Source organism: Oncorhynchus keta, chromosome 14 (assembly GCF_023373465.1).
Source record: "Oncorhynchus keta strain PuntledgeMale-10-30-2019 chromosome 14, Oket_V2, whole genome shotgun sequence".
NCBI classification, from domain to species: Eukaryota; Metazoa; Chordata; class Actinopteri; order Salmoniformes; family Salmonidae; genus Oncorhynchus; species Oncorhynchus keta.
Window position 1 is genome coordinate 14,448,511 of NC_068434.1, and position 288,358 is coordinate 14,736,868.

General features: G+C 43.8%; 9 protein-coding genes and 1 long non-coding RNA gene across 49 annotated transcripts in view; 4 read left to right on the forward strand and 6 right to left on the reverse strand.

The window, feature by feature from the left end:
• The window catches only part of LOC118394018 (adhesion G-protein coupled receptor V1), a 285,170-nt gene extending 271,980 nt beyond the window's left edge, over positions 1-13,190 (reverse strand). Inside the window, 1 exon segment of the mRNA XM_052461147.1 lies at positions 12,835-13,190. The gene's annotated coding sequence lies outside the window, so the exon portion shown is untranslated.
• Positions 13,191-14,963: 1,773 nt separating this feature from the next.
• Positions 14,964-22,845, forward strand: LOC118392879 (lysM and putative peptidoglycan-binding domain-containing protein 3-like). Of its 4 annotated transcripts, none has more exons than XM_052461149.1 (3): positions 14,964-15,111; positions 20,860-21,131; positions 21,264-22,845. In XM_052461149.1, exons 2-3 carry the CDS (start codon positions 20,868-20,870, stop codon positions 21,939-21,941), a joined length of 942 nt encoding a protein of 313 aa, XP_052317109.1. In that variant the 5' UTR covers positions 14,964-15,111; positions 20,860-20,867; the 3' UTR covers positions 21,942-22,845. The 4 variants fall into 4 exon arrangements, with proteins under 4 accessions (XP_052317109.1, XP_052317108.1, XP_035640765.1 ...); XM_052461148.1 differs by lacking the exon at positions 14,964-15,111 and adding an exon at positions 15,396-15,836; XM_035784872.2 differs by lacking the exon at positions 14,964-15,111 and adding an exon at positions 18,078-18,274.
• Positions 22,846-38,420: 15,575 nt separating this feature from the next.
• On the forward strand, positions 38,421-42,829 carry LOC118392880 (acyl-coenzyme A thioesterase MBLAC2-like). The gene is made up of 2 exons (XM_035784873.2): positions 38,421-39,317; positions 40,251-42,829. The coding sequence occupies exons 1-2, from the start codon at positions 38,876-38,878 to the stop codon at positions 40,637-40,639; spliced, it is 831 nt and encodes a 276-aa protein (XP_035640766.1). The 5' UTR covers positions 38,421-38,875; the 3' UTR covers positions 40,640-42,829.
• Positions 42,830-42,837: 8 nt separating this feature from the next.
• On the reverse strand, positions 42,838-155,278 carry rtkna (rhotekin a). 12 transcript variants are annotated; one of them, XM_052461156.1, is made up of 13 exons: positions 154,800-155,278; positions 150,507-150,584; positions 61,952-62,151; positions 61,724-61,785; positions 56,732-56,785; positions 53,361-53,478; positions 49,008-49,232; positions 48,708-48,802; positions 48,050-48,156; positions 47,840-47,968; positions 46,883-47,045; positions 46,566-46,670; positions 42,838-44,857 (listed from the first exon to the last, which is right to left on the reverse strand). In XM_052461156.1, the coding sequence occupies exons 1-13, from the start codon at positions 154,908-154,910 to the stop codon at positions 44,250-44,252; spliced, it is 2,055 nt and encodes a 684-aa protein (XP_052317116.1). In that variant the 5' UTR covers positions 154,911-155,278; the 3' UTR covers positions 42,838-44,249. The 12 variants fall into 12 exon arrangements, with proteins under 12 accessions (XP_052317116.1, XP_052317115.1, XP_052317113.1 ...); XM_052461155.1 differs by having other exon boundaries at positions 47,840-47,971; positions 154,800-155,277; XM_052461153.1 differs by having other exon boundaries at positions 46,883-47,048; positions 154,800-155,276.
• On the reverse strand, positions 98,183-102,765 carry LOC127907217 (uncharacterized). 26 transcript variants are annotated; one of them, XM_052461175.1, is made up of 6 exons: positions 102,086-102,765; positions 101,838-101,930; positions 101,714-101,775; positions 101,342-101,496; positions 101,218-101,310; positions 98,183-101,124 (listed from the first exon to the last, which is right to left on the reverse strand). In XM_052461175.1, the coding sequence occupies exon 6, from the start codon at positions 100,659-100,661 to the stop codon at positions 99,135-99,137; it is 1,527 nt and encodes a 508-aa protein (XP_052317135.1). In that variant the 5' UTR covers positions 100,662-101,124; positions 101,218-101,310; positions 101,342-101,496; positions 101,714-101,775; positions 101,838-101,930; positions 102,086-102,765; the 3' UTR covers positions 98,183-99,134. The 26 variants fall into 26 exon arrangements, with proteins under 26 accessions (XP_052317135.1, XP_052317130.1, XP_052317136.1 ...); XM_052461170.1 differs by lacking the exon at positions 101,838-101,930 and having other exon boundaries at positions 101,218-101,279; positions 101,714-101,837; XM_052461176.1 differs by lacking the exon at positions 101,838-101,930 and having other exon boundaries at positions 98,183-101,062; positions 101,714-101,837.
• A 7,177-nt stretch (positions 155,279-162,455) lies between the features above and the next one.
• smn1 (survival of motor neuron 1, telomeric) lies at positions 162,456-165,990 on the reverse strand. The gene is made up of 9 exons (XM_035784875.2): positions 165,835-165,990; positions 164,835-164,906; positions 164,464-164,583; positions 164,168-164,359; positions 163,817-163,990; positions 163,557-163,631; positions 163,144-163,251; positions 162,820-162,901; positions 162,456-162,606 (listed from the first exon to the last, which is right to left on the reverse strand). Exons 1-8 carry the CDS (start codon positions 165,880-165,882, stop codon positions 162,845-162,847), a joined length of 846 nt encoding a protein of 281 aa, XP_035640768.1. The 5' UTR covers positions 165,883-165,990; the 3' UTR covers positions 162,456-162,606; positions 162,820-162,844.
• hspb11 (heat shock protein, alpha-crystallin-related, b11) lies at positions 165,959-167,452 on the forward strand. The gene is made up of 5 exons (XM_035784877.2): positions 165,959-166,181; positions 166,561-166,667; positions 166,801-166,869; positions 166,965-167,008; positions 167,128-167,452. The coding sequence occupies exons 1-5, from the start codon at positions 166,090-166,092 to the stop codon at positions 167,215-167,217; spliced, it is 402 nt and encodes a 133-aa protein (XP_035640770.1). The 5' UTR covers positions 165,959-166,089; the 3' UTR covers positions 167,218-167,452.
• A 2,973-nt stretch (positions 167,453-170,425) lies between these two features.
• Positions 170,426-224,953, reverse strand: si:dkey-40c11.2 (drebrin-like protein B). Its single transcript, XM_035784878.2, has 16 exons — positions 224,530-224,953; positions 198,170-198,225; positions 197,874-197,986; positions 197,079-197,153; positions 177,792-177,926; positions 177,450-177,527; positions 176,918-177,069; positions 176,703-176,757; positions 176,532-176,606; positions 176,091-176,199; positions 175,310-175,804; positions 174,891-175,184; positions 172,630-172,728; positions 172,249-172,373; positions 171,892-171,925; positions 170,426-171,790 (listed from the first exon to the last, which is right to left on the reverse strand). Exons 1-16 carry the CDS (start codon positions 224,613-224,615, stop codon positions 171,654-171,656), a joined length of 2,118 nt encoding a protein of 705 aa, XP_035640771.1. The 5' UTR covers positions 224,616-224,953; the 3' UTR covers positions 170,426-171,653.
• Positions 224,954-245,757: 20,804 nt separating this feature from the next.
• Positions 245,758-246,470, forward strand: LOC127907218 (uncharacterized). The gene is made up of 3 exons (XR_008063782.1): positions 245,758-246,074; positions 246,157-246,279; positions 246,321-246,470. It is a non-coding gene; the product is annotated as an uncharacterized LOC127907218 (long non-coding RNA).
• Positions 246,471-247,832: 1,362 nt separating this feature from the next.
• On the reverse strand, positions 247,833-284,758 carry rhobtb4 (Rho related BTB domain containing 4). Its single transcript, XM_035784879.2, is given in 11 exon segments — positions 247,833-250,215; positions 251,584-251,689; positions 252,054-252,293; positions 259,291-259,409; positions 262,930-263,149; positions 263,502-264,075; positions 264,077-264,301; positions 264,520-264,705; positions 267,812-267,915; positions 268,016-268,217; positions 284,393-284,758. Coding segments are annotated over 11 exon segments (2,184 nt in total). The 5' UTR covers positions 284,422-284,758; the 3' UTR covers positions 247,833-250,036.
• Between the last annotated feature and the right edge of the window lie 3,600 nt (positions 284,759-288,358).

The window sequence follows — 288,358 nt, forward strand, 5'->3', positions numbered from 1 at the left end:
ATTCTACCAATGCTAGATTTCGGAGACATAATTTATAGATCGGCAGGTAAGGGTGCTCTCGAGCGGCTAGATGTTCTTTACCATTTGGCAATCAGATTTGCCACCAACGCTCTTATAGGATACATCACTGCACTCTATACTCCTCTGTAAACTGGTGATCTCTGTATACCTGATGCAAGACCCACTGGTTGATGCTTATTTCTAAAAACCCTCTTAGGCCTCTCTCCCCCCCTATCTGAGATATCTACTGCAGCCCTCATCCTCCACATACAACACCCGTTCTGCCAGTCACATTCTGTTGAAGGTCCCCAAAGCACACACATCCCTGGGTCGCTCGTCTTTTCAGTTCGCTGCAGCTTGCGACTGGAATGAGCTGCAAAAAACACTGAAACTGCACAGTTTTATCTCAATCTCTTAATTCAAAGACTCAATCATGGACGCTCTTACTGACAGTTGTGGCTGCTTTGTGTGATGTTTTCTTGTCTCTACCTTCTTGCCCTTTGTGCTTTTATCTGTGCCCAATAATGTGTGTACCATGTTTGTGATGCTACCATGTTGTGTTGCTACCATGTTGTTGTCATGTTGTGTTGCTACCATGCTGTGTTGTTGTCTAAGCTTTCTCTTTATATAGTGTTGTCTCTCTTGTTGTGATGTGTGTTTTGTATTTATATATTTAAACATTTAAAAAATTGAATCCCAATCCCCACAAGAGGCCTTTTGAAGAATTTGTTCTGAAATGACTACCCTAGTTCAATAAAGGTTAAATAAATAAATAAAAAATGAAAGAAATAACCAAAGTATCTCATATTTTCTCTTACTTTTGAATATAGGGGCACTAAAACCATATGACCTTCAGTTCCTTCAGTGCAGTAGAAAATCAGTAGTGGATAAGTAGAGAATCAATAAAGGATCAGTAGAGGATCAGTAAAAGATCAGTAGAGGATCAGTAGTAGATCAGTAGAGGATAAGTAGTAGATCAGTAGTAGATCAGTAGTAGATCAGTAGAGGATCAGTAGTAGATCAGTAGAGGATCAGTAGAGGATCAGTAGTAGATCAGTAGAGGATCAGTAGTAGATCAGTAGAGGATCAGTAGTAGATCAGTAGAGGATAAGTAGAGAATCAATAAAGGATCAGTAGAGGATCAGTAAAAGATCAGTAGTAGATCAGTAGTAGATCAGTAGTAGATCAGTAGTAGACCAGTAGAGGATCAGTAGTAGATCAGTAGTAGACCAGTAGAGGATCAGTAGTAGATCAGTAGTAGACCAGTAGAGGATCAGTAGTAGATCAGTAGTAGATCAGTAGAGGATCAGTAGAGGATCAGTAGTAGATCAGTAGAGGATCAGTAGTAGATCAGTAGTAGATCAGTAGTAGATCAGTAGTAGACCAGTAGAGGATCAGTAGTAGATCAGTAGAGGATCAGTAGTAGACCAGTAGAGGATAAGTAGAGGATCAGTAGTAGATCAGTAGAGGATCAGTAGAGAATCAGCAGAGAATCAGCAGAGGATCAGTAGAGTATCAGTAGAGGATCAGTAGAGGATCAGTAGTAGATCAGTAGAGGATCAGTAGTAGACCAGTAGAGGATCAGTAGTAGATCAGTAGTAGATCAGTAGATGATCAGTAGAGGATCAGTAGTAGATCAGTAGAGGATCAGTAGTAGACCAGTAGAGGATCAGTAGTAGATCAGTAGTAGACCAGTAGAGGATCAGTAGTAGATCAGTAGTAGACCAGTAGAGGATCAGTAGTAGACCAGTAGAGGATCAGTAGTAGATCAGTAGTAGATCAGTAGTAGATCAGTAGTAGACCAGTAGAGGATCAGTAGTAGATCAGTAGTAGACCAGTAGAGGATCAGTAGTAGATCAGTAGTAGATCAGTAGAGGATCAGTAGAGGATCAGTAGTAGATCAGTAGAGGATCAGTAGAGGATCAGTAGTAGATCAGTAGAGAATCAGCAGAGAATCAGCAGAGGATCAGTAGAGTATCAGTAGAGAATCAGTAGAGGATCAGTAGTAGATCAGTAGTAGATCAGTAGAGGATCAGTAGTAGACCAGTAGAGGATCAGTAGTAGATCAGTAGTAGATCAGTAGAGGATCAGTAGTAGATCAGTAGAGGATCAGTAGTAGATCAGTAGAGGATCAGTAGTAGACCAGTAGAGGATCAGTAGTAGATCAGTAGTAGATCAGTAGAGGATCAGTAGAGGATCAGTAGTAGATCAGTAGAGGATCAGTAGTAGACCAGTAGAGGATAAGTAGAGGATCAGTAGTAGATCAGTAGAGGATCAGTAGAGAATCAGCAGAGAATCAGCAGAGGATCAGTAGAGTATCAGTAGAGAATCAGTAGAGGATCAGTAGTAGATCAGTAGTAGATCAGTAGAGGATAAGTAGAGGATCAGTAGTAGATCAGTAGATGATCAGCAGAGAATCAGCAGAGGATCAGTAGAGTATCAGTAGAGAATCAGTAGAGGATCAGTAGTAGATCAGTAGAGGGTCAGAAGCAGATCAGTAGTGGACCAGTAGAGGATAAGTAGTAGATCAGTAGAGGGTCAGTAGAGGATCAGTAGTAGATCAGTAGAGGATAAGTAGTAGATCAGTAGAGAATCAGTAGAGGATAAGTAGTAGATCAGTAGAGAATCAGTAGAGGATCAGTAGAGTATCAGTAGATAATCAGCAGAGGATCAGTAGAGTATCAGTAGAGAATCAGTAGAGGATCAGTAGTAGATCAGTAGAGAATCAGCAGAGGATCAGTAGAGTATCAGTAGAGTATCAGTAGAGAATCAGTAGAGGATCAGTAGAGTATCAGTAGAGTATCAGTAGAGAATCAGCAGAGAATCAGCAGAGGATCAGTAGAGTATCAGTAGAGAATCAGTAGAGGATCAGTAGTAGATCAGTAGTAGATCAGTAGAGGATAAGTAGAGGATAAGTAGAGAATCAGTAGTGGATCAGTAGATCAGTAGAGGATAAGTAGAGGATAAGTAGTAGATCAGTAGTGGATCAGTAGAGGATCAGTAGAGGATCAGTAGAGGATCAGTAGAGGATCAGTAGAGAATCAGTAGAGAATCAGCAGAGGATCAGTAGAGTATCAGTAGAGAATCAGTAGAGGATCAGTAGTAGATCAGTAGTAGATCAGTAGAGGATCAGTAGTAGACCAGTAGAGGATCAGTAGTAGATCAGTAGTAGATCAGTAGAGTATCAGTAGAGAATCAGCAGAGGATCAGTAGAGTATCAGTAGAGAATCAGTAGAGGATCAGTAGTAGATCAGTAGAGGATCAGTAGTAGATCAGTAGAGGATCAGTAGTAGATCAGTAGTAGATCAGCAGAGAATCAGTAGTAGATCAGTAGAGGGTCAGAAGCAGATCAGTAGTGGACCAGTAGAGGATAAGTAGTAGATCAGTAGAGGGTCAGTAGAGGATCAGTAGTAGATCAGTAGAGGATAAGTAGTAGATCAGTAGAGAATCAGTAGAGGATAAGTAGTAGATCAGTAGAGAATCAGTAGAGGATAAGTAGTAGATCAGTAGAGAATCAGTAGAGGATCAGTAGTAGATCAGTAGAGAATCAGTAGAGGATCAGTAGTAGATCAGTAGTGAATCAGTAGTAGATTAGTAGAGAATCAGAAGAGAATCAGTAGAGGATAGGTAGTAGATCAGTAGAGAATCAGCAGACGATCAGTAGTGGATCAGTAGTAGATCAGTAGAGAATAAGTAGAGGATCAGTAATAGATCAGTAGAGGCTCAGAAGTAGATAAGTAGTGGATCAGTAGAGGATCAGTGGTAGATCAGTAGACGATCAGTAGAGGATCAGCAGAGGATCCGTAGTAGATCAGTAGAGGATCAGTAGTAGATCAGTAGAGGATCAGTAGAGGATCAATAGTAGATCAGTAGAGAATCAGTAGAGGATCAGTAGAAGAACAGTAGAGGATCAGTAGAGGATCCGCAGAGGATCAGTAGTGGATCAGTAGTAGATCAGTAGAGGATCAGTAGTAGATAAGTAGAGGATCAGTAGTAGAGGATCAGTAGTAAATCAGTAGAGGCTCAGTAGGCGACCAGGAGAGGATCAATAGTAGGTCAGTAGTAGATCAGTAGAGGATCAGTAGTAGATCAGTAGAAGATCAGTAGAGGATCAGTAGTAGATCAGGAGAAGATCAGTAGAGGATCAGTTGCAGATCAGTAGAGGATCAGTAGAGGATCAGTAGAGGATCAGAGTAGATCAGTAGAGAATCAGTCGTAGATCAGTAGAGAATCAGTAGAGGATCAGTAGGTGATCAGTAGTAAAATCAGTTGAGAATCAGAAGAGGATCAGTAGAGAATCAGTAGAGGATCAGTAGAGAATCAGTAGTGAATCAGTAGTGCATCAGTAGTGAATCAGAAGAGGATCAGTAGAGGATCAGTAGTAGATCAGTAGTGAATCAGAAGAGGATCAGTAGAGGATCAGTAGAGGGTCAGTAGAGCATCAGTAGGTGATCAGTAGTAAAATCAGTCGAGAATCAGAAGAAGATCAGTAGAGTATCAGTCATATATCAGTGGAGGATCAGTAGAGGATCAGTAGTAGATCAGTAGAGGATCAGTAGTGGATCAGTAGTGGATCAGTAGTGGATCAGTAGAGGATCAGTAGTGGATCAGTAGTGGATCAGTAGTGGATCAGAAGAGGATCAGTAGAGGATCAGTAGTAGATCAGTAGAGGATCAGTAGTGGATCAGTAGTGGATCAGAAGAGGATCAGTAGTGGATCAGTAGTGGATCAGAAGAGGATCAGAAGAGGATCAGTAGTGGATCAGTAGTGGATCAGTAGTGGATCAGAAGAGGATCAGAAGAGGATCAGTAGTGGATCAGTAGTGGATCAGTATAGGATCAGTAGTGGATCAGAAGAGGATCAGTAGTGGATCAGTAGTGGATCAGAAGAGGATCAGAAGAGGATCAGTAGTGGATCAGTAGTGGATCAGTAGTGGATCAGAATAGGATCAGTAGAGGATCGGTCGATGATCGGTAGTGGATCAGTATAGGATCAGTAGTGGATCAGAAGAGGATCAGTAGTGGATCAGTAGTGGATCAGTATAGGATCAGTAGTGGATCAGTATAGGATCAGTATAGGATCAGTCGATGATCGGTAGTGGATCAGTATAGGATCAGTAGTGGATCAGAAGAGGATCAGTAGTGGATCAGTAGTGGATCAGTATAGGATCAGTAGTGGATCAGTATAGGATCAGTAGAGGAGTCGATGATCGGTAGTGGATCAGTATAGGATCAGTAGTGGATCAGAAGAGGATCAGTAGTGGATCAGTAGTGGATCAGTATAGGATCAGTAGTGGATCAGTATAGGATCAGTATAGGATCAGTAGAGGATCGGTCGATGATCAGTAGTGGATCAGTATAGGATCAGTAGTGGATCAGAAGAGGATCAGTAGTGGATCAGTAGTGGATCAGAAGAGGATCAGTAGAGGATCAGTAGTGGATCAGTAGTGGATCAGTAGTGGATCAGTAGAGGATCAGTAGAGGATCAGTAGTGGATCAGTAGTGGATCAGTAGTGGATCAGTAGTGGATCAGTAGAGGATCAGTAGTGGATCAGTAGTGGATCAGTAGAGGATCAGTAGAGGATCAGTAGTGGATCAGTAGTGGATCAGTAGTGGATCAGTAGTGGATCAGTAGTGGATCAGTAGTGGATCAGTAGAGGATCAGTAGAGGATCAGTAGAGGATCAGTAGAGGATCAGTAGAGAATCAGCACCAGATCAGTAGAGAATCAGTAGAAGATCAGTAGAGGATCAGTAGAGGATCAGTAGAGGATCGGTCGATGATCGGTAGTCGATCGGTAGAGGGTCGGTAGTGGATCGGTAGTGGATCAGAGTAGATCAGTAGTAGATCGGTAGTGGATCGGTAGTGGATCAGTTGTTGATCAGCGGTGATCGTTTTCTTTTGGCCCTCCTTAGCTACTGCCGCTTGTTCAAATATTCCACTCTCCAGTCGTGCTTGGAGTTTGTTTCGGAAGTTGATAAATGAGTGTGTGTATGTGTGTGTGTGTGTGTGTGTGTGTGCGTGTGCGTGTGCGTGTGTGTGTGTGTGTGTGTGTGTGTGTGTGTGTGTGTGTGTGTGTGTGTGTGTTTGTGTGTGTACGTGTGTACGTGTGTTTGTGCGTGTTTGTGTGTCACCCCGCGACATACTGTTTCACCCTGCGGTCTCTTTACTGTTTCCTTATTGGAATCAGAGCCCTAATTATATTGTCTGCCCACAGCTGTGCTTTTCCACATTGACCAAACATCACATATTCGAGGCGCACCCCACCACCAACCAGCACACATGTAACAAAATCGGAATAGTTCCCATGCCTGATATTAATGTACATTCCTTTAGTTGTTGTCAGTGTCATTTTTAATGTTACACACACCCCCATAAACATCCCCTGCCTCCCTTACCACTTACCTTTCTACTGTACCCATGTGGAAGAGTTAGGTTACTGTACAATTGTCCCAATAAAAATTCTCATCAATGTAACATGTAAAAGCACAGATATTGAGTTGATATTGTAAAATTCTTCTACCAGTATATTGTGATATCTATGCTCTTCTGTCATTTATTAACTTTTTATCTGTTGATTTGTAAATGCTGTACATGCTAGCTAGTTAATGTACATTTCTCTGTACATGTCGTCATTGGTCTAGCATGGCTATTCATATCCCCTTTCATTGTTAATTTGTACTTTGCAGAGGTAATGGCCTATAAGGGCAGCATTTGTTTATGGACGTTTTTCCTGTCATTAGCAGGTATCGTATGTCATATGTTTTTTATTAACATATTTTACTGACTGTTAGTTGTTTGCAAGTGCACATCACGTCACTGAACAGAACGCCTGGCAGTCATTGAGACAGTTGGCTAGCCTAGGCCCATAGGTTGCACTGTACATTTCTACTTCATAATGTAAATTGCATTTACATTACAGTGTTATGTCTTTCATGAGATTAGTGTTATATGGCCCTGTCTACTGTAACCATGTGGAAGAGAGGAATTGCCGTGTAAGTATTAGTGTTTATTACCATAGTATTAAAGTGTTTATTACCACAGTATTACAGTGTTTATTACCATAGTATTAAAGTGTTTATTACCATAGTATTCAAGTGTTTATTACCACAGTATTAAAGTGTGTATTACCATAGTATTAAAGTGTTTATTACCACAGTATTACAGTGTTTATTACCATAGTATTAAAGTGTTTATTACCACAGTATTAGTGTTTATTACCACAGTATTAAAGTGTGTATTACCATAGTATTAAAGTGTTTATTACCACAGTATTAGTGTTTATTACCACAGTATTAAAGTGTGTATTACCATAGTATTAAAGTGTTTATTACCACAGTATTAGTGTTTATTACCATAGTATTAAAGTGTGTATTACCATAGTATTAAAGTGTTTATTACCACAGTATTACAGTGTTTATTACCACAGTATTACAGTGTTTATTACCATAGTATTACAGTGTTTATTACCACAGCATTAGTGTTTATTACCACAGTATTACAGTGTTTATTACCATAGTATTAAAGTGTTTATTACCACAGTGTTAGTGTTTATTACCACAGTATTAGTGTTTATTACCAGAGTATTAAAGTGTTTATTACCACAGTATTGCAGTGTTTATTACCACAGCATTAGTGTTTATTACCACAGTATTAGTGTTTATTATCAGAGTATTACAGTGTTTATTACCACAGTATTACATTGTTTACTACCACAGTATTAGTGTTTATTGCCAAATTATTAGTGTTTATTACCTCAGTATTAATGTTTATTATCACAGTATTAGTGTTTATTACCACAGTATTAGTTTAAGACCACAGTATTAGTGTTTATTACCACAATATTGGTATTAGTGTTCATTACCACAGTATTACAGTGTGTATTACCACAGTATTACAGTGTTTATTACCACAGTATTACAGTGTTTATTACCACAGTAGTACAGTGTTTATTACCACAGTAGTGCAGTGTATCTTACCACAGTATTAGTGTTTAGTACCACAGTAGTGTTTAGTACCACAGTAGTGTTTATTACCACAGTATTACATAGTTTACTACCACAGTATTAGTGTTTATTACCACAGTTTTAATGTTTATTACCTCAGTATTAATGTTTATTATCACAGTATTAGTGTTTATTGCCACAGTATTAGTGTTTAAGACCACAGTATTAGTGTTAAATTAACACAGTATTAGTTTATTGCCACAGGATTGGTATTAGTGTTTGTTATTACATTATTACAGTGTTTATTACCACAGTATTACAGTGATTATTACCACAGTATTTGTGTTTATTACCACAGTAGTACAGTGTATCTTACCACAGTATTAGTGTTTACTACCACAGTAGTGTTTAGTACCACAGTAGTGTTTATTACCACAGTATTACAGTGTTTAGTACCACAGTAATAGTGTTTATTACCACAGTATTAGTGTTGATTACCACAGTATTACAGGGTTTATACCACATTATTACAGTGTTTATTACCACAGTATTAGTATTTATTACCACAGTATTACAGTGTTTATTACCGTAGTATTAATGTTCATTACCACAGTATTAGTGTTTATTAATAACATGTATAAACTTCTCGAGTCACCCTGACCCAGGCAGGGTCCACAGAATGAGCCCTGCTGCTGGGTTTCAAATGATACCCACTCCCACCACCGTTCAAAAAAACCAAAACAGCCATCTCTGTGATTAATCTAATCAGCGCCCAGATGAGCTTATTTCCTTACATCCACTGCCACTCATTGGGGATTCTCTATTGGGTTTTAGAGACAGCACATTGGCCCTCTGTGATGGTGCTGATTGGGAGGCGGTCTCTTTGTCCGGTACTTCATCATTCCTCGCCCTGTGAGGCCTCTCTCCAGCAGACATCCATCAAAGTCTGGCCATGAGGCATTCTAGCACCTTATCAATGAGGACAGCCTGTTTATGGCCCTATCCCCTTTGTGTGCTGTGGCAGTAAGGGGAAGCTACAGAGGCAGAGCAGGTCAGGCAGTAAAACAGCTTCCGCCCAGTGAATCACATTCACATCCACACACAGGCTGCTGTGCTGTAAGCCGTGCCAGGTAATAACATAAAAGCAAACAAGCCAAACCAACAAAAGACACAGGGTGCAACTACGGCAACAAATTAGACCCAAGTCTGCCCAAAACATGGTGGAAAGTGGCTTTACTGAAAACGGACGCAGACTCTGGGGTTCAACACTCTTAATACAAGTACTTTGGTTTCAAACAAGAGTGGAGAAAACACCATTCTTTTGCTGCCTGCAAGTGCAAATGATTCTACACATTTCTGCTTGACCACGGAAAAAACATTACTGTTCCAAGGCCGCTAGACAGGCCTTAATGGAGAAGAAGCATTATTAAACCAAGAAGAAGCATTATTAAACCAAGAAGAAGCATTATTAAACCAAGAAGAAGCATTATTAAACCAAGAAGAAGCATTATTAAACCAAGAAGAAGCATTATTAAACCAAGAAGAAGCATTATTAAACCAAGAAGAAGCAGCTGTATGCTGAATGGATCTAATCAAATCAAGCTTTATTTTACAGCACATTTCAGACATGAAATGCAACTAAATGTGCTTCACAGGAAAAAACGAATAAAAACAATGAAAATGGAAACATTTACAACACAACAAACATAAGACATAACATACAAAACAAAAGAATAAGAATAAAAACTGAATGACTAAAAAGCACCCTAAGGAAAGGCAAATCTAAAAAGGTATTTTAAGATCAGTGTTGTGGACACCCTCAGGGTCTCTGGCAGGCTGTTCCAGAGGCTGGGGGCACAGTAACTAAACGTTCTCTCTCCATGCCTCTTGGTCCTGGGCTTTGGGATAGTTAAAAGGTCAGTGCCAGAGGACCTGAGGGACCTACTGGGTACATAACTTAAAAGTATGTCTGAAATGTATTGGGGCGCAGAGTCGTGGATTGATTTAAAAAACAATATAATTGTTTGTATTAATTGTAAAACTCACAGGCAGCCAGTGCAGAGACCTTAAAACCAGTGTAATGTGTGCTCTCTGTCTGGTCTTGGTCAGTACCCACGCTGCAGCATTCTGTATGTTTTGCAGTTGACCAATGGCTTTCTTGGGTAGACCAGACAAGAGACCATTACAGTAGTCAAGCCTGCTTGTAATAAAAGCATGGATGAGTCTCTCTGTATCAGCCTGAGAGAGAAACGGCTGCACCTTGGCAATGTCCCTCTGGTGGTAAAAAGCTATTTTGGTCACATTCCTAATGTATGAATCAAAATTGAGTTAAGAATCTAAAATGACACCTAGGTTTTTTATCTTTACTGCCCGTGAATTAAAATGTGCGGACAGATTCTCTCTCAGTGCTTTGGCTCCAACAATAAGTACCTCGGCCTTGTTAGGAAGTTGTCTAATAATTTATCCTTGGAGCTAAAATCCTCTGGTGACAAAGAAATGTAAAGTTGTGTATCGTCAGCGTAGCAGTAAAAATCAATGCTGTGCTTTCTGATAATGCTGCCAAGGGGTAACATATATAAACTGAACAGTAGCGGACCCGAAATCGAACCTTGTGGAACTCCCCATGAGATAGGTATTTTCTCTGAGTTATGTTCACCTCGGGTGACAAAACTATCAACCGGTTAAATAGGTCCTAAACCAATTTTGAACTGGATCGGAGAGGTCAACCCACCTCTCCAGTCTGTCCAGAAGGACATCAAGGTCAAGAGTGTCGAATGCAGCACTTGAATCCAAGAGTACAAGGACAGAGAGCTGTTTGGCGTCTGTGTTGGCTCTAAGATCATTTAAAACTTTAACTAAGGCTGTCTCTGTGCTGTGGTGCTGTGCTGTGGTGGGCCGAAAAACCAGTTTGGAATTTTACAGTTGGCACTTAAAAAATAATTTAGGTGTTTGAAATCAAATGTCTCCAGTATTTTGATTAAGAATGGAAGGTTGGCAATTAGCTGAAAATTGCTAAGAACTGAAGAATATTGATTACTTTTCTTCAGAAAGAGTTTCACAATAGCAGTTTTTAGTACAGTGGAGAAAGTGACTGTGAACAGGGAGAGATTAACATTAGCTTGCACTTCTTCAGATATGCAATTAAAACTGTTTTAAAGAAGGTGGTGGGGATAGGATCAAGAAGGATCAAGAAGGCAGGTAGAAAGAAGGCTTAAGTTGTGATATCACTTTCCTGAGCATGTCTGTATCAACCAGGGAAAATAAATCCATAGTGCCAGGGCTGGTTCACTGCCAACTGACAAAATTGGTCTAAGTCACCTATGGCACCAGAGAGGACGCAACACAGGAGACTTAAAACGCAACAATAGGAAATTGTGTCAAATTAATTTGATTTTGTGCATATGATTAATTACTTTGAAAAATTGGGCAGACACATCTAAATGTTAAAACCTACTGAAATTGTAACGGGCGCAAAGCAGTTATTTTACTAATAGCCACATATGCATAATCTGAGCTCATTCTACAGTAACATCACTAGGGCCAAGATTCCTGCCATCCAGGCCCTCTATACCAGGCGGTGTCAGAGGAAGGCCCTAAAAATTGTCAAAGAATTCAGCCACCCTAGTCATAGACTGTTCTCTCTGCTACCGCATGGCAAGCGGTACCGAAGTGCCAAGTTTAGGTCCAAGAGGCTTCTAAATAGCTTCTACCCCCAAGTCATAAGACCCCTGAACACCTAATAAACCCAGAATATTTGCATTGCACCCCCCTCTCCACCTCTTTTACACAGCTGCTACTCTCTGTTGTTATCATCTATGCATAGTCACTTTAATAACTCTACCTACATGTACATATTACCTCAACTAACCGGTGCCCCCGCACATTGACTCTGTACCGGTACCCCCCTGTATATAGTCTCGCTATTGTTGTTTTACTGCTGATATCATTAACATGGCATAAGTGATGGCAAAGTTTGTAGAATAGTAGAAATTGTAGAAATCTCCACCCCATGGCAAAATTTGTAGAATTGCAGAAATCTTGCTTTAAAACTGCAACATTTTCTCTACACCCCATGGCAAAATGTGTAGAATTGCAGAAATCTTGCTTTAAAACTGCAACATTTTCTCTACACCCCATGGCAAAATGTGTAGAATTGCAGAATTGTTTTTTTTTTCCTTCATTTTTTATCTCCGCTATCAAGAAGAGGGCCATTGAAGTTTTTTTACCCCAACCAAATCTTGCTTAGGGCCACAGCCCTGCATATGCCTAACTCAATGTGAGTGAAGATTATGACTGAGTGTAACATTAGTCTATGCAGCCTTTATGAGCGGGTCCCAGCTGATTGTTGTTTTATTTCAATGGAAAAGAGAGGTAACACACAAAGCACAGTGACCACACTGAAGAGCCAGAGAGTAACCATGGAAGCGTTTGTCTCACTAGTCAATGGGTTACCCCACCATTCATTTAGTCATTTCACTGATTCAATATTTAAAAATATATTAGCCACTCCGAATAAATTAGTATCGGCTCAATCATTTTTGATTTTGTTTAGTGTTAAACAATTCATCTGCATGATGAGGACAATGAGGGGCACACAACAAATATCTCCAAACCTCCACTTATTAGCCTATTATGGTTTCATATACCTCTGACATATCTGATTATTATTAGGTAAAAAAACTATGTTTTGTCATAATTGGATCAATTGGAGCCACTGCAATACTCTATAAAATGAATTGCCCATAATAATGAAAGGTGCATGCAAAGCGTATCGAGCCAACAATCCTGTAGGAAAAACTTTTTATTAGACTAATGATTGTCACAAATAAACGTGCTGTATAATGTGTTCAAACACCTGTTCAATAAATTATTAAATGTATCCAGACTTACCTGACACTTTGTTGGCTATCAGTCCAGGATAAATGGTAGAAATACAGCTATTGTTGAGGATATCATCGATAACTACTATCAATAATCTCTAACGTTTTTCTCAGATGATATTCTTGGTCAATGAATGCATCTTGATACTCGTAGGGTGTTCCTGACAGCTGTCTCTACCCCCAGCGAACAACCACACAAAAAGCACGTCACACTCCGGGCGGACTATGGGAAATAAACTAACGGTATTTCCTATGTGGATAGAAACGTAGACTAAAGCCAGATAACGTTTTTTCAAACCAGCTGACCGCTCGAGGGTTCGCTGGGATAAAGAATCTGCGCAGCCATGTCGTTCACCTGCATGTGTGTCTAAACAAAACTACGATGTGGATTTATCGAGGGAAGGCAAGATTTGCTAATCGCATTTGCCTCAGGGAGGTCGACCGTAGCAGCGGGCAGCTCCACCCAGCGAACCGTTGTTCTTATACCCAGCTATTTAGATAGGCCGAGTAGCTAGTAGAGGTATCACCACACCATAAAGAAAAGGGTCAAATTAGGCTACGCAATACTGATGCGTAGCCTTATTTGTCTCATATATATATTTTTAACTATTCACCAAGAAACATCTTAGTTGTTCTTAGTTGTTTAGATGTGTGTATTGTTGTGTATTATGAAATACTTCTGCACTGTTGGAGCTACGGACGCAAGTATTTCGCAACACCTGGAATTAACATCCGCTAAATATGTGTATGTGACCAATAACATTTTATGTGTTCTTATAGCCTAGACCACAATTGACACACATTATAAAATGATTATCAAAACTCCAATTTTAGTCACTTGTTAATTTATCCTGAGTAGGCTAATTTGTATGACATTTTAAATACCATGGATAAGAAATACTACAGCAAAAATAATAGGCCTATCAATTAAAGTTTTCAATTATGCAATTTGGCCTCTATAGGGCCCTTATCCATGTGGCCTCTGATAAAGGAACTGCACTTGCGCCATCCAGTGGTCAGTTCAAGAATTTGAGTTCCAAGCCAAATACGTCATCGCGTTAGTATTCTGTTGACGTGGACTACTGGCGTTCATACGTGTTCGTTGTGAACAACATTAGTCGAAACGGCGGTTCGCCTTCAAAATAATAGTCCCCCATCGAAACTGACACAAACTGATAAAAATAGTGAAAACCTGCCACAATTGGACTATATAATGCTAAACAGGGTTGGAATTTTGTTATATAAATTCAACAAAAGAAAGCTTTTTTTGTAAAAAATACATGTAAAAGTACAAATTAGTTAAAATCGCACTGTGGCTGTATTTGAATTCAGCATTGCATTGGGGGCATACTTATTTTTTTACATTTTATTTCACCTTTATTTCACCAGGTAGGCTAGTTGAGAACACCTTTATTTCACCAGGTAGGCTTTATTTCACCAGGTAGGCTAGTTGAGAACAAGTTCTCATTTACAACTGCGACCTGGCCAAGATAAAGCAAAGCAGTGTGACACAGAGAACAACACAGAGTTACACATGGAGTAAACAAACAAGCCAATAACACAAACAAGTCAATGGCACAGTAGAGAAAGGAAAGTCTATATACAGTGTGTGCAAAAGGCACAAGGAGGTTGGCAATAAATAGGCCATAGTTGCGAATAATTACAATTTAACAGATTAACACTGGAGTGATAAATGAGCAGATGATGATGTGCAAGTAGAGATACTGGTGTGCAAAAGAGCAGAAAAGTAAATAAATTAAAAACAGTATGGGGATGAGGTAGGTAGATTGGGTGGGCTATTTACAGATGGACTATGTACAGCTGCTGTGATCGGTTAGCTGATCAGATAGTTGATGTTTAAAGTTGGTGAGGGAAATAAGTCTCCAACTTCAGCGATTTTTGCAATTCGTTCCAGTCACTGGCAGCAGAGAACTGGAAGGAAAGGCGGCCAAATTGGGTGTTGGCTTTGGGGATGATCAGTGAGATATACCTGCTGGAACATGTGCTACGGGTGGGTGTTGTTATCGTGACCAGTGAACTGAGATAAAGAGGAGCTTTACCTAGCATAGACTTATAGATGACCCAGTGGGTCTGGCGACGAATAAGTAGCGAGGGCCAGCCGACTAGAGCATACAGGTCGCAGTGGTGGGTGGTATAAGGCGCTTTGGTAACAAAACGGATGGTACTGTGATAGACTGCATTCAGTTTGCTGAGTAGAGTGTTGGAAGCTATTTTGTAGATGACATCGCCAAAGTCGAGGATCGGTAGGATCGTCAGTTTTACTAGGGTAAGTTTGGCGGCATGAGTGAAGGAGGCTTTGTTGCGAAATAGAAAGCCGATACTAGATTTGATTGCGGATTGGAGATATTTAATATGAGTCTGGAAGGAGACACCAGACACCTAGCCAGACACCTAGGTATTTATAGTTGTCCACATATTCAAGGTCGGAACCGTACAGGGTGGTGATGCTAGTCGGGTGGGCGGGTGCGGGCAGCGAACGGTTCAAAAGCATGCATTTGGTTTTACTAGCGTTTAAGAGCAGTCGGAGGCCACGGAAGGAGTGTTGTATGGCATTGAAGCTCGTTTGGAGGTTAGTTAGCACAGTGTCCAAGGAAGGGCCAGAAGTATACAGAATGGTGTCGTCTGCATAGAGGTGGATCAGGGAATCGCCCGCAGAGCGACATCATTAATATATACAGAGATATATACAGAGAAAAGAGTCGGCCAGAGAATTGAACCCTGCGGTACCGCCAAAGAGACCGCCAGAGGTCCCGGACAACATGCCCTCCGATTTGACACACTGAACTCTGTCTGCAAAGTAGTTGGTGAACCACCAAGGCTATTGAGTCTGCTGATAAGAATGCGGTGATTGACAGAGTCAAAAGCCTTGGCCAGGGCGATGAAGACGGCTGCACAGTACTGTCTTTTATCGATGGCGGTTATGATATCGTTTAGTACCTTGAGCGTGGCTGAGGTGCACCCGCTCGGAAGCCGGATTGCACAGCGGAGCAGGTACGGGGGATTCGAAATGGTCAATGATCTGTTTATTAACTTTGCTTTCGAAGACTTTAGATAGGCAGGGCAGGATGGATATAGGTCTGTAACAGTTTGGGTCTAGGGTGTCACCCCCTATGAAGAGGAGGATGACCGCGGCAGCTTTCCAATCTTTAGGGATCTCGGACGATACGAAAGAGAGGTTGAACAGGCTGGTAATAGGGGTTGCAACAATGGCGGCGGATAGTTTTATAAAGAGAGGGTCCACATTGTCTAGCCAAGCTGATTTGTACTGGTCCAGGTTTTGCAGCTCTTTCAGAACATATGCTGTCTGGATATGGGTGAAGGAGAAGCTGGGGAGGCTTGAGCGAGTAGCATTGTACAGCCTAACCCAGGGATTCCCAAATTTGGTCCTGGGAGCCCAAGTGGTGCACGTTTTGATTTTTGCCCTAGCTCTACACAGCTGACTTAAATAATGAACTCATAAAGCTTTGCTTATTTGAATCAACTGTGTAGTGGTAGGGCAAAAAAAACAAAAGGTGGGGTCCCCGGGAACGAGTTTGGGAAGCCTATGGATTGTGCACCCATGAAATGGGGTATCAGCCTACCCACTGACACCCACAGAACACAACTATGTAGAGTTTACACGAATATTAGTGTCTCAGCTCTTATTGCAAGATTTTGACTGTGGGAAATCATCTTTCATGTAAGACCATTGTTTGTATTGGACATTCATATTGAACTATACACCCTTACCTATGGATTGTGCACCCCTGAAATGGGGTATCCGCCTACTCCGTGACACTCACAGAACACAAGTGTGAAGAGTTTACACAAGTATTAGCATAGTAGCTCTTATTACGGGACTCTGAAACTACTGTAAAATGTGCAATAAGTGACTTCCCACAGTCAAAGTTCTACAATAAGAGCTAAGATATTAATATTTGTGTAAAAATAGTTTTGCTGTATGGGTGTCACTGAGTAGGCTGATACCCCATTTCATGGATGCCCAATCCATAGATTAGGCTGTACAGTGCACATACAGTGCCTTTAGGAAGCATTCATAGCCCTTTTTGTTGTGGTACAGACTGAATTCATCTATATGCAATACACCATGATGACAAAGCCAAAAGTTTTTTTTGAGCAAATGTATCGAAAATGAAATACAGAAATATCTCACTTACATAAGTATTCACAACCCTGAGTCAATACATGTTGCAATCACCTTTGTCAGTGATTACAGTTGTGAGTCTTTCTGGGTAAGTTTCTAAGAGATTTGCATACCTGAATTGTACTATATTTGACCATTATTATTTTAGATTTTGTATTCTTCAAGCTCTTTTGAGTTGGTTGTTGATCATTGCTAGATAGCCATTTTCAAGTCTTAGATTTTCAAGCGGATTTAAGTCAAAACTGTAACTAGGCCACTCGGGAACATTAAATGTCATCTTGGTAAGCAAATCCATTGTATATTTGGCCTTGTGTTTTAGATTATTGTCCTGCTGAAAGGTGAATTTGTCTCCCAGTGTCTGTTGGAAAGCAGACTGAAGTGCCTTGTTGCAAACAGGATGCATGTTTTGGAATATTTTTTTATTCTGTAAAGGCTTCCTTTTTTTACTCTGTCAGTTAGGTTAGTATTGTGGAATAACAACAATGCTGTTAACCATGTTAAACACTATTATTGCACACAGAGTGAGTAAATGCAACTTCTGTGACTTGTTAAGCATATGTTTACTCCTCTATTAAGGCTTGCCATAACAAAGGGGTTGAATACTTATTGACTCAACAATTTTAGTAATTTATTTTAAAAAAATCTAAAAACATAATTCCACTTTGAATTGATGGGGTATTGTGTGTAGGCCAGTGACACGTCTCAATTTAATCCATTTTAAATTCAGGGCGTAACACAACAAAATGTGGAAAAAGTCACAGGATATTAACACTTTCTGAAGTATTTGTGTGGCTCAGTTTGCAGAGCATGGTGCTTGCAATGCCAGGGTTGTGGGTTTGATTCCAACTAGAGACCAGTGTGAAAGATGTATGCTCTGGATAAGAGTGTCTACTAAAATGTAAATTAAGGACAATGTAATTATGCCCCCAATGCAATTTTGAATTCAAGTACATCCACAATGTGATTTCAAAGGATTTTTAATTAGCTAATAATTGTAACATTCCAACCTTGTTTAACATTATCTAGTTCAATTGTTGCATGTTTTCACTATCTATATCCGTTTGCTACCGAGTAGCGCAGCGGTCTAAGGCACAGCATCTCAGTGCTAGAGGTATCACATGCGGTGGCATGTGCCTGTAATCCAAGTCACTGGGAGGCTGAGGTTGGTGGATCAAGTGAGCTGAGGAGCTCTGGGCTGCAGCACACTACGTCGAACGGGTGTCCACACTAAGTTCTGTATCGATATGGTGTTCCTGGGGGAGCTCGGGACCACCAGGTTGTCTATGTAAGTCGCTCTGGATAAGAGCGTCTGCTAAATGACTTAAATGTAAATGTAATCACTACTGACCCTAGTTTGATTCCAGGCTGCATCACAACCGGCCATGATTGGGATTTGTTCTTTTAACTTACTTGCCTAGTTAAATATAAGTAAATACAATTGCATCCGTTTCAATGGGGGACTTTTATTTTTTAAGGCTAACTGCCGATTACACAATTGTTGCTCACGACACGCTGGTGGCGTTCATTTGTTTCGCTAGTAGCCAATTATGTATTTGATAGTAGCCAGAGGAAGAATGGAAATGGCTTAGGTCGTCGAAGAACGTTGCTCATGTTTTCAGGTAAATCAACTATTGGTGCTTCGTGACTTTTTAATTCGCTAAATGTAACACGAACCTTTCCACGCGACAATAATCGTCAATATACTATAGATAGCTATCTAACTAAGGCACGTCAACTGAAGAAAAAAAATGGGTAGAGATGCTAACACAGGTTAGCTAGCCCTCCTTTAGTTGCCAGCCAAGCTAACTAGCTTAGCGTTAGTTAAGTATTTGACACCTGCCCCAATTAGTTGGGTTACAAAGTGATCGGTTGCTTGCGTTTTAGGTGTATAGATAACGTTAGTTTATATCGTGAGAACACAATCGCCAGCTTGCTAGTTGCTTGCCCGCATAGTGTTAGTTTACGATTAGCCAGTGCGGTATCTCCGTGCTCCTGTATAAATTGGCATAAATTATTAGTGAAAGTGAATTACGTTAAAAAGTCTGCTTCTTTCGCATGACATTTATAGTGGCGAGGAGTCTACCGGAAAACGATTGCACTAGTAATTCCATTTTAAGGGTTGACGCAAACATAATTTTAAACTTTGTTTTACTATTGACAAATACAACTGATTTCGGGATTGTATATCGATTCGCTCTCCTTTAAATATAAGTCGTCTGATTTTATTCCTTTGTCACCGAATTGTTTAATCAAACTTTTCGCTGCCAGCTTCTGATATCTAAAAACGAGTATCTTGAATTAGACGAGCGCGCACTAGGCCAGAGCTAATTTCCCCCGGGTTTCATGTTATGGTTAGACCAGAAAACAGAAGTTTTTATGCACTGATACCAGGAGATGACAGCGACACGTTTGATTAAACAATAGAGACAACCAAAGCAGCTAATGGGGATTCATAATACATACAATAAACGATTACTTGTATTTAAGGAAAACGAATCGATCCAACTTCTATCAAAATAATACCAGAAGGAGATGTTTTGTTGTTGTGCATTTTGGCTAACTCTAACCCGTTTCCTAACCTGCTACCAAAAGTCAAATCTCACGTTAATTTGACAAATGCTGGATCCCTTCCAGCCATGATCTGGTTTCCCTTGGCTAAACTAGCTGGCTTGCAGAATTACGCTAGTTTTCGTCCTCATTGCCAAACTTCATAAATACTGTACTCTCAACTTCAAAACTCCTTTGCTATTTAGAAAGAAACTTTAAAAATATTTTACTTTGTTGAATAGTTGTGACTGTGTTGAGATGCATTATCTGTCATAAGACGACTGTGGTGAAATATATTATTGCTACTTAACGCAGATCCAAGTTCAGTTTTGAGATCCACCGGCGTCATTGGTGTAGGGTTAGCTGGACGATTCTGACTGGTCTTGGAACTGTGACAACAGGCAGCCTCTCCCTGCCTGGCTCGATGGGATATGTAGGGATTTTGCCAACACAGCCAGATATGTTCCCAGTCTTGTACCCTTAACTATCGTATTGTACCAATGTTTGTCCTCTGTAGTTGCGTGACTTTCTTTGTTTGCTGAAATATATACTTTTTCAATAAATGTTAATCAAATACAACCACTGACTGTTTGCTTGTTGATGTTGCTCTAAGATGACAATTAAGTGCAAATTTGCATGTGCCAATTGAATCTCAACAAGGAAACCAAAGTATTGACCTTGGGCGAATCAATGTACTCCGAGTTGGATTCCAAAGCCTGGTCTCTGCTCCACTCAGTTGGTGAAGTTCATCGGAAACTGCCTTCACCATGGAGTGGAATTCAGTCGGCTACATCAGTAGCAGACGTTCCTCTCTGAATGTCAAATGGAAAACAACGGCTACATTAGCTAGCCACAGATTATATAAACTAGGACCGTGATTACATTGCAGTCATTGGGGCATCTATCTTATCAGTCACTATTACTGGTTGAATGTACAAGATAGGTGCAGTGGACTTTAGCTTGTCAGTTAAGTTTAATCACCCCTCTGAAGATCCATTCAACTGGAAGAGTTGGACTAAATGCTCTGCGCCTCACATACTAGAGGCTTCAAAACGTGCCAATGCATGCTATATTGAATGTAATGTGTAGGATAGCTGCAGCTTTCAAAACAAGCTGAAACCTGACAAACATGGTTTACTCCTTTATTGAAAGAACTGACAGCTGTTGACAGTGATTCCAATATTCCCTGTACATCTTTGAAAATCTGGAAATTTCCTTTGGGAAATATCAAACAGGTGAAATTTTACTTCAACCTCATACATTAGGTGTCATGACACAACTCTTGTATAGCTTTCAATTACAATGTCTTGCTCCTCTGTTTAGAGTGAAAAATGACTGGGAGAAGCCCGCACTATGGTTTCCAGTCGGCCACGACGGTGCAGCCTGCTAATGGAGGACACGCCTACCTATTTGGGAACAGCTCTGAGAATGATCTCTCGGAGGAGGATGGTGAGAGCTACGAGCTGCGCTCCCGAGGCCGGGACAGGCTGCGCAGTAGCACCTCCAGGGAGAAGTTGGACGACATTGTCCACCTGGTCCGAGACATCAAAGAAGGGGACACTCTGAATAGCTTCTCGCTGCAGTACCACTGCTCAGTAAGTCAACCCTAATCCATGTCTTACACTCTAATGACGAAGCCCTTACAGACAGACCAGCTTTGACTTTTCACACCACTTTTTTTGCTACCCAAGTAAAGTGAAAACCTTTGTTTTGTCTGTGTGCCGTAGGTGGCGGACATCAAGAGGGCCAACAACCTGTTGACAGAGCAGGACTTCTTTGCGCTGAGATCCATCAAGATCCCTGTGAAACGCTTCAGCGTGCTGACAGAGACCCACAGCATCGCGCCTCTCAAATCTGCCTCCCCCACAGGCCTCCGACGTTTCCCCCAGCCCCCTATCTCTACGGAGATCTCCACAGACTCCTCCTCATCCACAGACAGCGTGGGCAGCTTCCTGCAGGAGAAGGACAAAGACATCGAGCTGCTTGTCAAGTCCACCGGCACCTCCAGAAGCAGCCTGAATGAGGTGGTCTCCTCCCTGACCCTCCAGCAGCCCTTACTACTGGGGGATTCTGACTTCAAGCCTGTCTTCAGGAAGGACCCCTACCATGGGGCGGACTGGGGCATGAGGTGGTGGACGGCGGTGGCCATCATGGTGGTGGTTGTCATTGTCACACCAGTGTTCTACCTGCTGTATTATGAGGTGCTGATGAAGGCGGACGTTAGCCACCACACCACCACGCCGTCGACCAATCCTAAGGGCATGCAGCATGCCCAGATTCCTGAGCCTGTGGAAGTCAATGGAAAGCCCAACTCAGGACCTCAGGCTGGAAACATACCCAAACCAAACTCACAGAGACACAATGAAGTGGATGACCACCCAGGCCCTAAGAAAGAGAAAACGTAGTGAGGGATGTAGACAAACTGCAGGAGCTGGAGGTATCTGAGCAGTTGTGAAAAAAGTGATTATCCAAGCTCTCTGAGAATCACTTTATAGGGAACAGAATCCATTGGGAAATTATGATGAGGGGAAAATGAGGACAATCTGTTGAATTGTTTCAGTGGACATGCAGTATGTATGTTTTTAAAACATGTTTTTAAAGCAATTATTTTTTTTTGCACAGTGGGACCCAACTGCTTATTCTGCCCCTCTTGTCAGCTGATGGGACTAGTTTCACCATAACACTGTCTGAAGTGGGGTTTGTTCTTGGTCAAAACAGTACTGATTGCTGCCACTTGTCACTTAAAATAAGTAATTTATCTGTGGACTATTAGTCTTATTCCAACATCAGTATTGAAGTTAGTCTAAAATGTGATGCAAATTTTCTTGAACATTGTTTTGATATTTTTGCTTGTCTGGGAAGAACTGCGTTTGGAGTCCCACAACCTTCATTTCTACTAAGGGCAAGGGTGACGAAACGGGAAATGCACAATGTTGCCCAACACTAGCTAGGTATATTCCAGTGAAATGTTATATTTATAAACTGGTTGCCAATGTAATTAGAGCAGTAAAAATACATGTTTAGTCATACCCATGGTATACGTCTGATATACTACAGCTTTCAGCCAATCAGCATTCAGGGTTCAAACCACCCAGTTTATAATGTAGTTTATTTTCCTCATCACTAGTGTTACGAACAGTATGTGCCTTCAACCTGTGGAACACTATGGTTGCATAGACACAGGCAGCCCAATTATTTTTTTTTTCAAATATTGGTCCAATTTATGAAAACTCCAGAATTGGGCTGCTCGTGTAAATGCAGCCTTACAGGCTGAAAAAGTATATTTTGAATAAATTATTGATGCTCAGACTTGAGTGTGTTCATGTTGGTTTTTGTTTTGTATAATTCTCATTTGTTTATACAAAGATCGACATATTCTAATACAAACTCACTTTCACCACACACGTCTTGATGATTCTCAAATTGTGCGTATAGTTTCACCAAACAAAATGTGTAAACTTGCTGACAGTGTTCGTCATATAGCCAATGGCTATTTGGTAAAAGATCAACCATAACTTTAAGGAAAAACATACATTTGGAAGAATGACATTCAGCCAGTATCCATTAACATGCAGTCGGAGGTTAAATATGAGGCTTCATTCATGTCCTCACTACACCAAAATCATCATTAAAATCGCAATGTAATTTTCCTACAAAAAGGTAGCTGTTAAACTGGGCATTTCTCCATTAAACTGAATTGGTGTGTGTGAATGTTATGTGCATGCATAAGTAGCAATCCAATGCCTCATATTTCACATCATGATCTTCCAGCATTACAAATGCATGCCATTTATCATCCCCAGAAACTATCTGAGATGCCTCGGTACCAAACGCCGTAATTGTATGGAAGTGTGCAGGCGAACAACTTGTATCTATTTGAAATCTAATACATTGTGTGATAAAAGTTGACTACTAGCTCAGTTGGTAGAGCATGGCGCTTGTAACGCCAGGGTAGTGGGTTCGATTCCCGGGACCACCCATACGTAGAATGTATGCACACATGACTGTAAGTCGCTTTGGATAAAAGCGTCTGCTAAATGGCATATATATTATTATATTATTATTAATCAGATCAAATTGTGCTTCTGTTACAATGAGGGGGAGAGTTACCTCTTCTAAATCCTCCTCGTACAACTCCTCCAATTTCTTCTTCTCTAGTCATTTTCTTTCTTCATTTGATTTTACATTCTTTTCAACTTCCTGAAGAAATAGCCATAATTGTAAGTTTATCCAGACAGACAAGCAGCTTTCACACACACTGCACATTATGGGAAGGTCATTAGAATGACACTTCCGAATGTACAAACTAATCCCAAACCCTAATTTCCACAGAATGGTTGTTTAATCAGTACATTTAAATAAGAATAAAAGTGATGAAAGTGACATCTAATTTACTGAGCACATCTGCTTTTTCTTTGCTTGATACCTTATGGGTATTTTCTTTGCACTAATATTATGTTTACTTGGAAATATGTCTGTTCGTATGATGTCATATTGTATAAAAAAAAAGAAAGTTTGATGAAGAACTAAGTACCCGGTTTAAAGTTAAACTTTTTCTTTTGAGGCATCAGTTCTTTTGGAAAGAGCTGCCAGTCTAATGCCAAACATAAGTTATATTGAAATCAAACAGATGATGACCAAATTCACTATTTTCCTGGTATCCCCTCAGCCAACAAGTTTTGCCTCTTGACACCTCGCCTTGTATCTTTCCACATCCATTTGATATGTAAACAGTAAAGGTTATGAATGCTGACACAGACACTAAATGCTCAATTAAGTCAAGCAAGCACGTTTTGAATCTGCAGAAAATCTCTTAAATGCGTTTCTCCTGTAGTACATTGAGCATATGAGACATTGGACAACTCAAAGCTCCAGATAAATGAGTTATTCTTCTATATCAAGAAGCGCAATAAGGCTGCACTTGATACACGGATACACCAATTTACCCCAGAAGAGTATGTGCTCTAAATTCAAGCTTAGTCAGAACAGGGATTTCTAAAGCATTAGTCTCTCCTAGATCTGCCTCTCTGTCTCCAGATAGAATATGATTAAATGGCTCCGGTTCCTGAGTGTACCATTAACTCACCTCATCCTATTGTCTTAGTGAATGATGTCATACAGTACTGTACACTGACTATTGCTGCTAATGCACTCTCTCACCTTTCCTAGCCAGAGGCCTGATGTTGGGTAGTCGACTCATGGTTTCCGTCATCTCCTGTTACAGGGCCAGCATCTACTCCTCATCTTCTCTGGCTTTCAGTGGCACAGGCTTGAACTCCACAAAATAATTAATCACACCAGGAATCCACCCAGAAACAGTAGATGTTGTACTTATAGTAAATAAGGTATTTCATCAGTGAAAATACTGTCGTACTAGAAGCCCATTCTTCCCAAGACTCTTACTAAAACCATGAAACTGAGACAAAAGCATCCATAAACCTGAGATTTAGCAAACCGAACGAAACAGGAAACCTACCTGAATTTGTCCAATAGAAAATCGTTTTCGTTGCGAAATGTTTCGCAACAGATTAAACGTTTTGCAATGGATTCCGACTAATGAATATACCCCTGGTAAATAATAAAGTTTAGTACTCACTGGGGACTCATTCTAGTCTGAAGTATATTCAGTGCTCAATTTCTAAATCAGGCGATGCCAGAACAAAAAGTGAGCGCAAGAGGGGTGTGAAATGGGGAGTTCCGAGGTACCGGAATGCAATATATATATATATACAGTATATATATATATATATATATATATATACAGTACCAACTCATTCAAATATACAGTACCAGTCAAAAGTTTGGACACCTACTCATTCAAGGGTTAAACAAATCAAAATATATTTGAGATTTTAGATTCTTCAAAGTGGTCACCCTTTGCCTTGATGACAGCTTTGCACACATACAGCCGTTATTCTATAACTTTAGAAAATGTATTTCAATTTATCAGGGGTGCTGTAGCTCCTCCAGACACCTTCACGTGGCTGTGATTCCATTTGTTTTACCAGGTAAGATGACTGAGAACACATTCTCATTAACAGCAACAACCTGGGGAATAGTTACAGAGAGAGGAGGGGGATAAACGAGCCAATTGAAAGCTGGGGATGATTAGTTGGCCATGATGGTATGAAGACCAGACTGGGAATTTAGCCAGGACACCAGGCTTAACACCCTTACTCTTACAATAAGTGCCATGGGATATTTTGTGACCACAGAGAGTCAGGAAACCCATCTTTCCGTGGCCTCCAACTGCTCTTAAATGCTAGTAAAACTAAGTGCAAACTCTTCCACCGCTCGCTTCCCGCACCCGCCCGACTTCTGACTTAGAATATGTGGACAACTATAAATACCTAGGTGTCTGGCTAGACTTGTAAACTCCTTCCAGACTCACATTAAGCATCTCCAATCCAAAGTTAAATCTAGAACCTGCCTCCTATTTCGCAACAATGCCTCCTTCACTCATGCTGCCAAACATACACTCGTAAAAATGACCATCCTACCGACCCTCGACTTCAGCGATGTCATTTACAAAATAGCCTCCAACACTCTACTCAACAAATTGGATGCAGTCTATAACAGTGCCATCCATTTTGTCACCAAAGCCCCATATACTACCCACTACTGCGACCTGTATGCTCTCGTTGTCTGGTCCTAGCTACATATTCATCGCCAAACCCACTGGCTCCAGGTCATAAAAGTCTTTGCTAGGTAAAGCCCCGCCTCCAGCGAGGGTTCCCAGTCCGGAGCCTTCAGCGAGGGTTCCCAGTCCGGAGCCTTCAGCGAGGGTTCCCAGTCCAGAGCCTCTGGCAACGATCTACGGTTCGGAGGTCCCCGCAACAATCGGACCCTCCCCTATAGATTCAGGTTTGCGGCCGGAGTCCGCACCTTTGGGGGGGGGGGGGGTACTGTCACGCCCTGACCTTAGAGATCCTTATTATTCTCGATGTTTGGTTAGGTCAGGGTGTGACTTGGGTGGGAAAATCTATGTTTTCTATTTCTTTGTGTTTTTGGCTGAGTATGGTCCCCAATCAGAGGCAGCTGTCTATCGTTGTTTCTGATTGGGGATCATATATAGGTTGTCATTTTCCTTTTGGATTTTGTGGGATCTTGTTTTCTTTATATTTTATTTTGCCTTACAGAACTGTGCGCTTTCGTTTTTGTTGTTGTTATTTTGCTTTGGGTGTCATCAATAAAAAGAACGATGTACACCTACCACGCTGTACCTTGGTCCGGTCATTCCACAAACGAGGAGCGTAACACTAGCAGCATCTAGTCTCCCATCTAGGGACCAACCCAGACCACCGTCTGCTTAGCTTCAGAGGCAAGCGAGCAGTGGGATGCAGGGTGGTATGCTGCTGGCCTATAAGTAAATAAATGCAATGCTGGAGAAATAAGAGTTGTCACTCATGTCTATCAGAGCAGAGAGAGATTTACATTTACATTTACATTTAAGTCATTTAGCAGACGCTCTTATCCAGAGCGACTTACAAATTGGTGCATTCACCTTATAACATCCAGTGGAACAGTCACTTTACAATAGTGCATCTAAATCTTAAAGGGGGGGGGGGTGAGAAGGATTACTTATCCTATCCTAGGTATTCCTTAAAGAGGTGGGGTTTCAGGTGTCTCCGGAAGGTGGTGATTGACTCCGCTGTCCTGGCGTCGTGAGGGAGTTTGTTCCACCATTGGGGGGCCAGAGCAGAGATCATAGAAAGTTAATCTTGTTCTAGTTCTGTGAGAGATACAGGCGTGCTACTCACACAGCCATGGCCACGCATTGGTCTAAACATAGGTTACAATGTTACACAACCCATAAACCCGGCTGACCCAACCCGAATCAACTCTTAGAATATCAGGCCCGGGACAACTACTTTTTCACATTACATAAAGAAGAGGAAACTCGAATGAACATTAATCGCTTTTATTCATATTTTTACATTGCAAAAAGTGAGCTGGCTGCACCTAGGTTCCGGAACTAAACAGTGGAAAATGGAAAGGTGCAACCAGCTCAAATGAATCCCAGGGCATATTCCCCCTGCTGAGGCCCAGGGGTTTGATGTTGAAACTGAAGGCAGCTATCCCACAGCCTTCACCACCTGCAATGTCTGCACTACTGAGGGAGCTACTCCTGAACGCCTCATAACAACACTATGTCCTCTGTAATATAGGTTAATGGCTCACTCTCTCTCTCACACACAAACCTTACACACCATTTAATTCACTGACAGCTGCATCACAGTAAGCCTATGGTGTGAATTCAATGAATGTTTGTTTGGTGCATGTTTGTTCTGTTCTTTCTTTTGAACTAGAATAACGTGTTCTGTGTCAGTTAATGTGTGGCTTAATCAGATAGTTTAATGTCATGATGTTAAATGTAGGACCTAATTACCACACAACCACGCCAAAAACTAATTGTATCCAATTATTTATATAGTATCATTGGTTGAAGCTCAATGTTAAATTCAAATCTCCATACCATCATATCTAAGCCGAAATCACACCAATGTTGATGTAAATTAGCAAATAAACTTGGAGGTACATGAGCCATCCGCCAGTTACTGACAACCACAAACAGGATTTTTAAAACAGTGTTACAGAAATCCCCCTGCCAAGGGTACTGTGGAACTCATTTCCAGGGTGTGTGTTGTTGTTTATGTCTGGCTGGCGCCACTCGTCAATTGAGAGATATCGATCACCTCCAGATTGTGGCTTCAGCCAATCAGACTGTTCCCATGCACCCCACACCCTGCCCATGCACTGATCATGCATCCTGTGATTCTACCTAAGCCCAGCACTGGCCAGTTGGGTCGGTTGCATTCTCTCTCAAGTGTATTTAGTATTTATTATGGATCCCCATTAGCTGTTGCCAAGGCAGCATCTACTCATCCTTGGGTCCAGCAAAATTAAGGCAGTTTATATAATTCTAAAAACATTACAATACATTCACAGATTTCACAACACACTGTGTGCCCTTAGGCCCATATTCCATCACTAGCATATATCTACAATACAAAATCCATGTGTACTTGTGTGAAAAGTGTGTAATATATCATGCGTGTGTGTATGCATGTGTATGTGCCTATGTTTGTGTTGCTTCACAATAAGGTATATTTGTATTAGTTTAAAAAAATCTAATTTTACTGCTTGCATCAGTTACTTGATGTGGAATAGAGTTCCATGTAGTCATGGCTCTATGTTGTACTGTGTGCCTCCCATAGTCTGTTCTGGACTAGGGGACTGTGAAGAGACCTCTTGTGACAAGTTTTGTGGGGTATGCATGGGTGTCCGAGCTTTGCGCCAGTAGTTCAAACAGACAGCTCAGTGCATTCAACATGTCAATACCTCTCATAAATACAAGTACAAGTGATGAAGTCAATCTCTCCTCCACTTTGATCCAGGAGAGATTCACATACATATTATTGATATTAGATCTCCGTGTATATCCAAGGGCTGTCCCTTTTTGTGGCACTTGACCACACTACTGAACAGTAGTCCAAGTGCAACAAAACTAGGGCCTGTAGGATCTGCCTTGTTGATAGTGCTGTTAAGAAGGTAGAGCATTGCTTTATTATGGACAGACTTCTCCCCATCTTAGCTACTGTTGTATCAATATGTTTTGACCATGACAGTTTATAATCCAGGGTTAGTCCAAGCAGTGCATATTATTTATTACAATATTTGGTTGAGGTTTAGGGTTTAGTAAATGATTTGTCCCAAATACAATGCTTTTAGTTTTAGAAATATTTAGGACTAACTTATTTCTTGCCACCCATTCTGAAACGGACTGCAGCTCTTTGTTTAGTGTTGCAGTCATTTCAGTCACTGTAGTAGTTGCCATGTATAGTGTTGAGTCATCCGCATACAGACACACTGGCTTTACTCAAAGCTTAGCAGAAGTAGATATGCTCATGTTATTTATGTTAGTGCAGGTGAGCTGCACACAGTGGACTTCCGCCTAGGGCACACCGCCTCAGTGCTAACAGTATAAATCTGGTTCATGACTACAGCATACAATAGCTGTAGGATCAGCTGTCACGACTTTGGCCGCAGTTGATGCCTCTCCTTGTTCGGGTGGTGTTCGGCGGTCGACGTTACCGGTCTTCCAGCCATCGCCAATCCATTTGTCATTTTCCATTTGTTTTGTCTCGTTTTTCCACACACCTGGTTTTCATTTCCCAATTACTGGTCATGTATTTAACCCTCTGTTTCCCCCATGTCTTTGTGTGTGATTGTTATTTATTCAGGTCGGAATGTTCCGGCTGGTTTGTCACAAGGAGCGAATCAGTCTCTTCCTTATTGATTCTCCTGTGTTTCCTGTGGTGCTGGGCCTACCCTGGTTGACCTGTCATGACCCCACTATTTCGTGGCAACAGAGGGCTCTCACGGGGTGGTCACGAAAGTGCTCTGGGAGGTGCTTAGGGGTTTCCGTTGGTGCGACTACGGTGGAAAGTCCAGACCAGGTCTCCACCGTGTGCATCCCCTCTGAATATGCCGATTTGGCTCTCGCCTTCTGTAAGAAGAAGGCGACTCAATTACCACCCCATCGACGGGGGGGGTTGTGCGATAAATCTCCTTGTAGACGCAGCACCTCCCAGGAGTCACGTGTATCCCCTGTCACAGGAGGAGACGGCGGATATTGGAACAAACGGCTCCGAATCCCTGGGGCAGGGAAACATTCAGCCTTCCACCTCAAGTTAATTTTTTTGTGAAGAAGAAGGATGGAGGTCTGCGCCCGTGTATTGACTATCGAGGTATCAACCAGATCACTGTTAGGTACAGTTACCGGCTACCTCTCATAGCCAGTGCGATTAAGTCAATGCACGCGGCGTGCTTCTTCACCAAATTGGATCTCAGGAGCGCTTACAACCTGGTGTGTATCCAGGAGGGAGACAAGTGGAAGACGAGTGTAAGACAGCTTTCAGTACCACCTCAGGGCACTATGAGTACTGTGTCATGCCATACGGGTTGTTGAATGCTCCACCAGTCTTCCAGGCCTTTGTAGATGACATTTTCAGGGACCTGTGTTTTTTACCCGTTTTGTTTTCACCCTGTCCTACAGACCAGGTTCCCAAAATGTGAAGGCAGATGCATTGTCCCGGCTGTATGACACAGAGGAGCGGCTCACGGATCATACTCCCATAATCCCGGCCTCCTGCCTGGTAGCGCTGGTCGTATGGGAGCTGGACGCGGACATTGAGCAGGCGTTAAGTACAAAGCCCCCAAATTACCGCATTAACCCCTCGTTTCATGTGTCTCTCCTCAGGCTGGTGGTGGCTGGCCCGCTCCAGGATTCTAAGGTGCAGGAGGTCCTCCGCCCCCTCTGGACATCGAGGGGGCCCCGGCGTACTCCGTTCGTTCCATACTGGATTCGAGACGTCGGGCGAGGGACCTTCAGTACCTCGTGGACTAGGAGGGGTATGGTCTGGAGGAGAGATGCTGGGTTCTGGTGGAGGATGTGTTGGATCCTTCAATGCTGCGAGAGTTCCACCGCCTCCATCCGGATCGCCCTGCGCCTCGTCCTCCGGGTCGTCCCCGAGGCCGGTGTCGATGTGCTGCTGGAGCCGCACGTCAAGGGGGGTACTGTCACGACTTCGGCCAAAGTTGATGCCTCTCCTTGTTCGGCGGTCGACATCACCAGTCTTCTAGCCATCGCCGATCCATTTGTCATTTTCCATTTATTTTGTCTCGTTTTTCCACACACCTGGTTTTCATTTCCCAATTACTGGTCATGTATTTAACCCTCTGTTTCCCACATGTCTTTGTCTGTGATTGTTATTTATTCAGGTCGGAATGTTCCGGCTGGTTTGTACCGGTGCTGTTTATTTACATTTACATTTAAGTCATTTAGCAGACGCTCTTATCCAGAGCGACTTACAAATTAGTAATGCGTTGTTTCACTCATCTCTGCTCTCCAACGCCTGACTTTCTACACCTTCCAGCCTGACATCATTCAGAGCAGTTAGAGGGACATAAATTAGGTTACTTACATTGTATTGTGTCTACCAACGCCCCTGGTGTAATGTACAATTGCTGAAGCATCATGACAACTCTGCATTACAATGGTAGTGATTAGCTGAACTGGGCTTGAGTCATTGATAAGTCATTGTCTCAACGAAGCCTTATAATGCTGTGAAAGGATCCAGTAATAATTTGGGTGGATCCCATCCTCCTTATAAAACGTGTTTTGTTTTCAAAAGGTATTGAAATTGTCAAAAAGAAGTTACACCCATTGAGCTGCAATAATCACGTAACCAGTTGTGAAGAGAAAGAATCCTGCTAAAGTGCTCAATGCCTCGATTCAATGAGGGCACAGGGCCAGATAGGATGGGTGTCAAGTTCGTTATAAAGATCGGACCAAGGTATGCGTGGTATGCGTACATTCTTATTTATTAAAATAATGAACACTGAACAAGAAGAACAAAATAACAAAATGAACCATGAAGCTATACAAACGAGTGCTGACAGGCAACTACACAGCCAAGCCAATCAAAGACAACGATCAACAGCTGTCTCTGATTGGGAACCATATCAGGCCAACATAGAATTATCAAAACCCAGAGACCTACAAAACCCTAGACCTACAAAACCCTAGACATACAAAAACCCTAGACAATACAAAACTAGCGTACCCACCCTAGTCACACCCTGACCTAACCAAAATATAAAGAAAACAGAGATATCTCAGGTCAGGGCGGGACAATGGGTCTTCTGTTAGTGTCAAATAGAGAGTCAATTAGCTCTCTACAAACAGAGAGTCAATTAGCTCTTTAAAATTCAATTTCAGCTGTTGAGAGCTGCCCTTCACAATGTAATTAAAACCCACATGGACTACAATAGAATGGATTTCCATGTCCTGATGTAGTACATTCGGGAGCAGCTTAGTAATATTATTTACTCAAGCTCCGGGATAGGACATTGTTTTTGCACCAGGAACAGTCACATTTCTTACCATGGAGCTGCCCAAAATCACAGCTGGAGAGAAGGACGAGGAAGGAAAACGTTCAGGAATTAGTGGCTGTGATAGGAGAAAACTGAGGATGAATTGTAGTTTGTTATAAGGCACTAAAGTAAAACTGCCAAAAAATGTAGAAAAGAAAATAACCTTATGTCCTGAATAGGAAACGGTATGTTTGGGGCAAATGCAACAACATGTTACTGAGTACCACTCTTCATATTTTCAAGCATGGTGGTGACAGCATCATATTATGGGTATGTTTGTTACCGGCAAGGACTGGGGAGTTTATAATACTGTACACCTTTTGTTTAATGGGTCCGCAAAGATATTGCATAAAGCATACTTCGTTTTTTCATCCTTTTCACTGAATCAGGGATAGCGTACACAGACGTTTCGGCTTTGCAGCCAACTTCTTCTTGGTAAAAAAAAGCTGAATAAAGCTAAGCACAGGTAAAATCCTAGGGGAAAGCCTGTTTCAGTCTGCTTTCCAACAGACACTTGGAGACAAATTCACCTTTCAGCAGGATAATATCCTAAACCACAAGGCCAAATCTACACTGGAGTTGCTTACCAAGAAGACAGTGAATGTTCCTGAGTGGCCGAGTTGCATTTATGTACAAAGCCTCTATATAAAGGATAAACGTATGAAATGTGCCCCTGACTGTCTGTTAACATTTGGTAATGTAGGCTAGGTTTGGTTAAACCTCCTCCAGCAGTTGCAGAAGCAGCAACAGCTGGATTTGGGTACTGAAGGCTTGACTTCCCATCAACAAAGTTCTGAAAGAATGATGACTTAAGATTTGTGATACACCATGTAGCCTAACAAAGTTAGCTAGCTGACGTTAGCTAACAAAGTTTAACTTAGTTGTACAATGTTAACATTGTTGCTAACTTTATCTAGCCAGTTTATTGTATTTCTCTTAGTAATATATTGAGATATCACACACTATGAAAAAGGTTAACTTAGTTGCTTACCTTGGAGCAAACGTGTCCTTCATTAGCTATCTTGCTTGTTGTGTTCAACTGTGAATGAAGTCGTCCACAAATTTTTATCCACAAACTACACTTCTCTCTGTTAGATTTAGGTTTTGGAAAGGGTGTATCACATATAGATATCGCATAAAGCATACTTGATATATATATATATACACAGAGGCAACTTTGCCTGTTTTGCATGTTATTTTGGCATTAATATGTGTCACATATCAGTTTGCTGTCACGACTTCTACCGAAGGTAACTCCTCTCCCTGTCTGGGCAGCGCTCGGTGTCGCCGGTCTACTAGCCACCACCGATCCTTTTTTCCCTTTCTGTTTGTTTTGTCTTTGGTTCTTTTTTCACACCTGGTTTCATTTGCGTTAATGTCTGTGTGAATAAGGGTAACCAGTTGCCTGCCTAAGTTTGTGCGGGATTAGTCTTTTTATGTGATGTGCTCGGTTGTATTTACCTTTATTTGTTTTCACGGTTACGTAAGTGTATATAGTGTCGGAACTGTGTTTGTTCCTCCGTGCGTTTGCATGGGTTCTCTGTTACGAGTGCGTAGTCCTTTTCGACTGTGCCATTCCTGTGTTGGTGGACTGTCTTAATAAAACACGCTTCTCAGACATCCCTGCTCTCCTGCGCCTGACTCCTACACCTATCACCTAGACGCACCTTATCACATTTGCAAACAATGTCAAAATATATATATCATAGAGTTAATAAACCCGCATACAAACATGGTCTCTTTTATTTTCTTGAGTAAGGCAGTTCCAAAATGCAGGTGTTTCAGCCTAGCTCAGTGCTTTCTGTGGTAGTGGGGCAAGCCAGCAGAATAAACGAAGCGCTGTGGTTGGCCCCATGTTCTGTCACTCATGGGGACACTAGGTCACCACCAAGTCTAAGGGTAGTGCTAGAAAATTCTAGCCCCTTGTGTGCTGCCATAGAGTTACATTAGAAGTGCCCATCCAAGAAGGCTCAAGGTCATTGACCACAGATAAAACCACGTCAAACCACGTTATATGTAGAGTAGCTTTGATTGGACTGATCATGTCAACATCATATTTTCAAAATCTTAGCTGGAAAATCCATTTGAATCCTTGTCATATGAAGAGAAATAATAGATAAAACGTATGGGTGCTCTTTGGCCATTGGACATAAACATTACACAACAAGTTGGAAATTGCAAATTCAACAATGAGTGGTTTGGAAGGAAACAGTGACAGTGGCTAACTGCAAGCATTGCAAAGCAATCACTAGCCTACTATTCAGTGGAGTTACTGTGTGGTGCCAAATCTGGAATTAAGGGGATCTTTTCCAAATTTAAAATGATAAACTTTCAACATTGGCCATGCTGTCAATGAAGCATGATTTGTGCCGCACTCAAAACAACTGTTAACTGCAAAAACTTGACTTAAGTGAGTTCAACAACACTGGGAAGTCGGGAATAAAGGAGCTCCGACTGGGAAAATACGTTTTGAGCGGTCATCTAACTCGGAATTGTAAATCCAGCCTCTTTCTAGAGCTGCGACCTGAAGATCAATGACGTCATCATGATTCAACCTTGTTTTTTTAGAAGTTCCCAGTTGTCTTGAAAGCACCATAAATCCAGAGAATGCCAGACTTTGATGACAAAATTTTCCCACAAAGGTCCGCCGCTCCACCTTCCTGTTCAAGTGAGCACAGCACAACAAGGTGAGTCCAAAAATGTATTGTATACTGCTGCATAAATGATATAATATGCCAGGGATATATGTATACTATAGCTAAGAAAGTAATACTAAGTGTATGTTGTGTCGTAAAATGTTAGTAGTCCAAGTGCCTCACCCTAATAATTTGGTCTATTTACCCCTCTTAATTTTGCCTACTGTTCTGACTTGGTGGTGCACATGTAGCCTATAACCCTCACTAACTTGTATAGCTGTATCACCGCCTGGCACAGCAACTGCACCGCCCGCAACCGCAAGGCTCTCCAGAGGGTGGTGCGGTCTGCCCAACGCATTAACGGGGGCAAACTACCCGCCCTCAAGGACACCTACAGCACCCGATGTCACTGCCTGTTCACCTAGCTATCATCCAGAAGGTGAGGTCAGTACAGGTGCATCAAAGCTGGAACTAAGAGAAAAACAGCTTCTATCTCAAGGCCAGCTTCTATTCTAAACAGCCATCACTAGCACATTAGAGGCTGCTGCCTATAAGCATAGACTAGAAATCACTGGCCACTTTAATAATGTTTACATATCTGGCATCTCATATGTATATACTGTATTCTATACTATTCTACGGTATCTTAGTCACTAAATGTTTACATATCTGGCATTACTCATCTCATTTGTACAGTGGGGAGAACAAGTATTTGATACACTGCCGATTTTGCAGGTTTTCCTACTTACAAAGCATGTAGACGTCTGTAATTTTTATCATGGGTACACTTCAACTGTGAGAGACAAAAATCCATAAAATCACATTGTATGATTTTTAAGTAATTAATTTGCATTTTATTGCATGACATAAGTATTTGATCACCTACCAACCAGTAAGAATTCCGTCTCTCACAGACCTGTTAGTTTTTCTTTAAGAAGCCCTCCTGTTCTCCACTCATTACCTGTATTAACTGCACCTGTTTGAACTATAAAAGACACCTGTCCACACACTCAATCAGACTCCAACCTCTCCACAATGGCCAAGACCAGGGAGCTGTCTAAGGACATCAGGGATAAAATTGTAGACCTGCACAAGGCTGGGATGGGCTACAGGACAATAGGCAAGCAGCTTGGTGAGAAAGCAACAACTGTTGGTACAATTATTAGAAAATGGAAGAAGTTCAAGATGGCGGTCAATCACCCTCGGTCTGGGGCTCCATGAAAGATTTCACCTCGTGGGGCATCAATGATCATGAGGAAGGTGAGGGATCAGCCCAGAACTACACGGCAGGACCTGGTCAATGACTTGAAGAGAGCTGGGACCACAGTCTCAAAGAAAACCATTGGTAACACACTACGCAGTCATGGATTAAAATCCTGCAGCATACGCAAGGTCCCCCTGCTCAAGCCAGCGCATGTCCAGGCCCATCTGAAGTTTGTCAATGACCATCTGGATGATCCAGAGGAGGAATGGGAGAAGGTCGTGTGGTCTGATGAGACAAAAATAGAGCTTTTTGGTCTAAACACTCGCCGTGTTTGGAGGAAGAAGAAGCATGAGTACAACCCCAAGAACACTATCCCAACCGTGAAGCATGGAGGTGGAAACATCATTCTTTGGGGATGCTTTTCTGCAAAGTGGACAGGACGACTGCACCGTATTGAGGGGAGGATGGATGGGGCCATGTATCGTGAGATCTTGGCCAACAACGTCCTTCACTCAGTAAGAGCATTGAAGATGGCTCGTGGCTGGGTCTTCCAGCATGACAACGACCCGAAACATACAGCCAGGGCAACTAAGGAGTGGCTCCGTAAGAAGCATCTCAAGGTCCTGGAGTGGCCTAGCCAGTCTCCATACCTGAACCCAATAGAAAATCTTTGGAGGGAGCTGAAAGTCTGTATTGCCCAGCGACAGCCCCGAAACCTGAAGGATCTGGAGGTCTGTATGGAGGTGTGGGCCAAAATCCCTGCTGCAGTGTGTGCAAACCTGGTCAAGAACTACAGGAAATGTATGGTCTCTGTAATTACAAACAAAGGTTTCTGTACCAAATATTAAGTTCTGCTTTTCTGATGTATCAAATACTTACGTCATGCAATAAAATGCAAATGAATTACTTAAAAATCATACAATGTGATTTTCTGGATTTTACAGACCTCTACATGCTTTGTAAGTAGGAAAACCTGCAAAATCGGCAGTGTATCAAATACTTGTTCTCCCCACTGTTTATACTGTTTTCTATACTATTCTACGGTATCTCATTCACTCAATAATGTTTACATATCTTGCATTACTCATCTCATATATATATACTGTATTCTATACTGTTCTATCCCAAGGAGGGCGGTCCAAATGATTAGCCTAGCAAGGGAAGTTTGCAACATAAGCCCCTCAAGCCCTCTTTTTTAGTCGGGTTTGCGAGTGTACAATTATGTTCACTCCGGGGCCTGAAACTCCCCATAATTACATTTGCGACGATTGTACATCCGCTAAGAAAAGTACATTAGGAAAACACGTATGAGTATGGTGGGCTGAAACTTCTGGACTTTACTACCTTAAATAATACTTTTAAGATCAATTGGATAAAACAATTCCTAAGAAGACCCACTTCTATGGGGAATGTTATTCCTCGTCGTGTCTTCTCTACTTTTGGTGGCCTTAACTTCATGTTGGTTTGCAATTATAATATTGACAAAGTTCCAGTGAAACTCTGCTTTTCATCGGCAGGATTACTTGTCATGGTCCTTAATTTATAAGCATAATTTTTCTCCACACAGATATTATTTGGGAATCATCTGTATAATCTATATTGTATAAAAATACTTTGTTTTTAGAATATTGGTTCTGAAATAATATCCTATTGGTGAGCCAACTTGTAAATGCAGAGGTGTTTTTTACTTGGTTATAAGGAATTCTTATCACTTTACAAGATCCCTGTAACACCTACAGATTGTACAATTGTTTTAGATGCCTTTATTCTTCAGGAACGTGTCAAGATCTGACCCTCAGAACCTACATTCCATTAACCCTGTTGACTCATCAGTAGGAAAGATGTTTCTATTGGTCCATTCAACAACAGAGCAATAGAACCTTGTTTCAACAGGATGTTGTAGCTCTATACCTTATGTCATGCCTTATTGGAACGGTTTTATTGATAATACCCATGTACTTTCTGTATTGATTTGTTGTTAATAAAAATAATACAAATTACAATAAAAAAGGGACTGTGTGGATAGTGTGTGTCTTTTAAGTGTTTGGACTTACATACCAGGGCTGGGGGGATTACGTTGCAAACTTCCCTTGCTTGGCTAATCATTTGGACTGCCCTCCAAGATGGCGACGAGGGTGAGTGTTTTAAGTGTTTGGACCGCAGTAGGCCAAAGGCGCAATGTAGATTCTTTGCTAAAAGTGTCCGAGGTCTGAGTGGCTGGTTACGGTAAACTCTGGTTGGTCAATAGCGGTTCGGGGGGGAGTTTAGAGCAGGTTCAATCGGATGGAAACCGTTCTCCTCCGCACACAACTGATGCTTTGTAGCGATGCATTCAAGGGCATGGTTTTCATGACGACATGGTGGGTGTGTTCTTAGCTGACCATTAGTGTTTGGTTTCACATTATATTCGTTCAGTCAACATGCGTTCCTCCCACAACTGTGTATCCGGAGACCACCATTCTTTTTTTTGCGTAAATAGAGTTGTATTATAGTACCAGTGTGCAGCAACAAAATTGACCGCATAACATATTTGATTATTACGCCAAGTGCATGAACTGGGATGTCTGCAACGGACTGGTACGCGCACAAATCCATCGGAGAAGGTCTGTACTGGATCCAGGAGAAGTTTTTTGATTCGTCAAACAGAGCAAATATTTGGCTCCTTAGAGGGTCTCATCAAGATGTAGTGATAGACACAGGCTTGGGGTTGAGGAGTTTACCAGATTACATTAACACCAAAGGTCTGCTTGGAGACGACCCGCAGCGAAAGAACCCCATTTTGGCGATCGCCACCCACGCCCACTTCGACCACTCAGGTGGTCTGCATCAGTTCGAACAGGTGGGAGTCCACAGTGCAGAGGTCGATGCACTGGCCAACGGAGACAACTTCGAGACCGTTACGTGGCTGTCTGACAGAGAGATAGTCCAGGCTCCCTGGCCAGGATGGAGGGCTAGAGGATACAGAGTCAAGGCTGTCCAACCAACACACATACTACAAGAAGGTAATAACCAAACCATACAATCTAGTGGTTATGGTACACCAATGTGGTGGCATGATTGTTACCAGTAATCTGAAAGATCATTTGCTGTGTTCAGTCTCTAATGCATGATATGGATTTGAGAGAAGGATATGGTCAATATGAATGTAATTACACAGTCCTTAAAGGATGTGGATTTGCCCCTTGTTACAGAAAATCAACATTGCATTGGAATACGCTTTCACATTAAGCTGCATCCCATAGGGAAATGTATACTGCAGAGTAGACTTGGCAGGGTACCAACACTGACCTCCCAACTCACGCACACACGCACGCACGCACGCACGCACACACACACACACACACACACACACACACACACACACACACACATAGGTGCGCATGCAAGGGCACACATGCACACACACACACACACACACACATGCACACACACACACACACACACACACACACACACACACACACACACACACACACACACACACACACACACACACACACACACACACACACACACACACACATGATCCACTATTTTATCTAACTGTATAATCAATCTCATCATACTCTCTCTCTCTCATCTGACTCTCTCTCTCCCCTAGGAGGGATTATTTAAAGTCAAATGGCACTTTGGTTGTTATTGAGTCACACACACACACACAGAGATGCTGTTTTCATACTCTCTCTCTCACTATCCTAACGTTGATGGATCCATATTCTTCATCATAGCAGGTGTTTTGTCCCTTCTTGTTTCATTTTCACTCATTGCTGCTCACTTGACAAACTTGGAGCAAACTCTCCCCACCTAGCGTCCTATCCCTGTGTCATTTTTACACCAGTCAATACACTTCTGCTGTGTCAGTGCTGCAATGCAGTTGGAATATCTTATTGCTCAATGAGTCCATTTTCCACGTCTCTCTCCTTGCTCTCCCTCAGGTGATGTCATCAACCTGGGCGACAGGCAGCTGAAGGTGCTGCACATGCCCGGCCACTCCCGGGGCAGCATCTGCCTGCACGACGGGGACAACAAGATGCTGTTCAGTGGGGACGTGGTCTATGACGGAGCCATGATCGACTGGCTGCCCACCAGCCGTGTCAGCGACTACGTCAGTAGCTGTGAGCGTCTGGTGGGGCTGGTGGATAGTGAGCAGGTGGACCAGGTAATGCCTGGACACTATCACACGTTTGGTGCGAAACGGCTCCACCACATCGCCTCGGGGTACATCGACAGAGCCGGAACCTGCCCAGCACGCTTCTCCACGTTTGCCTGGAGGACCTTGGCCGGATTGGCGCTACGGGCGTCCAACACACATGGCATCTGCTAGCCACATGGCACCCCCAGTTTGAATCTTTTGCAGAGATAGGTTGGGGGATGTGAGGAATATAATTCAACCCCTCAATTAACAGGATTTCCTTGTACTGTCTATTATAAACTGATGTGATCCAAAGTATGTTATTTTATATGATTCATCAAAATGCCCCCATTGAATTACATCAGGCAATGAATGACAGAATATTGAGATTCCCATTATTACAGGATTCATTAAAGACTGGAAAATAAACCTTGTTTATTATGTCATATTTAGATAAATATTAAGTTGTGTGATCGTTGGAATGCTCTTTCCCATGAGGCAGCCTCTCATATGACAGTGTTTCTTAACCCCAGTACCTCGGGAGTCCCCACAACTACTCAAGCTCTTGATCATTAGTTGGGTAGCTGAATCAGGTGTGCTGTCGCTGGGCTAAAACATATTTAAGAAACCTTAGGGAGGCCTGCTTGGACTGGAGATGAATAACATAGTTCCCTTAGGGGATACAATGTGACAGCACAACACCTACACAGAGACAGACAGGCAGACCGACAGAGGGCATGACTCATCAGTATCTTTTATAACATTGTCCCCAGGCTAAGAGAGAGGGAGACAGCCAGCTGGTGGAGGAGACCTATATATTTTGTAACACTAGTCTCGGGCGGGCCAAGTTTTTTTTCGGGCCGCCTATGAATAAAATAAAAATATTTTTTTTGTCAGTGTTATCTAATATTTATTAATTCCATTATTTTATTTCTCGATGTGTGTATTTTTGTGAATTGTTTTTAGATACAACTGCACTGTTCGAGCTAGGAACACAAGCATTGTCTCTACACCCGCAATAACATCTGCTAAATATGTGTATGTGACCAATACAACTTCTTTTAATTTAATTGACTTAAACCAGATATAAAGTATGTAGAAAAGATAATGGGCCTATATATTTATGAACAGGATTATATTTGAGAACTAACAATCACTGAAATAAAAGCTAGACAGTCAGGGAGAATAAAAAAATAAATTAATGGATTTTGTTTGAGTCACTCAGATAGCATAAACATGGCAAAATGTGTAGAATTGTAGGACCATTTTCTTAGAAAAAAAAGTCAGCCTCATTGCAAAATGTGTAGAATTGCAGCAACTTTTCTTTAGAACAGCTACATTTAGTCACTGGAGCCAACAGGAAGGCCTCTAAGTATTTGTTAGTTCTCAAAGATTATAAAGTTCCTGTAATTCTATACATTTTGCAATGAGGCTGACTTTTTTTTCTAAGAAAATGTCCTACAATTCTACATGGTTTGCCATGGTTTGTACCATCTGAGTGACTCAAACAACAAAATTCATTTAAAAAAAAAAGCTTCTCCCTGACTGTCTAGCTTTTATTTCAGTGATTAAGTCAACAGCTGCACCATTGACCCTTCACCTAAACCACATTTGAATCCAGAAAAAGCCCGCTCTGTATAATCCATCACACTCGCAATAAAATAAAAGTGTTAGCACATTCTTGAAATGAGACAAACCAGTTACTGTGTGGTTTTCCTTTTACTTTCAACACTGTGAAAATGGCATTTTCAACAAGCACAAATTCCTATTGAAAGATTCATGTGACAGTTTGGCTGCTTCCCAATTCTTTACCCTTTTCCCAAAGTGTGCACTTTTACACTACACATCATAGATTTAACAATGGTGGAAAGTCTGTCTAGCAAAGGATTTTACCAATCCACAATTCTTTTAAATCCATGACTGTTCATGTGTGGAAGTGCACACTGGGAGACGGGTGGAGAATCGCGACTCAGCCTTGGATTCCGTGTGCAGAGAATGATCGTGATATCTAGGTCAATGGCTCTTGGAGCACATTCAGACTTCAACTCTAAATGGGTGAAATATTAATTCAGTCTCTAAACTATATAAAAACAAAATAATTTGGCATGCACTCGTTTTATTATTTATTTTGAATAAAGTGTGGGGGCATGTTCTGTAAATAGAATGGGTCTATGTTGACATAGGTTTTTGGTCAACTGACACAGAGTTAGTCAACATTGACAAAAAGCACATGATGTTTGATCGAGAGGGATGTTTGATCTAGAGTTAGTGGATGGCTTTAATCCTCATGTCATACTGACGTGACATTTCTACTGGGATTATACGATGTATATAATTTCCACTAAAAAGGAGAGATATGACAGAATAAATAATCCAAGGCTGTTTCTGAATGGATACATCATTTATTATTGTTATGTTAATACAGTATTTAAAACATGACTGACAGTTCTTATTCCTTTCTCCCCTAGGATGACGTGCATGCAGACAGTCTGCTAACACAAGACACTCTTGCAAGGTTAACATTCAATGTGATCTATTAGACACAGTTATAGATATGCAATCTGTTAAAAATAAATCAATATAGCTGTATTTATAACAAAATCAATCATGTATAATGTATAAGAAAAAGAGTTTTGTTAACTTATTACAAAAAAACTTTACAGTAACAAATGCCACTTTGAAGCATGTACAGTTGTTTTGCTCTGAGTAAAAAGGAGTGAGCCAGCTGCGAGCCCTTGTGACACAGTAGCATGTTAGAAAGTCCATTAGAACACAGGGATTGTTAGGCTTTACTGCACAGACCAGAGACACACCTACCCCTGCCCACCTCATCACTTAACCGATACAATCAGCTGCTTGGCATTAGGTGAAAGACTACACTATTTCAAGACAAAAAAAACACAACACAATATTTTCTAGAGATCAATATGTCCTGCATTGCATACTTGATCGATTACAATGTTTCATATGGTATTGCAGCAGAATTTTGAGACCGGTTTGCCGGGCATAACATTATGACTGTAGTACCACAAACTAAGAGGTCAGAGTTGTGGGATTCCAAAATTCTTCACCCATGTATGCACATTCCCAGGTTCTACGCTCTTCAAGGTCAGTACATTTGCACACAGTACTTGAATGAGGCAGTGTAACACAGGAGTTAATATGGCTTCTCGTGATTATGTAGTACATTACCTTTGGCTTCCTTCAATTCATTATAATTACTCCATACATCGGTACAAATAATTGCAGTCAGGTTTCTTAACGGAATGTCCTGGTGAACTCAAATATTGGTTGATGTGTATTAGGCCTACAATGTGTTCATGAATGTAGGGGAAGTTCTGGAAACCCAGCAGAGGAAGTGACCCGGATGTTATCACAGTAGTAGTAGTAGTAACAAGCAGCACAGTAAATTAATGGGAGCACAGTTGCATTAAGTTGAGTTTTCAAAATTCATTCACTTTCTGAGCAGTTTAAAGATCTGAAACAACACATTCCTTGACTTCGAGCACAATCATGCAATAAGCAAATCAGTGTATTAGTAGTTTCAGAGGACTTTTTCTGGCAGGATTTAATTGCCATTACCGACGACAGTGGGTCTAGCCATTTGAATAGATCACAAGTTACACCAACAACCCTATGACCACACTCAGATACTAAACATTCCCATACACTGACAATTCTCCTGTCATTAGATTGAAGTCATTCCAGTTAACACCAATGCCCTTTCATCATCGAGGAAGTGGGGGCTTCCTTCCTGTCAGTTCTTACCAGGGCCTTGGGTGATTTGGGGGTCTGAGCTTGGTTATACCTGGCTCTGGAGCCAATTCCGGGGGTCCAGTTTAGCCCTCAAGTTCCTGAGGCTCTGACGGGCCGAAGAGGGGTGTGAGAAAGGGGTGCCGTCTGACAACTCAGGGCTGTGGCTGCCCTCGCTGGAGCTGTTACTGGAGGTAGAGTTGGAGCAGGACAGGGTGGCCTGGGGGACGCGTTGGGCTGGGATGGGGGCAAGGGAGGAGGAGGGGGGCTGACAGGAGCACTGTAACACCCCTCCACACCCCCTGCCCCGGAGGGTGCTGAGCTTGGCGTCCAGGGATAGGGTGCGGGGGCGGAAGTGTGAGGAGGGGGAGGAGAGGGAGAGGGGCTCTGCCCAGCCACTGTGGCGGGAGCAAGGGCTGGTGCTGCAGGGGCTGTCGCTGTCCGAGGTCAGGCTGGCTTCTGAGGAGAGCAGGCCGGGCCGGGGGCAGCGCAGGGGGCTGTGGGGGAGGCGGTTGTGGGTGCGGGGGCAACCAGGAGAGTCCTCGAACAGGGACATCCAGGGAGGAGAGGTCCCCAGCTGGCTCCTCAGCTCCAGCTCCTGCATCCGCCGCGCCAGGATGTCCGTCACCGTGCTGATGTCATCAGAGGTGTCAATAACTAGGAGGAACAGAGGAAAGTCATTACTGTGGCCGGACAGACCGTCCTAATGACGTTGAGACAGTCGAATACAGTTCAGAGAGGGTAGACCTAGACTTGGTGATGCTAGTTGAAGGGGGGGTGGGGTCAGGTTCAATACTGCAGTGTGTGAGTGGACCCCACTGCTACTTCACCTGTCGTTGTAATAGGAGGAGAGCAGAGCACGAATCTCAGCAGACACAGCATTATCCTGCAGCAAGATACCCTCACAGGACGGGATGGTGAGGGGGGCTAGGGTCCGGTGGGGGGCAGGTTTTATGTGCATTGATGGGCAGGGTGAAATAAAGTTGTGATACATGATTTGGGGAATAAATTGATGTGCATAACACGGTAAAATGAGTTAATTTAGAATGTATGAATATTAGAATTCCATTGGAGTGTAAAATTAACAATGATGGGAATAGAATGATAATGGTGGAAAAAAAGGGGGGTGTAATTTGAGGACAGGAACAAAGGAGAGTGGCAGGGAAGGTGATAGCCAAAAAGGAAGGATTGAGAGACACACAATGAGAGAGAGAGAGAGATAAAGGAAGAGGGAGAGAGAGTCAGCACGTCAGAGAAAAGAACACTTCCATCCATTATGCATAGAGGTTGGTGTGCTAGTGCGGTAATAGGCAGCTCAGAGTAGAGTCCAATGGAGAGCTCATGCATAAGTACCACCACTGTTAGAACAGTCAGAAACACGCATGCGGTTAAGGGGACTATCATCCTCTGGAAATATACTGAACAAAATTTAAAGTGTTGGTCCCATGTTTCATGAGCTGAAATAAAAATCCCAGAAATGTTCCACACGCACAAAAAGCGTATTTCTCTAAGATTTTACCCACACATTTGTTTACATCCCTGGTAGTGAGCATTTCTCTTCTGCCAAGATAATCCATCCACCTGACAGGTGTGGCATATCAAGAAGCTGATTAAACAGCATGATCATTACACAGATGCACCTGGTGCTGAGGACGAAAGGCCACTATAAAATGTGCAGTTTTGTCACACAACACAATGACACAGATGTCTCAAGTTTTGATGGAGTGTGCAATTGGCATGCTGACTGCAGGAACGTCCACCAGAGCTGTTGACAGAGAATTTAATGTTCATTTCTCTACCATAAGCCGCCTCCAACATCTTTTTAGAGAATTTGGCAATACGTCCAACTGGTCTCACAACCGCAGACCACGTGTAACCAGCCCAGGACCTCCACATCCTGCTTCTTCACCTGCGGGATCGTCTGACACCAGCCACCCCGACAGCTGATGAAATTGAGGAGTATTTCTGTCTGTAATAAAGCCATTCTTTTTGGGATTTTTTATTTATTGGCTCCACAAGTGGCTGCGCCCTGCCCAGTCATGTGAAATCTATAGATTAGTGCCTCATTTCTTTATTTATATTGACTGATGTCCTTATATAAACTGTAACTGAGTAAAATCATTGAAATTGTTGCAATTTGCATTTATAATATTTTTGTTCAGTATATATTTAATTTATTTGTTTTTGTAAACCTATTAACCTATTATTAAGCTATAATTTTTGTAACCCTAAACGTATAACTAACAAATATGTTCTAGATTTATTACAAATAAATAAAAGCAGAAAGAAACTCAAGTCTAAGTATCGACAACATATTACTGGATCATATAAAAAGTATTTTGGACAATTTGGGTCGTTGTCTTACCCATTTCATGGTAAAGAGAACCCTGTTTCGATGTGACCAGGGTTGGTTTCCGGGGCGATGGCAGCTCAATCTTCATTAGGTCGTCACAGCACTGCTTCCATTGGCCTGCATGGAAGAAGGAAACTGTCAGTCATCTTCCAACATCCAATCAACCTGAGAAAACCACTAACGACACATCAGGACTCAATGAGCACATGAACCAGAGCATATCAGGACCTATAGTGTAGGGTGTGTATGTCTACTCTAGGGCCAGGAGTTTTTCCCTGAGCTCACCAATGAAGAACTCAGGCCCCTAATCATGTGATCCGCCTACTTACTCATGTCATAGAACTGTTGCCAGAAGGCCTCCATCCAGCGGTGTGTGTCTTCACGACTGTCTGCTGAGAGTGTGTGTGTCACCTCCTCTCCTCCATAATGGTTACTGATACAGATGCTCTGGGCCTTATTGTGGAGGTCCTTCTCCGACGCCCGTATTCTCGTCTTCTAACACACCGGATACACACACACAATCAGCTAATAATGTTGCATTTGACCAAATGATTCAATAACCTCCCCAAAAAGATGAATTTAAGCATCAAAGCATTGATTTTCTCGTCAACTCACAGTGCGTGAATGCACTTACTGACACGCAGAGCGGTGAGTGACATATGCGCCAAGTCCACTCAAGTAACCTCAAGCATGAATCTGTGCCCAGTTATCAGCTATCCAGGCGTGATTGGGAGTCCCGTAGGGCGGTGCACAATTGGCCCAGCGTGGTCCAGGTTTGGCCTAGGTAGGCCGTCATTGTAAATAAGAATTTGTTCTTAACTGACTTGCCTAGTTAAATATAAGTTAAATACGTCACAGTTGTCTCTCATTCCTCCCAACGTGTGCACATGTTCACTTCCCTTCACTAGTTTGAAAGGAAAGGACAGGTATAATGGGTGGAAACTTCCTGTAGCCCATGCCCCCACCAATCCAATGCTTTGGGAAGTAGTAAATGAGTGTACATTTCAGGAGAAAGGAGATATTATTGTGACGCCCTAAAGACAGTACTCCATATGTATTTCCCCATCCCCACCAGTAGGTGGAAGCAGTGCCCTGTTCCGCCTCACTGGGTTCAGCTTAATAATAATAATAATAATAATAAGCTTGATCCTCCTGAGAGCAGAGCAGTCAGAGCTGTTGATTGATGCATGATTCTACAAAACTGTCTCTGTCTGAAGCTGAATGAGGACTTTTTGCTGTGGGTCAGGGGCCACCAGCTAGCATGCTTTATTGTTTCATCCACTGACCTTATTGATGGAAATGGTAAAAGCTGGCTCTATGTTAGCCTCTACATCCTCTTGCCGGTGATAACAGAAAAGGTTTGTCCCTTTAAGGACGCCGTAGACGTTTGTCCAACTCTGAGGGTCACCTCCAAACTGCTGTGAGAGACAGAGGCGCTAATTAGAGAGAGAGAGACATGCCTTGCTATCCTCCCAAACACACACAGACACCCTCACCTTGACCTTCAAGCAGCCGCTCATCATCTGTTGGGTCATACAGTGAGGCTGGGCAGCCAGGCGACAACACACATTGCCGTAGAGAGGCACCCAGTGTGAACACTCCTCTAGAGGGAAAGACAGAGAGGGGGATAGAGAGAGCAAGGAATGAAACAAAACATGCGCGCACACACACACACACACACACACACACACACACACACACACACACACACACACACACAATAGCAGGGAATAAAAGTCTCACAGCTGCAAGGTGAGCCCCTTAACAACATGAAACTATATTACAGCTCTAATAATGAATTAAGCTGCTGCACATGTCAGGGTGTCTACTCCCCTGTACACCTCATCATTGGAGTTTTACACAGCACTCCAATTTATTACTATGACCTTGACAATGACTGTCAGTCAGCTAACATCGTGGCTGGAAGAGGGAGGGGGACTGGGATAAAATGGAGAGAGAAAGAGATGATATCTAGTCGGTTGCACAACAATGCATTCAACCAAAATGTTGTCTTCCGCATTTAACCCAATCCCTCTGAATCAGAGAGGTGTGGGGAGCTGAGAGAGCGAGAGGTACTGAAACAGAGGGAGGGAAAGAGAAGTCTGACCCATATTTACTGTACATGGGATAAACCACATCCCTTCTGTGACCTACCGTTGCCCGAGATGCTGAGGTCATGTGTGCGGAAGCTGTCCTGGACGTGTGACAGTGACAGGGTGGTGTGGGCCAGGAGATGGTACTTCGGTCCCCTGTGAACAGAACACATGACAGAGGCACTGGTAAGCTGTGTGACTGTGGTACTAAATACACACGTCGGTGTCCACGTCAGTGACTTTGTGTGGGTGTTTCGCTGCAGGACTGCATACGTGCGTCTGTATGAATGACTAGAAATACGTCTCAGGATGTGTGAATATCACTACAGAAGTAGCGTGTGTACAGGACATAAACACTCACACCACTGTGGGCAGAGGCAGCAGCAGTGTGGCTCCTCCTCCGTTGCTGATGGGGCTGCAGGCTCCAGGGTCCATGGCGACGCGGAGCTTCTTCCCTGCCGAACGGCCCAGAGAGCTGCTCAGTTTGCTGGCTAGTTTCCGAGGCGTGCTCCCTGTGGAGTAGTCCTCCTCTGAACAGCAGCTGTACAGCTCCACGCGCAGTTCAAATCCCGGGCTGGCCTCGCTGCTTGACAAGGCAAACACATATGGAGAGATACACAGTTATACGTGCATAGAAATGCATGCACACCCAGTTATACGTGCATAGAAATGCATGCACACACAGTTATACGTGCATAGAAATGCATGCACACACATGCACACACATGCACACAGCAAAAACAAATATATGCAAACACACAGTCACACACCGAAAACACATACTTATACATACACAGAATGTACACTGAGTGTACAAACATTAAGAACACCTTCCTAATATTCAGTCGCAGACACCTTTACCCTCAGAACAGACTCAATTTGTCAGGTCATGGACTCCACAAGCTGTCGAAAGCGTTCCACAGGGATGCTGGCGCATGTTGACTCCAATGCTTCCGAAAGTTGTGTCAAGTTGGCTGGATGTCCTTTGGGTGGTGGACCATTCTTGATACACACGGGAAACTGTTGAGCGTGAAAACCCTAGCGACATTGCAGTTCATAACAAACCAATGCGCCTGGCACCTACTACCATACTCAAATATTTTGTCTTGCCCATTCACCCTCAATTGGTGAATGACACATATACACAATCCATGTCTCAATTGTCTCAAGGCTAAAAAATCCTCCTTTAACCTGTCTCCTCCCCTTCATCTACACTGATTGAAGTAGATTTAACAAGGGACATCAATAAAGGATCACAGCTTTCACCTGGATTCACCTGTACAGTCTATGTCATGGAAAGAGCAGGTGTTCGTAATGGTTTGTACAGTCAGTGTACAGTACCAGTCAAAAGTTTGGACACTTACTCATTCAAGGGTTTTTCTTTATTTTTACTATTTCCAAAATGGTAGGATAATAGTGATGACACCAAAATGATGAAATAACACATACAGAATCATTTAGTAATCATCAAAGTGTTAAATCAAAATACATTTTATATTTGAGATTCTTCAAAGTAACCACCCTTTGCCTTGATGACAGCTTTGCACACTCTTGGCATTCTCTCAACCAGCTTCATGAGGTTGTCACCTGGAATGCATTTCAATTAACAGGTGTTCCTTGTTAAAAGTTAATTTGTGGAATGTCTTTCCTTCTTAATGTGTTTGAGCCAATCAGTTGTGTTGTGACAAGGTAGGGGTATACAGAAGATAGCCCTATTTGGTAAAAGACCAATTCCATATTACGGCAAGAACAGATTAAATAAGCAAAGAGAAACGCGAGTCCATCATTACTTTAAGACATGACGTCAGTCAATGCTGAAAATGTCAAGAACTTTTAACGTTTCTTCAACTGGAAGTCGGAAAAAACCATCAAGCGCTATGATGAAACTGGCTCTCATGAGGACCGCCACAGGAAAGGAAGACCCAGAGTCACCTCTGCTTCAGAGGATACGTTCATAGAGTTACCAGCCCCAGAAATTGCAGCCCAAATAAATGCTTCACAAAGTTCAAGTAACAGACACATCTCAACATCAACTGTTCAGAGGAGACTGTGTGAATCAGGCCTTCATGGTCGAATTGCTGCAAAGAAACCACTACTAAAGGACACCAATAACAAGAAGAGACTTGCTTGGGCCAAGAAACACAAGCAATGGATATTAGACTGGTTGGATTCTGTCCTTTGGTCTGATGAGTCCAAATTTCAGATTTTTGGTTCCAACTGCCATGTCTTTGTGAGATGCAGAGTAGGTGAACGGATGATCTCCACATGTGTGGTTCCCACCGTGAAGCATGGAGGCGCAGGTGTGATGGTACATTGCTGGTGACACTGTCAGTGATTTGTTTAGAATTCAAGGCACACTTAACCAGCATGGCTACCACAGCCTTCTGCAGCGATATGCCATCCCATCTGGTTTGCGCTTAGTGGGACTATCATGTATTTTTCAACAGGACAATGACCCAACACACCTCCAGGCTGTGTAAGGGCTATTTGACCAAGAAGGAGAATGATTGGAGTGCTGCATCAGATGACCTGGCCTCCACAATCACCCAACAGAAACCCAATTGACATGGTTTTGGAAGATTTGGGCCGCAGAGTGAAAGAAAAGCAGTCAACAAGTGCTCAGCATATGTGGGAACTCCTTCAAGACGGTTGGAAAAGCATTCCAGGTGAAGCTGGTTGAGAGTGTGCAAAGCTGTCTTCAAGGAAAAGGGTGGCTACTTTGAAGAATCTCAAATATAAAATATATTTTGATTTGTTGAACACTTTTTTGGTTACTACATGATTCCATATGTGTAATTTCATAGTTTATGTCGTCACTATTATTCTACAATGTAGAAAACAGTAAAAATAAAGAAAAACCCTTGAATCAGTAGATGTGTCCAAACTTTTGACAATATATGTATCAGATACTGACACAGGATTTCAAAAATATATCCATTATCTTATCTATCTTTATCATACAATCATGACATTAAATAAACATGCCCTTATACAGACCAAACAACACTCTCTACATGAAAGATAAGACAGCAAGGCTGTGTTTACACAGGCAGACCAATTCTGATATACACTGCTCAAGAAAATAAAGGGAACACATAAACAACACAATGTAACTCCAAGTCAATCACACTTCTGTGAAATCAAACTGTCCACTTAGGAAGCAACACTGATTGACAATACATTTCACATGCTGTTGTGCAAATGGAATAGACAACAGGTGGAAATTATAGGCAATTAGCAAGACACCCCCAATAAAGGAGTGGTTCTGCAGGTGGGGACCACAGACGACTTCTCAGTTCCTATGCTTCCTGGCTGATGTTTTGGTCACTTTTGAAGGTTGGCGGTGCTTTCACTCTAGTGGTAGCATGAGACGGAGTCTACAACCCACACAAGTGGCTCAGGTAGTGCAGCTCATCCAGGATGGCACATCAATGCGAGCTGTGGCAAGAAGGTTTGCTGTGTCTGTCAGCGTAGTGTCCAGAGCATGGAGGCGCTACCAGGAGACAGGCCAGTACATCAGGAGATGTGGAGGAGGCCAACAACCCAGCAGCAGGACCGCTACCTCCGCCTTTGTGCAAGGAGGAGTACTGCCAGAGCCCTGCAGAATGACCTCCAGCAGGCCACAGATGTGCATGTGTCTGCTCAAATGGTTAGAAACAGACTCCATGAGGGTGGTATGAGGGCCCGACGTCCACAGGTGGGGGTTGTGCTTACAGCCCAACACCGTGCAGGATGTTTTTCATTTGCCAGAGAACACCAAGATTGGCAAATTCGGCACTGGCGCCCTGTGCTCTTCACAGATGAAAGCAGGTGCACACTGAGCACGTGACAGAGTCTGGAGACGCCGTGGAGAACGTTCTGCTGCCTGCAACATCCTCCAGCATGACCGGTTTGGCGGTGGGTCAGTCATGGTGTGGGGTGGCATTTCTTTGGGGGGCCGCACAGCCCTCCATGTGCTCGCCAGAGGTAGCCTGACTGCCATTAAGTACCGAGATGAGATCCTCAGACCCCTTGTGAGACCATGTGCTGGTGCGGTTGGCCCTGGGTTCCTCCTAATGCAAGACAATGCTAGACCTCATGTGGCTGGAGTGTGTCAGCAGTTCCTGCAAGAGGAAGGCATTGATGCTATGGACTGGCCCGCCCGTTCCCCAGACCTGAATCCAATTGAGCACATCTGGGACATCATGTCTCGCTCCATCCACCAATGCCACGTTGCACCACAGACTGTCCAGGAGTTGGCGGATGCTTTAGTCCAGGTCTGGGAGGAGATCCCTCAGGAGACCATCCGCCACCTCATCAGGAGCATGCCCAGGCGTTGTAGGGAGGTCATACAGGCACGTGGAGGCCACACACACTACTGAGCCTCATTTTGACTTGTTTTAAGGACATTACATCAAAGTTGGATCAGCCTGTAGTGAGGTTCTCTTTAATTTTGAGTGTGACTCCAAATCCAGTCCTCCATGAGTTGATAAATTTGATTTCCATTGATCATTCTTGTGTGATTTTGTTGTCAGCACATTCAAGTATGTAAAGAAAAAAGTATTTAATAACAATATTTCATTCATTCAGATCTAGGATGTGTTATTTCAGTGTTCCCTTTATTTTTTTAGCAGTGTATTTCCACTAATTGGTCTTTTGACCAATCAGATTAGGTATTTTGCCAATAATGGCGTAAACACAGCTTTAGATACAACATAACACAAATAGGACTTACAACACTATGGTGTTGTCAAAGCAGATGTCGGTGAGTGTCCGGTCCACTATCACCATGTCTGTGTCGTGGATCTCCGCCCCCACCTGGAGCAGACAGAACACTGCACACCGATGCAGCTCTGAGAGAGGTAAAGAGAGACAGACAGAGAGAGAGATAGAGAGAGATAAAGAGAGACAGACAGGGAGAGAGAGACAGACAGAGAGAGATAAAGAGAGACAGACAGGGAGAGAGAGACAGACAGAGAGAGAGAGAGGTAGAGAGACAGAGAGAGATAACGAGAGATAGAGAGATAAAGAGAGACAGACAGAGAGAGAGAGAGGTAGAGAGAGACAGACAGAGAGAGAGAGAGGTAGAGAGAGACAGAGAGAGATAACGAGAGAGAGACAGAGAGAGATAACGAGAGACAGAGAGAGATAACGAGAGACAGAGAGAGAGATAAAGAGAGAGACAGACAGAGAGAGAGAGGTAGAGAGAGACAGAGAGAGATAGAGAGAGACAGAGAGAGATAACGAGAGACAGAGAGAGATAACGAGAGACAGAGAGAGATAACGAGAGACAGAGAGAGATAAAGAGAGACAGAGAGAGATAAAGAGAGACAGAGAGAGATAAAGAGAGATAGAGAGATAAAGAGAGATAAAGAGAGAGAGAGAGATAAAGAGAGACAGAGAGAGATAAAGAGAGACAGAGAGATAGAGAGAGACAGAGAGAGACAGAGAGACAGACAGACAGACAGACAGACAGACAGAGAGACAGACAGACAGACAGACACAGAGAGATAAAGAGAGACAGACAGAGAGAGACAGAGAGAGATAAAGAGAGACAGAGAGAGATAAAGAGAGACAGAGACAGACAACAGACAGACAGAGAGACAAAGACAGACAGAGAGATAACGAGAGACAGAGAGAGATAAAGAGAGACAGAGAGAGATAAAGAGAGACAGAGAGAGATAAAGAGAGACAGAGAGAGATAAAGAGAGATAGAGAGATATAAAGAGAGACAGAGAGAGATAAAGAGAGACAGAGAGATAAAGAGAGAGACAGGGACAGACAGACAGACAGACAGACAGACAGACAGACAGACAGACAGACAGACAGACAGACAGACAGACAGACAGACAGACACAGAGACAGACACAGAGACAGACACAGAGAGAGAGAGAGAGAGAGGTAGAGAGAGAGAGGTAGAGAGAGAGAGAAAGAGGTAGAGAGAGAGAGGTAGAGAGAGAGAGGTAGAGAGAGAGAGAAAGAGGGAGAGAGAGAGAGGTAGAGAGAGGTGAGAAAAGCAGCATGTGGAAGACATTTGACTAGATTTCCCCACTTGAGAACTCCTCTGGCACTATCTGCACCCTCTGTGGATGTTTTAAACAGACGGAGGCTACACAGTAAATGTTTGGAGGATTGTGGGTTTGGCTGTCAAACTGGACAGACTGGGATGAACAACACCAACTCTAGCAGCTGTTGGACTTGGACAGCTGCACTGTGAGAGTCTGGCCTAAGTAGCTTTAAGAGTGTGCTTCACATGCAGCACGGTGTGTGAGTGTATCGTTTTACACTAAATGTATTTGGGAGTGTGAGTGTATCGTTTTACACTAAATGTATTTGGGTGTGTGAGTATATCGTTTTACACTAAATGTATTTGGGAGTGTGAGTGCGGGTGTGTGTGTGCATGCATCAAAAGCGTACACTCTATTAATGCCATCTTAGGCTTCCTTATCTTCCCACTGCACTTAAAAACCTGCACTAATTGCCTCATTATAGACATATTAGGTCATGCAGACCTCACCAAGGAGTCGGGTTTCAGACCTCACCAAGGAGTCGGGTTTCAGACCTCACCAAGGAGTCGGGTTTCAGACCTCACCAAGGAGTCGGGTTTCAGACCTCACCAAGGAGTCGGGTTTCAGACCTCACCAAGGAGTCGGGTTTCAGACCTCACCAAGGAGTCGGGTTTCAGACCTCACCAAGGAGTCGGGTTTCAGACCTCACCAAGGAGTCGGGTTTCAGCACCTTTTTTTTTTTTACCATAACGTTTTGACCTTAACACGTAGCAGTCAACATAAACCATAACACAGCGGTATCAAAAGAGCACCTAGAACTACAAATACCAGATCCTATGCAGATCCAGGCCTCTTTGCTGCAGTAGCACAGACAAAGACAACAGAACAGAAGAGGGCTGTCTGTGCAGCAGGTTTCTAAGCCAGAGGCCATCATACCCAATCACTTACTGTTGGAATGTTTGCTTGTCAGTGAGCTGCTGACTTTACAGAGGGAAAAATAGAAACGTACATACATTTCAATCGCCGTATAGAAGTTAAGATCTACAAGTCTTTTTAAAAGAGCATGAACTGTTATGCTCACATGTTCAGTGTTTCAGTTCTAATACATTAAGAGTTCTCTTTCTCAGGGCCCGTATCCACAAAGCGTCTCAGAGTAGGAGTGCTGATCTAGGATCCGATCTCCCACCTGTCCATGTAATGTTATTCATTATCATCTAAAAGATGAAACTGATTCTAAAATCAGCCCTCCTACTCTGGGAGGCTTTGTGGATACCACTTTACCCAAATTCTAATCACTCAGTTGACTCACATCTCTTCACACAAAATCAAAGCGATGGATAATAGCACATGAATCATTGATGAGTCTATTCACATCAGTTCTAGCACACTGACATGACTCATTGATGGGTCTATTCACATCAGTTCTAGCACACTGACATGAATCATTGATGGGTCTATTCACATCAGTTCTAGCACACTGATATGAATCATTGATGAGTCTATTCACATCAGTTCTAGCACACTGACATGAATCATTGATGAGTCTATTAACATCAGTTCTAGCACACTGATATGAATCATTGATGAGTCTATTCACATCAGTTCTAGCACACTGACATGAATCATTGATGAGTCTATTCACATCAGTTCTAGCACACTGACATGAATCATTGATGAGTCTATTCACATCAGTTCTAGCACACTGATATGAATCATTGATGAGTCTATTCACATCAGTTCTAGCACACTGACATGAATCATTGATGAGTCTATTCACATCAGTTCTAGCACACTGATATGAATCATTGATGAGTCTATTCACATCAGTTCTAGCACACTGATATGAATCATTGATGAGTCTATTCACATCAGTTCTAGCACACTGATATGAATCATTGATGAGTCTATTCACATCAGTTCTAGCACACTGACATGAATCATTGATGAGTTTATTCATGCCAGTTCTAGCACTGACTCAAATCAAATCAAATGTATTTATATAGCCCTTCATACATCAGCTGATATCTCAAAGTGCTGTACAGAAACCCAGCCTAAAACCCCAAACAGCAAGCAATGCAGGTGTAGAAGCACTCCTCACCTCCTTTGTTCTTGAAGTACTCTGTGTCTTTCCACATGAGAGGGATCCGCAGGTCTGCAATGACAAAGAACAGTCAGAGTGACAGTGAAATCCGTCACAAATGTAAGATATACACAACCACAAACTCATACCACACACACACACAATATTTGATCTCCTCCACCAGGCAGTTACTGTCATAATGCGCGTCCGCGCTTGTGTGTATGATGATGAAGCCCATGCTCTGCACTGAGCTTACTCACTAAACGGCTTCCTGTCGACCCAGTCAATCAATGATAAGTCACAACTTCTGTTCATCAACTGTGTGTGTGTGTGCGTGCCCCTCCAGCTGTGAGCAGTCCGAAGCAGACAGACAGACCTCAGAGCCCCCTGTCCTCCTGTCCTCCCACTGAACCAGCGCAGTTCATCATAATCGTTTAATTACCTCTTCTCTCTCCTACTCCCACCCTCATCCTTTCATGTCAGTTTATTATGATCCCCATTGGCTTTGCCGAAGCAGCAGCTACACTTCGTAGGTCTACAAAAAACATGACAAGTAACAAAACATTGATAGACAAGGAAAGCCACACAAATGTCAAATACAACGATATCCAAACAATGCAACTAAAACATTATACAAACAATACAACTAAAAAAATGATGTGTGTTAGAGTGTGCCCTCACAGTCTCCGCCTTTCCATTAGTTGTTACTTTGTATCAAAAACATTTTTAAAGGTCATTTTTCTGTTTGCTTGAGTAATGGGAGATGGAAGGGAGTTCCATGCGATCATGGCTCTGTATAAAACTATGTGTTGCTGTCAATTCCTTTTGGACTTGGGGAACATGAAGAGACCCCTGGTGGCATGTCTTGTGGGGTATGTACGGGTGTCTGAAGAGACCCCTGGTGGCATGTCTTGTGGGGTATGTACGGGTGTCTGAAGAGACCCCTGGTGGCATGTCTTGTGGGGTATGTACGGGTGTCTGAAGAGACCCCTGGTGGCATGTCTTGTGGGGTATGTACGGGTGTCTGAAGAGACCCCTGGTGGCATGTCTTGTGGGGTATGTACGGGTGTCTGAAGAGATCCCTGGTGGCATGTCTTGTGGGGTATGTACGGGTGTCTGACCTGAATGTTATTTGATTATGCAGACACTCTGGAATTTGTCACAGTATTCCTAAAAAAAACTAGAAGAGAAGCAGTTAATCTCTCGTCAACCAGGAAAGACTGGCATGCATGTTGTTGATATTGGTTCTCTATGTGCTGTTAAGGGCAAGGTGTGCTGCTCTGTTCTGAGCCAGCTGCAGCTTTGCTAGGTCTTTCTTTGCAGTACATGACCATATTACCAGACAGCTATCAAGATAGGACAAGACCAAAGCCTGAACAACTAGTACAGTAGACTTTTGTCTAATGATAATTGACCATCCAATGTTATACCTAGGAGTTTTGCTTCCTCAACTTGCACAATGATCACACCCTTTAATGAGTAGGAGTATGTTTACATGCAAACAATAATGAGACTATTGTGGATAGTCAGATGAATATAATAGTTCAAATTAATACGTTTACATGCTTTGGAAGAAGAACGATTTCCTTAATAATCCTGTTTACATGGACACATCTGAAATCAGGTTACCTGATGGCACTCTGATCAATACCGAAAATCACCAATCAAACTAAACATTCTACCACAGCGACCATGTTATTTTTGGGAAGCATGTTTGATTCTGAGTTCGGACATAATATATCATGTTTGTTTGTGAAAACTACTTCTAAGACTCGTACATTCAGTTGTTCCGACTTCACTCGCGCTAAAGAGGGAGATTTGAGCTCCCGGTGCTGGCACATGAGCAGATCAGATACACCACTGGAATGCCCTATTTCATTTTTGGATAAAAAGACGTGCCCGTTTTAAGCGCAATATTTTGTCACGAAAAGATGCTCGACTATGCATGGAATTGATAGCTTTGGAGAGAAAACACTCTGACGTTTCCAGAACTGCAAATATCTTCACTGCGAGTGCCCTAGAACAAAAGCTTCAGGCAAAACCAAGATGTTTCTGCAACCAGGAAATTAACAGGATTTCTGAGGCTACGTTTTGCATTATCTCCTTATATGGCTGTGAATGCGACAGGAATGAGCCTACCCTTTCTATCGTTTCCCCAAGGGGTCTGGAGTATTGTGACGTATTTGCAGGCATATCATTGGAAGATTGACCATAATAGACTACATTTGCCAAGTATCCGCACGGTGTCCTGCGTGGAAATTGGTGCGCAAAACTCAGCTGCTGGTATTTTTCCATGGGATTCTGAGAAAAACCATGCTTCCACGAACGGCATATCAATGAAGAGATATTTGACAAAACACCTTGAGGATTGATTCAAACAACGTTTGCCATGTTTCGGTCGATATTATGGAGTTAATTCGGAAAAAAGTTCGACGTTTAGGTGACTGAATTTTCGGTTCGTTTCGGTAGCCAAATGTGTAGTAACAAAACGGAGCGATTTGTCCTACACAAAGAATCTTTCAGGAAAAACTGGACATCTGCTATGTAACTGAGAGTCTCCTCATTGAAACATCTGAAGTTCTTCAAAGGTAAATTATTTTATTTGATTCCTTTGCTGGTTTTTGTGAATATGTTGCGTGCTAAATGCTACGCTAAATGCTAAGCTAGCCATCAACACTCTTACACAAATGATTGATTTTCTATGGTTCAAAAGCATATTTTGAAAATGAGATGACAGTGTTGAGATGACAGTGTTGTTAAGAAAAGGCTAAGCTTGAGAGCAGGCATATTTATTTAATTTAATTTGCGATTTTTAGAAATCGTTAACGTTGCGTTATGGTAATGAGCTTGAGGCTGTAGTCACGATACCGGATCCGGGATGGCTCGGCGCAAGAGGTTAAGATGTTTACACGTCATGATAATTCAAAAGATTGCCCAGAAAACCAGGTGTTTTAATCAGCAGATGCTTATTTAGATTTTGACCGTACGCCAATTAATATAAGTAGAATAAGGTGTTTACATGACTATTGCATATTCTGCCTACTGGCATAATCAGTTGAATATCGAATTATTACTGTGAGCTCACTGGCTTTGGGTGCTGACATGTAGAGTGCGGAATCAGCCGCATACATACTCGTTCTAGCTTTGTGTAAGACCAGTGGCAAATAATTTGTAAAAATAGAGAAGAGTAACGTTCCAAGGCAACTGCCCTGAGGGACACCACATTGTACATATCTGATGTTAGAGAAGCTTCCATTGAATAATATTCTGTTTTTTCGTTGATAAACAACTCTGTAGTGAAATAGTCATTGAAATGATTAGCAATATCGAAAGTTATATTATAAATAAACCATCACCTTCAATGAACGCTGGAGATTAATTGGGTTTTCTGCCCATGATATCATTTAAGGTACTCCAAAATATTTTTCCATTGTGCTTTATGTCATTTATCTTTATTTGGTAATACAAGTTATTTTTCTTTGTGTTAAGTTTAGTCACAACATTTCTCCATTGACAATATGTCAACCAATCAGATGAGCAGCATAACTTGTTTGCTACCTCTTTTGCATAATTTCTTTAAACCATAAAATGTTTAAATCCTCACCCCTCGTTCCCTCCCCCTCCACATCCTCACCCCTTATCCCCCAACCCATTCCTCCCTCTCCCCAAACCCATTCCCCCAACCCTCCCTCTCCCCAAACCCATTCCTCCCTCTCCCCTCAAACCCATTCCTCCCTCTCCCCTCAAACCCATTCCTCCCTCCTCCCCCCTCAAACCCATTCCTCCCTCAAACCCATTCCTCCCTCAAACCCATTCCTCCCTCAAACCCATTCCTCCCTCAAACCCATTCCTCCCTCTCCCCCCAAACCCATTCCTCCCTCTCCCCCCAAACCCATTCCTCCCTCTCCCCCAAACCCATTCCCCCCCTCCCCCAAACCATTCCTTCTCTCCCCCAAGCCATTCCTTCTCTCCCCTCAAACCCAGTCCTCTCTCCCCCAAAACCCAGTCCTCCCTCTCCCCCAAACCCATTCCCCCTCCCCCAACCCATTCCTTCTCTCCCCCAAGAGCCATTCCTTCTCTCCCCTCAAACCCATCCTCCCTCCCCCAAACCATTCCTTCTCTCCCCTCAAACCCAATCCTCCCTCCCCCAAACCATTCCTTCTCTCCCCCAAACCCAATCCTCCCTCCCCCAAACCATTCCTTCTCTCCCCCAAACCCAGTCCTCCCTCCCCCAAACCCATTCCTCCCTCCTCCAACTCATTCCTTCTCTCCCCACAAACCCAGTCCTCCCTCTCCCCTCCCCCCAGTCCTCCCTCTCCCCCAAACCCAGTCCTCTCTCTCCCCCCCAAACCCCCCCAACCCAGTCCCCCCCAACCCAGTCCCTCTCTCCCCACAAACCCAGTCCTCTCTCCCCCAAACCCAGTCCTCTCTCTCCCCCAAACCCAGTCCTCTCTCCCCCCAAACCCAGTCCTCTCTCTCCCCCAAACCCAGTCCTCCCCCCCAAACCCAGTCCTCTCTCTCCCCCAAACCCAGTCCACCCCCCAAACCCAGTCTCCTCCCCCAAACTCAGTCCCCACCCCCCAAACCCAGTCCTCTCTCCCCCAAACACAGTCCTCTCTCTCCCCCAAACACAGTCCCTCTCTCCCCCAAACCATTTCTCTCTCTCCCCCAAACCATTTCTCCCTCATTATAACCCCCCTTTGACTCAGCCTAACCCCGTATCCCACACTCAGCTTTTAAATGAACCCCTTTCCATAACCCACATACCCTCACCCCTCCGTAGTGGGGGGTCCTCCTTGGAGGGTGGCTATGAGACCCAGAGACGATCTTGCTTATCATCATGAGCCCTCCCCCCTCAGCATGACGGACAGCATATGCATGGCATAATAAGAGATGAGACAGGGTGTCAGGGCCTGATGAAGTGGACTACATGAAGCTCTGCTATTGGGTAGACATGCAGCTTTCCTTTACAAAGGTACACACACACACACACACACACCTGGGGCCTACCTGAGATGGCCACCTTTCCTTTACAGGGTAGTCTGTCGTCCGTGGGCCCTGCGTCCGATGACCTAGTCGAGACAGAAAGAAGAGGATGACAACAACGGAAAATCTAATTGTAAACCCTGCTCAATTGCCCACTCAGACCACATTAAACCCTTCACCCTATGGGTATAGCTCCATTTATGCACCTAAGTTCCTACCCCGCCCCCTTGCCCTGCCCGTTTGCCCTCTGACCTTAGTGCAACCCTCTGCATGACCTGGGCCTCCTTCATCCTCTGCAGCTCCGACATGTAGGCCATGATGCGGGTGTTGCAGGTGAGCAGGCTCTTGGAGGCCTCCAGGGCCTGTTCTCTCTGGGAGCACGCAGCCAGCAGCTTACAGGCCCCGTCACGCATCCGGATCTCATGGTCTATTTTCTTCTGGATGTTACTGTCCTGCAGGCAGAGAGAGACAGGGAGGGAGAGATGGGTTTGGACATTTTACTGACTGGAACAGGGTTGGTCTTTGAGTGTGGAGTGAGACTGTAACAAGAGGGTAAGTGTGACAGTTCAGTTTAAATGTGACAATGACTGTGAAGAAGAGCGTTTGTGTTTATGGGAGAAAGAGGGCAAACGTGTGTGTGTGTGTATCTCATGGGCCCATTAGTGGGGTGTATCCATGAAAGCATTCTGGTGTCTCTGTGCGTTGAGGCGTGGGTCAGTCGGGGCACAGAGGAGTCAGGAAGAAGCTGTAAATATGCCCTTACACCCTTCTGCCTCCCCTCTGGCACGCAGACACCAAGATGCTTAATCATTTAACATACACACCTGTCTATATAAGATCCCACAGTTGACAGTGCATGTCAGAGCAAAACCAAGCCATGAGTTCCAAGGAATTGTCTGTGACAGGATTGTGTCGAGGCACAGATCTGGGGAAGGGTACCAAAACATTTCTGCAGCATTGAAGGTCACCAAGAACACAGTGGCCTCCATCATTCTTAAATGGAAGAAGTTTGGAAACACCAAGACTCTTCCTAGAGCTGGCCGCCCGGCCAAACTGAGCAACCGGGGGAGAAAGGCCTTGGTCAGGGAGGTGACCAAGAATCCGATGTTCACTCTGACAGACCTCCTGAGTTCCTCTGTGGAGATGGGAAAATCTTCCAGAAGGACAACCATCTCTGCAGGACTCCACCAATAATGCCTTTGTGGTAGAGTGGCCAGACAGAAGCCACTCCTCAGTAAAAGGCACATGAAAGGCACCAAAGAAACAAAATTCTCTGGTCTGATGAAACCAAGCTTGAACTCTTTGGCCTGAATGCCAAACATCATGTCTGGAGGAAACCTGGCACCATCCCTACGGTGAAGCACGGTGGCGGCAGCATCATGCTGTGGGGATGTTTTTCAGTGGCAGGGGGACTAGTAAGGATCAAGGAAAAGATGGAAGGCGCAAAGTACAGAGAGATCCTTGATGAAAACCTGCTCCAGATCACTTAGGAACTCAGACTGGAGCGAAGGTTCACCATCCAACAAGACAACGAGCCTAAGCAGACGGCCAAGACAACACAGAAGTGGCATCAGGACAAGTCTCTGAATGTCCTTGAATGGCCGAGCCAGAGCCTAGACTTGAACCCGATCGAACATCTCTGGAAAAATCTGAAAATAGCTGTGCAGCGACGCTCCCCATCCAACCTTACAGAGCTTGAGGGGATCTGCAGAGAAGAATGGGAGAAACTCGCCAAATACAGATGTGCAAAGCTTGTAGCATCATACCCAAGAAGACTTGACGTTCTAATCGCTGCCAAAAGTGCTTCAACAAAGTACTGATAAAAGGGTCTGAATACTTATGTAAGTGATTTAAGTTTTTATTTTTAATAAATTAGCAAAAATGTCTAAAAAACTGTTTTTGATTTGTCATTATGGGGTATTGTGTGTAGATTGATTAGGGGAAAAAACAATTTAATACATTTTAGAATAAGGCTGTACAGTAACAAAATGTGGAAAAAGTCATAGGTACACACACACACAGTCACACAGTAAAAAGTTTGGGCACACCTACTCGTTCAAGGGTTTTTCATTTATTTTTAGTATTTTCTACATTGTAGAATAATAGTGAAGACATCAAAACTATAAAATAACACATATAGAATCATGTAGTAACCAAAAAAAAGTGTTAAACAAATCAAAATATATTTTATATTTGAGATTCTTCAAAGTAGCCACCCTTTGCCTTGATGACAGCTTTGCACACTCTTGGCATTCTCTCAACCAGCTTCATGAGGTAGTCACCTGGAATGCATTTCAATAAACAGGTGTGCCTTGTTAAGGCCGTCATTGTAAATAAGAATTAGTTCTTAACTGACTTGCCTAGTTAAATAATGGTTAAATATATGTATTTATTTTTAATGTTCACCAAGGAGAGAGACAGAGGGGGAGATGATAGAGAACAATATAAAGAGAAGGATGGACCTTAGGGAAAAGCAGGAGAGAGATAGAGAGCAAGATCTGGGTAGAGTGGGCCTCTCTCTCTCTCTCTCTCTCTCTCTCTCTCTCTCTCTCTCCAGGAGGGAGCGAGGGAGGGAGGGGCGGGTGAAGGAGGGGCAGGGCCAGGAGAGGGAAGGAGGGAGCGAGCGAGCGAGGGGCAGGGCCAAGAGAGGCCCCAGGGAACTGTGGGATATGATCATGGGGGCGAGAGGAACGCACATCAGCAGACTGTCATTAACACACAACACATGGGCTCTCTCTCTCTCCTTCACATAGACACGCAAGCTTGTCACACGTAAACATACACTTGCAAGCACATACACCCTAGTTTCAAGACATGCACAAAGAAACAGGCTCAGACTTTGTTCGTCTATCCATCCCTCATACACACAAACACAGAGACATAGCCTATGCTAACACATACACAAACACAGAGACATAGCCTATGCTAACACATACACACAGAGACATAACCCTATGCTAACACATACACACAAACACAGAGACATAGCCTATGCTAACACATACACACAAACACAGAGACATAGCCTATGCTAACACATACACACAAACACAGAGACATAGCCTATGCTAACACATACACACAAACACAGAGACATAGCCTATGCTAACACATACACACAAACACAGAGACATAGCCTATGCTAACACATACACACAAACACAGAGACATAGCCTATGCTAACACATACACACAAACACAGAGACATAGCCTATGCTAACACATACAAACACAGAGACAAACACACATACACACAAACACAGAGACATAGCCTATGCTAACACATACACACAAACACAGAGACATAGCCTATGCTAACACATACACACAAACACAGAGACATAGCCTATGCTAACACATACACACAAACACAGAGACATAGCCTATGCTAACACATACACACAAACACAGAGACATAGCCTATGCTAACACATACACACAAACACAGAGACATAGCCTATGCTAACACATACACACAAACACAGAGACATAGCCTATGCTAACACATACACACAAACACAGAGACATAGCCTATGCTAACACATACACACAAACACAGAGACATAGCCTATGCTAACACATACACACAAACACAGAGACATAGCCTATGCTAACACATACACACAAACACAGAGACATAGCCTATGCTAACACATACACACAAACACAGAGACATAGCCTATGCTAACACATACACACAAACACAGAGACATAGCCTATGCTAACACATACACACAAATACAGAGACATAGCCTATGCTAACACATACACACAAATACAGAGACATAGCTTATGCTAACACATACACACAAACACAGAGACATAGCCTATGCTAACACATACACAAAAATACAGAGACATAGCCTATGCTAACACATACACACAAATACAGAGACATAGCCTATGCTAACACATACACACAAACAAATTCCACCAGACGCAAATATACAAAAAATAAAATAAAATCACCCAAAACCAATGGCTTGTTCAAGTAGGACAGTGGTTCTCAACCTTTTGCGGTTACTGTCCACCAACAAAATGTTGCTCTACCTGGAGTACTCCTAAAGTACACTTTCATATGCATTTTACCAGTTAGATTTTGGTCTCATGATTCTTCAAGTAGCCCCTATGGATGGGCCAAGTAGCCCCTATGGATGGGCCAAGTACCCCCAGGTGTCCTAGTACCCCTGTTTGGGAACCACTGAAGTAGGACACTCTGTCATAGTTTGGTTCTGGCACCATGGGTTACGATGCCTGATAGAGAACTGGGGGGGGGGCATTAAGCCTGATCACTAAAAATAGACGGCTGTTTGATAAGGTCCTGAGAACATCATATATGTCATCCTCTGCAGAAACAATAAAAATGATTTTCCAGCACTGAACGTCAACCCTGTTTGGAATTGACCCTGTAACCACGCGGAATTGACCCTGTAACCACGCGGAATTGACCCTGTAACCACGTGGAATTGACCCTGTAACCACGCGGAATTGACCCTGTAACCACACAGAATTGACCCTGTAACCACACAGAATTGACCCTGTAACCACACAGAATTGACCCTGTAACCACACAGAATTAACCCTGTAACCACACAGAATTAACCCTGTAACCACACAGAATTAACCCTGTAACCGCGCAGAATTAACCCTGTAACCACACAGAATTAACCCTGTAACCACACAGAATTAACCCTGTAACCACACAGAATTAACCCTGTAACCACACAGAATTGACCCTGTAACCACACAGAATTGACCCTGTAACCACACAGAATTAACCCTGTAACCACACAGAATTAACCCTGTAACCACACAGAATTAACCCTGTAACCGCGCAGAATTAACCCTGTAACCACACAGAATTAACCCTGTAACCACACAGAATTAACCCTGTAACCACACAGAATTAACCCTGTAACCGCGCGGAATTAACCCTGTAACCGCGTGGAATTAATGCCTTAAAAATGCCTCGTTGGGGTATTTATGTACCTCCATTAACGATAGCAACACAGTGGCAAAGCAGTTCAACCACGATCCTGTCCAAGGCACAGACTTCTCCCTCTGGTCTGAGTGTGTTTCCCAGTCTACAGCCAGAGTGCTGAAGTCACCAGGGCCTGAACGAAATCTGCAGTGGTCTAATGGTGGAAGAACCAGAGGATTTGTCCCAATACATATAGCACTGAACAGAACCAGCAAATGTAATAAACTATCCACAAACAACTCACAAGACACACACTGGTTGAATCAACTTTGTTCTCACGTCATTTCAAATAAAATCTTATTGGTCACATACACATGGTAAGCAGATGTTATTGCGAGTGTAGTGAAGTGCTTATGCTTCTAGATCTGACAGTGCAGCAGTATCTAACAGGTAATATCTAACAATTCCACAACAAAACCTAATACACACAATCTAGTAAAGGAATGGAATGAGAATATATAAGTGTAAAATATATGGATGAGCAGAGACAGAGCGGTTAAGATGCAATAGATAGTGAAGGATACAGTATACAATATATACATATGAGATAAGTAATGTGAGATATGTAAACATTATTAAAGTGGCATTATTAAAGTGAATAGTGTTCCATTTATTAAAGTGGCCAATGATATCAAGTCTGTATGTAGGCAGCCGCCTCTCTGTGTTAGTGATGGCTGTTTAACAGACTGATGGCCTTGAGAAAGAAGCTGTTTTTCAGTCTCTCTGTCCCAGCTTTGATGCACCTGTACGGACCTCGCCTTCTGGATGGAAGCGGGGTGAACAGGCAGTGGTCCGGGAGGTTGTTGTCCTTGATGATCTTTTTGGCCTTCCTGTGACATCGGGTGGTGTAGGTGCCCTGGAGGGCAGGTGGTGATACAGCCCGACAGGATGCTCTCAATTGTGCACCTGTAAAAGTTAGTGAGGGTTTTTGGTGACAAGCCACATTTTTTCAGCCTTCTGAGGTGCTGTTGTGCCTTCTTCACTACACTGTCTGTGTGGGTGGACCATTTCAGTTTGTCCGTGATGTGTACGTCCAGGAACTTTCCACCTTCTCCACTACCGTTCCATCGATGTGGATAGGGGGTGCTCCCTCTGCTGTTTCCTGAAGGCCACAATCATCTCTTTTGATTTACTGACATTGAGTGAGAGGTTATTTTCCTGACACCACACTCCGAGGGCCCTCACCTCCTCCCTGTAGGCCATCTGGTCGTTGTAATCAAGCCTACCACTGTAGTGTCGTCTGCAAACTAGATGATTGAGTTGGAGGCGTGCATGGTCACGCAGTCATGGGTGAACAGGGAGTACAGGAGAGGGCCGAGAACACACCCTTGTGGGGCCCCAGTGTTGAGGATCAGCGGAGTGGAGATGTTACTTCCTACCCTCACCACCTGGGGGCGGCCCATCAACAAAATTACGTTGAACCAACATGGAATAGACGTTTAATTGACGTCTGTGCCCAGTGGGAATGGACGGCTTTAGGCATACGTGCGACTGTCGGGAGAGTATCAAATCAAACACATAGTGTGTGACTGCTGCCAGCTGTTCTCACACAAAGGCCCTGAGTGTTCCAGTGCAGCTGGGCCCCTGCTCAGAGGGGAGCGGTGTGTGTGGATGTGGACAGAAAAAGCTGTGATTGTATATATATGTGTGTGTGTGTGTGTGTGTGTGTGTGTGTGTGTGATCTGGAGCAGAGATACAGCCTAGGGGTTCTACATAGCAAACTTTCCATGGGTCCAGCTCTATGAAAGAGTACACTACTAGCTGGGGGTCGGTGGAATTCATGGGTCCAGCTCTATTATGAAAGAGTACACTACTAGCTGGGGGTCATGGGTGCTGCTCTATGAAAGAGTACACTACTAGCTGGGGGTCGGTGGGGGTCATGGGTGCATGCGTGTGAGAGTAGGAATGTTTTAGTGTGATGTTTCAAATGCCTTTATCGCGGTCGGTATCGCAAGAATTAAGGTGAGTATTTTTTTTTTTCAGTTTCATGGGCGTTCTGTTTTTTTGGTCTCCTCTCCTTCACTTCTTCTGTGCAACTTCCCACTCGCACAGACACCAAGCTCCTTCCCCTGCCACTCACAACAACAAAGAGACTAAAGATCACTTCTTTCTCTCTGACGCCAAGCAGTTTCAACTCGCTATTTGAATCTGAGGTTTGGTCCGACATAAAAAATATAAAAAAAATCGGCCATATGGAAACCAACACACATTATTTTACTGTAATAGGAGGAGAACTTAACATTTGTAACGATACCCTTTTTATGTCTCAACTCCCACAATGTTGAACAGATCTTTCGCTTGACATTAAAAATAAATATAATGTGGCAACTCACGAGACCTGTGTTAATTTTCTATCATGCCTGAAACCAGAAGTTGGTGTTTATTAACCAATGTGCATTGTCCATAATTCTGGTTAAATTTGGAACCAAAATGTCATTTTTATAGACAGACTTGAAAGCCAAATCAGTGATTACTACAAATAAGCAGGTTAAACCATTTTGATGAAATAATGCCATTATTAGTTGGTATGATGGTTGTGAAGGGTTTATATTTAGCCTAGATGTCCTTTTACAAGCCCTGAATTCATTAGATTACTGCTGACTGTTTGAAATGCAGTGTATTGACCTTAATTATACAACAAAGCTTATTTAGAGAGAAAGGTTTTAAAAAATCTATATATCGTGAATCGCCCACGAGTAAAAAAAACAATAATAATACAACCATCTGATTTTAGGCTATATCACCCAGCCCTATGTGAATGTGTATTTGCATGTGTGTGAGAGTTTAGTTTGAAGAGACCAAGCTTGTCCATGGTGAAAGGAAAGTGCCTAAGAGCTTCACAACAACAAGCTCATCCGTTAAGAGTAGAGACTGGCAGCTAAGCCAAGCACTGCTTACAGACTCACTAAGACCTTCTGGCAGACTCACCCTCATGAACTGAGATTAGCTTGGTTTGTTATCAATTACACAGGGCTAGTACCACTTGTACCTCAAAGTGTCCTCAAGGCCCAGGTTTTAAAGGTGTGACTAAAATAAGTAGGCTAATCTGAGAAGATACTGAATTTTACCAAATTAATTCATTGGCGTGCACATTCAGAGAGTTAAAACCTCCAGAATCTTTTTTCAATTTTCGTCTAAAACGACATTCCCAAATCTGAGCTCAAGACCTGAAGCAAGGATTTGCATATTCTTGACACCATTTGAAAGGAAACACTTTGAAGTCTGTGGAAATGTGAAATGAATGTAGAAGATATAAAAGATAATACAAAGAAAAATCATGCGTTTTTTTTGTAATTTTTGTACCATCATGCAAGAAATGCAAGAGAAAGGCCATAATGTATTATTCCAGACGGATCCAATTAACCATCGTTTCTCTGTTCAAAATTTTGTATCAACAATTCCCAAATGTACCTAATTGGTTAATTAATCACTTTTGAAGTTCATAACTCTGCACTCTCCTCAAACAATAGCATGGTGTTCTTTCACTATAATTAATAGCTACTGTAAATTGGACAGTGCAGTTAGATTAACAATAATTTAAGCTTTCTGCCAATATCAGATATGTCTATGTCCTGGAAAATGTTCTTGTTACTTCCAACCTCATGCTAATCACAGCCTACGCTAGCTCAACCGTCCCGAGGGGGACCCACCAATCCTGTAGAGGTTTTAACCCACTGTGCCCCGGTAGGCCGTCATTGTAAATAAGAATTTGTTCTTAACTGACTTGCCTAGTTAAATAAAGGTTATATTTAAATATGATATTTGGGCCATAATCTCCCAGCCCTAACTCCACTACATTCCATTGTCTGCCAATCTAACAGGAATGGGAAAAACTCTAATGAGAATGATTGGCATAACTGACTGTCCGGGAGCTGCAAGAGGAAATTAATTACACACAAAACCATTATGCACAGCAGGGCGCCTATACACACACAAGCATAATAGACAGTAGAAAAGGCCCAGTGTTAAATTGTAGGTTGGAACAAAGCCACAAACTACTACACATGTTCAGAGCGCTGGCTCGTTAACTGATTAGCTGGCTTTTCCTGTAAGCTAACGGAAGAGAAAAGAGAGGAACTGTTAAGATAGGCCTAGGTAAGACCCTGATCAAAGTCTCCTATGATCTCTCTCAACGACACCACTTGGATTCTTCTCTTCATCCTGGAATTCAATTGAAGAAAGACAGAGCGAGAGACAGACAGACATACAATGCAGAGAGAGGAATCTGCTGTAGAAGAGAGGAGGAATGAGGGGAAGAGGACATGGTGTGCCAGAAAGAGATAGACCCCACTTGTGGTGCCTGTACACACACACATACACCCCACACACAGTCACACCCACACTGCTGGTGGCTGCGTGGCACTCTCTAATCCAGGGCTTTTCTGTGTCTGAAGCTGGATGAGGAAATCAGGGCTAATCAGATGAGCCGTTCTAGCTGGCCCTTAACCCCCCTAACCCTCCCACTCTAACCTTTCCCTAATATAGACTTCCAGCAGACATTGCAGGGGGACCTTGGACCCTGGGTGACTACACACATAGACCACACGTCCAAAACATGCATTCACAAACACACCAAACGAAAACAAACACACCCTGACTTAACGTCACTGCTGCTGCCTTATTTAGAACACACACACACACACACACACACACACACACACACACACACACACACACACACACACACACACACACACACACACACACAAGACATAGAAGTAGATAGCAAGTAGAAGATGCTTGTGGTGATGCTGTGAGCAGGACCATTGGCTCTGCCACCTTGTCATATCATATATCGTGAGATTTTCAGTGAAAACCTCCTTCCATCAGTAAGGGCATTGAAGATGAAACGTGGCTGGGTCTTTCAGCATGGCAATGATCCCAAACACACCGCACGGGCAACAAAGGAGTGGCTTCGTAAGAAGCATTTCAAGGTCCTGGAGTGGCCTAGCCAGTCTCCAGATCTCAACCCCATAGAAAATATTTGGAGGGAGTTGAAAGTCCGTGTTGCCCAGCAACAGCCCCAAAACATCACTGCTCTAGAGGAGATCTGCATGGAGGAATGGGCCAAAATACCAGCAACAGTGTGTGAAAACCTTGTGATGACTTACAGAAAACGTTTGACCTCTGTCGTTGCCAACAAAGGGTATATAAAGTATTGAGATAAACTTTTGTTATTGACCAAATACTTGTTTCCCACCATAATTTGCAAATAAATTCATTAAAAACCTACAATGTGATTTTCTGGATATTTTTTTTGTACCTAGTGTACCTATGGTGAAAAGTACAGGCCTCTCATCTTTTTAAGTGGGAGAACTTGCACAATTGGTGGCTGACTAAATACTTTTTTGCCCCACTGTAGGTGTGGACTGTGGTAAAACACACACACCTTTCAATCAGACATAGAGTGGTGTAACACGGATCATCGTGAACTGTTCTCCCACTAAACAGGTAGGCCATACGAGGGCCTGACAGACAGCCTATATAAATGACTGACTGGTTCCTGTCTGCTGCGAGAGATGCCTGCCACACTGAATTACCTGTCTGGCTGCTGGAGTCTATCTACATACACATAAATCTATCCCCTGCAGAGGCATCCATCACTTTGACTGTCTAATATACTGCTCTCTATCTCTCCTCCATCCCTCTTCCACATCTCCTCTCTCAACAGGCTTGTAGGAGGCACCCAGCAGCTCATCAGGAAAAACCAACCAGAATGATTTGCCGCTTCTAAAAACAAGTCGGGACAGAGAGAACTAAATTGTATTTTTTTAAATTTTATTTCACCTTTATTTAACCAGGTAGGCTAGTTGAGAACAAGTTCTCATTTACAACTGCGACCTGGCCAAGATAAAGCACAGAAGTGTGAACAGACAACAACACAGAGTTACACATGGAATAAACAAGTCAACAACACAGTAGAAAAAATAAAAAAAGAGTCTATATACATTGTGTGCAAAAGGCATGAGGAGGTAGGCAAATAATTACAATTTTACAGATTAACACTGGAGTGATAAATGATCAGATGGTCATGTGCAGGTAGATATACTGGTGTGCAAAAGAGCAGAAAAGTAAATAAATAAAAACAGTATGGGTTGAGGTAGGTAAATTGGGTGGGCTTTTTACCGATGGAATATGTACAGCTGCAGCGATCGGTTAGCTGCTCAGATAGCTGATGTTTCAAGTTGGTGAGGGAGATAAAAGTCTCCAACTTCAGCGTAAAGGAGTAAAGGACGCATTTTATGTCTGAATGTGAGGTAAAAAAGGGTGCACTATTGACTGAGCATGTGGAATGTGTGTGGCTCGGTTCTCACAGATGATAAATGACATACATACTGTAGTGGCCGCTCTAACAACGAAAAGCAATGTCTTCAAAAACGGAAGGCCCTCGGGAGGAGGCAAGATAAGGTGGGACCACTCGAGCCAATGAGAGGCCAGATAAGGCATGTGAAGAAAAGGCACAAGGGGTTTACACTACTTACCACAGCCAAAGTTTAATAATCTGTATCTTAAAAATTCATGTAACAAATATTTAGCCTTTTTTTGATTAATTTAAGGTTAGACATAAGGTAAGCAGTGTGGTTAAAATCACATTTTGAGAAGAGAAATGGCAGAAATAGGCGAGGTTTATGACTGTGGCAACTTGTGATGACCAGACAACTCCTATATTTGTTTTTTCTCCACAAAGTTGCCAGGATGTCATGTGTCCTAATTACATCAGTACGCTCGTAAGAACCTAATCATTAATCAAATAAGCCACACGTAGCAAATAAGCCATACAAAAACTCCAGGCTTGGTGAGCAAAAAAAATAAAATATGTCACCTGCTGGAGAAGATAGGGATCACTGGGCCCAAAATCTCTCACTTCACCTCCTCCTCTCTGGTTCTCACTTCGACAATAACTTCAAGGACACACACACACACACACACACACACACACACACACACACACACACACACACACACACACACACACACACACACACACACACACACACACACACACACACACACACACACACACACACACACACAGAGAGAAATGGCCCCTATTAGCTCGTGCCGACTAGAGAATTGGGAGTCCTACAACATCATACCCGTGTCACGGTCCTTAACACCCAGGACAGGAGTCCTACAACATCATACCTGTGTCACGGTCCTTAACCCCCAGGACAGGAGCCATGATATTGCGCTGGCCTGGGTGGCCAGAGACAGAGTCACAATGACAGATATGTGAAAGACAGAGGAAACATGTCCTGACCTTTACAGCTGAAGCCGAGCAGAGAGTGAGAGAGCAAGAGAGAGAGACAGGATGTTACTGCATTCTGCTCCTCTGCAGTGACTATATTGATTGTGGAAAGCAGAGGAATCACATGTACACAGACTGTAGGCCTATCATTACACTAACGCAAAAAGAGATCTCTACTGAAACTAGCATGGTGACCTTTTTACATTTAATGATAAGAGTATGTCTGTCTCTGTGACTAGTAATGACAGGGAATGGAGATGTAGAGATTCCTAGAATTAAAATATATAAAAGAGAGACTGGCTGTAGCAGCCTCTGTGTTCAGCCTGGCTGTAGCAGCCTCTGTGTTCAGACTGGCTGTAGCAGCCTTTGTGTTCAGACTGGCTGTAGCAGCCTCTGTGTTCAGACTGGCTGTAGCAGCCTCTGTGTTCAGCCTGGCTGTAGCAGCCTCTGTGTTCAGCCTGGCTGTAGCAGCCTCTGTGTTCAGCCTGGCTGTAGCAGCCTCTGTGTTCAGACTGGCTGTAGCAGCCTCTGTGTTCAGACTGGCTGTAGCAGCCTCTGTGTTCAGCCTGGCTGTAGCAGCCTCTGTGTTCAGCCTGGCTGTAGCAGCCTCTGTGTTCAGCCTGGCTGTAGCAGCCTCTGTGTTCAGACTGGCTGTAGCAGCCTCTGTGTTCAGCCTGGCTGTAGCAGCCTCTGTGTTCAGCCTGGCTGTAGCAGCCTCTGTGTTCAGCCTGGCTGTAGCAGCCTCTGTGTTCAGACTGGCTGTAGCAGCCTCTGTGTTCAGACTGGCTGTAGCAGCCTCTGTGTTCAGACTGGCTGTAGCAGCCTCTGTGTTCAGCCTGGCTGTAGCAGCCTCTGTGTTCAGACTGGCTGTAGCAGCCTCTGTGTCACAACCCAAGTGACTTTTTCCATATTAGACTACAACGCATCCGTAGAGGCAACAAACATGCACACACACACACAACAGGAAGGAGTCCTCGACAGTCCTCATAAGAGCGGTCACACACCCTCAAGCTCAAACATTTCTGTCTGCTGCAGCAGTGCTTCAGTGATGCTGGCATGAGCCTGGAGCCCAGCACATAGAACAACACAAGTTGACATTGAGATTGTATATGATAAGACAGGTCCAAATACAGGTGATCTTGTCCGTTATCAAAGTCAGTGTGGTACAAGAGAAATGGACAGAGATTCAGCCCACTGCTATAATACTCTGACGGAAGCACAAGGCATCTACAGCAGCTCTCCACAGTCTGGAAATGTATTGATGACTGAAACGTCATTAAAAAGCACAGTAGCTGCAATGTCCCACTTCTCAGAAGTTGAAAGACAATGTCTCCTAATGTCCCACAGAATATCCCAAACCACACCCCATCTACCCTGTGACCCAACCAGATGAGAGCTATGCCACAGCCAAAGAATGTGTGTGTCTTTGACTAATGTCCATTTGTAGAGAATAATCTAGCATGCCTTCAATGTCACCACAGAGAACTGTTTGTTCACGGTCATGATGGCATACAGTATGTCATGCACTCTCCTTGTCCCCACAGGGTTTCGCCATAAAAATGGCACGACTTTTAACAATGTACTTTCCCTGCTGTACAATGAGCTACTACAAGTGGACTTGTCATATGTATTTATGTCATGACAGACTGTTGTGATGATTTTATGGCAGAAGAACGCACAATTCCTATGTAGCCTACATCAAATAGTCTCTAAATTAAAGCATGTCAACATTTCCACTAGAAACACCTATGAAAAAATAAATGACCTATTTACTTACCCGCTGATTCTTTGAGTTATTCATGCCGGCCATGATTGAAAGATGTACACTCTTCAAGTCTCCAAACCGGCGAAACGCTTACGCAACAGGCTACACGCAACGTTCCAAACCTCCCCCACACCCAGAAAACAGATTCCTCAAGACATAAATCAATCAATTGACAGAATATCCAAGTATCTTCAGAAAGGTTGTATGTAGCCCACTGCAGTGTGTTGTGTGATCACTATAGTCCGTTCACCAAAACCGGATATCCCTGGCTCGCGCAGGACCAGTGGTGAATGTGGCATTCATCTGCCCAAGCTCATCTCTGCGCTGTCATCAGTAAACTAGCCCCTCCGACTCGCTCTCCAGCACCGGGCGGGTGGCTGAGGAGGCGGGTGTGCACACCCGAGAAAGCAGGCAGGAGCGTGGGCAAGGTTTTAGTATAAGGTTGCGCGTCTGTCAAATCCGTTGCTGACTGTGGCTATAGCTGCCCACTATGGAAAATGATATCCAAAATAAATAGAATGCATGTGCGTCCGATTCCACAGTGGTTTTGAAATAGTGACAGATCCCGTATGACTCAAATCGCCTGTGTTAAAGCAAAGGTACGTTGTTTTCTTACAGCGCATGAGTCCACAGCTAGGCGACTGTGCCACAACAGTACTGTAACCCAAATCCCTGCTAAATCTCTTCCTCCTCCGCCTCTTTTCTCTGTCCTCGCCGAATTTCCATTGCTCAAGCAAATAACGTTTCAAGATTACATCATCGCCAGTTTACCGTGTGGAGACTGTGTGACAGTTGGTGCTTGTGAGGGTCTGAAACGGGCATTGCCTGGACTGTTTAAATAAAGGATAATCTGAGGTGTTTGGAAAATATGAAGATGACTATCATCTATCCAAATTTAAATCCGGGACTGTGACAACATTTCGCCTCAATACTGTGCGCAATAAGCAAATATAAAATACCAAATGTTAGCAAATGTTTTACATGCAGGGCTGGCTCTAGCCTTTTGGGGGCCCTAACCAAGATTTGGTTGGGGAGCCCTCCACCTTGCATACACATTTTACATCTCTTGATGGTGGAGAGAAATTTACGTTTTAAAGTAAATTTCTTGCAATTATATAAAATATACACTATGTTCAAAAGTTTGGGGTCACTACCCGCAAAACACCTGTCTCAACGTCAACAGTGAAGGGGCGACTCTGGGTTGCTGGCCTTCTAGGCAGAGTTCCTCTGTCCAGTGTCTGTTCTTTTGCCCATCTGAATCTTTTATTTTCATTGGTCAGTCTGAGCTATGGCTTTTATCTTTGCAACTCTGCCTAGAAGGCCAACATCCCGAAGTCGCCTCTTCACTGTTGACGTTGAAACTGGTGTTTTGCGGGTACTATTTAATAAAGCTGCTAGTTGAAGACTTGTGAGGCATCTGTTTCTCAAACTAAACACTAATGTACTTGTCCTCTTGCTCAGTTGTGCACTGGGGCCTCCCACTCCGATGTGAAGGGAGTAGTACACAGCGTTTTACGAGATCTTCAGTTTCTTGGCAATTTCCCGCATGGAATAGCCTTCATTTCTCAGAACAAGAATAGACTGCAGAGTTTCAGAAGAAAGTTCTTTGTTTCTGGCCAGTTTGAGCCTGGAATCGAACCCGCAAATGCTGACGCTCCAGATACTAAACTAGTCTAAAGAAGGCCAGTTTTATTGCTTATTTAATCAGGACAACAGTTTTCAGCTGTGCTAACATAATTGCAAAATGATTTTCTATGATCAATTAGCCTTTTAAAATGATAAACTTGGATTAGCTAACACAACGTGCCATTGGAACACAGGATTGATGGTTGCTGATAATGGGCCTCTGAACGCCTATGTAGATATTACATAAAAATCAGCCGTTTCCAGCTACAATAGTCATTTACAGCATTAACAATGTCCACACTGTATTTCTGATCAATTTTATGTTATTTTAATGGACAGAAAATGTGATTTTCTTTCAAAAACAAGGACATTTTTAAGCGACCCCAAACTTTTGAATGGTAGTGTATATATGACCATTTCATAAATGGTAAAATTGCGTGTGATATGATTTTGGAACCCGTTCCCTCCGTCGCCCCAAGATGAATGGTTTTGACCACGATCCACTGCTTTGATTGGTGCAGCTAGAAATCATAAGTGTATATCTTATAATGAAAAGAAAGAAAATTCCACAAAGTTGTTTATTATCTATTTTGTGCTCACGCCCCATGTGCTCAGGGTGTTGTTACATATCATTAGCGGCGTGCATCATGAGCAAAGTTATTGTAGCCTATCATTTCCCTTCCCCTAGCCGTGAGAACCATGGCATGAGCACTGGCTGACTTGGCATTGCTGTCACGCAACTAAATGGCCTGCCAGCAGCCTACCAAAGGTTGCACCGTGTCCATTACAATGTATAAAAGAGCATCTCTAGTCCAGACAGTTAAGTTATCCATATTCCCGGAGCTTCATCTTATTCTTTGTAAGGCATATTCGCGGTCGCAATTTATGGAACATTCCAAAACTTGAGATAACAATAAATGCCCAAGTCAAAAGTTACTGGTTTCCCCTATTAATCCATGGCAAAGTTTTTCCTAAATGCGTATTACAAATCCAGCTCCAGAACCACCCCTAGCCTAGCCACCTGGCTAATCTTTTGAATATGGTATAACAACAACAGATAACGTTACCTAGCTATGTAGATAAGGCTAGCATGCTAGAAAGCTACACTGAAAGGTGTCAGTACCCTACTTGTTATTTCTCCACCTCGTTCCAACCCCCCAATTGGTGAATATGCATCAGCAGCCTGCGTCATTCTTCACAGGTGGAACCTAAACAAGAATTTCCGCTATAGGACAGGAATTACTTCAAAATAGGGGCAGCATTGCCCTCTGGTGAGGGCCTTTCAAGCTAAATTCTACACATTTTGGCAATACTTATGCCATGTTAATATGATATCTATGTGAAAATAACTACCTAAATCAAAAAAGGTGGGGCCCCCTGGAGGTCAAGGCCCCTGGGCACGTGCCCTGCATGCCCGGTCGGTATTCAGCCATGATTACTACAAGTTTGATCGCTGGCTGAACTAACTACCAATCTAAAAATTGACATGACTAATTATCAGCTAATTGAGTGAATGACAAGAGAAAAACTGCTGATGCACAACCAAATTTTCGAAATTGCACCTGGTGTATTTTACACAAGAGTGTGCAAAGCTGTCATCAAGGTAAAGGGTGGCTACGTTAAAGAATCTAAAATATATTTAGATTTGTTTCACACTTTTTTGGTTATTAAATTAATCCATATATGTTATTTCATAGTTTTGATGTCTTCACTATTATTCTACAATGTAGAAAATAATAACAAATAATGAAAAAAAACCTCTTGAATGAGTAGGTGTCCAAACTTTTGACTGATATATTACAATATTTGTCAAATAAATCAGTATATTTATCCCGAGCCTATTGTATAAGTAAAACATTAGCCGTTCCCTGTTCCCTCGCCGTGGCTAAATTGCAAAGCCTTGTGGGTGCGCTGGGAAGTTGGTGTGCACTGATGCGTATCGTGCTGTCAGCCGGTGATGGATGAAAGCGTTTCGCAGCCTGGGTGATGGGAAGGAGAGTGGAGGAAACGGATGGCCTACAGAATTAACTGTGAGAACAAACGGGCTTCAAATACACCGACTGCATGCTCTGCCAAATACAAGTTCTTAGCGTTCAACGAGCAATGTTTCTGAAAGCATAAATCAGATTGTTAATACTTTATAGGCACTATAGGTATAATGTGTGATAACTTATGAGCATACATTAAATGGCTTATACAGTAAATGTCTATATTATGAGATGCATGGCATGCTAATGACATGTCTTGGAATTCATTTTTAGTGGTTAGAGCGTTGGGCCAGTAACCGAAAGGTTGCTGGATCAAATCCCCGAGCTGACAAGGTAAAAATCGATTTTTCTGTCTCTGAGCAAGGCAGTTAACACACTGTTCCCTGGGCGCCTAAGACGTGGATGTCAATGCAGCTCCCCGCACCTCTCTGATTCAGAGGGGTTGAGTTAAATGCGTTAGACACATTTCAGTTGAAGGCATTCAGTTGTACAACTGACTAGTTATCCCCCTTTGCCATTGTAGCCTCCCTACAGCGCCTTCAGAAAGTATTCACAACCATTTACCTTTTCCACATTTTGTTGTGTTACAGTCTGAGTATAAAATGGATTCCATTGAGATTTTGTGTAACTGATTTACACACAATACCTCATATTGTCAAAGTGGATTTTGTTTTTGTAGATTTTCTTTTTTTAATTAATAAAAAAAACTTTTAAAGCTGAAATGCCTTGATCCGATAATTATTCAACCCCTTTGTTATGGCAAGCCTAAATAAGTTCAAGTGTAACAAATTGCATAATAAGTTGCATGGATTCATTCCGTGTTCAATAATGGTGAACATGTACCACACACACACAATTAACTGTAAGGTCTCTCAATTGAGTAGTGAATTTCAAACACCTTTCAATCACAAAGACTAGGAATGTTTTTCAATGCCTTGCAAAGAAGGGCACTGATTGGTAAATGTGTACAAATAAATATCCCTTTGAACATAGTGAAGTCATTAATTAGGCTTTGGATGGTGTATCAATACACCCAGTCTCTACAAAGATACAACCATCCTTAACTTTTTGTCTGGAATACAACACCTTATGTTTGGGGCAAAAACAACACATCACTGAGTAGCACTTTATATTTTAAGCATGGTGGTGGCTGTATCATGTTATGGGTATGATTGCCATTGGCAAGTACCAGGGAATTGCTTCCCAAGACGACATTGAATGTTCCCGAGTGGCCTAGTTACAGTTTTGACATAGAATCATCTTGAAAATCTACGGCAAGACTTGAACATGGCTGTCTAGCGATGATCAACAATCAACTTGAAAGACCTTGAATTTTTTTAAAGAATAATGGGAAAATATTATTACAATCCAGGTGTGCAAATAGCCTAGTAATTTTTATATTTTTTATATTTTCATAATTAATAGGCTGACACATTACCTTTAGCTACAGAATATCTCACCACCATGCGTTTCCATCTCCACGCCTCTCTCCTTCATTCTCTCTGTGCAGAGAGAGGGACTGTCAGTTTAATTAAAAATGTTTCATTGTGAAAACATGTTACTGTCGATGTTCCCGAAGAGATTTCACTTGTTTTCCTAAATTAAGCACTGGGTTGGGAGAAACAGGGTTGGAGAGCCCATGGCATAAAGCGTTTGGGTAGAATATTACCGGTTATTACCGACATGAGTGAAAAACGAACCCTTGGGAAAGTGGCCTCCATTCGCTATTCGGGTGCATACAGATGACATGTCTTTTCCCACCACCGCTGTTCTTGTCCAATAACGGGCCATTCAAAATGAATTTCACACATTAGTAAAGACAAGATTCAATTGAGAATAGTCTGATGGCTGAAAATATGCTCACTTGATGAGAAAACAGTGTGTGCAGCCTGAGGCAAGGAACAGAGTGCAAGCTTTTTCTGCTTCTTTCTCAAATCATCAACAGCCTATAGTCACACCATTTAGCCCATATACTCTATGTTTTGAATTCTAAGACATTCTAAGGGTTGTATTATTCACAACTAAAGTTGCCAAAATTTAACATATAGGACCTGTTTCAAATGATCACTTTCACACTCAACATAGCCACTTCATATGTGCACTCTTGCTGCAGAATGGGAAACATATCCTTACTATTTTATGCAGCTAAGTTTAATTATATTCTTCTTACAAAAAAATCAAATAATAGCATGCGATTTATAAGCATATCTTGACCCCTATATGAACAAGTCTACAGACTATGGCACGGCGCATATCCAGATTACAGTAGGCCAACTCGTATTCTGTTCTCCTGAAATACATTATCTTTATATCATGTTTCTTTAGATCTGACTAAAATAAATCATGGATGTATTGTGATGGTGTATATTCAATTGATTTATTATACTTTAAATGTTTCAAAGGCTCGCATCAGCGGCTTGTATGTGTGGAGGCCTGGAGAAGCTATACGTGTTCATGTTAATTAATGGCCAATTACCGTGAGACCGACAGTCTTTTGCATGACAATAACCTGCTGATAAAATTTCACGACCGCCACAGCCCTAGATGTGAAAGAAGTGGAATGGAAAACAGATGAAGATCTGGTAAGATATAAGAAATGAGGTTTGGAGGGAGGAGGAGTGGGCCTGTTTGGCATGACTACACTCAAATACAGTACAGTCACGCACTACCCATCTCTACATCTATAACAGAGATCTTCACCTCCGGCTAAAGACTGTGGAGGAGGCAGTCTCGCAACGGTTTGTCATGGTAACCGCTTCACTGTGAGTACTGTTATGACTACCACACTGTTAAGAGCCAGGGGCAGTATGGTCAAGCAGCCATCATTTGCTGTAGGACCATCATCTGATCAACATCATCTGATCAACATCATCTGATCAACATCATCTGATCAACATCATCTGATCCACATCATCTGCTGTAGGACCATCATCTGATCAACATCATCTGATCAACATCATCTGCTGTAGGACCATCATCTGATCAACATCATCTAGGACCATCAACATCATCTGCTGTAGGACCATCATCTGATCCACATCATCTGCTGTAGGACCATCATCTGATCAACATCATCTGCTGTAGGACCATCATCTGACCATCATGCTGTAGGACCATCAACATCATCTGCTGTAGGACCATCATCTGATCAACATCATCTGATCAACATCATCTGATCAATCATTATCTGATCAACATCATCTGCTGTAGGACCATCATCTGATCTGCTGTAGGACCATCATCTGATCAACAACATCTAGGCTCATCTGACCATCATCTGATCAACATCATCTGCTGACCATAATCTGACCATCATCTGATCAACATCATCTGCTAGGACCATCATCGACCATCATCTGATCAACATCATCTGCTGTAGGACCATCATCTGATCAACATCATCTGCTGTAGGACCATCATCTGATCAACATCATCTGATCAACATCATCTGCTGTAGGACCATCATCTGATCAACATCATCTGCTGTAGGACCATCATCTGATCAACATCATCTGCTGTAGGACCATCATCTGATCCACATCATCTGATCAACATCATCTGCTCTAGGACCATCATCTGATCAACATCATCTGATCAACATCATCTGCTGTAGGACCATCATCTGATCAACATCATCTGATCAACATCATCTGCTCTAGGACCATCATCTGATCAACATCATCTGATCAACATCATCTGCTGTAGGACCATCATCTGATCAACACCATCTGCTGTAGGACCATCATCTGATCAACATCATCTGCTGTAGGACCATCATCTGATCAACATCATCTGCTGTAGGACCATCATCTGATCAACATCATCTGATCAACATCATCTGATCAACATCATCTGATCCACATCATCTGATCCACATCATCTGATCAACATCATCTGCTGTACGACCATCATCTGATCAACATCATCTGCTGTAGGACCATCATCTGATCCACATCATCTGATCAACATCATCTGATCCACATCATCTGATCAACATCATCTGATCCACATCATCTGATCTGTAGGACATCATCTGTAGGACCATCATCCACATCATCTGATCAACATCATCTGATCAACATCATCTGATCAACATCATCTGCTGTAGGACCATCATCTGATCAACATCATCTGATCCACATCATCTGATCAACATCATCTGCTGTAGGACCATCATCTGATCAACATCATCATCTGATCAACATCATCTGCTGTACGACCATCATCTGATCAACATCATCTGATCAACATCATCTGATCAACATCATCTGATCAACATCATCTGATCAACATCATCTGCTGTAGGACCATCATCTGATCAACATCATCTGCTGTAGGACCATCATCTGATCAACATCATCTGCTGTAGGACCATCATCTGATCCACATCATCTGATCAACATCATCTGATCAACATCATCTGCTGTAGGACATCATCTGATCAACATCATCTGATCAACATCATCTGCTGTAGGACCATCATCTGATCAACACCATCATCTAGGACCATCATCTGATCCACATCATAGGACCATCATCTGATCAACATCATCTGATCCACATCATCTGATCAACATCATCTGATCCACATCATCTGATCAACATCATCTGCTGTAGGACCATCATCTGACCATCATCTGTCCACATCATCTGCTGTCGACCATCATCTGATCAACATCATCTGCTGTACGACCATCATCTGATCAACATCATCTGCTGTAGGACCATCATCTGATCAACATCATCATCTGATCCACATCATCTGCTGTAGGACCATCATCTGATCAACATCATCTGATCAACATCATCTGATCAACATCATCTGCTCCACGACCATCATCTGATCAACATCATCTGATCAACATCATCTGATCAACATCATCTGATCAACATCATCTGATCCACATCATCTGATCAACATCATCTGCTGTAGGACCATCATCTGATCAACATCATCTGATCAACATCATCTGATCAACATCATCTGATCAACATCATCTGATCCACATCATCTGATCAACATCATCTGCATCAGGACCATCATCTGATCAACATTGCTGATCAACATCATCTGATCAACATCATCTGATCAACATCATCTGATCCACATCATCTGATCCACATCATCTGATCAACATCATCTGATCAACATCATGATCCACATCTGATCAACATCATCTGATCAACATCATCTGATCCCATCATCATCTGATCCACATCATCTGCTGTCAGGACCATCATCTGATCAACATCATCTCTGATCAACATCATCATCATCTGATCAACATCATCTGATCACATCATCATCATCTGATCCACATCATCTGATCATCACATCATCTGATCAACATCATCTGATCAACATCATCTGATCCACATCATCCACATCTGTACGATCCATCATCTGATCAACATCAACATCATCTGATCAACATCATCTGATCCACATCATCTGATCAACATCATCTGCTGTACGACCATCATCTGATCAACATCATCTGCTGTACGACCATCATCTGATCCACATCATCTGATCAACATCATCTGATCCACATCATCTGATCAACATCATCTGATCAACATCATCTGATCCACAACATCAGATCAACATCATCTGATCAACAACATCTGCTGTAGGACCATCATCTGATCAACACCATCTGCTGTAGGACCATCATCTGATCAACATCATCTGCTGATCCACATCATCTGCTGTAGGACCATCATCTGATCAACATCATCTGATCACATCATCTGATCATCTGATCATCATCTGATCCACATCATCTGCTGTAGGACCATCATCTGATCAACATCATCTGCTGACCATCATCGATCAACATCATCTGATCCACATCATCTGATCAACATCATCTGATCAACATCATCATCTGATCAACATCATCTGATCCACATCATCTGATCCACATCATCTGCTGTACGACCATCATCTGATCCACATCATCTGATCAACATCATCTGATCCACATCATCTGATCAACATCATCTGATCCACATCATCTGATCCACATCATCTGATCAACATCATCTGATCCACATCATCTGATCCACATCATCTGCTGTACGACCATCATCTGATCAACATCATCTGCTGTACGACCATCATCTGATCAACATCATCTGCTGTACGACCATCATCTGATCCACATCATCTGATCAACATCATCTGCTGTACGACATCATCTGATCAACATCATCTGCTGTAGGACCATCATCTGATCAACATCATCTGCTGTAGGACCATCATCTGATCAACATCATCTGATCAACATCATCTGCTGTACGACCATCATCTGATCGACATCATCTGATCAACATCATCTGATCCACATCATCTGCTGTACGACCATCATCTGATCAACAACATCTGCTGTCAGGACCATCATCTGATCAACAACATCTGCTGTAGGACCATCATCTGATCAACATCATCTGATCAACATCATCTGCTGTACGACCATCATCTGATCATCTGATCAACATCATCTGATCAACGATCAACATCATCTGCTGATCAACATCATCTGCTGTAGGACCATCATCTGATCAACAATCATCTGATCAACGTAATCTGATCAACAACATCTGCTGTAGGACCATCATCTGATCAACATCATCTGATCCACATCATCTCAACATCTGATCAACATCACGACCATCATCTGATCAACATCATCTGATCAACATCATCTGATCAACATCATCTGATCAACATCTGCTGTAGGACCATCATCTGATCAACATCATCTGATCCACATCATGATCAACATCATCTGCTGTACGACCATCATCTGATCAACAACATCTGCTGTAGGATCCATCATCTGATCAACATCATCTGATCATCATCGTCATCTGCTGTAGGACATCATCATCCACATCATCTGTAGGACCATCATCTGATCAACATCATCTAGGATCAGGACATCATCTGATCAACATCATCTGATCATCATCTGATCCATCTGATCAACATCATCTCTAGGACCATCATCTGATCAACATCATCTGATCAACATCATCTGATCAACATCATCTGATCAACATCATCTGATCAACATCATCTGATCAACACCATCTGCTCAACATCATCTGATCAACACCATCTGCTCTAGGACCATCATCTGATCAACAACACTGACTGATGCTGTTGCATTTTAGATTAGAGACGGTTAACATCGAGAGACACAATACCTGTTTATAATAGGTCGTAATCAATAAAACGTCACAATAAGATGCAGAGCATTTGAAATGTGTAGTTCAGACGATGCTCGTCAAGAGGTGATTATATTTACACCAAATTAGTTATAACATTTATTTAACAATCAAATGAAAACGGCACGTAGTTGTCAATGGTTTTAGCGGAGCTGGGGGTCTCCTTGCCCAGCATCAGCCAAATTGAACGTTGTTGTTACGTTGTATCGATAATGACCTATAGGATTAGACAGGAGGCAGTGGCAGGGCACTGGGCCACAGACTACACTGCCACGTACACTACATTACAACAACAAGCAGACACCATACATGGTCACACGCACACACAAACACCAGCAACAACAAGGCGCCCACACACAAGAGAAATTGATGTAGAAAACAAATAACTGCACACAGACGGCGTGAATGATAAAACGAAGAGGCTAACCCAAGGATCCGGAATGAGTTTTAAAAAACCCAACTGTAATCCTCAAATGACTATGATAATGTCAATCCTGAATACATGCTCAGATGTTTGATGTCCCAAATTGCACCCTATTCCCTTTGTGGTGCACTCCTTTTGATCAGGGCCCTATGGAGCCCTAGTGCACTATAAAGGGAACAGGATGCCACCTGGGACAAAAACTAATGCCTTGCATTCCACTGGATGCATTTCATTGATGTGTCTGACCTCTCCAGCTGCGTCCCACTGACACGACCGCTTCCTTTCTATTTACTGTCTCACTGAAATAAACACTTTTCCCAACAAACAACCATCTCTTTTCCGATGTGAGCCGTCAGTCCCTGGAGATCTCTTCTGTCCTCTTCTGTCCTTCCTTCCTCGTCATACACATCACAGTCTGTCCGTCCATCCATACACCATTCGGTCTCAAATGCTGTGCTACTTTCTCTCCTATTTTTGATAGATTTTGTTTTTGATAGATATTCATTGTTTTTGTATTAGGGCTTGAGACATGATGACGTGGCCTATTTCCTTCCTAGAGGCAGGGGAGCGTTTCGGTCAGGAAATGGCCTGAGTGTACTAACTGTCGGGTAAATTGGACCATCAATCAGAACAGCACATGACAGGCTGTGTTGGGTTTCTTTAACAAAATTGGAGGTTTTGGTTTTCAACTGTTCACCTGGACTGCAAGAATGTTGTCATGGATCCCTCCGGTACTGCTGCTCATTCTGTTCACCAGTTCCGGAGGTCGACTTCACCGGCCTTCTAGTCTGCGCTGAACTGTGTCATTACACACACCTGGTTCCAATTCCTCACAGATTGTGTTTGTATAAATGTGCCCTTAGTTCCCCCATTGGGCTGTGGATTATTGTTCCCATGTCCGTTGCTGGTGTGAGTACCTATGTGTTGTCTCAGCCCGTGCTGCGTGTTTTGTGTATTACAGGTCTTGTTCCGTGTCGTTCTACGAGGTTTACCCTCGCTCTTTGTTTGGGAACATCCCCGTGTTTTGTATACGTGTTTGTTTAGGGTGTATTAAAAACCCAGGTGATGTATTCCTGCATCTGTCTCCAAATCCTTTACACCAGCGTGACACATGTCTTGACATTATTCAACTATTGTAATACATGAAGACTACTGTATAGTTCAGGGGTGTCAAACTCATTCCATGGAGGGCCCAGTGTCTGCTGATTTTTCTTTTTCCTTTCAATTAAGACCTAGACAACCAGGTGAGGGGGGTTCCTCACCTCCGTGGAATGATTTTGTCACGTGGTTTAAATGGATTCTCTAGATTCTCACAGCAACAGGCATTACAAGACAGCCGTGGTCAGTGGGGTCAAGGGGCTTAAGTTCCACCTAAGTGTCCCTGACACAAACATTATCTACGAACATGACCAGTGTTCTGACACACTGACCAATGACACCTTGTCTGAGGGGGGCGTGGCTGAGCAGGGGTTAACAATGGGTCTCTGGGACAGACAAGTGGCCAGCCGGTGAGGAGTGAGCTGTCTGCTTCCAAGGGCCAATGAAAAGGCCTACACCACTACAGTAAACTAGCTTAGCCTTTACATCTCCCAGTCAAGATTAGACACCCCCCTGCTGGAGGAAGAGTGTGGCATTCTACTTCTTCACTGGGAAAGGCTATTGTGCAGAGAGAGAGAAAGAAAGAGAGAGGAGAGAGAGACAGAGAGGGCAAGAGCAAGGGGAGAGAGAGAGAGCAAATATGTGCAGGAGAAAAGAGCTCCACAACATAACAGGCAGACAGCCTTATGGGAAGCCATCCCAGAGTCAAAGTCAGCCAACTTAAAAAAGGGCACTGTTTCAACACCCCAGACCCCCACTCCGTCTGTGACCCTGTACTAGTGACACCTAATCGAGAGCTTGTGGGTAGGGGGGTTGCATAACATCACCCTGTCTGAGGGTTTGTTCCGCTGATGACATCTTCCGGAGGCAGAGGGGAGAACAGGCTGTCCGGGCAGCCCATTCCAGCCCAGTCAAACCCAGTCAAGCCCAGCCAGCCCACCTCAGTCCAGACCAGAGAGACTGACCCAGTCCCAGCTCCCACAGTCCTCTCTGGGGATTTACACCTAAAGTAAAGGTATCCACACAGCCATCTACAGTTGAATTCTGAAGTTTACGTACACTTAGGTTGGAGTCATTAAAACTTGTTTTTCAACCACTCCACAAATTTCTTGTTAACCTACTATAGTTTTGGAAAGTCGGTTAGGACATCTACTTTGTGCACAACACAAGTCATTTTTCCAACAATTGTTTACAGACAAATTATTTCACTGTATCACAATTCCAGTGGGTCAGAAGTTTACATACACGAAGTTGACTGTGCCATTAAGCAGATTGGAAAAATCCAGAAATGATGTCATAGCTGTCGAAGTTTCTGATAGGCTGACATAATTTGAGTCAATTGGAGGTGTATCTGTGGATGTATTTTAAGGCCTACCTTCAAACTCAGTGCCTCTTTGCTTGATATCATGGGAAAGAAGAAAGAAGAAGAAATCAGCCAAGACCTCAAAAAAAATCATAGACCTCCACAAGTCTGGTTCATCCTTGGGAGCAATTTCCAAACGCCTGAAGGTACCATGTTCATCTGTACAAACAATAGTACGCAAATATAAACACCATGGGACCACGCAGCCGCCATACCGCTCAGGAAGGAGACGCGGTCTGTCTCCTAGAGATGAACGTACTTTGGTGCGAAAAGTGCAAATCAATCCCATAACAATAGCAAAGGACCTAGTGAAGATGCTCGAGGAAACATGTACAAAAGTATCTATATCCACAGTAAAACGAGTCCTATGTCGACATAACCTGAAAGGCCACTCAGCAAGGAAGAAAACACTGCTTCAAACTCGCCATAAAAAAGCCAGACTATGGTTTGCAACTGCACATGGGGACAAAGATCATACTTTTTGGGGAAATGTCTTCTGATCTGATGAAAGAAAATTAGAACTGGTTTGGCCATAATGACCATCGCTATGTTTGGAGGAATAAGGGGGAGGCTTGCAAGCTGAAGAACACCATCCCAACCGTGAAGCACGGGGGTGGCAGCATCATGTTGTGGGGGTGCTTTTCTGCAGGGGGGACTGGTGCACTTCACAAAATAGATGGCTGCATGAGGAAGGAAAATTATGTGGATATATTGAAGCAACATCTCAAGACATTAGTCAGGAAATTAAAGCGGCAGGGTAGCCTAGTGGTTTTGGGGCGGCAGGGTAGCCTAGTGGTTAGAGCATTGGACTAGTAACCGAAAGGTTGCAAGTTCAAACCCCCGAGATGACAAGGTACAAAATCTGTCGGTCTGCCCCTGAACAGGCAGTTAACCCACTGTTCCTAGGCTCTCATTGAAAATAAGAATTTGTTCTTAACTGACTTGCCTAGTAAAATAAAGGTAAAAAAAATATATATATAAAAAAGCTTGGTTGCAAATGGGTCTTCCAAATGGACAAAGACCCCAAGCATACTTTCAAAGTTGTGGTAAAATGGCTTAAGTACAACAAAGTCAAGGTATTGGAGTGGCCATTGTAACGGATGTGAAACGGCTAGCTTAGTTAGCGGTGCGCGCTAAATAGCGTTTCAATCGGTGACGTCACTTGCTCTGAGACCTTGAAGTAGTAGTTCCCCTTGCTCTGCAAGGGCCGTGGCTTTTGTGGAGCGATGGGTAACGATGCTTCGAGGGTGACTGTTGTTGATGTGTGCAGAGGGCCCCTGGTTCGCGCCCGGGTATGGGCGAGGGGACGGTCTAAAGTTATACTGTTACACCATCACAAAGCGATGACCTCAATCCTATAGAAAATGTTGTGGGCAGAACTGATAAAGCGTGTGCGAGCAAGGAGGCCTACAAACCTGACTCAGTTACACCAGCTCTGTTAGGAGGAATGGGCCAAAATTCGCCCAACTTATTGTGTGAAGCTTGTGGAAGGCTCACCGAAACGTTTGACCCAAGTTAAACAATTTAAAGGCAATGCTACCAAATACTAATTAAGTGTATGTCATCTTCTGACACACTGGGAATGTGATGAAAGAAATAAAAGCTGAAATAAATCCCTCTCTCTACTATTATTCTGGCATTTCACATTCTTAAAATAAAGTGGTGATCCTAACTGACCTAAGAGAGGGAATTTTTACTAAGATGAATTGTCAGGAATTGTGAAAAACTGAGTTTAAATGTATTTGGCTAAGGTGTATGTAAACTTCCGACTTCAACTGTATCTACCCATAAACAGGCATCAGTTAGACCCTCCAGTATAACCTTACTACCAGGTATCCTAAGATTGCAATAGCTTAGTTTGAGAGGCACAAAGAGCAGCGTACTATATTTGCTTTGACCTAGGGAAATTGTGTTGAAACATGCATACACTGAGTATACAAAACATTCACCAGGTGAATCTAGGTGAAAGACAAATTGAGACATTTATTTATTTATTTATTTATTTCACGTTTATTTAACCAGGTATGCAAGTTGAGAACAAGTTCTCATTTACAATTGCGACCTGGCAGACATGGATTGTGTTAGTATGCCATTCATAAATGTGAATATATAGACAAAATATTTAAGTGCCTTTGAACAGGGTGTGGTAGTAGGTGCCAGGCGCAGCGATTTGTGTCAAGAACTGCAACGCTGCTGGGTTTTTCATGCTCAACAGTTTCCTGTGTGTATCAAGAATGGCCCACCAACCAAAGGACATCCAGACAACTTGACACAACTGTGGGTAGCATTTGAGTCAACATGGGCCAGCATCCCTGTGGAACGGATCTGACACCATGTAGAGTCCATACCCTGATGAATTGAGGCTGTTCTCGGGGGAAAAGGGGGGGGGGTGCAATTCAATATTAGGAAGGTGTTCCTAATGTTTGGTATACTCTGTGTATAAATCACATTTTTTGCCGCAAATGTGAAGATGTATAAGCCCAACAGAGGATATCTAGCTGAGAGCCAAACTGAAATCTAAAATTAGAAGCATCTGGAGTTCCCTGAATCTGCACGCCAATTAATTAAAGTTCAGTATCTTCTTGCTTAGCCTAGCTGTTTTTGCCCACAGGACTGCCGCCAACCCGAGACACTGTTGTGCATGAAAAGTGCAGGATTGCGTCAGTTTCTGAGATACTGGATCCGGTGCGCCCAGCACCAACGATCATACCACACTCAAAGTTGCTTAGGTCACTTGTTTTGCCCAACGTTCACTCAAACAGTAACTGAATGCCTCGATGCCGGTCTGCCTGCTTTACAGTGCCTTGCAAAAATATTCATCCCCCTTGGCCTTTTTCCTATTTTGTTGCATTACAACCTGTAATTTAAATATATTTTTATTTGGATTTCATGTAGTGGCCATACACAAAATAGTCCAAATTGGTGAAGTGAAATGAAAAAATAAAACACGGAAAAGTTGGCATGTGGGAGACTCCCCAACATATGGTAGAAAGTACTCTGGTCAGATGAGACTAAAATTGAGCATTTTGGCCATCAAGAAAAATGCTATGTCTGGCGCAAACCCAACACCTCCCTTCACCCCGAGAATAACATCCCCACAGTGAAGCATGGTGGTGGCAGCTGTAGGGATCTTTTTCCATCGGCAGTGACTTGGAAACTGTTCAGAATTGAAGGAATGATGGATGGTGCTAAATACAGGGAAACCTGTTTCAGTCTTCCAGAGATTTGAGACTGGGACTGAGGTTCACCTTCCAGCAGGACAATGACCCTAGGCATACTGCTAAAGCAACACTCGAGTGGTTTAAGGGGAAACATTTAAATGTCTTGGCCTAGTCAAATCCCAGACCTCAACCCAATTGAGAATCTGTAGTATGACTTAAAGATTGCTGTACACCAGCAAAACCCATCCAACTTGAAGGAGCTGGAGCAGTTTTGCCTTGAAAAATGGGCAAAAATCCCAATGGCTAGATGTGCCAAGCTTATAGAGACATACCCCAAGAGACTTGCAGCTGTAATTGCTGCAAAAGGTGGTTCTACAAAGTATTGACTTTGGGGGGGGTGAATACTTATGCACGCTCATGTTTTCAGTTTTTGTTATTTATTATTTGTTTCACAATAAAAAAATATTTTGCATCTTCAAAGTGGTAGGCATGTTGTGTAAATCAAATGATACAACCCCCCACTAAAATCCATTTGAATTCCAGGTTGTTAGGCAACAAAATAGGAAAAATGCCATATACAGTGAGGGAAAAAAGTATTTGATCCCCTGCTGATTTTGTACGTTTGCCCACTGACAAAGAAAGGATCAGTCTATAATTTTAATGGTAGGTTTATTTGAACAGTGAGAGACAGAAAAACACATGTCAAAAATGTTGGAACTTGATTTGCATTTTAATGAGGCCCCTCTGCAAAACATGACTTAGTACTTGGTGGCAAAACCCTTGTTGGCAATCACAGAGGTCAGACGTTTCTTGTAGTTGGCCACCAGGTTCACACATCTCAGGAGGGATTTTGTCCCACTCCTCTTTGCAGATCTTCTCAAAGTCATTAAGGTTTCGAGGCTAATGTTTGGCAACTCGAACCTTCAGCTCCCTCCACAGATTTTCTATGGGATTAAGGTCTGGAGACTGGCGAAGCCACTCCAGGACCTTAATGTGCTTCTTCTTGAGCCACTCCTTTGTTGCCTTGGCAATGTGTTTTGGGTCATTGTCATGCTGGAATACCCATCCACGACCCATTTTCAATGCCCTGGCTGAGGGAAGGAGGTTCTCACCCAAGATTTGATGGTACATGGCCCCGTCTATCGTCCCTTTGATGCGGTGAAGTTGTCCTGTTCCCTTAGCAGAAAAACACCCCCAAAGCATAATGTTTCCACCTCCATGTTTGACGGTGGGGATGGTGTTCTTGGTGTCATAGGCAGCATTCCTCCTCCTACAAACACGGTGAGTTGAGTTGATGTCAAAGAGCTCCATTTTGGTCTCATCTGACCACAACACTTTCACCCAGTTGTCCTCAATCATTCAGATGTTCATTGGCAAACTTCAGACGGGCATGTATATGTGCTTTCTTGAGCAGGGGGACCTTGCGGGCGCTGCTGGATTTCAGTCCTTCACGGCGTAGTGTGTTACCAATTGTTTTCTTGGTGACTGTGGTCCCAGCTGCCTTGAGAACATTGACAAGATCCTCCCGTGAAGTTCTGGGCTGATTCCTCACCGATCATTGCAACTCCAAGAGGTGATATCTTGCATGGAGCCCCAGGCCGAGGGAGATTGACGGTTCTTTTGTGTTTCTTCCATTTGCGAATAATCGCACCAACTGTTGTCACCTTCTCACCAAGCTGCTTGGCGATGGTCTTGTAGCCCATTCCAGCCTTGTGTAGGTCTACAATCTTGTCCCTGACATCCTTGGAGAGCACTTAGGTCTTGGTGGAGAGTTTGGAATCTGATTGATTGCTTCTGTGGACAGGTGTCTTTTATACAGGTAACAAACTGAGATTAGAAGCACTCCCTTTAAGAGTGTGCTCCTAATCTCAGCTCGTTACCTGTATAAAAGACACCTGGGAGCCAGAAATCTTTCTGATTGAGAGAGGGTCAAATATTTATTTCCCTCATTAATTTTTTGTCGTTGTTATTCTGTATCTCACTGTTCAAATAAACCTACCATTAAAATTATAGAAGGATAATTTCTTTGTCAGTGGGCAAAAACATACAAAATCAGCAGGGGATCAAATACTTTTCCCCCTCACTGTATATAGCCACATGACTCACTGTCTGTAAGAGCGATCCATTTCCATGAACCTAATAAACGATCTTGCAGAAGCAAAATAATGAAAGCCATAGAATTGGGCCACTTGAGCTCAAAGCGACTGGTAGAGTTTAGAGTCATTTAAGAACATTGACAGTGTTTCTCTCCTGCCCAGACTCAGAACTACAGCGGCCTTCAACTCTTGCTAGGAGAGACCATGTGTAGTCCTGCAGAGGCATCCTGCACATACACACACACTCCTGTGGTGAGGCGTGATTCAATTTCACAGCCTGACACATGCTTGCAATACACACACACCTCGGCAATCTGTCCCAGCAACATAATTCTCTGAGTCACAAGAATGTCTGCGCTAGCCACTTCAGGGGAATATCCAGCAGTGACTTGTTTGTTTTGATGGTGATAAGTGTTTGTTTATTTGGTCCCGGGGGAGGGAGGGAAGGAAGGAAGAGCGAGAGAAGCACTTATAAATGAGACTCCACCTTCCCGTCCTAACACTGGCTTCTTAAAGACAGAGTGCCTACCATAACTATATACACATATACAATAACTGAAATGGACAGGCTAATACACACACACACACACACACACACACACAATCCCCACAGATGCAGATAAATGTACATGGATTCTGTAAAAATACACTAATACTCACATAGAACAGAATCACAACACTCCTTGACAATTGTCTTGTAAACAATAGACACACACACACTTATATTCATGTACAAATACTGTAATCTCAAAAGTATACAAAAATAATAACCACAGATGTACATTACATCAACATGGACAAATTAAAACAAAAGTTTATAAGGACAAACAAATACTATCAAGAAACGCTTTTTCACAGACAATTTAGATGAAAAGACAGCCGACATCTGTAAAAACAGCACACACAGCCAGCTGCAACTCCAGAGTATCTTCAGAAGTTTTTAATTTCTCCTCTTGGGCAAGGTTGTTAACAATTTACACAGTGGTTTTTTGACTACTTTCTACTCCGAGACAACATGAATCAAGCTGAGATTTGTTCTGGCTCTGTATTGCTGTCCATCTTATCATGCCAGAGTGCTACGTCTGAGTGAGCTGTGTTAGCTGAGTAGAGAAGGAGAGAAGGAAGAGAGAGAGAGAGAGGACAAGGTAGAGAGTAAACAGAGTGGTAAAACAGAGTGGTAAAACAGAGTGGTAAAACAGAATGGTAAAACAGAATGGTAAAACAGAGTGGTAAAACAGAATGGTAAAACAGAGTGGTAAAACAGAGTGGTAAAACAGAGTGGTAAAACAGAATGGTAAAACAGAGTGGTAAAACAGAGTGGTAAAACAGAATGGTAAAACAGAATGGTAAAACAGAATGGTAAAACAGAGTGGTAAAACAGAATGGTAAAACAGAATGGTAAAACAGAATGGTAAAACAGAATGGTAAAACAGAATGGTAAAACAGAGTGGTAAAACAGAGTGGTAAAACAGAGTGCTAAAACAGAATGGTAAAACAGAATGGTAAAACAGAATGGTAAAACAGAGTGGTAAAACAGAGTGGTAAAACAGAATGGTAAAACAGAGTGGTAAAACAGAGTGGTAAAACAGAGTGGTAAAACAGAATGGTAAAACAGAGTGCTAAAACAGAATGGTAAAACAGAGTGGTAAAACAGAGTGGTAAAACAGAGTGGTAAAACAGAATGGTAAAACAGAGTGGTAAAACAGAATGGTAAAACAGAGTGGTAAAACAGAGTGGTAAAACAGAGTGGTAAAACAGAATGGTAAAACAGAATGGTAAAACAGAGTGGTAAAACAGAGTGGTAAAACAGAGTGGTAAAACAGAGTGGTAAAACAGAGTGGTAAAACAGAATGGTAAAACAGAGTGGTAAAACAGAGTGGTAAAACAGAGTGGTAAAACAGAGTGGTAAAACAGAATGGTAAAACAGAGTGGTAAAACAGAGTGGTAAAACAGAATGGTAAAACAGAATGGTAAAACAGAGTGGTAAAACAGTGGTAAAACAGAATGGTAAAACAGAGTGGTAAAACAGAGTGGTAAACAGAGTGGTAAAACAGAATGGTAAAACAGAATGGTAAAACAGAGTGGTTTTACAGAGTGGTTTTACAGAGTGGTAAAACGGAGTGGTAAAACAGAGTGTGAATGAGAACAGAGGGAGTTAAACATGATGTTAGAGAGAGTGCATGGGAGGACAGTGTAGGATGTTAGAGTGAAAGGACAGAGTGGGCAGCAGGGAGAAAGCAGAGAAAGTGAGGGCTGGGGGGAGGGGGCTGTTGCTAGGCTGTTGCTTGGCTGGCTGTCTGTCTCCTCCTGCACCCTCCTGGCTCCTGACTGGTGTCTTTCAAATGGAAGCTTGCTCAAGTCAAGGCATTTCACTGGTTCCTGAGACTAGAGCAGGCCTGCTCCTAGTCCTAACCACACCAGGACCCAAGCTGGGGCCAGCGGGGGCGTGGGTGACCATACACAATGTCCCCTTTCTCTACCGCCTATCCCCATGCCCACTCCCTCTCCACAACTGCAGGGCACAACTGCGGTGCGACAGCCATGCAGGGCACAGTTGCAAAGACAGACAGAGTCCCATTATGATAGAACCCAGAGAGATCAAAATACACGCATGTAGTGGCCCTCACCATAACAACAGGATTCTGTATAGACTTAAGGCTTACTTACTGCATCCACACAACCCTACAACCGCACTCTAACACACACAACCACACTAACATACAAACACAACCGCACTAACACACACACACAACCACACAAACGCAACCGCACTAACACACACACACACACAACCACACCCGCACTAACATACAACCCTACAACCGCACTCACACACACACACACACACACACACACACACACACACACACACACACACACACACACACACACACACACACACACACACACACACACACACTACAACCTACAACCGCACTAACACATACAACCCTACAACCACACTAACACACACACACACCCGCACTAACACCCACACACACAACCGCATTAACACACACACACACACATACACGCACACACACACTCACACGCACACCCCTACAACAGCGGTAACACACACATACAACCCTAAAACCGCACTAACACACACACACACAACCGCACAAACACACACACACAACCGCACTAACACACACAGACAACAACAACCACACTAACACACACACACATACACAACCACACACACACAACCGCACTGTCACGTACACAACTGCACTAACACACACACACACACACACACACACACAACCACACTAACACAACCACACAACCACCCCTACAACAGCACTAACACACACACAACCCTACAACCGCACTAACACAAACACAACGGCACAACCCTACAACCGCACTAACACACACGCACTCGCACCTGCACTAACACACGCACTCGCACCTGCACTAACACACACACAACCGCACTAACACACACGCACTCGCACCTGCACTAACACACACGCACTCGCACCTGCACTAACACACACACAACTGCACTAACACACACACACCCGCACTCACACACTAACACACACACACAAACTCACTAACACACACCCTCACTAACACACACACAATCCGACAACCACACTAACACACACACAACCGCACTAACACAGACCCGCACGCACACAGACACACGCACACAGACACACGCACACACACAGACACACATTATATATCCAGCTACACCAAAGGCTTATCTGGGATGGCTTAGCACACCTTCTGTGCGGAAGGCAGATCTGGGATCAGTTAAGCTACTTCCACAACCTGACAGCTGAACCAACACTGGGAGAGGAGACCCTGGATCTCCCTGCTGACTGGATGTGAATGAATTAATGGATAGATGGGTGCATGGTTGGATGAATGGAGGAATGAATGGATGGATGGACCATTGTAGTAGCTTTGAGCGTACACCATCACTTTTACTCTTCTGGGTCTTAAACCAAGTAAACAACCAATAAATCAACAAGTATATCAACAAAAACAGAGTTGACCTCCTAAATACATGATGGCCTAGTACTCAGCATACCAGGACCAGCAGGGACAGCCTTCATATCGGTCTTGTTAGTCTACATTATGGAACATGTTTATTAATCACGGCCCACCAATACACCACATATCAAAATGAACCATGTAGGTAACTGTGATGACACCATACCATTGTGACAAGGTCAAGGAAACAAAAGTATCCCTTTAATAGTACAGGGTATTCCACCTACAATGGACTATTGTGTGTAACCTACTTTTCATTGCTTTTGTTGCACACAACAGTGGTCAGTGTATCATCACAGCGGATAAGACAGGGAGAAGCTGCTCCATGCCATTGTTGTGTTGCTCAGCCAGGGTAGGGCTGGCTGGGTGTTACTGGGGTTACTTGTTGGGTCAACTAATCCTCTCTGTCCCTGAGCAGCTGATCTGTGATCTTTTTAATATCTTGGCAAACAGAGGCAGCATCCAGTGGAATAACAAGGGGAGAGGTACAGAGGCGAGGAGATGGGAGAGGAACGGAGGAGGAGGAGATGGGAGGAGACCGAACGGGAGGGGAGGAGATGGGAGAGGAATGGAGGAGGAGATGGGAGAGGAACGGAGGAGGAGGAGATGGGAGGAGACCGAACGGGAGGGGAGGAGATGGGAGAGGAACGGAGGAGGAGGAGATGGGAGGAGACCGAACGGGAGGGGAGGAGATGGGAGAGGAACGGAGGAGGAGATGGGAGAGGAACGGAGGAGGAGGAGATGGGAGGAGACCGAACGGGAGGGGAGGAGATGGGAGAGGAACGGAGGAGGACATGGGAGAGGAACGGAGGAGGAGGAGATGGGAGGAGACTGAACGGGACGGGAGGAGATGGGAGAGGAATGGAGGAGGAGATGGGAGAGGAACGGAGGAGGAGGAGATGGGAGGAGACCGAACGGGAGGGGAGGAGATGGGAGAGGAACGGAGGAGGAGATGGGAGAGGAACGGAGGAGGAGATGGGAGAGGAACGGAGGAGGAGGAGATGGGAGGAGACCGAACGGGAGGGGAGGAGATGGGAGAGGAATGGAGGAGGAGATGGGAGAGGAACGGAGGAGGAGGAGATGGGAGGAGACCGAACGGGAGGGGAGGAGATGGGAGAGGAACGGAGGAGGAGGAGATGGGAGGAGACCGAATCCGACGGGAGGAGATGGGAGAGGAACGGAGGAGGAGATGGGAGAGGAACGGAGGAGGAGGAGATGGGAGGAGACCGAACGGGAGGGGAGGAGATGGGAGAGGAACGGGGGAGGAGGAGATGGGAGGAGACCGAACGGGAGGGGAGGAGATGGGAGAGGAACGGGGGAGGAGGAGATGGGAGAGGAACGGAGGAGGAGGAGATGGGAGAGGAACGGAGGAGGAGGAGATGGGAGGAGACCGAACGGGAGGGGAGGAGATGGGAGAGGAACGGAGGAGGAGGAGATGGGAGGGGAACGGAGGAGGACATGGGAGGGGAGGAGATGGGAGAGGAATAGAGGAGGAGGAGATGGGAGAGGAACGGAGGAGGAGGAGATTGGAGGAGACCGAATGGGAGGGGAGGAGATGGGAGAGGAATAGAGGAGGAGGAGATGGGAGAGAAACGGAGGAGGAGGAGATGGGAGGAGACCGAATGGGAGGGGAGGAGATGGGAGAGGAATAGAGGAGGAGGAGATGGGAGAGGAACGGAGGAGGAGGAGTTTGGAGGAGATCGAACGGGAGGGGAGGAGATGGGAGAGGAATAGAGGTGGAGGAGAAGATGGAAGAGAAACGGAGGAGGAGGAGATAATGGAAGAGAAACAGAGGAGGAGGAGATGGGAGAGGAACGGAGGAGGAGGAGAATATGGAAGAGAAACAGAGGAGGAGGAGATGGGAGAGGAACGGAGGAGGAGGAGAAGATGGAAGAGGAACCGAGGGTAGAGGAGGAGATGCTCAGGGCTCCCGAGTGGCACTGTGGTCTAAGGCACTGCATCTCAGTGCTAGAGGAGTCATTACAGACCCTGGTGCATACACACACACACAATGTGGTACAGTATGTTTCCAAAAAAGATCAGAACAGAGTAGTAAGGTTCTTCAATGAAAAGAACACCCTCCCTACAGTCAAACATGGGGAGGTTTGATAATGCTGTGGGGTTGCGTTGCTGCCTCTGGTACTGGGGGCCTTGAATGTGAGTAACGCATCATAAGGTGATTTGGAGTCCAATGTTCAACCCAGTGTCCAAAAACTATGTCTCAATTGAAGGTTGTGGGTCTTCCAGCAGAACAACAACCCCAAACACACATCAAAAAGCACCCAGGAACGGTTCAAGAAGAAACGCTGGACTATTCAGGAATGGCTGGCAAAGAGTCGAGATCTGAAAACAAATCCACTACCTATGGCGAGAGCTGAAAACACATCCATTACCTATGGCGAGAGCTGAAAACACATCCATTACCTATGGCGACAGCTGAAAACACATCCATTATCTATGGCGAGAGTTGAAAACACATCCATTACCTATGTCGAGAGCTGAAAACACATCCATTACCTATGGCGAGAGCTGAAAACACATCCATTACCTATGGCGAGAGCTGAAAACACATCCATTACCTATGGCGAGAGCTGAAAACACATCCATTACCTATGGCGACAGCTGAAAACACATCCATTACCTATGGCGAGAGCTGAAAACACATCCATTACCTATGGCGAGAGCTGAAAACACATCCATTACCTATGGCGAGAGCTGAAAACACATCCATTACCTATGGCGAGAGCTGAAAACACATCCATTACCTATGGCGAGAGCTGAAAACACATCCATTACCTATGGCGACAGCTGAAAACACATCCATTATCTATGGCGAGAGTTGAAAACACATCCATTACCTATGTCGAGAGCTGAAAACACATCCATTACCTATGTCGAGAGCTGAAAACACATCCATTACCTATGGTGAGAGCTGAAAACACATCCATTACCTATGTCGAGAGCTGAAAACACATCCATTACCTATGTCGAGAGCTGAAAACACATCCATTACCTATGGCGAGAGCTGAAAACACATCCATTACCTATGGCGAGAGTTGAAAACACATCCATTATCTATGGCGAGAGCTGAAAACACATCCATTACCTATGGCGAGAGCTGAAAACACATCCATTACCTATGGCGAGAGCTGAAAACACATCCATTATATATGGCGACAGCTGAAAACACATCCATTACCTATGGCGAGAGCTGAAAACACATCCATTACCTATGGCGACAGCTGAAAACACATCCATTACCTATGGCGAGAGCTGAAAACACATCCATTACCTATGGCGAGAGCTGAAAACACATCCATTACCTATGGCGAGAGCTGAAAACACATCCATTACCTATGGCGACAGCTGAAAACACATCCATTACCTATGGCGAGAGCTGAAAACACATCCATTACCTATGGCGAGAGCTGAAAACACATCCATTATCTATGGCGAGAGCTGAAAACAGCAGTTGGAGGGCACCCCTCAAACGTGAAAGAATTAGAGCAGTTTGCTGAAAAGTGAGCCCAATTGCCAGTAGAAAGGTGCAGGAAGCTTCAAGAAGCATTTGTCAGGAGTCATCTTGGCCAACAGCTGTGCAAAAAAGTACTAGTTTCAGGGTGCCAATAATGTTGTCCATGTTAATTGTATTTATTTTCTAAATTACATTTCTAAACTTAAGTTTGCAAAAATACTATTTATTCTTCAATGTTGAAAATCCAATAAGGTGTGGAGATCAAATGTTTTTTATTTTTTATTTCAACTTTAGAAGAAATGGAGAATTATTTAAGAAAAGTGCAAGGGTGACCTATCATATAATGTATTAGACCTTAGACAGCACTCTGGGCCACAGGCTAATTATAGCCATTTAGGGCCCTCCCCTCTGCCTGTGACCCCCAGTAGAAGGACAGGGGGGCATGGGACTGGCCAGTGACTTGGAGGACAGAGCCCTGGAAAGCACACTCACTAATGCAGTCACTCAGGCATCTCCACTATATCCATCAATGATCTACAGTGTGTGTGTGTGTGTGTGTGTGTGTGTGTGTGTGTGTGTGTGTGTGTGTGTGTGTGTGTGTGTGTGTGTGTGTGTGTGTGTGTGTGTGTGTGTGTGTGTGTGTGTGTGTGTGTGTGTGTGTGTGTGTGTGTGTGTGTGTGTGTGTACAGGCATCATGCTGACCCCCCTATTGGGAACCATTTGTTTCGCTGGGCTGTTTCCTGTTCCCATCAGCAGGCAGTGGGCTGGGAATTCCTGCATTCCGTAGACAAAAGGGCTTCACAGCGCTCTCACTGACTAGGTGTTTTACTGTGGCCCTTAGGAGCGTAATAACTGAGGTGAGCGAGAGAGCCATGAAAAACAAGAATCACAGCTCAGAGGAGCCAAGAATGTGGTGATTCCTATTTTAAAAAGGAACTTGTTAAAGGGCAGGTAACATAAACGTAATGCAACATATGGATTTGCATTAGTATACGCAGCAAAAGTCCTGATGCAAAATTACACCTATTTTTCAAGTTATTACATGAAACTGATCAGAATTCCAAAGAATGCCAATGTCATGCCAGAAAATGTTTTGCGGGGTGTGACATTATATGAAGGATCCGGCAAGCTAGCCGATTCCCTATAATGTAAACTTCAACAGAAATAACTTAAAATCTATATTGAACAAAAATATGAAAACAGAACATATGTAAAGTGTTAGTCCCATGTTTCATGAGCCGAAATAAAAGGTCCCAGAAATGATGAAAGTCCAACAAAGCTGTTGCCAGGGAATTGAATGTTAATTTCTCTACCGTAAGCTGACTCCAACATCAATTTTGAGAATTTTGCAGTATGTCCAAAATCAGCCTCAAAACTGCAGACCACGCACCAGCCCAGGACCTCCACATCCGGCTTCTTCACCTGCGGGATCGTCTGAGACCAGTCACCAGGACAGCTGATGAAACTGTGGATTTGCACAACTGAATCATTTTTGCACAAACTGTCAGAAACGGTCTCAAGGAAGCTCATCTGTGTGCTCGTCGTCCTCACCAGGGTTTTGACCAAACTGCAGTTCGGTGTTGTTAAGGTCTTTAGTGGGAAAATGCTCACCTTCGATGGCCACTGGTATGCTGAAGAAGTGTGCTCTTCATGGATGAATACCAGTTTCAACTGTACCGGGCAGATGGCAGACAACGTGCATGGAATCGTGTGGGCGAGCGGTTTGCTGATGCCAACGTTGTGAACAGGGTGCCCCATGGTGGCGGTGGGGTTATGGTATGGGCAGGCATAAGCTACGGACAACAAACACAATTGCATTTTGTCAGCCATCGCTGTAAAATTCATTTGTTCTTAACTGACTTGCCTAGTTAAATAAAGGTTCAGTTTGAAAAAATATATCAATGTCAATTTGAATGCGACGAAATCCTGAGGACCATTGTGGCATGGCATTCATCCGCCGCCATCACCTCATGTTTCAGCATAATAATGTCGCAACAATCTGTACACAATTCCTGGAAACTGAAAATGTCTCAGTTCTTCCATGGCCTGCATACTCACCAGACATGTCACAGCTTGAGCATGTTTGGGATGCTCTGGATCTATGTGTACGACAGCGTGTTCCAGTTCTCACCAATATCCAGCAACTTTGAACAGCCATTGAAGAGGAGTGGGACAACATTCCACAGGCCTCAATTAACAGCCTGGTCAACTCTATGCAAAGAGTGTCACAATGTATGAGGCAATGGGCACACCAGATACTGACTGGTTTTCTGATCCATGTCCCTACCTTTAAGGTATCCATGACCAACAGACGCACGCATATTTCCCATTAATGTGAAATGTATTGATTAGGGCCTAATGAAATTATTTCAATTGACTGATTTCCTTATATTAACTGTAACTCAGTAAAATCTTTGAAATTGTCGCATGTTGCGTTTATATTTTTGTTCACTGTATATATGTATAACTTTGAGCTGGATTGCCTGTCTTTGCAATTCGTATATTCTGGTAATAGACGCCCAATGGGCGTTGTTGGTTCCCCCTTGTGTACTAAGCCGGTAATACCGTAAATCCCAGTGTGAGAGAAGGACGGTATGAGGGTACGCGGATAGGAAAATTTGGTTACAGCCCAAACCTACCACCTAACCAGTTATCAAATAATGTTACTGGTATATGCAGTTATATCTTAGCCAGCCAGCTGTAGCTAGTTATTTTGCCAGGGACCTCACGATACAATATTGACATGATACTTTGGTGCCAATGTGATATTTATTGAGATTCCCATGATTCTATTTCTATTGCAATTCGATACAAGGATTTTTGTGCGTTGCCCCACGGACCTCCCGGTCGCGGCCGGTTACGACAGAGCCTGGGCTTGAATCCATGCACTCTGATGGCACAGCTGGCGCTGCAGTACAGCGCCCTTAACCACTGCGCCACCCGGGAGGCAGCATATTTAGCTTTTTAAAAAGCCGTTGGGTCTGAAATGTAAACTAAAACTAGCTAAAGATGACGGAAAACTAAAACAACTCACTTGACTACCAAATGCACAGGAGAAGAGGAGATGCACTTTGTTGAATTAATTTATAGGGTTGTTTCATCTTCATGGATGTACATAGTAGTTCACCAATACCAACACTTGGGCTTGAATGTAATTACATACTAGCATGGCTAGTAGCTAACATTAGCCAGCTGGAGCTAGCTAGGTAGCACCAGTTCTCCACATGACATTTACAATAGTGCATTGTGGGTAGTTCCGAAGATATCCAAAAATATGTTTACTACAACTAAGTTACTAAGTCATTGACCACACTACATTGTTACTTTGGTGAGTAAAAACTCATGCTATCTACCCTTTAAAACCTGAACAAACAGGGATGTTGTAAGGAGGGTAAGGAGTGTCTACCTGGATGACTAAAAACAAACCATAACTTGCTGTGAGCCGGAGCATTGACATACTCTGATTATGTAAAGGTCTGGAATGCTGGCTCTGACCCTCTGGGTGTGTTCTCTTGTTCTATGTAAGCACAGCAGCTCAGGACAGCTGCCCACCGATGATGACCAATGTCTTACCAGTAGAACTCCAGGAACTAAGCTGAGAACTCATGTTTGCACCTTGGACAGATACAAGCCTCCCAGACAGCAACAAGGGGGAAGTTTACTGTTTTTAGTCATCCACAGGACTCTTCTAAACTACCAACCTTTAGGGCAAATGATGGTCTGCTACAGCTTATGGAGGCCACGCTGCAGCACACGGAGAACTCAGCATGGAGTTGTAGTGGGTCGCACAGCTCTACCACATATATATAATCGATCCCAGCAACCCACCCAGACAGGGAAACCATTGAGGACACTGAAGAGAAACACAAGCCTGTTTACTGAGATCCTACACTGACAACCCAGTTGGGATCTCTTTGTTGAGAGTGTATCTGCCACTGCTTTCTGCCAGCATAGAACACAGATTCAGCATGTAGACTGACTGGCTTTTTCCAGTTTGTTTGTGAAGTAAACAAGTCAGTGGCTCAAAGGAAGCTCTTTCATAGAGTATAAATGAGTGGTTTGAGACTGATTGACATCTGGTGACTGGGATGAAAGGGTACAACTCGTGAGAGCATCCGTGATGATTCTGTAATGGCTGAGGGATTGAGGGATTGAGGATTCAACGGGGAGGCAGGGAACATCAGGGGCAAAGCCGGTGTTATAAATTCTCTTCTGGACACAAAGGAGACCCATCTGGGTGGGGGTGTCCGTGTGTGGTATTGTTCTTCTATCCTCATGGGGACCTGAAACCCCCAAATGTCCCCACAGGGATTGTCAAATGAGGGAACATTTCCCAGGTCTCCATGAAGACAAAGGCTATTTTCATTTTAGGGGTTAGGTTTAGGGTTAGAATTAGGGTTAAGGGTTAGGTTTAGGGTTAGAATTAGGGTTAAGGGTTAGGTTTAGGGAAAATAGGATTTTGAATGGAAATAAACTTTAGGTCCCCAAGAGGATTGAAGAACAAGTGTGTGTTTGTGTGTATGCGTGTGCCCATTAGACACCCACTGTTCTATTAAAAAGTAATGTTGTCCATCGTATACCCAAATGGACCAACTGGCTTTCTGTTTGGGCCAGATTAACTAAGACACAGCTCCATGAGTAGTGGAGGTGAGATGCCAACCTGTGCCATGGTGATACTACTGCCCCAACACAGCACCCTTCAGGTCCCACAGTTGCAGAGGCTGACACTCCCATTGTTACTTAGATGGTGGGTCACCACCTTCAATGGGTTTGAATATATATTTTTTTATTGTAATAAAATACTCCAGTCTGAACTTAAACAACTAAAACCAGGTAGAAAGTGTGTAAAAATTATAATGAACCTATATTTTTTAATAATTTAACCTCTATACTAGTATTTAAAATATAGAGTTATTAGCAGTGCTAATTCACGGATGTGGTTGATTTTGTGGTCTCAAACCAGTGAGCTTAACATTATGGGCAAAATTGAATTATTGACAATAAAAAAAGAAGGGACTGTTGTCATATAATTGGTACATTTACTATCAATATAGAATGAAACATAGTTTTGCCAGATTTCAACAACTAAAAACTAAAAATCACCATGCGAATATTGGATGACAGAAAACCTGGTTCAAGGTCCCAAGGTAAAACCAGTAGATGACACGCTCCTAACACACAACAGCTGCACAGCTAACATAGTTTCACAATAGAGCAGCCAAGCGTCCAAAAATGTTACATTAGAATTTCCTTTTGATATTCCCTGTATGATTTCCAATGGCCATGTGTCTCCTGCCTCTCTCTTCAGATTAAAGCCTCCATGCAGTGTTTTAATGTTATTTTTAAATCATCACTGTAATGTCTAATAAATCACTGTGTGTGTTTATTTAGTGAAAATAACGCCAAAATATAATTGTAATAATTTAGTTCCCCGAGGATCTTTTGGCCATTGAAATGCTGTCTGATTGTGTGGGAGAAATAAATCAGAATATATTTACATACACAGCCCTGATTGGCTTATAGGATGGTCTAGAGCCCTCTCTCTTACCCAGATGAATGGTCATTGGTCTATTATAAATCAGATCAGATTGTGATGTCATGATCCGGGCTAAAAACTCCACCCCACCTGAACAGGCAGACATTTCTGCCATCTTTTCAAACAGCTCATACACAAAAAGGGCATAATCATAATTTTCACAATTTCAGAGTGTTATTTTTAGTGCATTGTGTTCTCTGTGAGGTGGACTGTAATGCTCAGCTTAGTCCCAAAATGACTCAATTGTTATGTATAATGTTCACATCAACGATATAACACTGACTACATAAGAACCCGTACAGTCCTATTTCACTTGGCAATTGATACGTATTGCATCATTAGGCCTCTCTTCCTTTCCATCTCTCTTTCCCTGTCACACGCACCCACGTTTACCCCATTGGGGACTTGTGAGTCCCACACATACAGCATGCAGCTGCAGATAGAGTGTTAGTACGCTGGGTTAGAGAGTAAGTAACTCTACATGACTTGTGGTGTTTTCTGTTCTCTCTCACTGAGAACTTCTGGAGACCACACCAGAGTAAGCATGACACCTTGGTCAGGGACATTCTTCAGCTAGCCCCTCCTAACTATCAATATGTAAAAGCAGCGGAGCTGGGAACTCACTCAGTAAACTGGCTCATGTTAGTCTACTGTATGTACACAGTTCAGTGGAAAGTCGGAAGTGAGCGCCTGTACACGCTGGTCCCTGCCACATCAGATACTGTCTGAGATAGACCACAGCTTACTCGCTCTCCCTGTCTATTGCCACCCTATGATTTGTACACATACACTTCAAAATATAACTTAACTGAAACGCCCTGCTTGACTTCGACTAGCAGGTGAAAGAAGAGCTAGGACATCAGCTCCTGTGAGAGGCGCTGGGAATCAGTTGTGACAGTGATAGCTTCCATAAAAGTGCAGTCAACCTTTGGGGACGGTCTACGTTAATTACCTGTAAACTCAGGGCAATCTGGCGAATGTACATCATGTTCAGGTCCTCCAAAATGCGCAGTTTGTCCTCCATGTCAGCGTATCTGTCCATTGGCATCCCTCGAAGAAATATCCACAAATTGAGGTAGCCTATGATTTAAGGTTTTCACTTCCACGCCCCCCTTTTAAAATGAATTTGTTACAAATGTGAGGCGTTTAAGGGAGCTGAGAACTCAAATTCCCAAGGGAAAAAATGCTACGAACGCTTATGGTGGCAAATGAAAAACTTAGCAGACAGTAACATGAAGATTTAGAGAAAATACTAATTTTGAGAATGTACTGTTAGATAAAGTACTGGAGGCGCGCAGCGGTCTCCAAATCCAACGCGCAAAGGGCATACGCCATAAACTTTTTGTCTTTCGAACTATTCAAACCAGTTTCTCTGTTAAAACTGCACAGCACTGACTTTTCCGCGAACCAAAGAGGTAGAGAGACGTGTGCGAGCGCCCTAACAGTATACAGTAACACTGTTCATAAAACATACAGCAAGTCCACAGTGCATTTTCTTGGCTACTTCTTTTCAAGAAACAAAGGGCCTCTCAAACACCCACAGTCAACACCCCTCCTGGGCAGTTGCGGAAAGAATGGTCCTTTTTAATGCAATTATTCTCTTTGTGTCCTTGCGTCCTGATTGTGAGGGTGCCGTCTGTCCACTGTGACAAGACCTCTCCGCAAAAGGGCATCGCCTCCGCGAGAACCAACAGCACAGCAACCCCACTGTGCGCAATAATCGCTACAGGAGCCGGGGGAACTCGCGCTAAATTAACCCGTACAACGCGCCTTTCGAAACGGAGCATTAAACACAAAGTGGGAGAAAAAAAGAAAGAAAGAGACTCCACTCCCTTTAAAATAAACAAATACGAAATACCAAACAATTAAATGGGCATCTGAAAAAAAGGAAGTGGCGAGGGGGATAGCTTTGTTCTTTTCAGACACTTGATAACAAGTGATATTAAAACCGTGTCAGATGGCGCATTACCACACTTAGATAAAACAAGAAAAAAATATGCCCAACCTAACAGCAAATGAAAGGCTAACCCCTGAAAACCTCGCTATCGTAAGGCAACGGTGACACTGAATGAGATGAGAAAAATATCTGAATTATTCATATTTTAAGAGTGGATATCGTTCGTTTCTGTATATTCACGGACGAGAGGGAACTATTATGCATAATGTCGGACACCGGGGCTTTTGGGATGGTCAATTAAAATGCATATTTGACAATACAAGTCCCGTATGACATAAACCTTTCCATTGCTTATTTAATAATGTATTATAGACTATTCAGGAAAACCCTGTCAATTTAAAAAGAGGCGTCCTCAAACGGAAAACAGGCTAATGGATGGAATTCTCCAATTTAAATATAACAACAAAAAAATTGCTAGTATCATTAATGAAATTGTGAAAACTATCAGTTGACACTATAGGTCTATTACTGAATTTGATACTCTAAAAATAGTCTCCAATTTAGGGCTTGCAATCGATGGGAAGTGTATTTCCAAGTTGTAGCCTAATAAATAGTCTACAATTTGGCCTTGCAATCGAAGTGTATTTCTAAGTAGTAGCCTATTAAAGATGTCAGGCGTATATGTTTATGAGAAAAAAATGTGTTTTCCAAGCATCAGTGAATTTATTAACAGTATAACTTTCCTGTGTTTTCTCAGTTCACGCAGCCAAATGTTGGTGCCCATTCTTCAACTCTTGAAGCGCTGGCTCTCTGACTTGCACAGTTATAGTTATTTCTAGGTGTTCCTCTTCACCAGTGGAACTTCGGAGTCCTGAATTGAGAAAATCCCAAAGCTAAAACGTTCTAGAGTCCACTTTCTGCCAAATGTTCCTCTCGTTTTCCTCTGAGAAACTTCTGGGGTTATGTCTTCTGTGTTCTTTAAAACAGTAACGAAATGGAGATGGCTGAAATCAAGAAAACTTCTCCCAAATCCGGGCCGATCCCACCATCATTTTCTGTCTCCTGTCTCATTTGCGCGCGTCCTGTAGCGGGTCCAGGCGTTCCAGTGAATTACAGATGATGTGCCAGTGCATCTGGCGTGTGTGTCCTTCCATGTGGCGTGGGAGAGACCGCAATAACTACAAGCGAAGCCCCTCACAGGAAACTGGGGTCATCTCGCGCACAACTCTCACGACCTTCTTACACACATTTATTCCTCTGTTGTTCACAAGGACTACAAAATAAAAACACATGTGCACGCACAATTCCCTGCACCGGCCCCCCCAAAAAAAACCACACACACACTTCAATGTCATCCTCACTCTTTCACACAAACACATATTTGCTAACGTGAATGTTATACTCTAGGGTTTACAAGACAGGGATAAGGTAAAAATCTGAAAACAAATCAACTGTACTAAGCCCCCCCCCCCCCCACCACAGAGCACAGGAGCAGTAGCTCACCAGGTAATTTCCCAAAGAAAAGCCTTCAGCCTGAAGTTTAAATTACCCAGCTAATCTTCCTCAGACACTGGGTTAGACTATGTACAGTAAGAAAATAGATGTATTGTTCTAGTGGAGGGAGGTGGAAAGATAAATAGTGGATTAGAATGCACTGGAGGGAGGGTGTTGAGTGTTTATGAAAACAGCCTGTGACTGGTTCAGAGGTTAAACCTCCAGGTACCTCCTAGCAGTTCCACAAGGAACTCTATCTGACATGTGGAACTCTGCAGCAGCAGGTTGGGCAAAATCCTGTATGTAAGTCACTTGTCAAAACTTCAAAACCACAGTACTAAAACAACATTAGAATGTTAAAACACAAACACTCTTAAACAAGGGAAAGAATCCTCTGCATAGTGCTCTCAGAGGCAGGAGAGAACACCTATTCTCGTCTCTCAAGGCTTCTTTCTGCTGAGAAGAGTTCCAATGCTAGCGGGAGGTGTGTGAAGTCACTCCATTGCCCATTCAGGCATTAGGGCACATCTTTAGATCATGGATTCATGTGATTCTAGGACTTCGAGGCAGTGAAATCTATAGACTCTTTTGATGGAAAAGGTCACATACACAGAGCCAAGAACTATTCTAGAATTGTAGCATCAGAACTAATCAGTTGCTTCTTTTACATTACAGAACCATTCTATTATAATGTACCTGCGTCTATGTTCACCATATTTGATCAAATAGGAGAACATGTGGAAAATATGATGACCATGTCCCAAGGTGAGATGGGCCCGAGAAAGAGAGAGAATCTTATCACATAACACACACATTCCTCAGTGTGCCAGTCTAGCTTGCCCTGGACCTTACGTAACAGCCTGGGATATTGGGCTGTGTTCACAATGCCCGGCGTGCTCTGTGTTCCTGAGCGGATGTGTAGAGTAATATGGGACATTTCCTGTCTGTAATCAGCAGGGTGGAACACATGGCCAGTCGGCCAGTCAATAGGTAGTGGCTATTAGCTACAGACTAGCCAGAGCTGGCCAATCCTGGTCTTTGTTCCTCACCTGATTAAACTCCACATGATCTAGAGGTCGAAGACTATGATTGATATCGTCTTCGATATTATGAATCAGGTGTTTTAGTGTGGGGTCGAAACAAAATCCTGCATACACTGGAGCCCTTCAAGAGCAGAGTTGGCCAGTCACTGCTATGGATACATTGGTAGGGGATGAAGGGATGGCAGCTAAGAAGATAAAGGGAGAGTCTCCACTGTCCACTGTGTAACTTTAGCACATTAAACATTAACCAACCAGCATGATTGAATTGGATTATTTCACATGAGGAGAGAAACCCCCTGTTGGTTTGACCGTTTACTGTTCAGGTCATCAGTCAACCTACTGAATCACTAGGTTAGATGGGCCTGTCTAAAACCCATTCCAATTCTTATCTCTGGCACAATTATTGGCAAAAGAGGCAATGTTGATTGGTCAAATGAACAATTATTGATAAAAAAAAAAAAAATAGGGCTTCCTGTGTAAACACAGTCAGAGTAGGAAAGGGAGTACAGATACATTGTCACGACTTCTACCGAAGTCGGTTCCTCTCCGTGTTCAGGCGGTCAACATCACAGGTTTTCTAGCCACCATAAATCTATTTTTCATGTTCCATTTGTTTTGTCTCATCTGGTTTCAATTCCCTAATTATGTGTTGTATATGTTCCCTCTGTTTCCCCCATGTCCTTGTCGGGAAATGTTTATTGTAAGTACGTGTGTTTTACGGAACTGGTGCGATACAGGTTTCATGCCCATGTGTTTTGTTATTTTTGTATGCCGGTAGTTATGTACATTAAACGGCTCCGGCTATTTTCTAAGTTCTGCTCTCCTGCGTTTGACTTCCATGCTACCAGTTACACACCCCTGACATACATGGGGATGTGTCGAACTGACCAAGTTGCAAAGGTCCAAAATACTTGAGGGTATTTCTATCAAAAAGGACCCATGAACACAAAACATGAAGTTCCTAGGGTGCACATCAACTTGGGTGTCAAATTTCAACCTTTCTTCATCTTCAAAATGTGGCAGAAGAAAAGGCTTTGATAAACAGATGGAAAGGGTAACAGAAGTACCCCAAAAAATCCTTAATGGAATTACTGCAACTGAATTGGCTTCAATGGGAAATCATAATAGTTGGGTCACCTGCTACTGTCCTCCCTTCCACCAGCATACCGTTATGTTCAGCTCATAAATGGAAATCTGAACCTATCATAGATTTATGCTTCACAAGATTTATGCTTCACACTGAGCATATGTGACAGGCGTGACAGTCTGGAGACACCGTGGAGAACGTTCTACTGCCTGCAACATCCTCCAGTATGACCGGTATGGCAGTGGGTCGGTCATGGTGTGGGGTGGCATTTCTTTGGGGGCCGCACAGCCCTCCATGTGCTCGCCAGAGGTAGCCTGGTACCGAGATGGTACCGAGATGACCATTTGGTACCGAGATGAGATCCTCAGACCCCTTGTGAGACCATATGCTGATGCGGTTGGCCCTGGGTTCCTCCTAATGCAAGACAATGCTAGACCTCATGTGGCTGGAGTGTGTCAGCAGTTCGTGCAAGAGGAAGGCATTGATGCTATGGACTGGCCCGCCCGTTCCCCAGACCTGAATCCAATTGAGCACATCTGGGACATCATGTCTCGCTCCATCCACCAACGCCACGTTGCACCACAGACTGTCCAGGAGTTGACGGATGTTTTAGTCCAGGTCTGGGAGGAGATCCCTCAGGAGACCATCCGCCACCACATCAGGAGCATGCCCAGGCGTTGTAGGGAGGTCATACAGGCACGTGGAGGCCACATACACTACTGAGCCTCATTTAGACTTGTTTTAAGGACATTACATCAAAGCTGGATCAGCCTGTAGTGTGGTTTTCCACTTTAATTTTGAGTGTGACTCCAAATCCAGACCTCCATGGGTTGATAAATTTGATTTCCATTGATAATTTTTGTGTGATTTTGTTGTCAGCACATTCAAATATGTAAAGAAAAAGTATTTAATAATAATATTTCATTCATTCAGATCTACGATGTGTTATTTTAGTGTTCCCTTTATTTTTTTGAGCAATATACTGAAATATACTGTACTATACTGTGATGTCCAAACTTGTATAACACGAGGAGAATGACATTCATATTTATGAATTTCTTTGTAGTACAAATCAGGAACCAACAATGTAAAATAGTTTTGTTTTTTTCCAAAGTCAAGGTGTCATGTCATCGCTGACACCACGTTCTTTCTGCAGACATCTTTCAATCTTAATCCGGAGATGATAGCTCACAGAGTTTTTGGGAAACGTAGTCGCATAAAAACTTGAGAAAGATTTGGAGGTAATATAGTTACTCGTGTTTGCATCTGCACAGTTCTTACACGAAATTCGTTTTTTTGTTCATTTTTTAGGGGACATTTTTAAAAGTAGTCCTTGTGTATGGAGTTGTACTGTTTGTTAAACTGTGAAAATCAAATGGTTTTTGTTTGTATTAGCAGTTGATGTTATTCTTTAATAACACAGACCCCAAAGCAAATCAATGGGAAGAAAATAGGTTTATTTGAAGAGGACAAATCATATAGAAGTAGATGGTCATTCTCCCCTGTCCTCAGTGATGCTCTCCAGTGAACAACGGGACAGAATGTAGTTTATAACCCAGCCCTAGTCTGTGGTTGACCAATTAGAATTCCTTGCAGTACAACTGGGTCAAATGGCCAAATAACAAGTATCCTATTTCAGGTTGAATATATAGACAAACTCCTCCCATGCCTCTGCATTAATCCCCTATTACAGAAAATCCACCATTTCCTTTGATCATTAGTACTGCATTAACCTCTCGTCCTCTGTCTCTGCGTTGTGTATTTATCTTCGAAATATTCTTATATTTAACATACATTTTCAAGAGAAAAAAACTGAGCCAGAGTGTAATTCCGTTACCGTGGAATTCCATTAATACTATGTGTGTGTAAGTCCTTTCAGTAGGAGAGAGTACCAGAGTTAGATCCGTTTAAGTGTCTCCAGTCTGCCAACAGTCAGGCAGCAGGGCAGGGCCCCAAACCACAACAAAAGCACCCTGGCTGTCATCTACCCCCAATCGGTAAACTGAGCCCCGCCCACGCCACAGCTCCCACGCACAAACATCAGCATGCGCTGATATAGACACATATAAATAGAAAGACTGTGGGAAAACATACACAAAACATCCCCCCACACACACAAAATTTCAAGGACACTTTGAGACGGTCAAGGACTGTGTGAACTTGTGAGCCAATAAATTATCTATGGAATTGGGTGTTAGTCTGAGAAACCATTTGATGATGCGGTACACTGTCTGTGTGATTCAGTGTGTTTTTCTTCTAGTGGGAGTCAGTAGGAGTCAGTCGGCAGGCGTATCATGCAACACACCTGTTTCAGCTAATGATATCGTCTGATGAGCTGTGAAACCAGACGGCAGTCATACAGAAACCTCCGGAGGACAAGGTCCCAGACAGATGACAGAGGGAATTCACTTTGTTGTCTGTTCTCAATGTGACATCATAGCTCACTAGAATACTGTAAACAAGCTTTCACAATAGTTTTTAACAGATTTTGCAATATAGAGTGATATCATTGTTTTCTATCATTAGTGGGCATGTAGAATGAGAACAGTGAATCACACACTTGGAGCGGTATGGGAGAGTAGTAGTCTATGTCACGTTTTTCCAGCATCAGTAGCAGAAGGAGAGCTAGCATAGGGACCTTTGACACATTTGAAACATCTCAGCAGCATTCTTGGCTGACAACTACGAGAGTGAAACAGTGAGCCACACACACACACACACACACACACACACACACACACACACACACACACACACACACACACACACACACACACACACACACACACACACACACACACACACACACACACACACACACACACACACACACACAGCTAACAGGCTACACATGTTCACTGACACAAGCATTTCCTCCACACTTATCCCTCTGGAGACACTTCAACACCAAGTCAGCTGTAGCCTGCCGGAACTTTCTGTGAGCCTCCGAGCCACCCTCCCTGGCCGCCTGTAAGCCCTCAGTCACTGTACATACGCTAAGCTTCATCCCATCACCCTGTACCTCAATTAACTCGCCATGAGCACATTAGCCAATTCAACTCCATTGATTTCCATCCTCATGAAGGTAATGTCTATATTGTGACAATTCATTGTTTTGTCTCTTTTGGATGAAGTTGGATTTCTATGGCTCATCAAGTTGTCTATAGAGACTCATTTTGATGGATACTCAGAGAGATGAATCCTAGATTTACATGTATATACATTCTACATACAGTAGTTATGTAGACAATAGTTAGACAGAATGAGAAGTTTTTGCTCTGTACTAGATAAGGACATTACACAATGGAACAATGGCTCCCTCTACAGGAACAACTGCAAATGGCGCTTTCCAAATGGCACACACACACACACACACACACACACACACACACACACACACACACACACACACACACACACACACACACACACACACACACACACACACACACACACACACACACACACACACACACACAGGATGTGAGTACTAAGTGAATCCACAACAAACCAAGAACTCTGTGTTAGTCCAAACAAAGCAATTAAGAGTAAACAAGGTTGAGGAGAGGTTGAGTACAGCACTGCTGGAAGACAGTGTTCAGTTGTCTTGTTTTCCTTCTTCGGGAAGTGAAAGTGAACCACAGCAGAGAGAAACCGCAGACCTATTTTCTATCACCAACTGCCCTCTGAGGCCACAGTCAGTGTTCAAATGGGGGCAGTAAGATTGGGAATGGGGTCACTGGAGAAAAATCCCTTCTGTAGCTATTAAAATCCAATCTGTCGCTATTACCTGCAGAGGGATTGTAATGAGCATGAAGGGAACTATAAACTATAAAAGGGAACCATAAATTAAAATAAAAATCAAGGCTAAAAGGGTACTCAACAACAACTGAAAATGGACAGTTAGGTACACGCATTGGTGTACAAACACAGCCGCTCATTCCTCCAGACCAACCGTAACCAGTGACCTCAGCCCTTGCAAACTCAACAGCTGTCCAGCATCCAAAAGTTTAAGTGGCTTTCACAATAGAGTGGCATTGTTTTCTCAGTCAAATCATAATCAAATTGTATGTCACATGCGCCAAATACAACGGAATTAGACCTCATCGTGAAACACTCACAGCCCTTCCCAACGATGCAGAGTTAAAAAATACAACGGGTGTAGACCCCATCGTGAAACACTCACAGCCCTTCCCAACGATGCAGAGTTAAAAAATACAACGGGTGTAGACCCCATCGTGAAACACTCACAGCCCTTCCCAACGATGCAGAGTTAGAAAATACAACGGGTGTAGACCTCATCGTGAAACACTCACAGCCCTTCCCAACGATGCAGAGTTAAAAAATACAACGGGTGTAGACCCCATCATGAAACACTCAGAGCCCTTCCCAACGATGCAGAGTTAAAAAATACAACGGGTGTAGACCTCATCGTGAAACACTCACAGCCCTTCCCAACGATGCAGAGTTAGAAAATACAACGGGTGTAGACCCCATCGTGAAACACTCAGAGCCCTTCCCAACGATGCAGAGTTAAAAAATACAACGGGTGTAGACCCCATCGTGAAACACTCACAGCCCTTCCCAACGATGCAGAGTTAAAAAATACTGTAGACCCCATCGTGAAACACTCACAGCCCTTCCCAAAGATGCAGAGTTAGAAAATACAACGGGTGTAGACCTCATCGTGAAACACTCACAGCCCTTCTCAACGATGCAGAGTTAGAAAATACAACGGGTGTAGACCCCATCGTGAAACACTCACAGCCCTTCCCAACGATGCAGAGTTAAAAATACAACGGGTGTAGACCTCATCGTGAAACACTCACAGCCCTTCCCAACGATGCAGAGTTAGAAAATACAACGGGTGTAGACCTCATCGTGAAACACTCACAGCCCTTCCCAACGATGCAGAGTTAGAAAATACAACGGGTGTAGACCTCATCGTGAAACACTTACAGCCCTTCCCAACGATGCAGAGTTAGAAAATACAACGGGTGTAGACCTCATCGTGAAACACTCACAGCCCTTCCCAACGATGCAGAGTTAGAAAATACAACGGGTGTAGACCCCATCGTGAAACACTCACAGCCCTTCCCAACGATGCAGAGTTAAAAAATACAACGGGTGTAGACCCCATCGTGAAACACTCACAGCCCTTCCCAACGATGCAGAGTTAGAAAATACAACGGGTGTAGACCCCATCGTGAAACACTCACAGCCCTTCCCAACGATGCAGAGTTAGAAAATACAACGGGTGTAGACCCCATCGTGAAACACTCACAGCCCTTCCCAACGATGCAGAGTTAGAAAATACAACGGGTGTAGACCTCATCGTGAAACACTCACAGCCCTTCCCAACGATGCAGAGTTAAACAATACAAATAGTAACGCAAGAAGAATAAAATACACAAGAATGGAGCTATAAACAGGGTGTACCAGTATCAAATCAAATTTTATTGGTCACATACACATGGTTAGCAGATGTTATTGTGTGTAGCGAAATACGTGTGCTTCTAGTTCTGACAGTGCAGTAATATCAACAAGTAATATTTAGCAATTCTACAACTACCTAATACACACAAATCTAAGAAATAAGAATATATAAATAGAAATATATGGATGAGCAATGACAGAGCGGCATAGGCAAGATGCAATAGATGGTATAAAATACAGTATATACATATGAGATGAGTTATGCAAGATATGTAAACATTATTAAAGTGGTATTTTTAAAGTGACTAGTGATCCTTTTATGAAAGTGGCCAATGATTTCAAGTCTGTATGTAGGCAGCAGCCTCTCTGTGTTAGTGATGGCTGTTTAACAGTCTGATGGCCTTGAGAAAGAAGTTGTTTTTCAGTCTCTCTGTCCCAGCTTTGATGCACCTGTACCGACCTCGCCTTCTGGATGGTAGCGGGGTGAACAGGCAGTGGCTCGGGTGGCTGTTGTCCTTGATGATCTTTTTGGCCTTCCTGTGACATTGGGTGCTATAGATGTCCTGGAGGGCAGGTAGTTTGCCCCCGGTGATGCATTGTGCATCACCGGTGTGTTTACGGACAGTTTGTCTGTGATACAGCCTGACAGGATGCTCTCAATTGTGCATCTGTAAAAGTTTGTTAGGGTTTTAGGTAACAAGACAAATTTCTTCAGCCTCCTGAGTTTGAAGGGGCGCTGTGGCTCCTTCTTCACCGCACTGTCTGTGTGGGTGGACCATTTCAGTTTGTCCGTGATGTGTACGTCCAGGAACTTTAAAAGACGTTCCACCTTCTCCCCTGCTGTTCTGTTGATATGGGTAGGGGGGTGTTCCTTCTGCTGTTTCCTGAAGTCCACAATCATCTTCTTTGTTTTGTTGACATTGAGTGAGAGGTTGTTTTCCTGACACCACACTCCGAGAGCCCTCACCTCCTCCCTGTAGGTTGTCTCGTCATTGTTGGTAATCTAGCCTACTATACTACTGTGTGTGAGTGAGTGTGAATATAGTCCGTGCAAGATAGTTAAATGACTATCTGCACTGATGCTATCTAAATAACTATGCGCCGGTACCATTTGCCAGACGGTAGCAGAGTGAACAGTCTGTGGCAATTTTTTGTCCCTTCCTCTGACGTCGCCTGATATAGAGATCCTGGATGGCAGGGAGCTCGGCCCCAGTGATGTACTGGACCGTCTGCACCACCATACTTTGGGGTCGAGGGCAGTGCATTTGCCATACCAAGTGGTGATACAGCCAGTCAAGATACTCTCTTTGGTGCAGTTGTAGAACTTAAGGATCCCAGTGCCCATGCCAAATATTTTCAGTCTCCTGAGGGGGAAGATGAGGTGTCGTCCCCTCTTCACGACTGTGTGGGTGTGTATGGACCATGTTAAGTCTAGGGCCGGGACGATACCAGTATCATGATACACGTTAGTATCGTGGCCAGGAAACGTAACAAAGCGTATTTAACTTCTTTAGGAAAACAGCCCTAATGCTGAAAACAAACATTATGTTGTCTTCCAGTCATACTCATTCATTATCCAAGCTATAGCACACAATATTCTACATACAGAGGTTTTTAAAAGACCAAAGAGTCTGTTCTGCTTCGTGGTTAAATTTTTACCACACAGCACGGACTTCAATCAGCCACCAGCCTACACACACACACACACGCGCGCACACACACGCACACACGCACACACACACACACACACACACACACACACACACACACACACACACACACACACACACACACACACACACACACACACACACACACACACACACACACACACACACACACACACCACACAATCTACAGACATTTACCTAGTATTTTGGTTACAATATGTACTGTGAAATTCCACAACATAACTATAAATCCATCCCGAGCATACATGCACAGAGACACAGAGGGAGAGAATGAGAAAGCACACCCCTCTGAGAGGGAGGCCCTGACTGCCTCTACTCACAATGGCCAGGTGTTGATGTGATGTGTGTGGGAGAGAGTGAACAGATCCTTTGTCCAAAGGAAAGGAAAGGAGAGGGGGATGGAGGGAAGAGTACAGGTGCTGTAAGCAGACAGGCATGTGACCTGGCTCTGGTTCCCCTGTTCCTGAGGCTTAGCATGCATACCTGGTATTATATTCCCTATGTAGTGCACTACTTTTGACCAGAGCCCTATTGACTAAATAGGGAATAGTGTTCCAATTGGAATGCAATCTTAGTGACCGTGTGAACTTGAAGGTGTTTATGGGCTGGACATGCTGAAGTGATAGGCTACACATAAACCAACGGGCTTTGAATAGTAACACAAAGACACCACCACCCTGGGCACTAGACTCTGACACTCTGGATACTGACCCCACCACCCTGGGCTCTAGACTCTGACACTCTGGATACTGACCCCACCACCCTGGGCTCTAGACTCTGACACTCTGGATACTGACCCCACCACCCTGGGCACTGGACTGACACTCTGGATACTGACCCCACCACCCTGGGCTCTAGACTCTGACACTCTGGATACTGACCCCACCACCCTGGGCTCTAGACTCTGACACTCTGGATACTGACCCCACCACCCTGGGCTCTAGACTCTGACACTCTGGATACTGACCCCACCACCCTGGGCACTAGACTCTGACACTCTGGATACTGACCCCACCACCCTGGGCTCTAGACTCTGACACTCTGGATACTGACCCCACCACCCTGGGCTCTAGACTCTGACACTCTGGATACTGACCCCACCACCCTGGGCTCTAGACTCTGACACTCTGGATACTGACCCCACCACCCTGGGCACTGGACTGACACTCTGGATACTGACCCCACCACCCTGGGCTCTAGACTCTGACACTCTGGATACTGACCCCACCACCCTGGGCTCTAGACTCTGACACTCTGGATACTGACCCCACCACCCTGGGCTCTAGACTCTGACACTCTGGATACTGACCCCACCACCCTGGGCACTGGACTGACACTCTGGATACTGACCCCACCACCCTGGGCACTGGACTGACACTCTGGATACTGACCCCACCACCCTGGGCACTGGACTGACACTCTGGATACTGACCCCACCACCCTGGGCACTGGACTGACACTCTGGATACTGACCCCACCACCCTGGGCACTGGACTCTGACACTCTGGATACTGACCCCACCACCCTGGGCTCTAGACTCTGACACTCTGGATACTGACCCCACCACCCTGGGCACTGGACTGACACTCTGGATACTGACCCCACCACCCTGGGCACTGGACTGGCACTCTGGATACTGACCCCACCACCCTGGGCACTGGACTGACACTCTGGATACTGATCCCACCACCCTGGGCTCTAGACTCTGACACTCTGGATACTGACCCCACCACCCTGGGCACTGGACTCTGACACTCTGGATACTGACCCCACCACCCTGGGCACTGGACTCTGACACTCTGGATACTGACCCCACCACCCTGGGCACTGGACTCTGACACTCTGGATACTGACCCCACCACCCTGGGCTCTAGACTCTGACACTCTGGATACTGACCCCACCACCCTGGGCTCTAGACTCAGACACTCTGGATACTGACCCCACCACCCTGGGCTCTAGACTCTGACATTCTGGATACTGACCCCACCACCCTGTGCACTGGACTGACACTCTGGATACTGACCCCACCACCCTGGGCTCTAGACTCTGACACTCTGGATACTGACCCCACCACCCTGGGCACTGGACTGACACTCTGGATACTGACCCCACCACCCTGGGCTCGAGACTCTGACACTCTGGATACTGACCCCACCACCCTGGGCACTGGACTCTGACACTCTGGATACTGACCCCACCACCCTGGGCACTGGACTCTGACACTCTGGATACTGACCCCACCACCCTGGGCACTGGACTGACACTCTGGATACTGACCCCACCACCCTGGGCACTGGACTGACACTCTGGATACTGACCCCACCACCCTGGGCACTGGACTCTGACACTCTGGATACTGACCCCACCACCCTGGGCACTGGACTGAAACTCTGGATACTGACCCCACCACCCTGGGCACTGGACTGACACTCTGGATACTGACCCCACCACCCTGGGCACTGGACTCTGACACTCTGGATACTGACCCCACCACCCTGGGCACTGGACTCTGACACTCTGGATACTGACCCCACCACCCTGGGCACTGGACTGACACTCTGGATACTGACCCCACCACCCTGGGCACTGGACTCTGACACTCTGGATACTGACCCCACCACCCTGGGCACTGGACTGACACTCCGGGTTCGAGTCCAGGCTCTGTCGCAGCCAGACGCGACTGGGAGACCCATGGGGCAGAGCACAATTCTCCCAACGTGGGGAGGGTTTAGGGGGAGGGTTTAGTCGGCTGGGTTGTATTTTGGATTATGGATTTCCTGCTTATTCCCTATTGATTCCGGGCAAATCTTCAAACTTGGATTGTGCAACCCTACCAATGGGAGTAATCTTCAGACTCCTAGACTTTTGGAAGGTATTCAGGAATGATGCATCTCCATTGAACTGTGTTGCATAGACAAGTCTTATCCCATGACAGCTCAGGAGTCGGTGCCCACACACAAAAGCCTGCTTGTGACTGTGTGAATGGGGCTGCCGTGAGAGGGCGTTGGTGTTAGTTAGTCATTGTCTTGGTGTGTGTAGGCTTTTGTGTGTGTGTGTGTGCCTGTGTGTGTGTGTGTGCATACACGTGTCCATACACATCACTGATAGGGGCATAGACATTATAGAGACAGACTTGTGTTAGTCACTTCCTGCCAAAATACAGAAATACAGCTGATGCATGCTATGTTGTTGTCTTAGGTCTCTCTTTATGTCGTGTTGCCTCTCTTGTCATGATGTGTGTCCTATATTTGTATTTTATTTTTAATCCCAGCCCCCATCCCCGCAGGAGGACTTTTGGTAGGCTGTCATTGTAAATAAGAATTTGTGACTTGCCTAGTTAAATAAATGTTAAATAAATCATACTGCCTGTATTTCTGTATTTTGAAAGTACATATCTTAAAAACTTGATTGTTGACCTGCAAAACATTTTGGGACTATATCAACAATGGACTAATGAAACAAATACCAAAAGATAGTCTTTTTTGCAGAGAGCCACATTAATTTACAGAAATACTCATCATAAACATTGATGAAAGGTACAAGTGTTACACATAGGATTAAAGATAAACTTCTCCTTAATGCAACCGCTGTGTCAGATTTCAAAAAAGCTTTACGGCGAAAGCACACCATGCGATAATCTGAGTACAGCGCTCAGCCACCAAAACAAGCCATACAGATACCCGCCAAGTTGTGGAATCAACAAAAGTCAGAAATAGCATTATAAATATTCACTTACCTTTGATGATCTTCATCGGAATGCACTCCTAGGAATCCCAGTTCCACAATAAATGTTAGTTTTGTTGGATAAAGTTCATTTTTATGTCCATATACCTCCTTTTTGTTTGCACGTTTAGTTCACTAATCCGAATGCAGAAAGCGCAGGCACTAAGTCCAGACGAAAAGTTTTTTAAAATCCATTCAAGTTCGTAGAAACATGTCAAACTATGTATATAATCAATCTTTAGGATGTTTTTGTCATAAATATTCAATAATATTCCAACCGGACAATTCCATTATCATTAGAAAGGAAAGGGAACGGAGCTCGGGCTCTCGCGCGATAAACAACTCATGGCTTTCAGCTGAGCCACCTGCTTTGAGTGGTCTTATTCTCTCCCCTTTCACAATAGAAGCCTGAAACAACTTTCTAAAAACTGTTGACATCTAGTGGAAGCCTTAGGAAGTGCAATCTGACCCCACAGACACTGGATAGTGTATAGGCAATCTCTTGAAAAACTACAAACCGCAGATTTCCCACTTCCTGGTTGGGTTTTTCTCAGGTTTTCGCCTGCCATATTAGTTCTGTTATACTCACAGACATCATTCAAACAGTTTTAGAAACTTCAGAGTGTTTTCTATCCAAATCCAAACAATATGCATATCCTAGCTTCTGGGCCTGAGTAGCAGGAAGTTTACTCTGGGCACGCTTTTCATCCGGACGTGAAAATACTGCCCTCTAGCCCAAAGAGGTTATTAAGTGCTTGCAAGTAAACATTTTACGGTAAGGTACACCTGTTGTATTTGGCTCATGTGACAAATAACATTTGATATGTCACTCGCCTTGGAAGTTGAAGTAAGCGTTCTCTGGCAAAGAGGGCCTGCTTGGAGATGTTAAGCCCGGATGGGACGCAGACCAGAAACGTCTTTCCCACCCTGGATCCAGAGGTTCTGGCGCCTTATTCCTTAGGGGCTTCAGATTCGAGATGGGATCCGGAGATACATGCGCCTTCGTCCTCCGTTCCGTCTCCCTCTCTGGTGGCTTCTACCTTGTGTTCCGATCCTCAGAGCTCACACCCTTATCAGACCGTGAGGCTGCCTGAGAGACCGGCCCAGTCATCATCTATGATGGATACTGCAGCCCGCTCAAGTCTATCGGGCCCCACCACCATTTGGTCCCCGAGGGGAGTCTTCTAAACCACTCAAGGCAAAAGAACGGCCAGACCTCCTCGGCTGTTTCACCAGCTGTCATCATCAGCAGCTCTATGGTGAGAAACATCCCGGTTCCCAGTGCAAAAACCCTTTGTAAAGTGAGTGTGGAAGAGGTGAAAAAATTATAGTTATCTATCAACAATGTCAAAACACTGGGGTCTGACACCTCGGATGGAGAATTACTGAGGATAATAGCGAACGATATTGCCACTACTATTTCGCATATCTAAGCCTACTAGAAAGTGTGTGCCCCCAGGTTTGGATGGAAGCAAGTCATTCCGCTACCCAAGAATAGTAAAGCCCCCTTTACTGGCTCAAAACAAATGCATGCTTTTCAACCATTTGCTGCCCGCACCCACCCACCCGACTAGCATCACCACCCTGGACGGTTCCGACCTAGAATATGTGGACAACTATAAATACCTAGGTGTCTGGCTAGACTATAAAACTCTCCTTCCTGACTCATATTCAACATCTCCAATCCAAAATCAAATCTAGAATTGGCTTTCTATTTCGCAACAAAGCCTCCTTCACTCACGCTGCCAAACTTACCCTAGTATAACTGACTGTCCTACCGATCCTCGACTTCGGCGATGTCATCTACAAAATAGCTTCCAACACTCTACTCAGCAAACTGGATGCAGTCTATCACAGTGCCATCCGTTTTGTTGCCAAATCACCTTATACCACCCACCACTGCAACATGTATGCTTTAGTCGGCTGGCCCTCGCTACATATTAGTCGCCAGACCCACTGGATCCAGGTCATCTATAAGTCTATGCTAGGTAAAGCTCCACCTTAACTCAGTTCACTGGTCACGATAACAACACCCACTCGTAGCACACAGCAGGTATATCTCACTGATCATCCCCAAAGCCAACACCTCATTTGGCCGCCTTTCCTTCCAGTTCGCTGAAGTTGGAGACTTTTATTTCCCTCACCAACTTTAAACATCAACTATCTGAGCAGCTAACCGATCGCTGCAGCTGTACATAGTCCATCTGTAAATAGCCCACACAATCTACCTACCTCATCCCCATACTGTTTCTATTTTATTTACTTTTCTGCTCTTTTGCACACCAGTATCTCTACTTGCACATCATCATTTGCTCATTTATCACTCCAGTGTTAATCTTCTAAATTGTAATAATTCGCTCCTATGGCCTATTTATTGCCTACCTCCTCATGCCTTTTGCACACACTGTATATAGACTTTACTTTTTCTACTGTGTCATTGATTTGTTTATTGTGTTACTGGTTTGTTTATTGTTTACTCCATGTGTAACTCTGTGTTGTTGTCTGTGTCACACTGCTTTGCTATATCTTTGCAGGTCTGTCACGTTCTGACCTTTATTTCCTGTGTTTTGTATTTAGTTAGTATGGTCAGGGCGTGAGTTGGGTGGGCAGTCTATGTTTGTTTTTCTAGGTTTTGGGAATTTCTATGTTTCGGCCTAGTATGGTTCTCAATCAGAGGCAGGTGTCATTGGTTGTCTCTGATTGAGAATCATACTTAGGTAGCCTGGGTTTTCACTGTGTGTTTGTGGGTGATTGTTCCTGTCTCTGTGTGTGCACCAGATAGGACTGTTTTTCTTTTTTGTAGTCAGTTGTTCATGTGTACCTTAACGCATTAAAAAGAACCATGGACAATTACCACGCCGCTTATTGGTCCTCTGATCCGTTTCGCCTCTCCTCTTCGGAAGAAGAGGAGGAAATTCATTACAAGGTCGCAGTTGCAAATGAGAACTTGTTCTCAACTATCCTACCTGGTTAAATAAAGATGAAACATTTTTGTTTATTTTTTTATAATAAAAAATAGCCAACCAACCCTTAGTAAACTTATTCTATAATAATAATAATAATAATAATAATATATGCCATTTAGCTGTAGTAGTAGCTATAGTAAACCAAATTAACAACAGACTTTCAGCACCCTTATAGGGAAAGACATTCAACAAGCAGGGCACTTACACAAATGACTAATGATTGGCTGAGAGAAATTGATGATAAAAAGATTGTGGGGGCTGTTTGTTAGACTTTTGACATTATCGATCATAGTCCGCTGCTGGAAAAACTTGTGTTATGGAGAGGTTGTTCTTTTTGTTGAATTTTACCCCCTTTTCTCCCCAATTTCGTGGTATCCAATTGTCAGTAGTTACTATCTTGTCTCATCGCTACAACTCCCGTACGGGCTCGGGAGAGACGAAGGTTGAAAGCCATGCGTCCCCCGAAACACAACCCAACCAAGCCGCACTGCTTCTTAACACAGCGCGCATCCAACCCGGAAGCCAGCCGCACCAATGTGTCGGAGGAAACATTGTGCACCTGGCGACCTGGTTAGCGTGCACTGCACCCGGCCAGCCACAGGAGTCGCTAGTGCGTGATGAGACAAGGATATCCCTACCGGCCAAAACCTCCCTAACCCGGATGACGCTAGGCCAATTGTGCGTCGCCTCACGGACCTCCCGGTCGCGGCCAGCTGCGACAGAGCCTGGGTGCGAACTCAGAGTCTCGGGTGGCAGTGCCCTAGACCACTGCGCCACACGGGAGGCCCAGAGGGTGTTCTTTAATGGAAGCCTCTCCAACATAATCCAGGTAGAATCAGAAATTCCCCAGGGTAGCTGTTTAGGCCCCTTACTTTTTTCAATCTGTACTAACAACATGTGTCTATGTATGCGGATCACTCAACACTATACACGTCAGATACTACAGCAACTGAAATGACAGCAAAACTTAATAAAGAGCTACAGTTAGTTTCAGAATGGGTGGGAAGGAATGAGTTAGTCCTAAATATTTCCAAAATTAAAAGCATTGTATTTGGGACAAATCATTCACTAAACTCTAAACCTCAACTAAATCTCGTAATCAAATAATGAGGACATTTAGCAAGTTGTCATTTTCAAAACATATTGATAACGCAGTAGCTAAGATGGGGCTGAAGTCTGTCCATAATAAAGCCCTGCTCTGTCTTCTGCCCTGCTCTGCCACTATCAACATGGCAGGTCCTACAGGCCTAGTTTTGTCACAACTGGACTACTGTTCAGTAGTCTGGTCAGGTGCCACAAAGAGGGACTTGGGAAAATTGCAGTTGGCTCAGAACAGGGCAGCACAGCTGACCCTTAAAAGTACACGGAGAGCTAACATTAATGATATGCGTGTCAATCTCTTATGGCTCAAAGTGAAAGAGAGATTGACTTCATCACTACTTGTTCTCGTAAGAAGTGTTGACAAGCTAAATGTACCGAGCTGTCTGTATTTGCACATAGCTCGAACACCCATGCATACCCCACAAGACATGCCACCAGTGGTCTCTTCACAATCCCAAAGTCCAGAACAGACTACGGGAGGCACACAGTACTTCCTAGAGCCATGACTACATGGAACTCTATTCCACATCAGGTTACTGATGCAAGCAGTGAATCAGATTTTTTTTTTAATTGGTGAAAATACACCTTATGGAACAGCAGGGAATGTGAAGAGACACACACAAAAGGAACAGGCAAATAAAAAAAAGCTACCACTGCTATACAGACATACAGTTGAAGTCTGAAGTTTACATACACCTCAGCCAAATACATTTCAACTCAGTTTTTCACAATTCCTGACATTTAATCCTAGTAAAAATTCCCTGTCTTAGGTCAGTTAGGATCACCACTTTCTTTTAAGAATATGAAATGTCAGAATAATGGTAGAGAGAATTATTTATTTCAGATGTTATTTCTTTCATCACATTCCCAGTGGGTCAGAAGTTTACATACACTCAATTAGTATTTGGTAGCATTGCCTTTAAATTTTTTAACTAACAAGTTTTAATGACTCCAACATAAGTGTATGTAAACTTCCAACTTCAACTGTAGGTGTACAGAAGGAGACTAATTTGTTCATTTTTTATCAAAATATTTTCTAGCGAATTTGTCCATTTGGCTGCTCCAACGTTCTTATCATATTTTTCCCTAAAACATGTCCCCACCTCCGGCTTCTCTTCCTCCTCTGATTTGAATTTGCCATCAACAGTAGAGTCTCTCTCTCTCAATGGAATTACATCACGGGTTCCTGATCTGTACTACACAGAAATGCATAATTGTGGCTATGATGAATGTCATTCTCCTCATGTTTCACAAGTTTGGACATCACAGCGCAGCAGAGCATAGTAGAGTACATTGCGGTACTATACAGCACAGTAGAGTACAGTGCAGTACTTTTCTTTACAGTACTGTGCTATCCAAACTTACATCTATGATAGTTTCAGATTTGGTCCAGTCAGATCAGTCTGTGGACCTTAATATCAAGGCCAGGGTTTCAACTACACTGAACAAAAATATAAAAGCAATATGTAAAGTGTTGGTCCCATGTTCCATGAGCTGAAATAAAAGATCCCAGTAATTTTCCATACGCACAAAAAGCTTATTTTGCTCAAATTTTGTGCACACATTTTTTTACATCCCTGTTAGTGAGCATTTTTCCTTTGCCAATATAATCCATCCACTTGACAGGTGTGGCATATCAAGAAGCTGATTAAACAACATTGAATTGATTAAACATTACATAGGTGAGCCTTGTGCTGGGAACAATAAAAATCCACTCTAAAATGTACCGTTTTGTCACACTGCCACAAATGTCTCAAATTGAGGGAGCATGCAATTGGAATGCTGACCTCAGGAATGTCCACTAGAGCAGAATTTAACATGAATTTCTCTACCATAAGCCGCCTCCAACATCGTTTTAGAGAATTTGGCAGTACGTCTAACTGCAGACCACGTATATGGGGCGGCAGGGTAGCCTAGTGGTTAGAGCATTGGACTAGTAACCGAAAGGTCCCCGAGCTGACAAGGTACAAAATCTGTCGTTCTGCCCCTGAACAGGCAGTTAACCCACTGTTCCTAGGCTGTGATTGAAAATAAGAATTTGTTCTTAACTGACTTGCCTAGTAAAATAAAGGTACAATAAAAAAATTAAAAATAAATATGGCATTGTGTGGGCGAGCGGTCAATGTTGTGAACAGAGTGCCCCATGGTGGCGGTGGGGTTATGGTATGGGCAAGCATAAGCTACGGACAATGAACAAAATTGCATTTTATCAATGGCAATTTGAATGCACAGAAATACCATAACAAGATCCTGAGGCCCATTGTGAGATAAAAGTATCTGTGACCAACACATCCATCTGTATCCAGTCATGTGAAATCCTTATATTAGGGCCTAATGAATGTTTCAATTGACTGATTTCCTCATATGAACTTACTCAGTAAAATCTTTGAAATTGTTGCATTTCGATTTTTGTTCAGTATACTTTTCAATGTCCATGGACGTCCGGTGTCGGTCGGTGCTCAGTGGGTGAGGATGCTTTACTGTAATTGGAAAGGGAGGGGGCTCATGGGTAGGTGTCGGTAAGAGCTGAGAGAGGCGACATTAACTGGAGAATCAGAGAGTGAGGCAGAGCGAGAGACACTCTTGATTTGACCACCAGACAACAGAAATAAAACCGTTATCAGCTGAACGCAACAGAATGCCAGTGGAAGGGAGGACAGTAACAGGTGACACAACTGTGGTTTGTGACTATTATGATTTTCCAATGTAGCCAAACCAGTTGCAGTAATTCCGTTAAAGATTTTTGGGAAATTCCGTTATGAGTTTCAATCACTTAATAATTTATAGGTCTACCATTACTTGTTACTGTGAACTTTTATTATGCTCCCTCATGAGGAAGACAAATAAAAGATAGCTGAGGCACAAGGCAATATTTATTAAACTTACATAAGGTAAACAGTTTCTCCAAAACAAAATGTAAGTGTTGATATTAGTTGGCAGGGGTCTTTAGGTCAACATTGTGTTCCTATGTATTTCTGATACCTTTTAAGACTTTTCTGATGTTTTCTAAGACCCCTTTTTCATCTGTTTATCCAGAAATTGTGACGACCCTCCCACTCTGTCTGCCGTATTCTCTCTTTGTTCTTGTTTCCTTATTAGGATGCCGGTGGGCGGAGTTGGGAGGGTCGTCAGCTACATGGGAAACACCTGGGCCCAGTGTGTCCCAGGATAAATAGACCTCTTCCACATTCATGGAGAAGACTCTCTCCATGCAGACACCTTTATGGATTTTGTTGTGTTTCTTTGTGTTTTTTGGTTGTTTGCTTTAGCATCTTTTCAACACCCTGCATTATCACATTCATGCATGCAAAACACCCACTTACACTACTGATTACTGATTACACACACCATTGTATATTATACTTAGTTGCTTTATTTAATAAATATATATTTTGTTACTCCTTACCTCCACGTTGTCTTCCTTTTGTTACGGGCTTTGAGCCGGTTCGTGACAAAATCAAAACAAAAAAATTATGCAAATATTTGGGGATGGAACATTTTTGAAAAATGCACCTATGCCTTCATTTCACAAAAATAAACTTTTAGCTTTCATTTGACATGCTCCTATGAACTTCACATGTTGGTGCTCATGGATAATTTTCAGAGGAAATGCCCACAACCAACTTAACAGGAAGAAAGGAGGAGGAGAGAAGGAAAAAGGAGGGAAGAGGAAGGAAGAGGAAAGAGAGAGAGAGAGAGAGAGAGAGAGAGGCTGGTTCAATTATAAGGCATGCCATTTGTTTTTCCCTTCTCACCAAGCATTATAATACTATTGCATTGTGAATTGTGAACAATGGCAGGATGCTGTTTTCAAAAAATGTAATGTTTAATCTTGTGCAAAGATGGGGGGGCGCAGCTTGATGTATTACATTTGGACAAAGTATTCTCTATCTTGGATGTACAAACAGTCACAAGCATTGTCCACACACACAGACAAAGCCGGCAGCTAGCAAAACAAACTCAAGCTATACACGCCATCATTTATTTGCCAAAGGTATGTTCTGCATACCAAGGAAGCCTCTCAGAGAAGGAGAGGGTCTAGGCTTTGTTTCAAAGCGGGGGTGAGGGGGTAAACCTCCTCCTGGCATCACTAATGCACCGCTGTCACTATTGACATATGCATTATGCCAGGGAAACCTAAGAGGAACCCTTTGGCTCCCCCAGCCCCTTAAGGCGGTCCCTCAGCGTGGCATTTGTGCCCCAGGCATAAGTCTTGAGCTGAGCCAGAGCACTGAGTGATAGATTGTGTATTGTTCTCCAGGCCCTGGGCTGTCTTGAGCATAGCTGAGTTGAGGGGATGTTTTTGCATTCCTCGACACGACTCCCCCCGTGTTCATAATTCGAGGTGCTTCCTCTCCGTGGCAGCAGCACCAGCATCGGTGTGAATCGGAGTTTGAGTAAGTGACAAAGCGACCACCAGTCACCCCCCTTCGGAAAGTATTCAGACACCTTGACTTTTTCTACATTTTTCTACAACCTTATTCTAAAATGGATTTGAAAAAATCTAACAAATCCTCAGCAATCTACATCTAGTACCGCATAATGACAAAGCAAAAAGATGTTTTTAGAAATTTTAACAAATGTGTAAAAAAATTAAGAACAATAATACCTTATGTTCATAAGTATTCAGACCCTTTGCTATGAGATTCAAAATGGAGCTCAGATGCATCCTGTTTCCATTGATCATCCTTGAGATGTTCCTACAACTTGATTGGAGTCCACCTGTGGTAAATTAAATTGACACAGAGCATTCGGAAAGTATTCAGACCTCTAGACTTTTTCCATATTTTGTTACGTTACAGCCTTATTCTAAAATGGATTAAATCGTCCCCTCATCAATCTATACACACTTTACCCAATAATGACAAAGCAAAAACAGATTTAAAAGGACATTTTTGCTAATTTATAAAAAACAAAAAAATGAAATATCACATTTACATAAGTATTCAGACCCTTTACTCAGTACTTTGTTGAAGCACCTTTGGCAGCAACTATAGCCTCAATTCATCTTGGGTTTGACGCTACAAGCTTGGCACACCTGTATTTGGGGAGTTTCTCTGAATTCTGCTCAGCAGATCGTCTCAAGCTCTGTCAGGTTGGATGGGGATCGTTGCTGCACAGGTCTCTCCATAGATGTTTGATCAGGTTCAAGTCCGGGCTCTGGCTGGGCCACTCAAGGATATTTCAGAGACTTGTCCCAAAGCCACTCCTGTGTTGTCTTGGCTGTGTGCTTAGGGTTGTTGTCCTGTTGGAAGGTGAACCTTTGCCCCCATCTGAGGTCCTGAGCACTCTGGGGCAGGTTTCCATCAAGGATCTCTCTGTACTTTGCTCAGTTCATATTTCCCCTCGATCATGACAAGTCTCCCAGTCCCTGCCACTGAAAAAACATCCCCACAGCATGATGCTGCCACCAACATGCTTCACCGTAGGGATGGTGCCAGGTTTCCTCCAGGCGTGACGCTTGGCATTCAGGCCAAAGAGTTCAATCTTGGTTTCATCAGACCAGAGGATCTTGTTTCTTAAGATCTGAGAGTCCTTTAGATGCCTTTTTGGCACCTTTTACTGAGGAGTGGCTTCCGTCTGGCCACTCTACCATAAAGGCCTGATTGGTGGAGTGCTGCGGAGATGGTTGTCCTTCTGAAAGGTTCTCCCATCTCCACAGAGGAACTCTGGAGCTCTGTCAGAGTGACCAAGGCCCTCCTCCCCAGATTGCTCAGTTTGGCTGGGCGGCCAGCTCTAAGAAGAGTCTTGGTGGTTCCAAACTTCTTCCATTTAAGAATGATGGAGGCCACTCTGTTCTTGGGGACCTTCAAATGCTGCAAAACCTACATTATTGGTACCCTTCCCCAGATATGTGTGTGACGATCCTCCCACTCTATCTGCCGTATTCTCAATCCTGTCTCTGAGCTCTACAGACAAGTCAACTGTGGGACTTTATATAGACAGGTGTGTGCCTTTCCAAATCATGTACAATCAATGTAATTTACCACAGGTGGACTTCAAGTTGTAGAAACATCTCAAAGATGATCAATGGAAACAGGATGCACCTGAGCTAAATTGAGTCTCACAGCAAAGTGTCTGAACTTATGTAAATAAGGTATCCATTATTTATTTTTAACACATTTGCAAAATGTTCTACAAAACGGTTTATCTTTGACCTTATGGGGTATTGTGTGTAGATTGAAGAAGGAAAAAAAAACATTTAATCAATTTTAGAATAAGGCTGTAATGTAACAACATTTTAAAAAACTTGAAGGTGTCTGAATATTTTTTTGTGTATATATATTTTATAGCTACTATTTTTATTATTGTCTTCATAATTTTTGTATATCACTACGCTTTGCCAACATTGATTAACCTTGTCATTCATGCCATTAAAGCATATTGAATTGAGATGGCCCTATATCCATATAGGATATAGGGCCTGTCTCTAAGCCTGTATGCTTATGCACAGACAGGTTTAAATAAATCATCTGGAAAAACACATTGGTGGTTTATAGTCATGCAATCTCTGCCAAACCACATTAAACATTTTAACAGTGCTCTCATGCCCGAAATAGTGCATGTCTGAGAACAGTGCAGGTATGCGCCAGGTCTCAACAAAACTTCTGGAGCATTGAATCTTGCAGATAGATTACAAGCAGTCACACAACTCGTAAATGACTCCAGCAAAATAACTTCTACACCACAAAGCTGGGAATAAACTACATCCCTGGTAATTTAAGTTGTTTTGCACCAGCTCCACAGCATCATAGGCCCAGCCGGACTGAACTGGTACAGATCAAAGAGGGATGGGTCCTCCCTGCCTTGACATTCCCACTGATTGGACAATGTAGGATTGGTGAAAGCAATAGGTTGGTAACCTTGCTCTCACTCATCCAATCATTTCTAGATCATTTATAACCTCCAGGAAGGCAGGGTGCATTTTGTAAGTATTGGAACGACGCCCATGGTGCTCTGCTCCACAGGCCCTGCCACATGCTCCCGGAGGCTAACTGGACTGGGAGAGAGTGGGTGGAGAGCTGGGATTGGGAAAGAGTGGGCGGCCGCCAGGGACTGGGAGAGATTGGGTGAAGAGCTGGGACTGGGAGAGAGTGGGTGAAGAGCTGGGAGTGGGAGAGAGTGGGTGAAGAGCTGGGACTGGGAGAGAGTGGGCGGCCACCAGGGACTGGGAGAGAGTGGGTTGCTGCAATGGACTGGGAGAGAGTGGGTTGCTGCAAGGGACTGGGAGAGAGTGTGCAGAGAGCTGGGTGTGGGTGTCTCCATCACAACATCACATGATCCAACCACTTCCTAAACCAAAGTTTAGCTGCTGGTGGCCATGGTGGTTGGGTGGGTAGTGTCAGAAATTACATTGTAGGGTCGAGTTTTAACTCTTAGCGTTCCATTTCTCTCTCTATCACTCACACTATCCATACATGTGTAACGGATGTGAAACGGCTAGCTTAGTTAGCGGTGTGCGCTAAATAGCGTTTCAATCGGTTACGTCACTTGCTCTGAGACCTTGAAGTACTAGTTCCCCTTGCTCTGCAAGGGCCGTGGCTTTTGTGGAGCGATGGGTAACGATGCTTCGAGGGTGACTGTTGTCGTTGTGCGCAGAAGGTCCCTGGTTCGCGCCCGGGTATGGGCGAGGGGACGGTTTAAAATTATACTGTTACACATGGGTGTCTCTCTGTGGCAGCAAAACAGCATGGACAGAATAGTTTGCAGTGAGTTTAGTGTTTTGTGTGGGGCAATTGAAAAGGCAGATGCCAACTCCCAAAGAGAGTGAAGCAGAGGAGCTGGACAGAAGGGAGTATACTATGCGTGCACGCACGCACGCACGCACGCACACACACACACACACACACACACACACACACACACACACACACACACACACACACACACACACACACACACACACACAGAAAAACAGACAGGCTGCCATACGTGTTGATTCAGCAGTAGTCTCAGGGTCTGGTAGTCAGATGGAGATCCATCCATCATGAACCCCAGAGACAGAGTAACCAGGAAGACCCACAGGAATACTACTATACTGGAACTACAGTAGCAGATGTGGACACACCCTTCCAGGAACACTCACAGGTGGAAAGAAATACATATATGCAAGAGTTCTCAGAGTGAGTGGGTTCAAACCAAGTCCACAGCAATTCTATATACAGTATATATTTTTAATTCTCCCTAATTTTGTGATATCCAAATTGGTAGTTACAGTCTCATCCCATCGCTGCAATTCCTGTATGGACTCTGGAGAGGCGAAGATCGAGAGCCATGCGTCCTCTGAAACACGATCCCGCCAACCTGCACTGCTTCTTGACACACTGCTCGTTTAACCCGGAAGCCAGCCGCGACAATGTGTTGGAGGAAACACTGTGCAGCTAGTGACCGAAGTCAGCATGCATGAGCCCGGCCTGCCACAAGGAGGCTCTAGAGCGCGATGGGACAAGGACATCCCAGCCGGCCAAACCTTCCCCTAACCCGGACGAAGCTGGGCCAATTGTCAAGTGTGCAAAGCTGCTATCAAGGCAAAGGGTGGCTACTTTGAAGAATCTCAAATATAAAATATATTTTTGTTTGTTGAACACTTTTTTGGTTACTACATGACTCCATATGTGTGTTATTTCATCATGTTGATGTCTTCACTATTATTCTACAATGTAGAAAATAATAAAAATAAAGAAAAACCCGGGAATAAGTAGGTGTGTCCAAACTTTTGACTGGTCATATATATAAATATATATATACACACAAACACACCACACAACCGTTCAAATGTTTGGGGTCACTTAGAAATGTATTTTAGTTTTTGAAAAAAAAAAGCACATTCTTTTGTCCATTAAAATAACATCAAATTGATCAGAAATACAGTGTAGACATTGTTAATGTTGTGCATGACTATTGTAGCTGGAAACGGCAGATATTTTATGGAATATCTACATAGGCGTACAGAGGCCCATTATCAGCAACCATCACTCATGTGGTCTAATGGCACGTTGTGTTAGCTAATCCAAGTTTATCATTTTAAAAGGTTAATTGATCATTAGAAAACCCTTCTGCAATTATGTTAGCACAGTTGAAAACTGTGTCCTGATTAAAGAAGCAATAAAACGGGCCTTCTTTAGACTAGTTAAGTATCTGGATTAGCACAGTTGAAAACTGTGTCCTGATTAAAGAAGCAATAAAACTGGCCTTCTTTAGACTAGTTAAGTATCTGGAGCATCAGCATTTGTGAGTTCGATTACAGGCTCAAAATGGCCAGAAACGAAGAACTTTCTTCTGAAACTCATCAGTCTATTATTGCTCCGAGAAATGAAGGCTATTCCATGTGAGAAATTGCCAAGAAACTGAAGATCTCGTACAACGCTTTGTACTACTACCTTCATCGAAAAGGGCAAACTGGCCCTAACCAGAATAGAAAGAGCAGTGGGAGGCCCCAATGCACAACTGAGCAAGAGGACAAGTACATTAGAGTGTCTAGTTTGAGAAACAGACACCTCACAAGTCCTTAACAGGGAGCTTCATTAAATAGTAGCCGCAAAACACCAGTCTCAACATCAACAGTGAAGAAGCGACTCCGGGATGCTGGCCTTCTAGACAGAGTTCCTCTGTCCTGTGTCTGTGTTCTTTTGCCCATCTGAATCTTTTATTTTTATTGGCCAGTCTGAGATATGGCTTTTTCTTTGCAACTGGTTTGATTCCCCCCCCCCAAAAAAATATATATATATTTTAAAAAAATACAAACAAATTTTAATTTGGTGGATTTCTAAAAGAGGCGTATCCAGAAAACATGATGCAAACAGAAAGGAATGAGGTGGGTAGCTAGCTAACTGTGTGCCATTGTGGCAAACTATTTATACTGAACAAAACAGTTAAAAACGCAACATGCAAATATATCCATGATTTTACTGAGTTACAGTTCAAATAAGGAAATCATTCAATTTAAATACATTCATTTGGCCCTAATCGATGGATTTCACAACGGGCAGAAGCTCAGCCATGGGTGGGTCTGGGAGAACATAGGCCCTACCACTGGGGAGCCGGGCCCACCCACTCGGGAGGTGCACCTGTGTAATGATCATGCTGTTTAATCAGCTTCTTGATATGCCACACCCGTCAGGTGGACGGATTTTCTTGGCAAAGGAGAAATGTTCACTAACAGGGATGTAAACAAATTTGTGCACAACATTTTGAGAGAAATAAGGTTTTTGTTGGTATGGAACATTTCTGGGATCTTCTATTTCAGCTCATGAAACATGGAACCAACACTTCACATATTGTGGTTATACTTTTATTCAGTATATACAAACAAAAAAATCTGATCTCTTAAAAGTTTAGTTCATTTTTGTTCTATTACCTATACAATAGGCTATCATTGATTTTTACCCAATAGACCTGACATACTGTATTACCTCTCAAGTAGCTTTCCGTTTTGATAGGGTTATTTTACCTAAAATTCTTCAGGCCTACCTATAAAAAAATAAACAATAAAACTCGGAACCTCTGCCCAGCCTGGCAAGAGTGGTGGAACAAACAAAGACACACACATGAGTTTCTGTTCTGGAAAATGTGGCTCAGGACATTTGACCTGCAGCATTTAAGTGTATCGGACCCATACGCATTGGGTTCATAACCCATTAGGGCGTTCAACACGGTGCTCAGAATGACAGAAATCACAAATAGATTAAGATAATTCATATTAACAGAACATGCAAGTCAAGGGTGCAACGATGTGCAGTCTTTCTTTCCTAATTCTGATGAGCAATTTGACGATATTAAAATAACTGTCCACGTTTACTTTTCCTCAGCCAACAAGTTCAAATCAAATCAAATTTTATTTGTCACATACACATGGTTAGCAGATGTTAATGCGAGTGTAGCGAAATGCTTGTGCTTCTAGTTCCGACAATGCAGTGATAACCAACAAGTAATCTAACTAACAATTCCAAAACTACTGTCTTATACACAGTGTAAGGGGATAAAGAATATGTACATAAGGATATATGAATGAGTGATGGTACAGGGCAGCATACAGTAGATGGTATCGAGTACAGTATATACATATGAGATGAGTATGTAGACAAAGTAAACAAAGTGGCATAGTTAAAGTGGCTAGTGAAGTTGAGAACAGAAAACGAACAGAAAAAAATGACTAGCCTATGTCAAACTACTATCCCTACAGTAGAAAAGTTGACCTATTCTATTGGTCAGCTTGTCGAGAAAGAAATAGCCTATAACAAACAGACTCTGGGACAGTTGTGGGATGATAGATCCCAAATTCATACAACCAGTAGGCTGTAGGCTACATAATATATATTTTTTAAAGCAAATGAGTCTGATGCCACAGATCAGAACATTTATCTTAAAATGTTGCTAAACTATTTTTGTTCACATAAGCGCAGCAATGCGCACAAGGCAGTAGGCTACGTGCAAATGTTTGTTCCATAATGCATTTAGTGGAAAAACACCATCTAAAGCACAAGCACATGAGAGCGGAATTTAGAAAGAGGGGAGATCTGATATGCAATAACTAACATGTGCTAATTTTATTTATCAGCTTTTCTATACATTTAAGTCAACCAAAAGCCGGCTATTACCGGCTAATGGAAACCCCACACAGAGCCTGTATTGGGCTTCACAGGGTGAAAGGGGTTCTTTCACAACACCATGGCCTGCTTCATTGATATGCCACTGGCTGTGTCGGAGCATTGAGATCTAATGGGGGCACTGAAGTCCCACAGGGAAGGAATTGGCTGTGAGAAACTCTCAGGTATTCCAGGGTATCAATAACATGGAACACAATGGCTGAAACACACATTATCTAACATCATTCAAATGGCCCACAATGGCTGAAACCTACATTATCTAACATCATTAACATGGAACACAATGGCTGAAACCTACATTATCTAACATCATTAACATGGAACACAATGGCTGAAACCTACATTATCTAACATCATTAACATGGAACACAATGGCTGAAACCTACATTATCTAACATCATTCAAATGGAACACAATGGCTGAAACCTACATTATCTAACATCATTAACATGGAACACAATGGACTAAATGACAAACTGAAAAACAAAATTATCTAACATCATTAGCATGCTCATCAACAAAATGGGCAATGAAACCTGTATTATCTAACATGCAAAACATTAACATGAAACACATTTGGCATTTTGAAACCTGTTCTATATACACACTCACAGACACATCAAAACTTTGTTTGTCAATTCAGTCTCATCCATAACACTAGAATTGCCCATAAGTATGATCATTAACATGGAAGAGAAAAGGGCCTAAACCTGATTTATTCTAACATCATTAACATGAAACACAATACAGCAAAGCTGAAACCTGTATTATCAGAACATCATTAACATGGAACACAATGGCTGAAACCTGTATTATCTAACATCATTAAGCACAGAACACAATGGCTGAAACCTACATACAGCTACAGTACATTACACAGATCATACAGCACAGCAGAACAGCACAGCAGAGCTACAGTACAACCCACATTAATCAGTACAGCACAGCAGAGCTACATACAGCTACAGTACAGCACAGCAGAGCTACAGTACAGCAGAGCAGAGCTATAGAAGCTACAGTACAGCAGACAGCACAGCAAAGCTACAGACATTTACATTTACATTTAAGTCATTTAGCAGACGCTTATCCAGACAGCAGAGCTACAGTACAGTACAGCAGAGCTGTACAGCTACAGTACAGCACAGCAGGTTGCTACAGTCAGAGCTACAGTACAGCAGAGCAGAGCTAAAGCTAAAGACAGCAGAACAGCTACAGTAAACAACAACAGCACATACAGCAAGCACAGCTACAGCTACAACAGCTTAGCATGCTCATACAGCACAACAGTACAGCTCAGCAGAGCTACAGTACAGCATATTCAGCTACAGTACAGCACCGCTAAGCACAGTACAAACAGTACAGCAGAGTTAGAGTACATTTTACAGCAGAGCTACAGTACAGCACATTACAGCAGAGCACATTACAGCTGCAGTATATTACAGCTACAGTATAGGACAGCTACAGTACAACAGAGCTACAGCACAGCTACAGTACAGCAGAGCTACAGTACAGTGACAGTATAGTACAGCTACAGTATAGTACAGCTACAACATAGTACAGCTACAGTACAGCTACAGTACAACAGAGCTACAGTAAGAGTGACAGTATAGTACAGCTACAGCATAGTACAGCTACAGTACAGCTACAGTACAGCTACAGTACAGCTACAGTACAGCTACAGTACAGCAGAGCGACAGTATAGTACAGCTACAGCATAGTACATTACAGCACAGCTACAGCAGAGCTACAGCAGAGCTACAGTATAGTACAGCTACAGTATAGTACAGCTACAGCAACAGCTACAGTACAGCTACAGTATAGTACAGCAGAGCTACAGCACAGCTACAGTACAGATACAGAGTATACAGCTACAGTACAGCACAGTATAGTACAGCTACAGTACAGCTACAGTATAGTACAGCTACAGTACAGCAGAGCTACAGTACAGCTACAGTATAGTACAGCTAAAGCTACAGCTACAGTACAGCAGAGCTACAGTACAGCTACAGTATAGTACAGCTACAGCAGTACAGCTACAGTACAGCTACAGTATAGTACAGCTACAGTACAGCTACAGCACAGCTACAGTACACAGAACAGCAGAGCTACAGCACAGCTACAGTACAGCTACAGTAGAGCAGAGCTACAGCACAGCTACAGTACAGCACATTACAGCACAGCTACAGCAGAGCTACAGTACAGCTACAGTATAGTACAGCTACAGTATAGTACAGCTACAGCAGAGCTACAGTACAGCTACAGTACAGCAGAGCTATAGTACAGCTACAGTACAGCACAGCTACAGTACAGCTACAGTACAGTACAGCCACATTACAGCACAGCTACAGCTACAGTACAGCTACAGTATAGTACAGCTACAGTATAGTACAGCTACAGCACAGCTACAGCACAGCTACAGTACAGCACAGCTACAGTACAGCTCAGCAGAGCTACAGTACAGCATAGTTACAGCTACAGTACAGCACCGCTACAGCTACAGTACAGCTACAGCTACAGTACAGCAGAGCTAGAGTACAGCACAGCTACAGCTACAGTACAGCAGAGCTACAGTACAGCACATTACAGCAGAGCTACAGTACAGATGCAGTATATTACAGCTACAGTACAGCTACAGTACAACAGAGCTACAGCACAGCTACAGTACAGCAGAGCTACAGTACAGTGACAGTATAGTACAGCTACAGTATAGTACAGCTACAACATAGTACAGCTACAGTACAGCTACAGTACAACAGAGCTACAGTAAGAGTGACAGTATAGTACAGCTACAGTACAGCTACAGTACAGCAGAGCGACAGTATAGTACAGCTACAGCATAGTACATTACAGCACAGCTACAGCAGAGCTACAGCAGAGCTACAGTATAGTACAGCTACAGTATAGTACAGCTACAGCATAGTACAGCTACAGTACAGATACAGTACAGCTACAGTATAGTACAGCTACAGTACAGCTACAGTATAGTACAGCTACAGTATAGTACAGCTACAGTATAGTACAGCAGAGCTACAGTACAGCTACAGTATAGTACAGCTAAAGTATAGTACAGCTACAGTACAGTACAGACAGTATAGTACAGCTACAGTATAGTACAGCTACAGTACAGCTACAGTACAGCTACAGTACAGCTACAGTACAGCTACAGTATAGTACAGCTACAGTATACAGCACAGCTACAGTACAGCTACATAGAGCAGAGCTACAGCACAGCTACAGTACAGCACATTACAGCACAGCTACAGCAGAGCTACAGTACAGCTACAGTATAGTACAGCTACAGTATAGTACAGCTAGCAGAGCTACAGTACAGCTACATTACAGCAGAGCTATAGTACAGCTACAGTACAGCACAGCTACAGCACAGCACAGTAGAGCTACAGTACAGCACAGTAGAGCTACAGCACAGATACAGCAAAGCTACTACAGATGCAGTACTACAGCTACAGCTACAGTACAGATACAGTACAGCTACAGCTACAGTACAGCTACATAGTAGTACAGCTACAGTATAGTACAGCACAGCAGAGCTACAGCAGAGCTACAGTACAGAACAGTACAGCTACAGTACAGTACAGCTACAGTATAGTACAGCTACAGTATAGTACAGCTACAGTACAGCAGAGCTACAGTACAGTACAGCAGAGCTACATCACAGCTACAGTACAGCTACAGTATAGTACAGCTACAGTACAGCAGAGCTACAGTACAGCGACAGTGTAGTACAGCTACAACATAGTACAGCTACAGTACAGCTACAGTACAGCAGAGCTACAGTAAGAGTGACAGTATAGTACAGCTACATACAGCTACAGTACAGCATAGCTACAGTAAGAGCGACAGTATAGTACAGCTACAGCATAGTACAGCTACAATACAGCACATTACAGCACAGCTACAGCAGAGCTACAGTATAGTACAGCTACAGTATAGTACAGCTACAGCTACACTACAGTACAGCTACAGTATAGTACAGCAGAGCTACAGCACAGCTACAGTACAGATACACAGTATAGTACAGCTACAGTACAGCTACAGTATAGTACAGCTACAGTACAGCAGAGCTACAGTACAGCTACAGTATAGTACAGCTACAGTATAGTACAGCTACAGTATAGTACAGCTACAGTACAGCTACAGTATAGTACAGCTACAGTACAGCTACAGTATAGTACAGCTACAGTACAGCAGAGCTACAGCACAGCTACAGTACAGCTACAGTACAGCTACAGTACAGCAGAGCTACAACACAGCTACAGTACAGCAGAGCTACAGTACAGCTACAGTACAGCACATTACAGCACAGCTACAGCAGAGCTACAGTACAGCTACAGTATAGTACAGCTACAGTACAGCTACAGTATAGTAGAGCTACAGTACAGCTACAGTACAGCAGAGCTATAGTACAGCTACAGTACAGCACAGTAGAGCTACAGCACAGCACAGTAGAGCTACAGTACAGCACAGTAGAGCTACAGCACAGATACAGCAAAGCTACAGTACAGATGCAGTACAGTACAGCTACAGCTACAGTACAGATACAGTACAGCTACAGTACAGCTACATCAGAGCTACAGTACAGATACCGTACAGTACAGCTACAGCACAGCAGAGCTACAGCAGAGCTACAGTACAGAACAGCTACAGCTACAGTACAGTACAGCTACATCAGAGCTACAGTACAGCTACAATATAGTACAGCTACAGTACAGCAGAGCTACAGCTACAGTACAGCAGAGCTACATCACAGATACAGTACAGATACAGTATAGTACAGCTACAGTACAGCAGAGCTACAGTACAGCAGAGCTACAGTACAGCTACAGCACAGCTACAGTATAGTACAGCTACAGCAGAGCTACAGTACAGCTACAGCATAGTACAGCTACAGTACAGCAGAGCTACAGCACAGCTACAGTACAGATACAGTACAGCACAGCTACAGTACAGCAGAGCTACAGTACAGCTACAGTAGGGCTACAGTACAGCTACAGTACAGTAGAGCTACAGCAGAGCTACAGTACAGCTACAGTACAGTAGAGCTACAGCAGAGCTACAGCACAGCAGAGCTACAGTACAGCAGAGCTACAGTACAGCTACAGTACAGCAGAGCTACAGCAGAGCTACAGTACAGCTACAGTACAGTAGAGCTACAGCAGAGCTACAGTACAGCAGAGCTACAGCACAGCAGAGCTACAGTACAGCAGAGATACAGTAAAGCTGCAGTACAGCAGAGCTACAGTAAGTGACAGGGTTTCTGTTAGCCGAGTTTCTGTTAGCCGGTAATAGCCGGCTTTTGGCATCTTTTATTGGTATTGGTGTCTTTGCAATATATACTCCAATTTAATGAAATATCTTGTTTTTGTCTATAACTGTTCTGTACTTCGTTATGTTTGTGTGCATTTTATGTGGACTCCAGGAAGAGTAGATGCTGCATGTGCAGTAGCAAATGGGGATCCTAATAAACTAAACCCACTAGTAATAACTTTCCGACATGATGCCTCTCCAAAATCAGATGGCCATGAGCAGTCCAACCACATCTGCACAGACACATTCATTCATCAACTAGTACAGCATTCAACACCACTGTCCACTCCAAGTTTGTCACCATGCTTAGGACTCTGAACACCTCCCTCTGCAACTGGATCCTGGACTTCCTGACGGGCTGATCCCAGGTGGTGAGGGTAGGCAACATCACCTCCGCCACGCTGCCCCTTAACATAGGAGCCCCACAGGGGTGTGTGCTTAGTCCCCTCCTGTACTCTCGGTTCACCCACGACTGTGTGGCCACGCACGCCTCCAACACCATCATCAAGTTTGCTGACGACACAACGATGGTGGGCCTGATCACCAGTGACAATGAATCAGCCTACAGGGAGATGTTTAGTGACTTGGCAGTGTGGTGCCAGAACAACAACCTCTCCCTCAACATCAGCAAGACCAAGGAGTTGATCGTGAACTACAGGAAACGGGGGGCAGAGCACGCCCCTATCCACATCGACGGGCCGCAGTGGAGCAGGTCGACATCTTCCTCAGTTCCTCGGTGTCCAAATCACTAAAGACATAAAATGGTCCAAACACACACACACAGTCGCAAAGAAGGCACAACGGCATTTTGACTGGCTGGATCACTGCCTGGTATGGCAATAGCACCGCCCTCGATTGCATGGCGCTACAGAGGGTGGTGCAGACAGCCCATGTTCATCACTGGCGCCGAGCTCCCTGCCATCCAGGACATCTATATCAGGCCTGGAAAATCGTTAAAGACTCCAACCACCTCTCTGCTTCCGCACGGCAGGCGGTACCGGTGCATCATGTCTGGCACCAACAGCCTCTTGAACAGCTTCCATCCCCAAGAATAAGACTGACAAAAAGTTCACAAAATAGCTACACAGACTGAGTTAACCTTGTATCCCCATTGACCTTTTTATTTTTGTCTCTGTGCACACTCACAGGGCCCTAGACACACACTCACTCACTCCATCTTCTGATCACTCACACATAACATGCAAATACATTTATACTGACTCTACTCCCACTCACATACAAGCTGCTGCTCCTCTGTTTATCTTACATCCTGTTGCCTAGTCACCTTACTATTCATATCTACCTGGATCAGTATCCCTGCACATTGTAAATATGCTATTGGAACGGACTCTGTATATTGTATGCTAACTTACTTATTATGGTCTTCGTATGACTTATTTTTGTGTTTTCTTTTTCTTGTATTACATGGTTATTGATTATTGCATGGTTGGGTTTTGCAAGAAAGACATTTCACTGTACTGCGTGTGACATTAAAACTTGAAACATGAAATTGTTTCTTGCTAGAGAGAATGTCATCTGGTCTACGGAGGTCAAAAAAGAGGGATAGCAGCCTTCACTCAGGGAACCAAGGCAAGTAGCGAATCAATACAATAATGGGGTGCTCCTCTCTAGCCATTTATTAGGTTTCCTGTGACATGAATTGTTAAAAAAAACACAGCACAGCAAGATAGACAGAGATTCATTCCCTGCACTATGGCACAATTAAGATTCTTTAAAGTATCCTTTCAGAATTCACAGTCTGCACTGCTACATTCACATTCTCTTGTATTGTATTTATTAAGGATCCACATTAGCTGCTGCCAAGGCAGTAGCTACTCTTCCTGGGGTACAGCAACATTAAGACAGTTACAGTGCATTCGGAAAGTATTCAGACCCCTTCACTTTTTACACATTTTGTTACGTTACAGCCTTTTTCTAAAAAGGCTAAACATTTTTTTTTACCCCTGAATCTACACACAACACCCCATAATGACAAAGCGAAAATAGGTTTTAGAAATTTTAGCAAATACATAAAACATTTATTTTTATTTTTTTACAGAAGTATTCATACCCTTTGCTATGAGACTCGAAATTGAACTCAGGATGATCAGTGGCAACTCAGGAATCCTGTTGCCATTGATCATCTTTGAGATGTTTCTACAACTTGATTGGAGCCCACCCGTGGTAAATTTAATTGATTGGACATGATTTGGAAAGGCACACACCTGTCTGTATAAGGTCTCACAGTTGTCAGAGCGAAAACCAAGCCATGAGGTCGAAGGAATCGTCCGTTGAGCTCCGAGACGACAGGATTGTGTTGTGGCACAGATCTGGGGAAGGGTACCAACACATTTCTGCAGCATTGAAGGTCCCCAAGAAGACAGTGGCCTCCATCATTCTTAAATTGAAGAAGTTTGGAACCACCAACACTCTTCCTAGAGCTGGCCGCCTGTCCATACAGAGAAATCAGGGGAGAAGGGCCATGGTCAGGAAGGTGACCAAGAACCTGATGGTCACTGACAGAGTTCCAGAGTTTCTCTGTGGAGATAAGAGAACCTTCCAGAAGGACAACCATCTCTGCACCACTCCCCCAATCAGGCCTATATGGTAGTGGTCAGACGGAAACCACTCCTCAGTAAAAAGGCACATGACAGTCTGCTTGGAGTTTGCCAAAAAGGCACCTAAAGGACTCTCAGACCATGAGAAACAACATTCTTTTTTATGATAAAACCAAGATTGAACACTTTGACCTGAATTCCAAGTGTCACGTCTAGAGTGGCTTCGGGTCTCTGAAGTCTCTGAATGTCCTTGAGTGGCCAGAGCCCGGCCTTGAACCAGATCGAACACCTCTGGAGAGACTTGAAAATAGCTGTGCAGCGACGCTCCCCATCCAACCTGACAGAGCTTCAGAGGATCTGCAGAGAAGAATGGGAGAAACTCCCCAAATACAGGTGTGCCAAGCTTGTAGCGTCATACCCAAGAAGACTTGAGGCTGTAACCAAAGGTGCTTCAACAAAGTACTGAGCAAAGGGTCTGAATACTTATGTAAATGTTATATTTCAGTTTTGTATTTTTAATACATTTGCAAAAATGTCTAAAAACCTGTTTTTACTTTGTCATTATGGAGTATTATATGTAGATTGATGAGGGGGAAAAAATATTTAATACATTTAAAAATAAGGCTGTAACGTAACAAAATGTGCAAAATGTACTTTCCGAATGCACCCCAAAAAATGACATGACATGATAAAACACTTTTCACAACACATTAGTGTGTTCCCTCAGGCCACTACTCTTCTACCACATACCTACAACACATTAAGTGTGTTACCTCAGGCCACTACTCTACAATACAAAATCCATGTGTATAGAGGTCGGCCGATTATGATTTTTCAATGCCGATACCGATACCAATTATTGGGGGACCAAAAAAAGCCGCTACCGATTAATCGGACGATTTGTTTATTTATTTATAATAATGACAATTACAACAATACTGAATAAACACTTATTTTAACTTAATATAATACATAAATCAAATCAATTTAGCCTCAAATAAATAATGAAACATGTTCAATTTGGTTTAAATAATGTAAAAACAAAGTGTTGGAGAAGAAAGTAAAAGTGCAATATGTGCCATGTAAAAAAGCTAACATGTAAGTGCCTTGCTCAGAAAGTGAAAACATATGACAGCTGGTGGTTCCTTTTAACATGAGTCGTCAATATTCCCAGGTAAGAAGTTTTAGGTTAAGGTTATTATAGGAATTATAGGACTATTTCTCTCTATACCATTTGTATTTCATATACCTTTGACTATTGGATGTTCTTATAGGCACTTTAGTATTGCCAGTGTAACAGTATAGCTTCCGTCCCTCTCCTCGCCCCTAACTGGGCTCGAACCAGGAACACATCGACAACAGCCACCCTAAAAGCATCATTACCCATCGCTGCACAAAAGCCGCGGCCCTTGCAGAGCAAGGGGAACAACTACTCCAAGTCTCAGAGCGAGTGACGTTTGAAACGCTATTAGCGCGCATCCCGCTAACTAGCTAGCCATTTCACATCGGTTACACCAGTCTAACCTCGGGAGTTGATAGGCTTAAAGTCATAAACAGCTGCTGGCAAACGCACAAAAGTTCTGTTTGAATGAATGCTTACGAGCCTGCTGCTGCCTACCATCGCTCAGTCAGACTGCTCTATCAAATATCAAATCATAGACTTAATTATAATATAATAAACACACAGAAATACGAGCCTTAGGTCATTAATATGGTCAAATAAAACGTTTATTCTTTCAGTGAAAATCCTAACCGTTCCGTATTTTATCAAACGGGTGGCATCCATAAGTCTAAATATTCCTGTTACATTGCACAACCTTCAATGTTATGTCATAATTACGTAAAATTCTGGCAAATTAGTTCGCAACGAGCCAGGTGGCCCAAACTGTTGCATATACCCTGACTCTGCATGCAATGAACGCAAGAGAAGTGACACAATTTCCCTAATTTATTAGTGCCTGCTAACCTGGATTTATTTTAACCAAATATGCAGGTTTAAAAATATATACTTCTGTGTATTGATTTTAAGAAAGGCATTTATGTTTATGGTTAGGTACTTTTGTGCAACGATTACGCATTTTTCTCAAATGCGCTTTTGTTAAATCATCCCGTTTGGCAAAGTTGGCAGTCTTTGTTAGGAAGAAATAGTCTTCACAGTTCACAACGAGCCAGACGGCCCAAACTGCTGCATATACCCTGACTCTGTTGCACAGAATGCAAGAGAAGTGACACAATATCCCTTGTTAAAAGAAATTCATGTTAGCAGGCAATATTAACTAAATATGCAGGTTTAAAAATATATACTTGTGTATTGATTTTTAAAAAGGCGTTGATGTTTATGGTGAGGTACACATTGCGAATGCGCTTGTTAAATCACCCATTTGGCGAAGTAGGGTATGATTCAATGATAAATTAACAGGCACCGGATCGATTATATGCAACGCAGGACAAGCTAGAAAAACTTGTAATATCATTAACCATGTGTAGTTAACTAGTGATTATGTTAAGATGGATTGTTTTTTTATAAGATACGCTTAATGCTAGCTAGCACCTTACCTTGGCTCCTTGCTGCACTCACATAACAGGTAGTCAGCCTGCCTCGCAGCCTGCCAAGTGGAGTGCAATGTAATCGGCCATGATCGGTGTCCAAAAATGCAGATTACCGATTGTGATGAAAGCTTGAAATCGGCCCTAATTAAATCGGCCATTCCGATTAATCGGTCGACCTCTAATAGAGTGCATGTGTTACCATGTGTTACCATGTATATGTGTGTGTCTGAGCGTCTCTTCACAGTACCGGCTGTTCCATAAGCTGTATTTTTATCTGTTTATTTTTTAAATCAGATTCTACTGCTTGCATTAGTTACCTGATGTTGAATAGCGTTCCATGTAGTCATTTTGTATGTTATTAGGGTCCCCATTAGCAAACTCAGCAGCAACTCTTCCTGGGATCCACACAAAACACAATACAGAACATCAAGAGACAAGAATAGAACTACATTTGTTTTTTTTAAAGGCACAAGTAGACTACATATCAATGCATACAAACTTTTTGCTATCATTCTATGTCATTTATCTTTGTTTCATATTGTAGTTTCTTCTTTTTATTCAGTTTAAATCACGATTTCTCAATTTACAGTACATTTGCCAATCAGCTGTGCAGCCAGAGTAATTTGCCATTCCTATTTCCTCATCCCTCTCAAGCATAAAATGTTCCAAAATCTCATCAATCCACAGGGATTTAACCGTTTTTACAGTCATTTTCTTAATGGGGGCACGCTTATTAGTACTGGAATAAGTAATTTCATAACTGCGTCAAGTGCAGCGTCTAGTGTTAACCCTCGCAAGGCTGCAGGCCCAGACGGCATCCCCAGCCGCGCCCTCAGAGCATGCGCAGACCAGCTGGCTGGTGTGTTTACGGACATATTCAATCAATCCCTATCCCAGTCTGTTGTTCCCACATGCTTCAAGAGGGCCACCATTGTTCCTTTTCCCAAGAAAGCTATGGTAACTGAGCTAAACGACTACCGCCCCCCCGTAGCACTCACTTCCGTCATCATGAAGTGCTTTGAGAGACTAGTCAAGGACCATATCACCTCCACCCTACCTGACACCCTAGACCCACTCCAATTTGCTTACCGCCCCAAATAGGTCCACAGACGATGCAATCTCAACCACACTGCACACTGCCCAAACCCATCTGGACAAGAGGAATACCTATGTGAGAATGCTGTTCATCGACTACAGCTCGGCATTTAACACCATAGTACCCTCCAAGCTAGTCATCAAGCTCGAGACCCTGGGTCTCGACCCCGCCCTGTGCAACTGGGTACTGGACTTCCTGACGGGCCGCCCCCAGTTGGTGAGGGTAGGCAACAACATCTCCACCCCGCTGATCCTCAACAATGGGGCCCCACAAGGGTGCGTTCTGAGCCCTCTCCTGTACTCCCTGTTCACCCACGACTGCGTGGCCACGCACGCCTCCAACTCAATCATCAAGTTTGCGGACGACACAACAGTGGTAGGCTTGATTACCAACAACGACGAGACGGCCTACAGGGAGGAGGTGAGGGCCTTCGAAGTGTGGTGTCAGGAAAATAACCTCACACTCAACGTCAACAAAACTAAGGAGATGATTGTGGACTTCAGGAAACAGCAGAGGGAACACCCCCCTCTCCACATCGATGGAACAGTAGTGGAGAGGGTAGTAAGTTTTAAATTCCTCGGCGTACACATCACAGACAAACTGAATTGGTCCACCCACACAGACAGCATCGTGAAAAAGGCGCAGCAGCGCCTCTTCAACCTCAGGAGGCTGAAGAAATTCAGCTTGTCATCAAAAGCACTCACAAACTTCTACAGATGCACAATCGAGAGCATCCTGGCGGGCTGTATGGTACGGCAACTGCTCCGCCCACAACCGTAAGGCTCTCCAGAGGGTAGTGAGGTCTGCACAATGCATCACCGGGGGCACACTACCTGCCCTCCAGGACACCTACACCACCCGATGTCACAGGAAGGCCATAAAGATCATCAAGGACAACAACCACCCGAGCCACTGCCTGTTCACCCCACTATCATCCAGAAGGCGAGGTCAGTACAGGTACCATCTACTGTATCTTGCCTATGCTGCTCTGTACCATCACTCATTCATATATCTTTATGTACATATTCTTTATCCCCTTACACTTGTGTCTATAAGGTAGTAGTTTTGGAATTGTTAGCTAGATTACTTGTTGGTTATTACTGCATTGTCGGAACTAGAAGCACAAGCATTTCGCTACACTCGCATTAACATCTGCTAACCATGTGTATGTGACAAATACAATTTGATTTGATTTGATTTTTAGTTACACACCACAGACCAGCAACTATTCTTTACATCTTTAACATATGTACACTACAAAGAGTATTGTATGACCTCTTATACATTGTATTAGGCCCAGCATTTGGAACTTTGGTTTTCCCAGATATGGCTACTATATTGTGATCACTACATCCAATGGATGTGGATGCTGCTTTAGAGCAGAATTCTGCAGCATTAGTAAATATGTGATCAATACATGCGGATGATTTAATTCCTGTGCTGGTTGTAACTAACAGGGTAGGTTGACTTATAACCTGAATATGGTTGCAGGCACTTGTTACAGTTTGAAGCTTGATGAAAGCCAGTCAATATTTAGGTCACCCAGAAAACACATCTCTCTGTTGATATCACATATATTATCAAGCATTTCACACATATTATCCAGATACTGACTGTAAGCACTTGGTGGTCTATAGCAACTTCTCACAAGAATGGGCAGGTGAACCTGTAGCCATATTACTTCAACAGTATTTAACATGAGATCCCCTTAAAGCTTTACAGGAATGCAGTGACCATATTACCGCCAGTCATGTGTAATGACCACAGTAAAATTCGACATGACCGTTGAGTCACAGTAATCTACTTTAATGCACTCTGGACATGCGTTGGTTCTACCAAACTTGCTAAAGATCATCAGATCGCTAATGGCCTGGTACTCGGGGATCTATTGTCCCTCTAACCACTGATTTCAACGCAAATGCAATAGGAAATTACATCAAAAACTTATCAAAACAACATCATGCTTTTAAAACTCACCTCACTGTGATGATCAATTTGAAGAAAGAAGTTCAACAGCAGGTTGAAACTGAGTGTAAAATAAGGTTGTTGTGGATGTTGTTTCAAAGTCTAACACAACAAGGTGATGATTCATTCAAAACCCTGTATGCATATTAGAGCTTATGCATAGGCTTATGAGCCCAAGCCCCCCAAAAAAACCCTGAATTAAAATGATGTTTGTGCCTTTATACAATACATAACCTACCGCATATTACACATGGCAGAAAAACATAAAACAAAACTGATTGAAGATGTCTTTGGTACACGACTGGTCTAGCCTATACTCCGTAATTAAACAAATTCAAGAAACCACCTTTGAGTGTGGTGTGCATTATTATTCATACTGAATGGACTGGTTACCTGATGCTATGCTCCACAATTTGCCTGGGAGAGAAAGTATAGCCCTAGGCAATGCTGTTGGTTTATTGGTTGTGCATGGCGGCTTATAGAGTTAGCCTACAATTATATTTCATTTGTATTTGAGTTTGAATAACCTAGTAATAGGGCATGTTTTTATATGCTCATAATGAATTGGCTGACACATTACTTTTAGCAACACAGAATATCTCACCTACCGTGCGTTTCCATCTCCTCCTCTCTCCTTTATTCATTTTTAGTGGGGCTGTCAGTAGTTTAGTGAAATATCTTTTGATTGAAAAAACATGTTTCTACCGAAGTTCCCGAACATATTTCACTTGGTTTCCCCAAGTGATGCACATGGTAGCTGCAGGAAAAGGGTTGGAGAGCCCATGGCATACAGAGTTTGGGCAGAATATTACCTGTCCCTTCGTGAGATCATGCTCCCCAAACAGTGGGTGATGCCCGGAGTGAAATTAGTTATCTTATATTTATTTCTCAGCTGCTCATATTAAGCACAGCTCCACTATAAAACCAACTACCCGGCATCATTGAAAAACGGACCGGCAGGAAAGCGTGCGGCCTCCGGATGACAGGTCAGTATCATTCACATTTGAAGTTCCCAAACAATTGTAAATCTAGCCTATAGAAACTTTTTCAAATTATCACTTTTACGCTCAACCTTGACACTTCATATATATATATATATATATATATATATATACATACATACATACATACATACATACATACATACATACATACATACATACATACATACATACATACATACATACATACATACATACATATATTTAAAATGTTGTTCATATTAGGACAAAATGTATATTTGTGGGAACAAATTTGAGATTGTCCCATTTTTAAAGAATCCCTTAGCTCTAAAACAGCACCATTTTATTTTAGGTGACAAAATGTGTAAAAGCCTGAGATTAGCTATAATACTCCACATTTTTTTCAGTGCCCCATGGAAGAACAAATGATTGCACCGCGAAACTGCGCTACGCCACTGGGCGAAATCATTGCGCTTTGATGCATGGCGGAACGACCAGTGAAAGTAAACAAAATCCCATACGCTTGTCCTCGAAAACCACATACTGAGAAGGGCATCGTGGTGGCAATAAAGAAGAACCTCAATTACCTGTAAAGTGTCCAACAAAACACTTCGTCTGAATTTTCCTCGCCGTATCTCCATTTCAAGGGCTGAACCCCGGGCAATCGTGGCTCTTGTTGTTTGATTTCGGCAAAACATTGCAAACTTCTGGTGCTAATCAAAATGACCTTGCTGTTTGAAACGTCGTATTGGTAGAGCGCTAGTGTGAAGATCCTTTTCAATGTAGCTCATCCAGGTGCGCAGCTACTGCAACATTTATCGAAAGGACACAATTATGTCAACTCAGTCTTACAATTATTTCTCAACCGCAAAGAACAAACTATTCATAGATTAACGTTTACAGACTCCTTCCGTTCCAGCATCTTTCCAAGACTGTTATATATTCCCTGGTGTGCCCACTATTGTGTGACACCGCTGTGGTGCGCGACGTAACTTTTCCACTATCCCAGTTCAGACCTCTACGGGCGGTGTCTCGCTTAGCGCTGTGTGTAGGCAGTGATTTGGCTTTGTACTGCTGCTGGTTGGTTGGTTGATAGGCTATGATTGTGTAGAGCCGGGCACGGTACGGTTGGAGGGAGGGACTGCAACTGAACAAACACCCGAGAAATGACAGAGGCCTGTTTCTTCTGGTTGAGTTACAAAGTAGATCACCTCCACTAGGCATTGCTAGGGCAGTGAATGGGGACAACCTGCCTGCCTATTGACTGTACAGCCTAGCTACTGTAGAAAAATGACATCAGTCTACTGTTGGTGCTGCTACTGATTCTCGTAACAGATTATTCATAGGCAAAAGAGAGGACAGGTAGGATGGGGGGGGGGGTACATTCAAGTAGGTGTCATGGACCAGATGGGGCAAATAGTTTTCTGTCTGGACAGATGTGTCTACGCAGGGTTGGATCAAAAACCTACAGGACGGTAGCTCTCCAGGAACAGGGTTGGAGGGAAACCTACAGGACTGTAGCTCTCCAGGAACAGGGTTGGAGTGGAAAGCTACAGGACTGTAGCTCTCCAGGAACAGGGTTGGAGTGAAAACCTTCAGGACTGTAGCTCTCCAGGAACAGGGTTGGAGGGAAAACCTACAGGACTGTAGCTCTCCAGGAACAGGGTTGGAGAGCCCTGGACTCTACTGTGTTGCTCATATCATATACAGACAGACAGGAAAGCATGAGGATGCAGGATGTGTGTTTTGGGTATCAACTATAATTGAAAAATATAATGGACGGCTCTTGAAGAGAGTGAATATGACATATAAAGTTTTATACCTAAACTAATGGAGCCTACCTCTCCCATCACTCCCTTCCCCCTCACCGCAATCAGTTCTATTGGAGTGATGCTAATGGTTGTTGCCTGTGTGGGTAAGGTAGGTATGGGTGACAGAGATCATGTCCGTAGGGGCACCAGCCTGGGTTCCATGGTTGAGAGGCCACCTGTAATGGCTGGTGAGCAAGGCGCTATGTTTAATTTATGACCACCTGTAATGGCTCATAAAGATCAAGGAATGTGTATCAGAAACCCTCCCTGCACTGAGTCATATGGACTACTAGGCCTGCTGAGATTGGAATCTGAAAGGTCAAAGGTTTTCTGTCTCGGATAGGTCTCTCTGAAGACTTATCGCTGGTATTAGCTACTCGGTCCTCATTCTTCTAATGGTCTCAATCCAGAGAATCAGTATAATGTGGAAGAGATATTGACTTCATTACAACTTGTTTATGTAAGAGGTGTTGACAAGCTGAATGTACCGAGCTGTCTGTTTAAAATACTGGCACACAGCTCAGACACCCATGCATACCCCACAAGACATGCCACCAGAGGTCTCGTCACAATCCCCTGGCATCTTGCCAGGGGATTGTGACGAGACATCATTTGTTTTCTATTTGTCTTTGTTATTTTTTTTTATATTTATGAGTCTTAGAAGCTAGAACTGCCACTGCGGTTGATGATAACATGCACTATACACACACGTACACATTGATTTTTCATTGTAGATATGTGGTAGTGGAGTAGGGTTCTGAGGGCACACACTTAGTGTGTTGTGAATTCTGTAATGAATATATTGTAATGTTTAAAAATGCCTCAACTTTGCCGGACTCCAGGAAGAGTAACTGCTGTCTTGGCAGGAAGTAATGGGGATCCATAATAAACTCCAGGAAGAGTAGTTGTTGCCTTGGCAGGAACTCATGGGGATCCATAATAAACTCCAGGAAGAGTAGTTGTTGCCTTGGCAGGAACTAATTGGGATCCATAATAAACTCCAGGAAGAGTAGCTGCTGCCTTGGCAGGAACTAATGGGGATCCATAATAAACTCCAGGAAGAGTAGCTGCTTTGGCAGGAACTAATGGGGATCCATAATAAATCCAGGAAGAGAGTCTTAGGAACTAATGGGGATCCATAATAAACTCCAGGAAGAGTAGCTGCTGCCTTGGCAGGAACTCATGGGGATCCATAATAAACTCCAGGAAGATGATGGCAGGATCATGGGATCCATAATAAACTCCAGGAAGAGTAGCTGCTGCCTTGGCAGGAACTAATGGGGATCCATAATAAACTCCAGGAAGAGTAGCTGCTGCCTTGGCAGGAACTAATGGGGATCCATAATAAACTCCAGGAAGAGTAGTTGTTGCCTTGGCAGGAACTAATGGGGATCCATAATAAACTCCAGGAAGAGTAGCTGCTGCCTTGGCAGGAACTCATGGGGATCCATAATAAACTCCAGGAAGAGTAGCTGCTGCCTTGGCAGGATCTAATTGGATCCATAATAAACTCCAGGAAGAGTAGCTGCTGCCTTGGCAGGAACTAATGGGGATCCATAATAAACTCCAGGAAGAGTAGCTGCTGCCTTGGCAGGATCTAATGGGCATCCATAATAAAAGTTGTTGCCTTGGCAGGAACTCATGGGGATCCATAATAAACTCCAGGAAGAGTAGTTGTTGCCTTGGCAGGAACTAATTGGGATCCATAATAAACTCCAGGAAGAGTAGCTGCTGCCTTGGCAGGAACTAATGGGGATCCATAATAAACTCCAGGAAGAGTAGCTGCTGCCTTGGCAGGAACTAATGGGGATCCATAATAAACTCCAGGAAGAGTAGCTGCTGCCTTGGCAGGAACTAATGGGGATCCATAATAAACTCCAGGAAGAGTAGCTGCTGCCTTGGCAAGATCTTATGGGGATCCATAATAAACTCCAGGAAGAGTAGCTGCTGCCTTGGCAGGAACTAATGGGGATCCATAATAAACTCCAGGAAGAGTAGCTGCTGCCTTGGCAGGAACTAATGGGGATCCATAATAAACTCCAGGAAGAGTAGTTGTTGCCTTGGCAGGAACTAATGGGGATCCATAATAAACTCCAGGAAGAAGCTGCTGCCTTGGCAGGAACTCATGGGGATCCATAATAAACTCCAGGAAGAGTAGCTGCTGCCTTGGCAGGATCTAATTGGGATCCATAATAAACTCCAGGAAGAAGCTGCTGCCTTGGCAGGAACTAATGGGGATCCATAATAAACTCCAGGAAGAGTAGCTGCTGCCTTGGCAGGAACTAATGGGGATCCATAATACACTCCAGGAAAAGTAGTTGTTGCCTTGGCAGGAACTAATGGGGATCCATAATAAACTCCAGGAAGAGTAGCTGCTGCCTTGGCAGGAACTCATGGGGATCCATAATAAACTCCAGGAAAGCTGCTGCCTTGGCAGGATCAGGATCCATAATAAACTCCAGGAAGAGTAGCTGCTGCCTTGGCAGGAACTAATGGGGATCCATAATAAACTCCAGGAAGAGTAGCTGCTGCCTTGGCAGGATCTAATGGGCATCCATAATAAACTCCAGGAAGAGTAGTTGTTGCCTTGGCAGGAACTCATGGGGATCCATAATAAACTCCAGGAAGAGTACTGCCTTGGGAACTAATTGGGATCCATAATAAACTCCAGGAAGAGTAGCTGCTGCCTTGGCAGGAACTAATGGGGATCCATAATAAACTCCAGGAAGAGTAGCTGCTGCCTTGGCAGGAACTAATGGGGATCCATAATAAACTCCAGGAAGAGTAGCTGCTGCCTTGGCAGGAACTAATGGGGATCCATAATAAACTCCAGGAAGAGTAGCTGCTGCCTTGGCAGGATCTAATGGGCATCCATAATAAACTCCAGGAAGAGTAGTTGTTGCCTTGGCAGGAACTCATGGGGATCCATAATAAACTCCAGGAAGAGTAGCTGCTGCCTTGGCAGGATCTAATTGGGATCCATAATAAACTCCAGGAAGAGTAGCTGCTGCCTTGGCAGGAACTAATGGGGATCCATAATAAACTCCAGGAAGAGTAGCTGCTGCCTTGGCAGGAACTAATGGGGATCCATAATAAACTCCAGGAAGAGTAGCTGCTGCCTTGGCAGGATCTAATGGGGATCCATAATAAATACCAGGAAGAGTAGTTGTTGCCTTGGCAGGAACTAATGGGGATCCATAATAAATACAAAATACCATACACAAGCACAATATTTCATACTGTAAATGTGTTATACATCTGATGCCTTTATGAGCACATGGTTAAGTGTCTTCTCTCTGTTTAATCGGCAAACGGATTGTCTTAATTGTAAAGAGCCTTGTTAACCGAAGACTTGTTTGTCTGTCTGCCTGCCACTTATAGAAGATAAATTAGGCCTATATTAAACACATGCTGTATTTGTCACTTTAGAAGGAACATTTGTCTTTTGTCACATATTATATAGGTCTGTTTTTCTGTCCAAATATTTTATGCTGCGTAAACTAAATGAAGGAGAGGCATGTTAGCCGCACAACAAAATGTTCCATAATTTTGTGTCTAGTTTTTGCACGACACAAGATTGTCTCTCACTGTCTGTGTCATAAATAGTTTGTCTAGATTTTGTGTCTGTGTCTTCTAATGAGGATGAATATGGTGTGTCATGGAGTTGGTGTAACTCTTACCATCCAGTCTCTCATTTCAGAGCAGTTTGTTTGGAATAGAGGTTTAGCTAATAGCCATAGGCATTGGAACACATGTGCACCATGGCTTCACTGTGGCTTCACTTGGATATATCCATTTCAGAGTGTCTATGTGAAACAAATTATGTTTACATGTCACATGCCTCTGTGGTCGGAAGGGAGAGAAAATCATAGAGGGGTCGATGCCTCCCCCCCCCTGGGCTGACCCTCTTTAAACTCCCAAGCTGGGGCTGACCCTCTTTAAACTCCCAAGCTGGGGCTGACCCTATTTTTTTAAACTCCCAAGCAGGAGCTGACCCTCTTTGAACTCCTTGCTGGGGCTGACCCTCTTTGAACTCCTTTCTGGGGCTGACCCTCTTTGAACTCTTTCTGGGGCTGACCCTCTTTGAACTCCTTTCTGGGGCTGACCATCTTTGAACTCCTTTCTGGGGCTGACCCTCTTTGAACTCCTTTCTGGGGCTGACCCTCTTTGAACTCCCTTCTGGGGCTGACCCTCTTTGAACTCCTTTCTGTGGCTGACCCTCTTTGAACTCCCTTCTGGGGCTGACCCTCTTTGAACTCCTTTCTGGGGCTGACCCTCTTTGAACTCCCTTCTGGGGCTGACCTTCTTTGAACTCCTTGCTGGGGCTGACCCTCTTTGAACTCCCTTCTGGGGCTGACCCTCTTTGAACTCCTTTCTGGGGCTGACCCTCTTTGAACTCCCTTCTGGGGCTGACCTTCTTTGAACTCCCTTCTGTGGCTGACCCTCTTTGAACTCCTTTCTGTGGCTGACCCTCTTTGAACTCCTTTCTGGGGCTGACCCTCTTTGAACTCCCTTCTGGGGCTGACCTTCTTTGAACTCCTTGCTGGGGCTGACCCTCTTTGAACTCTTTGCTGGGGCAGACCCCTTGGGGTCTGCCCCAGCCTGGACCTAGAACTGGACCTAGAACTTGGAGGCAAGACATGGTCCAACCCTAGCTCTGAGATTCTCCGCTATGTCATCATTGCTCCACCCCAGATTGTCTGACTTTGTGATTCCTCTGTTCTCTGATGGGCCAAATAGGAAATTATCTTAGCATCTGCCTCCTCCTCCCTCTCTATCACATACTGTACATGCATTGCACCCGCATAAACACTACAAACAACATAAACAGCAAATACTGCTGAGAGTCAAACACAGTGGCAAACAGAGTCACAACAGGTGCAAAATGTCAGTGACAGAACACATACAAAGAGACCATCTCATAGCTGCGAGAGCAATGCCTGGAGAACAGCTGGGACATGATGGCATAGTGTAAAATAGTCCTCTGTCATCGGAAACACAGAATCATTTCTCTGTCTCTCTCACGCATGCACCCACACCGGAGAGGAAGGAGGAGAGACAGAGACAGACACCCACAGGGGAGTGAGCAAAAACCACTGGTATGGCAGTGCTCCCATACGGCCCCCAGTATCACACTCTGCTCACTATAATTACATATGGCTTTTTTATACTATACACTGCACGTGTATGTTGTACATGCCCTTCTTTATATTTTGGATTGTGGATTAGGTCCTTTGGGGATAATTAAGCAGGAAGACCCAAGGGGGTGTGGTATTTGGTCAATATGCCACGGCTAAGGGCTGTTCTTAAGCACAACGCAATACAGAGTGGCTGGACACAGCACTTAGCCGTGGTATGTCCATATACCACAAACCCTGAGGTGCCTTATTGGTATTATAAACTGGTTACCAACATAATTAGAGCAGTAAAAATAAGTTTTATCATACCCGTGGTATACGGTCTAATATACCACGGCTGTCACCCAATCAGCATTCATGGCTCGAACCACCCAGTTTATAATTTTAATCTAACTGTACAGTGTGTCCTCTGCTGAGACTGAACACATACATATTTATATTTTTCTGTATCCTCTTTAACCCTTGATACCCACAAGTCCTTTCACATCAATAAAGGTTCATTACTTATCTACAGTAGTTATATAAACTGGGTGGTTTGAGCCTGAATGCTGATTGGCTGACAGCTGTGGTATATCCGTATACCACAGGTTTGACAAAACATGTATTTCTACTGTTCTAATTACGTTGGTAACCAGTTTATAATACCAATAAGGCACCTCAGGGTTTGTGGTATATGGCTACGGGCAGAGGGGCTAAATTGGCTTCCCTCCAGCCCAAGGTCTTGGTAAAACTATTTTGGCATTGATAAACCAGGGGTGTATTCATTATTCAAACAGTTTTGCAATGAAAACTGCTTTTATTGAGCAAATTCAGGTAGGTACATCCCCATTTCATCATGTCTGCTTCCTAGTGAATACATCCTAGCTTCGGAAGGGTCTCATCAGGGAGCCGAGAGAATAGTTGTGCTTGCACAGAGTTAAATAACAGGAGTGTATTATCAGATTATGCATTTGGTATTTTATGAAATGGTGTTGGCCACCATTGAAAATGTCTTTCAAAACGCTCATAATTTGACCTTTAGTTGATCAATTGACATGATTGAATATGGTGTAGAAAGTAGAAACTTTTAAACAAATACTATAACATCCATTAACTAATTTCACTGTACTTGAATGTGTGTACAGGAATAGCCTGCCATCTACTGGGGAAGAACTGTTACAATATCTAAGGTGCATCTTGCAAGCACCTTATCAATACCCTTGTAAATATAACCATCTTAGTTTTCCTTATATATTTGTGACCTCAACTAGTTGAATATTCACATGTATCGAACAGATTAAAGGAAACATTAAAATGTGAGCTAAAACAGCCTTTATTTGTTTTATTTAAAAAGAATACAAAACATGCCTCCAAAGTGTTTCGTAGTTTTGAAACAGGAATGCATTCACACGTTACATTTAATTGACAACACTCCCGTCCTCTTCATCTGGGATGGAGACACACACCTAGGACACACAGCAGAGAACAAATGTTTTAAAGATGTAAGTTGACAGTTTGTTAAAAATGGCAACAATTATAGAGGAAGAATTTATTCTGTAGTATCTAAACATCTGAGGCTCATATAAGTCAGTAAAGGAAGAATTCAATGGAATTCATTCCTAGCAGGTAGTAAATCAGTTTAGTACCGGACTAAGCACAGCAAATGACTGTTTATTTACCTGGTAAGAACAGAAGTCCCCTTTCTCACTTGTGGCGAGTCTTCCTTCCAGACGCAGCTTCATTGCGGCCTTGTTTCAAACCCTGTAAGAGACAAATAAACCATTAAAACAGTTCATTTTGCATTGAAGAACCCGTTTACTCTTGGTATTGAATTCAAAATTAATGTCCGAGCAATCATGGCACGTGATCCAATCACGTCCCAGATTTTGTTGGAACGTGAATGCAACCTAATGTACACACATAGAAGCCACAATGTGTATTAAATAGGAATTGCTTTGAAGTAATAAACCTATCTACAGTATACGAAGGGGGTGTAACTGTACCAGGTAGTATCCAGTGTGGTAACCACTCATGTACCAGGCGAGCAGCATACTGCCCAGAGCCTCATCATCCTCTCCGTTTGGACTCATGGGGGGAGGAGGAGGGATCATCTGACAGAGACAAAATGCGTTCAGAGGGAATCTATCGTAACGTTGCAGAGATAAATGTCACAACAAAACACTGCTCAGTAAGCTCCATGTGTGTTCTCTATCAGCAACACTAAACAGTCGAGAGGGGGTTTGACTCTTTATTCAGAGAGTAAGGAAGATCAGAGTGGGATACAGGCAAGTGGAGAAACTGTGGGAAAAGTGGAAGCAGGGATTGAATTATTGTTATAAATGTGACTCATGCCATGGACTATTACCACGGCAACACAGCTCTGCACCAGAGAAAATATTTCTGCACCCCATCATACCGGTGGCCCACAGGGCATCATAGGAGGCCATCCTGGAGGGGCGGGCCTGGAGGCCCCAGGTCGCCTAGAGTCTCCCTGTAGACAGAACAACAACTTCAATGTGCAGCACACTCCATTGTCAAAGGATTCATTCCATTTTCACTTACAGGGATTCCTTGGAGTAATGTATTCTTACATTTACATGGTAAGACAACCACATATCAAAAAAAAAAATGCATGGACAAATAGTGACTGACAACCTACAATTAGAATCTTCTTACCATTCTGAAGCCAGGCATTGGAGGGGGACCTGGGGGAAAGCCAGGGAAGCCTGGACCTGACATAGGAGGTCCTTTGGGGGATTTGAATTTGGGTTTAGAGCGTGGCGCATGACTGTGAGGGTGTGGGGTGGAGGACCTGTCGCTCTCCTCTGTAGAAGACTCTGCTTCTTTAACCTGCATTACAGAAAGAGACACAAACACTGACAAAAATGTTTCCAGTCAGATGTGTTCAAGAGGCTGAATACATAAATGGTGGTCCACTAGCCTGGTGGAACCAGCCTGATCTAGTTCATGTTCAGTAAAACAGTATGGTGAATGCAGCAATCATCCCCAAAAACAGCCTAAACGTACCTTACTAGGGGCTTCCTCATCTACCTCTGAGCTCTCTATCAGAAGGTCTCGGAGGTTCTGCTCCTCCTCGTTCCCATAGTGTGTGAACACAACTATACAGGTGCCCCTCTGCTCATCTATGGATGAGATCGTGGCAGCGTACAAATTGCCATCTTTAGACCAGTAGGCACAGCAGGAGTCTCCGACTCGCCACTGCAACACAACACGTTGTATAACTGTTAGACTAGACCGATTAAAGGAACAGTTAGCAGATCCTTTTTAATGGGTTGTTGTATCTCTTATAACGTACCACCTACCTCTTTATCCAGAGGAGCATTGCTTCTCTTTCTGCTGCGGTTGTTTCTGTTGTTTTTTCGTTTCTTTCCAGGGTTGTCTCTCTCTGAGCTTTTTGTGTCCTCCTCACCTTTCAGGGCAGTCTGACAGTCAGGATCAATAGTTAAAACATCAAAATGTGAGCATGACTGAGGGACAATAGAACATTTTCAAGGACACTTTTCTGAGTTGCTGCTTTAGGAGACATGTCTAGAACGACACACTGTAGCTGTACATGCATGGTTCTCAACCTAAGTATCAAAACCATTCTAACAAAGACGGAAAAAAATACTTGCTTTATTTGCAGAATAGTGTCAATGAGGTGGCAAACAACGTTATAACACTGTAATGGCACCTTAAATGATGCAACTGCTTTGTCGTAGGCCTTTATCAGTGCAGTGTCATCCCAAATGTCTGAATCGTCACTCTGGGAAAATAAGAAAATGAGTTTAAGAGCAATCAACCATCTGAGACTCTTTTACATAACACATTATTTCTATTTATCTACTAGCAATTCAGCTACAGCCAGCTACCCAAGATTCCATCTAGCCAGTCGTGATGCACTGGCACATGGCTCTATATTCATACATAATAAATGGGTCATAGTTAGCCTGGCCAGCTGGTTATCTAACTAGCATCTAGTCATACAACATGGCCAGCTGGTTATCTAACTAGCATCTAGTCATACAACATGGCCAGCTGGTTATCTAACTAGCATCTAGTCATACAACATGGCCAGCTGATCATTTTTTATCTTATGTCAGTGACTTTCCTAGATCCCTGCTAACCAGATATCTAATTGAAACCGTTTTGTGAATTGGGCCATCAGACTTGAGTGACTGATGCTGGAATATCTGCTGGCAAACTGCCTTGTTACCACTAACAATGATAACTAACCCTTCACTGAAACTGATGCAGTGTTGTGAGGATACGATGTATCAAGACGCCAATTACTTAAAATGTGAACTTAAGCTACACTAAAGCTCCCGTTTAAAAATGTGTTTACTTAGCTAACTAATGTTAATTTGAAAAAGTAGTTCACTACATCCAATCTAATGTGTGAACCATCATATCAAAAAAGTAATTACACTACTGAAAACACTACTGTTCCAAGATTTGAATTGAATTAAACCAAGGGTTTACCAAGCTACTGCAAAACGTAGTTAAATTACAAGTTTAACTCGATGTAACGTTATCCAACATTGCTCTGGTGCCAGGTTTAGACCCAATAGCTAGCTATTAACTAGCTACTGTTAGCTAGTTGGTATCTAGCCAATCAGCAAACAACTAGCAAACCAATCTACGCACTTAGCTAGCGATGTACAGACTGAGTAGCTACATAATTGATAACTTACTTGTGCAGCTCCACGAGCAAAAAGCACATCTTTACACCCATGTGCCATGAATAGGCAGAAATATGGCTGCTCTCACAGCTTTGATAGCCCCCAGCGACTGAAGCAACGTGCGTCGCTGGCCGACGTTCCTAAATAATGATGACGTAGAAAAACTGCGACAAAATTTGTTAGCACGTTGGCTTGGGAACGAACGAACACTTTTGTTTACCTAGCTAGCTAGAGTTGCTTGCAAGTCGTGATTTGTTGGCTAAAACGATGATAGATCCTGCTTTAGTTTCTTTGGGTGCTCAGATTGTCTTGGCTGCGTCCAGTGATGAGAATCATCCTCCAGAAAACATTATTGACGGGTGAGACGGGTTTATTTATTTACTCTTTCTAAAATATAATTTAGAACCTCTGTGCCTATCTGGTATGCTGTTAGCTAACGCTAGATAGCTAGCTAAACTAACCTAAACGTCCTGTATGTCAGAGTAGCTAGCTACGTGCTTTGTTGTTAAAATCAAGATAAAAAATCTAGCTATGGTAGCGTGAGAAGAGCTAGCGAGCTAACGTTATCAGTCTTGTACAGACACCCAACAATATTTCCACACAAAGTCAACATCCTATTGCTATACAATGTCATGTTTACACCAGTCAGTAACGCACAGCCAGCAACCCCATGCCACTCCATTCATTAACTCACCACCACTGTGCATAACCTTGATGAGTCACTTTCTCTCTTCTCAGGAACACTGCAACATTTTGGATGACCACTGGAATGTTTCCACAGGAGTTCATAATCCGCTTCGCTGAATCTATGAACATTGCCCTTGTGACAATGCACTGTTATAATGGTATGAAACAAGGTCAAAAGTAACGTATCAAATGGCACACTGTCTAGACCTAAGTATTGGTGTATGTTTAGTTAGTACAGTTTGATCATGTTGCTTGAAATGTATCAGTTATTTTGTTCTCATCGTCTTTCAGTTAAGACTCTTAAAATTGAGAAGAGCATCTCCGATGATGCTACTGACTTTGAAGCTATTTCAGAAAAAGGTAAGCAAAGCCACTCTACGGATCCACAGTGTCTCAAAGCAAATGAAGTCTGCCTTTCAAAGGAGTATTGTAATCTTCATTGCATCTTGTTTCAGAATTTGAACACACAGAGGGGCATCTTCAAACAAATGATATTCCAGTGAGTTGACTTCCTATTCTAATTACATAATGTTCTACATGGTGTCTGCAAATGGCATATACTGTATATACACGTGACTTTGAGTGGTTTGAACTTGTCTTGTTTTTTCCTCTTTACAGCTAAATGGAACGACTGCAACACACTTGCGCTTCATCGTTACCTCTGGATATGACCATTTTGTCTCGGTACACAGGGTCAGTGTAGAGTAATGAAATATATAGTACCTTCTCATAATGTTCAGCTCTACTTATTAAGGAGTTTGTCTGAATATCTAATATGTTTTACATTGTATCATTGTTGTTGTTGTTTATACCTTTTTTTGTAATGAAACAGGATTTAATTTGACATCACCTGAGGCACAAATTAATAGTTTGTTTCAGTCTACATGTTCACCAAGTCCAAATTGCAATACAATCTTTTCAATAAATCTGACTACTGCTGTAATCTGCTAACATTTGCATTTGATCCAAAGCATATGGTGACAGTTGATGTGAAGTGAAATAAGGCAGTATTCAAACTTCAAAGGTTTTCTGTCAGTGTGTCCGTCATCCCACTATATTGTTAAGGATGTTCTTCACTCATGCATTTGTGTGCTGCAGAGGTAGCCTGGCCAAAGATGCATTTTCAAAAGACATTAAGTTCACTAAACAGTGTGTTATTGGGGAATAATCTCACACTTCCTGTGGAGTGAAAGTGTTTAAAAACGGCCACGTTCCAATCTTACATTATTGCGCAATTAAAAATCTGTTTATGTGCAAGGATTCAATGTCACACAGAGGGTTCGCAAATCATTATAGGCAAACATCTTACTGCATAAATTGTGACAACAAATCCTTGTTGGTTTTATACACAGTCACATGTTAAAATTGTTTACACAGACTAGGGATAAATCATTGTTTTTTTACAAAGGCCTTGTATTGGCACTGAAGTTGGGGCAATCGTACTAGAGGGAAATATTCTAATCTAGATAATAATTGATTTGATACATACATACAGTGCCTTACGAAAGTATTCGGCCCCCTTGAACTTTGCGACCTTTTGCCACATTTCAGGCTTCAAACAAAGATATAAAACTATTTTTTTGTGAAGAATCAACAACAAGTGGGACACAATCATGAAGTGGAACGACATTTATTGGATATTTCAAACTTTTTTAACAAATCAAAAACTGAAAAATTGGGCGTGCAAAATTATTCAGCCCCTTTACTTTCAGTGCAGCAAACTCTCTCCAGAAGTTCAGTGAGGATCTCTGAATGATCCAATGTTGACCTAAATGATTAATGATACAATCCACCTGTGTGTAATAAAGTCCGTATAAATGCACCTGCACTGTGATAGTCTCAGAGGTCCGTTAAAAGCGCAGAGAGCATCATGAAGAACAAGGAACACACCAGGCAGGTCCGAGATACTGTTGTGAAGAAGTTTAAGGCCGGATTTGGATACAAAGAGATTTCCCAAGCTTTAAACATCCCAAGGAGCACTGTGCAAGCGATAATATTGAAATGGAAGGAGTATCAGACCACTGCAAATCTACCAAGACCTGGCCGTCCCTCTAAACTTGCAGCTCATACAAGGAGAAGACTGATCAGAGATGCAGCCAAGAGGCCCATGATCACTCTGGATGAACTGCAGAGATCTACAGCTGAGGTGGGAGACTCTGTCCATAGGACAACAATCAGTCGTATATTGCACAAATCTGGCCTTTATGGAAGAGTGGCAAGAAGAGAGCCATTTCTTAAAGATATCCATAAAAAGTGTCGTTTAAAGTTTGCCACAAGCCACCTGGGGAGACACACCAAACATGTGGAAGAAGGTGCTCTGGTCAGATGAAACCAAAATTGAACTTTTTTGGCAACAATGCAAAACGTTATGTTTGGCGTAAAAGCAACACAGCTCATCACCCTGAAAATACCATCCCCACTGTCAAACATGGTGGTGGCAGCATCATGGTTTGGGCCTGCTTTTCTTCAGCAGGGACAGGGAAGATTGTTACAATTGATGGGAAGATGGATGGAGCCAAATACAGGACCATTCTGGAAGAAAACCTGATGGAGTCTGCAAAAGACCTGAGACTGGGATGGAGATTTGTCTTCCAACAAGACAATGATCCAAAACATAAAGCAAAATCTACAATGGAATGGTTCAAAAATAAACATCCAGGTGTTAGAATGGCCAAGTCAAAGTCCAGACCTGAGTCCAATCAAATCTGTGGAAAGAACTGAAAACTACTGTTCACAAATGCTCTCCATCCAACCTCACTGAGCTCGAGCTGTTTTGCAAGGAGGAATGGGAAAAAATGTCAGTCTCTCGATGTGCAAAACTGATAGACATACCCCAAGCGACTTACAGCTGTAATCGCAGCAAAAGGTGGCGCTACAAAGTATTTTAACTTAAGGGGGCTGAATAATTTTGCACGCCCAATTTTTCAGTTTTTGATTTGTTAAAAAAGTTTAAAATATCCAATAAATGTCGTTCCACTTCATGATTGTGTCCCACTTGTTGTTGATTCTTCACAAAAAAAATAAAGTTTTATATCTTTATGTTTGAAGCCTGAAATGTGGCAAAAGGTCGCAAAGTTCAAGGGGGCTGAATACTTTCGCAAGGCACTGTATATATAAAAAAAATACATTTGTTAGTATGAGGTTGTTGTCCCTGACTTCATGTTACATGAATAAGAGCAATTGTTTTTTTTATCCACCCGTCATTTAAATCGAGGGAGAGTAAATATGAAAGTGAAGAGAGGGAGTGAAGAGAGAGGAAGTGAAGAGAGAGGAAGTGAAGAGAGAGGAAGTGTAGAGAGAAGAAGTAAAGAGAGGGAGTGAAGAGAGAGGGAGTGAAGAGAGAGGGAGTGAAGAGAGAGGGAGTGAAGAGAGAGGAAGTGAATAGAGAGGAAGTGAATAGAGAGGAAGTGAATAGAGAGGAAGTGAATAGAGAGTAGAAGACAGTTAACATGTGAGCAAAGTTTAAAGTTGTCACTTGATCAATAATCAAGTAAACGTCCACTACGTGTGTTAGACGAGTGATGCAAAACGGAAACATGACGCTAATATATATAACTTGGTAGAAAACTCTGCAAAAATGTACATAGCCATAATTTTTTTCAGAATTTAAAAATATTTATTCTCATGAAGCTGAGAGTAAATATCCATCTCAAGCTGAAGTACAATGTACAAGTGTTTTACGCTTTAAAATGGTACAAAGCTTTTTGTGAGAAAAACTACATACTATACTATTATTCGGTTGGATTCAATGAAATTAGAATTCATGTTCTAAAATAAATTCTAGAGTCCTGAAAGTGATTAAAAAGTAACGTTTACATTTGTAGTAAAAAAAAAGTAGTTTTATTTAATAGTATAATATGCATGATAAAGTTATTTTCTGCTTCATGTTTCTGCTATTGTCATAAAGAAATATAACTTCAAAATAGTATGTCTTTTAATGTAATAACAAAAACAATCAAGACCTGTAATATATATATACAGTATATCACAAAAGTGAGTACACCCCTCACATTTTTGTAAATATTTGAGTATATCTTTTCATGTGACAACACTGAAGAAATGACACTTTGCTACAATGTAAAGTAGTGAGTGGACATTTTCACTTAGGGGTGTACTCACTTGTTGCCAGCAGTTTAGACATTAATGGCTGTGTGTTGAGTTATTTTGTGGGGACAGCAAATTTACACTGTTATACAAGCTGTACACTCACTACTTTACATTGTAGCAAAGTGTCATTTCTTCATTGTTGTCACATGAAAAGATATACTCAAATATTTACAAAAATGTGATATATACTGTATACTTTTGTGATATACTGTATGTATATGCTAATGTTTAAGAGTATTATATGTTTGTAAATGGTACTATTTGTAAATGTGGAGTAAATGCAGGGAGTACAAACCATGCACACTTGTAGAAACAAACCTTTAACTTTAAAGTTCTCACTTCAAAAAGACAATTACGAGTAGCATTTTAAATGTACATAATGCTATCTATTAGCATCAAATGTACTATAGGAATACCACTCCGCTTGGATAAAAAAAAGCTTTAGATAAAACAGATTATATACACATACCGTACCACCAGTACAGAAACAAGAAAGACAGTCCCTTACGTTTCAGTTAATTAACATAGAAAACACTGTTAAATGTACCAAGGAAAAGGCACATTCACACAGACAGTATCGCTTAGTGTAACAATCATCAAAATAGTAGTTGTAGAGGGACTCATTTTGAGCCTGCAGACATCCCGTCTGGTGGTCCCTCTCTTTCCCAGTCCTTCCTCTTGTGAAGGGAACGAAGGAGACATCTTGGTGGACCTCAACTGTGTGTTTCTGACAGTTAGGAGTCTAACTGGATAGAACAGGAGACACGGTCTTCCACCACAACACAGGCGAGTTGGAATGGGGGCAGATGATGGCATGGATTCCAAGGGAAGTTTGTTCATTGTGTGTCTATTGAAGCTAAGGAAGTCTATGTATATAGAAAGTACACTATGGTGTTTTCAATGTAGGGGAACGAGTGTTCAGTCCCTGAGTGTGTGTGTGTGTGTGTGTGTGTGTGTGTGTGTGTGTGTGTGTGTGTGTGTGTGTGTGTGTGTGTGTGTGTGTGTGTGTGTGTGTGTGTGTGTGTGTGTGTGTGTGTCTAGATGGTCTCCACGTAATTGGCTGGAAAGAGTCCCTGGCGTCCATCTTTAGTGCAGCCCTGCCACCAGGCCTTGTCCACGGTCTCCACCGCACTTATGATGTCACCTGGCTCAAAGGAGATCTCTGATTCATCCTCTGTGAGGAAAGAGAAAGGCAAGTTTAACACTCAGAGAGAATCATAGTGTGTGTCTATGTGTAGGTGTGCATGTGTGTCCATGGTTACACTGAGAACTGACCTGCTTGGTAGTCATAGAGAGCTCTTACACACGTCTGAAACAGAGAAAAACAATCATGAATGGCCCCTGTCTGAGGAAAATGTCACAATTCACTATTTTTCCCATTGCAGAGCCCTCACCTGGTTGTCATCGACATGACATTCATGTTAAATTAGTCAGTGTTTTTCTATCCTAGTCCTGGAGACCCAAAGACCAGCACTAACACACCTTTTATAACTTATCAACTAATCATCATGTCTTTTTATTAATACAGGGTTGGAACAAAGGTCTGCACACCGTGTGGGTCTCCAGGACTGGGTTTGAAGCCCAGTAGTGAATAGGGTGGCAGGGTACATATGACTTTGTGTGTTTCCATACCTCTTGTCCATTCTCTGAAATCTCCTCAACCTCATTCTCTTCAACAAAGTCCTCCTCCTCTTCATCAAAACAAACAGCCAACTCTGGAGTACCTTGGTCCCTTTCAGGTGGACTCATGGATCGCTCTGGAAAAGAGGAACCATGACAGTGGTTGTATTCTGGTTCCCTACCCTCCGCTAAGCAAGTGTGTACTTTTCAATCACCTTCATGGATTTAAAAGCCCACGAGGAAGAGGATTCCTGGAAAAGGATAGGGAATTGCAATGTAGGTATGTCTATTCTATGTTATTTCATCAACATGAAGGGTTCATTCAGTTTGAGAGCAACTTGGGTAATGTAGGCTAGTGTAGATCCCTCTCACTGGATGAGTGGGGTAACATACCTGTACCATTGTGTTCCACCAACTCCTCCTCATCGGTCACCCCATTGGTGGACGGGACCACAACCTTTTGTGTGATTAGCTGAAGAATAACCTCTGCATCTGAAACATAACATGTCAGTGGTTATATTGTGTCTGTGATGTGTCACACTTTTTCCACAACCTTCTCATTACATAAAACTCTTATTCTCTTTCAATTGTTGTATTTAGCCTGTTTAAAAAAAATACAAATTATAATAGGACAGGCCTATACGAGATGCAAAAAAAACATACACTACCGGTCAAAAGTTTTAGAACATCTACTCATTCAGGGTTTTTCTTTATTTTTTACTATTTTCTACATTGTAGAATAATAGTGAAGACATCAAAACTATGAAATAACACATATGGAATCATGTAGTAACCAAAGAAGTGTGAAACAAACCAAATATATATTTTATATTTGAGATTCTTTAAATAGCCACCCTTTGCCTTGATGACAGCTTTGCACACTCTTGGCATTCTCTCAACCAGCTTCACGAGGTAGTCATCTGGAATGCATTTCGAATGCCTTATAAAAAGTTAATTTGTGGAATTTCTTTCCTTCTTAATGTGTTTGAGCCAATCAGTTGTGTTTTGACAAGGTAGGGGGGTATACAGAAGATGGCCCTATTTGGTAAAAGACCAAGTCCATATTATGGCAAGAACAGCTCAAATAAGCAAAGAGAAACGACAGTCCATCATTACTTTAAGACATGAAGGTCAGTCAATACGGAACATTTCAATAACTTTTTGCAGTCGCAATAACCATCAAGTGCTATGATGAAGCTGGCTCTCATGAGGACCGCCACAGGAATGGAAGACCCAGAGATAACTCTACTGCAGAGGATACGTTTATTAGAGTTACCAGCCTCAGAAATTGCAGCCCAAATAAATGTTTCACAGAGTTCAAGTAACAGACACATCAACTGTTCAGAGGAGACTGCGTGAATCAGGCCTTCATGGTTGAATAGCTCCAATGAAACGACTACTAAAGGACACCAATAATAATAAGAGACTTGCTTGGGCCAAGAAACACGAGCAATGGACATTAGACCGGTTGAAATTTGTCCTTTAGTCTGATGAGTCCAAATTGTAGATTTTTGGTTCCAACCACCGTGTCTTTGTGAGACGCGGTGTGGGTGAACGGATTAATCTCTGCATGTGTATTTCCCACCGTAAAGCATGGAGGAGGAGGTGTGATGGTGTGGGGGTGCTTTGCTGGTGACACTGACTGTGATTTTGTTAGAATTCAAGGCACACTTAACCAGCATGGCTACCACAGCATTCTGCAGCGATACGTCATCCCATCTGGTTTGGGCTTAGTGGGACTATCATTTTGTTTTTCAACAGCACAATGACCCAACACTATTGGGCTATTTGACCAAGAAGGAGAGTGATGGAGTGCTGCATCAGATGACCTGGCCTCCATAATCACCCGACCTCAACCCAATTGAAATGGTTTAGGATGAATCGGACTGCAGAGTAAAGGAAAAGTAGCCAACAAGTGCTCAGCATGTGGGAACTCCTTCAAGACTGTTGGAAAAGCATTCCAAGGACCTCCCGAGTGACGCAGTGCCACTAGAGAGTCTGGGTTTGAGTCCAGGCTCTGTCGCAGCTGGCCGTGACCGGGAGACTCATGGGGTGGCACACAATTGGCCCAGCGTCTTCCGGGTTAAGGGAGGGTTTGGCCGGCAGGGATGTCCTTGGCCATCGCACACTAGCGACTCCTGTGGCGGTCCGGGAGCAGTGCTGCTGACACTAGGTGTACGGTGTTCCCTCCGACACATTGATGCGGCTGGCTTCTGGGTTAAGTGGGCATTGTGTCAAGAAGCAGTGTGGCTTGGTTGGGTTGTGTTTCAGAGGACGCATGGCTCTCGATCTTCGCCTCTCCTGAGTCCGTACTGGAGTTGCAGCAATGAGACAAGACTGTAACTACCAAATGGATACCATGAAAAAGGGGTAAAAAATATTTGAAAAGAAATAAAAAGAAAAACCATTCCAGGTGAAGCTGGTTGAGAGAATGCCAAGAGTGTGCAAAGCTATCATCAAGGCAAAGTGTAGCTATTTGAAGAATCTCAAATATAAAAAGAAATGTTTTTTGGTTACGACATGATGATGTGTGTTATTTCATAGTTTTGATGTCTTTACTATTATTCTAAAATGTAGAAAATAGTACAAATAAAGAAAATCCCTTGAATGAGTCTGTGTTCTGGAACTTCTGACCGGTAGTGTACAAAGTATACCTGTTACTGCTGGCTCCTGCTCCTCTTCTGAAAGCTCGACCAGGAATGGCTCAGCAGAGACCTGGCTGTAATCGGATTGGACCTTCTCATGTCCAGCTTCCTTTGCCTGCTCTCCTTCCTCTGCCATAGGCTCCTGTAATGATGTAAGGTCTGAATCCTGTGCTGAGCCCTCCCCTCCCTCCTCCATATTTGGGTTTGGCTCTGTATTCTCAATGCTGGGCTCTGGCTCTGCCTGGTCTTCCTCTTCATCTTCCTCTTCCTCCACCAGTACAACTTGTACAGCTGTGTACTGCTCTGGAAGAGAGATAATTACCAATGTTGTTTTAAGTGCAGCCCTGGTAAACTGAGAACCCACTATAATGGTATGAAAGACATCAATGGTCATTCTACAGTAGGCTGTGTGTATGATGGGGAACTACCTGTTGGCTGCAGTGGACTCTCTGGCACAGGGGAAGTAGGAGGCTGTGGTGCTGAGACAGGCTTCAGGGAAACTAGGGGATAGGGGAAGCACTCAGGCTGGGACTGGGGCCGGAACTGGGCCTGGAGCTGGTTCTCTAGAGGGGAGGTGAGGGACATGTTGGCGAGGAGGCCTGGAGAGGCTGGGAGGGCAGAGTGCTGGGTTTGGAGCTGAGACTGGAGGCTGGGTGATGGGAGAGTAGCCTGGGCTGAGGCAGGTGGGGATGAGTGGAGGGACGATTTCGGAGGGGACACCAGGGGCGCGCGAGGGCTCTGGGGAGAGGTGATTGGGCGGAAGATGGGGCTGGGCGGGGACATGGTGCGGTGGAAGGGGGAGGTTGGGAAGCGGGAGACCAATGTGGGACTGCGGGGGGAAGTGGGGGTGGGGCTGTCCGATTTCCCAAAGTTGAATGCTGTGTCAGTCAAGCTGCGCTGGTACCGCCTTAAAGGAGGTTTGACTGTGTGGAGAGAGAGGGAGGGAAGAAAGACCAACATGAAGAAATACATTACAACCAGGCAGATAATGGTTGTTAAGGTTCAGGCATGATTGACTGTTACTGGCTTCATAAATCACACATTGCGTAGAGCCACTTCTTGGTTTGTCCACACACACACACACACACACACACACACACACACACACACACACACACACACACACACACACACACACACACACACACACACACACACACACACACACACACACACACACACACACACACACACACACACACACCTTACCTGTGCGGGGGGAGCCGGGGCTGGATGGGCTATGGGATGATACTGATGACAGCTGTCTGAAAAACTCTCTGGGGTTCATGGAGCGCTGTGATACCAGCATCGCTGCCTCCTACAGGTAGGAGGAGGAATCACACCATGCTTTACTGAATGATGTAAAGAAAACTACAGGTCTCAATAGTCTAGAGCTGCCTCCTCTACTCCTTCCTCTTCATTCCTTCCCTTCATCTGTGCTGGCTTGACAGAAGCAGACAGGTTCCTATAAAAGGCCATATTCCTTTGCCCTATCCTGTGTTTTCAGATCTGTGCAGATGAAGGACAGCAGACTAGGAAGCCATTTCAGAGCATTGGGATACATCGTATGCGAGAGGTACAACAGGTATGTTTAGAGAAGAGTATGATGGGAGTTTATATGGAGAAGAGAGGTCAGTATGAGAGACTCACTGCTGCTTTCTCAATGGACTCGCTGCGTCTGAAACGAAATCTCATGTCCTCCTCATGCTCTCTCTCCTGCAGCTCCTGCCACACCCCAACAGAGGTCAGAATTCAGACACAAGAGTTCAGACACACTTCAGTAGCTCAATAACTTCCTCACTAATTGGTTATTTCTCTCACCCATCTAGATTTCTCCTGTTTCCTCACTTCTGCCTCCAGCTGGACCTGCATTCTCCTGAGAGATACAGAGATGTCAGAGACCTTATAGGTCTTAGGTAGCCTTTCCAATTATCAGGACACATTCAATACCTGACATGGCCACAAGAGGATACCATTGAGTCAGAGATCGTTTGAGTCTTGCGTCAGTGTGTGTGTGTGTGTGTCCTTGTCCTGACCTCTGCTCTTCGATCATCTGTAGTTTCTCGTTCATCTTCCTCTCCCTCTCGTCAGCCTCTTTCTGTTCCTTCAAAACTCTTTCTTTCTCCCAACGTCGTCTGTCCTCCACTGCACGCTTCCTCTCCTCTTCCTTCCTCCGCTCCTCCTCACGCTGAGAGAGAGAGATGGATGGAACACAATAGATGAAGACTTAATAACAGTTGATAATGTGAACGTTAAAGATGTGATGTGAATATTGAAGGTAAATACTAAGTCTGTTACATTGATGGATTATTAGAAAAACTGTCTAAGCTATGAGGGTAACTTTTTTAAATGTTCATTTATCTTTGTTTAACTAGGCAAGTCAGTTAAGAACCAATTCTTATTTACAATGACGGCCTAGGAACAGTGGGTTAACTGCCTTGTGCTGAACGACAGTTTTTTACCTTGTAAGCTCAGGTATTCGATCTAGCAACCTTATAGTTACTGGCCCAAAGCTCTAACCACTAGGCTACCTGAGGGTAACTGTGACTGTGTGCCTGTGTAAACTACCTCTGCACGTGCCCAGAAGGAGTCTCTGTTGGCGCGGCTCATCTCCATCGCAGCGTTAGTCTTTCTGTAGTTCGTGCCCTGTCAACAGAGAGATACAGATGCAGAGGAAAGAGTGTTAATGGAGAACAACACTGTTTGAACACACAGTTTGTAACTTAGACTATTGACAAGGAGCCTTGGGTGTTTTTAACTCGTGATTGATTTTAAATTAAACATACAGTAAATTCAATTTATGACAAGAGATTAAAACAGAATCTGAATGTGTGGCACAGTTCCAGGATGTGTCCAGGTGTTAGCACCCCCTCTTGTGGATAGAGATGGTATTGCAAGGGGACCACTCACCACTGTCTCCTTGTCCTTGGACCGACTGCTTCTTCTGACATGATCTGTCGGGGAGCGGACTTTATTGAGCTCAGCACCTATCTTCTCCTCTGTCACATCCTCCTTACTCTCAGCACTGATAAACACATAGGCCTCCTGAGAGAGCAAAAGCGAGTGTGTGTGTGAGTACAGTGGGGAGCTGCTACACAGGCATCTGATGTCAAGTCTATAATGCACTAGTGACAGGTTGGTATCTGCCCCAGACAGTGCTCTGATGAACAAGCTTGTTCTGAAACATGTCAGCATGAATGATTATTGAAGGGAAACAAGTTGCGGTCCTGAACATTGTTTGACATTCCAAGCGAGGATAACCATCAGCTGTAAATTGGTCTGCACACTACAGCTGTGCCACAGACTCTTTGCATGATGTCACTTGAACCTTTCCTGAACTTTCCGGACTAAATAATGGCATTTTTATTGGCTGCTACAGTATCAAAATGTGTGAAACTACATCACTCAGATAGAATTCTACTCCGTCATTCCAAATGAGAGAAAGGGATATTTTCCCACCTTTTTCATTTACCCCCTGACATCATATGTACACACACACACACACACACACACACACACACACACACACACACACACATGCGCGCACAAACACTCTGAAGTAGTTCTTTGAAAGCTTTTCCCCCCAGTGGTTTCCTCTTGGCTGTGGACTTAGTTGTGTAACAGCTTTAGCGATGAGGACAGACAAAACGAGTCTCTGGCTTACACTAGAGAAGACAGGACGAAACGTATCAGTTTGGAAGAGATAGAGAGGGAAGAGAGAGGTGTAGAAAAAGGGAGAGAGTGTGTGTAGGGGGAGGAAGAGAGAATTCACAGAAAGCACAATGAATGTAAAACAGTTGTTGCATATTAGGTGAGGGGAAAGTGGAAAGAGCAGACAGGATGCAGATATTCAACAATGACGAATGACCAACCTGGACCAGAAAGACAGCGATATAGAGGTCGACGTGTGGGTGCCCCGTTTAAACAACGGAGGCGAGTAAATAATCCGCCTCTACCCTCTTTTCTATTGGTCAATGTACAACCTCTGGAGAACAAACTGGGTGAGCTCCGTTCGAGACTATCCTATCAACAGGACCTGAAGATCTAAGATCCTATGTTTCTCAAAAAACAGCTGTTTTTTATATGAATCGTCAGAACAGAAAGGTAACCTCAAGGACGTGGTGTGTCTCTTTGTTAACAACAACTGGTGCGCGATCTCTAATATTTAGGAAGTTTCAAGGTTATGCTCGTCAAACATTTTTTTGTTTTAATTCTGCTCGTCTGAGTTAGAATACCTCATGATAAGCTGTAAACCATACTATCTACCAAGAGAGCTTTCATCCATATTTTTCATAGCTGTTTATTTAACACCACAAACAGATGCTGGCACTAAGACTGCACTCAGCGAGCTGTATAGGGCTATAAGCAAACAAGAAGATGCTCATTCAGAGACGGCGCTCCTCGTGGCCGGTGATTTTAATGCAGAAAAACTTAAATCCGTCTTACCTCCATTCTACCAGCATGTCACCTGCGCAACTAGCAGTGAAAAAAACCTAGATCACCTTTACTCCACACACAGAGACACATACACAGCTCTCCCGCACCCTCCAGTTAGCAAATCTGAACATATCCTCCTTATTCCTGCTTACAAGCAAAACCTCAAAAGTACCAGTGACACGCTCGATACAGAAGTGGTCTGCTGAAGAGGATGATGCTAAAACACATGATTGTTTCACTAGCACAGTCTGGAATATGCATTCATTTGATGGCATTAACAAGTGCATCAACGACGTTGTCCCCACAGTGACCGTACTGTACGTACATATCCCAACCAGAAGCCATGAATTACAGGCAACTCCCACACTGAGCTAAAGGCTAGAGATACCGCTTTCAAGGAGCGAGACACTAACCCGGATGTTTATAAGAAATCACGCTACACCCTCCGACGAACCATCAAACAGGCAAAGCTTCAATACAGGACTAAGATCGAATCCTACTACACCGGCTCTGTTGCTTGTGGCAGGGCTTGCAAACTATTGCGGAATACAAAAGGAAATGCAGCCGCGAGTTGCCCAGTGACACAAGCCTACTAGACATGCTAAATGCCTTCTATGCTCTCTTCGAGGCAAGCAACACTGAAATGTGCTCGCGGCACCAGCTGTTCTAGACGACTGTGTGATCACACTCTCCGTAGCCAATGTGAGTAAGACCTTTAAACAGGTTAACTTCTCTAGGATAGGGGGCAGCATTTGGAATTTTGGATGAAAAGCATGCCCAAATTCAACTGCCTGCTACTCATCCCCAGAAGATAAGATATGCATATTATTAGTAGATCTGGATAGAAAACACTGAAGTTTCTAAAACTCATGTCTGTGAGTATAACATAACTTATTTAGCAGGCGAAACCCCCGTGGACAAACCATTCAGATTTGTTTTTTGAGGTCACTCTTTTCAACGGATTTTCATTGAAAATAGACATTCTTGCAGTTCCTACCGCTTCCACTGAATGTCAACCGTCTTTAGAAATTGGTTGAGGTTTTTCCTTTGTGTAATGAAGAAGTACGGCCATCCAGAACGAGGGTAACTTGAAGTGTACTGTTAGATAGAGGCGCATGACCAGAAAGCTAGCTTCAGTTTGTTTTCTTCCTGCATTGAACACAGATCATCCAGTCTTCTTTTGTATCGATTATTTACGTTAAAAAATACCTAAAGTTGTATTACAAAAGTAGTTTGAAATGTTTTGGCAAAGTTTACAGGTAACTTTTGAGATATTTTGTAGTCACGTTGCGCAAGTTGGAACCGGTGTTTTTCCTGGATCAAATGCGCCAAATAAATGGATATTTTGGATATATATCGACAGAATTAATCAAACAAAAGGACCATTTGTGATATTTATGGGACATATTGGAGTGCCAACAAAAGAAGATCGTCAAAGGTAAGGCATGAATTATATTTTTATTTCTGCGTTTTGTGTCTCGCCTGCAGGGTTGAAATATGCGTCACTATTTGTTAACTATGGTGCTATCCTCAGATAATAGCATCGTTTGCTTTTGTCGAAAAGCCTTTTGAAATCTGACATGTTGGCTGGATTCACAACAAGTGTAGCTTTAATTTGGTATCTTACATGTGTGATTTCATGAACGTTTGATTTTTATAGTAATTTATTTGAATTTTGCACTCTGCATTTTCTCTGGCTACCGTCCAACATATCCCAGAGAGGTTAACATGCATCCTGGTAAATCAGACTGATTACCAGGATGTGTACTCAGAGCATGCGCTGACCAGCTGGCAAGTGTCTTCACTGACATTTTCAACCTCTCTCTGACTCAGTCTGTAATACCAACTTCTTTCAAGCAGACCACCATAGTCTCCGTGCCAAAGAACGCCAAGGTAACCAAAATGATTATCGCCCTGTAGCACTCACATCTGTAGCCATGAAATGCTTTGAAAGGCTGGTCATGGCTCACTTCAAAACCATCATCCCAGAAACCCTGGACCTACTCCACCCGCATACCGCCCCAACAGATCCACAGATGACGCAATCTCTATTGCACTCCACAGTGCCCTTTCCCACCTGGACAAAAGGAACACCACCTACATGAGAATGGTGTTACAGCTCAGTGTTTAACACCAGAGTGCCCTCATAGTGCATTAAGCTAAGGACCCTGCAACAGAACACCTCCCTCTGCAACTGGATCCGGGACTTCCTGACAGGATGTCCCCAGGTGGTGAGGGTACACACATCTGCCACGGTGACCCTCAACACTGGGGCCCCAGTTATACAACTGCACCATTGAGAGCATCTTGACTGGCTGCATCACCACTTGGTATTGCAACTGCTTGGCATCCGACCGCAAGGCGCTAGAGGGTAGTGCGGAGGGCCCAGTACATCACTGGGGGAGAGCTCCCGGCCATCCAGGATCTCTATACCATGCGGTGTCAGACAAAGGCCCTAATAATGATCAAAGACTCCAGACACCTAAGTTCTAGACTGTTCTCTCTGCTTCTGTTTATTATTATTATTATCTGTCACTTTATTCCTAGTTATATGTACACCTCAACTAACTCGTACTGGTACCCCTTGTTTATAGCCAAGTTATCAATACTCATTGTGCATCTATTTTGACCTGTTTTACTTTTCTATTATTTCTCTATTTTCTTTCTCTCTGCATTGTTGGGAAGGGCCTGTAAGTAAGTGTTTCACTGTCACAGTCTACACCTATTGTTTACCAAGCATTTGACATTTTGACCCTTTTCTGCACAAACTCTTATTGCAGTGAATCTATGCACACATACTGGACTCTACCCACCCATACACTGACGCCACACACACTGCTGCTAATGTCAATAATCTATCGTGTTACTTACCCACTTTAACCCTACCTATATGTACAGTGGCAAGAAAAAGTATATGAACCCTTTGGAATTACCTGGATTTCTGCATAAATTGGTCATCAAATTTGATCTGATCAAAGTTACAATAATAGATAAAACACAGTGTGTTTAAACTAATAACACACAAATGATAATTTAAACATTCACAGTGTAGGTTAGAAAAACTGTGAACCCCTAGGCTAATGACTTTTCCAAAAGCTAATTGGCGTCAGGAGTCAGCTAAATTGGAGTCTTTGGGATAGGGGGCAGCATTTTCACTTTTGGATGAATAGCGTGCCCAGAGTGAACTGCCTCCTACTCAGTCCCAGATGCTAATATATGCATATTAGTATTGGTATTGGATAGAACACACTCTGAAGTTTCTCAGGCAAAAACCTGAGACAAAATTCAAACAGGAAGTGGGAAATCTGAGGTTTGTAGTTTTTGAACTCACCCCTATCAAATACACAGTGGGATATGGGTTATTTTGCACTTCCTAAGGCTTCCACTAGATGTCAACTGTCTTTAGAACGTTGTTTCAGGCTTCTCGTGTGAAGGGGGGTCGGATGGGAGGTGTTTGACTAAAGGGTTTGCCTGCAGCCTCGTTCTCAGTCACGCACTTTCACATGAGAGGTATCTTTCGTTCCATTGCTTTTCTACAGACAATGGAATTCTCCGGTTGGAACATTATTGAACATTTATGATAAAAACATCTAAAGATTGATTCTATACTTTGTTTGACAAGTTTCTTCGACCTGTAATACAACTTTTTGAACTTTTCGTCCAACTGGACCAGATCGTGTTTTTGGATTTGTTTACCAAAACGCCTTAACAAATTAAGTTATTTGGACATAAATGTACAGTATCGAAAAAAAACAAGCATTTATTGTGGAACTGCGATTCCTGGGAGTGCATTCTAATGAAGATCATCAAAGGTAAGGGGATATTTATAATGCTATGTATGACTAATGTTGACTACCCAACATGGCGGATTTTTCTCTGGCTGGTTTGGGCTCTGAGCGCCGTTCTCAGATTATGCTTTTTCTGTAAAGTTCTTTTGAAATCGGACACAGCGGTTGCATTAAGGAGAAGTGTATCTAAAGTTCCATGCATAACACTTGAATTTTCATCAACATTTATAATTAGTATTTCTGTGAATTCATGTGGCTCTCTGCAATATCACTGCAATGTTTTGGAACTACTGAACGTAACACGCCAATGTAAAATAAGATTTTTGGATATAAATATGAACTTTACCGAACAAAACATATACATAAAAAAACACTAAACAAGAATGGTGTTCATGGGAGAACACCACAGAAGAAGCCACTGCTGTCCAAAATAATCATTGCTGCACATCTGAAGTTCGCAACAGTGCACCTGGATTTTTTGCTACTGGCAAAATATTCTGTGGACAGATGAAACTACAGTTGGGTTGTTTGCATGGAACACACAACTATGTGTAGAGAAAGAATGTCACAGCACACCAACATCAAAACCTCATCCCAACTATAAAGTATGGTGAAGGGAGCATCATGGTTTGGGGCTGCTTTGCTGCCTCAGGACCTGGACAGCTTGCTATCATTGGCAGAAATACAAATTCCCAAGTTTATCAAGACATTTTGCAGGAGAATGTAAAGCTATCTGTCCGCCAATTGAAGCTCAACAGAAGTTGGGTGATGCAACAGGACAACGACCCAAAACACAGAAGTCAGTCAACAACAGAATGGCTTCAACAGAAAAAAATATTCCTTCTGGAGTGGCCCAGGCAGTGGCATGACCTCAAGAGAGCCGTTCACACCAGACATCCCAATAATATTGCTGAACTGAAACAGTTTTGTAAAGAGGAATGGCCAAAAATCTCCCTGATCCGCAACTACAGAAAACATTTCGTTGAGTTTATTACTGCCAAAGGAGGGTCAACCAGTTATTAAATCCAACGGTTCACATACTTTTTCTTGCCACTGTACATATCTACCTCAACTACCCCGTAGCCCTGCACATCGACTGTATATAGACATGTTATTTTTACTCATTATCTTTATTCACTGTGTATTTATTCCTTGTGTCACTATTTCTAGTTGTATTGTCCCCCACAGTATGTGGATCTGTCTCTGTCCGTTCGTTAGTCACATGCAATATCTCAGACAGCACTGGCCCGATTTTGACAAAACTTGGGTGAATGATGCAGCATTTTCAAAATTAAAATGATTGGCCCAAGGTGGGAGCTATTGTAATGACCTGAAATCTGTTAGTCAGACGCAAATATCTTATGTGGAAGGACCACCAGAGGGCAGGCTGGGCTCACAGATAGTAGCCCAACAAGGCATGGGAGACAAGGTAACCAGAGGCAATTTAGCACATCTGACAGCACTAATGACATATTCTCCTTCCTCTATAAGAGAGAGTATGGAACCAGCAGAGAGGGGGGGGGGGACTATCTCTGGAAGATGGCCACCGAGAGAGAGGAGCTATCCATGAAGAACCACTAAGACGGTGACAATCCTGTGACTTTTGTTGTAGTTTAAAGATAATCGTATTGTGTTCCTGTTTCATCTGGAGAAGATGTATGTTTTTCCTTGGGAGATTTTCATTGATTATGTTGAAGTGTTTGTGTTGACCAAATGCCCTCAATAGAGAACTGTGTTCAATCAAGAAAACCTACTCCTGAGTCGTTTATTCCACCTTTCCGCTTTAGAGTGACGCCCAATTACTTGGTCCGATCACACTTAATAGGCCCACACACAGTTGCACTCCCTCCCTAACTTCTCCCTCCCTAACTTCTCCCTCCCTAACTTCTCCCTCCCTAACTTCTCCCTTCCTAACTTCTCGCAAGCAGTGTGAGGTTCCCCTGAGAGAGGAAGGAGGGCGTTGTGGTGAAGAGGGTGTAAATTATCTCCTGTCTCGGTCTGTCATTATGTTTCAGATGATAGGCTGCTCCTTAATACTGCCTCCTAAGGCCTCTCCTAACTGTCTCTGTCTGTCATTATGTTTCAGATGACAGGCTTCTCCTAACTGTCTCTGTCATTATGTTTCAGATGATAGAGGAGACAGTTAAGGAGAAGCCTAAGGCCTCTGCCTAATATTGTCTCTAAGGTAACAGCTTTCTCATTAACATACACAACCTCTCCTCCTCCTCTCTCTTCCCCTCTTTTCCCTTTCCCCTCACACACCCTGTCCTCTCCTCTTTCATAGACCTCCCCTCACACACCCTGTCCTCTCTCAGACCTCCTCTCACACACCCTGTCCTCTCTCATAGACCTCCCCTCACACACCCTGTCCTCTCCTCTTTCATAGACCTCCCCTCACACACCCTGTCCTCTCTCATAGACCTCCCCTCACACACCCTGTCCTCTCTCATAGACCTCCCCTCACACACCCTGTCCTCTCTCATAGACCTCCCCTCACACACCCTGTCCTCTCTTTCATAGACCTCCCCTCACACACCCTGTCCTCTCTCATAGACCTCCCCTCACACACCCTGTCCTCTCCTCTCTTTCATAGACCTCCCCTCACACACCCTGTCCTCTCTCATAGACCTCCTCTCACACACCCTGTCCTCTCTCATAGACCTCCTCTCACACCCTGTCCTCTCTCATAGACCTCCCCTCACACACCCTGTCCTCTCTCATAGACCTCCCCTCACACACCCTGTCCTCTCTCATAGACCTCCCCTCACACACCCTGTCCTCTCTCATAGACCTCCCCCTCACACACCCTGTCCTCTCCTCTCTTTCATAGACCTCCCCTCACACACCCTGTCCTCTCTCATAGACCTCCTCTCACACACCCTGTCCTCTCTCATAGACCTCCTCTCACACCCTGTCCTCTCTCATAGACCTCCCCTCACACACCCTGTCCTCTCTCATAGACCTCCCCTCACACACCCTGTCCTCTCTCATAGACCTCCCCTCACACACCCTGTCCTCTCTCATAGACCTCCCCTCACACACCCTGTCCTCTCTCATAGACCTCCTCTCACACACCCTGTCCTCTCTCATAGACCTCCTCTCACACACCCTGTCATCTTTCATAGACTTCTCCTATCCTCCCATTCTTACTCCTTCACTTTCCTCCTCTATACTTGTCCTGTCTCGTTCCCTTCATTCCCCTAAATCTTCCCCCCTTAGTTTTCACCCCAACTGCTTTCACTGTCACCTGTCTACCTGACGGTCTACTGGTCTTTTCTACTTAGATTGAGCAACAATGAGCAATTGTGCAAAAGACTTGTTGATACAATATGAGACTCACTCAAACGCTGCAGGTGATTCACCCTCTCACACAGTTGCTAGCTGAGACTTGTAGAGGGAGAAAGAGAGAATAGAATTGCCATGGGGCTTTCTGACTCGGTCAGAACACATCCCAATGTTCTAATCCTGACTAATAATTCCAAGGGTTTTGGACAAAAAACAACAATAACCCAGTTCCCACTACTTCTAGACATCCTAGTCTCTCCTTCTGTCATGTTTGTTGTTTCAGTTGGTGCTGTAGCTTCTCACAGAACTGTCAGACTGGAACACAAATGTATTTTTGTATTAAACAAATATAGCACTCTAACATATGGACTGGGAACAACAACATACACTATATTTAATGAATATAGTATGATGTACACTATATTTAATGAATATAGTATGATGTACACTATATTTAATGAATATAGTATGATGTACACTATATTTAATGAATATAGTATGATGTACACTATATTTAATGAATATAGTATGATGTACACTATATTTAATGAATATAGTATGATGTACACTATATTTAATGAATATAGTATGATGTACACTATATTTAATGAATATAGTATGATGTACACGATATTTAATTAATTAAATTCATCTACACTGTAGGAGTATTAATATGCCTCAAGACAGAGCAGGATTAGGCCAGCTGGAAGTGCCGCAATGTCTATGCATGTTGACGGAGCACTGGTGCCCTTTCCACCACACGAGGGCGCTACACCAGAAATAAGTCTCTCCTAAAAAGCAACTCACCAAAATTACATTACGAATCAGGAGATTAAGTGAGTTTTGTCCTTTGACCGAGAAGTTAACCACCTCACACAGCTTCCTGGAAGCCACATCTTTTACAAGGTTACAGTAAGAGTGAGTCTTGAGGTGACTGGCCAAACCTATAAAAGCAAACTGGCTCTGTCTGTATGTCCTGATTGAGTAAGTATTTATTAATCCAAGCCACCTTCCAGTAACGCTTTATGACAAGCGTCACATAGTTTTATAGACCCCACATGGTGATGGAGACAATGTTGACTAATACATGACAGAGAGATGGGGAAAGCTCAGGTCTCAGAGAAAGGGCTCATCAAACAAAGAACAGCAAGACTGCAATGTGAATATAATACCCAGATGCTTTAATCTGACATTGGACACACCTACTCCTTCAAGGGTTTTTCTTTATTTGTATTTCCTACATTGTAGAATAATAGTGAAGACATCAAAAATATGAAATAACAAATATGGTATCATGTAGTAAACAAAAAAAGTGTTCAAAATATCAAAATATATTTTATGTTTGAAATTCTTCAAAGTAGCCACCCTTTGCTTTGCACAATCTTTGCATTCTCTCAACCAGCTTCATGAGGTAGTCACCTGGAATGCATTTCAATTAACAGCTGTGCCTTGTTAATTTGTGGAATTTCTTTCCTTCTTAATTTGAGCCAATCAGTGCTGTGACAAGGTAGGGGTGATATACAGAATATGGTATTTTAGCAAATAAGGCTAAGTCCATATTATGCCAAGAACAGCTCAAATACGCAAACGGAAATTACAGTCCATCATTACATTAAGACATGAAGGTCAGTCAATGCAGAACATTTCAAAAACTTTGAAAGTTTCTTCAAGTCCAGTTGCAAAAACCATGAAGTGCTATGATGAAACTGGCTCTCATGAGGAAAGCCACAGGAAAAAATACCCAGAATTACCTCTGCTGCAGAGGATAAGTTCATTAGAGTTACCTGCACTTCAGATTGCAGCCCAAATAAATGCTTCACAGAGTTCAAGTAACAGACACATCTCAACATCAACTGTTCAGAGGAGACTCCGTGAATCAGGCCTTCATGGTCGAATTGTTGCAAAGAAACCACTACTAAAGGGCCAAGAAACAGGAGCAAATGGACATTAGACCGGTGGAAATCTGTCCTTTAGTCTGATGAGTCCAAATTTTAGATTTTTGGTTCCACCCACAGTGTCTTTGTGAGATTCGGAGTAGATGAACACGATCTCCGCATTTGTGGTTCCCACCGTGAAGGATGGTGTGATGGTGTGGGGGTGCTTTGCTGGTGACACTGTCTGTGATTTATTTAGAATTCAAAGCACACTTAACCAGCATGACTACCACAGCATTCTGCAGCAATACACCATCCCATCTGGCTTGAGCTTAGTGGTACTAGCATTTGTTTTTCAACAGGACAGACCCAAAACACACCCCCAGGCTGTGTAAGGGCTATTTGACCATGAAGGAGAGTGATGAAGCTCCTGCATCAGATGACCTGGCCTCCACAATCACCTGACCTCGACCCAATTGAGATGGTTTGGGATGAGTTGGACCAGAGGGAAGGAAAAGCAGCCAACAAATGCTCAGCATATGTGGGAACTCCTTCATGATTGTTGGAAAACCATTCCAGGTGAAGCTGGTTGAGAGACTGCCAAGAGTGTGCAAAGCTGTCATCAAGGCAAAGGGTGGCTAATTTGAAGAATCTCAAATATATTTCATTTGTTAAACACGTTTTTGGCTACTACATGATTCCATATTATTTCATAGTTTTGATGTCTTCACTATTATTATACAATGTAGAACATAGTACAAATAAAGAAAAAACCCTTGAATGAGTAGGTGTGTCAACTTTTGACTGGTACACACACGTACGTACGTATATATATAAATCAATCTTGAACAGGATTAGGCCTATCTATTTTGGATGCAATTTGAATGGAATTGATGGAGAGAGACTGAGAATGCGCTCATGTGTGCACTGATTTGAAGCCACAATAGTAATTGCCTGTTTTAAAACTCTGCAGCTGCAATTTTAAAAAAATGCAACATTACAATAAAACAAATATGGTGACCCCCGATAGCCAGATGGAGATGGGTCAATTAGACGTGCATTCAGTCCTAATATTACTGTAACATAGGCTTTGCTGCAGCAAATATAGGCCTACCTGTCACAAGAAAAATAAGTTCCTATGATGAGATAATACATGCATTGTGAACTGCGCTCCATATGGAGATACACTGTCTGTTCCCACCCTGAGCGCTGATGATTGATCATGCAGATAGCAGAGTAGGCCGTGGTCTGTAGAGAAACCAAACTTGGACATCACATATCATTTAACGTCATTCTGTTCATAGAAATAATAGATTATAATTTGCTGTTTTCTCGCAGTTATTTATCCCGAGAAAAGGGAGTGGGTTTGGGCGGTAAATCTCAGTAAGCCATTCTATTCAACGCTAACACATACTTGACCTATTATGTAATAAAGCCACACACACAAACTATGGTATATCTGAGACTGGGGTCACAGAAGTTCCTAGGCCAAATACTTAACCGACATTCAATAAAAAAGTAACAGGGTCAGGCTATAGGCTGAATGGATGACACCTTTATATGTAAACTAGTAACAACGGGGTCTGGCTATAGGCTGAATGGATGACACCTTTATATGTAAACTAGTAACAACGGGGTCTGGTTATAGGCTGAATGGATGACACCTTTATATGTAAACTAGTAACAACGGGGTCTGGCTATAGGCTGAATGGATGACACCTTTATATGTAAACTAGTAACAACGGGGTCTGGTTATAGGCTGAATGGATGACACCTTTATATGTAAACTAGTAACAACGGGGTCTGGTTATAGGCTGAATGGATGACACCTTTATATGTAAACTAGTAACAACGGGGTCTGGCTATAGGCTGAATGGATGACACCTTTATATGTAAACTAGTAACAACGGGGTCTGGCTATAGGCTGAATGGATGAATGTAAACTAGTAACAACGGGGTCTGTTATAGGCTGAATGGATGACATATGTAAACTAGTAACAACGGGGTCTGGTTATAGGCTGAATGGATGACACCTTTATATGTAAACTAGTAACAACGGGGTCTGGTTATAGGCTGAATGGATGACACCTTTATATGTAAACTAGTAACAACGGGGTCTGGTTATAGGCTGAATGGATGACACCTTTATATGTAAACTAGTAACAACGGGGTCTGGTTATAGGCTGAATGGATGACACCTTTATATGTAAACTAGTAACAACGGGGTCTGGTTATAGGCTGAATGGATGACACCTTTATATGTAAACTAGTAACAACGGGGTCTGGTTATAGGCTGAATGGATGACACCTTTATAAACTAGTAACAACGGGGTCTGGTTATAGGCTGAATGGATGACACCTTTATATGTAAACTAGTAACAACGGGGTCTGGTTATAGGCTGAATGGATGACACCTTTATATGTAAACTAGTAACAACGGGGTCTGGTTATAGGCTGAATGGATGACACCTTTATATGTAAACTAGTAACAACGGGGTCTGGTTATAGGCTGAATGGATGACACCTTTATATGTAAACTAGTAACAACGGGGTCTGGTTATAGGCTGAATGGATGACACCTTTATATGTAAACTAGTAACAACGGGGTCTGGTTATAGGCTGAATGGATGACACCTTTATATGTAAACTAGTAACAACGGGGTCTGGTTATAGGCTGAATGGATGACACCTTTATATGTAAACTAGTAACAACGGGGTCTGGTTATAGGCTGAATGGATGACACCTTTATATGTAAACTAGTAACAACGGGGTCTGGTTATAGGCTGAATGGATGACACCTTTATATGTAAACTAGTAACAACGGGGTCTGGTTATAGGCTGAATGGATGACACCTTTATATGTAAACACAACGGGGTCTTTATGGATGTAAACTAGTAACAACGGGGTCTGGTTATAGGCTGAATGGATGACACCTTTATATGTAAACTAGTAACAACGGGGTCTGGTTATAGGCTGAATGGATGACACCTTTATATGACACGGGGTCTTTGAATGGATGACACCTTTATATGTAAACTAGTAACAACGGGGTCTGGTTATAGGCTGAATGGATGACACCTTTATATGTAAACTAGTAACAACGGGGTCTGGTTATAGGCTGAATGGATGACACCTTTATATGTAAACTAGTAACAACGGGGTCTGGCTATAGGCTGAATGGATGACACCTTTATATGTAAACTAGTAACAACGGGGTCTGGTTATAGGCTGAATGGATGACACCTTTATATGTAAACTAGTAACAACGGGGTCTGGTTATAGGCTGAATGATGACACCTTTATATGTAAACTAGTAACAACCTGAATGGATTTATATGTAAACTAGTAACAACGGGGTCTGGTTATAGGCTGAATGGATGACACCTTTATATGTAAACTAGTAACAACGGGGTCTGGTTATAGGCTGAATGGATGACACCTTTATATGTAAACTAGTAACAACGGGGTCTGGTTATAGGCTGAATGGATGACACCTTTATATGTAAACTAGTAACAACGGGGTCTGGTTATAGGCTGAATGGATGGTAAACTAGTAACAACGGGGTCTTTATAGGCTGAATGGATGACACTAGTAAACTAGTAACAACGGGGTCTGGTTATAGGCTGAATGGATGACACCTTTATATGTAAACTAGTAACAACGGGGTCTGGTTATAGGCTGAATGGATGACACCTTTATATGTAAACTAGTAACAACGGGGTCTGGTTATAGGCTGAATGGATGACACCTTTATATGTAAACTAGTAACAACGGGGTCTGGTTATAGGCTGAATGGATGACACCTTTATATGTAAACTAGTAACAACGGGGTCTGGTTATAGGCTGAATGGATGACACCTTTATATGTAAACTAGTAACAACGGGGTCTGGTTATAGGCTGAATGGATGACACCTTTATATGTAAACTAGTAACAACGGGGTCTGGTTATAGGCTGAATGGATGACACCTTTATATGTAAACTAGTAACAACGGGGTCTGGCTATAGGCTGAATGGATGACACCTTTATATGTAAACTAGTAACAACGGGGTCTGGCTATAGGCTGAATGGATGACACCTTTATATGTAAACTAGTAACAACGGGGTCTGGTTATAGGCTGAATGGATGACACCTTTATATGTAAACTAGTAACAACGGGGTCTGGTTATAGGCTGAATGGATGACACCTTTATATGTAAACTAGTAACAACGGGGTCTGGCTATAGGCTGAATGGATGACACCTTTATATGTAAACTAGTAACAACGGGGTCTGGCTATAGGCTGAATGGATGACACCTTTATATGTAAACTAGTAACAACGGGGTCTGGCTATAGGCTGAATGGATGACACCTTTATATGTAAACTAGTAACAACGGGGTCTGGTTATAGGCTGAATGGATGACACCTTTATATGTAAACTAGTAACAACGGGGTCTGGTTATAGGCTGAATGGATGACACCTTTATATGTAAACTAGTAACAACGGGGTCTGGTTATAGGCTGAATGGATGACACCTTTATATGTAAACTAGTAACAACGGGGTCTGGCTATAGGCTGAATGGATGACACCTTTATATGTAAACTAGTAACAACGGGGTCTGGTTATAGGCTGAATGGATGACACCTTTATATGTAAACTAGTAACAACGGGGTCTGGTTATAGGCTGAATGGATGACACCTTTATATGTAAACTAGTAACAACGGGGTCTGGTTATAGGCTGAATGGATGACACCTTTATATGTAAACTAGTAACAACGGGGTCTGGTTATAGGCTGAATGGATGACACCTTTATATGTAAACTAGTAACAACGGGGTCTGGTTATAGGCTGAATGGATGACACCTTTATATGTAAACTAGTAACAACGGGGGGTCTGGTAAACTATAGGCTGAATGGATGACACCTTTATATGTAAACTAGTAACAACGGGGTCTGGCTATAGGCTGAATGGATGACACCTTTATATGTAAACTAGTAACAACGGGGTCTGGCTATAGGCTGAATGGATGACACCTTTATATGTAAACTAGTAACAACGGGGTCTGGCTATAGGCTGAATGGATGACACCTTTATATGTAAACTAGTAACAACGGGGTCTGGCTATAGGCTGAATGGATGACACCTTTATATGTAAACTAGTAACAACGGGGTCTGGTAAACTATAGGCTGAATGGATGACACCTTTATATGTAAACTAGTAACAACGGGGTCTGGTTATAGGCTGAATGGATGACACCTTTATATGTAAACTAGTAACAACGGGGTCTGGCTATAGGCTGAATGGATGACACCTTTATATGTAAACTAGTAACAACGGGGTCTGGTTATAGGCTGAATGGATGACACCTTTATATGTAAACTAGTAACAACGGGGTCTGGCTATAGGCTGAATGGATGACACCTTTATATGTAAACTAGTAACAACGGGGTCTGGCTATAGGCTGAATGGATGACACCTTTATATGTAAACTAGTAACAACGGGGTCTGGCTATAGGCTGAATGGATGACACCTTTATATGTAAACTAGTAACAACGGGGTCTGGCTATAGGCTGAATGGATGACACCTTTATATGTAAACTAGTAACAACGGGGTCTGGCTATAGGCTGAATGGATGACACCTTTATATGTAAACTAGTAACAACGGGGTCTGGCTATAGGCTGAATGGATGACACCTTTATATGTAAACTAGTAACAACGGGGTCTGGCTATAGGCTGAATGGATGACACCTTTATATGTAAACTAGTAACAACGGGGTCTGGCTATAGGCTGAATGGATGACACCTTTATATGTAAACTAGTAACAACGGGGTCTGGCTATAGGCTGAATGGATGACACCTTTATATGTAAACTAGTAACAACGGGGTCTGGTTATAGGCTGAATGGATGACACCTTTATATGTAAACTAGTAACAACGGGGTCTGGTTATAGGCTGAATGGATGACACCTTTATATGTAAACTAGTACGGGGTCTGGCTAACTGAATGGGTAAACTAGTAACAACGGGGTCTGGCTATAGGCTGAATGGATGACACCTTTATATGTAAACTAGTAACAACGGGGTCTGTTTATAGGCTGAATGGATGACACCTTTATATGTAAACTAGTAACAACGGGGTCTGGTTATAGGCTGAATGGATGACACCTTTATATGTAAACTAGTAACAACGGGGTCTGGTTATAGGCTGAATGGATGACACCTTTATATGTAAACTAGTAACAACAGGGTCTGTTTATAGGCTGAATGGATGACACCTTTATATGTAAACTAGTAACAACGGGGTCTGGCTATAGGCTGAATGGATGACACCTTTATATGTAAACTAGTAACAACGGGGTCTGGCTATAGGCTGAATGGATGACACCTTTATATGTAAACTAGTAACAACGGGGTCTGGTTATAGGCTGAATGGATGACACCTTTATATGTAAACTAGTAACAACGGGGTCTGTTTATAGGCTGAATGGATGACACCTTTATATGTAAACTAGTAACAACGGGGTCTGTTTATAGGCTGAATGGATGACACCTTTATATGTAAACTAGTAACAACGGGGTCTGGTTATAGGCTGAATGGATGACACCTTTATATGTAAACTAGTAACAACGGGGTCTGGTTATAGGCTGAATGGATGACACCTTTATATGTAAACCAGTAACAAGGGGGTCTGGTTATAGGCTGAATGGATGACACCTTTATATGTAAACTAGTAACAACGGGGTCTGTTTATAGGCTGAATGGATGACACCTTTATATGTAAACTAGTAACAACGGGGTCTGGTTATAGGCTGAATGGATGACACCTTTATATGTAAACTAGTAACAACGGGGTCTGGCTATAGGCTGAATGGATGACACCTTTATATGTAAACTAGTAACAACGGGGTCTGGTTATAGGCTGAATGGATGACACCTTTATATGTAAACTAGTAACAACGGGGTCTGGTTATAGGCTGAATGGATGACACCTTTATATGTAAACTAGTAACAACGGGGTCTGTTTATAGGCTGAATGGATGACACCTTTATATGTAAACTAGTAACAACGGGGTCTGTTTATAGGCTGAATGGATGACACCTTTATATGTAAACTAGTAACAACGGGGTCTGGTTATAGGCTGAATGGATGACACCTTTATATGTAAACTAGTAACAACGGGGTCTGGCTATAGGCTGAATGGATGACACCTTTATATGTAAACTAGTAACAACGGGGTCTGGCTATAGGCTGAATGGATGACACCTTTATATGTAAACTAGTAACAACGGGGTCTGGTTATAGGCTGAATGGATGACACCTTTATATGTAAACTAGTAACAACGGGGTCTGTTTATAGGCTGAATGGATGACACCTTTATATGTAAACTAGTAACAACGGGGTCTGTTTATAGGCTGAATGGATGACACCTTTATATGTAAACTAGTAACAACGGGGTCTGGTTATAGGCTGAATGGATGACACCTTTATATGTAAACCAGTAACAACGGGGTCTGGTTATAGGCTGAATGGATGACACCTTTATATGTAAACTAGTAACAACGGGGTCTGGCTATAGGCTGAATGGATGACACCTTTATATGTAAACTAGTAACAACGGGGTCTGGTTATAGGCTGAATGGATGACACCTTTATATGTAAACTAGTAACAACGGGGTCTGGTTATAGGCTGAATGGATGACACCTTTATATGTAAACTAGTAACAACGGGGTCTGGCTATAGGCTGAATGGATGACACCTTTATATGTAAACTAGTAACAACGGGGTCTGGCTATAGGCTGAATGGATGACACCTTTATATGTAAACCAGTAACAACGGGGTCTGGTTATAGGCTGAATGGATGACCCATAAACTTCTCTGCAGTAAGATGGAAATGTGAAATAAATACTATTTTACAGCAAGCCAGCATCTGGAGAGTTTACACACACACACACACACACACACACACACACACACACACACACACACACACACACACACACACACACACACACATCTCTTCTCATCTTCCTCTCTGAAGGGACCATTATTTTCTCTGTTTCCTGTGAGGCCCTGTCACCACTTGGTGAGTGTTTATGCTGTGCCTGCCGGTGGCCCATCTCGGTGGCAATGTGTGGTGACCCCTACCCCCGTGCCTTCCTGCCACCAGCCTGGACATTGGCCTGGCCCGCCACTGGACCATACAAACCCATGCGGTAGGAAGTGCACGGAAGACAGGAAGACGTTTAACAATGAAAGGTAAACTAGTGTGTGTAAATATAGAGCATGTGTGTGTATTTATGTTTGTATGTGGGAGAGACTGAGATAAGTATTGCTTGTTTGTATGTGCATAATGCACGTGCAGGTTTGATGCATATCTATATATATATATATATATATATATATATATGTGTGTATATAATGCACGTGCGATGCGTGTGTGTATGTGTGTGTCTTACCAAGTGTGACAACATCACTATTCATTCCCTCGTTCCTGGTCAGGCCAGTTCCACCCTTCCTACACGAGCAACACCAACTCTCTGTATTGTCTTGACAACAGTTACTATAGGAGGGTGTTTATCCATTATTCATTGTTAGAGAAACAGTGAAGAGAAGAAACAGAGTAACATTCCACAATGGTACCAACACAGGATGTAGGAGATAGAGAAAACACTTAACTCCCATATTAATCATGCCACTCCTGAATACTATCAAATGCTGCAGCTGCAATGAGGTCACTGACTGGATGACTGTACGACCAACAGACAAAATGGCAGCTTAGAGCAGGGCAAGGGTGTGAGTGGTGTTGTACCGTACCTTGAAAAAGGTCTTGATAGCAGGCACATGGCTGGCACATTCTGTCCTGCGGTTCTCATCCACATTTGGCCCGACCTGGAGACCCACACACACTACATAATTAGTCTGAGGGAGCCAGAGAGAGGCTCATTATCAGAAAGTCTAGCTTCAGTCTTCTGTCATCAGGTACTGCATGTACACCCTTGTGGAATCATTTCCCAGCGTTACAGAGAGAGCCTACCATTATTATCATGTTACATATCATATACAATATAATGAAGTTTAATATAATAATATGTTTCACAAGTTTCTGATTTGTGTGTGTGTTTGTGTAGCTGCCTGACTGGCTACAGATGCAACCTCTGACCCCCACCACAACATTCCACAAGGTCGCCATAGATACGGGACCAGTGAAGCACATTGGGAACATTCTAAGCATCTGTTGCCCTGCTTGTGTGTGTGTGCGCATCAGTCAAAATAATTGGTATCAGTAAAAAGCTAGGCCTGGCATCCGGTGTCAGCAATTTAGCTGACACATCACACACGTTGACCCCCAGACCAAGGGCCAATCGAAACACATCCAACAGTGGCATGAGCCAATGGGAACCAAAGCTTGTCCCTAACCTCTGATACAGAGTCAAATATATTTTCCATCCTTCTAATGGTTAAGGATAGGATTGAGGGTAAGGAATCTGATCCTAGAGCTGTGGTTATGGGCCACTTCTACTTCAAGCACCTGAGACACAGCAACAGGTAAAGAGAGTTAATATATGGTACCACGTCCATTCAGAAGGCCATGTTGTGAACGACACTCACCCAGCAGATCATGGCGACGCGAGGGCCTCCTACCTCGGCTGAGCCCACTCTGCAGAGCCCATACTGAGGTCTGGCTATGAGGAACTTCTCTGACAGCTCCACCACTCCACCTGCTGTAGGAGAGACGAGAGAGGGGGCGGGATTGAAATAGAGAGAGAGAAAATGAGAGAGAGAAAGAGAGAGAGCGAAAGAAAGAGAGAGACGGACAGAGAGATTAATAAACACCACCAACTTATCATTTTGGAAAACTCAAATTCAAAAAAGGTGACAAGTTCAAATCGTCCAGTAAGCTTTACCTCCAGAATCAGCCAGTTTGAGGTTGTTAGTGGCCCCATCGTAGGTGAACAGAGCCCTGTGGGGAAAAAGAGAGACAGCCGAGTGACAGAAGCACAAACACACTGCATCATCACAACCATGGACCCAGAGATTCAGGGTTCAATTGACAGATACAAGTGATTTCCAATGGAGCAGACATCTGCAACGTTTACTTTGATTGTGATCTCGGTGACCAAGGTAACATTGCTTTTAAAGGATGCATAGCCGAAAGGGCCGATGGGATGAATGGCGCCGGAGGGGATGGCTGCCGTTTAACCGCTTGTGCTATTTTGTGTGTATTTTCCACATTGTTTGTAACTTATTTTGTACATAATGTTGATCCTACTGTCTCTTATGACCGAAAAGAGCTTCTGGACATCAGAACAGCGATTACTGACCTCGAACTGGACGAAGATTTTTTTTTTTAATGAGTCATTGACAGCTAGCACCGAGCTAAAGGCTAGAGCTGCCGCTTTCAAGAAGGGGGACACTAATCCATACGCTGATAAGAAATCCCGCTATGCCTTCAGACAAACCATCAAACAGGCAACGCGTCAATACAGGACTAAGATTCAATCCTACTACACCGGCTTTGACACTTGTCGGATGTGGTGCTCTCATCCATGCTTCAGTGTTGCTTGCCTCAAAGCGAGCAAATCAAGCATTTAACCCATCCAGTAGGCTTGAGTCAATGGGCAGCGTACGGCTGGGTTTCCCTTCGTAGTCCGTAATAGTTTGCAAGCCCTGCCACATCCGACAAGCATCAGAGCCGGTGTAGTACGATTCAATCTTAATCCTGTATTGACGCTTTGCCTGTTTGATGGTTCATATAGCGGGATTTCTTATAAACATCCAGATTAGTGTCCCGCTATAAAAGCCTGGTTTAATGTTGACTGTTTCTCTTAGTAGGATCTTTGATCGTCTCATTCCAAAGAGTGTAGGAAGTTCCTAAAATTATATAAAGTTGGTGTTTAATCTGTCTAAATAGACGAATGACATGTCCTCTAGCCCATAACTAAATAACATACAGACAGCTGGGCAGACCACGTGTTAAGTCAACACTACACAGGCACACACACTTGGACGTGTTTGGCATTTGTTGTGCGTAGTTTGGCTAAACTATAACTTGCATCCCCACAGAGTAATGCATTTCTAAAATGTGCCAGCAGATTAGTTATTTTTTTACCATGACTCTCTCCTTTCCTCGCATTCCTTCCCTCTCTCTTTCTTCCTGTCCATCATGCTTGTTAGCGAGCGGCCCAGCGTAAGACAATGAGGCAGTTGTTACACAATATCTGAACAATAACACACAGTGACATTGTTTTTCCAGGCCGAATCGCTCACTCTCACCTGAAACCCAGGGTTTCTGATTGACACGAGCTAGACCGTAGTAGGGCAGGTTATGACTCAATCTCAGCTCAGGTCACAGGTGACATTCTACTGTATAGAACCACTGATAATGTGGGGGTCAGGACAGGAGGGAGGGAGGACATCTGTCTCTGCTGGAGCTCCTAGGCCAGCTGATGGGTGTGTCCCTGACATCTGGACCAGCAGAGGAGAGCCCAGGGGGAAAGAGCACCAGGCCAAAGGTGAGAGACCTACCTCTGTGTGTGTACATGTGTGTGTGTGTGTGTGTGGAACCCTTTGCCCCATAAGTAAAATGCCTGGAACTATTCACCTCACTTTCAAACAGGTGAAACAGAGCAGAAACAGGTTTACTGTTGAGATTGAGAGAGATTTGCAGGCACTGACTCAGAGTTTGAAGTGGGCTCCTGTATGGAGTCACAGTGGGTGTGTAGTGTAGAGCATGTCAGTACAGTTAACATATAATATCACTTCATTGTTTCAACGTTGTCCCATTGAGACTGATTGAACCTTGTCAAACCTTCAGTATCAGCATGTTCAAATGAGATGTAAAACGATACAAATCACACATTTGAAGGACAACAAATATCAATCTCCTGGCAGATACAGTAAAGGACAGAGAAGTAAGACCTCTAGAACAGTGACGTTTCAAACTTTTTCAGCAGGGACCCCATTTTGTCGGCAGAAGTTCTGGGGACCCCATTTTGTCGGCAGAAGTTCTGGGGACCCCATTTTGTCGGCAGAAGTTCTGGGGACCCCATTTTTTCACCAGAAATTCTGTCGAAATCCAATGACAACCTTAAAATAGGTAAATTAAGATTTTTACATCAAGAAATAACCTTAAACGCATGACATTTTTTTATTTCTTAAAGAGGACCAATAAATACATTTAGATAATAAAATTGTATTGCTCTTATTCTATTTCTCAAAAATGTATTGTCCCATAGAATAATCTGTGATCTTAATTTTTGGATCCCCCCTAAAATATATTTTTAAAATAATAATAATAATAATAATAATTTGGTGACCCCACTGTAATTCCCCCGCGACTCTGACTTTGAATACCACTGCTCTAGAAAGACTGAATAGAAGAACAACGAAGAGGTCCCTGAAGAGGTCCCCGAAGAGGTCCCCGAAGAGGTCCCTGTGGTCGCAGTTTATTCTAACAGCGCTATACAGTAGCCAACAGACACTGAGTACATTGATTGATTCCTACACCTCATCTCTATACAGACCTCAGCAGACTGACTAGGTCTGATTTAGTATGTTATTGTGACTATTGTCCTCTAAGGGGCAAATTAATAGCAAGAGTAGCAAGAGTTAAGACGGCGTGCGTGCGTGTGTGTGTGATGAGGACGCAATAATGTCCCTGTTGTTCCCCCCTAGTATTAGCAGTGCGCTGGCTCAGCGTGTCACGAGGCAGACTTGCACAGCTTTCTCAGGATAGTGGGTTGCGGTGGGGGAGGCTTAGATTCAGCTCATCTCTAACAAGAACAACCACCATGAAAGCAAGCGCCCATCCACTGTGTCTGTCTGACTCAACCTTGTGTCTGTGTAAGTGACCAATAAAGTTTGGTCCGTCTGTCCCGCCGTCCGTCTTGTCTGTTTCCCTCTTGAGTTTCATGTGAATAACATTGGTGGAAAACTTGCCCCTGGTTTCTCCTCTGATTATTACTACAGGCATTCCAAAAGGTCAGAGGTCACCGTCTAACAGGGGCCAGTTCAAAAGCTCATAAATGCACTGAAGGAGTTATGATTACATTCTCAACCCACTGAGAGTTGACTGGCTGTGAGGGTCCACAGCTTTGTTAAGATCTGTGGGATGGAGTCAGGCTCTGACATACAGACACAAATTCTGTCCACAGACATGCTGCCCAGATCAAAAGGCCACGACTGAATGAACAGATTTAAAGATATAAACAATGTGGAATGGGCCCCCTGAGTGGTTCAGTGGTCTAAGGTACTGCATCGCAGTGCTAGCTGTGCCACTAGAGATCCTGGTTCGAGTCCAGGTTCTGTCGCGACCGGCCAGGACCGGGAGACTGATGGGGTGGCGCACAATTAGCCAAGCGTCGTCCGGGTTAGGGGAGGGTTTGGCCGGTAAGAATGTTCTTGTCCCATCGCGCACTAGCGTCTCCTGTGTTGGCCCGGGCGCAGTGCACACTGACACAGTCGCCAGTTGTACGGTGTTTCCTCCAACATATTGGTTCAGCTGGCTTCCGGGTTAAGTGGACATTGTGTCAAGAAGCAGAGCGACTCGGCTGGGTTGTGTTTTGGAGGATGCACGGCTCTTGTACGGGAGTTGCAGCAATGGAACAAGACTAACTACTAATTGGATACCATGAAATTAGAGAGAAAAAGGGGTAAAAAAAGAAAAGTGGAATAATTGTACTTTTCATTGATATGGGTTGGCTATGATGCTACCCAAATTTATTTACATTTTTTATTTAACCTTTATTTAACTAGCTAAGCCAATTAAGAGCAAATTCTTATTTACAATGACGACCAACACCGGCCAAACCCGGACGACGCGGGGCCAATACACTACATGACTAAACCTGCATTACATAGATAGACAGTACGGTAACTGCACCGCCCGCAACCGTAGGGCTCTCCAGAGGGTGGTGCGGTCTGCCCAACGTATCACTGGGGGCAAACTACCTGCCCTCCAGGACACCTACAGCACCCGATGTCACAGGAAGGCCAAAAAGATCATCGACCACCCGAGGCACGGACTGTTCACCCCGCTATCATCCAGAAGGCGAGATCAGTCCAATGCATCAAAGCTGGGACCGAGAGACTGAAAAACAGCTTCTATCTCAAGGCCATCAGACTGTTAAACAGCCGCAACCCTACACCTTAGAGGCTGCTGCCCTATATACATAGACTTGGGATCACTGGCCACTTTAACAATGTTTAAATAATGTTTACATACTGCTTTACTCATCTGATATGTATATAATGTATTCTATTTTACCATATTTTATTAATAGCCTCTACAACATTGCTCAATCTAATATTTATATATTTCTTAATTCCATTCCTTTACTTTTAGATGTGTGTATTGTTGTGAATTGTTTTTAGATACTACTGTACTGTTAGTGTAACGGTTTTCTAGGTGTGGTGAAGGAGAGTCGGACCAAAACGCAGCGTGTAGATTACGATTCATGTTTAATGAAAAAAACACACTAAACACAAACACTACAAAACGTAACGAAAACCGAAACAGCCTAAACTGGTGCAAACTAGACAGTTACAAGGACACTAAGGACAATCACCCACAAACCAACCAAAGAATATGGCTGCCTAAATATGGTTCCCAATCAGAGACAACAATAAACACCTGCCTCTGATTGAGAACCACTCCAGACAGCCATAGACTCTCCTAGATCACCCCACTAGCTACAATCCCACTATATACCAAAACCCCAAGACAAAACACACCACAATACAAAAACCCCATGCCACACCCTGGCCTGACCCAAACATGAAGATAAACACAAAATACTTTGACCAGGGCGTGACAGTTAGATATTACTGCACTGTTGGAGCTTGGAACACAAGCATTTTGCTACAGCCACAATAACATGTCCAATAAAATAAGATTTGAATTACATGCTAACCTATGCTACACAGCTAAACAACAATATTTTACTGGGACAGGGGAGAAGTAGCTCAGAGTGTAATAGTGTCTGCTGGGCAGTGGAGGCTCCTCAGCTGAGAACGGAGAGGACCATCCTCCTCAGTGAATTTCATAAAAATGTCATTTTTAGATACTATACTAAATATATTCACGTCACCAAATAATTTATTAAAGCACACTGTTTTGCAATAAAGGTCCACAGCTAGCTTCCGTCCTCCTCTGGGTGCATTGACTTCAATACAAATCCTAGGAGGCTCTTGGTTCTCACCCCCTTCCATAGACTTACACACTAATTATGACAACTTCTGGAGGACATCCTCCAACCTACCAGAGCTCTTGCAGCATGAACTGACATGTTGTTCACCCAATCAAAAGGATCAGAGAATGAATCTAGAACTGAAAGCATAAGCTACAGCTAGCTAGCACTGTAGTGCATAAACTGTGTTGAGTAGTTGAGAGAGAAAGACAATAGTTGAACAGGTTAACAAATTAATTTATTAAAAAATGAAGGAGAAGCAAGAGAGTCATTTTTCCACTTTCAGCATCACTTACTCAAATGCAGCTGGCTAGTTTAGTCACTCAAACACCAAGCTCAAACAGAGGGATGCTATGTTATGTTAACTAGCTGGCTATGACTATCCAACTCAACACTGGAACTCTTCCAAGCCAAGGTAAGCTTTTGGTTTTATTAATTTATTGCCACCAGGGACTGCCGGTGTAATTGCTTACTGACTATTCACTGTAACGTTACTGCATGATTATAGCGGGTTTACTAACGCATTAGTTATGTTGACGAGGACGTTACTTTGGCTAATATGGGGACAACGATGTAGGCTGTGTGTAGCAGTTTGGCTTGGAAAGGTTTTTTCGCCTGGTCACATACAGCTGAAATGTTGTTCATTGAAGCCCACAAACGAAGGGAAAAGGTGAGAGGAGGAGAGTGCATAGAGGCTACAACGAATACAACGTGGAAAGTGTTTTTGCATGATCAGGAGTGTATTCATTCCACCGATTCTGTTGAAAAACGTTTCTTAAACGGAAGCCAATAAAACAGGGATAAAAAAAATACCTGAATTTGTCCAATAGAAACTGTTTGCAAATGTTGGACTAATGATTACACCCGAGATCAGCTGGATACAGGCAAGAGTGTGCAATGTGGTATTGAATGGGTCAATGTCTATCATCTCAAATTTCTCTCTCGAGAGTATCATGTAGTAGCCTAAACCTATCGATGTTACATTGAACTGGGTGAATGGAATATGAATGACAGTCATCCAATATGCTGTAATAGAGATAAGGCCATGCTCAGGAAAAAGAACCGGCCTCCCTCATCATAAACGGCACTGACCGCCACTGCTGGGATAGCTAATAGGATCCAGAGCAAGCCAGCTCCCTCCCTCCCTCCCACTCTTCACACATGTGGGTTTCCTGCATGCACAGGCTGATGGGAATAACAGACCAAGCCCAGTACTGAAGCAGCCAACCTCTACCCCAGCCATGTATGAGCTCAGACAGAGAGAGGGAAGGATAGAGAGAATAGAGGGGTCAAAGAAAATGGGGATGTGGGGGGAGGAGGAGGAAGGAGTGGGACGGGGAGAGAAAGTGAGGATGGGGAGAACAAAAGAGAAGGATAAAGGGAAGGAAAGGAAGAGAGGAGAGAAAACAACATGATGTCATAGCTGGGAAAATGTACAAGTATTTTTGTGGAAGCAATTAACAATGAGAATGAAATCTGTACATCATTACTGGAGCCAACAAAGCTAACCTCAGCACAGTCATAAACAAACAGGGAGATAACTGAGCATGCACATAGTCTTGCACACACGTGAATGGACACACAGCGGGAGAGAGAGAGCCAGTAACAACGGCAGTAGACTGTCGTATCTCCAACACGCTCGACCATTTCAAAGATGAACATGGCATATGCAGATGGTGCAGTACAGAGGAAAGGGCTCTGATCTGAATTATTCAGGCATTTACCATTCCCTCGTCCATCTCACCCATTTTAATGTGTGTGTGTGTGTGTGTGTGTGTGTCTGCGGAAATACTCAAACACACCACACTGTTCAGAGCTCTAAGAGCCAGACTTGGATCACAATATGCCCTGCGTTATGGTCTTCAACTGGTCAGGCCATTCCATAAGGTTTCTGTACGGTTTTGTAAGGTTTCCAAAGTTCACGTTTATACCTTTAACTTGAATGATGAGAACAGCAACTCAATGTCCTGAAAAATATTGATATTGTACAACGTTCTTTTCTTCTTTTCATTACCCCTTTTCACACCGCTCTACCACCCCTACACACAACGGCAATATGTTTAATCTCTTCCTCTTTCCAGCTCTATACCTCTCCTACAAACAATAGTGAGATTTCTAGGTGTAAACGACCCCTGCATTGAGTTCAGTGGAGGGTTGAGAGATTTGTGGAGAGCCCACTCTCCTAACACGATACAACTTCCTGTAGATACACAGATAGTGGGGGCCAGATGGGATGTATCCGGAGGTTTCATGCTAAGATATACAGCTTACATTAGAACTCTCCATGGGATGTCTAGGGGAACCGTCTTGTTTTGATGGCATATCTGTGCTCTGGGTATGACAGAAAATCACTCCCTCTTGTTTCAAACTATATCTCTATGGTGATAACTATGGAGAGAGAATCAGAGGTTGTGCTGGGCCCTCCTAATGTGTTTTTCTCTTCTCCCCTTCTAACTCCAGTCTCTTCTTCTTTTTTCCAGTTTTTCATCATTCCTCGTATTACCCCCCTCCTAATCTCCCTCCCGTCTCTTGTCTCTTTCAGAGTTGTGACCTGGGCTCAGACTGCTATTTATAGCCATTAGCAAGTCAGTCAGTCTGTGTGTCTGAAGCGGTGTTGGAATGGAGACCGACTGGAGTTGAATGAGGAACACAGACGTCGCTCAGCGCAGCGTTCATTTCCTCTATCCAAACATGGACAAAACAGCCAGACCAGACTTTGTGCTGCTGCCTGTGAAATACACTTTCCCCCCCTTCACGTACAGTATGTGCTGCTCCAGCACAGTGACCCTGTCACTCAACGCATTCCATTATACAGTGCTGGTGGGAGCTACGGGCTGCTTCTGTGTCTCCGCAGTCTGAGGAGATGGGGCATCAGAATAAACATCCTGACGAACTGTACCTGATGTGGTGGAAAGTTCTAGACAAACCCATTCCTGTGTGTGGCGCAGACAAAATACGTTTTGAAGACTTAAGCAATCCATTCTGGGAGGTGTAGAAAGGTATGTGTCCGTGCGGATATGTGATTTTTCCCAAGGTGTTTCCTGTCATAACAACATAACAGCCAAGCCCTTGTCCAATAGGGTTCCCACACTGACCAAAGACCATCACAACAAAAAGGCCTTTTCGCTTCGGAAAGCGCTGATAGGTGAACGTCAGGACAGGGAATTTAGACTGGTGTTCATATGCTCTCTGCGCTCATTTAGAACCCAATGGGGACTTGACCTGATCTTAGAGAGACAGATGGAAGAGGCAGAGAGCCCATAGTGAGTACAGTTAGTCAGGTACACTACAGACAGTCAGACATCCCCTCACAGAGCCAGCAGCTGTCCACATAATGACAGATAGTCAGTGTGGGGGGATGAATGAAGAGGTACATACAGGGGGACAGACACATGGACGGACAGGGGCTAGAGGATCTCATACAATTTAATCAGGAGCGGAGCAAGCCAAACTGCCTCAGGCCAACACAATGCAATATCCCCTTTGCTGTCCTCTCAGCTACACTACAGAGTGGAGATGGAAGACCAGGGAGGTCACTGTAGTTACTGGGAACATAATAATCAAAAGGCAGGTGATGTGCCATGTCCAGTGATGTCTGAGAATATCTCCCTGTTAGTAATGTACATGTAACTGGTGGAATAAAGGAAACACCAACAGAAAGCATCTTAATAGGGCGTTGGGCCACCACGAGCCAGAACAGCTTCAATCAAATACACTTATTTGTCACATACACATGGTTAGCCTGGCATATATTCTACAAGTGTCTAGAACTCTATTGGAGGGATGAGACACCATTCTTCCACGAGAAATTCCATAATTTGGTGTTTTGTTGATGGAGGTTGAAAATGCTATCACAGGCACCTCTCCAGAATCTCCCATAAGTGTTCAATTGTGTTGAGATCTGGTGGCTGAGAAACACACACACACTTTACACTCCCTATGCCCCTTTGACACCTCTCTCTTCTAGCCATGGTCGACAAAATTATTTTTATACATGACTCTAAGCATGATGTTAATTAATTAATCAACCCCACCTGTGTGGAAGCACCTGCTTTCAGTATACTTTGTATCCTTCGTTTACTGAAGTGTTTCCTTTATTTTGGCACTTACCTGTACATTGCTTCATACAATAATTTACTGTGTTTTAATTGACTGCGTGAATCCAAACAGAGGAATGTTGATTCACCAGACCTAAGTTCACCCAACTTGTGTGTATAATATGCATTGAATAGTGTTTTATTTGTCTTGTCCTTCCCTTGTCCTGGGGGAAATTGTGCTGCTTGGTCATATAGGTTTCACTATGGAGCCACTCCAACAGTTGGCACAGACCTGCCGTGCACTGTGGACATGTTACTGCCTGGCACAGACCTGCCCTGTGGACATGTTACTGCCTGGCACAGACCTGCCCTGCGGACATGTTACTGCCTGGCACAGACCTGCCCTGTGGACATGTTACTGCCTGGCACAGACCTGCCGTGCACTGTGGACATGTTACTGCCTGGCACAGACCTGCCGTGCCCTGTGGACATGTTACTGCCTGGCACAGACCTGCCGTGCCCTGTGGACATGTTACTGCCTGGCACAGACCTGCCGTGCACTGTGGACATGTTACTGCCTGGCACAGACCTGCCGTGCACTGTGGACATGTTACTGCCTGATACAGACCTGCCCTGCCCTGTGGACATGTTACTGCCTGGCACAGACCTGCCCTGTGGACATGTTACTGCCTGGCACAGACCTGCCCTGTGGACATGTTACTGCCTGGCACAGACCTGCCCTGTGGACATGTTACTGCCTGGCACAGTACCCTTGACCCTGTAACAACACTGTGCCAGGCAGTAAGTCTTAATCATCACAGTTTATGACCAAACACTCTGGGAGACAGACTAGACTAATGTACACAAGCCACATCCACTCAAAACACACATTGAAGCCTGTGTCCACTCTGCGCAATACCTGGTGTCGTACTTAATCACTGGTATTATTGGGATAATATATGTGACAAGACAAGTTCCCATTTGACTTTGTATGGAAATAGACCTCCTCTAAAGTTGAAATGGAGCATTTCCTGCATCTTTCCCACTGGTTGTGAGTTCATACAGGAAGAACAGAGGGGTGAGCCTGTGCTCTCCCCCTCAGGGAGGACTCCGCCGAGTAGCCATTACAGGCCAATAGAGTTACAGTATTTGTGCAGAAGGGAAAGGAATTGTAGAAATAAAAAGGGGATGGAGAAGCAGGACAGAGAGGCAATGGAGGAGAAAAGACAATCAACAGACAAAAAGGGCAAGAGGCAGAGTGCTTCAAAAAGACAAGCGGGCAATTCCACGGTAACGTGACAAGCTTTGACTCAGTTTTTTAACTTTTAAATGTATTTCAAACAAAACCCAATGATTTCAAAGTTTAAACAAACGATACAACTATGCACAAGGACTCAGGTCCAGCGTTATGGGAGGACCTATCGGGGGCCTGGCCCGCCCTACCATACCTCCTTGCCTGTCCAAATAAAATATTGAAATATTGATCATTTATTTGACTGAGACGCCCAGAGCCAAACAGCGTCCCTCTGTCTCACTATGTGAAGACCATGTATCTGATGCTGTATGGCATGTCATACCATGTCTAGCCAGACAGCATCAGATACATGGGCTACATATAGTGGGGCACTGTTTCGCTCGCTAGGATGCTTTCTCTGGTGACATTTTTTAGCAGAGAGGAAGAGGCGAAGCGAGAGGGCTTACTCGCTCTCAATAAAGTCCCTGCAGCAATGTTCCAACATCAAGTGGAAAGCCTTCCCAGAAGAGTGGAGGCTGTTACAGCAGCAAAGGGGGACCAACTCCACATTAATGCCCATGATTTTGGAATGAGATACTCGACCAGCAGGTGTCCGCATACTTTTGATAATGCAGTGTGTATATATATATTAAATAAATAAATGTATACTCTTAGCTTTGATTTGATATGCTCTTACGAACTTCACATGTTGGCGCTCATTGGTTCTTTTTGATGAAAATGCCCATTGCCAAGAAGAAAGAGATACGGGAAGGGGATAGAGAAAAGTTTCAAAGAAAGGATGGCTTAGGGAGAGCAGATGGAATGTCGAGGGAGGAATGGAAATGTCTGCTCTCAGCAGAACCTAGAGCCAGAGAGCCTGAAAACATGATGATCCAAATAAACATATATTTCTGCCAAGGAGGAAAGGAGAGGAGAAGGACGAAATGAGAGGATAGGAGGAAAGCAGAAGGAGAGGAAAGGAGATGGAGAGAAGGAGTAAAGGAGAGGAGAGGAGAAAAGGAGGAGTAAAGGAAAGGAGAAGAAGGAAAATAGGAGGAAGGAGAGGAGAAGGAGGAGGAAAGGAGAAGAAGGAAAAGAGGAATGGAGAAGGAGAGGAGGAAAGGAGGAGAAGAAGAGGAGTGGAAAGGAAGAAGGGCGAGAGGAAAGGAGAGAAGGAGGAAAGGAGGAAAGGAAAGGAGTCCCTCATCAAAAACATCCCGTTTTCTTTACCTGTCAGGTTATCTAAACCTGGCACAAAATAGAATCTCTAATCTCAATTGAAACCAAGACTATCAGGAAGAGTTGAGCTCTCGTTAAACATTGTAGTGTCATGGACTGGGTGCTCTGAATGGAGTGTATTGTTGTACAACAGTAAATCTCCTGCTACAGGTAGTAGTTACTAATCCCAAAATAACTTTCTCTTCTAATCGCACTGAACACTCATTACTTGGTTACCACAGTCCTCACGCTGCTGTAGTCTAATCCTAACGGCCACGCATACAGTGTGTGTGTGCACGTGTATAATATTATTAAGAAATCATTATTTTGAGGGCATGCAGCAGAATATTCCAGTCTGCATGGGAAGAGAAAAATGCAGACCAATAGAAATGTGTTTCCTAGCCACCATCCAGGGTTGTCCATGTTAAGGGGATGCAGTCTACACCTCCCCTGGTGTATGTATCAGTTAACAGGAGGTGATGACAGGAGGACCAGACCAGCTCCCACATGGCATGGGTAGCATCCCAAATTACATCCTATTTCCTATGTAGTGCACTACCTTTGACCAGGGCCCATAGGATTAGTATGTAAAGTAGTGCACTACAGGGTACCATTTGGGATGCTGCCATGTTTATATGGAATCAACACTACAGGAACACTAATCACAGATCACCCCAAAACGTGAGTGAAAAGCCTATTGACGTTGTGAATTGACAGTCTACAGCCCACACTGGGCCTAGAGTAAGATTGTTGAATTCTGTTCACAATGTACATCAATGGAGCACGTTGCCTGTTTGTACAGCACTGCAGCCAAACTTCTCAGAGGAACAGCTCTATACTCCAGGCGCTGATGATGATAGGAGTGTACTATTTGGGGCACATATGTGTGTTCAGGGGGGGGCTAGACAACACTCTGGGGGATGCTTACTGGTAAGGAGCTCTGGGAATTCAAACAAGCACTACAGCCAAAGGTTGAGAGGGGTCAAAGTGCATACAGGGGTTGCATGCTGCTGTTTACAGATAGCCTCTTCCCTATGTGGGTTGCAGGGAGAGGGTACGGTGTGTTCAGAGGGGGGGGTACTGGTCACCCTCTCTACAGCTGATGATGGGACAGCGTAGGGGGGCAGGGGAGTGACTGATGGCCAGACAGGCCCCTCTAAAGTAGCACTTCTCTGGGACCGCTCTGACATTTTGTCCAGGATGTCCTGCACGCACACACACACAGGCCTCCTTCCATTTTATACACTAAATCAATCACTCTCTCATCTATTCCCTTCTACTCAGTCACTCAACTAAACAAACAAAAACTTTGGCCCTTCCAGTAGGGCTGCCATGACAATGGCGCTCAAGCCCCCCTAAGAACAAATAAGACAGAAAAGACAAACTTAGTGTCCCAGTGTAAAGCCAAGGCTCCCGCAGAAACACACAGCTAGCTAGCTAGCCAGCCCTCAATTTGTTATGGTATCACTGTCTGTTTTGTTACCACTACAGTGCTAAATCACTTAGCACGTTATCATACTCAGCTCTGACGCTACTAAACACTGTCAGACTGCTCTGAGCTGAGAAAAGCGAAGAGGGAGGGAGAGGGTGAAGTAGAGGGGTGTGCCTGATGATTTCATAACACTAGAATTATTGAACATCATAGGTATTATCCATCAAACATTGTGGCGAGATTAAATGCTGTCAATTGGGGCTAGCTCTGGTTTGGCACAAGCACAAAGAACACTCCAGTCAAGTAAACACTCCGGAATACAAGAAGGAGACAGCACACCTCGTCTCAGATAGAACCCCTCACATCACTCGTCAAAGTCTTCACTCTACATAACATTGTTTGACACATGATGAGCCAATGTGGGCCAGCTCACTGACACAAAACCCTAAAGGGAGGTGTATGCTGCCTCATACAGCAACTGGCTAACAAAAAGAAGGATTTGAGTCAGCAGCAGTGATCAACTTTTCAGGTCATATCTGGACTGGACTCCTGTTGCTTTGAGTCAGAGCAGCAGAAACATCTCCAGGAGATGATCCCTTTCCAGAGGTCTGGCTGAGGCTTGACTGTACGAGCATCATTTCCACACTGAGCCTCAGCCCATGCAGCAGAAGCAGGGCATTTCCATTTAAAAAGGAGCCATGAGTACCAATATGCGAAGTTCATAGGAGCAAATTGAGTGTCAAATGAAAAAAAAAAAAAAAGACTTCACCTCAGCCTCCTATTTATAAGACCCCAACATTCCTTTAGTTCTTATTGGTCAAGGTCATGCCAGTCAGTATTATGTTAGCCTATCAGCAATCAGTATTCCTGGGAAGTTCAGTGTAGGACCCCAGCACGAGCAGGGCAGATGTCAGAAAACCTGCTTTCACCATCCTGACAGCATTTCATGTTTTCCCTTCTAATAAACACTTTTGCTCCTGTGGTCCCAATACATTCGCTGTTCTGATGTTTTATAGTGAGTCTAAAAGTAAGTTCCATATGATGTCTTGTTTTCGGAGCCCCATTGTTGTTTGTAATTACCATTTATGTTGAGCTTGTTAGCGAGTTCATGCTCCCGCTATCATTAGCGTCTGTCATTCAGAATGCATTGGTATTTAGCATGCCTATTAGCAGTGGCCATTTGTTAGCATTTCTTTTTCGTGGTGCAAAGCTATTTTCTGTCATCTGTGTATAATCGTTCATGCTATGCTGGTTATATTCTGTAGACATTTCTACATTGCTTATGTACAAGTCCCCTAGCGTATTGAACCCGTATTGAAAAGCTGTCCATGTTATGCTTACAGGCCTTACTCTACAGTCAAGTAAACAGTTTGTACTTGCATGTCATGCTTATCAGTACTACAGCCTAAGTTTATTTATCTTCTTTTCGGAACTACAATCATTATCAGACAATTCTTGTCAGACTCAGTGATAGTGGATCTTCACTAAAACTCTTGAGTCAGAAATACTGCTTCCCTGTTGTTCCAACCCAAACTCATTCAACGGAGGGCTGAGTGTCTGCGGGTTTCCGCTCCTCCCTTGTACTTGGTTGATGAATTAACGTCACTAATTAGTAAGGAACTCCCCCTCCCCCACCGAGTTGTCTAGGTTCTAATTACATTTACATTACATTTAAGTCATTTAGCAGACGCTCTTATCCAGAGCGACTTACAAATTGGTGCATTCACCTTATGACATCCAGTGGAACAGCCACTTCACAATAGTGCATCTAAATCTTTTAAGGGGGGGGTGAGAAGGATTACTTTATCCTATCCTAGGTATTCCTTAAAGAGGTGGGGTTTCAGGTGTCTCCGGAAGGTGGTGATTGACTCCGCTGTCCTGGCGTCGTGAGGGAGTTTGTTCCACCATTGGGGGGCCAGAGCAGCGAACAGTTTTGACTGGGCTGAGCGGGAACTGTACTTCCTCAGTGGTAGGGAGGCGAGCAGGCCAGAGGTGGATGAACGCAGTGCCCTTGTTTGGGTGTAGGGCCTGATCAGAGCCCGGAGGTACTGAGGTGCCGATCCCCTCACAGCTCCGTAGGCAAGCACCATGGTCTTGTAGCAGATGCGAGCTTCAACTGGAAGCCAGTGGAGAGAGCGGAGGAGCGGGGTGACGTGAGAGAACTAATTGAAAGGAAAAAACAAAAAACTGCAGACACCATGGAATTATTTTAAATTTAACCTTTATTTAAACTAGGCAAGTCGGTTAAGAACAAATTATTATTTACAATGGTGGCCTACCCCCGGCAAAATCCTAACCCAGACGATGCTGTGCCGCCCTATGGGACTCCCAATCACGGCTGGTTGTGATACAGCCTAGAATTGAACCAGGGTCTGTAGTGACACCTCTAGCACAGATTCAGTGCCTTAGACCGCTGCGCCACTCGGGAGCCCTGTACTTTACTGAACAGATCTACTTTACTGTACTCTACTGTTATCGTACTGTAATGTCCAAACTTGTGAAACATAGATGTCTGTGATTGGTTCAGATGTGGTCTTGTTTGAGGCGCAGTTCATTAGAATAATAGCCAGAGGGTAGAATAATACCCAAATATGCAAAAGAAGGATATTGCATATTTCTACCTTTGTGTACCTCCAGTATTCAGAATATATCACCATGAAAATAATGATATTCATAATTATGCATTCCTGTATAGTACAGATCAGGGACCTGTTACCACAATTTTGTTACTGGATGTAAATCCACTTCACCTACTGTAGTCCAATAACCAATAGATATTTCTTCCAGCTCAAGGTGTCATGTCATAGCTGACACCCCATTCTTTCTGCAGACAATTTTCAATCTTAGATAAGAGCAGAGAGTTAACAGAGTTTTGGGAAAACATGTTCGCATAAAACCCTGATTTTACAAGAATTCTGTAACTAACTTTGCATCTGTATAATTCTTCCAGTAAATGTGTTTGTGTAAATTGTTAAAAGTAGTCATTGTGTATAGAGTTGTATGGTTTTTCAACTTTGAAATCAATGGCTTTTAATTGGCAAACATTTTAAAGTGAAACATGTGAGTCTAAGCGTAATTCTGTTACCATGGTATTGCCCAGCAGCACAGTGGAAATGCGCAGTCTGCTTTATGGCATTATACAGTGTTTCCATTCCCACAAGAGAAATGGATGGAGGCCGTGTGTGTGTGTGTGTGTGTGTGTCTATGTACTGGGCCTTCAGAAAGTATTCAGAGCCCTTGACTTTTTCCACATTTTGCATTGTGTTACAGCCTAAATTTAAAATTAATACAAATTAGATTTTTTTTTGTAACTGGCCTACACATAATACCGCATAATGTCAATGTGGAATTGTGTTTTTCGATAGTTTTACAAATTCATAAAAATTAAAAGCTGAAACGACTTGAGTCAATACGTTTTCAACCCCTTTGTTATGGTTATGGCAAGCCTTAATAAGGAGTAAATATGTGCTTAACAAGTCACTGTGTGCAATAATAGTGTTTAACATGATTTTTGAATGATTACCTCAGCTCTGTACCCCAAACATACAGACAATTGTAAGATCCCTCCGTTGAGCAGTGAATTTCAAACATGGAAAACCTCCCTGGTCTTTGTGGTTGAATCTAATGCCTCACAAAAGGCAACTATTGGTAGATGGGTAAGGTAAAAATCTGACATTGAATATCCCTTTGAGCATGGTAAAGTTATTAATTACACTTTGGATGGTGCATCAATACACCCAGTCACTACAAAGATACAGGCGTCCTTCCTAACTCAGCATGCAGAGAGGAAAGAAACCGCTCAGGGACTTCTCCAGGAGGCCAACAGTGACTAAAACAGTTAGTTCTCTTATCACAGCCATTAAACTCTGAGGATGGATCAACAACATTTTAGTTACTCCACAATATTAACCTAATTGAAAGAGTGAAAAGGAAGCCTGTACAGAATACAAATATTCCAAAACATGCATCCTGTTTGCAACAAGGCGCTAAAGTAATAATGCAAAAAAATGTGGCAAAGCAATTCATTTTCTGTCCTAAATAAGAAGTGTTATGTTTGGGGCAAACCCATTACTGAGTACCACACTCCATATTTCCATAGTGGCATAGTAGTAGCTACATCATGTTGGTAGCATAGTGGTAGCTGCATCATAGTGGTAGCTACATCATGTTATGGGTATTCTTGTAATTGTTAAGGACTGGAGAGTTTTTTTAGGAGAAAAAAATAAACTGAATGCAGCCAAGCACAGGCAAAATCCTAGAGGAAAACCTGGTTCAGTCAGTTTTCCAACACACACTGGAAGATGAATTCACCTTTCAGCAATACAATAACCTAAAACACAAGGCAAAATCTACACTCGAGTTGCCTACCAAGAAGACAGTGAATGTTCCTGAGTAGTTGAGTTAAGAGTTAAAAGTTTTCTACTTGAAAATCTATGGCAAGGCCTGAAAGTGGTTGTCTAGCAATGATCAACAACCAATTTGACAGAGCTTGAAGAATTTAAAAAATAATAAATGGGCAATATTCAACAATCCAAGTGTGGAAAGCTCTTAGAGACTTACACCAAAAGACTAATCGCTGCTAAAGGTGCTTCTACAAAGTATTGACCCCCCCACCCCAATTTCACCTATTTTGTATTCAGACTAACACAACAAAATGTGTTAGTCATTAGGTATGATTACTTTCTGAAGGCACTGTACATGTTGACTAAATCATATGGATAGTGTTGTCATGCTCTGTCTAGCTTAGACAGGAGGCCCGAGCCCTGACACACGTCTCACACTGACTCTAGATCAGTCCCAGAGTAATGTCTCAGGAGGGCAGGGCCCTGACACACATCTCACACGGACTCTAGATCAGTCCCAGAGTAGTGTCTCAGGAGGGCAGGGCCCTGACACACGTCTCGCACTGACTCTAGATCAGCCTATGTTTAGCGAGACACACAGCTGCTTTCAACAGCTGCCTGAAACACCCCTTGTACTGTATAACACATTGCACTGCGGGACAGTAGGTAGGATCGGGGAAATTCAACTCATTTCCATTCAGTTCTATTTGCATAGTATTTGTATAGTACTATTGTGTCGCGCAACAAAGACAAGAGGCTACGTTTCCATTTGAGAGTCCAAATCCCTTTATCTAGGATCACTAGAAAACAATGTTTTGTTGTGCTCAACATCACTGGGTTACAGAGGGATTGTAGTTCCATTGGAAACACTTTCTAGAGGAAATCTGGATTACGGACAATTGGTTTGAAGGATAAATATGTTCGTATGAGTCACAAAATAAAACACACACACACACACACACACGCGCACTGGTTGCATGGTTGTATAATAGTCATGTCTCATCGTGCCAGACCTGAAATTACCCGACACGCATAGACCGTGTTTAAGAGAGCAGTAGGCAGTTGTTTAAAGACGAACATCTCTTCAGTTTCAAAGCTGATTTAAACAGCACCCTCATCAACCTGCCACCCACATATCTGGATGCCAGCAAGCTAGGGCATCCCCTGGGAAAGTAGGGGGCTAGGGCATCCCCTGGGAAAGTAGGGGGCTAGGGCATCCCCTGGGAAAGTAGGGGGCTAGGGCATCCCCTGGGAAAGTAGTGGGCTAGGGCATCCCCTGGGAAAGTAGTGGGCTAGGGCATCCCCTGGGAAAGTAGTGGGCTAGGGCCATCCCCTGGGAAAGTAGTGGGCTAGGCCATCCCCTGGGAAAGTAGGGAGCTAGGGCATCCCCTGGGAAAGTAGGGAGCTAGGGCATCCCCTGGGAAAGTAGGGGGCTAGGGCATCCCCTGGGAAAGTAGGGGGCTAGGGCATCCCCTGGGAAAGTAGGGGGCTAGGGCATCCCCTGGGAAAGTAGGGGGCTAGGGCATCCCCTGGGAAAGTAGGGGGCTAGGGCATCCCCTGGGAAAGTAGGGGGCTAGGGCATCCCCTGGGAAAGTAGGGGGCTAGGGCATCCCCTGGGAAAGTAGGGGGCTAGGGCATCCCCTGGGAAAGTAGGGGGCTAGGGCATCCCCTGGGAAAGTAGGGGGCTAGGGCATCCCCTGGGAAAGTAGTGGGCTAGGGCATCCCCTGGGAAAGTAGTGGGCTAGGGCATCCCCTGGGAAAGTAGTGGGCTAGGGCATCCCCTGGGAAAGTAGGGAGCTAGGGCATCCCCTGGGAAAGTAGGGAGCTAGGGCATCCCCTGGGAAAGTAGGGAGCTAGGGCATCCCCTGGGAAAGTAGGGAGCTAGGGCATCCCCTGGGAAAGTAGGGAGCTAGGGCATCCCCTGGGAAAGTAGGGAGCTAGGGCATCCCCTGGGAAAGTAGGGAGCTAGGGCATCCCCTGGGGAAGTAGGGAGCTAGGGCATCCCCTGGGGAAGTAGGGAGCTAGGGCATCCCCTGGGGAAGTAGGGAGCTAGGGCATCCCTTGGGGAAGTAGGGAGCTAGGGCATCCCCTGGGGAAGTAGGGAGCTAGAGCATCCCCTGGGAAAGTAGGGGGCAGAGAGGCTGATGCATATGTCTGTATGACATCCATCTCTTTCTGAATGTCTATTGAGCAAGCCCCCATTCTCTCTAGCCTCTCTTCCACCCTACACCCATCCATATACACATTCAGTACAGTGAAGAAAGACATATTATTCCACTCATCAGGAGTGGGGGATTGACTAACTAAACAAGGAATGAGGACTGGCCTTCGAGTGTTAGCTTCATTTATAGATGGGTTCAATCTTATCTCCAGGATACATCCCACCGTGGGAATCTGGTGTGTAACCGTGAGTAAGCACAGCTAGAGACGTGTGTGTGTGTGTGTGTGTGTGTGTGTGTGTGTGTGTGTGTGTGTGTGTGTGTGTGTGTGTGTGTGTGTGTGTGTGTGTGTGTGTGTGTGTGTTAAGTAGCAATGACACTAAGCTCTCAGTGACTCAGACATTGGGATAACTGGGCATTTCCATGTAAAAGAACCCATGAGCACCAACATGCGAAGTTCATAAGAGTATATCAAATTGGATGTAAAATGAAAGCTAAGTGCCTATATTTTTGGGAAATGAAGTCAGATACATTTCCCAAACATTTTTCATCTTAAATAGTTGGCATAAGTAAAGTCTGAATTCTGGATTTTAAAAAAAATCAAGAAATACATGAAAACAATAATGTGAGGTAAAGACCCATGACAACAAAATATCAACACTTTCATTTAGTTTGAGAAATTGTTTACCTTCTGTAAACACTGCCTTGTGGCTTGTATTTCTAATACCAAAAACTCATATATCTTGAAGATATTTTCTCATTTCTCTCCCTCATGAGGAGGAAGGATAATGAAAGTTCACAGAATTAACAAGTAATGGTAGACCTATCATATTAGTTATAGTGATTTTACTCATATCAACTTTGTTTATGAATTAAGTGTTACCAAATTGGTAACGGAATTACCAACAAAAATCATTAACGGAATTACTGCAACTGAATTGGCTTCAATGGGAAATCATAATAGTCATGAACCACAGTTGGGTCACCTGCTACTGTCCTTCCTTCCACCAGCATACCGTTATGTTCAGCTCATAACGGTTTTATATCTCCTTCTTTCATCTGGTGGTCAAACCATGAGTGTTAACACAGTCTGAACAACCCCTCACTCTCTCCAGTTAATGTCACCTCTCCCAGCTCTCTCTGACACCTACCCATGAGCCCCCGCTCTTTCCATTTCTGTAACCAGCATCCTCACCCACTGATCGACACCGAACGTCTACGGACGTTGAAAAGTAGTTGAAATTTGGTCAGTCCACCCTGGCCTTGATGTTAACAACTGACTGGAACAAATCTGAACCTATCATAGACATATGTTTCACAAGTTTGGATAGCACAGTAGAGAACGTAGCACAGTAGAGTACAGTACTGTGAGCAGAGCACAATATAGTAAAGTACTGAGTACAGTACAGTGAGCAGAGCACAATATAGTAAAGTACTGAGTACAGTACAGTGAGTAGAGCACAATATTGTTCAATAAAACATAGTAGTACAGTACACTACAATACGGTAAAGAAAAGAGTTTAATACAGTATATTGTCCTCTGTTGTAATGTTATGTGCGTTATTATACTGTACTCTGCTGCTCTGTGATGTCAAAGAACAACATTTGTATTATGTATTTCTGTGTAGTACAGATCAGGGACCCATGATGTCATTCCTTTACTGTGTGGAAATCTACTTAACTTACTGTAGTTTAATAACCAAACTCAATGTGTCATGTCATAGCTGACACCCATTTCTTTCTGCATTCATCTCTGAACCTTAATTCGGAGCTGATATTTAAGAGTTTTTGGAAAAGGTGGTCACATAAAAACCCTGAGGGAGATTTTACTCTAATTCCATCCCCAAAGTTGGCATCTGCACAGGTCTTCCACTAAATTAGTTTTTGTAAATGTTTCTGTGGAAATTGTTCAAAGTAGTCCTGGTTGTTTATTAAACTTTGAAATCAATTGTTTGTTTGGCATACATTTTAAAGTGAAAATAAAAAAAACTGAGTCTAAGCGTAATTCCGTCACCATGGAAATGCCCAACGGGAAATAGCAGCCAGATAGTTAGCGGTCGTTTAGGTTCACTCATGTCTGACTGTGACCAGTGCACACGCCTTGGTTGGCAAATGCCACACACACACACACACACACACACACACACACACACACACACACACACACACACACACACACAGGTTTGAGTCCTCTACCAGGTAACCTTAAACACTGGCACCCTTAAGGAGCTGAGCCTGTGGAACCGATAGCAGGCCTCCAATACAGGTTTGAGTCCTCTCACACAACAGCAAAGGCCTTACTGTGACAGACAGTAAGGACAGGAAAGGGGGGGTGACTCAGTGGATTGTTTAATGGCTTAGAACAGCTGCATTATAGCATTACATTCCCATACCCTCTAATCCACCGGCTGGGGATACACAGTTTAATACAGTATTAATTCAAACAGGTTAAACAACATCATAAGGAAATAATATGCTAAAGAAGAGTGGAAGAGGAGAGGGAACTGGAGGGTTGCCAAAGGTACAGGGCTTGTTCATTCAAGCATTTCATTCAACTATTAGGTCCTTAATAATACTCCTGTATAGCCAACAACTGAATTATGAGTTCTCTCCCTACTACCTAGACTTTTGGTGACAAAGGTCAGTGGCATTTCTTGTTCTTCCATTGTGAGAGTCAAAGTGTGTGAACTGAATACAAGGAGCTGTCCTTGCCTGTTGCTAACAAGACGTCCTTTCAACAACATCTCCCTTGGAACAGGGAGTGTGTGAGTGAGTGTGTCACGCTGGACTCAGACCAAAGTGTGTGTGTGTGAGAACACCAAACACAACAAATGATAGGATACACCACAGCTCACAGATTGCACAATCTTCCTTGGACTGGCTGTGATCTTTTTAACACAATATAATACAAATTACACCAAATCACTGCAACTTCTCACAAACATCTCATCTTTACTTTGGAAGGGAACATCTCACTTGTTTTTTTGAAAACACTATCACACTTCCACACAACATCAAAAAAATTAACAAGGTTATTTTGGAACGTTTGGAAAGGAATCAAATGTGTACCTTATCACCATCCAAATCAGGAGTGGTCAAATCTTTGCAATGAGTCAGAACTAATTGTAAAAATGCTCCCCCACCCACAGTCAACACACAGTCTGCCAAGAGCAATGGGGAGAACAAGGTGTGTCTGACAGTGTTCCAAGTCACCAGGGCCCAGAGATGGTTAGATACAGCCCACACCCAACTCTGATGATGAATAGGAGTCACACTCCTATTGAGCTCAATATGAATCCTATGAGCTAATGTGCAGAGCAAGAGCTGTAAACTTTCAGTCTGATAAAACATTTGTAGAGCCTCACTGCTTATATTCCTCTGTTTTCATATGGTTTACTGGATTGGTACAACAATACTCAGTCTATGTGGCAGGCCTTAAACACTTCTGCCCATGCATGTTGCCTGCCTGACAAAGTACACAAAAAAGAAAACTGTTAAACTACGGCAGAGAAATTACATTCCAATCTTGAAATGTTCCTCAGGTCCCCAGTGCCCAGTCCCCAGTGCCCAGTCCTGTTGGATGGACAGTAAATGACCGTGTGTCTGCCTTTGACCACCATTAGGAGCACGGCTACTGACTGAGTTATTTTCTGGAGTCATGAAAAGTGAGAAAGGGGGATTTTTCAGCCCTCCATCTACTGTAGCTAAAATAATCCGTAGCTGTACTTTTATGAAAGTTACCTGTAAGGTTACAAAGCAGAACACAGTGTATGAGATAACACAGTGTACGTTTGACAGCTTACTTCAACAATTTCCATAAGCAACCTTGTACATCACCATGTGTGTCTTTGGACATACAGTAAATATCTGGTTTGAAAACTGAACGCAGTAGGACGTATGTTGATGTAATTCAGACTACTGCTCCACACACACTCTACATACTGCAGATTGGAGGCTGTGTGTGAAACAGTCTAAAGTCATTAAAGGGAACTCGGAGAGACCTCTGGGGCGGTGTTGTTAAATAGTCAGCCTCCCTATTCCTAGAGGCCTTACCTCACAGGGGCTGTTTCCCATTCACAAGGACATTAGATAACACAGTGGGATCTCAAGACCAACATGGTGTAAGTGTGGGAGGACAGGCTATAGAACAGCCCTCTCGTATACCTCCTACTATGTCTCTCTCTCACACAGGAACTTTGATGTCATTGCAACACCCACTTCACAATTCAGTCCAGCCAGACAGTTTGCAGAGAGTGTTATTCAGCCTTTTAGAGTGGGTTTCCTCTCTCTGTGTGTGTATGAGAGAGAGAGAGAGAGAGAGAGAGAGAGAGAGAGAGAGAGAGAGAGAGAAAAAGAGAGAGAGAGAGAGAGAGAGAGAGAAAAAGAGAGAAAAAGAGAGAAAAAGAGAGAAAAAGAGAGAAAAAGAGAGAGAGAGAGAAAAAGAGAGAAAAAGAGAGAAAAAGAGAGAAAAAGAGAGAGAGAGAGAGAAAAAGAGAGAAAGAGAGAGAAAGAGAGAGAACGAGAGAAAGAGAGAGAGAGAAAGAGAGAGAGAGAGAGAGAAAGAAAGAAAGAGAAAGAAAGAGAAAGAAAGAAAGAGAGAGAGAAAGAAAGAAAGAGAGAGAAAGAAAGAAAGAGAGAGAGAGAAAGAAAGAGAGAAAGAAAGAAAGAAAGAGAGAGAAAGAAAGAAAGAGAGAGAGAGAAAGAAAGAAAGAAAGAAAGAAAGAAAGAAAGAAAGAAAGAAAGAAAGAAAGAAAGAAAGAAAGAGAGAAAGAAAGAAAGAGAGAAAAAAGAGAGAAAAAGAGAGAAAGAAAGAGAGAGAAAGAGAGAGAAAGAAAGAGAAAACAATGTTTATGCAGGATGGATAAGTCACCATGACGACGAAGCTTCCAAGTCATGACATGATGAGAGGGGAAAACACCAAGCTGAGTGTCAGGTTCACTTCCATGATCCTGCACGTTTCTCTGTCTGGCTACTCTTTGTTGGAGGGATACTTTTTAATTAAAATATCTGAGAAACCACTCATGTCAGCTGAGACTGTCCAGAGAGTAATATGGACAACATTTGAGTTAGTTTTAAGATGTTTCTTAATCAATAGAGCAGCTATTATGCATTCATTGATTATCAACATCTTCATATGACACTTTTACTACATAGGACCTATAACAGTTTGTTGGAATGTACAGCAACTAGGTTACATAACCTTGGATGTTTGATAGATGGGTGGTTAACCACAAAGCGGACCACACAAGTCATGACATCACCATGGCGACATATCTTTATTATCTCTAATTGTGTGGGATCACGTCAACAGAACCGAGAGAACACACACATTAAGAAGTTCGGCAGAGAAGATAATTTGATGTTATGTGGATGGTGGTGGAAAATACTGTCTCAGGCACCTCTCCAGAATATCCCATAAGTGCTCAATTGTGTTGAGATCTGGTGAATGAGACACACACAGACTTTAAACTCCCTATGCCCCTTTGAGACCTCTCTTTCAAAGTAACCGAGATATCTTCTTCTAGCCATGGTAGACAAAATAATGTGCAACTGAGCATTTGTATACATGACCCTAAGCATGATGGCATGTTAATTGCTGAATTAACTCCGGAACCACACGTGTATTGCAGCACCTGCTTTCAATATACATTGTATCCCTCATTTACTGAAGGGTTTCCATTACTTTGTCCAACTTTGATAACCTCTACATAGTGGTAAATTACACAAATATCACCATATAGGCAGAAACCTGAGCTGAGCACAAAGCATAAAAGTCGAAGAGCCCTGGAGAATAGCCGAGACACTGCACACCAGGCCAGCAGCAGAGTGCAAGACAGGTGTTTGAGTCCAACCATGTGCCACACAGGTAGATAGCCAGATAGGTGTAATTATGGCCCACAATTGGGCAGGCGGGAGTGAAGGGCACTGTGTCCTACCTGGGACACTGGTAGACAGCAGGCGGTGGATAGCTAGCTGGAACACCGGTAGACAGTGTACTTCAACCCCATAAAACTCAGATAATAGTTTATTTCCCTTTTGGCCCACATTTGAATGGCATCAACAATCAGGAGAAATCTGTCACGCAAGCATGAATATGGCATGCCGGAGGGGGGGGGGGGCGTTCATGCAGGAACCAATGGGAAGCTCAAAGGGTGGGCGTTCCTGCAGATGCAGGAATGCCCACATGCAGAAACGCCTTGTATTGCAAGCCGCAATACACACACTTCTGAACAGTTTGGCACACGAACTAATGCCCCACACACCTGCCTGTCCTCCTGTGTTGGTCGTGAGGTAGGCTACCTACACTAACTGAGCCATCTGAATTGCCCTGATTGTAACTGTCGGTCTGCCACTATACATAGCCTATAGACACACCTACAGCACCGTTTTAGATTGTCCTTTGAACACCTCCATAACCTTTGCAGTGCTGGAACCAAAATTAAATCAAACTTGAATTACACAACACCCTCTTCTTTTAAACGCGAAAACACGCAGGGCAGAATGAAGGAGTAGGCTATTTTTAAACCATCCAAATATTATTTAGAAACGTTCTTATGACAGTTAAAAGTGACATGAAATTCTGAAAAGAGCAATGCTCACTAAATAGAACATGCAAAGACATTCAGGCACTTGGCAGGAAATAAAGAGCTTTACCAGTTGGTTGATGAGCGGGGGTTGAGAATGTCCTCTTTGGCCGTAAGCAGTGACAGGCTGTAGGTATCGAGGTTAATCGCTCGCATAGTGATGCAGAACTTTTTCACAATCCAGCCCCGAAGATTTCTTCACTTAGCCAATTGCACTAGAAACTTATCCTCATAAACGGTCACACTGAAACACTGACACGCATTCACGGCCAGGAGGACGATCTGTAGGCTTATCTCATGCAAAATAGTGGAAGTACCAAGTGGAGAAGAAGGTGAAGGTCCGCCAGCAGGCTATGTAGGGCAGCGTTCAGTGCATAAAAACGTAATAGAACGTTCAATTGAACGGAAACGGTGCTGTAGTCTGGTGAACGACCAGTTGAAAAATAGGGTTGTGGCTTCAAAATGCACCTCTAGCTTTTAAATAAGTCAGCCTTCAAGCCACACCCTGGCACACCCACAAAACGGAGCAAACTGTACCTCAAAGTCTCTTCAAGAACGTACAAACACTTTTGGGGAAACACACACACACACACACACACACACACACACACACACACACACACACACACACACACACCACAGGAGGTTGGTGGAACCCTAATTAGGGAGGACAGGCTCGTTGTAATGACCGGAGTAAGTGAAATGGTATCAATCAAATACATGGTTTCCAGGTGTTTGATGCCATTCCATCTGCACCATATTACGACCATGATTATCAGCTGTTCTCCCATCAGCAGCCTCCTGTGACACAGACACATACACATAATAAAGGTTTAAAAAAAAGCCCCACCAGATGAATGGGGGGAAATCTCAGTTCCATTCTAGCTGTCCTGGTCCTCACAACATTATTTCCTCCTTCATTCCACACTTTCATAATAAGGTGGAAATGATATATTTTCACCATTAACTAGCTTTATGTGCATATAACCAAATAGTTATTTTGAGAGCCATTCGTGTACATCAACATCTCTCACTTTCAGTAAGCTAATACCATCCAGAAACAATGGCGACACAACACAGCTGAGGGTGTATCTGGCATGATGGTCTGCGTCAGGTTCAAGAAAACCCACAGGAAAACAAAACACTTTATATTGGCACTGGAAGGGAGGGGCGGTTTAGAGGGGGCAAATGAGGGGGGGTCAGCTATAGAACTGTCACTCTCGCTTTGTCCCACCAGCCCTTTGAATTGGCCCCTAGCAACCCTTGGCAGCTCTCAGAGAATCAATGTACAGTGAGGGCCATCTCCATCGAGACTCTTGAAGAATCAGAGGGACCAATTTCATGGGAACTGCGTCTGAGGCAGCCAGCATGTTAAAAAAAAATGCAGTTCTCTGGTATTTGAGTGCTGATCAGGGTAGGGGGGTATGCATAGCGCTTATGTAGGTTTCTCATTCTGTAATCGTTCAGTCCAGATGTATCATTTGATAGAATCTTTGTTTCTGGTGTGTCAGTACAGAGTTTCCCCTTAAGTCTTCAGAGATTCGGACAGAGACCAAAGGCCCATTTTATATCTGCTCATCAGACTCACAAAGACTCAGTGTCTGTCTGGCATATGAAATCATAACCATAAACACTACCTTAAAAATAATAAGGAGGAACTATGCTTTCTCCAGCTTCCTCGTTTAAGTCCAATTGCCTTAATCTGACACAACTCTCTTACTGCACCAGCGGAGGCTGGTGGGAGGAGCTATAACAGGATGGGCTCATTGTAATGGCTGGAATGGAATGAATGGAACAGAGTCAAACGTGGTTTCTAAATGTTTGTTATGTTTGATACTGCTCCATTTATTCCATTCCAGCCATTACAATGAACCTGTACTCCTATAGCTCCTCCGACCAGCCTCCACTGAACTGCATGTAGTGCTACTTCCCCCACATCCCCATATCCCCAAGCCTCTATTATTCATACAACTTCCTGTCATTAGGGGCTTCTCTCTGCCCTGGCCGGGGTTCCTGGCCGGACATGATTTGTTGTGCTGTTATGCTTCATTTCAGACGACTCCGGCACTTCCTCCGTTCGGGTGCAGTGGCAGGCAGCTGCTGTTGGATGGGGCTCTTAGTGGGCAAAGGGGGAGGTGAGATATAGAGGGGGGCTGGTTGGGTGAGGGCATTCATCTTACTGAAACTCTTTCTCTCTCTAAATGTTCTCAGTAGGAGTTGACTGTTGACTGTTGGTTGTTTGGCCTGAAATAGCCTAAACAAACTCAGTGTGGGTGACAGTGTTGAGGTGAGTATCCGAAAGGCAACATCCTCTCACAGATCTCTTGATTGTGTGTCTAGATGGTTATTATTGGTCACTATGTATAGCTATTGCTAGACATAGTAGCCCTCTATCATGATTACAAGCATGGTTATAAACATGTTTGATTGCACAGTACATTGGTGCATGGTGATGTTTCCTCGCAGTAGATAAGCAAAAAGGTCTTCAAACCAAAATTAAATCAAATCAATTTGTATTTATCATATAGCCAAATACAGCAGGTGTGGACAGTACAGTGAAATGTGGGGCGGCAGGTAGCCTAGTGGTTAAAGCATTGGGCCAATAACCGGAAGGTTGCTAGATCAATTCCCTGTTTAAACAAGTTTAGTTTAGCTAATAAAATGAAAACATTAATTCAAACTACTTTTGGGTACCTTGTTAACATTACAACATGACATCCATGTCTTAAACATTGCTACGTTTCGGAAATGGCAAAGAAAACGTGTCATCTTCTGGACACATTAGAGTTACTTTCCTTACAGATCAGGAAGTCAGCTAATTTCCACTCCATTCATATGCAAATCCATTTGATTCATACACTGGCTTGTCTGGCTGTCATGTTTATATTTCAACCTGCCCTTCCCTCATCAACACTGAAATAATATGATTCTGCTCTATGATTCTGCTCTATCTCACATAGCTCACATGTATCTATTGTAGGTCCTAGGTCCAACAATGCATAATGTGGAACAAATAAATACCATCAAAGGAAACCTTACAATAATGAACACCTTGTGAAACAGATGTGAAAACCAATCTGGCAATATGTTTTTTTGTAACAGTATTTTTATTGTAATTTCACAATTTTCACCCATATTAAGAGATGCAACAACAGAGACAAGGCACACAGAAGAAAAACAAGAAAAACAGAACCCACTTACACATACTGTATAGGCTACCCCGCGCCAGCCATCTCCTCCTGCACCAGCCATCTCCTCCCGCACCAGCCATCTCCTCCCGCACCAGCCATCTCCTCCCGCGCCAGCCATCTCCTCCCGCGCCAGCCATCTCCTCCCGCACCAGCCATCTCCTCCCGCGCCAGCCATCTCCTCTCGCGCCAGCCATCTCCTCCCACATCAGCCATCTCCTCCCGCACCAGCCATCTCCTCCTGCACCAGCCATCTCCTCCCGCACCAGCCATCTCCTCCCGCGCCAGCCATCTCCTCCTACACCAGCCATCTCCTCCTGCACCAGCCATCTCCTCCTACACCAGCCATCTCCTCCCGCACCAGCCATCTCCTCCCGCACCAGCCATCTCCTCCCGCGCCAGCCATCTCCTCCTACACCAGCCATCTCCTCCCGCACCAGCCATCTCCTCCCGCACCAGCCATCTCCTCCCACACCAGCCATCTCCTCCCGCACCAGCCATCTCCTCCCGCACCAGCCATCTCCTCCCGCGCCAGCCATCTCCTCCTACACCAGCCATCTCCTCCCGCACCAGCCATCTCCTCCCGCACCAGCCATCTCCTCCCGCGCCAGCCATCTCCTCCCGCACCAGCCATCTCCTCCCGCACCAGCCATCTCCTCCTACACCAGCCATCTCCTCCTGCACCAGCCATCTCCTCCTACACCAGCCATCTCCTCCCGCACCAGCCATCTCCTCCCGCACCAGCCATCTCCTCCCGCACCAGCCATCTCCTCCCGCGCCAGCCATCTCCTCCCGCGCCAGCCATCTCCTCCCGCGCCAGCCATCTCCTCCCGCGACAGCCATCTCCTCCTGCACCAGCCATCTCCTCCCGCACCAGCCATCTCCTCCCGCGCCAGCCATCTCCTCCCCGCACCAGCCATCTCCTCCCGCGCCAGGCATCTCCTACTACACCAGCCATCTCCTCCTGCACCAGCCATCTCCTCCTACACCAGCCATCTCCTCCCGCACCAGCCATCTCCTCCCGCACCAGCCATCTCCTCCCGCACCAGCCATCTCCTCCCGCGCCAGCCATCTCCTCCCGCGCCAGCCATCTCCTCCCGCGCCAGCCACCTCCTCCTCCACCAGCCATCTCCTCCTGCACCAGCCATCTCCTCCCACACCAGCCATCTCCTCCCGCACCAGCCATCTCCTCCCGCGCCAGCCATCTCCTCCCGCGCCAGCCATCTCCTCCTGCACCAGCCATCTCCTCCCGCGCCAGCCATCTCCTCCTACACCAGCCATCTCCTCCCGCGCCAGCCATCTCCTCCCGCGCCAGCCATCTCCTCCCGCGCCAGCCATCTCCTCCCGCACCAGCCATCTCCTCCTACACCAGCCATCTCCTCCCGCGCCAGCCATCTCCTCCCGCGCCAGCCATCTCCTCCCACGCCAGCCATCTCCTCCCGCGCCAGCCATCTCCTCCCGCACCAGCCATCTCCTCCTACACCAGCCATCTCCTCCCGCGCCAGCCATCTCCTCCTGCACCAGCCATCTCCTCCTACACCAGCCATCTCCTCCCGCGCCAGCCATCTCCTCCTACACCAGCCATCTCCTCCCGCGCCAGCCATCTCCTCCCGCGCCAGCCATCTCCTCCCGCACCAGCCATCTCCTCCCGCGCCAGCCATCTCCTCCTGCACCAGCCATCTCCTCCCGCGCCAGCCATCTCCTCCCGCGCCAGCCATCTCCTCCCGCACCAGCCATCTCCTCCCGCGCCAGCCATCTCCTCCTACACCAGCCATCTCCTCCCGCGCCAGCCATCTCCTCCCGCGCCAGCCATCTCCTCCCGCACCAGCCATCTCCTCCCGCGCCAGCCATCTCCTCCCGCGCCAGCCATCTCCTCCTGCACCAGCCATCTCCTCCCGCGCCAGCCATCTCCTCCTACACCAGCCATCTCCTCCCGCACCAGCCATCTCCTCCCGCACCAGCCATCTCCTCCCGCGCCAGCCATCTCCTCCTGCACCAGCCATCTCCTCCCGCACCAGCCATCTCCTCCTACACCAGCCATCTCCTCCTGCACCAGCCATCTCCTCCTACACCAGCCATCTCCTCCCGCGCCAGCCATCTCCTCCCGCACCAGCCATCTCCTCCCGCACCAGCCATCTCCTCCCGCGCCAGCCATCTCCTCCCGCGCCAGCCATCTCCTCCCGCGCCAGCCATCTCCTCCCGCGACAGCCATCTCCTCCTGCACCAGCCATCTCCTCCCGCACCAGCCATCTCCTCCCGCGCCAGCCATCTCCTCCCGCACCAGCCATCTCCTCCCGCGCCAGCCATCTCCTCCTACACCAGCCATCTCCTCCTGCACCAGCCATCTCCTCCTACACCAGCCATCTCCTCCCGCACCAGCCATCTCCTCCCGCACCAGCCATCTCCTCCCGCACCAGCCATCTCCTCCCGCGCCAGCCATCTCCTCCCGCACCAGCCATCTCCTCCCGCGCCAGCCATCTCCTCCTACACCAGCCATCTCCTCCTGCACCAGCCATCTCCTCCTACACCAGCCATCTCCTCCCGCGCCAGCCATCTCCTCCCGCGCCAGCCATCTCCTCCCGCGCCAGCCATCTCCTCCTGCACCAGCCATCTCCTCCCGCGCCAGCCATCTCCTCCTGCACCAGCCATCTCCTCCCGCGCCAGCCATCTCCTCCCGCGCCAGCCATCTCCTCCCGCGCCAGCCATCTCCTCCCGCACCAGCCATCTCCTCCTACACCAGCCATCTCCTCCCGCGCCAGCCATCTCCTCCCGCGCCAGCCATCTCCTCCCGCGCCAGCCATCTCCTCCCGCGCCAGCCATCTCCTCCCGCGCCAGCCATCTCCTCCCGCACCAGCCATCTCCTCCTACACCAGCCATCTCCTCCCGCGCCAGCCATCTCCTCCTGCACCAGCCATCTCCTCCTACACCAGCCATCTCCTCCCGCGCCAGCCATCTCCTCCTACACCAGCCATCTCCTCCCGCGCCAGCCATCTCCTCCCGCGCCAGCCATCTCCTCCCGCACCAGCCATCTCCTCCCGCGCCAGCCATCTCCTCCTACACCAGCCATCTCCTCCCGCGCCAGCCATCTCCTCCCGCGCCAGCCATCTCCTCCCGCACCAGCCATCTCCTCCCGCGCCAGCCATCTCCTCCCGCGCCAGCCATCTCCTCCTGCACCAGCCATCTCCTCCCGCGCCAGCCATCTCCTCCTACACCAGCCATCTCCTCCTACACCAGCCATCTCCTCCTACGCCAGCCATCTCCTCCCGCGCCAGCCATCTCCTCCCGCGCCAGCCATCTCCTCCCGCGCCAGCCATCTCCTCCCGCACCAGCCATCTCCTCCTGCACCAGCCATCTCCTCCCGCGCCAGCCATCTCCTCCCGCGCCAGCCATCTCCTCCCGCGCCAGCCATCTCCTCCGTTGTATAATGAATATATTGTATATTATGAGTGAAGTCTAATGTGCCCAGCTGCCATACTTCACTTGGCTAGGTCATTCTAGAGGGAGACATTTTATTTCTATCTTCCTCAAAATAATATTTTATAATAATGATTTTTAATGTAGGAGTTTTTGGTGTCTGGGTCAGATGCAGGCTTGTGTGACAGCCAGTTGTATGTGTCCAGACCTAATGTGTGGGATTCGATGGCAATTTTTTTATTTTTTTCATTTTGCCTTTATTTTACTAGGCAAGTCAGTTAAGAACAAATTCTTATTTTCAATGACGGCCGAGGAATAGTGGGTTATTCTGCCTGTTCAGGGGCAGAACGACAGATTTGTACCTTGTCAGCTTGGGGATTTGAACTTGCAACCTTTTGACTAGTCCAACACTCTAACCACTAGGCTACCCTGCCGCCCCAATGGGCAGCAGAGATGAGTTTGGGTTTAGAGGTTACAGTTTGACTCATGCCCTTCTGTGATAGTTACTCGTTACGATAATTTGTTTTTCATTACTCTCATTTCCGTGGCTTTTAGACAGCATGCTTTTTGGCCGTTCCACCTCAAAAAGCACCAGAAAGAGGATTCGAACATGCACCATCTCAGATTGTTCTGAAATCGTTTATGTAGTTAGACACAGATAATATAATTATTCCTTCAACATTATTTTGTTTAAAGTCCATTTAAAATTAAGCTTGTCGATTCCACCCAAATTTGCCATTTAAATTCATAGGATTCATATAATATTAAATAAATATAATCCTCAGACATCTGATTTGTACCAAACCTCTTCTTCACATTGATTAAGACGTAAGGAATTTAAATAAATGGACCCTCAAACCCAACACCAAGTCCACCTCAACAGCCAGTATACAGTATCAGTTCTCTATGTCTGTAGAATAAAGCTGTGAGTAGGAGTACTGTTTCTTCATGCTATGTCATGTATTCTCAGTGAATTTGGTGATGGTTATTTTCCACTGTTCAGAGAAATGTTTTATTGAAGTTGTTAGGTCTATGTACCGTCATACAACCTGATATTACCAGGTACTGACCCCTGAAAAGACCCCCCCGCCCTCTCTCAATGTTAATTCAAGACTCAACCTTAAAATAATAATGATTTATAAATGTAGAGTGAAGAGTTGAATGTTAGAACAATGTATTGGCCCAAATACATCTCAAGGAAAAATGATATGAAAACAAAAACAGCATTCAGGACTACTCATTCCACATTTCATTCTTTCACTAGTTTTTTCTTTCTTCAGTGCACCTTCTATTGCAGTGATGTCTCTACATCCCAAATGATGTTGGCGACCAGTTGCAGTGATTGGTGCCATAATGGGGCAGATTATGCTTGTTTTTGGTACAGAGCATGTGTCCTCTCTGTTTGGCCCAAAAAATTATCTTGATGGATAACTTGAGTCTATGTTTTCATCATCGCCAATTTCAATATAGTACTCATCATCATAGCAGGTGTTGAATGCCTGAGAATGATTCATTCATCTGATTTGCCTATAGCAATATTTACCTTGGAGGATAGATAATGCGGCTAACCCTGCAACGTTCAAAGGTAGGCACATTCCGGTGAGTAGTACCTTTACAAGACAATTAAACATGATAATGTCCTGGGAAAGGCTGTTCCATAAGCAGACCATTAAGCATTCCAGACATAGCTCACACTGAACACACACCCACAAACACATACAACCCCCCACACACACACACACACACACACAAACGCAAATGAGGGCTTACAGGACTGTCAAATCAAATCAAATTAGATTGGTCACATACACATCGTTAGCAGATGTTAATGCGAGTGTAGCGAAATGCTTGTGCTTCTAGTCCCGACAGTGCAGCAATATCTAACAAGTAATATCTAACAATTACCCAACACTACCTAATAAACACAAATCTAAAGGGGTGAATGAGAATATGTACATATAAATATATGGATGAGCGATGGGCGAGCGGTATAGGCTAGATGCAGTAGATGGTATAAGATACAGTATACTGTAAACATATGATATGACTAATGTAAGATATGTTAACATTATTACAGTTTTTTTTATTGCTAAACGACAGTGGGCACAACTGGAGTCACATGTGCAAAACTCTAACTACAGTCTGCATTACCAACAGTCACCTGAGCTAAACAGTTCACATCACCTGCAAAACTCATTCCAAGCAACACAACTCTTAACACATGGCTCAAAACACGCTCAGTGCAGCCAAACACTATGCACAACCCTCACTGAGATAACACACACTGTCACTCAGAACACACTGAGAGTAAAAACACTAGCATCAAACACCAATACAGAAAATACTAACTTTTCATCTTTACAGTTTGAACAATTTCAGTGACTTCATACAAAGTAATATTTTCTTCAAAGAAAAGAGTGACATTCTTTCACATGATTTATTAAAATTTTTAGAACATAACAATTCTTTAAGGTAAATGAAAATTAGCAGTTTGCTTCAATAGTCTGTAGTAATTTACGGAATTACAGTAATTACAGTAAAAAAAGGTAGAAACTAAAAGTACATACTGTAATTCGAACAAATAATTGAGGGGCTAATCCTGCCTCTCTCTAGCATCAGGCCACAGGTTTTCTTCAACATCACATCTAATGTTTTCTCTTGCCATGCACCTGGGGAAGAACCTTCTGGAGTGCCTTATCCATCCCTGGCAGTCCTCTGGACTCGTGTCCTCACATCCGGCACGCATGGCTTCCAAAAGAGACATTTGGTCATGTGGGTGGTGACCAAACACTTTCCACCTCCAGGCAGAGAAAAACTCCTCTATTGGGTTGAGGAAGGGTGAATATGCAGTCAGAAAAACTCCTCTATTGGGTTGAGGAAGGGTGAATATGCAGTCAGAAAAACTCCTCTATTGGGTTGAGGAAGGGTGAATATGCAGGCAGAAAAACTCCTCTATTGGGTTGAGGAAGGGTGAATATGCAGGCAGAAAAACTCCTCTATTGGGTTGAGGAAGGGTGAATATGCAGTCAGAAAAACTCCTCTATTGGGTTGAGGAAGGGTGAATATGCAGGCAGGTACAAAACCATACATCTGTGATGTGCTGCAAACCAATCTGTGACAGCTGCAGAGTGGTGAAAAGCAACGTTATCGCAAACTATGACAAAAACTTGGGGGTTTCTTACTGGCTCCCCCTGTTCTGCTGGCACGAGCTGACCATAGAGCTGTTCTAGGAAAGCTATAAGCCTTTCTGTGTTGTATGGGCCAATGAGTGGTGTGTTGAGAAGCAAACCATCATTGGCCATTGCAGCACACATGGTGATATTTCCCCCCCTTTGGCCTGGAACCTCCACAGTGGCCCTTTGACCTATAACATTCCTTCCTCTGCACTGTGTTTTGGCAAGGTTAAATCCAGCTTCATCGATAAATACAAATGAATGTGGTCTTTCCAGTGCTTCCACCTCCATTACTCTCTGAAAAACAGTAAGTGCACAGTTTTACTGTAGAAATGCTAGTGTTTTTTTTAACTGAAAATATTTTTCCTCTTCCACCTGTTGGGGGCAGCCTTTGGGTCCTGCTGTAAAAATATATTTTACAGTCAAACTTACTGTAATATATATTTGTGTAAATATTCTAGAGTTGCAATACAAAATAATATTCCTGTAATGTTTTCATTTACTGTAAGGATGTAACTCTAAACCTGTTTGCATGATGGAAAATTCGCATTACAGATGCCACTGTGGATCTTTGCAGATTGGGTTGCACCCTCAACCCTGCCTCTCAGACCATGGTTCACGACATGGTCTATAAGTGTAGCCCTTATTTCATCTGAAATAACAGCTCTTTGTCTTCTTTGTCTTCCTCCACGCATCCGCCCTCTCCCTGCCACCCTTCTCCCTCCACGAACCCATCTTCCTTGTTCCATTTCCAAAATGAGTCTTTCTGAGCTCTACCTATATATACTGTAATATGTGTGTGTGTTCACTAACAAGTCTAAAACAAGACACCTGCTTAGCCTTTCAGCTGAAATTGCAATCAGCAGTGTTTGAAAGGCACAAGGCTGAAATCTATTCCGTTTTGAATGTGTGGTTCACAGTTTTGACAGCAGTGTGTTAGCATTTGAACAAAGTGCTGTAAATCCACAGTGTTGTGCAGTTTGTGGTTAAAGTCATGGGATAAGTGTGTAGAGTTTTGAAAACTGTGTTCAAGCAATGAAAAACGAACTAGAGTTTGGTCCACATGAACTGCTGCTGTGCAGACTGTAGTTAGAGTTTTGCACATGTGACTCCAGTTGTGTCCACTGTCGTTTAGCAATCGAAAAAAACTGTAAAGTGGCATTATTTAAAGTGACTCGTGTGCGTGCGTGCATGTCATTTTCAGATGACATTATCTATAAAATATAAAATATCATCCAGAAGGCGAGGTCAGTACAGGTACATCAAAGCAGGGACCGAGAGACTGAAAAACAGCTTCTATCTCAAGGCCATCAGACTGTTAAACAGCCACCACTAACATTGAGTGGCTGCTGCCAACACATTGACTCAACTCCAGCCACTTTAATAATGGGAATTGATGGAAATTGATGTAAAATATAGCACTAGACACTTTAAACAATGCTACTTAATATAATGTTTACATACCCTACATTACTCATCTCATATGTGTATGTATATACTGTACTCTATATCATCTACTGCATCGTTATGTAATACATGTATCACTAGCCACTTTAAACTATGCCACTTTGTTTACATACCCTACATTACTCATTTCATATGTACAGTGCCTTGCGAAAGTATTCGGCCCCCTTGAACTTTGCGACCTTTTGCCACATTTCAGGCTTCAAACATAAAGATATAAAACTGTATTTTTTTGTGAAGAATCAACAACAAGTGGGACACAATCAAGAAGTGGAACGACATTTATTAGATATTTCTAACTTTTTTAACAAATCAAAAACTGAAAAATTGGGCGTGCAAAAAATGATTAAATACAGTTTTATGTTTGAAGCCTGAAATGTGGCAAAAGGTCGCAAAGTTCAAGGGGGCCGAATACTTTCGCAAGGCACTGTATATACTGTACTCGATACCATCTACTGCATCTTACCTATGCCGTTCTGTACCCTCACTCATTCATATATCTTTATGTTCATATTCTTTATCCCTTTACACTTGTGTATAAGGTAGTAGTTTTGGAATTGTTAGGTTAGATTACTCGTTATTATTGGGGCGGCAGCGTAGCCTAGTGGTTAGAGCGTTGGACTAGTAACCGGAAGGTTGCGAGTTCAAACTCCCGAGCTGACAAGGTACAAATCTGTCGTTCTACCCCTGAACAGGCAGTTAACCCACTGTTCCCAGGCCGTCATTGAAAATAAGAATATGTTCTTAACTGACTTGCCTGGTTAAATAAAGGTAAAATTAAAATTAAAATTACTGCATTGTCGTAACTAGAAGCACAAGTATTTCGCTACACTCGCATTAACATCTGCTAACCATGTGTATGTGACAAATAACATTTGATATGATTTTATCAAATTTGATCTCTGAGAAATTAAGCTAATTGATTGCACCCAAACGGGCCCTTTTAATTGTAGGCTTACTCTATCTATTCAAGTCCATTAACCTTTTACTGCAGTGGGCTAAATCAGGGTAGTCTTAAACAAATCTACTTTGAAACACAGGTATACACCTCACACATGGTTATGGGCTTAAAACAAAGAAGACACCTGTACAATGTATTACATTTTGAGTTTGCATCCCAATATTATACTTGATATAAATAACAGAAGACTGAAATATAACAAAAGACATTTGACATAAAAACACAGGATGTCCTGCATTTAAAAAAGGAATGCTTATTAATAAAATACCTCTGATTAATTATGGTGAGGCTACTGGGTCATTTGACTAACATTCCACCGATGAGGCTACTGGGTCATTTGACTGACATTCCACCGATGAGGCTACTGGGTCATTTGACTGCAGCAAAGGGTTACCCTTATAACTACGAGGAGATATGTTTTAATATATATATATATATATATATATATATATATATATATATATATATATATATATATATATATATATATATATATATATATAAATATATATATATATATTATAGGTGCTTTCTAGTACCTGAAAGGGTTTATTGGCTGTCTACATAGGAGAACCCTTTGAAGAACATTTGTTGGTTCCAGGTAGAACCATTTTGGTTCCAATTATAACCATTTTGTGTTCCATGTAGAACCCTTTCCACGGAGGATTCTACATGAAACCAAAAAGGGTTTTCACCTGGAACCAAAAATGATTATCCTATGGGGAAACCAAAACCCTTTTGGAGCCCTTTTTTTCTAAGTGTAGGTTTAACTCAAACATACCTCTCTTAACACATAACGCTCAAAGAAATTAATGTGTGATTTGAATGAAATTCCGATCTACGTGATCATATCTGAAGTTAGAATGTGGCTCTGTATGACACTATGGACTAGCACTGAGCAAACGCAGCCTGATAAGTCTCCCTTCCTGCCTGTTTCTGCTTCCCACACCTTTCAGAACTGAGCCTGTAAGGTTGTGTGTTATTGTCTGTCTGGGTGGTATTGAGTTAGACGTGGGAGAGCTGGACTGCTGTTAGGCCATAGTGGAGCACTCCCTCAGTCATGATAAGCCATGCAATAGGTTTACGAGGCAGGAAGGGACCCAGACCATAACAAGCACCAGGCCATGTTGAGACAGTGACACCATGTGAGGCAGGAAAGGAACCAGACTACCACCACCACCAGCAGACCCTGTTGAGACAGTGACAACACCGCCATTGAGAGGATCTTGTCGGGCTGTATCACTCCCTGGTACGGTAAGTGAACCGTCCGCAACCGCAGGGCTCTTCAGAGGGTGCTGCAGTCATCCCAACGCATCACCGGGGGGCACACTGTCTGCCTTCCAGGACATCTACAGCACCCGGTTTCACAGGAAGGCCAGGAAGATTATCAAAGACCTCAACCAGACAAGTCATTTTGAATTCCATAAAGTGAGTGTGCAAGAGCTGAAAAAATTAGGGAAGGACAATCAACAAGCACGGCACTTGCACAAATGACTGATAATTGACTGAGAGAAATGGATGATAAAAAGATTGTGGGAGCTGTTTTGTTAGACTTCAGTGCGGTTTTGACATTATCGAGGTAGACACCTCTGGAAAAACATATGTGTTATGGCTTTACCCTGCTATATTGTGGATAAATAGTTTCCTGTCCAACAGAATCAGGAATTCCCCTGGGCAGCTGTCTAGGCCCCTTACTTTTTAAAATCTTTACTAATGACATGCCACCACCTTTGAGTAAAGCCAATGTGTCTATGTATGCGGATTACTCAACACTATATAAGTCAGCTACTACAGTGAATGAAATCACTGCAACACTTAACAAAGAGCTGCAGTTAGTTTCAGAACGGGTGGCAATGAATAAGTCTTAAATATTTAATTTGGGACAAATCAATCACTGAACCCTAAACCTCAAGTAAATCTTGTAATAAATAATGTGAAAATTAATTTGACTAAACTGCTTGGAGAAATCCCTGGATTTTCAACTGTCATGGTCAAAACATGTTGATACAACAGTAGCTAAGATTGGGAGAAGTCTGTCTATAATAAAGCGCTGCTCTGCCTTTTTAACAACACTATCAACAAGACAGGTCCTACAGGCCCTAGTTTTGTCGCACCTGGACATCTGTTCAGTTGTGTGGTCAGGTGCCAGAAAGACAGACCTCTGAAAATTGCAACTGGCTCAGAATAGGGAAGCACGATTGGCCCTTAAATGTACACGGAAAGCTAACATTAATAATATGCATGTAAATCTCTCATGGCTTAATGTGGAGGAGAGATTGACTTCATAACTACTTGTTTATGTAAGAGGTGTTGACAAGCTGAATGCACTGAGCTGTCTATTTAAACTACTAGCACACAGCTCGGACACCCATGCATACCCCACAAGACATACTACCAGAGGTCTCTTCACAGTGAAACTCTATTCCATGTCATGTGACTGATGCAAGCAGTAGAATCAGATTTAAAAACCAGATAAAACACACCTTTTGGAAAGGTGGCGACTATTGTTATTTTCACTTTAGTTTTTGATCTATTTCACAATGTAAAAAATATGTTTCCCATGCTAATTAATGCCCTTAAATTGAATTGAAATGGATTTTAATTGAGAGAGAGAATGCAGGCATGTAGTAGTATATGTTGAGTGTGTATCTGCTCTTTGACAGCGTTGAAGCTCCCTGGTCTCTCAGCTGAGGTCACCTCTCAGCTAACTCTGGTTAACTTATCTTCCCTTGGAGCCCAAATGTGTCTAACACACACACACTTTATACACGATTCACATGCACACACTTTATACACACGATTCACACGCACACACTTTATACACACAATTCACATGCACACAGAGATATGCACTGACAAAATACCTAATTTATGAACACATTGTATCACTTCTCTCTCTCTCTTCCCCCTCTCTCTCTCTTCCTGTCCCCTCTCTTTCTCTCTTCCCCCTCTCACTCTCCTCCCCTCTCTCTTCCCCCTCTCACTCTCCTCCCCTCTCTCTCTTCCTGTCCCCTCTCTCTTTTTCATCACGAGGTTGCCATGCCTCTGAGATATGGCAAAACATAAACAGGGGAAAGATCAGTTTATTGTCCAACATCTTAGTTAGAAAACAGTTATGTTTTCCCCTACAGAAACAGGTCGTTAAATTAGCCCAGAAATGTCATCATGCTGATGGAAAATGTAGCCCACAATGTCATGATGGACATTGTGTAAACTTGGTCTGGTTGAAAGGTGTGTGTGGGTGGAGAGGACAGTGAAGACGTAGATCAACAGCATGCCCTGGAGGAGTGATAGAAAGAGAGGAAGAATGTGCTGTCACTACTCAACTCCCTTGGCTTTTTGGTATGTCACTCTTGTCAGGAATGCCCAGGCTGTGTGTGTGGGAGTGCGTGCAATGCATGTGAACAACAAACATCTTTTCACTGCTTTTCCATTCAAGAGTGTGTTACACACGGGGTATAAACCCGGATCTCCCACAGGAGCAACCAACATCCTAGACTGTTAGACCAAGAGGAAATTCCTTGGGCTGAGGGCAGTAACTGGTTTTGAAGTTTGTGGGCGGAGCTACGTCGTCACGTGACCATGGCCGACTCATGTCCGCTACAGAATAGTGCATTGCAGTTTACGCTCACTAGCCTCAGAAACCTCTGTTGTAAAGAACCCCGACCCCCAGGTACTTCGAGTCTATTATCTATACTTTCAGCTCAGATATATTATAGTCAACTGGAAGGCAATATCCTCCCTCCGTTCTTCACATTTCTTTTCTTTTCCCTGGAGAAAACTGAAACGACAGCCTCATGTGGGGATGATGATGTCACTGTGTATCACAGACTGCGTTAAGCGAGGCTGTGGCGGCCTGGCGTTGGTGCTCAGTGGGAACTAGGTACACATCACATCACAGGACACATGGTTCAGGCCTGTAATCAGGGCTTCACCAATGCCAGTGGACAGATGACACAACAAACCAGCAGTAAACCACCACACATCTGGAAATGCTCACACTTACTGCAATATGAGGAGACATTTGGTGAGTTAAGGACTCTGGGTGGCAGCTGGACTTGTGTTTCTGGTGATGAATGGGTGTTGTCAACATTGGGGCACATGGGAGGGTTGTTATTGCCATAAACCAATTAACACAAGGCACACAAGCAGATGCACACAAGCACACCGGTTGAGATTGCTGGGTACAAGAACTCCATGACCCTTAACCCCCCACTGCATTTCTGATGTGACCCATCAGCCATATCACTACAAGTCACCATGGCAACCCAGCGATTCCCAGCCCAGTTCAAGTGCTGTTCACTAAACCCTTACCAGACTTTCTCTATTAAAACAAAAAACTCTGAAAGCTGAAAGTAAAATATATTAATGATTAATGTGTCCTATGAGTAGAGCAGTGAGCCAAATGGCATGGGTTTGTGCTGACTCAGTATTCAGTCTGTCTGACTTCCAGAACCTTCCAGGAAACTGTGGAAAGTAGAATATTGTCATGGATACAGGCAGACTGCTAGATGTCTTGTCAGAAAGCCATTGTGTGTTGGTGGGAACAAGCAGAGCAAGCTGGGGAACGACGGTTCAAAATGGGACAACGGCTCAGTTTGTGTGGGCATTGAGATTACAGTGCACACTCACTGTTGGGATATACACTACCGTTCAAAAGGTTGCAGTCACTTAGAAATACCCTTGTTTTTGAATGAAAAGCACGTTTTTTGTCCATTAAAACGAGTCTAAAGGACAGTTTTATTGCTTCTTTCATCAGAACAACAGTTTTCAGCTGTGCTAACATAATTGCAAAAGGGGTTTCTAATGATCAATTAGCCTTTTAAAATGATAAACTTGGATTAGTTAACACAACGTGCCATTGGAACACAGGCGTGATGTTTGCTGATAATGGGCCTCTGTACGCCTATGTAGATATTCCATAAAAAATCAGCTGTTTCAAACCTTCCATGCTTGACGGATGCATAAAAATATTCCCAACCTCCGACTAACTGATATGTCGTCCATATGACGACGCTTTTCAATCTGTTAGCACACCTACAGATGCCATAAAGGCAAGATGTGAGGAAGAGCTAGGGACTGATATTTCTGTGGCAGACTGGGAAGAGAGCTTGGAGTATATCCACACCTGCTCCATTAACTCCAGACATCATCTCATACAGTTCAAGGCATTACACAGATTACACTATTCCCAAAATAAACTGCATAGGATATTTCCTGATACATCCCCTATGTGTGATAAATGTCAGGCTGCGCAGGGTACACTACTCCACTGCTTTGCCCTATGCTCTAGCTTATATGGTTATTGGTGTGGAATTTTTAGGATTCTCTCTGAAATTCTGGAGACTTCAATAGACCCAGACCCGCTTCTGATAATACTGGGAGTTTCTGATTCCCCAAACGGATTAACCAACCCCCCAAAACAACTCATCTCTTACAGTCTCATTTCGGCAAAAAAATGTATCTTGTTGTTTCGGAAAAGGAGGGAAGCACCCTCTACCAAATTATGGCTCAGCGAATTGGCAAACACTGCACACTTAGAAAGAATTAGATATACAGTGGGGCAAAAAAGTATTTAGTCAGCCACCAATTGTGCAAGTTCTCCCACTTAAAAAGATGAGAGAGGCCTGTAATTTTCATCATAGGTACACTTCAACTATGACAGACAAAATGAGAGAAAAAAAATCCAGAAAATCACATTGTAGGATTTTTTATTCATTTATTTGTAAATTATGGTGGAAAATAAGCATTTCTGAACAATAAATTGTCAACATTTGACCAAATCTGGCAGCCTTTCCTCTCTTCCTTGGACCAGTCGGCACTGTGAATTTGTGCATTTCAAGCACTCTCAATTGTCTACACTGTATTTCTGATCAATTTTCTGTTATTTTAATGGACAAAAAAATATATATTTTCTTTCAAAAACAAGGACATTTCTAAGTGACCCCAACTTTTGAACGGTACCGTAGATAAACTGGTACGTTATTCTCTACTGATCGGTGAAGTAGACGACAGATGCCAATGTCTCCTATGATATCACAAATATCATCCAGTTTGTCTTGTGCCAAATGAACTTCACTGGAGTTCTCTCTTATCTTCTCCTGCCTTTTCTCCCCCTTGGAGAAATAAACAGCAGCACAGGAGGCTGGTCACTCACTATAACAGCAGCACAGGAGGCTGGTCACTATAACAGCAGCATTAATAACAAACCTTGAGGTGACTTGCTGGGTGTGTGTGTGTGTTGCTTAGCTGACACTAGAGATGTGCCTCTGTAGAAACAGAGACAAAGAGCCAGTGTGTGTGTGTGTGTGTGTGTACATGCGGCAGCTTCACATCTTCATGCTTTCCTCTGTATAGGCCAAAGCAGGGATCCTTCCAATAGGTCCACAGGTTGTCTCCCAGCACTCATTGTGTAGGAACCATACAGATATACAGACATTTTTAACAAAACCTGAGGTCAAATATTAAAATACTTAAACAGCAAAAAAAACCATGTAATTACTTTAATTTTTTTTACAAATCACAGTGGATCAAAACTATTAAATAATTATTTTTATTTTTCAAAAGCAGCAAAACATTCTGATTGTTGTCTTTTTTTAAAAGCCCTTAGTATTGTGTATGTGGTGTATTGTGTTTCATAAATGTATTAACACAAGCAGTTAATATCACTTTGAACTGGAAAATGAAATTAGAAGGGGGAAACAAAAGTGCATAATAATAATAATATGCATAAATCACACTGAAAAGTCAGAGCAGAGATTCATCTTCACCCTACTACGGCCCCTGTCTCTCCCCCTCCCAGCTCTATGTCCTGGGCCACTTTCGAGACAGGATTCTCTAGGCTAACAGCTAGTTTTGGGTCAAACAAGTGGAGGTTGGGTTTACAAAGTTAACTGTGGAATACCATTACAGCAAAGGAGTAGTTTTGCCTTTTCGAGTCAAAATGGTAGACACAGTACTGCTGTGGAAGTGTCTCAGTCTTTACAGATGGGACTCCCGCCCTACATTTCAAATTCTAAAAAGCCTTTACCAAGGGGGGGGGGGAGAGAGAGAGAGAAGAGAAAGAGAAAGAGAAAGAGAAAGAGAAAGAGAGAGAGAGAGAGAGAGAGAGAGAGAGAGAGAGAGGAGCCAGATTTGGATTGAAGTTGTTTCTGACTGCTCAGGCAAGCTGGTAAATCTTGGTTTAATAGTACACACATGGTTTAAAGGCTACATAATAGACGGAAAGTGCAGGCCTTGACAGACTGCCGAGTGCAAAAGATCAGTTTGTTACGAAATCTGAAATCTGTTGGATCTCAATGTCTTTTCCACAGTTTATTATCTATAGCTTAGCTTGTTTGGATGATGTAACAAGGTTTGGGTGACATATTTGTAAGCTTCCAAGTCGGGTGCCTTACTACTGTAGACTACCGTAGGCCTCATTAGCAGAGCCTCTCTGGTACACAGCATAGGATTTACGAAAGATGGGTCGATCCACAGGCACTAAGAGACAAGAAGGAAAGCTGCCTGGTTGAATGTGTGCGCACGTGTGTGTTTTTAGCTTGGGTGCCAACCTGAACCCAGAAGGCAGTGGTTTGGAGGCCCCCTCATGCATATGGCAAGCCTATAGGAGGGCTCGGGGAGACAGGCAACAGCGTGAGAATATCTCAAAAGGCACAGGAGACGCCAGGCCAGGGGCAAACAACAATGGTTGCTTTCCATGAATAAATGTCATGTTAGAAAATATTAGCTTAATCAATGCTACAGCAAATTCTCATAGGAACACTCATGTTTTCTTGAGTTTATACCACTACACTCTATAGCTAATCTGAACTAGGGTGATGTTAAAGTGACATCATAAAAGAGTCTGGACTAAATGACAGTAGTGCAGTAACCGCAGTTCAAATGATAGTCCATCATCTCACACCAAATGCGAAGTTACAGAAATGAGCCTCTAGGGGAAAATGTGGCTCAACTATCGGTGGCTGGTCAAAGCCAAGGAATCGTTTTACAAGTCCAATGAAAACAGTCCATTTAGCTCCCAAGGCAGCCCGTTGTATAAATGGGACATTCTCAAGGTGTATGGATTAATTTAGTGTTAGAACTTGAGTGGCAAACTACAACTATGTACTGTACTAGCACTGTCAATTCCTGGGGCAACCACATGCCCAACAGCTGGCAACCCAAGAACACCATGTCTCATATCTAACCTGCTGCTTCCAATACACCACAGAACAGTGCTAAGATAATGCTATAACAGTGTACAAGAAGCAAGACATCTCTGTCAAATTCCTGTGTACCGTCAATGTTATTCTGAGAATAATATTATATAAAATTGGAATATTATGACTAAAGAGGCTTCCCACAGTATAGACGCAGGCTTCAATGTCAGCCACTAATGCTATGAATAATACCACTGAGTCCAGTTTGTCTTTGTCCGTGAACATGAGACACCCACTCAATAAATCCAAGTACACCACATGGACCGTTAGAAAACAAAAGGAGACCCCATGCTACAAAATATCATTGTTTTTTTATAAACTTTTGAAAGAAGTAGTCCATGCCAAGCACAAATAGGCAGAGGTAAAACGACAGAAAATAAGAAAAGTGCAATCCAATATTAAGTCAAGAGAAAAGTGTCATTACAATGCCAAAATTAGGCCACCATGCAAAAATACTAATAACCACATCCCACAAGTATTGACCATCATTCACACAAGGAAACCAGTATCCTCATAGTAAGCTTTGGTATCCGCGAGGTCAGAGGTGTCTAACCCTGGGTCTCTAGGGGTTTACAGTGGCTCCTCTGCTGGTTTAGGACTGACTCAATCAGTTTGCCAACCAGAAACAGACCATACAATATATGGAATCCCCTTCATCTACTAATTTAAGGACTGTCGTTGACTGACCCCCAGCAGACCCAGTGTCTCTCCAGGAGGGCTGGGGTCTGTTGCCCCAGAGGGAGGCTCAGTTGTAGGAGACAGACCAGGGAGAGACCTGCCTCTCTGGCCTGGGTGGGGGGTGAGACTGGGTGTGTTAGCATAACCAGACACTAAATCAATCAGTTCAGCTATTATCCTTTGCAGAACCTGTCTGTAACTGTATACAACTACCTTAAAACTACACTACACACTTAAGAGTATACTCAGTTCCTCATAGTGGATGTACATTTTTAAGGCACAAACCATGAGGGAAGGCTTTGTAGGGCATGTCTACCATTAGTCGGACTCAAATAACTCCTCCTTGGGACATAGACAGGGGTCATGAAGTGAAAACATCTGTATGTCCCCACGTCAACCCCAGATGAATGTTCTAATATCCCAGCCCTAAATAGGGGCGCTAGGACTATTTTTAAGATGCCTGGGTTATTTTCCCTTCTATATTTTGTTGGTAAGGTCAGCCTGGGTTACTTTCCCTTCTATATTTTGTTGGTAAGGTCAGTCTGGGTTACTTTCCCTTCTATATTTTGTTGGTAAGGTCAGCCTGGGTTACTTTCCCTTCTATAATTTGTTGGTAAGGTCAGCCTGGGTTACTTTCCCTTCTATATTTTGTTGGTAAGGTCAGCCTGGGTTACTTTCCCTTCTATAATTTGTTGGTAAGGTCAGCCTGGGTTACTTTCCCTTCTATATTTTGTTGGTAAGGTCAGCCTGGGTTACTTTCCCTTCTATATTTTGTTGATAAGGTCAGCCCAATTCCCACTTGGGTCCCGTGAGATCCTACCGTACAGCCATTTCAGTAGCCGTTGAAGACTTAAAACATGTCTTCTGTGGAGAAAAGCAAACCGAGCCATGTTTCACACCATCTATCCAACTCCCGCTGTTAGTCACCGTCGGCAAGTAGCCTAGCGGGTAAGAGCGTTGGATTAGTAACCGAAAGGTTGTTGTTCTAATCCCAGAGGTGACAAATTTGCCTATGTGCCCTTGCGCAAGGAATTGAACCCTATTCGCTCTGGATAAGAGCCCCTATTATATGATGAAAATGTTACATGAAATCTCAAATCCACAAATAGAACAACAGTGCTTAATAAAGAACGTGTCAAAAGACTTGCTTTCCCCACATTGGGGGAGAGAGTGAGCCAGGCAGGTGGGGGAGAGAGATTGAACCAGGCAGGGGGAGAGAGAGTGAGCCAGGCAGGGGGGGAGAGAGAGTGAGCCATGCAGTGAGAGAGAGAGTGAGCCAGGCAGGGGGGGAAGAGAGTGAGCCAGGCAGACGGGAGAGAGAGAGTGAGCCAGGCAGGGGGGGAGAGAGAGAGTGGGCCAGGCAGGGGGAGAGAGAGAGTGGGCCAGGCAGGGAGAGAGAGAGAGCCAGGCAGGGGGGAAGTGAGCAAGGCAGACGGGAGAGAGAGAGAGTGAGCCACTCCTAAAGAGAAGAAAATGAAACACAGTAGCAAAGCTTTACTAGTTCTCTTCTTCTTTCAACACATCTATTCTGATACACTGTGGTGGATTCATGGAGATCTTAAAGGTGCAGTGGGTTATGAAGAGTTCCTCAGCAGTTCAACATCCAACTAAAAGCTGGAACTGCATCCTCTTTGTTAACTACTGATTGAAACATCACACTCCCTTGCAAATAAATAAAACTGCACTCTGAAACTAAAAGCAAGTCCAATATTTGGTCTAATACTGTATTGCAAATGATGTATTTAACTTAATGTTAAGATTCAACTCTACTCATACTGAGACGACCATCATTGAAATGAATAATACTCTGAATATATTCACGAACACAACACCTATTAGACTGCCACACACCTTTGGATAAGGAAAAATAACCCAAAACCTCTCAAGCTTTTCCAAGAGATCCTAAACCGTTCATAGGACACTTGTGCATCAGATGTGAATGTAACATTATCTTTGTAGATCAGGTTCCTGCATATTAACACTGATGAAGGACTGGGCTGACATTTCAAAATTAGTGGACAGAAAAGGAACAAGGTGTGCATGTATGTTTAAGTGTGTGTGTGTGTGTGTGTGTGTATGCTTAAGTGTGTGTGTGTGTGTATGCTTAAGTGTGTGTGTATGCTTATGTGTGTGTGTGTGTGTGTGTATGCTTAAGTGTGTGTGTGTGTGTGTGTGTGTGTGTGTGCTTAAGTGTGTGTGTGTGTGTGTGTGTGTGTGTGTGTGTGTGTGTGTGTGTGTGTGTGTGTGTGTGTGTGTGTGTGTGTGTGTAAGTGTGTGTGTGTGTGTATGCTTAAGTGTGTGTGTGTGTGTGTGTGTGTGTGTGTGTGTGTGTGTATGTAAGTGTGTGTTTCTGTGTGTGTGTGTGTGTGTGTGTGTGTATGTAAGTGTGTGTGTAAGTGTGTGTGTGTGTCTGTGTGTTTCTGTGTGTGTGTGTGTGTGTGTGTGTGTGTGTGTGTGTGTGTGTGTGTGTGTGTGTGTGTGTGTGTGTGTGTGTGTGTGTGTATGTGTGTGTGTGTATGTAAGTGTGTGTGTGTATGTAAGTGTGTGTGTGTGTGTGTATGTAAGTTTGTGTCATAGTGTCTTTTAGTAGACATATTGAGCACCGTTTTCAATTCCAGCTAGAGGTGTGAAAGAATGTGCTGCAGTGACACTTGGGTTTTACCTGACACTACAGCTTTAAAGACACACAGACAGGGATCAAATGATTATTCCTCCTTTCCTAATCCCTTTTTCCTTTCCTCCCATATTTGCCATGTTACGGAAGAGGAGAGGAGACAGGAGGGAGAGAACATGTCACAGCTTCATTTTTGGTATAATACCTTTCAACACTATGTGAGGACAAACAGCTAAAGTTGCCTGTCAAATACAACTGGAATAAAAGAAAAAAGTCAAAAGCTACTGGAATCAAGGATATAAACAGGTAGGGGAGAAAACTCCTGTTTGCTCCGGGTGACGGTTGATGATGGTACCCTGAGCAGTGCTGCCCCCTGTGGTAAGGATGAGTAAAGGCAGGCTGGCTGAGGGGCACCCTAGTGGTCAATCAAGGCAGAGCAAGAACTCTGTTCAGTTCTGCTTCTCACTCCCTCCCATGGCAGTGGTATCAAATTAGCCCTCTGATCAAGAATTGCTATCAAGTGTTCACTTTGAATGTCTTTGAGGGGGATTTGGTCAGTTTGTTCAGCACTGTTGGCCTCTCCTCTTAGTGTTATGTGGGGGTTGGGGGGGGGAGTCATGATGCGTGCTTGAACCACCAGCCATCTGCTGGGCTGGAGCAGGTTCCTAAACCTAGACTACCCCCTTTATTCCCCCTCCCTTTGAGAAGGTTATTCTAGAACAGTCTAGATACACGAGGACAATATTTGGGATTCAAACCTCCAACACAGAGCTTCACTGGGATGAGACCCGAAAGAAAACAAAATGGTGTCAAACTTTTCCAAAATGGAGATCAAAGTCTATGGACGAGAAGTTAGACAGGCATAAGTGGTGGTCAGAGACTCTGAAGCAAAACACCCAGGTCTGGGATCGGCTCTACTCTAATTTGAAATCCCTGCCGCCATTTTGGTCATCAGGGTCTTCAACACTGCATGTGTCTTTGGGTGGTGTGTGTCATTACCCCTGACCAGACCTCACGGCGAAACAAAACCAAACAGAAACATTCGTCCTTGTGTGTTGGACCAGCGCTGGTGCGCCTCTGGCTAACGGTCTGGTTCAGTGTTCGAACAGTCTGAATAGACTTGAAGGCAGAGGTAACCTCCCCATAGGGGAGTCTTCGCAGTGGTCTGTGGAATGGTCTTGAGCATCTGTGTGACTGAGAGACAGAGAGAGCCCTTGTTCCCAGTCCCATCACCCCCGGTTGGTGGCTGAGTGGAGCTCAGGGGGAAGAGGCAGCACTAGACTGCGGCCTGGCAAGAAGAGGCCAGCTGGGGTATAGAAAATTGCCCAAGCCTGACCTACAGCTGTGGGGGTGGAGAACCTCGCACATACGTGCACACACACACACACACACACACACACACACACACACACACACACACACACACACACACACACACACACACACACACACACACACACACACACACACACACACACACACACACACACACACACACACACACACACACACACACACACGTTTGTTTTACTACCTTTGTGTGGACCAACACATTTATTCCCATTCAAAATCCTATTTCCCCTAACCCAAAACTTACCCTTAAACCCAAAACCCTAAAAATAAACCTAACTCCTGACTTTCATTCTAACCTGAACCCCAATTGTAACCCTAAACCTAACCCCTAAGCTTAAAATAGCCCCTTTCTTTGTGGGGACTGGCAAAATGTCCCCAGTTGTCCAAATGGTCCTTGTGAGGACTTCTGGTCCCCAGTACAACCACAGACAATCATACAGAGGTGAGACTTGGCTCTCCCGTTATGGAGGGGTGGTAGGCTCATGGCCTCCTCAGTCTGAGGTTAGGAGGGGTCATGGAGGGGCGACAGCCTCAGGAGACATGGGGTGAGGAGGACGGGTGTCTCCAGAAGCACCAGCCCCTCTTGGTGTGCTGCTTACGGAGGATCTCTTCCTCCCGCTGGCGCTCCTTCTGAGAGCGCAGGTAGCGATCCTCCTCCTTCAGGAACCACACTGGAGGCCACCGCTGCTTCTCAAAGTGCCTCTGGTTCTCTACACACACAGAGACAGAGTGAGAGACAGAGAGAGAGAGAGAGGAGAGAGACAGAGAGAGAGAGAGAGAGAGAGAGAGAGAGAGAGAGAGAGAGGGAGAGAGACAGAGAGAGAGAGAGAGAGAGAGAGAGGTAGAGAGAGAGACAGAGACAGAGAGGTAGAGAGAGATAGAGACAGAGACAGAGAGGTAGAGAGAGATAGAGACAGAGAGGTAGAGAGAGATAGAGACAGAGAGAGAGAGAGAGAGAGAGAGACAGAGACAGAGAGGTAGAGAGAGAGAGACAGAGACAGAGAGAGAGAGAGAGGTAGAGAGAGAGACAGAGAGAGACAAATAACATCAGAACAGGAGGCAGGAGGGGAAAGCGTGAATATAAAGGAGGAAAAACAAATGAAAAAAAGTAAGAGGAGTGGAGGGGAATGGAGGAGGGGAGTGGGGGGAATGGAGGAGGGGAGTGGAGGAGGGGGTGGGGGAATGGAGGAGGGGAGTGGAGGAGAGAGTGGAGGAGGGGAGTGGGGGGGAATGGAGGAGGGGAGTGGAGGAGGGGAGTGGGGGGGAATGGAGGAGGGGAGTGGAGGAGAGAGTGGAGGAGGGGAGTGGAGGAGGGGAGTGGAGGAGGGAGTGGAGGAGGGGAGTGGGGGGAATGGAAGAGGGGAGTGGGGGGAATGGAAGAGGGGAGTGGAGGAGGGGAGTGGTGGGGAATGGAGGAGGGGAGTGGAGGAGGGGAGTGGGGGAATGGAGGAGGGAGTGGAGGGAATGGAGGAGGGGAGTGGAGGAGGGGAGTGGGGGGGGAATGGAGGAGGGGAGTGGAAGGGAATGGAGGGGAAGGAAGGAGGGGAGTGGAGGGGAGGACAAGGAATGAGGGGAGTGGAGGGAGGTTGGGGATTGGAGGTGGGAGGGAGGTTGGGGATTGGAGGAGGGAGGGGAGGTGGGGATTGGAGGAGGGAGGGGAGGTGGGGATTGGAGGACGGAAGGGAGGTGGGGATTGGAGGAGGGAGGGGAGGTGGGGATTGGAGGACGGAGGGGAGGTGGGGATTGGAGGAGGGATGGAAGTTTGGGATTGGAGGTGGGAGGAAAGTTGGGGATTGGAGGAGGGAGGGGAACTGGGAAGGGAAGTTGGGGATTGGAGGTGGGAGGGGAACTGGGAAGGGAAGTTGGGGATTGGAGGTGGGACAGGCAGTACAAAACAAGCTAAGAATAATAAAAATGGATTCAACTTCTATATTGCTTTTCATAACAGACATAAATCTCAAAGCACTTCTGAAGCAAAAAACAAACAAGCACTACCTTAATATGAGTAGTCTATCTATTGACATGGAGAGATGAGAGAAGAGAGATGGAGAGAAGAGAGAGAGGGCCTTGGTTTGTACCTGGAGACATGACCTTCATGTCTTTGGGGAACTTGCGACAAACGCTGTTGTAGTTGGTGCAGATGTGATGGAGACACCAGGTATAAAGCTGCTTGGCATTGTGGAACTGCCAGGGATGAATGAATAGGTGAGCAGTCCATCAAAAAGGTTTAAATGACAAGGAAGAACACCTCAAACTTTCTTACTTTACAAATAAGAAAGATGAACTTGAATGAGAAGTGGACAAATGGCTTTTTAAGACGAATGTCACCTGTCATTGTAGAACAGAGTTCTATACAGTCCTGTATATGATAAATAGGCCTAAGCTTTAGGGTGGTCTCATCGTTCAGGGATGTCCGTTACTATTTCACTGGAGGGAACATTCTATACAACCACGTACAGTATTACCTGTATTGCAGTAACAGTGTCTTCACTACAACTGTCAGTGACAATATACAGTGAGTACTTTGTAGATGAATTTGGAGACTCACCTGAGCCAACTCCAGGTAAGCAAGCACCTGTCCGTCAATGTCTACTCCCTTCACCAAACACTGTAGCAGCTCATCCACAACATGTTGCTCTGTGAGGGCAACGAGGCGTGGCAGACATAGCCGGTTGGATAGGACAATGAGCTCCATAGGCTCCCAGTCAGGACAGGCCGTCACCAGCCCACAGTATAGGAACTCCAACACCGCACGCATACAGGCACTACTGGTGTCAGGGATGGACACCTGGAGAGAGAGAGAAAGAGAGAGAAAGAGAGAGAGAAAGAGAGAGAGAGAGAAATATTCACATTTAGTATGTCTTCCAGTAGTAATTTGTCTGTAACTAAAGTGTTTGATTGGAGCCCAACTGTGGTAAATTCAATGTATTGGACATGATTTGAAAAGGTACAACTGTCTATATCAGGTCCCACAGTTGACAGTGCATGTCAGAGCAAAAACGAAGCCAATGAGGTCGAAGGAATTCTCTGTTGAGCTCCGAGACAGGATTGTGTCAAGGCACAGATCTGGGGAAGGGTACCAAAACATTTCTGCAGCATAGAAGGTCCCCAAGAACACAGTGGCCTCCATCATTCTGAAATAGAAGAAGTTTGGAACCACCAAGACTCTTCCTAGAGGTGGCCAACCAGGCCACTGAGCAATCAGGGGAGAAGGGCCCTGATCAGGGAGGTGACCAAGAACCCGATGGTCACTCTTACAGAGCTCCAGATTTCCTCTATGGAGATGGGAGAACTTCCAGAAGGACAACCATCTCTGCAGCACTCCACCAATCAGGCCTTTATGATAGAGTGGCCAGACGGAAGCCACTCCTCAGTAAAAGGCACATGACAGCCTGCTTGGAATTTGCCAAAAGACTCTGAGACCATGCGAAACAAGATTCTCTGGTCTGATGAAATCAAGATTGAACTCTTTGGCCTGAATGCCAAGCTTCACGTCTGGAGGAATCCTGGCACCATCCCTACTGTGAAGCACGGTGGTGGCAGCATCATGCTGTGGGGATGTTTTTCAGCGGCAGGGACTGCGAGACTAGTCAGGATCGAGGGAAAGATGAACGGAGCAAAGTACAGAGAGATCCTTGATGAAAACCTGCTCCCGAGCACTCAGGACCTCAGACTGGGGCTAAGGTTCACCTTCCAACAGGACAACAACCGTACGCACACAGCCAAGATAACGCAGGAGTGGCTTTGGGACAAGTCTCTGAATGTCTTTGAGTGGCCCAGCCAGAGCCCGGACTTGAACCTGATCAAACATCTCTGGAGAGACCTGCAGTGATGCTCCCCACCCAACCAGCTTGAGAGGATCTGCTGAGAAGAATGGGAGAAACTCTCCAAATCCAGGTGTGCCAAGCTTGTAGTGTCATACCCAAGCAGACTTGAGGCTGTAATCGCTGCCAAAGGTGCTTCAACAAAGTAGTGAGTAAAAGGTCTGAATACTTATGTAAATGTGATATTTCAGTTGTTTATTATTTATAAAAAACGTTTTTTGTTTTGTCATTATGGGGTATGGTGTGTAGATCAATGAGGATAAAACCTTGGAGATGAAGGGTTGTTCGTCTCCAGTTGAGGAGTACTTTTTGAGCCTGCGAAAGATGAAAGTCCCGCCTTACCAGGGGGTCACTGACGCCATCTTGTTACCCCACTGGGCCTGCCCCTACAGATGGCATAGACGGCCTAGATGTCTTTGAGGGATAGACCTGGAAGCAGAGCTGTGAAAGGGACCGAGGAAAACACACCTCTGATTGGATCATGACAAAAGAGCATTTACGTATGCACACCCAATACGGAGCCGGATCAACATGAAAGAATAGCTAATGTGTCTGCAAATAAGGACAATAAAACTACAGCTACAGAAAATAAGTTAATGTCCACTCACTGTCTGTGGCTCACTGTGTCCCACTCCAATAACACGGTCTGTCGTTGGAGCAGCACACAGGCTGACCAGAGCTACTCATACAGGCAGAGTGGGCCGGCTGGAGGTGCCCTAGACATCAGTAATTTTCCCGATGACACAACAGTGGTAGGCCTGATCACCGACAACGACGAGACAGCCTATAGTGAGGAGGTCAGAGACCTGACTGTGTGGTGCCAGGACAACAACCTCTCCCTCAACGTGATCAAGACAAAGGTGTTGACTGTGGACTCCAGGAAAAAGAGGACTGAGCACACCTCCATTCTCATCGATTGGGCTAAAGTGGAGCAGGTTCGGGGATTCAAGATCCTTGGCATCCACATCAGCAACAAACTAACATGGTCCAAGCACACAAAGACAGTCATGAAGAGGGCACAACAAAACCTATTCCCCCTCAGGAGACTGAAAAGAATTGGCATGGATCATCAGATTCTCGAAAGGTTTTAAAGCTGCACCATCGAGAGCATCCTGACTGGTTGCATCACTGCCTGGCATGGCAAATGTTTGGCCTCAGAGGGTAGTTCGTACGGCCCAGTACATCACCGGGGCCAAACTTCCAGCCATCCAGGACCTCTATACAAGGTGGTGTCAGAGGAAGGCCCTAAATATTGTCAGACTCCAGCCCCCCTAGTCAAAGACTGTTCTCTTTTCTACCGCACGGCAAGCGTTACCCAAACCATCTAATCAAATGGCTACCCAGACTATTTGCATTGCCCCCCCCCCCTTCTACACTGCTGCTACTCTCTGTTTATTATATATGCATAGTCACTTTAACTATACATACATATTACCTCAATTACCTCCACACTGGTGCCCCCGCACATCAACTCTGTACTGGTACCCCCTGTATATAGCCTCCACATTGACTCTGTACTGGTACCCCCTGTATATAGCCTCCACATTGACTCTGTACTGGTACCCCCTGTATATAGCCTCCACATTGACGCTGTACTGGTACCCCCTGTATATAGCCTCCACATTGACTCTGTACTGGTACCCCCTGTATATAGCCTCCACATTGACGCTGTACTGGTACCCCCTGTATATAGCCTCCACATTGACTCTGTACTGGTACCCCCTGTATATATCCTCCACATTGACTCTGTACTGGTACCCCCTATATATAGCCTCCACATTGACTCTGTACCGGTACCCCCTACATATAGCCTCGCTATTGTTATTTTACTGCTGCTAACAAAGGTACACTTATTCCCACAGCCACAAGTGAAGTCCAAAGGTTTACGGGGACAATTTGGGGAGTGATAGAAAGAACTTCTGGGACTGTCAGACCATGCTAACTCCCTTTTCATCTTCTCCCCCTGCCCTCCCACAAATGCATGCAGCATATAGAACATTTAAAAAACTACACCACCCTGGCCACTAGGTGTCACGAAAGTATAACTGTGGTTGGCTTCAGATAAATACAAACCAAGGCACCCAGAGCGACTTACAGGAGAAATTAGGGTTAAGTGCCATGATCAAGGGCATATAGACAGATTTTTCACCTAGTCAGCTCTGGGATTCGAACCAGCGAGCTTTCGATTACTGGCCCAACGCTCTTAACTACTAGGCTCTCTGCTGCCATAGGTAGTGATTCAATTAAATGGTATTCTATGTTTTCAACCTTTCAGCCCAATTGGATGTTCAAATGGTTGGATTAAAAAGGGACGAGACATTTTAAAGTCTCAGAGCAGTCTCAACACCACTATTGAGTATTGCCTTGTGGTTTACGCTACAGTAGGAGGTGGGAAGAGCCATGGGACCCACAGGGGTCCTTCCTCAGTCCCAGGGGTGCCCCTCACCTGCCTGTCTCTGTGCCAATTAGGTGAATGTCAGCCTGGCAATGACCCTTCATTATGGCAGAAAAGGTTGAGGTAAAGACACAGGTGGCCGCTCCAGTTCAAAGCTCCTAAACACACACAAGTCCTTATTCCTCATCAGAATGGCATTCAAACCTAACTATCCAATCAGGGAGGGGTTTATTGAGTTCAACGTGATCTTTTATAGGTGGAAACGTGTGTGTGTGTGGGGGGGACTGACAAGGACACAGCAGATCGTAACAGTAGGACCAGAATAGAAGCGTTATCACAGCACCTCGTGAATACAAACAGTGACAGCCTAAAGATATGAATGAGAGCAATGAGAGAGGAGAGTGGTGAGAAGAGTCAGGGTGAAATGGGTTGAAGTAGCTGTCCTGTGAAAATGTCACTTTTAAAAGCTCAATCTGTTAGTTAACCTGTACACAAATAATGTTGTTGACTCATCCTATACTCGAACTAAGTATAAATTAGGGGAAAAAAACACCTCAAAAGCCTCATAGTGCCGAGCGACTAGTGCTTTTTGAGGTCGGTTCGGTTTTAGTTTGATTATTAAAAAATATTCACGTTTTCAATTTCAAATTTGTATTTAATCATGCATTATGAAATAATTACATACAAATTATTTTAGAGCTTTTTAATGGAAATTCCAAAGTAAAAAATAGTGAACATTCAATTGCCAAAACATAGAAAATATTCCATTCTCTGTCAGGTCTACATTGGATAGACATCAATTGAAAAACAGGAAATTACAATGAAGTAATAAACGTTTTTAAATGGATGACTTTATTATTTTTCATTCCTTAAAAGTAATCATCTCATCTCTGCTCAGGCAGTAGCAGCCAGACAATGTTCTCTCTGCTCAGGCAGTAGCAGCCAGACAATGTTCTCTCTGCTCAGGCAGTAGCAGCCAGACAATGTTCTCTCTGCTCAGGCAGTAGCAGCCAGACAATGTTCTCTCTGCTCAGGCAGTAGCAGCCAGACAATGTTCTCTCTGCTCAGGCAGTAGCAGCCAGACAATGTTCTCATCTGCTCAGGCAGTAGCAGCCAGACAATGTTCTCTCTGCTCAGGCAGTAGCAGCCAGACAATGTTCTCTCTGCTCAGGCAGTAGCAGCCAGACAATGTTCTCTCTGCTCAGGCAGTAGCAGCCAGACAATGTTCTCTCTGCTCAGGCAGTAGCAGCCAGACAATGTTCTCTCTGCTCAGGCAGTAGCAGCCAGACAATGTTCTCTCTGCTCAGGCAGTAGCAGCCAGACAATGTTCTCTCTGCTCAGGCAGTAGCAGCCAGACAATGTTCTCTCTGCTCAGGCAGTAGCAGCCAGACAATGTTCTCTCTGCTCAGGCAGTAGCAGCCAGACAATGTTCTCATCTGCTCAGGCAGTAGCAGCCAGACAATGTTCTCTCTGCTCAGGCAGTAGCAGCCAGACAATGTTCTCTCTGCTCAGGCAGTAGCAGCCAGACAATGGTCTCTCTGCTCAGGCAGTAGCAGCCAGACAATGTTCTCTCTGCTCAGGCAGTAGCAGCCAGACAATGTTCTCTCTGCTCAGGCAGTAGCAGCCAGACAATGTTCTCTCTGCTCAGGCAGTAGCAGCCAGACAATGTTCTCTCTGCTCCCCATACTGTACAGTCTATAGGCTCAATATTTGCTTAATAAAAAACAACCACTTTAATTTCTCTCTAGAGAAACTGCACGTTGGGTTCAGAAAAAAACGAACCGACATGGGTCAATAAGTTGTTTAGTATCCGGGAAAATAAAAACGAAATGTCAGTTAATCGCTCAGCACTAAAAGCCCCACCACAAATTTGTATCTCAAACAGACTGTTTCAAAAATGCTTTGCTTTTTCCTCATAGACGATGTCATGTGTTTGGCCGAGACGTCTTATTGGCTGAGCAGTCCAATCAGCTGTTTACTTGAATATTTTAATTGACCGGTATATGCCCACACCATTCAAACACAGAAAAGCTGCTTTTAAACATACTTAATAAACAATTAATGGAATAAAAACGATTGCACTAATATTGTAATTAACTATAGGTAGGTAATATTTCTTAGAAATCTGGAAACACTGGACAGCTACTTTAAAGACAGATCGCACTGTGTTAGCTGATGGCAGACAGTCCAACACACTCTGAAACAGAGACCAGACAAGTCACAGTTCACTACAGTACACCGATTGGTCCGAGACTCCCAAGGTCACACGCCTCTCCACGCCACTCTGATGCCTAGCCATGCCCACAACCATAGCCACATCTGTCTCACTCCAAGGGAGGCTTTGTCTATGCACCTCAAGGCCAGCCAGCTAAGCAGGGGAAGCGTTTCCTGCTGAGATTTTAAACACCACGATCATTGCTGCATCACTATGGAAATCTCTCATACAAAGACAAATGCTGGTTGGCCTCACATTGTCCAGAGCCTCAGTCTTTGTTAGATGTACTATGCCAACCAAACGCCATAAAGAGTGTCACAATGGGGACAAAGCCACACGGGTTACCATGGATACAACAACCTCTTAGCCTCCCAGTCTCCACCTTCGAGCACGTAGCACACCATGACCCTGTCCACTCCTCCCTCTCTGTGGACTCTGGCTGTAAGAGTATCCAGAGGGCCTGTCCAGCGTCCTGTTTCCTGGGGCTGCCTGCTTCCTGGCAGGGCCGTAACTCAAAGCCTGTGGGGCCTGGACTGTAACCGTACCTGGGGGATCTAGTTCTCCAGAAGGGCCCAGGCAGCGGACACCCACAGCATCGAGAGAAAAGAGCTCCCTCCCTGGGTAGGTTGGCAGCAACGCCCTGGAAGAGTCTAGTCTTTCTAGAACCCGAGCCATCAGAGAGAAGCCGGGGGTAACTGGACACGCCGCAGGCTCAGTGCCTGCATAGTTTCTCATGAGCGGCTCTCTAACATGAATGCATGTCATCTTACACCGTTGTCTTGGGGTCAAATGTCAAAGGAAAAAGATCTCTAAAAGCGGTCCCTTTAAGATACATATTGTCCTCTAGTCTACCACCTCTTGCAGTCTCAGTCTCCCTCCTCAGCCTCTTCTCCAGCCATCCGATGAGGCTGTGACGAGTGCGTTGATAACAGACAGGAATGTGGGCAGTATGTCTGGTTAGCTATGATGTGATATTTTAATATTCTCACGCTGCCTCTTCTCCAACAAGTATGTGTAAAGAGGAAATGACACGGGCCCTCAACCCAGAAAGTGCTGAGGTGAGCCGACTTCCTGCCGCATCTGCTTAGACGCGGAACCGTCTGACCTGCTCGCTTTGGACCATGTTTCTGGCTGTGTGCAACGCCAGTACTGTACATATTCTCACATGGCAGTTGGCTGTGAGCCCCCAGGGGAGGCTTATAGTATAGTGTGCTTTCAACACAACCACGGGTGAAACACAGCTTTACAGATCACAGTGCTAGCCAGCCTCATGCACCCCCCACCCCACCTCTACAAACACACTTAAATGCAACCCATCCTTACCGAATCTCTTTCACACTCTCACACTCACCTCCTTGATGTAGCTCTCCATGAAGGATCCGCGGAACATAGCGGCCATCCAGTCACAGCTGGAAATGAGCAGAGGCTTGTGGGCCGGCAGGTAGCCATCGTCCAGGCAGAACACCACATCTAAAACCGGAGAGGGAAAAGAGCACTCATCTCAGAGTGAACCACAAGAGTCGAGGCTACAGAGGGGAAGACAGACGGACGGGGACACACAGGGATATACGCAGACAGACGCACACAGAAACAGGTAGACAGACAAGAGATAAATGGAAAGGTAGACAGAGCACTATTTGACACAGGGTGCAAGGGAGGGAGATGGAGGGACATAGTATTTCAACTCTGTTTTGTACTAAGATTGAAACCTATATAGACTTTTGAAGCTGTCCAGATAGCTTGCATCCTACCTAACTACACTGTCTGTAAGGGCTCGGACTGTGGCTCTATTCTGTTTGGATACCCAAGGAATCAGTGTTGGGGCGTAGTGAACTACATTTAACTCCGTTTGGCTGTAGCTTGGTAGTAGTTGAACTAAATTCAAATCTTGTTAGTGTTTTCAGTAGTTTAATTACTTTTTTTGTAGTTTTGTAGCTAACTACTGGAACTACATGCTAGTCTTTTTGCAAAAAAACAATATGGGTAAAGTAGGTAAGAATGTACTTTTCCTTCATAAGACCTGCTAATTCTCACTTGAAACATTGTTTGTGTTTAATATGAGAAATGACATTCTGTTAACATCTGACCACAGAGCAATTAAGGCAGCCCTCAGCACCTCTCTGATTCAGAGGGGTTGGGTTAAATGTGGAAGACACATTTCAGTTGAATACATTCAGTTGGACAACTGACTACCGGTAGGTTTCCTTTTAAAACATTTTTTTTATTACATATGATAATTTTTCACGAATTAGTTTGGACGGAGTGAACTACTTTTTCAAATTAACTGAAGTTAAGTAAATTATATTTTTCTTAAAAGATAGCTTTAGTGTTGCTTAAGTTCTTCCAGTGTGAAGTAATTGGTAAATTGATAAATTATATTTTCAGACTAGCTTCCCCAACTTTGTCATTCTAAAGAAATAAACTATCTAAGAAGAAACTAAACCAATCACAAGGGCAGACCTATAGGCCTCGCTAATCTTTATGGGGCATAGAACCCACTAGAACGAGTAGTCTAAATCAGATCTATTCAGGAGGTATATTTAAGCAATAAGGCATGAGGAGTGGCCGATATGGCCAATACACCATGGCTAAGGGCCGTTCTTACGCACAACGCGGGGTGCCTGGATACAGTCCTTAGTCTTGGTATATTGGCCACATACCACAAACCCAGAGGTGCCTTATTGGTATTATAAACTGCTTACCTACGTAATTAGAGCAGTACAAATAAATGTTTTGACATACCTGTGGTAAATACCACAGCTGTCAGCCAATCAGCATTCAGGGCTCGAACCAAGCAGTTTATAATTGAAAAAAAACAAATTCCCACAGAAACAGACATCGTGACAACAATATAAAGATTGTGGTAGCCACCTGAAGGTCAAAGAGGCTACATGTAGTAGAGGTCGACCGAATCATCGGAATTAGGGCCGATTAATTAGGGACGATTTCAAGTTTTCGTAACAATCGGAAATCGTTTTCTTTTTTTTACACCTTTGTTTAATCTTTATTTAACTAGGAAAGTCAGTTAAGAACACATTCTTACTTTCAATGATGGCTTAGGAATGGTGGGTTAACTGCCTCGTTCAGGGGCAGAACGACAGATTTTGACTTTGTCAGCTCGGGGGATTCAATCTTGCAACCTTACAGTTAACTAGTCCAACGCTCTAACCACCTGCCTCTCATTGAACTCCACGAGGAGCCTGCCTGTTACGCAAATGCAGTAAGCCAAGGTAAGTTTAATGCTAGCTAGCAACTTATCTTAGAAAAAAAACAATCAATCAATCATAATCACTAGTTAACTACACATGGTTGATGATATTACTAGTTTATCTAGCGTGTCCAGCATTGCATATAATCGATGCTGTGGGTATTCGTGAAGAAGGACTGTCATTGCTCCAATGTGTACCTAACCATAAACATCAATGCCTTTCTTAAAATCAATACACTGAAGTATATATTTTTAAACCTGCATATTTTGCTAAAAGAAGTCCAGGTTAGCAGGCAATATTAACCAGGTGAAATTGTGTCACTTCTCTTGCGTTCATCGCACGCAGAGTCAGGGTATATGCAACAGTTTGGGCCGCAAAATTTGCCAGAATTTTACGTAAGTATGACATAACATTGAAGGATGTGCAATGTAACAGGAATATTTAGACTTATGGATGCCACCCGTTAGATAAAATACGGAACGGTTCCTAAAAGAATAAAAGTCTTGTTTTCGTGATGATAGTTTCCGGATTCGGCCATATTAATGACCTAAGTCTCATATTTCTGTGTGTTAACATGTTATAACTAAGTCTATGATTTGATAGAGCAGTCTGAGCGGTGGTAGGCACCAGCAGGCTCGTAAGCATTCATTCAAACAGCACTTTTGTGCGTTTGCCAGCAGCTGTTTATGACTTCAAGCCTATCAACTCCCGAGATTAGACTGGTATAACCGATGTGAAATGGCTAGCTAGTTAGCAGGGTGCACGCTAATAGTGTTTCAAACGTCACTCGCTCTGAGACTTGGAGTAGTTGTTCCCCTTGCTCTGCAAGGGCCCCGGATTTTGTGGAACGATGGGTAATGCTGCTTCGGTGGCTGTTGTAGATGTGTTCCTGGTTCGAGCCCAGGTAGGGGAGAGGAGAGGGATGGAAGCTATACTGTTACACTGGCAATTCTAAAGTGCCTATAAGAACATCCAATAGTCAAAGTTTAATAAAATACAAAATGGTATAGAGAGAAATAATCCTATAATAACTACAACCTAAAACTTCTTACCTGGGAATATTGAAGACTCATGTTAAAGGAACCACCTGCTTTCATATTTTCTCATGTTCTGAACAAGGAACTTAAACGTTATTTTTCTTACATGGCACTTTTACTTTCTTCTCCAACACTTTGTTTTTACATTATTTAAACCCTATTGAACATGTTTCATTATTTATTTGAGGCTACATTTATTTTATTGATGTATTATATTAAGTTATAATAAGTGTTCATTCAGTATTGTTGTAATTGTCATTATTACAAATAAATAAATAAAAATATGGTCCGATTAATCGGTATCGGCTTTTTTTGGTCCTCCAATAACCTGTATCATTTTCTGCGTTGAAAAATCATAATCGGTCGACCTCTAACATGTACTATATAGATAGAATACGACTCTCACCTTGTGAGAAACGCTATAGCCAACATGCACACAGACCGAAGAACCCAGACAAAAGTGATACACAGAAACGCATAGGAATGGGACATGGCACACATAAGGACAAACGGATAAAAGCTCAGCAACACATGTTTAGAGCAATGACACCAAATGGACTCATTTGATGGAGGACACCAGGATACACATAAACACACACAGATACTGCATATAGGAAAAACAATATAATGACCATAGATCCAGACGTGTGAATCACACACACACACACACACACACACACACACACACACACACACACACACGAGAATCTCTGATGACGCAGCAATTGGAGGCAGTGTATTTACCAGCGAAGGTGCCCTTGCTGAGGCACTCTTTGATGCGGTTGGCTCGACGTACGTGGAAGGCCTTGGTGATCTCCTGATTCATGAAGCTCTCACGGTTCAGCACATTGGCCACCATCATCCTCAGGTCAAACACCTCCAGCAGCTCAGCAATGGTGGCCACCTGCATCAGATCTCCACGGCCCTCATCCAAACTGCCTGTGTACAGGTACTGCAGCACCGCCTGAAACCACCACACAGTTTAAATATAATCACCCTCTAGACCTATCGGAATCGAGTATTAGCTGTGGTATAAATCAAGTGAATAAACACCACTTGAGGTGTATGGATTCACTTCAGTCTAATAACCTTTCATTAGAATTCTGTATCTTTGTTTCCCTAAAATGTGTTATGGTTATGCCGACCAGTAGAGGGCACTCTTCAAAGTGCTCTAAGAAGATGATACAATCCTGGAGCAGTATAGGGAATGAAAACCTCACGGTGATCTGGTTTTGTATTAATACGGGGATTTAAGCAGATGCTATTATCCAAAGCTACTTGCAATACTTGATGTTGTTACTGCGATCTGATCTTACCTGGAAGGGTTCTTCCTGTATGAGACCGTCCATGGAGACCACGGTCATGAGGCGGGGTCGCCCCGTCTCGGGGTCAGCTACGTGCTCCAGGTACACACTCAGGAAGCCCCTCCCCCAGCCTGAAAGGCCACGGCCGGCCCCCAGGGGCCCCACGGAGCACTGGCTCCTGGCGGGGAGAGCGTTATCACTTTTGGAAGTCCTCAGGGAGCCCTGCTGGAGCATGGGTGGCCGTTTGATTCCCCTGGCTCCACCCTCCCCATCATTATCGATGTCCAAGCTCTTAGTACGCCCTGCCTGCTCTTTGGCACCTCTCCTACTCTGTTCATCCTCCTCACCGCTCTCGGCGCGCTCATCTCCCTCCCAATCCGCCTCGATGGCCAGAAGATCCAGGGTGAAGAGGTCGTAGAACTTGGAGCAGGAGGTGGCCAGGTAGACTTTGTGTGCGAAGACACGCGTGGCGCCGCCTTGGAGTAAGAAGAGGACATCGGCGCATAGCGGCTGGCAGAGGAGGGAGTCGGGGGCTTCTCCGTCGATGGGAGGGGGGTCAGGGATGCCCACCACAGGGCGCGGGGGGGGGGGGCAGGAAGGGGGCCTGGAGGAGGGGCCGCTGGACTCTCTTCAGGTGGGACTTCCAGAACTGGAGGTGACGGCGGGAGATGAGAGCGGAACGGATGGCGTTGTCGAACACATCCTTGACCCCAAACTGGGCCACGATGCTGGTCTCGTAGTAGGGAATGCCCAGCTCCTTGGCCACCTCGTGCCCTCTCTCTGGAGGCAGGATGTCTGTGGGCTTGATGGGTCTGAGGACAAGGGGAGAGGAGAGGGTTAGGGCATTAGCAGAGTGGTAGGTCTCTAATGAAAGGATACTGTGCTGACAGAAGCTATGGACAGAGAAACGGTGAAACAGATATGCTTGCGTTTCAGTCAAATGCTGCACATGCAGCCAATGTGATGTGTGTGATGTGTGTTCTGCAGTGAATTTCGCCCGTGTCAGCAGCATGGATGATAGCGGTCTCACTTGGCCAGGGGTCTGCGGGCGCGGTTCACAGCCTCCAGGTCGGCGTAGCGCAGGTCCAGCTGGCAGCCCACCAGGATGATAGGGGTGCGGGGGCAGAAGTGCTTGATCTCAGGGTACCACATGGTGCGGACGTGACGCAGGGAGTTGGGGTTGGCCAGGGAGAAACACAGCACTACCACGTCAGACCTGCACCACGCACAGAAAAAACAGCGGGAGACAGAGAGGGTAATGTAGGAGGGGAGAGGTCCATTCCTGTCTGAGGTTCACATGAGAAGAGTCTGCTACTAGGCAGTGTACACCTCTGTTCAAAAGTTTAGAAATGTCCTTGTTTTTGAAAGAAAAGCACATTTTTTTGTCCACTAAAATAATCCTGTATTCCAATGGCACATTGTTAGCTGGTCCAAGTTTATAATTTTAAAAAGGCTAATTGATCACATTAGAAAACCCTTTTGCAATTATGTCAGCACAGCTGAAAACTGTTGTCTGATTAAAGAAGCAATAAAACTGGCCTTCTTAAGACTAGTTGAGTATCTGGAGCATCAGCATTTGTGAGTTCGATTACAGGCTCAAAATGGCCCGAAACAAATACCTTTCTTCTGAAACTCGTCAGTTTCTTCTTGTTCTGAGAAATGAAGGCTATTCCATGTGAGAAAGTGTTAAGAAACTGAAGATCTGGTACAACGCTGTGTACTACTCCCTTCACAGAACAGCACAAACTGGTGCTAACCAGAATAGAAAGAGGAGTGGGAGGCCCCGGTGCACAACTGAGCAAGAGGACAGGTAAATTAGTCTAGTTTGAGAAACAGACGCCTCACAAGTCCTCAACTGGCAGCTTCATTAAATAGTACCTGCAAAACACCAGTCTCAATGTCAACAGTGAAGATTGCTTCTACACCTGTATTGCTTGAGGTTTGGGGTTTTAGGCTGGATTTCTGTCCAGCACTTTGAGATATCAGCTGATGTAAGAAGGGCTATATAAATAAATTTGATTTGAAGAGGCGACTCCGGGATGCTGGCCTTCTAGGCAGAGTTGCAAAGAAAAAGCCATATCTCAGACTGGCCAATATAAATAAAAGATTAAGATGGGCAAAAGAACACAGTTATTGTGTACATGCCTTTGCCCTCGTTGTCAAGCCAAACTACAAAGGTCAGCAGGGCTGCTAGCTATCCTCATGTAACCAGAGTGTTTGGTGTTTTTACAGGACATAGAGCGAGGCTGAGATCAAACTCCTGACTGACTGGCTGACTGCTCAGTGTTCACACAACCCAGCAGAGATACTCCTCAACACACACTTTCCTCTGTTATTAAAGAGCATGCAGGGTGCTACGTCATCCCCTTATGCACTGAGATATGGGTTAAAAAAAACCTCACCTATTCAGTCTATGGAACGACAAGGTCAAAGGTCAATAATATGTCAACTTCGTTAGAGCCATTTACAAGTAAATGATACAATAAATGATCAAATAAACTCTATCAGATAGTGTTGGACACAGAGGACAGTGCGAGTGTGCCTATAAGCAGCTGATTGTTGGATAAGGGTGCATGCATGGCGGGCTGTCTAGTGGGTTTAGGGCCAGAGGTTGAGCAGAACAGCACTCGGACAGACCGACAGACAGACGGGCCGCCCCAGAACAGCTGATCTGGCAGTGCCTCTTATCAGCTGACTGCAGGCTGACTGAGCACACACACACACCGAGTCATTGACCATTTAAAATGCTAGCAGGGCTTAATCCACACACACACACACACACACACACACACACACACACACACACACACACACACACACACACACACACACACACACACACACACACACACACACACACACACACACACACACAGAGTCATTGACCATTTAAAATGCTAGCAGGGCTTAATCCACACACACACACACACACACACACACACACACATTGACTATTTAAAATGCGCACACACACACACACTGTCACTAAAAAACAGATCCACAAAGTGACAAGGTGACTTGTTATACAAACCCAGCCCCCACCTAACCTGCTCAGTGACTGTGTGCGTGTACATGTGTGTGTGTGTGTGTGTGTGTGTGTGTGTGTGTGTGTGTGTGTGTGTGTGTGTGTGTGTGTGTGTGTGGATTAAGCCTTGCCAGCTGGCTGAGTAAGGATCAGTGTTATGCCAGAAGCTTATTGTCTGAATGGCCTGGGTGAGAGGGATAGAGAGATGATTCCATCATGTCTGCCTGCTAGAGGGGAGGTATATTGTATCTAGCTATCAGAACACATTAATAATGGTAGCCATATCAGCCACCATGACTGTACGTGACAGTGTGTGTATGTGTTTGTGTGTGTATGTGTATGTGTTTGTGTGTGTATGTGTTTGTGTGTGTATGTGTTTGTGTGTGTATGTGTTTGTGTGTGTATGTGTTTGTGTGTGTATGTGTTTGTGTGTGTATGTGTTTGTGTATGTGTGTGTGTATGTGTGTGTATGTGTATGTGTATGTGTGTGTATGTGTTTGTGTGTGTATGTGTTTGTGTGTGTATGTGTTTGTGTGTGTATGTGTTTGTGTGTGTATGTGTTTGTGTGTGTATGTGTTTGTGTGTGTTTGTGTGTGTATGTGTTTGTGTGTGTATGTGTATGTGTTTGTGTGTGTATGTGTTTGTGTGTGTATGTGTTTGTGTGTGTATGTGTTTGTGTGTGTATGTGTTTGTGTGTGTATGTGTTTGTGTGTGTTTGTGTGTGTATGTGTTTGTGTGTGTATGTGTTTGTGTGTGTATGTGTTTGTGTGTGTATGTGTTTGTATGTGTTTGTGTGTGTATGTGTTTGTGTGTTTGTGTGTGTATGTGTTTGTGTGTGTATGTGTTTGTATGTGTTTGTGTGTGTATGTGTATGTGTTTGTGTGTGTATGTGTTTGTGTGTGTATGTGTTTGTGTGTGTATGTGTTTGTGTGTGTATGTGTTTGTGTGTGTATGTGTTTGTGTGTGTATGTGTTTGTGTGTGTATGTGTTTGTGTGTGTGTTTGTGTGTGTATGTGTTTGTGTGTGTGTGTGTATGTGTTTGTGTGTGTATGTGTTTGTGTGTGTATGTGTTTGTGTGTGTATGTGTTTGTGTGTGTATGTGTTTGTGTGTACACGTGTGTCCTTCAGCCTAAAAGCCAGGTGAGCTGAATGCTGGTAAATAAATGGTGCCAATCCTTTGCCAATGACCTGAGACCAGCTAGGGGGGGGGGGTCTGGCTGTACAACAAGTACCCTGAGCCCAAAGTACTCACAGCCTACCAGTGTGTGTGTGTGTGTGTATATATATATCTCCTCACCTGCCATAAGCGAAGCGTCTGTCTTTGTGATGGTCACCGAAGGTGTCCCATAGTCTTAGGGAGACACTGACCTCATCCACCACATCCCTAGATCTCTCCAACACCTAGAGGCACAAGCACACATCAATGGAAGAAGTGTGTGTGTAGGTGTGTGTGTGCGTGTGTGTGTGTGTGTGCGTGTGTGTAGCGTGCGTCCATGCTCACCTCCTGGCACACGCGGTACTGGTCGATGGCCCAGACGGTTGGCACGTGGGTGGCGAGCAGCTGGTACTGTGTGAGGGTAGCATTGCAGGCGCGGGCACAGATGAGCCTGGTTTTGCCCACTGCATTGTCCCCTACCACCACACATTTAATAGTTTCCACATTGGGCCTTTCATAGTCTGTGTCTATATCCATGGAGAGGGTCCTGAGAGAGAAAGACAGAGGGAGAGAGTGAGAGAGTGGAGGGGGAGAGAGAGAGGGGGGGGGGAATGAAAGAAAGAGCGAGAGAGAGATTAAGTGAATAATTCAGTTACAAACGGAACAACACTGACCAGTAATGAGCAGCTCCTGCCAAACTCCTTCAGAGTGAACACATGGTACGGAGGCAGAGAAATAAAGAACCAAGCAGCTATTTATGTCATAACAGAGAGAGAGAGAGAGAACGAGGATAACACTTCTAGCCTCCTCTTTCTCTCAGGCAGGGAGGAGTCAAGCATAACCACTAGCGCCTACAGCCAATGCACTGTACATTGTTGAAGGTACACAAACACAGCCCCATGATCCACACTCCACAGACAGTCAGCATTTAAAGGAACACACGGTTTCTTCATGAACATGACAAGTGTACCGTAGCCATGCCTCCAACCCTGCCGGAGGAGAAAGCCACTTATCAGAGTGGTCCATGATAAACCAGGACCCAGTCCTAGTGGCAAACTTTCTGATGAGTGAATGAGTTCGCTCCATAGAGAATGATAGAGGACTCTTTGTATTCGGCCCATTATGGCATCTGTGAGTCCACAGGCAGCACCATTGAAGCCATCTCCATTTTGATGTAGTCAATTTTCTTCTTCTACTACTTCTATGAGTTGGTTAACACACTGAAAAGGTGCACACTGCCACCTGGAGTGTGTTGTTTGAACAGGTATAAAGACAAGGTTGCCTATTTATGTCTGGTCACGAGTATATTTCATTGGCTGATTCCTCCTGATGACCTGGATGGAATTATGTGATCCTTCCTTAATCCATAGGAAGCCCCACCCAGTTGACTACTTCAAAATGGTGAAAGTCCTACATGCATAAACAAGCTTGTGGTTCGCTCTCATCTGCCGAGGGGCACTCATTAAAAGACCCCCACCCCCTCCTGCCAGCCCTCTTCCTTCCTTCCTTCCCTCCCTCCCTCTCTTTTTCTCTCTCCCTGGAGAGTCTGCTGAGGCCAAGATTGCCTCCTCTTTGAAAACATAAAGAGGAATAGGAGGCAGTAGCGTTTAGAGAAACAGTGGCATCTGAACAGGGCAGACGACAGAGTTCTGTGTCTCGGCTCGTCCTGAAACTCTAGTCTAGAGCCACAGCAGCAGAACAGTAAAAGAGCATGTTTGCACTATGCCAAAAGGAAGTGTTGAAGGAAGTGGTGATGTACAGACAGAGGACAGAACACTTTGACCTGGTTCAACAGACAAATGGGTCTGAAAAGCAAGAAGTTTCCCAGAGACTTGTCATGTCTATTATTTAACAGAGAAAGCGATGATTCATGTGATTGGGTCACACACAGGACAGGACAGTGTCTCCATAGGCTCCCCTATCAGAGTCAGAACACCAACCAACTCCCATCAAGAGCTTGGCTTACTTTAAGCTTCTTCCTTAAAGCTGGAATTCTTAACTGCCACATCTGTTTGGGATATTACAACAACAAAACAAACCGTTTCCCCCCCTTTGACATCATTGCACGCACAACAGAAGAGCAGAATATGCACTGCTACGTTTTTTTAACACACTGCTCGGCGCATCTCACCTCCGTTTTAACACACCGCATCTCACCTCCGTTTTAACACACCGCATCTCACCTCCGTTTTAACACACCGCATCTCACCTCCGTTTTAACACACCGCATCTCACCTCCGTTTTAACACACCGCATCTCACCTCCGTTTTAACACACCGCATCTCACCTCCGTTTTAACACACCGCATCTCACCTCCGTTTTAACACACCGCATCTCACCTCCGTTTTAACACACCGCATCTCACCTCCGTTTTAACACACCGCATCTCACCTCCGTTTTAACACACCGCATCTCACCTCCGTTTTAACACACCGCATCTCACCTCCGTTTTAACACACCGCATCTCACCTCCGTTTTAACACACCGCATCTCACCTCCGTTTTAACACACCGCATCTCACCTCCGTTTTAACACACCGCATCTCACCTCCGTTTTAACACACCGCATCTCACCTCCGTTTTAACACACCGCATCTCACCTCCGTTTTAACACACTGCATCTCACCTCCGTTTTAACACACTGCATCTCACCTCCGTTTTAACACACTGCATCTCACCTCCGTTTTAACACACTGCATCTCACCTCCGTTTTAACACACTGCATCTCACCTCCGTTTTAACACACTGCATCTCACCTCCGTTTTAACGCACTGCATCTCACCTCCGTTTTAACACACTGCATCTCACCTCCGTTTTAACACACTGCATCTCATCTCCGTTTTAACGCACTGCATCTCACCTCCGTTTTAACACACTGCATCTCACCTCCGTTTTAACACACTGCATCTCACCTCCGTTTTAACACACTGCATCTCACCTCCGTTTTAACGCACTGCATCTCACCTCCGTTTTAACACACTGCATCTCACCTCCGTTTTAACGCACTGCATCTCACCTCCGTTTTAACACACTGCTCGGCGCATCTCACCTCCGTTTTAACACACTGCATCTCACCTCCGTTTTAACACACTGCATCTCACCTCCGTTTTAACACACTGCTCGACGCATCTCACCTCCGTTTTAACACACTGCAGCTCACCTCCGTTTTAACACACTGCATCTCACCTCCGTTTTAACACACTGCTCGACGCATCTCACCTCCGTTTTAACACACTGCATCTCACCTCCGTTTTAACACACTGCATCTCACCTCCGTTTTAACACACTGAATCTCACCTCCGTTTTAACACACTGCATCTCACCTCCGTTTTAACACACTGCATCTCACCTCCGTTTTAACACACTGCTCGGCGCATCTCACCTCCGTTTTAACACACTGCTCGACGCATCTCACCTCCGTTTTAACACACCGCATCTCACCTCCGTTTTAACACACTGCTCGACGCATCTCACCTCCGTTTTAACACACTGCTCGACGCATCTCACCTCCGTTTTAACACACTGCATCTCACCTCCGTTTTAACACACTGCTCGACGCATCTCACCTCCGTTTTAACACACTGCTCGACGCATCTCACCTCCGTTTTAACACACTGCATCTCACCTCCGTTTTAACACACTGCATCTCACCTCCGTTTTAACACACTGCATCTCACCTCCGTTTTAACACACTGCATCTCACCTCCGTTTTAACACACTGCTCGACGCATCTCACCTCCGTTTTAACACACTGCTCGACGCATCTCACCTCCGTTTTAACACACTGCATCTCACCTCCGTTTTAACACACTGCTCGACGCATCTCACCTCACTGCATCTCACCTCCGTTTTAACACACTGCTCGACGCATCTCACCTCCGTTTTAACACACCGCATCTCACCTCCGTTTTAACACACCGCATCTCACCTCCGTTTTAACACACCGCATCTCACCTCCGTTTTAACACACTGCATCTCACCTCCGTTTTAACACACTGCATCTCACCTCCGTTTTAACACACTGCATCTCACCTCCGTTTTAACACACTGCATCTCACCTCCGTTTTAACACACTGCTCGACGCATCTCACCTCCGTTTTAACACACTGCTCGACGCATCTCACCTCCGTTTTAACACACTGCTCGACGCATCTCACCTCCGTTTTAACACACTGCATCTCACCTCCGTTTTAACACACTGCTCGACGCATCTCACCTCCGTTTTAACACACTGCTCGGCGCATCTCACCTCCGTTTTAACACACTGCTCGACGCATCTCACCTCCGTTTTAACACACTGCTCGACGCATCTCACCTCCGTTTTAACACACTGCATCTCACCTCCGTTTTAACACACTGCATCTCACCTCCGTTTTAACACACTGCATCTCACCTCCGTTTTAACACACTGCTCGACGCATCTCACCTCCGTTTTAACACACTGCTCGACGCATCTCACCTCCGTTTTAACACACTGCATCTCACCTCCGTTTTAACACACTGCTCGACGCATCTCACCTCCGTTTTAACACACTGCTCGACGCATCTCACCTCCGTTTTAACACACTGCATCTCACCTCCGTTTTAACACACTGCTCGACGCATCTCACCTCCGTTTCCTACACAAAACAATAGCAAAGATGCTGGGGCGACAGTGGCACTGTTTTAAGACGTTGGTACACAACACACCATTTCTGACATGTCAAATCAAGGCTGTCAATATTCAGCTCTCATGAGGAATGATCTTATGACATTGGAACAGGGTTGTTGCATTTCATTTCGGCAAGCCATGACACCCACAGTCTGAAATGGTTCTGAAATCGTTTCTGTAGTTAAAAACAGATAAGAGTAGCATTCCTGCAACATTATTTTGTTGAAATATAATTTGATCTCTGATAAACTGAGCGAATTGATTGCACCCAAATTGCCTGTTTTAATTTACAGAATTAATATAATATTCAATAAATACAGTAGCTAACATCCAATTTCAAACTAAATGTCTAACAATGAGTAGGATATGAGGAATCCAAATAAATAGATAAAAGCCACCCACAGACCCTCCCACGCCAATCCCACCCATCAATCAATCAAATGTATTAATAAAGCCCTATTTCACATCAGCAGATGTCAAAGTTCTACACAGAAACCCAGCCTAAAACTCCACAAAGCAATGCAGATGTAGAATCACGGTGGCTGGGAAAACTAACGGGAAAGTCAGGAACCTAGGAAGAAACCTAGAGAGGAACCAGGCTCTGAGGGGTGGCTAGTCCTCTTCTGGCTGTGCTGGGTGGAGATTATAACAGCACATGGCCAAGATGTTCAAACGTTCATAAATGACCAGCAGGGTCAGATAATAATAACCACAGTGGTTGTAAAGGGTGCAATAGGTCAGCACCTCAGGAGTAAATGTCAGTTGGATTTTCATAGCCGAGCATTCAGAGTTCGAGACAGCAGGTACGGCAGAGAGAGAGAGTAGAAAACTGCAGGTCTGGGACAAGGTAGCACGTCCGGTGAACAGGTCAGGGTTCCATTGCCGCAGGCAGGACAGTTGAAACTGGAGCATTAGCACGACCAGGTGGAATGGGGACAGCAAGGAGTCATCAGGCCAGGTGGTTCAGAGGCATGATCCTAGGGCTCAGGTCCTCCGGGAGGGGAAGACCTGAGCAGGCTTATACAGTATCAGCTCTCTATGTCTGACAAGCATTATTATTGTCATACCTTGTCAATAGACTGCTTACAGGAAGTAAACCAATGTAATTTTGTAATTTGGGTGAACTGTCCCTTTATCACCTAATAGCAGGAACAACACCATTTAGTGGTCAGAACCTGGTAATATCAGGATATACGATGGGACTTAAACCTAACAACTTCCATGACTGAATACTCAGGGGGGGAAAAAACATCACCAAATTCACTGAGAATACATTACATAGGATTAAGAAACAATACTCCAAGCTGCAGCTCCACAGTACTTGTCAAACATAGAGCTCTGATACTATATACTCATTGTTGTGGTGGGATTCCTCATGTCTAAGTCATTGTTAGAATTTTTTTGGGTCCATATCAGATGTTAGGTACTATATTTATTGAATATGATATGAATCCTATACATTAAAATGGCCAATTTGAATGCAATCAATGAGCTTCATTTCTCAGAGATCAAATTATATTTCAACAAAATAATGTTGCAGGAATGCTACTCTTACCTGTTTCTAATAAAATAAAATAATTTCAGAACAATCTAAGATGGTGAGTGTCGAAGTCCTCTTTCTGGTGCTTTTTGAGGTGGACCGACCCAGTAGAGAAGGAGAAAGTTGGTTAGACTCCCGTACTTCACTGAAGGTGATATTGATATGGCCAGACCAGACCTGAACAGACCTGCAGTCCTGTCCTACCACTCTGCCACTCCAACCTATCCAAGGTCCCATAAATAGGCTGTTTGAAAGATTCATAGGCTTATTATTGTTCCATTGACGTAGATGCACTTCATCCCTGCCCTGATAGACAGTAGCGGATAAAAATGGCATCCATTCATCGGACACAGGAGACGACAGGCAGCTGGATATTCAGCTCGCCCCCTCCCCCACTCATCTCCAACAACTCCTGCTCCTCTCGTCTCATACATTGTTGCTGTTGCTACAGATTGAGACAATATTGCAATAGGCCTAAACAAACAATGTCCGGTCTTGTTTAAGAGCTACAACAAACAGTGTGTTCCCTTTGGAATATTCCATCTCCGTTATAGTCCCAGAGCTGTCAAAGCCAGTGAGCAGCAGGTGTTATTATTACACTGTACCTTAACCTTAGTCGATGTGAGTAGCGGAGGGAGTGACTGAACCCAGAGAGATGCAGAGGAACTGAGGGAGTAGTGGCTAGACTTTATCTGTGCTCCCTCCCTACTTTTCACTTTGTGTTTGTCTTTCTGAGACACACAGTCAGGCACGTACTGTAGGTCTACGTGAGTCAGCTAATAGTGTGATAGAATGTTGAGACTTTTACTGCTCTCTCTATCCTTATCTAACAGGTCTTCACTTCAAGGAAAATTACACCCCACAACAAGATTTTGGTATTTGTTTCATTAGTCTGAAATGTTTTGCATGTCAGAAATGAAGTTTCAAGATTTTACATTTTCAAAATACATACATCAAAAGTTTGGACACACCTACTCATTCAAGGGTTTCTCTTTATTTTGTATTATTTTCTACATTGTAGAATAATAGTGAAGACATCGAAACTATGAAATAACACATATGGAGTCATGTAGTAACCAAAAAAGTGTTCACAGTATATTTTATATTTGAGATTCTTCATAGTAGCCAGTCTTTGCCTTGGATACAGCTTTGTACACTCTTGGCATTCTCTCACTATTATTCTACAATGTAGAAAATGGTAAAAAATGAAAACCCCTGGAATGAGTAGGTGTGTCCAAACTTTTGATGTTGCACTTTGCATCATACCAGATGTATTTATGTATTTTGAAAGTTAAATATGTTCAAAAATTGATTGCTGACATGCAAAACATTCTGGGACTATATCAACAATGGACTAATGAAACAAATAACAAAATATCATTTTGGGGTGGATTTTTTTCTTTAATGCTGCAAGAGGAGCACATCAATAACAGCTCAGAGTTGTAGATGGAAAAAGCAATAAAGAGAAATATTAGACAATCATCCCTACGGGATCAGCACACCACCACTCAGGGTTGAGTACAATGTGCTTTGTTTCCCAAGTAAGTCTATGGGGCTGACAGAGAACCTGTGTAGGACAGAGTGTGTAAGTGAATTTGCATCAATGTGTCACATCAGCAGTGTCACAGCTCACTCACCACTGGCTCATGCTTGTTTGTATGTTTGTATTTGAGAGTGTGTCTGCATGTGTAAAAAAAAATACAAAGGCCTGCCTGAGTGCGTGTGTGTGTGTCTGTACGGTGTTAAGAGTCTCCTGGGTCTGGTGTGTAACAGGCTGAGGCAAGCTGTGAGGCATGGAGATATGAAACTGGGGGCAGAGGACAGTTTCTCAGGGGATCAGACACTGGATCCCTGGAGCACTACCCCATCGCTCTGTAGCACAGCATCCACCACGCAGAGGGCAGCGAACACATACACACGCACACATTTTAGTCATCTAGCAGACACTCTTATCCAGACCAATTCCAACTACTGTGTTCATCTTAAGGTAGCTGAGACAACCACATATCAAAGTCACACACACACACACACAGAGGCTGGCTGAGAGGCAGCAGAGGTAACTAAACACTGTGAGAGCTGTGTAGGTTTTAATTCACAGCCAGTGACGGATGCGGTGTAAAGCAGCAGTCTAGACACCATCTGTTAGGCTGTCACCTGTACTACATCCATTGGAAACGTCAGTGAACAGCAGACACACTGAGGAAGGTGCAAGCCAATACTTCAGGTCTGCTACTAAGACATGTTCCCCTTGAAAAGATTACATGAACACATCCCAAATCTCTCTACATCAAGCCTTTTTTACCTCTATATTATGGGGTTGTTTCACCTTGATCTAAGAATGGAAAAGTGAGTAATGAAAGGTGTTAGGACAGGAACAAGTCCCACTACGACCTCCTCAGAGTCAACAAAAGGAAAATATAGGAATAAGGTGAAATCAAATTACACAGGCTCAGACGCCCACCGCATGTGGCAGGGGCTGCAGTCCATTATAGATTACAAAGGAAGACCCAGCCATGATCTGCCCAATGATGCCTCTCTACCAGATGAACTCACTGCATTTTATTCACGCCTTGACAATAACAAGACTTTACTGTGCGTGAGGGCCCCCAACTACCCAGAGGACTGTGGTGATCTCGCTCTCTGAGGCCTACGTGAGTAAGGTCTTTAATCAGGTCAACAGACGCAAGGCGACAGCGCCGGGATTCCAGGGTGTGTTCTCAAGAGCATGCGCAGATCAGAGTGCAGGCATATTCACTGTAATTTTCAACGTCTCCTTGTCCCAGTCTGTAATCCCGACATGTTTTAAGATGACTACCATCATCCCTGTTCCTAAGAACTCTTAAGGCTTCAAGGCACAATGACTGTAGCACCGACATCTGTAATCATGAAAAGCTTTGAAAGGCTGGTTGACACACATCAACTCCACCATCCCAGTTTTTCACAATTACTTACATTAAATACTCGTAAAAATGTTCTGTATTAGGTCATTTAGGATCACCACTTTATTTAAGAATGTGAGATGTCAGAATAATAGTAGAGAGAATAATTTATTTCAGCTTTTATTTCATCACATTCCGAGTGGGTCAGAAGTTTACATACATTCAATTAGTATTTGGTAGCATTGCCTTTAAATAGTTTAACTTGGGTCAAACATTTCAGGTTGCCTTCCACAAGCTTCCCACAATAAGTTGGGTGAATTTTGGCCCATTCCTCCTGACAGAGCTGGTGAGTCAGTTTGTAGGCCTCCTTGCTTGCACACGCTTTTTCAGTTCTGCCCACAGATTTTCTATAGGATTGAGGTCAGGGCTTTGTGATGGCCATCCAAACCTTGACTTTGTTGTCCTTAAGCCATTTTGCCACAACTTTGGAAATATGCTTGGGGTCATTGTCCATTTAGAAGACCCATTTGCCACCGAGCTTTAACTTCCTGACGAATATCTTGAGATGTTGCTTTGATATATCCACCTTATTTTCCCTCTCTCATGATGCTATCCAGTCCCCCCTGCAGCAAATGACACCCCACAACATGATGCTGCCACTCCCGTGCTTCACGGTTGGGATGGTGTTCTTCGGCTTGCAAATATCCCCCTTTCTACACCATTGTCCCCTCCAAGCTGGTCACCAAGCTTAGGACCCTGGCATTGAACAACTCCCTCTGCAACTGGATTCTGGACTTCCTGATGGGCTGCTCCTAGGTGGTGAGGGTAGGCAACAACACCTCCATCACGCTGACCCTCAAAACGGGGGATCTACAGGGGTGTGTGCTTTGTCCTCTCCTATACTCCCTGTTCGCCCATGACTGCTTGGCCACGCACGACTCCAACACTATCATCAAGCTTGCTGACGACACAACATTGGTAGGCCTGATCAGCGGTGATGATGACACAGCCTACAGGGAGGAGGTCAGTGACCTGGTAGTGTGGTTTTGGGACAACAACCTCTCCCCCAAAGTCAGTAAGACCAAGGAGCTGATAGTGGACTAGAGGAAACATTGACGGGGCTGCAGTGGAGGGGGTCAAGAGCTTCCATGGTCCACTCACACAGTCATAAAGAAGGTGCAACAGCGCCTCTTTCCCCTCAGGAGGTTGAAAAGGTTTGGCATGGCCCCTCAATTCATAAAAATGTTCTACAGCTGAACCATTGAGAGCATGTTGACTGGCTGCATCACTGCTTGGTATGCCAACTGCACCGCCCTCCATCGCATGGCTCTACAGAGGGTGGTGCGGACAGCCCAGTACATCACTGGGACCGAGCTCCCTGCCATCCAGGACCTCTATCAGGCAGTGTGAAAGGAAGTCCCGGAAAATTGTTAAAGATTCCAGCCACCAAAGTCATAGACAGTTCTCTCTGCTTCCGCATGGCAAGTGGTACCGGTGCATCAAATCTGACACCAACAGGCTCCTGAACAGCTTCTATCCCCAAGCCATAAGATTGCTAAACAGCTCACAGAATGGCTACATTGACTACCTGAGTTGACCATTGTATTTTATTTTTGCACTGACTCAAGACTCTACACTCACGCACACTGACACTCCAACACACACATACAATCATCATATACGAGGCTGCTACTCTGTTTATCATTTATCCTGATGCCTAGTCACATTACCACTATACATATCTACCTCTATTACTCCAGTATCCCTGCACTTTGTAAATAAGAGTGTCTCTGTATGGGTTTGGTTGTGTCAGTGCAGTGCGAGCTTTCATACCTCTCCCAATGCTCCCTCCCTTTCTCCATCCACCACTCTTTTCGCCGTTTTATTTTTTTATATATTTTTTTCACCCCTTTTTTCTCCCTAATTTCATTGTATCCAATTGGTAGTTACAGTCTTGTCTCGTCGCTGCAACTCCCGTACGCACTCGGGAGAGGCGAAGGTCGAGAGCCATGTGTCCTCCGAAACACAACCCAACCAAGCAGCACTGCTTCTTGACACAATGCACATCCAACCCGGAAGCCAGCCGCACCAATGTGTATCGGAGGAAACACCGTACACCTGATGACTGTGTCAGCGTGCACTGCGCCCGGCTCGCCACAGGAGTCGCTAGTGCGCGATGAGACAAGGATATCCCTGCCGGCCAAACCATCCCTAACCCAGACGACGCTGGGCCAATTGTGCGCCGCACCATGAGCCTCCCGGTTGCGGCCGGCTGCGACAGAGCCTGGGCTTGAACCCAGAGTCTCTAGTGGCACAGCCTTAGACCACTGCGCCACTCGGGAGGCCTCTTTGCAGTGTTTCTATTGCTCACCTTCCCTATCTCCTTTCTCTCTCGCTCCACTCGATTACACAGCTATTCCCTCCCTGGGTGTTACTCTCTGTCCTTAGTTTAAGTATTATTTTTCACACCCATTGCCCTCTCTCTCTACCCCCTGTCCCTCCCTTCCTGGCTTACCTTCTTTCTCCAGACTCCTCCCAGATCTCTCCCTGCCAGTTATGTAACAGTTGGAATGGTAGCAGCCGCTCGGCCCCAGTGCTCCATAAACCCGATTCTTCATCCTGCTCGTTCTCCCCCACCTCCTCCTCAAGGCTAGAGTTCACCCAAACACCATGACACAGCTGGCTGCCTGTAGCACCCCCTCAGAGGATGACAGCTACAGTCTGCTCCACAAACGCATACACACACTACAAACAGAAATTTAACTCACGAGCTAGCTAATAGTCTTCCTTCCGTTGAAAATGACTGGCGATGGTAGCTAGGTCGTTGATACTGTCGGCAAATGTGGATAACCCTTGGTTATTCATAAATAAAGCAGGTGTCTGTGCATGTCTGGACGTATGTGTGTGCATGTGAGAGAGAGAGAAAAAAAGGGGAAACAGTGGCAAGAGTGGCACCAACTGGTTACTGTATAGTCTAGTCTGCTCTAGTCTACAGCCTCAGCCTGGCCACACTAGTCTACTGCCTCAGCCTGGCCGCACTAGTCTACTGCCTCAGCCTGGCCGCACTAGTCTACTGCCTCAGCCTGGCCGCACTAGTCTACTGCCTCAGCCTGGCCGCACTAGTCTACTGCCTCAGCCTGGCCGCACTAGTCTACTGCCTCAGCCTGGCCGCACTAGTCTACTGCCTCAGCCTGGCCACACTAGTCTACTGCCTCAGCCTGGCCACACTAGTCTACGGGAAACAGCCTGGCCGCACTAGTCTACGTGCAACAGCCTGGCCGCACTAGTCTACTGCCTCAGCCTGGCCACACTAGTCTAATGCCTCAGCCTGGCCACACTAGTCTACGGGAAACAGCCTGGCCGCACTAGTCTACGGGAAACAGCCTGGCCGCACTAGTCTACGGGAAACAGCCTGGCCGCACTAGTCTACTGCCTCAGCCTGGCCACACTAGTCTACTGCCTCAGCCTGGCCGCACTAGTCTACCTGGAAACAGCCTGGCCACACTAGTCTACTGCCTCAGCCTGGCCGCACTAGTCTACGGAAACAGCCTGGCTGCTGTGGTCTACTGCCTCAGCCAGCCTGGTCTACTGCCTCAGCCAGCCACACCGGTCTACTGGAAACAGCCTGGCTGCACTAGTCTACTGTAAACAGCCTGGCCACACCGGTCTACGGAAACAGCCTGGCCACACTGGTCTGCCTAAACAGCCTGGCCACACTGTCTCTGCCTCAGCCTGGCCACACTGTCTACTGCCTCAGCCTGGCCTGCTGTCTACTGCCTCAGCCAGGCCACTGTGGTCTACTGCCTCAGCCTGGCCACACTAGTCTACTGCCTCAGCCTGGCTGCTGTGGTCTACGAAACAGCCAGGCTGCTGTGGTCTACCGGAAACAGCCAGGCTCTACTGCCTCAGCCTGACAACACCAGGCTGCTGTAATGCCGTAAACAGCCAGGCCACACTGGTCTGCCGGAAACAGCCTGGCCGCTGTCTACGGGAAACAGCCAGGCTGCTGTGGTCTACGTAAACAGCCTGGCTGCTGTGGTCTATGGGAAACAGCCTGGCTGCACCTGTCTACTGAAACAGCCTGGCTGCTGTGGTCTGCTGGAAACAGCCTGGCTGCTGTGGTCTACCGGAAACAGCCAGGCTGCTGTGGTCTGCCGTAAACAGCCAGGCTGCTGTGGTCTACCGTAAACAGCCTGGCTGCTGTGGTCTACTGGAAACAGCCTGGCTGCTGTGGTCTGCCGTAAACAGCCAGGCTGCTGTGGTCTGCCGTAAACAGCCAGGCTGCTGTGGTCTGCCGTAAACAGCCAGGCTGCTGTGGTCTGCCGTAAACAGCCAGGCTGCTGTGGTCTGCCGTAAACAGCCAGGCTGCTGTGGTCTGCCGTAAACAGCCAGGCTGCTGTGGTCTGCCGTAAACAGCCAGGCTGCTGTGGCTTGCTGTAAACAGCCTGGCTGCTGTGGTCTGCCGTAAACAGCCAGGCTGCTGTGGTCTGCAGTAAACAGCCAGGCTGCTGTGGTCTGCCGTAAACAGCCAGGCTGCTGTGGTCTGCCGTAAACAGCCAGGCTGCTGTGGTCTGCCGTAAACAGCCAGGCTGCTGTGGTCTGCCGTAAACAGCCAGGCTGCTGTGGTCTGCCGTAAACAGCCAGGCTGCTGTGGTCTACTGTAAACAGCCAGGCTGCTGTGGTCTGCTGTAAACAGCCAGGCTGCTGTGGTCTGCCGTAAACAGCCAGGCTGCTGTGGTCTGCCGTAAACAGCCAGGCTGCTGTGGTCTACTGTAAACAGCCAGGCTGCTGTGGTCTGCTGTAAACAGCCAGGCTGCTGTGGTCTGCTGTAAACAGCCAGGCTGCACTGGTCTACTGTAAACAGCCTGGCTGCTGTGGTCTGCTGTAAACAGCCAGGCTGCTGTGGTCTACTGTAAACAGCCTGGCTGCTGTGGTCTACTGTAAACAGCCTGGCTGCTGTGGTCTACTGTAAACAGCCTGGCTGCTGTGGTCTACTGTAAACAGCCTGGCTGCTGTGGTCTGCTGTAAACAGCCTGGCTGCTGTGGTCTACTGTAAACAGCCTGGCTGCTGTGGTCTGCTGTAAACAGCCAGGCTGCTGTGATCTACTGTAAACAGCCTGACTGCACTGGTCTACTGTAAACAGCCTGACTGCTGTGGTCTGCTGTAAACAGCCAGGCTGCTGTGGTCTGCTGTAAACAGCCTGGCTGCTGTGGTCTACTGTAAACAGCCTGACTGCACTGGTCTACTGTAAATCACCTTGGCTGTACTGGTCTACTGTAAACAGGTCCAGGGGAGAGGCATGCGCACCCAGCTACAGTCTCCTATGTTGTTAAACTGCCCCGGGCTTCTGACACACAGACCGACATTGACACACACAAAGAGCTATAGGAACACACAACACAAACATTTCTAAATGCATCCATCACAACAGGCCTAATGGGTAGCTCTCGGCACTATGGGAGTATGTCTGGGGATGGGTGACTCTACTGCTTCACTGCCTTGTAAACAAGACATGCATCCTTCTCTGTCCTACTTCCTCCCTCTCCATCGCTTTCTCTCCCTTTCTGTCCCTTTCTTTCTTTCTGTCTCTCTCTAATGCCTTCCCTCTTCCTCTTTGGTCAAGCCATATCCCCAGGCTTGACAATGTCTTAGCCAATGGCAATGTCTCGCCATGTCCTTCCATTATCAATAGCTTCCATAGCTTCTGTTAGGAGCCTGAATAAACCAGACAGCCTTTCTTACATAATGGACATTACTAATAGTGTTTCATAAGCTCCAAGTGCACATCACATGACCAAAACATCACCTGGGACTACCACTAACTCCTCAGGCATATGTAAACACCAGAGACACTTGAACACAGGGCTGTGCACAGCCTTTTCAGGGGGAAGGTGCTCAAAATGACAAGCATTACACTCACAACATGTACCAGTAAACCAACCACCCACAAGAACACTTTTACTTTGGACTGCAGGATAAGTGTCACTCCTGTGTCACTCCTCTCAGCTCAGGCATCTGCTCCGTCTCAGACCCTGGCATTAGGCACGGCTCTGCCTGTCTGCCACACACTGCCCCAACGGCGTCGGTCTCATCTCTCTCTCTCTCTCTCTCTCCAAATCAAAAGGTCATATGTTTACATTGCCAAAGCAAATGGAATAGGCAATAAACAAAAGGTAAATAAACATGGAAACATTAGTGAACATTACACTTACAAAAGTTAAAAGAATAAACATTTTACATGGTATACTATTCGCTATGTACAGTGTTGTAACAATGTGCAAGTAGTTGAAGTACGAAAGGGAAGATAAATATTGGTGGTATTTACAGTTTGTTTGTGCTCCACTGGTTGCCCTTTTCTCATGGCAACGGGCCACATGTCTTGCTGCTGTGACGGCATAATGTGGTATTTTGCCTAACAGATATGAGAGTTTATCGATGTTTGATTTGTTTTCTAATTCTTTACGGGTCTCTGATCTGTTGGGAATATGTGTCTCAAATGTGGTCTCTCTCTCTCTCTCTCTGTTACGTCCATGTGTCTCAATGCAGCATGTTATCTGCTAACTTCTAACAGACAAAACAGGCCCTGGTCACTATAATGGCTTGCTTGGCCCTGTATCCATATGATAAGATATATAATGTAGATATACGATAAAGCTGGGCATTCAACGAGAGCAGCAGCATAGGTTTTTTTGGTTGTTAAATCCTACTTCCTGAGTGCAGGGCCGAAGCAGATGTAGTGTTGTGTTTATTACACATGTATAACGTATTTGCGGAAGATAATTCCTCTTGTCCTCCCTAATAAAAAGTAACCTTTCCTCACAAGGCATTGGTTTTGGTCAACAGATAACATGCCAAAGGATGTTTCTAACAGCATAATTGGCAGACTGCAATTCGTGATTTGGAGTACTGACTGACTGAATCACTGACAGAGTGGTGCAGCAACCTAGCGTAACCTAACCATCTTAATGATTGGGATCACTATTACAGGCCGTCGGTGTCAAATCAACAATCAACAAATCAATCTGCTATTCAGCTTTTCTTCTATGAAAGACTGCATTTTGAAACATTGCAGGAAGCTGCTGGAGACTATAACATACTATTAAATTGGCATCAATGGAAGGTGTTTTGTGTGATTGCTGATGCGCGACCATTCATAACCAAGCATCAGATTATTCATATTCTCTACAGTATGAGACCCAATATATTGTTCACTGGTAGGAGACCTGCAGGCAACTGATGCATAAGCATTTTCATTGCTGACAAGATATATCCCCAAAATACACACTAGATTACTCGAAAACAAACGTGAAATTAGTTAAAATTGTGAGACAAAACACGTTAATGTGGAGATAAGGGTAAGTGGGTACACCCCAAACAGGTGCAATAGTCTTGCGTAACAGACCAAGCCCATTGCTGCACCACAAACGAACGCAAGCAGCTTCCGAGCAGCAGGACCCGTGTGCAGAAAAAAATATCTAGCATCATTATTGCTTGTTACATTGTCATTGTAGTCTATTGATGACAGCTCTAAATTTTGGGAAACATTAAAGCAGTGAGTTGTAATCATAACCCCCTAATGCAAAAAACAGAAACAAAAAGTAAACACGTGACCATTACGCCTGCAACACTGTTGCGCTGTCATTTTCCCCTACCTTCCGACTGTTCCAGTACTGACCCACATGTCGGTCCGCCCGTCACATTAACCGGGCGCGAGAAATGAGTGGGGTGGAGGAAAGAAGAGGCTGCCTCCTCGAGAGCCTTGGCTTGAGAGAACTAGCTAAGTAGAGCTAATGTTGCACAAAAACTCAGCGCTAAAACATAGATAGCATTTTCCTTCCTTTCACTTCAGATTGCTCATTGACTAATTTAGCATCTAGCTAAAGCAGTAAGTAAGTCTGTACTTTTGCTTAAACTGCTCTTCTTTGGTAAAATATCAACCATAACCCTATCTCCCCTGTGAGCTTGGCGTCTATTAGTTAATGTCTCTCCAGCTGATTTCTTCAAAGACACGCCCCTTTGGTGTGCGTCATGATGTCTTGGCAACGGGGAGCCAATGGTAAGGACTCGTGCTCTTCCTGTTACCGCCCTAAAGCAGTTTCCCCGCACGTTAACAACCAAAAAGGAATTACGCCGATACTAAAATGTATACCAAACAAAAAACATTGATTTGAAAGTTTAACAAACCATAGAACTCTATGCACAAGGACTACTTTTCACAATTTCCCCTGAACATTTTACAAGAACACATCTGCAGGAATAACTGTGCAGATACAACGTTCGATAACAGAATAAAACTGAGTGAGATTTTACCATAATACCAAATTTAGCATCTGCACAGTTTTTTCCCAGTAAATGTTTTTTTTTTTTGTCTCAGTGTAATTCTGTTATCATGAAATTGCCCATTATCAACAGCATTGTCACAAGTGTATTTTGGCACAAACTGTAGATGAAACAAGTGGAACATCTATTTATGATTTTTCAAATATTATACAAATTATAATACACAGTTCTTGATGTCATATTATTTGATCTCTTATTGAAGAAAGCTAACCAAAGACTATATGGCCCTTCACTTCCAAAACATGACTATGGTACTTCACTCCCCAAAAACATTTCAAATTCAGGTAAAATATTTGCCAAACAGATCACTGTGAGATGGTTGTCACTAGTTACCAGAACCGAAAAGTCCAAACTAGCTCAATTGTAAAAATGCCTGATTATTTTAGTTGTTGTTGTCTTTTTGGTCTTAATTTAAGGTTAGGGTTAGGCAGTGTGGTTAAGGTAAAGGTTAGGTTTAAATTCATAATTTTGACTTTGTGGCATTTTGACTTAATCAATTTTACAGCCTGAATGTAAAATTGGTTCAATTGAAATTGTGTGTCACTGGCTTACACACAATACCACATAATGTCAAAGTGGAATTATGTTTTAAGAAATGTTTATAAATTCATTTTAAATAAAGAGCTGAAATGTCTAGAGTCAATAAGTATTCAACCCCTTTGTTATGACAAGCCTAAATAAGTTCAGGAGTAAAAAATGTACTTAACAAGTCACATGATAAGTTGAATGGACTCACTCTGTGTGCAGTAAGTGTTTTATATACATTTTGAAGAACCTAACATGGTCCACACTCACCCGCACAGTCGTGAAGAGGGCAAGGCAGTGCCTCTTCCCCCTCAGGATGCTGAAAAGATTTGGCATGGGCCCCTCAAAAAGTTCTACAGATGCACCATCGAGAGCATCTTGACTAGCTGCATCACCGCATGGTCTGGCAAATGCAACGCCCTTTACCAAAAAGCGCTACAGCGGGTGGTGTGGACAGCCCAGTACATTATTGGGGCCGAGCTCCCTGCCATCCAGGAACTCTATATCAGAATTTCTATATCAGAGGAAGCGCCGAAAACTGACCAACTGAGACAGCTTCTACCCTCAAGCCATACGACTGCCAAATAGCCAGACTGCTAAATAGTCAATTAATGGTACCCAAACTGTGCACTGATTATCTTGCACTGACCCTATGCACACTCACTAGACTATACATACACACACTCACTAACTAGACTACATATCCACACCATACACACACTCACTAACTAGACTACATATACACACCATACACACACTCACTAACTAGACTACATATACACACCACACACACACTCACTAACTAGACTACATATACACACTCACTACACACCATACACACACTCACTAACTAGACTACATATACACACCATACACACACTCACTAACTAGACTACATATACACACCATACACACACTCACTAACTAGACTACACATACACACCATACACACACTCACTAACTAGACTACATATACACACACATCACTAACACACTCACTAACTAGACTACATATACACACCATACACACACTCACTAACTAGACTACATATACACACCATACACACACTCACTAACTAGACTACATATACACACCATACACACACTCACTAACTAGACTACATATACACACCATACACACACTCACTAACTAGACTACATATACACACCACACACCACTACTAACTAGACTACTCACACACACACACTCACTAATAGACACATATACACACCACACACATTCACTACATTCACGCACACTGACACACACACATTCACTACAGCACCGCATAAAAACACACACACACACACACACACACACACACACACACACACACACACACACACACACACACACACACACACACACACACACACACACACACACACACACACACACACACACACACACACACACACACACACACACACAACTTTCTGCTGCTATTCTGTTCTTTATTTTACTCTTATTATTATCTATCCTGATGCCTAGTCACTTTACCCTGCCTTCATGTACATATCAACCTCAAATACCTCGTACCTCTCCACATTGATCTGGTACTGCTACTCCCTGTATATAGCTCCATTCTTGTGTTTTTTATTTTATTCCTCGTGTTACTATTTATTTTATTTTTAAACTCTGCATTGTTGGGAAGGGCTCGTAAGCAATCATTTCATAGTAAAGTCTACAACAGTTGTATTCGGCATATGTGACAAATAAAATAGGATTTGATTTGAATGACTAACTCATCTCTGTAACCCACACATACAGATAATTGTAAGGTCCCTCAGTCGAGCAACGCATTTTAAACACAAATCCAACCACAAAGACTAGGGAGGTCTGTTCAACGTTGTGTATCAAGACTGCCCAAATGTGCCTTATTGGTTTCTTAATAACTTTTCAAGTTCATAACTGTGCACTCTTCTCAAACAATAGCATGGTATTATTTCACTGTAATAGCTACTGTAAATTGGACAGCACAGTTAGATTAACAATAATTGAAGCTTTCTGCCCATATCAGATATGTCTATGTCCTGGGAAATCCTCTTGTTACTTACAACCTCATGCTAATTGCATTAGCCCATGTTAGCGCAACCGTCCCACCAAAACAGTTACAGAGTTTAATGGCTGTGATGGGAGAAAACTGAGGATGGACAAAATTGTAGTAACTACACAATACTAAACTAAATTACAGAGCGAAAAGAAGGAAGCCTGTATAGAATAAAAATATTCCAAAACATACATCCTGCTTGTAATAAGGCACTAAAGTACAACTGCAATAAATGTGCCAAAGAAATTAACCTCAATACAAAGTGTTATGTTTGGGGCATCACTGAGTACCACTCTTCATATTTTCAAGCATGTTATGGCTATGCTTGTTATCAGCAAAGACTAGGGAGTTTTGTAGGATAAAAATACATAGAATAGAGCTAAGCACAGGCAAAATCCTAGAGGAACACTTGGTTCAGTCTGCTTTCCAACAGACACTGGAAGACAAATTCACCTTTCGGTAAGACAATAACCTAAAACACACCCCAAATCTACACTGGCGTTGTTTACCAAGACGAAATTGAAGGTTTCTGAGTGGCCAAGTTACAATTTTGTCTTAAATCGACTTGAAAAACTAGGTCAAGACTCGAAAATGTCTGTATAGCAATGATCAACAACCAACTTGACCGAGTTTGAATTCTTTCATAACAATGTGCAAAGATTTTACAATCCAGGTGGGAAAAGCTCTTAGAGACTTACTTAG

Excerpts from the sequence above, each read along its gene's own strand:
- LOC118392880 (XM_035784873.2), top strand. The coding sequence starts at position 38,876 with ATGTCTGCAACGGACTGGTACGCGCACAAATCCATCGGAGAAGGTCTG. Across the intron at positions 39,318-40,250 it reads AACACACATACTACAAGAAG|GTGATGTCATCAACCTGGGC; the intron begins GTAATAACCAAA and ends GCTCTCCCTCAG.
- rtkna (XM_052461152.1), bottom strand. The coding sequence starts at position 154,910 with ATGTTTTGCCGAAATCAAACAACAAGAGCCACGATTGCCCGGGGTTCA. Across the intron at positions 53,479-56,731 it reads GTACTTCAAGAACAAAGGAG|AGCTGCATCGGTGTGCAGTG; the intron begins GTGAGGAGTGCT and ends TACCTCTCTCAG. Across the intron at positions 47,049-47,839 it reads TTACCATTTCCATCAATAAG|AAGACGAGAATACGGGCGTC; the intron begins GTCAGTGGATGA and ends CCGGTGTGTTAG.
- hspb11 (XM_035784877.2), top strand. The coding sequence starts at position 166,090 with ATGATAGATCCTGCTTTAGTTTCTTTGGGTGCTCAGATTGTCTTGGCT. Across the intron at positions 166,182-166,560 it reads CCAGAAAACATTATTGACGG|GAACACTGCAACATTTTGGA; the intron begins GTGAGACGGGTT and ends CTCTCTTCTCAG. Across the intron at positions 166,668-166,800 it reads GACAATGCACTGTTATAATG|TTAAGACTCTTAAAATTGAG; the intron begins GTATGAAACAAG and ends ATCGTCTTTCAG.
- smn1 (XM_035784875.2), bottom strand. The coding sequence starts at position 165,882 with ATGGCACATGGGTGTAAAGATGTGCTTTTTGCTCGTGGAGCTGCACAA. Across the intron at positions 164,584-164,834 it reads AAGCAGTTGCATCATTTAAG|ACTGCCCTGAAAGGTGAGGA; the intron begins GTGCCATTACAG and ends CCTGACTGTCAG. Across the intron at positions 162,902-163,143 it reads ACCACACTGGATACTACCTG|GGTTTGAAACAAGGCCGCAA; the intron begins GTACAGTTACAC and ends TGTCTCTTACAG.
- si:dkey-40c11.2 (XM_035784878.2), bottom strand. The coding sequence starts at position 224,615 with ATGCGAGCGATTAACCTCGATACCTACAGCCTGTCACTGCTTACGGCC. Across the intron at positions 177,927-197,078 it reads CTATCAAGACCTTTTTCAAG|GAGGCCTATGTGTTTATCAG; the intron begins GTACGGTACAAC and ends TTGCTCTCTCAG. Across the intron at positions 175,185-175,309 it reads GAGTCCACTGCAGCCAACAG|AGCAGTACACAGCTGTACAA; the intron begins GTAGTTCCCCAT and ends TCTCTCTTCCAG.
- LOC127907217 (XM_052461186.1), bottom strand. The coding sequence starts at position 100,661 with ATGCAGTGCCTTAGACCACAGTGCCACTCGGGAGCCCTGAGCATCTCC.
- LOC118392879 (XM_052461149.1), top strand. The coding sequence starts at position 20,868 with ATGACTGGGAGAAGCCCGCACTATGGTTTCCAGTCGGCCACGACGGTG. Across the intron at positions 21,132-21,263 it reads CGCTGCAGTACCACTGCTCA|GTGGCGGACATCAAGAGGGC; the intron begins GTAAGTCAACCC and ends TGTGTGCCGTAG.